This window comes from Pogona vitticeps, chromosome 5, assembly GCF_051106095.1.
Source record: "Pogona vitticeps strain Pit_001003342236 chromosome 5, PviZW2.1, whole genome shotgun sequence".
Classification (NCBI taxonomy): domain Eukaryota; kingdom Metazoa; phylum Chordata; class Lepidosauria; order Squamata; family Agamidae; genus Pogona; species Pogona vitticeps.
Genome location: NC_135787.1, coordinates 8,559,456 through 8,841,172, shown reverse-complemented (window position 1 = coordinate 8,841,172; position 281,717 = coordinate 8,559,456). Strand labels below are relative to the sequence as shown.

The following is a 281,717-nucleotide window of genomic DNA, read 5'->3' as shown; positions in this document are numbered from 1 at the left end:
AACTGAAGGCTCAGGGAGGGACTGACGGCTTGAGAGGTTAATTTTGCCAGAGAGTTAGGAGAATGGGAGCCAACCCATTCCCTCCGCTGCTCAAATTGTGGCAGCCGAAAAATCCAACATACAATGCACTTACAGTTGAGTTTAACAAGCAAAAATATACAGCATGAAAAAAATGAAATATATGATGGTCTTTCATTTTGTAAGACTACATTTTTGTTCATTCTGCCCCCTTTTCCTTTGTGCCAGGACATGAGCTTTTCATACCAAAACCTTGTCCTCGTAGAGACACTATATAAGGTCAGCTTGTGGTTTATTTAAAGCTATAACGGTCCATCTTTCCAAAATGGAAGCCTGCTGCTGAAATGAAACTGCAGTTCTTTAATGGTTTACACATTGAGTGTTTTGGTTGAGCTTTCCCTTCCATTAAAATTTTACATAAGTATCTTATCAACAGATACTAAAAATAAAAATAGCATGAGCGTGTTTCCATCTTTCAGAGGTGATCTGCTAGGTATTGCATGCTAGAATGTTGAACTCTTGTCAGAAACCTTAAGCGGGGGAGCCAACAGATCTTCCTGAGTAGCAATGAGCTCAAGTGGTCGGATTTAAAACTAAATGAAGACTAGGAATACGTTTATATGAAAGGGAATGAGACAGTTGGTTCTTAGAAATATTGACATGATTGGGGATAGGATAATAGGTAATCAGCTCAGTTTATGACATCAGACCTGGGAGACAAACAGCAGAAGCTAATACCTGAAGAGAGAATCAAGATTCAAGATCGCCTTATTCAACCCACATCGTACAAAAAGGACGTGGTGGCGCTGTGGGCTAAACCGCAGAAGCCTGTGCTGCAGGGTCAGAAGACCAGCAGTTGTAAGATGGAATCCACACGACGGATTGAGCTCCCGTCGCTTTGTCCCAGCTCCTCGCCAACCTAGCAGTTCGAAAGCATGGAAATGTGAGTAGATAAATAGGCACCACCTCGGTGGGAAGGTAAAACGGCATTCCCTAGTCACGCTGGCCATGTGACAATGGAAACTGTCTTCGGACAAGCGCTGGCTCTACGGCTTGACAATGGGATGAGCACCGCCCCCCAGAGTTGGACACGACTGGACTAAAAATGTCAAGGGGAACCTTTATTACCTTTTAGTTATACTTGAAGACTCCCTACTACGTGGGATAGTAATGGAAACATGTCAAGAAGATCCATAGACCCACCAGGTATACTTTCTCCCTGGAGGACAGATTAGAGATGTGATGGAAGGACTGCCATCGCTCATAAAAATCCATGGATGCACAGCCCTTTATTCTCATCTATGTGGGAACAAATGACACAGCCAAGAAGGAGTATGAAGAAAAATTAGATCTGTTCTCGATCATTTCTACTCAGTAAAGTTACCAAAGGGAAAGACAGGCAGGTGAGACTGATGAGTTGATTAAACTTGAGAAACGCTGAATGCCTCCAAGTAAGATCAGTATAAAGGCGGCTGCAGCACCAAAGCGTATATCTCTCTTGGTTGTGTGAGTGAACGCATGAGCAGCAGCAGAAGAAGAAGCAGACCAGCAAGAGGGAGGAAGAAGGAAGGAAGCTGCAGAAGATGAAGGAGCTGCAGAAAGAAGCAACAGAATGAAAATATACTGCCAGGTGAATCGAGGGAAGTCGGCATGGATATTTATTTCCTCACGGGTGAGAGAAAACAGAAAATAAACAGTTAAAGGGTTGATGAGCCCTGAAATTACAGAGGCTGCAAGCAACTAATTTAAAAGCAAATAATAAGCAATGAAAAATTGTTATATCTTTTGGACTATTGATGTTTAAATCACATGAATTAAATGTGAATCTGGATTTTTTAAAAAAAACATTTGATTAGGCATCTTTCAGTCTGGAGAGACTATGGTAACGTGGGCTGTATGGAGGACTTGAAACAGCGTCAATGTGAATCATGCTTTTGTAAAATAAATTAACTTTAACTTTATTCAAGTTAAGTCTCTGCCATTGTGCACTCTGCTATATATTAAGGGGACTACAAATCCCATCACATCTGTCAGCTCGGCTCAATGGCTTTATAGGCCTCTTCCAACTCAATTATTCTATGATTCTATGAGGAGTGGAGGATTGTGTTTTGCCCAGCCCTGACATAAAAATGCTGTAATCAGTATCCTTACTATTTTCAGTCGCCTTTTCTACCAGAGAGGAGGGTAAACTCATGGTTTTTATTTTGGAAAAATTAATAATTTTTAGACGTCTGTGTGTTTGTGTGTGCACGCGTACGTACGCATGGACATTTGAATCTTCATACCTTTTTTATCTTTTGCCAGCAGGGAAATGACACTCATTTCAAAGTCATGGCTATGCGAAATTCCTTTTTTGGGTTTAAATCAGGTTATTACAGTAAATCCACTCTCCAAACCTCAGTTTAGTGCAAGTTTGTTCAGTGAAGGTGGTCGATCCTGCATCCACGCCTCCTTTCTCTGCGGCCTTCTCTTGAGGAGGTGCTCTTCCACACAGGACTCCCTAAAATCCTAGCTCATCCTTTTGTCCTGCCATGCTTTGCAGTGGAGATGAGAAATAATGTGGTAAAAAACCAGACACCATTGTGCTCCGCAAGAGGCCGCTGCATGCTCACTAGTTGCCCGCTGTCAGCAAAACAGCGAGGCCTCTCCAATGAATGGCTTTAGACACAGCAAGGAGAACGGTCCCTGTTTCTCCTTTTCCTTGAAGCGCAAGCATTTCAAAGAGTCCTCTGAATGGGCAACTATTCTTTTTATGAACCAAAAGTAAGCCCCAGTGGCTTAAGCAGAAGCGTGCTTTAATGGCTGGGAACTATGTTTGACACCAGAAGGTTTTCTCTTCTTAGTTCCCAGCTGTTTCAGCTCTGCGGGGAGATATTAATGCACAGATAATACTAATCCTGCCATGCCTACATGAGAACCATCTTCCAGGGCAGTATCCACTGGGCTGGCAGCCAGGCAGCTGGAGCTTCAGATGCCTGGCAGGCCAGCGGCAACGAGATAGTGATTAAAAAATTTTATTAACAGAGGTCACTGTTTATGCCAGACGGTCAGATGCAGCAGGACCTTCCACATTATGTCGAAAATTCTCTCATCTTTCGATGGCCTGTCTTCCATTCCACGGTCTATCTGTCTTCTTTCCAGCTATAGGTTCCCATATGTTCTCTCTGTTTTGACACGTCCATGTTAAGTCATACCTGCTGAGTCTGTCTTTCACACGTACATGCACGTACGCTCATCTTTCTAATTTTTCATCCTACAGACTTTATAATACGTCTCTCCTCCCCCACCCCGTCCTCTCCCTTCAGGCTTTCTCAGCACAAATTTAGTGCTGACTTCACATTCCCCCCCCCCCCTTTTAAGTGCTATTTAGGGCATATCTTCTATTGTAAGCCTACACTGCAAGGAGAATGCTTATATGGTAAGCCTATACTATAAGAACAATGTGTGTTTGCTGGTTAGGAAGGCGTGAGTAGAGTTTGGGGGAGAGATAGGAAGGGGCCACACGAACTCATGACCTTAAAACAAGTAGCTTTATTCAAGAGACCAGCCTGTATTGGCTGCTGAAAGTCCAGCTGGCAGGGAATAATTAGAGAAGATGTTGAATTCCCTGAAATGCACTTGCGTATTCAGCTCTTTATGCTCTGTCTACAGTGAAGCAGAAGGAGGTTGGGTTGCTTCCCCAACCCTCATGGGGAAAGAGAAGCTGATCTTATACTTCCTAAAACACATTGGACTATTTTTTATATATATTAACTTTTTTTTTGCACATGTGATAAGCAGGTGATGAGAAGTATGGTATTTCCTGGAAACAATCGATTTTACCATAGTAGCTGGGGCTGGGAGTCGGTGGAGCACTGCTGCAACATAGGTACCGTAAATGCCCTTCCAATGATGTTAATGACATTTAATCAGAATACAACTAAAAGTGCAACTACAAAGACCTTATCTGTCATTCCACAGCCTTCACACTCATGAGTGGGTGGACTGGTAGGCAGGAACATATTTGAAAGCCACTGGGTAGAATATGCGTGACAAATTTTTCCTTGTGTCTCTGTGAATGTGACTTTTTACTGAAGTCTAGAAATGTCAGGAAACCACCTGCCGTATCCCCGGAGGCCGTATGAAGGTATAGTAAATTCTTTCGTCAAAGTTCTTATTAAAGTGAACCGTTCCACATTTTCAGGCAAACTTTCTGCAATTGGTTGTTGTAGGTTTTTCGGGCTGTCCTAATGTTTTGCCAGTCTCTGTGGCTGGCATCTTCAGAGGACAGGAGTCAGAACTGTGGGATCAGTTTTTTGTCCTTTTCAGGAGATTGGGTGATTATGGTGATCAGCGTGTTTTTTGTTGTGGGTGTATCGTTGTGATAAGGGGGAGAGATGATCTGTCACTATGATTGATGGGTCTCGTTAGCTGGTCTTTTGTGTTCAGTGCAAAGGATCAACTTTTCTGCAATTGCTGGGGAGGAACAGTTTATAATAAGTGACCACAGAATCTCAGGGTGGTTCAAGCTAACTTGACACATATGTGCATGTTAGAGATGGGGTACGTATGTGATAGCTCTTGGGTGAACTTTAACGGGCTTTGTTTTCCATGTGCAGGGACCTTTAATGTAGAGGAACATTCTTGTGTTCGATGGTCACACCTCCTCTGAATTTACAGAGTTGACAAAAGATGTACAGTGTGAGTCTATTCCATATACTGTACAGTGGTGCCTCGCTAGATGATTGCCTCACGGGATGAAAAAACCTACAAAACAATTGGTTTTTACGATCACTATGGTGCCTTGCAAGACGTTTTTTTCTATGACTGTGCTTCGCAAGACGTGTATATGATTGATTTAATTAGTGATGCTATCCAGTGCATGTTTACTAAGGACACATTCTCATTGTGTTCAATGAGACTTATTAGTAAGCATGTTTAGAATTGCAGCAGAAGCCATTTGACTTCAAAAGAGTATTGTTGAAGTCAATGGACGTGCAGTGAATAATCTATGGATGTTAATCTCACCTGATAAAATCTTTCAATGGTAAATTAGGAGGAACCCTCTTCTGAAAATGTTTATTTATCAGAGTTTACAAATGGCTTACATTACAGAATTACAAAGTCATCGACAAATGCATAATGAAACCATAATGAACCACAGTAGAGAAACGTAAAAGAGGCAGGAGCACGAGGACAGAATTGTGTATATGTGTGTGTGTACCAAAAAGGGGAAATGGACATTGCTGTTAGAAGGATGTTGAAAAGTTGGAGCGTGCCCATAGGGGTCTGACCAAAGAGTAAAAGGTCTGAAAATCAAGCCTTACCAAGAACTGTGGAGGGACTTAAATATGTATGTCTATCCTAGATGACAGCCATCTTCAGATATGTGAAAGTGCAGGGTTGTGATATACCTGTTATATCTTTAAGAATCTTTTGCTTTTTTAAAGACTATACAAGGGTCTTTCTCTCAGTACAATTAGTATGATGCTGATGGTAGCCATCTTTATCCTATACACTTTGATGTTTCCATCCTTGGTTTTTCCCTCCTGTGGTCTCAGCTGGTATCTTTGTTGTTGTTGTTGTTGTTGTTGTTGTTGTTGTTGTTGTTGTTGTTGTTGTTGTTGTTGTTGTTAAATAAAAATATTGCCATACCTCTGGAGGCGCTGGTTTAAGCTACAGCTCCATCTTTGATGCTATTGTTGTTTAGTCATTTAGTCGTGTCCGACTCTTCGTGGCCCCATGGACCAGAGCATGCCAGGCCCTCCTGTCTTCCACTGCCTCCTGGAGTTGTGTCAAATTCATGTTGATCGCTTCGATGACCCTGTCCAACCGTCTCGTCCTCTGTCGTCCCCTTCTCCTCTTGCCTTCATACTTTCCCAACATCAAGATCTTTTCCAGGGAGTCTCTTCTCATGAGATGGCCAAAGTATTGGAGCCTCAGCTTCAGGATCTGTCCTTCCAGTGAGCACTCAGGGTTGATTTCCTTCTAAATGGATAGGTTTGTTCTCCTTGCAGTCCAGGGGACTCTCAAGAGTCTCCTCCAGCACCACAATTCAAAAGCATCAATTCTTCGGTGGTCGGCTTTCTTTCTTCTCTTTGATGCTATATAAAGGCTCAAACTAATCAATATGGAAATGGAAAGAACAACCAAGTAAGGGAAACAGAAGATTGTGTGGTGTGATTCTATTGGCAAGACGTGGCGTTACGAGGCAAAGGGTGGGTTGTGTAAACAGTTCTGTACTGTGCTCAGGATAATAATGTGTAAGCTTCATCCTGGCTACTCACTGCTTTTGTTATTTTGTTATTAAATGAGATGGCTTCTGCTCAGATTAGGATAAGAAGCAGGACAACCCCATTTCATTTTAATCCTGTATATTATTGTAGGATAAGGCTGTTTACCATGACAATTAATAGGATAGTGTTATTATTTCTAATGAGTACAAAAATTATTTCTGAAGTGTCTGTTTGAGATAGACAGCACACATAAAACCAAGTAACAGGTAAGTCTCCTTTATATTGGGTCAGACCGTCCCAGATTAAAAATGTTACCCTTTGTCATAGAATCGTAGAATAATGGAGTTCTATGGGGCCTCTAAGGCCATCGGTCCAACCCTCCTGCTCAAAGCAAGAATACATATCCAAGCAGATCTGACAGATAGTGGTCCAATTTATTCTTGAAGACCTCCAGCATTGGAGTGCTTGCTCACTATTCCCAAGGTAATTGTTTCCATTGTTGTACTGCTCTAACAGTTAATATGTTTTTTCCTGATATTGAGCCTAAATATAATTTCCTGTCGCTTGAGCCTATTATTGCGTGCCCTGCACTCTGGGATGAGACTAGAGTGCACGAGTCGCCCAGATAGGCGGGGTATAAATCAAATTAACAACAACAACAACAACAACAACAACAACAACAACAACAACAACAACGATGATGATGATGATGATGATGATGATGATGGAGAACAGATCCTGCCCCTCCCCTGTATGACTATTTTTCAAGTATTTGAAGTGCCACCCTTTTGGATTACAAAACCTAGAAGTCTAATATGACTGTTAGCCATGCTGGATTCTGGGGGTTGTAGTTCAAAAAAAAAAGCAACATTTCTAGGCTCTGATACATCTCTTCTAGTATTTTCTATGTTAGCTGGCTTAGTTTTTCTCATTGCTTCCATTGCTGCCCACCACACTGCAACATGGAAATAGCAGGGGTTGAACTTTGGCCCTTCTCCAGGGAAATCATGTGATCCTACCAATAAGCTGGAGCATCTTCTTAAACTCAGCAAGTTCTAAAGATGTATCAGATGCAGACTCTGCCCTCCAGATTACAGTCTAGGTAAGAGGAGACAAAGAAGGTCAGAATGGTCAGAGAGAAAGGTAAGGTTGCAAAGATGGCTGGGGTGTGTACAGGTGTACATAATTTAAGCAACGGGCTCACTATGGAAGAAGCGCTTGCTGTATTTTGTTTAGACATCCTATCTCTCCACCCTGATCAAGTTTAGGAGCAACCCTTTATGCTTTTCAGCGAAAGGCTCCAGCTGTACATAGCACCCAGGTAATAAGAAACTTCACTCACTCACCTTATGCTTCCCCTGAAATATTTGTTTTGCTTTAAAAAAAAACACAATTGTGCTTTGAACAAAAATGGATCGAAGACATAAGCGCACACTTCAATCAATAAATGGGCATATGGCATTTTAAAAATTAAAAAAAACTTAGACATTTGGAGAGGGGGGGATAGTGTTTGGAAAAATGTTTTCTGTCCCCCTTCCTGTCGGTGCCTGCCTATATGTTGGAGTGGATGGATCCTACCAGATGTCCAGCATTTGGGCTAGGAGGTGAGTGGGATCACTTGGACAAGCTGGAGGGGAGGGAGGGAGGAAAGAAGGGAGGGAGGAAGGAAAGAATGAACAAACAAACAAACAAACAAACGAACTTTCTGCAGCCTGAAGGTCTGTCACACTCCCAAAGCTGATGGCATTGCATAATAATCTCCCCATCCCTGATCCTGACCCTTTATATTCCCTATTGTCAGGATTGTTTCCCTCTCATTCTGGAAACGTACAACTACTGTATGTAATATCTGTAAAAATCAGAGAACAAATTGGTTCAGCCCCCCCCCCCCCCCGTCCTAAATTCTTTCTGATTTTTATGACAACTATTTGGGACAAATTGGATTGGCCGCTATTCACACAGTCCTTACAGTGGGCATGAGAAGAGGGACTGCTGAACAAAGGTACGATTCACAAGCTCTTACCCAACAGCGGAAGAAACGCTGGTGGAGGAAGCTGTCCGTTCTCCTGCATCCTGGGCTGCTTTCAGATGCACTTTGATGGGCTGCTGGAATCTCTGAAGCAGATCTGAGGCGGGTAGAGGATAGGTCTACAAATGTGCCTCGGGCATAGTATTGCCATACCTTGAACTGTGATACATCCCTCAAAGTCTAGGTGGAGAATAAAGGTGCAATATCAGCAATAAGGGTCTAGCCCGAAGCTGGTAGACATAATCCTGGGATTATGGGAGATCAGAGGACCTAGGAGAGTTCAAAAGGAGATTGATGGAGAACATAAGAAGAGTCCAGCTGTATCATTTTAGTTCATCATTCAATTCACACAAAGCCCGAACATTTGCTTATAGGGTGTCTGTTAAAAGGATATATGTTTCCTCTTGCCTAGGACATCAAGTCAATGATATCCAGGCCATGTATATGCACCACCTTGATTATTATCCATTGATAGCCCTACCCTTCAGGCAAATACAGAAGGAGAAGAATGGGAACATGTGGGAATTCGTGAACAAAGGATATAAATGGCCAAGATCCATCTGTGAGGCTCTTTCCTTGGTCAACTTCTTATGTTACAAGCCTGACACATGACTTGCAAAGATTTGATATAGCATTGAGTGGGAGCTCATAGTCATAGTTGATGCCTTTCCCGCTTGCTGGACGTTGTATGGGAAGGACTTGGGACATGTTTCCTATGAGCATGAAAAGGTGGCAGAAAGAAGATATGAAACACTGGAAGAAATAAAGGCTGAGGCAATTCCTGGGAAATCGAACCCAAACGGGTAGATGTGACAGAGGCAGAAGAGATATTGCTGTTAATCATATCCCAATTTTTCATACACAAGTTTGTTTGGAATCGGTGCCTTACTTCTTCCAGTAATCATAAGCCTGCCCTGTAAGAGCGTCAATATTTCCATTCGATGATCAGGTGAGTGAGACTGATCTCTGTTGATCCCTGTCTTAACTCTGATCAGTTGTCATGTTTCTTCCTTTCCCACAGACACACACACACAGAGAGAGAGAGAGAGAGAGAGAGAGAGAGAGAGAAGAAAGACAGCCAGAGAGTGATCCTGTTTTGCCTGTTAGGGCACTTAGAATTTGAATTTTGAAACTAAAAGTGTAATTGAAGAGGTAAGGGAACAAATGGAGAGACATAGAGGGAATGGGTAAGAATCTAAATGGGCACATGGCATTTAAGAATCCAGCTCGTGCGTCTCTGTGGCCGTGTCTTACACTTTTAGCAGCTCTGAGCCACACGTTCAACATCTCAGGCCATCTTCAAATATTGCCCTGAGAAAACACCACACATACACAATCCCATCCTCTCGACAGTACAAGCGTTCTTGACTCTAGAGCAGTGGTTCTTAACCTGTGTTACTCGGAAGCTTTTGAACTGCAACTCCCAGAAACCCCAGTCAGGACAGCTGGTGGTGAAGGCTTCTGGGAGTTGCAGTCCAAAACTCCTGAGTAACCCAAGGTTAAGAACCAGTGCTCTAGAGGCTTGTAGATGACTCTGTGGTGTCAACGGGTTGCTCAGACTCACAGGTGTGAACCTTTAGAGCTGCTGACTCAAAAGGTACTTTCCTTTGCTCAAAATAAATAAATCTGTTCAGATTGCTGGGAGGAGTCTTTCTTTTTCCTCTTGGTAGTGTGTGTGGGGAAAAAATCTGAATTGCTTTTCATCTCCTGATCATTGTGGGTTTCTTCAGCTTAATAAAACTGTCCTGACATTAACCAGCTGAGGAATTAGAGAGCTGTTGGCCTAAAAGAGCTGCAGACGAAGCCATGTTATCTTTGTCGTCATCAAAGAAGTGGATAAGGTGTGCTTTTTGTCCACTCGAGTAGTTGCTTCATTTCCTTCGATTTTTACTTTTCCAGATAAAAATGACACTGTGTTCATCAAGTGACAGATGAGGCATTTTCTGATCTCTTTTGCATATGTTTACCGCTTCAGTATAATACAGGGCATATAGACACAGAAGAGGCAGCCATTGCACAATTAGAAGTCAGCATCTGGATAGCTCAGTGGTTTAGGCATCTGGCTGCGGAGCTGGAGGTTGGGAGTTCGATTCCTCAGTGACAGAAGCTGGACTCGATCATTAGTGTCCCTTCCAGTTCCGCAGTTCTAAGATGGTGGTGGTGCTGCTGGTGGTGATGATGATGATTCAAAAACACCAGGTACAGTCAATTAAAACTATAAAAACATTGATTGGCATTATATAACAGATGCAAGTTTTAACCAAAAACCTAAGGATCTGGTGTAGTATGTATGCTGTTCCTAATATTGCTGTTTTTTTGGTAGCTCTGATGGTGTGCTTTCTGAGATCTGCAACTGCTTATAGTACTGTGTGAAATTTCAAGTCCCAATGATATACTAATATCTTCTTTTTCTAATCATCATCATCATCATCATCATCATCATCATCATCATCATCATCATCATCATCATCATCATCATCATCATCATCATCTGTGGCATCCCCAGATCTTTTTGGCACACAGCTCCCATCAGCTTAAGTCAAAATAACCAGTGATGGGAGATGATGGGAACATCAAGAAGTCCAGAATGGCCAACCCCAACTTCAACAGAATGAGGCACTTCACATCCTCTCTCAGTCCACATGCTGGGAAAGGCTGGAGCCTACCAGTCCCGGGAGGAAAACTGTAAACACGGCCAATCAGCTGATTTGGAAAGAAAGCTATATTTAGTCTTTCCCATTCTCACTTCCTCTGTAAAACTAATTGGTGCTATTACCAATTAACTGATGTGGGCTATGTAACCGGAGACAGACTGGAGACAGAATTTAATGATGTTTCTCCAGGGCTGGCTAGCAGATGCTTGCTTGAATGAGGAGTGACTATTTCACTGGCGGGCTAGATCAGGGATGGATGAGAAGCACCCCTCAAGAGCTGTTTCATGTGGTCCTTATGGTCACTTGGGTCATGGACAGCAAAAAAGCCCAGGACCTCATCACTTCCCAAAGCAATACATGTAGGAAATGAGTGTGTTGTTGTAACGTGAAATGTACAATTCAAAATTGCTTCCTCCCCCTAAGTTCCATTGGCTGCTAGGCTATAGATGAACGCAAGGACCATGGTGGAATTCAAGCAGTGGTTAAGTTGTCTCTTTGATCAACCAGAGTTGCTCATCCTTGTGTTAGATGCATCTGCCACTTGATGTCTGTGGGCAAAGATTGAGAGAGAAAAGAACTCCGTCATCTGCAAGCATCTGCAGAAGGCGAGCGAAGGCTGACTTTTAGCACCTGACTGGGAAGAAGGAAACAGGTTGCGTTGGGAGGAACTGCTGCTATTTAAAGATGAGCACCAGTTTAAAAAAAAAACTGGAGCAAAATCATCATCAAATACAATCGTAGTTAAAAACAGAATTAATCTTAAAATTCCACTCCTATTTGACTAGAAATCCTACCAAAAACTTTAAACAGCAAAGAAATACGTATCGGCCAAAAACCAAAGAAAAATAAATAATAAAACAAAAAACATGGTGGCACCTTAAGGACTAACTACTATATTTTTAATGTGAGCTTCCGTGGACAAGTCCACGTCCTCAGACATTGCCCAGGAAGACCTCACATTCAAATATAGCCATTAGTGTTTACGGTGCCACTGTTTTTTTGCCTTCTTTATTTTTTATTTATCTTTTGGTTTTGCCCGATATGCTAGCTCAGACTTAGCATGACTACCTCTCCTTAAATTACATTCTCTCTCTTTAAAAGATTCATCCTTCTAGCCTGAGTGACTTGGAGACCTGAAGATCATTTCGATGTATGGCTAGACATTGAGGCGCATTTACTGATACACAGATGCGTTGCGCAAAAGGTTAACACCTTGTCAAGAATCCCTTACCCCCAAAAAAATCTCCTTATAGAGACTTCTTATTGTGTCTTTCAGTGAAAAACCATGTAAACTGAAGGTTGATTGCTCTCTTGGAGTAAAGCCACCCTACAGTGTTGCCACGGCATGGCTGGAGAACTCTGCCCCTCCGGCCCCACATACCTCTCTTAAGGTTTGGGCACCCTCAGATCTGCAAGTCTGAGGGAGAAATTTGTTGGACAAGATGTTCCCTCTCAGCTACGCCAAATTTCTTTTGGAAGCAGTGGCAAATAAGAAAACCACATACGATTTACTCAGACCTTCCTGCCACGTCTTGTCTCCTCTACATGCCCATCTTGGACCAGAGCAGCCCCCATCATAACAGTAAAACATACAAAAATGAGCAAAACAACTGACAAATGTGCTGTTCTTCCACAATGCCTCAGAATAAAGTTGTTGCCTGAGGCAAGTTGCCTCATCCTGTCCTAATAGGAGGCCTATAAGTAAAACTGCTGTCTTGAGTGCACACAACCCTGAGTGCTCACTGGAAGGACAGATCCTGAAGCTGAAGCTCCAATACTTTGGCCATCTCATGAGAAGAGAAGACTCCAAGGAAAAGCCCCTGATGTTGGGAAAGAGTGAAGGCAAGAGGAGAAGGGGACGACAGAGGATGGGATGGATGGACAGGGTCATCGAAGCGACCAACATGAATCTGACCCAACTCCAGGAGGCAGTGGAAGACAGGAGGGCCTGGCGTGCTCTGGTCCATGGGGTCACAAAGAGTCGGACACGACATAACAACTAAACAACAAAATGAGTAAAACTCCTGAAACACTGGGGAATTTTCTCCCCTAAAGTATGTCATTTCAGCCTCTCTGGATTTTTCCCCCTGATAGAAATAAAAGAATTGTCACTCCGATCCCCCCCCCCCGTAATTAGGAGCTCTATAATTCTCTGACGGAATTTGTGGCTACAGGCCTTTTATGAACATCTGCCTGCAATGTCACAGGACCACAGCTCCTGGGGTTCTTTTAGGACAACCGACAGAAGTGCAGCAGATTTATTTACATCCAGCTTCTTTCTGCTGCTACAGCATCACAGGCAAATGCTTGTCCGGGCACCTGGCAAAGCAAAGCACTACAAGGGAGAAAACCCTATCTCATAAGATGACTTTTACCATTCTCCGGCTACCCTGGACGGTTGTCTAGCTGGTCTTATGTGTCTGCCCTTGGCCTGGGCTGTTCAACATCATGGATCCCTTCTAATCTTCTCAATACTCTCTCTTTTTGGGCTCGGCAGCTGCCAGGATGTCAGTTTTCTGGATCCTTTGCAGGCTGACTCACGTTTTGCCTTCAGGTGCCGGCTCAGTGGGTTGCCCTCCAGCTGGGATTTTGAGAGACTCAAACTCTTCCTCTCTCTCTCTCTCCCATGTCACCGTTTCATCAGCTCTTATATGCAAATGACGCCTCTGCTCGTATGATTAAGCTATTTTCGAAACACGAAAGTGAATGCTGGGGAGATTCACCTACTGCTCACCGTGGGACGCGGGTGTGCCGTGTCCTTTCGTACCTGACAGCCAAGATGAATTCTATTTGAAGGAGGAGGATGAATATGTCCCCCCCACTGTCTGTCCTCCTAACTATCCACATCACCCATGGCTAAATGTTATATTCCCCCAAATATACGAAAAACAGCAACCGACCTGACAGGGGAAGAGCTGAGCTCCACATCTCCAGTATCAATAGTTTACATAGGCTCACAGAATATACAGATCACCCTCTGTATTGCAATCTATATGTTGTAGGGTGTGTCTGTAGTTGGTAGGGTGATCTATGCATTAACATTCCCCCTGGAGTGCCAGGCTGCAAAACCATAAGTTAAGAATTCAAATCTTCCCTGTGCCTCCCTGGAAAAGAGTCAGCTGAGATAATCCACCATCCTGTGTGACCCAATAGGGTTATGTGCCTTGCTACCTGGTCGGTCTTTGGCAAGATGCATGATTCCAGCGCACCATCTGAAGAAGGGATTGGAAAACCACTTCTGGTGGACCTCAGTCTTCTAATTTTAAAAGAAATTTAAATAGGAATGAATGAATGAATGAATGAATGAATGAATGAATGAATGAATGAATGAATAAATAAATAAATAAATAAATAAATAAATAAATAAATGGTACACAGAACTAGAGACAAGGGATATGCATTGCATGAAATCCAGAGTACTGTAGGAACACCCCCCCTCTGCAGGATTAGGAGCCACTGATTCATATATCAGATGCCTGAAAAGATTAAATTAAAAAAACAAACACACCTCATAATTGTGTATTTATATGTATTTCCAGGTATATTTACTAGAACTGTCCACTAGCAGGAACCAGAGACATGCAATGTATAGCATTTGATACTTCTATCTTTTTCAGCATCCGTGGGGGAGGGCTTGGAAGGAACCAACACTCTACTGTCTAGATGGGCGGGGTATAAATCTAATAAAATAAATAAATAAATAAGGGTCTACTTTTTTAACGGGCAGGAGTTGAATTTCCATGGAGCTGTCCCTCATGGGTGGTGCTCAACAGTGAGCGGAAGGTAAAGAAAGCCAAACTAGAAAACCTGGGAATCAACCTGATCGTAACTGATTATGAAACTTCCACAATGTGAGAAAGTCAAGCTGATGCACTCTTTTTGGAAGTAAACTCTTCTCTCCTGCCCCTTCATGCAACAGCTCATCGCGGAACTGGTTGGGCTCTTTTGAACTGAAGCCCTGTTTGTTTCAATGGGCTAATCTCTGGCTTGCAGAACAGAATGCCAACATTTGCAGGGAAGCGCAGAGAACAACCCAGTGCTGTGCCCAACATCATCCGGGTCGCTGTTGCAGTTTGTCGGCTTGAAGTCACAAGTCGTCTCTCTGGAGGTATTTGGAAGCCACCTGGGTTAAAGAGCAGGGCTTTAAAAATGGGCAAGTCATGTATAGGATGGAAGTCTGAACTGTAGAGATTATATTTTTTCCTAACATGCTTGAAAAAGGAATTTGAAGAGGCAGCCAGGAACACAAATAAGAGGACTGCACATGCACATATGTAACAGAATGTAGGGGTGGCATATTCTCTCCTCAGTTGCACTGTTATGGTAGTGAATGCATACTATATGTAATGTGCGCACGCGCACGCTTGCAGGGCAAACTATTTTATTTATTTACCCCAAAGGGTCTAAGGTGGCTTACAATATTAAAAGAAACAAACTTTAAAGCCAAATAATAAATCATTACAATATTAAAATACATTAAGCAAATATATTGAAACTAAAAATAAGAATAATGTTAAAAGCAGAAGTAAAACACAGAATAAAATGCTGTCTTTTAAAAAAAATCCTCTTGGTCAACCAGTCATTTAAAGGAAAGCCTGCTTGAAGACTCCAGTAAACAATGGAGACCGTTCGTCTAATTAAACAGAATAACTTCCTCAACTTTCTTCCTGTAGGACCTGGATAACTACAAAGAAGGGATTGTGTAATGGCTGCACGTGGCAGGGGGTGAGGGAAAGGTATAACTCCTATAGCACAATATGTTGGTTCTTTCAATATGTACTGATTGATATCTTTTATGAAATAAAGTTCACGGTCCAAGTTTTGGCTCTTAGATATAATAAGGCACAATTTGCTGGCCTTCGTGAACAATCTGTTTTTGTGAGGGCCAAATTCCACATCACAGATAACACACCTTTCTGGCTGAAATCTGTTAGTGTTTTAGATTCAAGCAGATGGACCTTGAAGTCTGCAAAATCAGAGCTCATGTTTACATCCGGAAGTCCAATCACAGCACAAAGCGCATGATTTGCAAACTAAGAGAATTGTGACAGTTAGATGGTTTCTGATTCTTCTGATTACTTGCTTGCTTTACATGTTTACGGTTAGTCCCTTAGGCTACATGTGTGCAATTATTTGCTTTCTCAACAGCACCGTTGGTGCATTGGCACATTTTGAAATTCAGGCATTTGTCATGACAGCCAAACCCGTGGAGTGAATTTCAAAACATAAGGAGATGCATGGATCCAGACTTATATGCGAGTATGCACTATTCTCCTGAGAAATCTATTTCTCCTGAATTTATATGTGGGGCAGGAAGCAAGAGTTAGAATTGGATATGGAACAACCGATTGGTTCAAAATTGAGAAAGGAATATGACAAGGCTGTATATTGTCTTCCTGCTTACCGTATTTTTCTGTGTATAAATGACACTTTTTCCTTAAATAATTTGAGGAAAAACTGAGGGTCGTTTTATACATGGAAGGCAGCTCTTTACCACTGCCTTTTGAGAAGGCACGGGGCTTAGCAAATAGGAAGAGGAGGCCTTTCTCCCGTTGTTTTTGCTAAACTCTGTGCCTTCTTAAAAGGCAAGGAAAAGCAGCAGTCTTGACAGTTGCTTTCCTTGTCTTTTGTCAAGCACGGGGCTTAGCAAAAAGGCAGCCCTTTGATTCCTGCTTTTTCTAATTTGGGGTTAGAGAAGGGGGGTCGTCTTATACATTGGGTCATCTTATAAACGAAAAAATACGGTATTTAACTTATATGCAGAATACATCATGTGAAAGGCTGGACTGGATGAATCCCAAGCCGGAATTAAGATTGCCGGAAGAAATATCAATAACCTCAGATATGCAGACGATACAACTCTAATGACAGAAAGTGAGGAGGAATTAAAGAACCTTGTAATGAGGGTGAAAGAGGAGAGTGCCAAAAATGGTCTGAAGAGCAACATCAAAAAACAAACAACAAAACAAAACAAAAAACACACTAAGATCATGGCCACTGGTCCCATCACCTCCTGGCAAATAGATGGGGAAGAGAGGGAGGCAGCGACAGATTTTACTTTCTTGGGCTCCAGGATCACTGCAGATGGTGACAGCAGCCATGAAATTAAAAGATGCCTGCTTCTTGGGAGGAAAGCGATGACAAACCTAAACAGCATCTTAAAATGCAGAGACATCACCTTGCCGACAAAGGTTCGCATAGTCAAAGCTATGGTTTTTCCTGTAGTGATGTATGGAAGTGAGAGCTGGACTATAAAGAAAGCTGACCGCCGAAGAATTGATGCTTTTGAATTGTGGTGCTGGAAAAGACTCTTGAGAGTTCCCTGGACTGCAAGGAAAACAAACCTATCCGTTCTGAAGGAAATCAACCCTGAGTGCTCACTGGAAGGACAGATCCTGAAGCTGAGGCTCCAATACTTTGGCCATCTCAAGAGAAGACTTCCTGGAAAAGACCCTGATGTTGGGAAAGAGTGAAGGCAAGAGGAGAAGGGGACGACAGAGGACGAGATGGATGGACAGTTCTAATAGTTTCCATCTTCACAAGGAGCAGGTCTTCTCTAAAGCAAAGGTGAGCAGAAAAGTAACACATACATAGTTTGAATACATACATAACCATTGTATGATAGCTACTTAATTGTTCTGTTGTATTACTGGTTGATGGTATTTCTTGGAAGAGATTCAATACATGGGTATCATTCACATGCCTTTTCTGGTGGCAAGCAGGGGGAAATCAGACTGTGAAACTGCCAACCTGCAGATAAGGAAGTAAAATTTCAATTCCAAGGCAGGAGTTAGAGTTGTTCGGCAGTGGAAGGGACAGTCTTAAAAGCTGAGCGATGCTGTGTTCAATCCTGATTGAAGAGGTTATACTTACTCTAGATAGATGAGTGCGTTCTGGTCCAATTTCACTTCTCTAGGTACTATGGGAGAGAGACCTCAACCGTTTTGATTCCCACATGCAACTGTTTACATTTATAGAGAGTACCCTTACCAGAGAGGATGCTGAGGGGAACAAGAGGGGCAAAGCTAGGATAAATTTATTAGGGTGCTCAAGTGCAAAGGTTTGAGATACTCTGGGATTGTGTTGTCCAAGAACAATGAAGTTGAATTGGATAAGCTAATTGGTGACTTTCAGTTTTGTGATTCAATGAAGTCATTTTGCTCCTGCCTCATCTTCAGAACCCTCTGGGTTTTTTTGTGTGTGTGGTAGCATCTCCAAGGATGGCAGAACGTCCGCAAGAGCTTATTATTTATTTATTTATTTATTATTATTTATTTTATTTATATCCCGTCTATCTGGTCGGTTAAGACTACTCTAGGCGGCTAACAGCATAAAATAAAATTTAGGATGCTGAGATGTTTTTATTGCTTCTGCAGTCCTTTGAAAGGACATTTTTCCTCTTGTTTTAAAATAGCCTCTTGTGCCAAATAGCTCCTCGAAGGAGCGATAACCATGAAATGTCCTGTACAAAAATAAAAAGTGACTCAACTTAAAGGATACTAAAGGAGAATTATTGTGGATTTCATGGCATCATTTCTCAGAGACCCTAGCAAGTGGATCCAATATAATCCTGCGTTAGACCGTCAGTCTGTTGCTTTGGTTACCCCTCAGGGTTTTTCCCCCTCCCATAGCTTGTGGGTTTCTAACACAGTAAACAAACATGTATTTTTGGCAACTAAACTATTGTGCCCATGGAATATCACAATTTGTGCTGTCAAATTGGCAATTAACACTAACCTAGGACCAGTAATGGTTGGTTTGTAATTGGATTGATATTTATAAGCTTTCATGGTGAGGTTTTGGAAAATATGTGTTTGGAGTCCAACCAATCGGGAACGCAAGTGTGTGCGTACCAAGTACTGCTGCACACAGGTGTCTTGTCATACTGCCTACTGAGAATTCTAGTTTGGCTTTCTTTACCTTCCGTTCACTGTTGAGCACCACCTATGGGGGACAGCTCCATGGAAATTCAACTCCTGCCCGTTAAAAAAGCCGACCCTTATTTATTTATTTATTTATTTATTTATTTATTTATTTATTTATTTATTTATTTATTTATTTATTTATTTATTTTATTAGATTTATACCCCACCCATCTAGACAGATAGTCTACTCTGGGCGGCATAAAAAATTTTAAAAACAATAAAAATAATAACATGTAAAAATCGAAGGTGTAAAAATATAGATATTAAAATACAGCAGGAAGGAAAGCCTGCCTAAATAGCCATGTCTTTAGTTTACTTCTAAAGACACCCAGAGAGGGAGCCAGGCGGATCTCTACGGGCAAGTTGTTCCAGAGGCGAGGGGCCACTGCCAAGAAGGCCCGGTTCCTCGTTCTTTCCTTCCGGGCCTCCCTCGGCGTTAGGCCCCTCAATCGCCCGGCCTGGCTAGAACAAGTGTCTCTGGTAGAACTGGGTGGGAGAAGGCGCCCTGGCATAAACATGAGAGGGATTTAGATGTGGGTTGGGGGAATAATCTTGGAAACCATTTGCCAGAAGCTGTCCAGGGAATTTATCCATTAAAAAGAAAAGCCTGCTTCATTTGGTGGCCTGGCCAGAGGAACTAATGACATTGAAATGAAAGGATTCACGGTGAAGGCAGTCTCCGTGTCGGTCTACCAAGATTCTGGCTTTATCTTCCCACCTCTCCAGATACTGGATGCATCTATCCATGACCTTGTTTAATATTCTGGGCCAAAAAGCATTCTCTGGGCTATGTGGAATGTGGTGCTTGATCTGAAATTCATCCAAGCCTTACAAGTTGGATAAATTCATAGGCTCAGCCAGGCGACGATGCATTTCAGCACCCTCGCTACAAAAAACAAGGCATTCACAGAGCAGAAGATTTGCACTGCGACACGTTTCACAGGTGGGATCCTACCTACTGCTTCGAGTCAAACAAGAATTAAAAGACAGCATCTCTGAAGGGTTAAATGCAGAACTGCCCCGTAACACTGCCACATAAATGCTGTTCGTGTTTGTGTGTGTGTGAGGTCTAGCTTTCAAAGGTAAGTGCTCTGTGCACTAAATCCTTTGTTTCTTTCCTCCTCTCTGTTGACTTCCAATTGGCCATTTAAATTTCAGTAATCTCTAAACCTAAATATAATGTTTTAAATATAAATAAAGTATTCATTGAGTTGGCAACCCTGTTTCTGCCCTCTCATAAATAACTTAATTGGCTGCATTGAAACAACACAGTTCTGACCTCCGGGTGTCATCTGGTACTGAGCTGGCAACAAAACTTTTTTCTTGAAAGCAAACTTAGGTTTGTAAATCATAAACCTCACCACAGATGGGCGTGTTCTGCTGTGAAATTCTACTTGAAGTCGCCTTGCAGTGGTTTTCACCCCATCACAAAATCCGCACGCCTCTGTAATGCAGGGAGTTGCTGCACTGCAATGAAGGGTGAGGACAATCTCGTGTATACCGCTCTCACGCTCTGTTCGTAGCACTGGGCTGTGGCAAACTGGTTAACGTACAGCCCGTTGTGTGACTGACTCAGAGAAAGGTGTCACTTTGCTGAATCATAAATATCAGTTCTTGAAGTAGCTATGGGAAATTAGAGATTTCCCATCCAGAAATTGGCCCTTTTCAAGAGCACATGCAAATGACACAGTTATTTGAATGGAGAGTCGAAGGTTCGCCTCCTTGTAGAGGGCCATCTGGTGATGATGGCTGCATCATGACAGCTTTAATGTGTTTTCCATCCAGTTACAGCTTGACAAATCAAGCCAGGCATGGTTTGGCATCAGCACCGGGCATCCTGGGATGTTTGCCAGGTGTCGTACATCCCCGGCAGGCACATTTAGGTTGAGGCGTTGCCTGGAGCACACCATGCCTGCCTCTATTGTTGCTTGACCTTCTTTAGAAGACTCAGGGTAACTCACAATATCTAAGATATGTGAATCATCCAACCCTTGCGCCCAAGGGGCACCTCCTGTTCCTCTTGTTGTCATCTCCCCGTCTCATCGCTCATTGTTAAGATCTTAAGGAAGAAAAAAGGAAGAGAGAACACAGAACACAATACTTGGATGCATTTGCAAACCTTATCACACATCTCAGCACATGGACCAGTTCACCTGATACCCCTTTGCAAACAATCCGGCATTTCTGCGATGCAATCCCCGGAGATCAGATGGTGGACCGACGTTGCATAATTTATCAAAGGGATCAAAGCAAGCAATTAGAGGATAGATGGAACTAATAGTAGCACAGGAGCAGAATTTTCTTTTTTAATAAAGGACCTGAATGGATGCCAAAGGAGAGAGACCACAGTGGCAAAGGGCACAAAGATACCTAGACAGGATTAATGAAAATGTGGGATTGCTGAACCAAGCTGGCACACTTTGGACAATCTTGGTATAAACGATACATTGGGGAGGAGGGGGTTAGGACACCCGTAGACATGGGAACTAGGTGAATCTTCTCAATAGGAAACGGGGAGTGAGCAGAGAAATTTGAAAAAGAACAGTGTTTTTTTTAGACTACTACTCCCACAATCCTTTAAACTCCCAGTGATTCTAGTGGTCATGATCCCAAAAAGAGACTATTTTTCAAGGTCCGTGGAGGCAGCATTATGAAATGGTATGTATTTGAAATACAGGAGTATATAAATGCCAATGTTCTCATCTTTTCCACCATCAAGATTGCCAAATCAGCAGCATCCCATTGGCTGAAATGTCTCAGTCAAACCTTGCGATCTAGGTGTGGGTCCCTGTAACACCATAGAGGGCAGACTCATGCTCAGCAGCTGCAAAAAACAGTGTGTGTGTGCATCTGTGTGTTTGAGAGAGAGAAATGCTGAAACTAGAAGCTAACGTGCAGATTCTAGTAGCAGCAACAGCTCTAGCAAATGCAAGGTAGGGAACAGACCAGCATGTTTTTGAGCATGTGCTGAAGTCGTGAGAATTAAGCACAAAATTTAGGCCAGGTTGGCAACACCTGATTCCCTGAGATTTCAGGTCCAAACCTTAGGATCTGGCATCATAGTTACAGCTGGCATGGGGTAGGTGCCAAGGGCCATGTCTTAGCAGGGGTCATATTTCCAACCCATGAAGCTTCCTGGTTCTGCCACTCAACCTTCTTGTTATTGCATCCTGTTCACTTGCCTCCATAAGCAAAAGTGCTGGATCACAAATGGGGTGGAGCCCTGTAAACTAACTGGTTTGGTTCAGTGAGTAAATCACAAAGGAAATGTTAGGGTTAGGGTTGAGAACCAGAGTATTGCAGTGGATAGGATGCTGGGCTAGGATTCAGGAGACTTGGATTCAAATTTCAGCTGAACCCACAGTTTGGTGTCCTGAACTTTGGATTGTTATGGGGGCCCCTTTGCAACCAGTAACAAGGTTCGGGTAATGGCTGTTCAGTTCAGTGGGTTGTTCCAAGACAGATCACCAAACATTTTTTTTTAAAAATGTGGACTAACATTGATTCTGTGGCCCCTCCAGGATTAGGGCCCTCCTGAACCTTATGGTTCATTAGTTTCATAGTTGATCTGACCATGGCTCACTCATGGGATGGAGAAGGTTGGCATTCGCAAAACCTTAAATATCTCTGATATCTTGAAAATCCTATTAGGATTGCTTTAAGTCAGATGCAGTGTGATGGAACATAACACAGGGATAAGCTTGGGGTAAGGGTTAGGAGAAGGGTTATCCTCGCAAGGTTTTGGTTGGCATTGGGAGTGGGAGGAGAAAGGAAGTCGGAAAGGAATAGACAGCCATACTGTACTTCAGAGAGCAGCAATCAAAGTCCTTGTCATCTTGGTTGAGACAACGGCAGTTCAGTTTACATGTGCGGGGCCGTTAGCAATGCAAATTCTAATGATCTGTAGTCAGTGTTACGTATTACTGTAATATTTTATTTCAGGATATTTGGATTTTACTCTTTGAACCTGCTGTTGGGATGAGAGCAGCAGTAAGGATGAGATGAGGCTTGTTTGCTTGAGGGCATCTTGCCTAAGTTCCTTCCCCACCCCCCAAAAAGGCCAGCATACTAATGCTTCCCATTCTGCTCAGTGCCATGGCTGTCAGCAACACCCTGTCTGCACTGCTGAGATGCAAATAATTCTGTTGTAGCTAAATTATGCGGTGCTCATATTTGAGCCAATAGCTGGCCCAGGAGCTATGAGCTGACCTCTGGTTTGGGCTAAACAAGGAATGAATGCATGAGATGTCCTGCATTAAAACTAGCTGCTTGTGGGGTATGCGAATTTGCTGTGAGAGAATTTTATTCCTCTCTCAGATTTGCTAACGGTCAAAAAATGAAACTGTTGCAAAGTTTTGAATTTCTGGTAAAATTCCCCTTTGCGATTCCATAGAAGAACAGAGATTCACAGAGGTGGAGACCTGCAAGTTCTCCAGAGTCTACCTCTTTTTCGTTAATCGGCATTCGTCCCAATAACTCACAGTGAGACATTTGTAGGGGAACGAATAACAACATTTCTTTACTTACAGTCGTTTGCAATTACAGACGTGTGAGAGTGCGGCTTTCTCTACTGCACACATACTTAGCAACCAACAGAATAGATCAACACCAAATGGAAACAACATGACATCGGCAGAAAAAAAAGGCAGAGCTCTTTTTGGAATCAAAGGCTGGAAGAAATTATTGATTAGTGTTGGATAGGCCATCACCCCAGCCGAGAAAAGCCCCTCTCAATCACACAAGCTACAAGCAACATTCAACCTTGCAAATGAAACTCCAACAGAAAGTGCATGTCGTTTTTGATATATATATATATATATATATATATATATATATATATATATATATATATATATATATATATATATATATATATATATATATATATATATATATATATATATATATATATATATATATATATATATATATATATATATATATATATATATATATATATATATATATATAAGGTAAAGGTTAAGGTAAAGGTTCCCCTTGACAATTTTTGTCCAGTCGTGTTCGACTCTAGGGGGCGGTGCTCATCCCCGTTTCCAAGCCATAGAGCCAGCGTTTGTCCGAAGACAATCTTTCCGTGGTCACATGGCCAGTGTGATTTAGACACGGAACGCTGTTTACCTTCCCACCGAGATGGTACCTATTTATCTACTCGCATTTGCATGCTTTTGAACCGCTAGGTTGGCGGGAGCTGGGACAAGCAACAGGCGCTCACTCCGTCGCGTGGATTCGATCTTACGACTGCTTGGTCTTCTGACCCTGCAGCACAGGCTTCTGTGGTTTAGCCCGCAGCGCCACCACGTCCCTTGATATATATATATATATAGGTGGTGCAAAAGTCATCAGAAAGACTGACAGCACATTAGCTTGACTGAATGCCATAACTTTCTATGATTCCTTTGCAGCCTCTTCCCTTTCCTTTATTTAGCAGGGTTTGGATGTGAAGCTTTGAATGCAAGATTAAAATATGATCCCTGCTGCTGAAAAGCAGGTGAAGGTATGATATGGGGCAGCCAAAGTCCTGCCCTGCCACTCATTTGCATCAGACTTTTTATTCATGTAGAACGAGATCTTATGACAGTCCTTGTGACATGTGGGCATGGCCATGTAAACCATAAATGCATAAAGACATATTTGCTGATTGTTACCTCTACAATAGCTCTTTTGCTGAAGGTGGGGAAGACTGGTGGAAAAAAACAGACACTGAAAGATGCTTTGCCACACTAGAACAGCACTATGAAGAGAAGGGAAAAAACAGTGGACAAAATAAAGTACTTTGACACTGGGTGTCATCATGCTGGTTTATGCACTGGTAGTCTTGAGATTGACTGCAGTCCCCTGGACTGCAAGGAGAACAAATCTATCCATTTTGCAGGAAACCAACTCTGAGTGCTCACTGGAAGGACAGATCCTGAAGCTGAGGCTCCAATACTTTGGCCATCTCGTGAGAAGAGAAGACTCCAAGGAAAAGACCCTGATGTTGGGAAAGTGTGAAGGCAAGAGGAGAAGGGGACGACAGAGGACGAGATGGATGGACAGTGTCATCGAAGCTACGAACATGAATCTGACCCAACTCCGGGAGGTGGTGGAAAACAGGAGGGCTTGGCGTGCTCTGGTCCATGGGGTCACGAAGAGTCGGACACGACTTAATGACTAAACAACAAAAAGTCTTGAGATTAGACTACTGCAATGCTGTCTATGTGGGGCTGCCCATGGGGGGGGATGTTACAGAAACATCAACAAGTTCCGAACACGGTGGCCAGATTACTGGGTAAGGCGACATCAACACATTTCCCTTACTCTGGCCGCCCTGCACTGGTTACCTGTCCATTTCTGTGCTCATTGCAAGGTGATGTTAACCTATAAGGCCCTAAATGGTTTGGGACCTCGATATCTGGCAGAATGCCTCCTTCTGATTAGATCTGCCCATCCTGTAAGCTCCTCTCAGGCCAGGCGGTTGAGAATTGTGACCCTGAGAGAGGCCCGGAGAACGACGACTAGAAATTGAGCCTTTTCAGTGGTTGATCCGCAACTCTGTAATAGTCTCCTACCCAAATATCTGGCCCCTTGACCAGGAATCTTCAAAAGACTACTAAAAGCCTGGCTGTTTAGATAGGCCTTCCTGGACTTTAGAACATCTTAATACTGTAGTGCTTTTAACAATTACACCTTCAACCCCTCTGCCATACCTTTTTATTATTTTAATTATTTTATTTGTCATTGTTGCTGCATTTCATTTTAAGTTGTTATTTGGTTAATCTTTGTATTGTTGCTTTATAGTGTTTGAATCTGTATACCGCCCAGAGGGGCCTTAGTAGCCGGATGGGCGGTATAAATAAACAAATAAATAAATGATGATGTACCATCAAGTCCATTCTGACCTACAGTGACCGTTGATCAGGGCATTCCAGGCAATGCTCAGAAATAGTTTCCCATTTTCTTATTTTGGGGATTGTGCAGCTTGCTCAAGGTTTACACAGGCTGGCTCTTCTCAGTGGAGGTACGGTAAGGAATCGAACTCTTAACCTCTGTCTAAACCACTGAGCTAGCTAACCAGCTTCCCCTGACATGGGACGGCAGAAAACGACCTCTATACAGCAGTGTTCTTATTGCTGCCTTTTCAACCAACTGAACCTCAAGTAGGGTGTAAAATTCCTCCAATTGTGTTTCTGTGAGTTCAGTTGTTCATCTGGCTGCTACTATAACAGCCCAAGCGTAATTAGCTGCTTGTACGACATTTCATTGCTGTAGCAACATCCAAGAAGATTTATAATTGTCTAACTTTGCTTTTTTTTTTCTTTTTGACATGTATTTTGCTTCACAGATGGTTTAAACCCCCCCACCACCAAAATGGCACTAATTTCAGCAGCAAAACCTTCTGCGGATTGCTCATGGTCCAAGCGTGTGAAAGTCGTCCATGCTAACAAATACTGAGTGCAACACAATAACACGAGAGGTGCAGAGAAAATCAACTGCTAGAGAAGAAAGAAGATGGCCAAGGTCCAAAAAGCTGCTTGAATCACGGCCAGGATCTTAGGCGGGCTAAACAGGATTTCTGGCTTGTTTTCTTTGCTTTCCTGCAAGCTGCTTCTATGGTTCCCTCAAGATTCAAGTTTGCTATGCAGAGGCTGCGGTTCGAGGAACATAAATCCATGATATTAGTAGCTTGGGGTTGGACTGTGTAGTTTGACAGTAACGTACATGAAATGCAGTTGTAAAAGGTTTCCAAATTCATATCCTTGGCATTGCTAATTGAAGAGCAAGGATCAGGATGTCAGAAGTTACTTTCCCACAAGCTAGCTGGAGGTTTCAGTTGCTGTTGTCCGAAAAAAAATTGATTATTCCAATGAATCTCTGAAAGGGAGGATAAAGACGTCTCTCTGTTGGAACCTCTGAGAACTCCTGCCAGAGTAGACGGTATCAGCCTTGAGGAAGAAAAGAGTCCATCTGATCCACCATTCAGGTGTCTGAAAGGACTTGAATGGTTTATTTGGAAGTCTGTCAGTGATATTTTAGTCCGGCTCATCAAGAACATGAAAAATGGAGAGAACATGGGACATTATTCTTGTTTTTCCATTATCTTGTTTGTCCATCGATTCTGAAGGCATTACTTACCCATCCAATGCTGTTCAACTCTATCCTGCCAGATCAAGAATCCTGGAAATGAATCAAGATCTTAATCCAATAGCGACCAGTTATTTCAATTCCAACATATGTTGGGCCAGGAAAGTAAAACAGTGTTTCAGAGACAGAGGCACCCAGAGCAGATTCAGAAGAGTTAGAGCACTGGTTTTGGAAAGATAAACTCCAATACATTGTGTGCAGAATGGACTTTCCCAAATGTGTGTCCCCATATATTAGGTTTTTTTTGCATCTCTTGCCAACCCTCAGAGTTGGCCATGTTGACTGGGGATACTGGAGGATGCATTCCAAAAACTTCTAGGAACTCAGGGGTGCAAAAGGCTGATGTGTTCCTTCAACCCCCGCCCTCCCAGCAGGGCAAACTTAGGGTGGGCAACTTAGATGTTTGCATCATTGTTTTACTTTTATTTTGCATCGTTATACAATCATAGCATTGGATGGTATCCTGAGGGTCATCTAGTCCACCCCCCTCTGCCAATACAGGAATCAAGAGCTAAACATCCCTGACAGATGGACATCAAACCTTCATTTACAAACCTCAGTGAAGAAAAGCCGTAGTCTGTGACACTGTCAAACAGCTCTCACGATCAGAAAGTTCTTCCTTACATTTAGTCAGAATATCCATTCTTTTATTTCAAAGCCACCGGTTCAAGTCCTACTCTTTGGATAGGGAAAATAATCTTGTTCCATCTTCTGCATGGCATCCCTTCAAATGTTTGAATTGGGACTACCATCTCATCTCTCACTCTTCTCTCCCCCAGGCTAAATATAACCAGTTCTCTCACTTATTCCTAATAGGGCTCAGTTTCCAGACTCTATATACCATCGTGATCATTCCTCCTCCGAGCACATTCTTTCTTATATGGTGATACTCAGAAATACACACACAGCATTTCAGGTGAGGTTTGTCCAAAGCAGGATAAAGTGTTATTCAGTCTGGGTAGCTCGGTGGTTTAGGTCTCTGGCTGCAGAGCCCAAGGCTGGGAGTTTGATTCCCCACTGCATCTCCTTGACAGAGGTTAAGTTAGGTATCCTTCAGTCTCGAGAGACTAAGGTAATGTGCTCTGAATAGAGCAGTGGTCTTGGAACAGCATCTAGTGTGGCTGAGAAGGCCAATTTGAGATTGACAATTCCTTCCACACTGTCCCCTGTCCAATTCCCTGTTTTTGCTGGGTTTGGGACTGCCTCTTTGCCTTGGCCGGCTGGACAAGGGTCTTTCCAAAATGGGAGAGGCCATGATGCACCGCCTGCCTCCAGGATGAACGCTCAGATGTCAGGGTTTCCCATCTGTTGAGGTCCATTCCTAAGGCCTTCAGATCCTGCTTGCAGATATCCTTGTATCGCAGTTGTGATCTCCCTCTGGGGCGATTTCCCTGCACTAATTCTCCACCCAGGAGATCTTTTGGAATCCAACCATCAGTTATTTCAGAGATAGGACTCAATGATCCATAGGGTCCCTTCCAACTCTGCAATTGGAAGATTATCCCTTGATTTGGAAACTATACTTCTGTTGATATAGCATTGTTCTAGTCTCATTTTTGTGGAGGGGATATTTGGTATGAAAATTGCTGCAACATTTACTCATGGATGCCACCAATACCACCAGAGGTGCAATTCAACCTTCGTAGCATTGATCTTGCCTTGTCCCTTCACCACCATTGGCTGTTTGCTGGGAGTGAATCAGAGCCCCACAAATTCTATTTTTATTCACTTGCCTAAATTCTTCATTCCTTTGTTCTCACCTATCAGTGTGATACACTTGTAGTGCAATTCTACATGCGTTCACTTACAGTTATGTTCCGACATGTCCAATGAGGCTTGTTCTCTGGTGCACTCAGGATTGGAACCTTAGTATCTTCCAAGATACTAAGGTGATTGATTCACCTTTTGGGCCCATGTTCTAGACCAGTGGTTCCCAACCTTGGATAACCCAGATGTTCTTGGACTAAAACTCCCAGAAATTCTGGCCGGCACAACTAACAGTGGGGGGTTCAGTTGAAAAACATCTGAGGAACCAAGTTTGGGAACCATTGGTCTAGACCAGTGATTCCCAACCTTCAGTAATTCAGATGTTCTTGGACTGCAACTCCCAGAAACCCTAGCCAACACAGCTGGTGGTGAAGGCTTCTGGGAGTTGCAGTCCAAGAACAACTGCGAACCACTAGTCTAGAACAACAACATCCCCCTCTGCTTCCCATGTACTCTTGATCTATGTTTCCTTTTCCTTCTCGGTGGCTGCTTCATGTATTTGGCACAGTGGGCTCTGGGCCACGAATGCTTAAACCAAAGTCTGTTGCTTAGCCATTAAAATACAAGGCTTTTTTGGGGGGAGGGGGTGGAATGCCTTGGCTACAAATAATCTTGCAAACCCAGATTATAATAGGGTGCTTCCTCCTTCCTCAGCTCTGGAAACAGGAACACGTAAACAGTGATGAGGATTTTTACTTAGAATAGTGCAAGCTTTGCAACTGAACAGTACCAAGTATCTTGTTTTAAAGTATAAGGAGTGCTTACAGCAAAGAGATAGTTTCATTTTCTCTCCCCATGTCGACACTGTAGCCATATCTTTGGTAGTCTCCAGGTCACCTTGTTCTTTATATTTACACCCAATATTTGCATGAGTGGGCATTTCCAATGGCTTTCTTTCCCCAATGTCTATTTTACAAGGAGTTTAATACCTTGTTGACTTGGTAACCCATATCATCAAGATGACATACCGGAAGACTACGAAAGTGTATTCAACAAGCCGTGTTTTGCCTTGGCCTTTGGAAAGAAAACACAGCTCTAGAGAAAGAACCTGTTTGTTCTCCTGGCTGATGAGAGGGCTGTGTTTGCTCCAGACTCCAGACTGAAGCGAATGTTATCAGGGTACATTAAGCAAAACAGATCTTAAATTACACAGCAGACTGGTCTTGCCTGCCACCTTGAATTAGTTGATGGGGAACGAAGTTTCCAAAACAATCAGCAAAAGGACATCGATTTGTACGAATGAATCGCACGTCAAGGTAAAACAAGACTGTGCTATAAATGGTATCTGGTTGAGGACTTGGGGATACCGAGAATTGCAGCTTTCATTTGGAAGGCAACTAGCCCTCTTTGGAACAGTGATTCCTAACAAGCAAAACCAGTACGTGGGGCGGGGAAATCACTGGTATTCAAAAAGATCAGAGGAGATCCAGTTCTAAATCCCCACTAAGTCGTGATGATCATTGACCTGTTACAGTATACCTACCAACCCTAAACTACCTCACAAATTTGTTTTATGGACAGCAGAAAGAACCATGACAGTTTCAACTAGACTAGATCAATTGCTGAATGGTAAATTTCGCCTTGGCTTTTTGAAAGAAGAGCACCATGCTGAAGAAAGAAAACTCTGCTAGGAACCACTTGCTCAGGGGAACAGCTGTGCAAGTTTCAATAGATCTCCTCTAGTTGCAAATAGGTAGCAATTGGATTTGGGGCCATACAGGGTTTCGTAACTTCCTCATGCTGGAAAGCAAGCTAAGAAAAGCAGGAAAAGAAGAAAGAAGCAAACACTATACTCATCCTTTCATTCAGCTGGTTGTGCAACAAGAAATGGAGAAATTCTACAAAATGAACCAAGTGGATTGTCAAGAAACCACCGTCAATATGCAAAAATGAAATGAAAAATTTAAAAGTTCAAATATATTCTAGGTAAGGAAGAATGTATCTGGTTTGTAAATCTTCATACATTATACTAACCAAGGCAGGTTCTGGATCTGATTTTAGTTCTGAAGATCTTAGAGAAGTGATATTGCTAAAACAGGGTTAACCCCCTTAGGGAGTATGTTCAGAAGCTGCGTGTGTCCCCTCATGGGATTCCCAGATTGCAGCCGTGTCCAGGTCGGCCTTCAGTCAAATGAAGCTGATTGCTCAGCTCTGCCCCTCTGGATATTGGTGCACATGCTGGTGACCTCCAAGATTGACTGCTGTAACACTCTCTACCTGGGGCTTCCCTTGAGACCGGCAAGGAAACTTCAGCAGGTCTAGAATGTGGCAGCCAGGCTGATGTTGAGTGTGAGCAAATTTGACCAGGCTTACCTGTGATGTGATGTTCTGGGCTGGGTTCAAGGTCCTGGTTCTTACCTATAAAGCCCTCTGCGGTTTGGGCCATTGTTACTTGTCAGAGTGCTTCTCCCCAGGAACATCTACCCAAGCCACCAGATCATCATAAGCCACGCTTCTACAGGTGTGCCACTCTGAGGGAGGCTAGAAAGACTTCCACCAGAAAGCAAGCCTTCTCAGCTGTGGCGCCAGCCCTTTAGAAACGGCTCCCAGTTGAGCTATGCCTGGGCCCCTCCCAAACTTTAAGAGGTTGTTCAAAAGAGGCTTTAGATGGCATTCTGTAATGAATTTGCCAATTTTGTGCTGCCCACCTTACTATTGCTTGATGCTCAATATTTTTTGTTGTTGTTTAGTCATTAAGTCGTGTCCGACTCTTTGTGACCCCATGGACCAGAGCACGCCAGGCCCTCCTGTCTTCCATTGCCTCCCGGAGTTGGGTCAAATTCATGTTGGTCGCTTCGATGACACTGTCCAACCATCTCATCCTCTGTCATCCCCTTCTCCTCTTGCCCTCACTCTTTCCCAACATCAGGGTCTTTTCCAGGGAGACTTCTCTTCTCATGAGATGGCGAAAGTATTGGAGCCTCAGCTTCAGGATCTGTCCTTCCAGTGAGCACTCAGGGTTGATTTCTTTCAGAATGGATAGGTTTGATCTCCTTGCAGCCCAGGGGACTCTCAAGAGTCTCCTGCAGCACCCTTCATGGATTGCTGCTTTGTCATGGCAAAGGGGCTTGAGCAATTCAGAGGACCTATGGGCTATGCCGTGCAGGGCCACCCAAGATGGATAGGTCATAGTGGAGAGTTCTGTGTGAATGCGATCCACCTGGAGCAGGAACTGGCAAGCCACTCCAGTATTTTTGCCAGGAAAACTCCATGGACAGAAACAAAAGGCTCAATATTTTAGATAAATTAAAAAAAAACATGGTGTGTTTGTTTATAGATTTGTTTTGCTTTATCATTCTATCTCTCTATTGTTCACTGATTACTTTCTTGTTATGTATTGTGGTTGCCTTGTTTGTTAACCACCCAGAGTAGTGCCTTGAACTAATCAGGTAGGACAAAAGTTGAATGAATGAATGAATGAATGAATGAATGAGTCAATCAATCAGTCAATCAATCATTGTGCATACATTATTCTGACTGAGGCAGAATCTGGATCTGATTTTAAAAAATCAGATATTTTCCTGAAGATTTTAGAGAAGTGATATTGCTAAAACTAAGAGGCGATACGGTCCAAACCGAAGACAATTGTCTGAGAGGTTAGGACAGGCTGGAAATACCCTCCATCAACAAAGATGGGTTGGTTTTAGGCCTGCTGGAGATCTATTCTGTGATTGCTGTGCCGTAACAGAGGAACAAAACTGAAGTTCTGAAATCTGTTACAGAGACAGTAAGATTTTCCATTGTTGAATGTAGTGCTTGTGTCAAGAACCACGTGCGTGAGACACAAACTGCCCACTCTTGGCACTGGGAATAGTTACTGCTGGGACACCAGCCCTATATGAACCCTTTTGGTGCTGTAATTCAATTGATCCCGAAGAGGCAATGGCATGCCACTGTGAAGAGCCCTGTTATGAGGATCCTTGCTTTCTGACCAAGGATATCAGCAGACTGTCTTAGTGGACTTGTTTAAGTCCTTAAACCTGACCACTAGCAAATAACAGATGCCCTAATGGACTATTTGAAGTGTCCTTCACAGAGCAGTTGAAGTGCATGTGTGGGACCACCCTTAGGTTTGTTAGCCCATCAAACCATTGCTGGCTTGAAAACCAGCAACTCGATCCTTGCTTTTTGTGTATTGACTCAAGGGAGCAAGTCTTCTGTTCAGTCCGTTGATTTTGGAATACAGCAATAGAATAACAGCGGATTCTCAGGCACGTCTTTTAAAGATGTTGTGCAATTTTTGTTTCAGGACATGGGTGGAGAGGTCAAAGTTTGAGCAGCCATTTTGGAAGAAAAGAGTTCAGCCATGGGTGAGAAACTCCTTTTCCCACCACAATATTGATACAACTTTTCCCACTAGCTCAGAGACTTTTGTTTGTGTACGTTGGTCTGTGCGTGTTTCTGTGTATAGACTAATAGATAGCGAGGTAAGTAGCTAAATAGACAGGTAGGTAGGTGGATAATTACTAACTAAGGATAATAATCATTGCTTCCTGCATCTGGGAAAGTGAGGTCTAGAATCTACTGGGAACATTTGAACACTGCCTTGTCTGCCTGCAAATTGCTTGCTGTCGTTGAGTTAGGTGCATCTGTGGGAAAATGAAATCCATTTATTTTTGGCATCCTCTTTCTGGGTACCACTGCTGGGACACCAGCCCAACACGATTGGACACAAGGCACAACCAGAAGTAAATGGACCTTGAATATGTAAGCCCACACTTAGTCTATATTGGCACAATTAATTTCTCCTTTGCTTAGTTCAATGTTCATTCATGCAAACCATCCCGGTGGAAGCATCTGTTTGCCCAAACCACAATGTTTGAATGCCACGATCATAAATGTGATCAGTAGTAATTTCTGTGATTTCCATGCGGAAAGTGCTGCCACCTTGATTATGTCCACAGGAAGACACGGCTTCTCATGTGGCTAAAAGAGGTACCACAAGAGAGGGTGTTTCTCCGATGCTCTTGTCTCACGATTGACTGCTATTCTTTCATTTCCATTAATTTAAATGAAGTATGCAGCCTTTCAGCCTTGTGTTCTTATGGAAAGTTTGGGGGATCATGGCACCGGAGCTACTGTGTTCCAATACTGACATGTGTACTGCTATTATATATTATACTCCTTTTATAACAGACATATAAGTACCCACTCCTTTTGTGCAATACTGTACCAGGTCAGTTTAGCTCCATAGTGCAGGTGAGATTCTTGCCTGGGGGGGGGGGTCAGGAGGAGAGGTGATTTCGTTTAGAAAACTAAATCCACGTGGGGAGAAGGCAGACTGAGATCTATTGACAGAATTCTACTAATTTTAAACATACAGGCAAAGATTTCTGACTCATAATTAGCAACATCTCAAAAATAATATCAACAATTAAGAAAATCTGGATTTGGTGGCTTTGAGGAGATGGGGAAATGACGTTTTTTTTAAACTACATCATCTAGAATATCACAGCTAGCTGGAACACTCTGGCTGAGAATTCTTGGGGGTGTAGTTAAAAAGAGTTCCCATTTCTTTGTCTGAATCATGGTTTTCTACGTGTTCAAAACAGATAAAATGCACAGCTGGTCTGTCTACGGTCCTTCTATCCCCCCTCCCATTTCTTGAATATGCAGTATACTGGTTCAGATGGCAATGTGAACATCATGGACAGGGAGGCAGGAGAATTAAAAAGAATACTCCAAAGGCATTAACAGACTTGTGGTTGAAGCCCTCTGAAATGACAACTGCACTCCAATTCCTGCACTACTGAGTGCTTTCTAAAGGCCATGGTGTGTCTCTATTTATCCTTAGCTTTCTCCTAGCTGTTCTTTGCTCTGAGAGTTCCTGCATTTTACTATTTGCTTCTCTCTCTTCCTGTCTCACTAGATGGGTCAGCTTCCCAGAGCACAAGGAAAATGGGTATGACCCAGTCTTAGCTGGTTTAGCCACCACATTGGCCTTCTGGCTGGCCTATTTCATGGTTGAATTCCCCCCCCCCCCGAAATATGTTATCTGAATTTTTTTTTCCCTCCTGCGTGGTCACACATAGATTTTTTTTAAAAAATGACTTTCTCACTTGCTCAGGGAACATTCCCAAAGATGACCGGGGCAAGGGAAGCATGTATTCACGAACTGCTCCCACCACTGTACGTTCAAAACAGAGGTGTGCCAAAATCAATGTTGTGCTAAGCCATCGAATCCCAGTTAACTCTGAAGTAACACAAATGGACTTGGGTTTTTGAGGAGCGAAAACAAGGTGCCAGTTTCAACTGAGAGGCTGCTGCAAGGGAACTGGGAGTGGAAAGGAAGAAATCAAGTTTAATCCAGTTATTGTTATTAAAAAGCACTTGATGGCATGAAGATGAGGAAGAAGGGTTACTCAGGATAGTGTTACAGATGTTTACATCTGCTTTTCTATTTCTAATAGCAGGCCCCTTATTGTATTATGTTCTCCAACTTTTACTCTTCTCCTGGTTGGAAGCCAAAGGATGTATTCACAAAACTAAACTGGAATGTTTAAGGTAGTACTGCATTTTCCGCTGTTAATTATACATTTATAAATGACTGGGTTTTGTTTGGGATCTGGGTAAATGCATTGCAGTTGCCAAAAACTTCACAGAAAAGGTGGGTCTTGAGGAAGGATTTGAAGAAAGAAGTAGGAATCCTGGAAAGAAATTCAAGGCATAAAAAACAATGTGTCTCAATGGGTAGTATTGTTTCTAAGGAGTAGGCTGTCTCATGGTTTCCTGTGGTGACAAAGCTGAAGAGCTAAGGTACATAGGTATGAATATGTCATGAAATAAGCATAGAAGATAAGGTTAATTCCAATGATACGCTGAGTGAGACAGTCTGCCTCATAGTATTTCTGGGAACCAATTTATTGGACTCAGTTGCCAGTTAAGTGTGTGTGTGTGCGTGCACACATGTGTGTTAATTTCTGCCATCTTGTGAGATAGTCAACATGAATAATCTTCCTCCAAGTTGGTTATTTTGCCTCAGCCAACACAATGACCTGGTGACCATTAATCCCAAAAGCAAAAAATCTTGTGTTAGATGGGCACCTGAGTGGTTTCTAAGCTTTTTATGTCAATGTATTCGTGAAGGCTTTCACGGCTGGGATCTGATGCTTGTTGTGGGTTTTTCGGGCTCTTTGGCCGTGTTCTGAAGGTTGTTCTTCCTGACATTTCGTCAGTCTCTGTGGCCGGCAACTTCGGAGGACTGGAGTAGGAACTCTGAACATGGACAGAGCATGGACAGAGTTCCGACTCCTGTCCTCTGAAGATGCCAGCCACAGAGACTGGAGAAACGTCAGGACGAACAACCTTCAGGACATGGCCAAAGAACCCGAAAAACCCACAACAACCATCTTTTAATGTCACTTTTGCTGCATGTTTTCCTTCTAACTGATAAGGTTTAGAAGCAGCAATCCAGGTTTTCAGTGTCCTTTGATGAAATCCCATCAGTGAACCCCTCTCTTCCTTCAGCCCTTTGGACTGAGGTCACAAATCCCCTGTGAAGGAGGCATGACAGGTAGCTGAGTCTGCAGGTTCATTTAGTTGCTCCTGTCTTACTTCACTCGTTGAGACTTACGGACTGGCAAATGGACAGTGACAGCCAGCACGAGAAGGACATGCAACAGACTCAGAAAGCTCCAGGTCACACCTGACTGGGATATGGACCTTGGCAGGTGGAGATGAGATTCAAAGTTTCTGGTGAGCCTATTGGTGGAGCAACACTCATCTAGGAAAGCAATGCTGTCTCTATAATTAAGTATATATTGTATTCATATTTGGTTTTTATTCCAATGGCCTCAAGGCAGCATATATGGTTCCTTTATCCTCACAATAGTCCCATGGGTGAGGTAACGCCTAAAGGGAGAGAGACTAACTCGAAGTCACCCAGTTTGCTTCATGGCTCAGTGTGGCCTAGGGCCTGGATTTCCCAAGTCCCAGTCAAATATACCATCTCCCACTCGTTGTCTTTTGCCTCCAACACTGACCTTGTCAAATACGTTGTTTGTTGATGTGATTGGTAACTGAACTACCGCTCCGAACAGCTGCAAACTACAATACCGGAATGACATCATCATCTCCACCACAAGGTGAAAGCTTCAAGTTGGAACAAAGATTGAGAGAGACACAACGAGGGGGAGAGAGAGAGAGAGAGAGAGAGAGAGGAAATATTAGAACCGTATTCCACCTGGAATTGTTCCCTACCTGCTTTAAAACAAAGGAACTGGGTCAACAGCACTCAGGAATGCTTTAAACAAGTAAGATCTCTTCTCCTTGAATAGCTTTGTTGGCTCAGCCCTACTTCAAGTGCAGGATCGTTTCCAATGGAGCACTTGAGGAATCTTGTGCAGGCACACCGGCATGGTCTTTCTCTAACCTACAATTATTGAGTGGATCTTTTGCCAGTTGCGTTGGAACTGACGCGGACAATTATATAAAGAGACAATTTGGGGCAGGTGGATAACTGGTTACGTGCGCTACCAGGCAAACATCTGGCAGGGTGAATGATTGACAGCCTATATATCTAGGATAAGAGTATTTCCTCCCAGAGTATAGCCAAAAGCACATTCAGAGGGAGTTGACGAAGTAAAATGTTTGCTGGGATTTCAAGGAACGGTAGAATAATTTGAATTTTACAGGAATAATATATCAGGTTGTGTGTGTGGGGGTCTTCGATGTATCTGTGAACGTCTGCACAAACTTTAGCCAGAGCAGAGCTTGGAAAATTACATTTACGAATAATGAATATAATGGCATGCCGATGCCATTCATAATGGAACAGTTGATCCTAGGACAGAGTTGGTAGGCTTTTTCTTCTCCTCTTTTGAGATGGCAGATCTCAATCTCTATATAATCTATGCCCTCCTGCAAGATTTAAGCAGAGTAGCTCACTAGGAACAGGATAGCTATCTAATAGATAACTAAACTGCTCAGCTCCTAGCTAGGATGAAGCCTAGAACTTTGCATGTTTTGGCCAAGGGTTTGACTGGAAATTACTCCTCTAGAGTAGGGTAGGGGTAATCCATGGCCTAACAGATGTTTTGGACTACATAGTGCCATAGACCTGTAAAATTTCCCATGCTAGCTGGGGCCTTGAGGAATTAAACTCCAAAAGAATCTGGAAGGACAAATATTTCCACATCTCTAGGAGTACATCTCTAGGAAGAAGAGCAAAAGAAAATTTAAGGTACATCCTGTGTGATAGAGGATTGCTCTCGGAGCTGTTGGTGCTACATCTGAAGGGATGTTCAATCCAAGATCAGTTTAAAGAAGAAGAGAAGCATGAGCTATGAAGGTCATCCTCAATAGAGAGAGTTCTTGGACAACGGCTGGAATCCTGTTGCACAACTACACAGGTGTCACTTGACGGTACACCTGTGGAAGCTATTATAGTACCAAGGCAGAAGTGTTATCCACGAAACACTTCTGCCGGCCCATTGCACAACCAGTCATTACAGGGACGGCAAAATGGATCGTGCAAACAGACTCACAGGTTGCTTTGCTTGAGTGTAACACTCAGCAAAGTTACATCTGCATAACTTTATGTGATATGGCAACAAACTAGATTCTGGCTGTAGATTACAGACTTCGATACCATGGCAAGAAAAATGGGATTTTAGTTTTGATTATTGCAATTACATCAATGACAATGTGTGTGTCGTTTATTGCAAATTGCTGTCCGTTTTTTTAAAAAGATGCATTTCCTTTAGGGAGAAATAATGCATAATTGACCACCCCTGGCTGCATTGTGTTGTGATGTAGCAGGCAGAAATGGTAACACAAACCACAGCTTTATAAAGAGCTTGTTGGGGGAACATAGAAGGTTCCAGATAAAAGCTCCACAGGATGAAGTTTTACAAAGTTTTCAGAATACAGATTAGATGCAGCTGAGGGGGGTTGTGTTAATTCTAATATTGTTGTCTGTTGTCCATCAAATCTACATAACTTTCATATAATATGCCTAAGGGTTTCTTTGGATAAGAGCTTTTACAGTTTGCAAGCTCGTGTCTCCACAGCACGCTAGAGGAATTATTTTCCTCAGGTTTAGGCATGTCCTTTTTTAACATCACTGGAATGATGTAATAAAAGTCACATGTTTCAGGTACTTTTTGGTTGCACCTTTATTTGTCGTTCAAAACCAAAGCACTGCGTGACTCTTGTAACTTGACTCTTTCTCTCGTCTATCTGTCATCTAAAGATGACACATTATCATGTCAGAATACACTTTGTTATCTTCCCAGTTAGCCCAAGATCTTTCCTGCCTGAGGAAAAAAAATTTAAGTGTTCTATGTCAAATAGCACAATGAATTAAATAACAGGCATATTTATTTATTTATTAACCTGTTATGTTGCCGTTCTAGCCCAAAGCGGCTTTCAAGAACATAACCACTTATCACTGTATCAGAGCCTATTTCTGGTGCTACGGGGGTTTCCAATGTATAACTATGAATGCAGGAATGTATCTTTTGCTATGGCTTCATATTTCTAGCCTTTCAGGTGAAGTCTGACTGAAAAGCAAGGCCCTGTTGCCATGACAACCTCGAAGGATCCTCCAGGGCAGTGGTCAGGATGTTGAACAGGAGTTCCCCGACCACCATGTTTTGAGTTCTCCCCTCCAGGAAAGGCTGGAACCACCATAGAACAGTATCCCCAAGTCCCATCCCAGAGAGATTGCCCAGGAAGTTACCATGGTGGATAGTACTGAAAGCGGCTAAGAGGTCCAGCAGAATCAACAGGGACACCCTCCTGGCGTAGGTCGTCCACCAAGGCCATCAAAGCAGCCACTGCTCCATAATCGCGCCTGTCACGTGCATCCATTTGCCCACAGGGATTGCTCCCTGCTACAAAGCTTTGAGAGGCAAGGAAGCCAGGAGTGGGCCACCCAGATGCGGAAGATCAGCACTTGTGTTTATCTAACCGAAATGATGTGTGAGATACTCCAAAGGAAATATTTTATGCTGGTGCTTTGAGAGACTGAAATGAAAGCCTGCCCTTTGACAGCACAAATGTTTATGCACGGCATGTGAGCCCAGAACACTCTGTCTTCTCCATGCACATCAGTATCCTGTCACGCCTTGTCGAAACCCTGTAAAGTCAGAACGGCCGCATTGAGACCGTGGTCCCCCACTGGTGTGTAAATGCCAAGGTGAAGACCCAGCGTTGATTATTTTGGAAGAGCAGGAGACACTGATCTTGTATCACTCATTCTTTTTTAATTAAAAAGAATCATAATGATTTCCTGTTATGCCAACCGACAGGGAGGGCCTTTAAATGGGGTTGTTTTGAGGGATATTGGTATAACTGGATCCAGCTGTTCACACTGGCTGTGAACCTGCAGCGAACCCATGTGTGGTTAAACCCTCTTGGAGATAATTGGACTTAATCAAATGCAAGGAATAGTGGCCTTTGCTCTGCATGGAACAATGTGGCTTTTGACAGCGGCAAATTAATGGTAAGTCATACTGAGAATGGGCATCTCCCCTGTCCTGGGGAGGGAGAGGTTTCTGTCTTGCTGAATTTGAAAGAAGGACCAGAACTTTCCTATCATGAGTCTCTCACTGAGTGAGAGGTTGCACACCTGACTCCAGGATAAGTACCGCACTGATATTGAAATCATCCTGGCTCCATTCATCGGCCACGGTAGGAGCAGCTTTGCTCTGCTCCTCCTGCAACAAAGAATGTTAGCTTGGATTGACAATTGCCCTGGAACTGGAGAGCTGAAGGGCAGCATACTCTGGAATGGATCCTCCTTTACAGAGGACAATGTGTTATTCAAAACCGTTCCTGGAAACAATATGTTCAAAGCAACCGTGATAGTCACGACGACGCGTCACCTTTCTCAGTAAGAAGGGCCAGCACTGCTAATTTATAGCATGAGTGACGTCAACAATACCTTACTATGTCTAATGATAAGTCATCTTTATTTCTTATTTTAAAATATTGTTGGGATGGGGTATTTGAAGGACATGTTGGTAATTTCAAATGATCTCTAAATAATTTGCATGTGTTATTAACATGTTACGAACATGCAGGGATGTTGGCAAGTCCCAAGTCTGAGTCTGAGTCTTTGGTACCAAGTCCCAAGTCCCTATTAAAACAAGTCCCAAGTCTGAGTCTGAGTCTTTGGTACCAAGGCCCAAGTCCCTATTAAAACAAGTCCCAAGTCTGAGCCTGAGTCTTTGGTACCAAGTCCCAAGTCCCTATTAAAACAAGTCCCAAGTCTGAGTCTGAGTCTTTGGTACCAAGTCCCAAGTCCCTATTAAAACAAGCGTTTTTCCCCAGGAAAAAAAGAAGGAGGGATGGGTGGGTCCTGACTTGTGACTCAAGTCCAAGTCATTGAAGAAAAAAAAAACGAAACACAAGTCAAGTCCAAGTTGAGTTGCTGGTGCAACTTAAGTCCAGCTTGACTCCCATGATTCGCATCCCCATCCCTGTTAACATGTTTTGCAAACCAATTCGTTTCCCACAAAGTAATGGATACGTGTCAGCTTTTAAAATCATATTTCTAAGTTATGATTTGAAATGTAGCATGAGCCAATTCCAGTTTAAAAGATAAAGAACCGTGGGAAATAAAAAGAGCAAAATTGTCCACCTACGGTTAGCATCTGTACAGCACCGAACAGGTTTACGAGTCACCTGGTCACATTTCCCGTAGTAGGGTGAGATGTACTATATAATTGCATAATTACAGTAATTATGACTACATTTCTATTTATGTCTATAAATTAGCCTATGTACATTTTATACAAACCTGTGACCTTTTTGAGCCTCATGCCAGAAGGATGCATTTCCTAATTTTAAGTGATGAATAAGTGCCACCAGAATAAAGATAAAGAGGAAGCTCACCTGGTACCATCATCAGCCAGAGAATGTCAATGTACCGGGGATTAAGAAGTGCTGATGAAACAATTGACAATTATTAGAAACCAGAGTGGTCAGGTACAAACTGGCGTTCCTTCTTCTCTCTACTCTTAACTGCTTGTGTTTTCTTTATATGCAACGCTTGAGGGGGGAAAGTATCAATTGTGTGGGTTTCTACATTCGTTCATTGCGGGGATCCACATTCAGCTTTGGCCCACCTCAGTTCAATTACCTCCCCAGGGTATCTCATTTGAATTGGGATTCGACAAAATCCAGAGTACGTCCCTTAGTTAAAAGCTCAAATTGCCAATTCTTTGCAAGTTTATTTATTACAGAACTATTTTTGAAGCAGAACGTCTTTTTGATTTTGAACTCTCACTCCTTTAAGTCTTCAAGTGTTTGTATGAGAGTTTTAAAATTTTTTTAAAAAATGGAGTGTTGTATGTGGAAAGGAGGAATGTAAACTTTGAAGATGCTATTTTCAATTCTGAAGAAGGAAATAAAAACCAGCAAGAACAGCAAGAGAGACACCGAACATCTGAGTCAACAGGAGGCTGAAACAAACTCCAGAAAGTTCGAAGCTGTGCATCAATTTATGAAGCAGGAATTCAAATCCAGCATTTATATGTGTTAGGGACCTTGCACTCATATCTACTGTTCGCTGTGTGCTGAAATGCATGTCAGAATCCATGAAGCTGGGGGGCACGGAAGCACACCTTGAGATTGCATGCATCAAGAAGGGTGTGTAAATGTACAGTATTGCAGAACCTGGAGAAGTTACTTTTTCTGAATGCAGCTTCCAGAATCCTGCTCCACCCCCATCACCTAGCAAGGTTACTAAATCTTACTGAACTCATGTGAACTTTGCTGAACTTTACTGAACTTTGGCAAAATCCAAAGAAACGAAAAATTGTAAACCGCCCGGAGAGTGCTTGTAGCACTATGGGGCGGTATATAAGTCCAAAATAAATAAATAAATAAATAAATAAATAAATAAATAAATAAAATAATGGACAAAAACATCTGGTACCTTAAAGTGAATTTTCATGTCGACTTTGTCAGACATATAGGGAAAAAAATGAAATACTGAATGACCTACCAAATGCAAGTTTCTTCACGAGGTTGATGGAACTGCACTCTATTCATCTCAATTCAGTGCCTTTCATAGTTGTAGTTTTAGATGGGGTAGCCGTGTTAGTCTATGCGAGCATAGGCAACATCCAAAGGAAGTGAACTCAGTGGTCTTTCATTGTGTTTTTACCAAAATACTACTGAAAAAACAACTAGGATAAGAAAGCAGAATGATACAAAATATATGAGCACCGTTTACCTTAAACAATAGGACATAAATAATAACAGTAATTTAAACTTAACAATTATCCCCTACCTCATAGTAGCACACATCCTTCGGTCTCGAGAGACTATGGTAACGTGCTCTGAATGGAGGGCTTGTAACAGCATCTAGTGTGGCTGAGAAGGCCAATTCGAGAGTGACCATCCCTTCCACACTGAAGACAAATACAATCTGTCCCCTGTCCAGCTCCCTGATTTTGCTGGTTTCAGGACTGCCTCTTTGCCTCCTACCTCATAATTTACGAAACAAATGAATACATTTTTTTAATGTAACTGGAAATCTCAGAAGTAGGGAACAAAATTAAGGAGCAGTTCTTTCTTATTCAGAAAGAAGAAAGAACATACATTGATTGTATACTATGGTATAATAAAGTTGGTAAGACCATCAGCTTTCTTATTTATTCTTTTTCATATTCAACCAGAAGGGGGCACTCAGTAAGGATTTAAAAGTCAATGAAGTTTACAGAAACACATACTCTTCCTTCTTTTCTTCTCTCTCAAAATGCTGTCTCAGTCATTCTGATTAGCTGGCATTGTGTCACATCTCCATCTTGCTCTCGCTATGTGAATAAAAGTTCTTTATTAAGGTCCAGCCTTTGATATTACTCATCCAAGAAACCCATCTTCTACTTCTTCCACATTTACCTTTAATCTTCCCTTCTTACACTTGTCATGGTAAATAATGAGTCTAAAATATGAGAACTTGCTTTATTTCTTTTTGTTTTCCTCTTCGACTTTTATTTGATCAGTTTATGGGATGCAAAGCATACTTCTGTCTGTCCACAACGTTACATCTACCTTAAGCAATAAATGACATGGGATCGCTCAAGATCTTCTCAGAACAAGCAGTGGCATTTGAGGAATTCGAGCTGTATTATTGTATATGAATGAAGACAATCAAGAGTACCTGGTGGACTGACTCGCTGGCAGGGTATTTTCCCATCAATTAGAAACCTGAAATAATTGAGGACAGTGTGGTGAAAAGGTGTGTGTGTGTGTGTTAACAGCAACTCTGATTGTCACTCCTTAAAATGGGACACAAACTGTATTCTAAAAGGGTTAGAATACAGCCAAGCTTCTTGAACTTCACAATAATTTGCTTGGAAATATATAAATTAAACAAAGACAAAGAAATTTTTTTTACATTGGTTGGAAAGCAGAAGTTTTATAATAAGTTTTATAATAAACATCACAGATGTACTGACTAGAAGATACAACTGTGTTACAACATATATAGGTTTGTGTTCTGTGCTGCCAAGTCATAACTAAGTTATAGCGACTCTAATATTTCACTTTCAAGGTACGTGAGATATTTAAGGAGTGGTTTTACCAGTTCCACTCCCCCCAGTGAGGTTCTGTGGCCAAGTGGGGATTCAAACCCTGTTCTGCAGAGTCCTAGTCCATCATTCTATCCACTACACCACACTGGGAATCTGTGCTATATCTGTGCTACGACATAGAGCAAGTTAGAGGTGTGTGTGCAAGAGATGGACTTCTGGCAGTAGCCAGTCAATACATATCCAGAGTATATATGGGACATTTGCTTTTGCTATTTTAGGATGCATTAACAGAAGTATAGTCTCCAAATTCTATGCGGTACTAGTCCTCCCTATTCAGCACTGATTTAGGCCTCATCTAGAGTCATGTGTCTAGTTCTGGATGCCACACTTTAAGAAGGATGCCAACAAACTGAAGCATCTTCAGAGGAGGGCAATAAGGATGATCAGGGGACTGGAAACCTACTGGTTTCCCCTATAAGTCTGAAAGAACTGGGCATGTTTAGCTTTGAGAAAAGAAGGCTGAGGGGAGATATGACAGCATTTTCCATATACTTGAAAGCAGTCATACAGATGAGGGGGCAGGATTTGTTCTTGATCATCCCTGAGTGTAGGACACCTAAGAATGGGCCAAAGTACAGAAAGATGTATTTCAGCTGAATGTCAGGAAAAACTTCTTAACTGTTGGAACAGTATGACAATGGAATCCATGATCTTGGGTGGTAGTGATTGCTCCAAGGCTGGAGACATTCAAGGGAAAATTGGACAATCCTCTGGCAAGTCTGCTTTGATTTGGACTTCAGCCTTGAGCAGGGGATTCGAACCAATGGCCTCATAGGCCCCAGTCCATGATTGTACGATTCTATGAAGTTGGGATAATTGGACAACCCTTTGTTTTCCTTCCATGATGCCGTGTGATGGAGCACAGTACAATTCTTTCTGATATTATTAGTTATGAGTTAATGGAAAAAGCATAAGAAACTTGACATTCTTCCTGCTTTAATTTGTTTACAATACTGGAAGGATGACATGAAGTGTGCCGGTATGAGAAAAAGGCAGTAAAACTGCTCATAATTCTAGTTGTTTGAGTACTTGTACAGACTATGTTGTCATTTCTAGATTACGAATTATATAAATGTACAGTTGGTTTCAAAATGGACTGTAACCCATTCCAATTGAATTGTAAATGCTACTTTAAGTACCCCAAATTGATTTTACATGTTTAAAATGCATATTAAAGACTCTTACTTCCCTCTTGATTTTTAAAAAGCCACATTAGCATTGATTTTTCAGTCCCCAAATCATAAAATATAGAGGAAGCTCGCTTCTACAAAGTCATAGGGTGTCCATTGAGCCCAGTATTGTGACTGCCAATGCTCTCTAGGGTCTTGGGGAAATGAACATTTTTGCATCTTCTGCTACCTAATACCTTCAGGAAGTCTGTGATGTTGTTTGTGCATTTCAGAGTACTGTATGCGATGCGCTATGGAATCATCCACAGGTAGATCTGGATGTACTGGTTGACCTTTACATGAGGTTTGCTAGATCTTCCAAAATTCTTTAGCAATAGCAGCAATGAAATGATACCCCACACCTTGCCATGAATTATATGGCTGAGATGAAGAAAACATAGTAAATTTTTGTGAGTCTGGACTGTGAGATCCATTTAGTTCTGGTACTCAGAATGGATTCCTGGGCTAAGAATTTCTTAATTGTCAGTGTTCATCTTTTGCAGTTGGTTCCTATTGGTGAATCTCATGGTTCTAATTTTAAAACGAACAAAAACTGATCACATAACTCTCAAATCTGTCAGTCTCTTCCTTTAAAAAAATGGCCATTTAGCTTGGACTATCAAAAAATCATTGTTTGGGGTGTATTGGGTTTATGCTCTTTTTAATAACACGAGAGCCTGATTCAGGAATTATGCAAGATTATCCTTTTCTAGACCCACCATGCAAAACCAGGGAAAATTATTGGGTTTCTTAGAGGATTACACTAAGAAAACCTATAGTACAGCACACAGCTTAATAAAACGGAGACATTTGTCAAATGCCCGAATCATTCTGCTATCAGTGCACACGATACTTTAGAAAGTATCGTCATCATCATCAACAACAAAACAGCAAAGGTATGTCTACTACAAGGAATAGTTGAATAAGTTGGTGATGCTTGGCTTGGAGGCTAAGGATTGAGAGGAACTGAAGTTTGAGAGGTGATACGGTAACCATTTTCAAATATCTGAAAGTCTGACACATGGAAAATAGAACAAAGTCTGTTTTTCCTGCTGTTTATGATGGTAGGATCTGAATCTGTGGATTCAAACTACAAAAAATGAGATTCTGATGAAACATTACAAAGAACTTTTCTGATGATTTGACAGTGAAAAAGATTATCTCTGGAAAGTGGTGGTCTTCTTCACTGGAGGCTTTCAAACAGAGATTGGGTGGCCGCCTGTCACTCATGATATTCTTATGAGCTTGCACATCCTTCATGTTTCCGGGTACCAGTGCAGAAACAGACAAGACGCGGGGGGGGGGGGGGAACCCTTAGAGCATGCAATGTGATTAGAGAAACTCAGCCATATGTATGAATCAAGAGAGAACAGGTTTCTAGACTACATTCTATCACATATATCTGCCTTGGTAAGTTACACAATATGCGGAATGTCGCAACGTAACACACAGGGTTGGGCTGCTTGATCATCTTGTGCTGTATTCTGTGTTGGTCAGCAGCCAGTCTTAGGTGCTCTGAGAACAAACTGCACTAGGCAGCAGCCAGGGGATAACCTCCACTACAAGGTACATTTTCTCCCAGTTTTGCACAGGTTAAGCAGAAGTTTTGTCTGTATTCATGTACAATAATTTCTCTTCAAGCCTATAAATTTAGCACGCAACAGCCACAAGCAGTCTTCTTAAACACAGAGTACAAGTATGCTACAAAGCATGATCCCAGAAAAAAATATTTCTTTCTTATTACAGCATATATGGGATAGTTTTTGTATTTGCACACTGTATCTTGTAACTCATTAAAGACTTACCCGTTAATTTGAATGGATTTTGTAGCCATTCTTGAACACACCCCTGATACCTCTTACGTTGCCTGCTGGCATTGTCTCGGTTGTTGTGAAACAACTTTGGCAAGCTGGTATACGTTTCTTTAAAACTGCTACACCTTGGTAAGCCCAATTAGCCTCCATTTATCCAAGGTGACCAATGTGCTTGTTGCTGGTACTTTTCAAAAGCATTCTCTGTGATAACGAAACTGCCAGGGTGGTGCAGTGGACAAAGTAATGGAAAAGGACTCCGGAAATCTGGGTTCAAATCTCCGCTCAGCCAGGGAAACTCATGGGTGGCGCTTGTGGCAGTACTGGTAAAGCCACTCATTAAAAAATCTTGCATATTTTGAAAACCCTATTAGGGTCACCAACAATCCGATGTGACTTGATGGCATAGCATTACACCTTCATGACGAGTGCTAAGAATACCTTTTCACCCATGTCAAATTAACCCGGCTGCATTGAGCCCACCAGCTTTGTCAATACAGATGGGGAAGAATTTCATTTCCATACATTAGTTTCAGGGAAAAAAAACTTTCTAACTGTTAGAGCAGTACGACAGTGGAAGCAATGACCTTAAGAGGTGGCGAGTGCTCCAACCCTGGAGGCATTCAGGAGAAATTTAGGCAACCACCTGGCAGATATCCTTTGATTTGTATTCCTGCCTTAAGCAAGGGAATGGTCTTGATGGCCTTATAGGCCCCTTGCAACTTCATGATTCTATTCTATTTTCATATTTAGAACTGAAAAAAACCTAAGAAAACAAAATACAACTAAATGTAGGGACAACTAAAAAAACAGATTGACCTATTCTGATACAGGGCTTTGGAGTATTTTAACTCTCAAAAATCTGGATCTGAAGCCCTGTGTAATCAATCTATATTAGGGTTGCCATCATTTTTTTCCCCAAGAAGCTCTTCATCTTTAACATGTACATGACAGGCATCACCTTCTCCAAGCATTGGCGAATTCTTTATTCAAAACACAGACGCTCCCAGTTGGCAGGATACTGTCACTTAGCTCCTCCCGCTGATGAAAAATGAAACTCCCATCCTGTACCTTTATACACACTTATTTAACAAAAGAGAAATGAGCTAGTTACTCTAACACTGCTATCTTACTAGCAGTGTTAGAGTAATGGAACACCCACAATTCTGACTGAACAAGGTTTTCCTAAAGACATGATTGCCTCTTATAGGGCCAACAATCCAAATGAAGGAGCAGCCTGGCCTGGCAATTTATCTGAAGTGCACCAATAAACCACTGTGCATGATCCGTGTCTTTTATTTGCAGCGTCTTTTGTTGAAAGAGATGCTGGAGCAAAGCTTTCTGATCACACGGTACATCCACTTAAGGGAGCAGATTCTCATAGACGTGGTGGTCTAAGCTTCTATCAACAAATATGCACATGTGCTAGATGTTCCCACCAGAAATCAAATTATTTCAGTTTTGTTTAGCGATATTTTCCTCTCTCACAAGTTCCTGATCATGTCCCAGTCAAGAATTTTTCTACACACTTAAAAAGAACTTTGAAACGAGCTTTGCAAATGATGGTGAGATGCATAAGTGTACATATTTTTTTAAACAGAATCCACTGGTCAACAAGAACATTCCTTAAAGAGAGTGATGCTGAGTCTTGGTTTATATTCCTTCTGTATGGCTCAAGCATCCAGCAGCCTCTTGTGTTTACAGAGTGGGAGGAATTAGAAATGTAAAACTTTATGCTCAGAAAAATTCCTGAGCAGAAGAAAGGATTTTTTGTAAAGATTATAGCTTATAGTCCTATAAATGTCAATTGCTTTCTCAGACAGATTTATAGGGGCGAGGTTATAACCAGAGCTTGGAAACTTACTCTTCAGTTCCAAAGGCTTTCCCTAAAGTAGTTAATAGAAAGTTAGAAATGTTTAAAAGTAATGCTTTGTGTTTTATTGCATTTTAGATAGATAGATAGATAGATAGATAGATAGATAGATAGATAGATAGATAGATAGATAGATAGATAGATAGATAGACAGACAGACAGACAGACAGACAGACAGACAGACAGACAGACAGACAGATGATAGATTTCTATCTGTAACATCGATCTAGCAATACATACATACATACATACATACATACATACATACATACATACATACATACATACATACATACATACATACATACATACATACATACATACATACATACATACATACATACATACATACATACATAGTGCTAGATCGATGTTACAGATAAAAATCTACCGACGGACCTATCTATCTATCTATCTATCTATCTATCTATCTATCTATCTATCTATCTATCTATCTATCTATCTATCTATCTATCTATCTATCTATCTATCTATCTATCTATCTATCTATCTATCTATCTATCTATCTGTCACATTGATCTAGTATTATACCAATTTGAAAAACACAGAAAAAAAGAATATTAAAAATAAGTTTAATTAACACAAAGATGATTTATAACAGTGCTAATCGATTCTCTACAAAAGGGGGGGGGGAACCACAGGAGATGAAAATGACTTTCTGGCATGTTGAGGGACCCAGAAAAATTGGAAGCTGGAGCACTGAGGTGCTAATTTGGTTAAACATTTAATGATTTTAAAGCCCATATAGCCCCCTTGACTAATACTGTACATAACAAAGCTTGCAACCAGAATAAAAGTTGTTCCCAATGGATGCACACACCGACACAAAAACAATGTTTCTTTGAACCAACTTCAAAACCCTGATCCAAATGCGTTTCAACAATATAGCTGCACCCTCACACATTCAGTCATCTAACGGTTGTTTATACAACCTCATATTGATGCTTCTGGAATGGTAAACATAGAGGTCAATGAAAGCTGTAGACTCATTACTGGAGGCTTGAAGACAACCCCTGTTGATAAAATGAGTTACCTAGCAGGCATTGCACAAAGTGACATATGGGGAGATGTAGCAACTAATAATGAAAGACAAAGCATCCACATCAAATACATGTTTACTTTTCAGAAACCATCCAGTCTCACACAGATTAAAATCAAGGATTTTTTTTCCAGGATGTCTGTGGCTCTTGAAGGAACAGGAGAAAATGCCAGGACTATACTCTGGACAGAAAGAGTTATCCACCTCTTAAAATAGATGGAAATCCAGAAAAATCTAGCCCCCCCCCTACTCATATGGGGAACAGGGTTACTTAAAAGTCACTTGATTGGCTATGGAATAGAGTTGGCAAAAACAAAGTAAACAGAAGAAAATTGGGTTTTTGAGCTGATGCAGTCTTGAGTACAGAGAAGAACAGACAACGTCACACCTATATCCGTGTACAGTATGCTGTTCCCCTCAACATGTGCCACTTTGATTCTACCTGTCTGAAATGCTCTTGATGTTGCCTGCAATTAGGAAGAGCAAAATAAAATAAACCATGTATTTATTAATCATACTGTGGTGCTTCTGACCTGAACAACAACAACAAAAAATAAAGGTGAAAGAAGCAAAGTGCAGTTGCCAGTCCTGTTTGCTGATACCGGATTATACCTTCTTTTCTTCCTGAGATCATTTGGGAGCTACCTTGACTTCAGACTCAGGTTGCAGCATTGCCCATGGGTGAAACATCAAACAATAATCCAAGACTATTAACTGGCAATCTTCCTAACAAATGTATCCCTAGCTAGGGGCCGTAAGAACTGCTCCTGGTAACTACTAGGCCTAGGGATGTGCTGTAATTTCATTCCGATCAAGAAAAAGCTTTTAGACTTGGCTTTTTGTGCAGGCATTCTGACACTAGATATGAGTATTGTGTCCAAAAGGTATGGTGGACAGTGTGTTTACCTAACCATACAATTTGGGGCAGAGGGAGGATCAGAAGGATATGCAGATGTCATTGGGTAGAGATCCATTCTTTGCATGCCTCCTTGTTGAATTCTACCATGGTCACAAGCCAAGGAAGCCACAGGACTCTTTGCTGTCAAGTTATCTCTGACTTACGGTAATTGTAATAGGGATTCTCAGGGTTGTATAAAGAGTGGATAGAGCAATAGACTAGGACTCTGGAGAACAGGGTTAAAATCCCCACTTGGCCATGGAGACCCATGGGGGGGGGGAGTGGAGCTGCTAAAACCACTCCTTAAATCTCACTTACCTTGAAAGCCTTATTAAAGTCGCTATAAGTCGGTTCTGACTTGACAGCACCAAACACAGAATAGGGTTTTTAAGGTAATCAAGGTATTTAACAAGCAGTTCTACCAGAGCAACCCTCCAGTGAGTTTCCATGGCTGAACTGGTGTTTGAAGCCAGATCTTCTGCGTCCTCATCTTCCACTCCACTGGCCCTCAAGCAGCTGCATGGACATTAATTTAGGCTACCCTGTTTTGATTTCAGAATTTTGATTTCTTCTAGTACAGTTCACCCGGCTCACTTTATAGCTACGTCAAGGCGAAAAGAAAGCTGCCAATATTTTGCTCTCTATGAATTTTGGGTTTCCACGGTGCTTTGGGGGGTGGATCTCAAGAAAACTTGGATTGGCAGGATCTAAAACCTTCCCACAATCCCAACATGCCCGTATAATGGGGATGAATGCGCACCAGCTCTGGAGCTGGTATTGATTTCTTTCTCATTGGTGGGAAATTGCATGACGAAAAAAAAGAGGTTTTTATAAGTCTCCTTTAAAATGGGAGAGAAAGAGAAGACATGTAGCCAAGAAAAATATTGTTCCACCTTCTTGTCCACCCTATGAGCATAAGTCTGGCAGGGCTTTGGTTAAGCAACTCTTGGCTTCCTTATCCCACATACACCTTGTATTCTTCTACCTATTAGTTTATTGATTTGCCAGCAAGTTAGATATTTCACAGTATTTGTGTCAGAGTTTCGAGGTGTCCAAGTGGAAAGTGGCTGGGAGGAAAAGCCCACTCGCAGAGGTTTTGCTTGCCAATTTCAACCTATTGTGCTCCTTCATGTATAAGGAGCTTCATCAGTTCCAAAAGAATGACCATCCTATCTCCTGAAGTTACTGTAAACGTTGATTCAGATTATTAAAGCTGATTCGGAGTGCTCTGTTAGCAGGTCTCCTTTGTTAGCAGAGTAAAATAGTAATGTTCCCTGTGAGCATTTAAATCCACCTTGTTGTCCACTGCACAGAGCAATAAACTAGGCAGAACCTGAAATTGCAATAAATGATTGCTAAGTTTATTGACAAAAGATAATTGATAGGAAGGCGTGTCCTAAATAGACAGAAGACCATGTCTCAAGGCCTGAGCATATGGCTCAGTGAGGGGAGCATAGTCCACCCTCAAGAAAGACACGTTCACAGCTCGAAGTTTAGAGAGGACTGCCGGGGAGCAATAGAAAATGATGAATCTTTGTTTCTTTAGGTAGAAATAGGGCAGTGAGAGTTAGCCAGTGAAAAAGGACAGGTGCAGCTTACTCTGACTTCCAAAATGGCCCACTGGACATCCATGGGGAGAGGTTCAAGAAAGGTGATGCTCCAGAAGATCCATTAGAGATGGCAGAAACCGCCGATTTGTGACAGTTCGTACTTTGGAGGAACAGGCGTTTGGCGATTCCCAGCCCCGTCTCCAGAGGGTGCCCAACTCAGAGGCAGCACCTGGAAGAGGCAGGGCAGGGAAGCCAGGGCGTTGCCTCTGATTGGATGACTGCCAGAGTAGGCGGGGTCTGGAAACTGGTGAACACCTACCTGCTGATCCAAAGGACGAACTGGCACGAACCACTGGCTTGTGCCCATCTCTACAACAGAACTCACATCTCAAAATGGAAAGATTTGTTGAAAGTCAGAGCAAATTGCTGTCAGTGCTGTCTTCTTCTCAGCTGTAATAAGCCACAGGCATTCAAAACTTGCTGTCGAAATCTCAAAGCGAAATACTCATAATAAGGTCTCCCCACAGATGAAAATACAAAATAAACACCTGAGACATTCTTGGATGTGTTTGTTTATTTATATGAATGTCTTATTTCCCCACCTTTAGAAATACAGTGGGGTCATGACTTGAGAACTTAATCCGTATTGGAAGGCGGTTCTCAAGTCAAAAAGTTCTCAGGTCAAATCTGTATTTCCCATAGGAATTCATTGAAAACCATTTGATCCGTATCTGCTCTTTTCCGTCCATAGAAACTAATGGGGAGCTGCTATTCTGCCTTTGACCACTAGAGGGGGGATATTTTGTTTCTTTTTTTCTTAGGTCAAGAAAGGTTCAGGGAAGGCAGGGAAAATACAGTCCAGGCAGTCTGAAGACTCCCAATCCACTCTCTAAACACTGGGAGGAGTGAGGAAGCAGACACGCACCCTTTTCACTGGCCAACAGTTAACTGAAAGTTCAATTTTTGCACTTTCCCTGCCTCCCACGTGGTTTTTTTCAGTTCTTAACTCAAATCTAAGTACTTAAGTCAAGTCAATATTTTCCTATGAGAGTGGTTCTTAAGTCAAAATGTTCTTAACTCGAGCCGTTCTTAAGTCAAGACCCCACTGTATTACTTTCTAAGGTTGGTTTCAAAGCAATGAAAAACAACAGTACAATTAGAAGACAATCAAGACCCATATGCATGAAGAATTGGTAAGTCAACAAATGATTATGCTACCTGGAGGATTTTAGGAGGTGTACTTGACTTATTATTTATTCTAAAATCTCCAAACCCTTCAGTAACAACAACAACAATGCTAATAATTAGCATTAACATGGATTTGTATTTCTGGCATGCACATGGAGCACAGAGATACACAAATAATTGCTTGTGACAACTGTCATAATGACAATGTTTATAACAATGTTTGCTATGACAAGGGTCATGACCTCTTGGAGGTCATTAATTCGTAGAATCACCATAAATTGGAAGCAACTTAATGTCAGCAAATGACCATGTCGGGCCAGTATGGAGAAAAACATACAGGCAAGAAAAAGCCAACCCTCTCAATAACCGCCCCCAAAGGGTCTGGACAAAACAGGTGGGTATGAAAGTCTTCTTTCCCTTCCTTGAAAGGTTCATTCTCCCCTCTGGATCCTGCCCTGCCTAGAAAATGTAGTACAGTACTTCCCCAAAAGAAACATTCTGGGTACAAGTTATGTTTAAAGAGAAACACACTTTGAGTAAAGATGCTTGTGTCCACATGGAGTCCCAATGTGTCCACTCACCTATCACATGGAAAAAATAAATAAGCAAATCTCTTACCTACTCAATGCCCCTAAAACATTTACTTTAGCCTAAATGATGGCGAGGCAAAACCTCTGTACTGTAGTTTGCTTTGCACACATGGCTAAGCACATGTCACACAGGAGTACCAGCACATTTCAGAGGAGCTGCCTTCAGCTTCCAGCAGCACTGAGAGAAGAGACAATCTGGCGTCATCTTAAAAGATGGATATATTATTGTGCCAGATCCTGCCTTATTCTCTGTAAGGATGCTCAGGCCACAATAAATAGACTCAGGTGTTACCAGATTCTTTTTTCACAGTAGCAACTCGTTTCGTTTCTCAGTCCTGCCCACTTTCTCAAGTTTTCTAGCCTGATGGCTCTGCACAGCTCCGCTTTTTTTGCATGACGGGTGTAAGCTTTTGTGCCAAGATAAATGTGTGAGTGCCGCAAGGAGCTGCAAGGCTAGCTCAGTGAATTAGGTAAAGGTTGGGAGTCCGATTCCTCCCTGGGCGTCCCAGAAGGGCCAACCTGCGTGGCCTTGGGCAAGCTGCACCGTCCCCACCGGAGCCCCGAAGAAGCGAAGGGAAAAACCACTTCTTTGCCCGGAAAGCCTAGAAAGCGGTCGCGATTTAAGTCGGGATTGGCTTGACCGCGCACACCGAGGCGCTGGAAAAACCCTTTGCCTGCGATCTTCCAGGCTGCTCCTCCTCAAAGAGGCACAGGATCGCAATAAAGTTTCCCTTGCAATAGCCTCGCGGGGCAGCTCCACAAACCCCTTAACCCGAAAGCCACGAAGCCCGTGGAGTTCAACGCGCCACGTGCGCGCAGCTTCTTCCTGCTTTCGATAAGAAAAAGTTTCCATACGAAGCACCTGTCCGGTGTGTGTGTGTGTGTGTGGGGGGAATCGCGGAGCTTTTTTGGGGGTGCAGGATGATGGCACGGGCACGAGGGAGGGGGATGATCCCCCTTCTCCCGCCCCAGCCAGCCTCAATCAACCTGTCACCCGTCGGCGCCCGGAGAAAGCGCCCTAGCCGTTCCGCCGCTCGGGCAGAGGCAGCCCGGTCCGGCTCCAGAAAACCCTCCGAGCCGGGAGGAAAGGCCACCGAGCGGATCACGCAGGAGGGCTTGGCCGCCCCAGGAGCCGGGAGGAAAGGCAAGGCGAGGCCGGGCAAGGCGGGCGGGCGGGCGGGCTGGCTCCTCCTCCGGGGGCCCCCGTGACGCTCCTCGCCTTGCGCGGCCGAGAGAAGCACCAGGGCGGGCAGGCAAGGCGAGCGGGGCTGGCTGGCTGGTCGGCAAGGCAGGCAAGAGGCGGAGGCGAGGGAGGCGGCGGCGAGAGGAGGGGACGGGCGCGCGCGAGGGACGGCCCCCCTCCAGCCCCGAGTCACGGCTTTAAATCTTGGGCCGGGCGGCGAGGGCGAGCTCCCAGCGCCGGAGGCTCTGCGCGTCTTCCCCCGCTCGCCGCCTGGCCGCCTCGCCGGGGGTCTCTCTCTCTCGCTCTCTCTCTCTCTCCTGGACGGGCTTCTGGCTCTCTCTCGCCCGCTCGCTCTCGCTCTTTCTCTTCCTCTCAGCCCCCCCACGCACACTTTCGGTCTCTCTCTCTTTCTTTCTTTCTTCCTTCCTTTCGCTTTGGCCGCCTCGCCTCCCCCTCGCGCCGCCTTGCCCGCCCGCCCGGAGAGAGCGCGTGGCTCTCTGCGCCCCCCCCCCGGCCGGAGCCTGGCGTGGAGGAGACCGCGGGAGGGGAGGAGAGGCCAGAGGAGCGGTGGGTGGGTAGGTGGGTGGGCGGCCGAGAGAGGGACGGAGGGAGGGACGGAGTGGCTCCCTTTGAAAGGAGCCCTTGAGCCCGGCGACCCCGCCGCGCTCGCGCTCTTTCCCCGGCTCGCTCCCCGCCCTCAGCCCTCAGCCCTCAGCTCCGGCCGAAGGGGACCCGAAAGGAGGCGTCCTTGCTCCGGCCGGATCCTTCGGCGCTCGCCCTCCCTCTCTTCGCTTCGCCCCTCGCCGGCTTGGGTCCCTTGACGGCTGCTTCCGCGGACGCCGACCGTCCCCACGCCCCTCGGTGGCCCTTGCAAGCCGGAGCGCAGAAGGCGAGAGCCGGCCGGCCCGGCCCGGGACAGCCTTCGCCGCCCGCCCGCCGTCGTCGGAGCCCCTTTTCTCGGCTACTCGCTGCTGCCCCGGCAGCCCCCGCCGGCCGCCGCGCTGGAGGAGCGACGGAAAGGCGACCCCCGGAGGTAAAGCGCCAGAGGTGGCCGGCCAGGGAGGGAGGGGAGGGGAGGGAAGGGGGGCGTGACCCCCAGAAGCGCCCCCGCCCGGGGGAGCTCCGTGGCGGAGAGGGGAGGATTCGAACTCGGGGTCTGCCTTCCTCTCTTCTTCAGCCTGCGGCTCTAACCACTACACACCCGGCCCGCAGGCATGGTGGAGACGGAGGGAAGGACTTCCTGTTCGTCGGTCAGCCGGGAAATTCTCTTTACTTTTATTGATGGACCAGTTTCTTAAGGAAAAAAACAAAAACACACAACTCAACCAAAAACGACAGTCTTGGCTTTTAAGGCGGCTGAAAAGGTTTAAATAATTGATCGGCTTCTGAGAGGGCGAGAGAGAGGATACACAGAATAAAATCTGGCAGGGCATAGTGAAGGATGTAAATAGTAACATGTGGAAGTATTGTGAAAGTGCATGCCCCAGAGCATGTGCAAAGTGTTTTTTCCCTATCCGATTCCTGCATATTTAGAATTATTTATTAATTAGGCATCCAGAGAGGTAATTAAGGGTGCAGACGTGAGGGGTATAGAGGGGTGGAATTGTTTTCGCACAATTCCGATGCCAAAAACAATTGCCCACATGTAGACTTGCCTGAAAGTTGGTTTGCCTCGCCTGTTTTTCATCACTCTGGCCACATGTGGCTGTGGTTTCATACTTATGATGGAAATGCACTTTGTCCATGCTCAGAGGAACTCTTTTATTTAAGACATTTGTAAGTGTGGATTTAAATGGAATAAACTGAAACAGGGCATGGGTCTGGCTGAGGAAAAGGTGGCCAACGTTTATAAGGTTTGGCAAAATTAGCAGGAAAGATCTCATGAGGGGAAAGATCTCTACTGATAGTTACTGACAGTGGGTTCAGCTTTTCCCCACAAGTTAGATTGGTGAAATAAAGGAAGCTTTGTATTTGCAAAGGCTTTCACGGCCGGGATCTAATGGTTGTTGTGGGTTTTTCAGGCTCTTTGGCCGTGTTCTTCCTAACGTTTCGCCAGTCTCTGTGGCCGGCATCTTGAGAGGCCGTGGTATTAGCGTGGAGCAAAGCTGGTGGGTATCACACCAACAACACCTTTTGTTGTGGGTATCACAGCAATACACCCACAACAAAAACACGCTGATCACCATAATCACCCATCTCCTGAAAAGGACAAAAGCTGATCCAACAACTAAAAATACTGCACTCCCAAGCCAACTACACCAGAGCACAGAGTGCTGTCCTCTGAAGATGCTGGCCACAGAGACTGGCGAAACGTTAGGAAGAACAACCTTCAGAACACGGCCAAAGAGCCCGAAAAACCCACAACAACCAAAGGAAGATTTGCGGGAAAACCAGGAATGGATCTTGTGTGAATGGACTGTGAACTCAGTTCTTGTACTGAAAGCATACATATTTCAAAATTGGAGGTGCTCAGTTCCTTAAATGTATCAGTATGCCCGTCCCTCTTTTGAGAGCCAGTGTGGCATAGTGGATAGACTGGTGGACTCTGGGACTCAGGAGACCTGGGTTCAAATCCCTGTGTGCTGTTGGAAACTCATGGGGGCTTGTTAATGATAAAATAGCCACTCCTTTTAAACATTCCCAGATGCTGAGTATAGCATCTCACATTCCCAGATGATATAGGAGGTTAAAGAGTGAACAGGAGAATTTTAGCACGGGTGGAACAGGTTTTTAGAGGAGGTTTCTGCTAAGAGCAATGTGCCAATTTTGGGTAACAGAAGCTGTTGTTTAGAGGCATGACGAAACATTACTGGAACTTGGTGTCTGTTTAGGGCGTATGATTTAGTTGCTAGAAGGACAGTGGTCGCAATGACCAGTTAGGCGGGGTATAAATGGAATAAATAGATAAAATAAATAAATTCATTGTTGACGATGAGAAGTAGGAGATTAAAGTTGGTAGAATAGTGTTGAAGTTGATTATATGCATTTAGGGCAAGGCATCGGTTAGAGAGATTCTGGATCTGATGGTCAGCAGGTAAGTGGCAACACACTGGAGTGTATGCAGAGCCCCAGATTTCCCTTAGGAAATGGGGAGCTCACTTCCAAAGCAAGCGGGGTGGGGGCTACTCATAGGTGTGGTAGTAAGGTGTGAGAATCTAAGGGCAGCTTTGGCCGAGCGGAGGAATTTAAGACAAAAAAGTATTAGCGTGGAGCAAAGCTTTGAAAAATTAGTTTTTGGTTGAGAGCACCCAGAATTTTTTCTGCTCACTTGGGGGAATTCTAAGAGTACTCATTATACTAAAAGTAAGTTTACCAAACTCAAATGTGGAGTGTTTTCTTCTGCTCTATGGTGACCTGTATTCTCTGCCAGAGCTTGAAGGAGATTGCTTGTTTGGACTCCCAACTTCCAACTACTGTACCTTTAGAATAGAATTTTTTTTTTATTAGACTACAACTCCCAGAATCTTCTCTAGTCACTAAAGCCAGCTGCCATAAGGGCTGGGGGTTTGGGGATATTGTCTACAAGAAGCAGAACTAGAATGAAGAGTATTTCTCCTGCAGTACAATCTCTATACATCAGGTGTACATTTTCAGAAACAAAAATACCACTTCTTGCCTCTAAATGTTGTACAGTCTGAATTAGCACAAAAAGGAGGGAGGGAATGTGGAGTAAATAAAGGAAAGTTTTGAGCCTGTCTTTGAAAGCAAGATTTTGGGGCTGCGAGAAATGAGTTTGTTATTTCAGCAGAGGGAGAGAAACCCAAGGCGGGCAGATAATTGGAACTGAGGATCAAACTGTGACATGCAGTTATAGGTCATTTTTCTTTGTACGAAAAGTCACTACCACAGTTGGCAAGTTCTCAAAGAGAATATTAGTAGAGAAGAAAGCCGCTTAAACATTTCCTTCTGCCATTTGTTCCAGTCTCTTTCCCCAGCAATTTTCCTCTTAGTGGAAAGAAAAAAGTTACACCTTCTTATTTCTTTTATATCAAAGGCTGGATGTTGACACGGCTTTGGATAAGGCAGCTCTAAACAATAATGTTCTGTTGCATCCGAAACAATCTCTTACCATCTGTGAAAGATCTGGAGATGTGCAGATTTTTCTCTTGGAGGAAAATCCGTGTGTATGTGAGTCTGTAAATATATACAGTATTGCCTTCTGGAAAAAGCAATAGATAACAACGTATCAACTTGTGGTTTGTACATGAAATCGAAATGGACTGGGGTAGAGAAGGGAAATTTTACTTTTTTTGAATCACAACCAAAAATATATATATATACCCAGTTGACATGGCCATTCCTACATCCCTCTGGTTTAGGGGTATTTGTCGAAAGTTGGTTTGAGTTGGTTTGCTAGCAAGTGTTAGTGGCTTAACTATTGACTGGTAGCATAATTGCTTCTCCACCACTTTGCTGCCAGTCTGTAAGCTTTGCCACGGCCGTGGAGGAAAGGATCTTTTTGAAGCCTCTTGTCCCCCTGCTTCTCTCTTGAGTTGCTATTCACTGTGCTAGCCATAGGCTTCTGTTGAGCAACGGTAGAAGATAGGGTTGTGAACCATGAAGCAGGAGGAAGAGAGCAGAACGTTTGGACAGGAATTCAAGGAGTCTGGATAGAGGATGCCCTACTCCATAAGGCTGGAAGTTCAGGAAATGTGGCAGTTTTTGTTCTAGTGTTGGCATCAGAGTGGCAAAACTTGAAATTAAGGTTGTTTTGGAAAGAATTGCCTGGGTTTTGTTCAGGGAGCCAGCGGGCCTCCAGATTTTAATGAGCCGCTGCTACCATTGACCCTCCTTGTGGGTCAGGCTGATGGGGACCGGTGGAAATGTAAGTCTTAGAATCTCTGGAAGCCACGTTCTTTCTTCCAGGACACATTGTGGGAGAAAGAGATAATCGTTTTTCTCTGTTGCTCTAAAGGTTACTGTACTTGGGTTTAATGACGACTAGCCAATAAACTGAGGAAGATCATGATCTCTTTTCTCACCTCCAAATCCTAAGAAGTAGAGTTGCCGACAGCCTTCTCCAGTTTTGATTATCAGATATAGATAAGGATTGAAGAACCTTCTCCGGATAGAAAGCCATGAGTAGGTGTGGTCCATGTATAGAAAGAACCCATGGAAATGACTCACTTGTTCACCTCTAGCTGAGAAAATGATAACTCTACAGGTGTACGTTCAGAGTTTTGTTTATGAAGAAGAGCAAACAAATATTTTGGTTTTGTTATGAATGGATTTTCATATGACCTAGTTCATTTAGAATCTGCTTTTGACAATGCATTTTGTGCCCGGGTGCAGGTGTTACATACCAAAAGGGGAACAAATGCATGCACATGATATTTGTTATGAAGGGGCATAACCACAATGTATGTATGGCTGATTGATTTATCATATTTTTACCCCACCTTTCTCCTTAAAAATGAGCCAAATTAACTTACATAATTAAAAGACAATGTTGTAAAGCTAAAAACAATAACTATACAAATGCCAAAAGGGTTCAAACAAACACCAAGCAAAAGCAAAAACACATTCAGAGCAATGAGATACAACAATACATTTGAAAACCCCGCTCAGGCAGAGGAAAGCTTGCCTGAAGAGAAAGGTCATTGCCTGGTGGCAGAAGGACAGCAAAGATGTGGACTGCCTGGCCTCCAGTGGGAGGGAGTTCCAGAGTCTAAAGGAGCAGCCACAGAGAAGGGCGTTCACTTGTATAAATCTGAGTGATTCCCTTTAAGGCAGCGGTCCCCAACCTTTTTGGGACCACGGACCGGCTGAGGAAGCCAGGGCACCCCCCTCCCGCTCGTGTGCATGCACGAAGGAACATGCTTTCTCTCTCTCTCTCTTGGGCTCATGCACGCAGTGGTAGGGAGCATGCACACGCGTGCCAGTGCACATGCAACCGCTCCCCCACCCCTTTGTGCATGCGCTAGAGCACCCATCCACCCGCGCAAGCCCCCCCTTTGTGTGGGCGCTCGGGCGCATGCGTGAAGATGGGGAGCACTTGCGCCAGCGCTGGCATGTGCGCACATGTGCAAAGCAGTTGTGCGGTGGAGTGCATGCAGGGGGGCATGTGGGAGGAGGTCTGTCTTTGTGGCCCAGTCCGGCACCGGTCTGCAGATCGGGGTTTAACAATCCCTGCTTTAAGGCATACACCGCTGGCCTACAGAAAGGGATTAAGCAGGAATGGATTGTGTGTGCTAACCCGCATATACACTTTCCATTCATTATTCGCTGATTTGCAGCTGGAATGTTTGAGCCACCGAGTGTGGTTCTGGTAAAATGAAAACTCTTCCTTACCTGTCGGGGCAGCTTTACCCATGAAGGCCACTGCACGGTGTTGTAGCGGCTGAGTGGTGGAATGTGCGTGCTGAAACTGTCCTTGCTCGTGCAGTTTCAATAGTAGCTTTATAGTCTTAAGTGGGATAGGATATCTCACCCGGAGGCTCTGTCTGGTTTTTGTTCACATTGAAGTTAAAGGGACTTGTGCAATGCAATTGTAGATGTGTGTAGCATTGGTCTCGTTGCTCCATGTGTGTGCAGCTGCATGGGGTATGTGTCTGAGCTGTTGCTATTTGTGCGATGTTTTCCATTGTGCCAGGACTGAGGGTAGTAAAAAGTATTGGCTGCATTTGATTAATATAGCGTGTGTTTGTGGAAGTACTGTTGTTGATTTAGCAAATGTGGCCTTGTCCCATGATACTCCTTGGAGTAGAGCAAGGAGATAGAAGAAAACTTGTGGAATAGTTTAGGCATCTGGCTGTGGAGCCAGAGGTTGGGAATTTGATTCTTCCCTGTTTCTCCTTGACGGGCTGGACTGGATGATCCTTAGGGATCCCTTCCATCTCCGCAGTTCTAAGATGGTACACAGAGCACAGACAGAGTTCCTACTCCAGTCCTCTGAAGATGCCGGCCACAGAGACTGGCGAAACGTTAGGAAGAACAACCTTCAGAACACGGCCAAAGAGCCCGAAAAACCCACAACAGCCATCAGATCCCGGCTGTGAAAGCTTTCGAGAATACACAGAAAGTCAATACTTTACAGCATTTTTAAAGCTATATATTCTCCCACAGGTTTAAACTGTACAAAGCTGGTTTGAAACCTGCTGCACCCCATATCAGTTTTCACCTGCAGAATGGAGTTACAGGACAGTTCCAATACACCCAGCGTTGTGTTCCTGTTTAGAATAAACAAATGACAGATGCACACAGATCATTATTTAAGGATTTGATTAAATGGAATGAAGTGGTATGATTTCTAAGGAGACGTGTTTCCATAAGCGTTTTAATATCCCTCTAGTTTATCATGAGGCTGAAAACAAACCTTCCCCCCCCCCCACTTTCTATAGTGGAATTAATTTCTTGTCCACCCTTCTTTTTTTTTGCTTTCTCTGAATGAATTTCCTGCTAACTGCTATGCTGTATTCATCCTTTTTCTCCCCTAAGCCCGCTGCCTTAGTATCCTTTTGTTCGCTATACTCTTCCTCCCTGTTACATCATTATAATGTTGTAATAAGCCAGCCCTTTGTTTGCAATTTCTCCCTGCTTTTCCCTCCCCTGCTTTGGTTCCTGTTCAGTGGAAGCTTCTCTAGCGTATGTGAGTGTAGAGGTAATATATGCCAGTGGGTCTGTATTGCACATAATGTGTCTTGGAAGAGTGATGGTTGCGTTGATGTATTAGCAAATCGTATTTAGATAAGTATTTTGCTTTGCAATAGTCCTTTCATCGCTGTAGTGCTCATTGCATAGGTTGTTCAGCTTGAGTCATCTGGGTTTGCATATTAGTAATAGCACCTGCTCTTAATCTACAGTCCTATCTGTCATCTCCAGGGTGCTTTTTCTGGCTCTTAGGTTCCGTGGTGCAATTAGGAGGAAAATGGGCTGTGTTAGGTGACGATGAAGCAAGGGTAGATCGGTATATGTTATATGGGCTGCAAAGTTGCAGGTGAAGCAAAGTAAATCTCAGTTCCTGACGCGATCAGGAGGAGAAAGCAGGATCAAATTTCACCCTAATGTCTTTCTCCTTTACTTTCTCCCACATACTGTACATGACTGTAGAGAAGTGAAGCAATAATGTATGTAAGGCTTCCAGGGTGTGATGAAAGCAGAAATTTGATCATCTGTATAGTGTGACTTAACCCTTGGTTGTAGGGCACATGGAGAAGTTTCAGGATGCTCATCCACACAACGGAGGTAGGAAAAGTTGCTATTTTGGACCACAACCCCCCAGAATCCCCAACACAGCATGGCTAGGATGGAGGATTCTGGTAATTTGGGGTCCAGAAAAGCCGTTTCTCTCTCTCCCTCCAGATTTTGGCATAGATATACTCTTGCAATCTATTTTGGGAGTCCTTCAAGTACAACCTTTCCCTCCCAAAGACACGAATTTTGCTAACCCAGCTTTATAAGTAAATTCACAAAAGTGATTTGCCTGCAAAGTTTACAGTGTCAACGACAAACCACAGCAGGGACAAGGTTATGAGGGAGGAGGATGGAGAGCTCTGTCTTCCTTCTGTAAGCGGCTGCTCTTCTATGCCAGACGTGGAGGGAGCCGGCTTCCCCTGTCCGGCAGCCCACTTTGTACGCTAAGGGCGGGTTGCAGGATGGATACCTCTTGTCTCTTGTTCTGCTAACCTGCTGCCTTGCATGTATGGAATACAGTGGTGCCTTGCTAGACGATGATAATCCGTTCCACTGAAATAGCTGTTTAGCGAAATCATTGTCTAGCGAAAAGCATTTCCCCATTGGAATGCATTGAAACCTGTTTAATTCGTTCCAATGGGGAAGAATCGTCATTGTCTAGCGAAGATCAGCCATAGGAAAGCTGCTTTGCGAACCGCCGATTAGCTGTTTAAATCATTGTCTTGCGAAGCTTAGGTCCCGAAAACACCCGTTTTGCGAGCGCGGAGGGAGCTGTCAAAATCGTCCTCCTTGTGAACGAAGAGTAGCACAGCAGATTCCATGAACTGCTGGATAGCTCATTGGTTTAGGTATGTGATTTGGGTATATACATCAAATATATAATAATAATAACCAAAGGGTTGGACATTTGATTTCCCCACTGTGCCTCCTTGACAGAGGCTAGCCTCAGTGTAGTGTGTAGTGGGAGACTTGTATGTGTGAAACGATCAAAGCACATAATAGAAAGACGTGCTTTTACAGGAAGAAGGTGCTAGGAAGATGGGAGGATTCGGACCTTGGAAGGGGAGTGGAAAGAGGGCTCAAGAGTTTGGGGGAATTTAAGCCGTGGGAGTTGAGAAACAGGAAGCCGAAAGGAAGACTGGCTAGTTGAGATCAAGAAGGAAAGGTGGGTTGGGGGGGGAAAGAAAGAGAACAAAAAAAGTTAGGGAAAGAAAAGAAAAGAAAAAACCCTTACAGAAGGCCTACAGTAGTACCAGGAGAAATGCATTATGCCACAGGTGGAAAGAAGATTCAATTGCAGGACTAGCAAACGGAGTAGAAGCGGGGAAGAGTTGCAGAAAGGAGCCGTGTGTGTCACTGAATGAAAAGCAGGTAACTTTGAGGATGCATATGGAGGAGAGTGGACAGAAGAAATTGGGGATAGAGGAAACTAGAATCCAAGCTCAGAATGTCCTTTCTGCCTATTCCAGAGGCTTTCTGTTAGAAGGCAAACATTTAGCTTAGAAGATAATTAGGTGAGACCTCTTTTCCTCTGTGCTCCGGCCGAAGACAGTGTTTGCTTACAATATGTTGTTCTCTAACTTACCTGGCTCTTAGAGAGGGCGCTAGAACCTAATTGGAGAAAATCTAGCTATAGCAACAACTGTTCGGCCCTGGGCAGGTTGACTCCTCCTAAGCTTCTCTCGTTGCTAGTCGTGCATCTATTCAAAGTTTAGTTGGATGCTAAAACTCTAATAAAGATCTATAGCACTGCAGACCTCTGGTAATATCTTATGCTATATACTTTTGCAAACAAATAAATTTAATGGATTATACTGTACTGTCTGTTTAAAAAATAGAACGGGTGAAAGCTGCTTAATACCTAACATTCTTGCATTGTTGGGAATAAATATTATGATCCAGTGCCTCATCTGTTTAACCTGGAATTAACGATGATAAATGGGAGGCATGCTCTCTGGTAATAGTAGCAATTTCCAGTTCTCTTTGAGTGCTAATTGCTGCTGCTTTGTAATGGTTGCATTGTTTAAAAGAATGTGCAAATATTGACAAGAAATTAGTGGTTTGCTTGGTTGAAATTTAGAGCTTCTGTGTTTGACCATCTGTTGCAATTAAGGAAGCCAGATGTTCAGAGCCTGCAGATGTTACAGAAATGGACCAAATTGACCAGCTCTAAGTTAGTTCTCGTTTTTAAGTGTAGGAACAGGACTGGCGCACACTGCATTATGTATGACTTGCAGACATGAAACCCTCTCATCTTTCTCCTTTGCAAGATAGCAGTGATAACGCACACTGCTGAAAGACGGCAAGTGAACTTCTGTTCCCCCTTGATTTCCCCCCCGTTCGTTCCATGGTTTGACGTAAAAATATGTCAAAAGTACACATTAGCCCGGGAACTTCCTCTTCACCATATTTTTAGCAATAGTAAACCAGAAGTACGGGAAGTTTCTTTTGCTGGGACAAAAGTTTTCCTTTGTTTCCTGGATGTTTCTAAGACAGCGTAACAAATTTGGTTAGCATTTATTGCACATCTACAGACACCCACATACGGTAAGGTGTAGCTTCGGGGAGTGAGGATAAAGATGGAGTGCTTTGCGGGAAACTTATCATGTGTGCATGGCAGGGATTATAAAAGAACCTGACAAATTTCTGACCCTTTTTGAAACTTCTCTGCTGAAAGGTGGTTGTACTGGTTAAGCATACACCTGTTTTTTACGTTTTTAGTTCATTTTGTAGGAAGTAACATAATGCTTATTTTGGAATGCTTCCATTGAGGGTGTAAGATTCTTCCCTTCCCTCTTAACATTCAGGTGAGTCTGGAAGACTTTAAAGAATCTTGCCTTTGAATAGGGAGGTTTATCATGGTGAGGTTTCCCTTTTTTTGTTTTGTTCATCAGCATGCCTTGAATGTATATTTTCATGTATTAAATGTGGATGGTTATTGTTTTTTTTAACTTTACAGTTTGTTGTATTTTAAAACTATAGTTGAGTTTTGCTTTTTTTTGGAAATGTGACACAGAAAGAGGCGTAAATAGTTAAAAGTGAGTATTGTGGAGTGTCTGGTTTTGGAGAGTCTTGTCGCTCAGAAAAAGTAGTAGGTAGCTTCATGTTTTAAATAAATCAGCATGTTAGTTGCAGGCTGGTTATCTCTTTTTTGCCCGGCTTTCTTGGTTTCCATCTGTGTAGAGAAATGGAAACTATACAGTGGTCTCAGGATTATTGGTGAAACAATCCATGTTGTGCCTCTTAAGACTCATTGTGGGAGCATACCTGGCTACAGAAATTGACACATTTCTGACACCGTGGTCCCTTCTGGAGAAACAAAATAGACACAAAATCATGCATACCTTTGGGAGAAAAGGAACATGAATGTGTGTAATTCCATGTGAAGGAACAAAGGATGGGGTGGGAGCCTCGAAAGGATATGGAGGAACACAGTGAAATTGAGATTGAGAGGTTTCATGTTCCTGTCCACAACAAGCAAACTTTTTTCAAGCAAGAGGTCTGTGCTGCTACCGTACCTCTGGTTTATTCTTCTTAAAAATCTTAATAATTGCATCCTGTATGTCTGGGATGTTTGCAGAGGAAGCCCTCCCTACCACCTGCGCCTAGCGTGGAAGCACAACATTTTAGCATCGTGGCTGGCTGCTAAATATCTTTACCAACTGTTAGCTGCTCAGAGGATCTCACTTTTATGCTACGGACAATTTGATTTCTTGAGTTTTTACTTTTGTATGGGATATCTAGCTCTTTTTTATACTTTGTGGATAAAGGTTGCAATCTGCCCTTCTCCCTGAATGGTTAACTTTCTATTAATGGAGAATTTTCGTTCTTAAACAGGGAGGTGTTTCAGATGCAGTGTTTGCTCCACCATGCGTTCCAGATCCTACATTGATCTTATTGGTATTTCCCCCCGGAGCCAAAGTACTTTATTTTTATTGTGCTGCGCACCATTCCCGCACAGTGTGTGTGTTCCCTCTTCTTAAAATTTCTTTCCAAACCTTTTTGGTGCAACTTTGGACTAGGAGGGAGAGTTTTCAATCACTCCGACACTTAGAATCATAGAAAAGTGAAGTCGGAAGGGGTCTACAAGGCCATCACGTCCAACCCCCTGCTCGATGCAGAAATCCAAATCAAAGCATACCTGCCAGGTGCTTATCTAAGTTTTTCTTGAATGCTTCCAGTGTTGGCGCACTCACCAACTCCCAAGGTAACTGGTTCCACTTCCCAGGCCATTTCAGCTGGTAAGTGCAAGTTCATTGTTGAAACACTCTATTGACCGTGGACGGTTGCTTTTCTGAGAAGGAAGAGGAAATATCATTTGCTTTAGACAAATGGTCCCCCACAATTTTATGTGCTGCATCTTATGTTTGCCCCAATCCAAGTAAAGTCATTTTTTTGGAATCAGTGAGGCCTAAATTAGTTCTAAGTTTCTTTGATTTCAGTGGGAGTTAAGTACAACTTATGGGTCACAGAATGTACGCATTGTCCTTTTGATGATACCGTGTTTGGCTCATTTGTCTTCTCTGGCTTGGTTGACTCTATTCTTTATAGCAAAACTGGAAGAGAGAGTTAATTATTGCAGGGCTGGTTTATCCCTTAGAGGCATATACAGCGGTGTCTTCAGAAATACCTTACCTAGGGTTGTAGAAGATGCTGTGTTGCTAGGTGAAGGATAAACAAATAAAAGGTTTCAGTAGCAAGCATTAACCCCTAGCAGTCACTCCCTTAATTAGTACTTTTCCTTTCTGTGCAGAAGCCTCGGTTTCATTAGCTGTCCGGAGTTCTGTCTGAACCTGTAGCGAAAGGCCTGTGGCACCTGTCATGAAAGGAGGCCATCGGTGTGTAGAGACCCGCTGGAGGTCTGATAACTTTCCTGTTCTAGCAGGAACCCTGGATCTGCAACAGCAGGCAGAGCATTTGAAAATCCATGTCTGGGGTCTGATTAGATGCATCTGGCTTGAGTGGGGCAAGGTGAGGGTCACACATTTTGTGGGCCATTGATATGCTTATGAGACCGGAAGGATACCTTTTGTGAAAAGTTTGTAGCTATGAACAAGTATGGTGGTCATTATGGTGCCGTGTACAGGGTTCAAATATATCTGTGTTGTTCTTCAATTACTGTTTCAGATAAAGAGAGAAACCAGGAATGAGAAAACAGGAAAAACCAGTATAAAACCTGTCTTTCTGTTGCGTGGCGGAATATGGAGATTTAAACATATGATTCAGAGATGTATCATTCTTCCTTCATGTGATTGTTTAACGATTATGCTTTTGCTTGAGCGCCAAACTCTTTATGGGGTGTTGTGTAAATAGGAAATTCATGAGACCTGGGACATATTTGGAGTACTAACAAGTGAAAGACTTTTTGTTAATTTAAAGAATAACTTCTCTTTTTTATAAGCTTTCATAGACGCAGCGCGTTCCGTCAGATTCATGACTGGAGTAACTAAACTACGCTTTATGAGTGTTGCTTATCATGTAAATACGTATCTTAGACTCATCTGTGTGTATCGTTTGTTCAGTACAGTATTTGCAACAGATGAAAAGAGTGCTTTCATTTTGTTTGGCAAAGCGGAGCTTGGAATGTTATTGTAAAACGTTAACCCATCAGCACTACTATTACTTTTCTAAAAGGTAACATGTTCCCCCATTACTCAATACTTTATGAGCAAAGCACTAAGGACTAGTAGCTACTAATGTGTTAATTTTTACTGATTTTATTTGAAAAAGTCAATCCTAAAATATAGGGAGGGAAAACCCAACAACAGCTGGTCAGAAATCCTCAAAATCACCAAAATGTGCTGAAAGTATCGATCAGCCATTACTTTACTATACCCAAATGGTTCTGTGCCAGGGTTAAATAATAATCATGTCCCGTCGAGTCAGTTCTGAAACATGGAGGCTCTTTTCATGGTTTTCTAGGTACACAGTACTCAGAAAGGGTTGACTATTCCCTTCTTCTGGGGATGCCTTGGGACTGTAATCTTTGCCAAAGGCCACACAAAAGGCTGGATTTTGTGGGATGCACAGTGGGGAATTGAACTCTCAACCTTTAGCTCCACAGCCAGATAACTAACACATTGAGCTATCTAGCTAGCCAGATTGATTTTATGGTGTAAGCCGCCTAGCGTGGTCGTAATTGACCAGATAGGTGGGATATAAATAGAATAAATAAATAAATAAATTGTGCCACGATTCGCGCATAATATGCTGCTGTGTATGTGCCTTACCCAAAGGTGCATCTGTCAAGAAGTGAAATTTTGGATTGAATACTGAATACTATTTGCTTGCAACTTAATTTAGTTTTTACATATATTTTAAAGCATTTCTGCCTACAGTTTTTCTCATATCTGTAAGACTTTGGGATGTTTTCAGTATTTGAAATATTTTTGCGCTTACGGAATGTAAAAACGGTGTAGATGAATAAACCTTGTACAACTAGACAAGCTAGTGTTATGTGGAATTATTGCAACTGAAGTTGAGCATGAACCATGGTTTGGAGGTTTGGCCCAGTTTGGTGTGGTGCCCGTACTGGTGTTCCATGACCCTGCATGCTTCCCTCCCCCACCTCCTCTGGTAGCAGTGTGGTTGCCTCCTCCAGCAACTGCCCATTCAGATGAGAAGGTGGGGCAGGGAATCCTGCGGCACTGCCTCTGAGTGTACAATTGTCCGGAGAAGGGAGATCAGGGAAGTGTGTTGCTGCCAGTGAGTTGGGTGTTCACCCAGAGGAGGCGAGGGAGGGAAGCATGCAGCATCCTCAAAACATGTGTGTGGGCGCTACGCTGGACTGGCCTGAGCAGTGGTTCATGCCTGTCTCTGATTGCATCAATGAAAAGACTTATACTTTGACACTTAAGATGAATTTTGATACGGTTGGAAATGATTGTCTGGCTTCACTCTGGAATTAACCCTTAACTGGGACAAATGCCAGCTGTCCCGAATATGGAGTTCTGATTCCCCCCCCCCCCCAGAGATTCATAGAGTTCCCTAAGGCTCTTAGGGAGATGTTCCGGTGTCAGAACCTGTGTGTTGACACATCATTGCTCCTCAGGAGCATGAAGTGTGTTTCTGTGCTCAGCAGTCATTAGCATGGTGCTTTACCCGTTTGCGCCTGAGGCTGTTTTGCAGATTGCAGTTGCCATTAATTATCCCTCCCCCGAGGCATATCCAGGGTGGTGGCCCTTTGCTCATGGCAAGTGCGCTGAGTAACAAGCTCTAGGCCTTTGTGGGAAAATGTTAAATTGCAGCTTTCCTTCGTAGTGACAAGGAAAGAAGTTTGACTGTTTGCCCTTTTCTTATGACTTCAGGAAGTAGCGATGTGTGATGACTTTGCAGAAGATGGTTTTATGCTTGAGCTGAATCAAAATCCAGGGAAGGGCTGCCCTCTGACCTGGCACATGGTGCATTGTTGGCAGATGGTGCTACATCGTGCCGTCCCTATGTACTACCTGCCTCTTGTCCATCTAATATATATGGCTGTTGGAATTTCTTTGGTATGAACACGATTGGCAAATAGGTTGTTCTGAGTGTTCCCTCAAATGTGGGTGCAGTTTTTTTTTTTAAAAAAAATCCCTGTATATAATCCCGAGACTGAACCGTTTATTCTAGCCCTAGGAAGTGATCTGAAACGCTGATCACCCTATCTCCTGAAAAGGACAGTAGCTGTTTCCACAGCTATAAATACTCAACTATCCAACAAACAGCAACAGAGCATGGACAGAGTTCCTGCTCCTGGCCTCTGAAGATGCCGGCCACAGAGACTGGCAAAACGTCAGGAAGAACAACCTTCAGAACACGGTCAAAGAGCCCGAAAAACCCACAACAACCATCAGATCCCGGCTGTGAAAGCCTTTGAGAATACATGGAGCTTGTTTGCTAGGGGTGTGTGTGTGTGTGTGTGTGTGTGTGTGTGTGTGTGTGTGTGTGTGTGTGTGTGTGTGTGTGTGTGTGTGTGTGTGTGTGTGTGTGTGTGTGAGAGAGAGAGAGAGAGAGAGAGAGAGAGAGAGAGAGAGAGAGAGAGAGAGAGAGAGAGAGAGAAGGTGAGTGGAATCCAGTTTCAAACTAACATTGCAACAGGGTAGTTGAACCTTAAACCTGATTCCAAGATACCTTACATTAGCCTTGATATCCAAGGTTGATAAATCAAAATTTGTGTCCACAGCGTTTTTTTAAAAAAATATGGACTTGTGTCATTGTGGGGGTGGAGTAAAGGCGCAGTTCAGCCATTGAGCGCAACAATCTCCCATTATTCTGTGCTTGATTAGATAACCACTCTTCCAAAGCCAGCTCCTATGCTCTGAGATTAGTGAAGGCTTAATCTATCTTCCCTATGTACTAGCCTTGTACATAAGACATCCTATCAGATATCCATTCAAAGTCCAACATGCGTTGACTAGTTTCATGTAGTCAATTGCCTGAGCAACGCTTGGGCAATCGGCGACATGACCTTGGTTTATGCATGCCGGATTTTAAGTGCGTAGGGCTTATTTGACTGATATGGCCCCTTGTAAAAGTCTGGAAGACAAGACTCGCTTGGTAAAAATTGTGATGATGGGAAAAGTTGAAGGCAGCTGGAAAAGGAAAAGACTGATCATGAAGTAGATTTGCTCATTAAAAGAAGCCACTGGCTTTCGTTTGTCACAGCTATTGAGGGCTGTTAGTGACAGGAACATTTGGAGATTGTTAATTCATGGTGTTGCCATAAATTGAAAGTGACTTGACAACATATAATAATAACAAAAGTTTGGTTATGCAGGGCAGGGATGGTTTGCTGTCACTCTTCTCCATGTGGGATGGGCAGAGGTATTGTTCACCCAACTTTCTCTCCTCTCCTGACAGGACAAGGAACAGAGACATGGGGCTCCACAGAGAGCAGGAAGCTTGCTCTCAGTGGCGTGGATCACCAGAGGGAAGGCGTTTTAGTGGCACTTCATTCATGGGAGGGAAACCAGACAGACAGTTGCACTAAGAGAAACTATTGCTGTGATGTCATACCTGTCCTCCAACCTAGATGGCAGAGAGCCTGGCCCTTGCCTGCTCTTTTCATGGGGAAACTTTGTGATGTCTTGGAAACGTGTGCCCTGGAAATTGCTGGATATTTTGCTAGATAATACAGTGGTGCCCTGCTAGACGATTATCTCGCAAAACGGTTTATTCAGTAGACGATGAGTTTTTGCGATCGCTATAGCGCTTTGCAAAATGGTGTTTCCTATGGGCGATTTTTGCTGGACAGTGTTTCGGACGGTGCTTCGCAAGACTTTTTTTTGGGGACCATTTTTCGCAAGACAGCAATTTTGACAGCTGATCCGTGCTTCGCAAAACGGTTTTCCTATGGGTGATTTTCGTAAGACAACGACGATTTTTCCCCATTGGAACGCATTAAATGGATTTAAATGCATTCCAATGGGGAACCACATTTTGCAAGACGATGTTTTTGCAAAACAGCGATTTTCGCAGAATGAATTAACATCGTCTTGTGAGGCACCACTGTAATTACATCTGAGAAACTTGCTAAAGTGCTCAATTGATTTTTAGGCACATGCTCATGGCTGTCCCTTTGATTCAAGCGCCCTTATGAGAGGTTGGCTCCCACTGAACTCAGAGGGACATGCATAGAATTGCAATGAGAAAATATGTAATTTAACTCACAACAATAAATAAAGGCAGAATGTTTATAGTTTGTGTGCCCCTAAGAGTATTCATCCAAATGCAGTTTTTGAAACTTTAGCCCATAATATAGTTTGATTGACATATCTCTATAAACACCCAGGGGAATTCTCTGGGACTTCCTCAGATCTTAATCCCACCCAGGCTTCTCGCTGGAGCATTTTGCAAATATTAAAGGTTTAGATTTGGAACATGAGACATAGGGTCAGATACATTTCAAGGCAACACCATCTATCTCTCCGGGTACCCCTACATTCCTAAGATATTAGGGGGGCGGGGTATAAATCGAATGAATGAATGAATGAATGAATGAATGAATAAATACTCTGGTGTTTCTCAGTTGACCAATTACAAGGCCAAAGCTTGCTAATTTGTCAGTTGAGGTAAGATTAGAATAAGTAATTTAAAAAGTATTTTCCTGAAGAGTGCACTGCTTCTAGATGTGGAATCAGTGGCTTTGTCTAATGAGGCCCTTATGAAGAGCGCTTTTGAGTATGTGCAGAATGTACTTTGCTCATCAGCTAGATTTTCGTTGCTGCAATCTACAGTCACAAGGTATTCCTAAAATGTGGCTGTGGCTTATATCCTGTTGGCAGTTCCTACTAGGGTACTCTCATTGAATCAATGTGTTAAATGCTAAATGAGTACTTGCATACAGTTAAGTCCCATTGATCCAGATGGACTACTCCATTTGACAGAAGCAGTTTGGTTATGGCCAGAGTTGAATCGGACATGGTTGAATCTGATCTTTTAAAACTCTGCTGCACAACATTTATAAATCAGTTTGCCTGTTGCACATCATATATGTCATTATATACGTAGCTGTCATAAATCTGTTGCAGTCTTGGCACTTTCAGGTATAGAAGATAGATAGCAACTGATAGTGTTACAAAGCAGAATTACAATTTTTATATAGTATGTGACAAGATAGGTAATGTAAATTGACTGATCCATGGAGTCTTTTGCAGAAAGAAGAAAAAATGAATGGGCTTGAGAGAAATATTTGAAAGAAGTGAAAAACTGCAACTTTCGTAAATCTGTGTTGAATTGTAGGAATGTGCATTCTCCTTAGGATGATGTGGCTAATGTATTCAAGAAGTGAAAATGTGAAAATAATATAGCTGGGTTTTGTACTTTCTTTGACATGACTCAAACGTTCTGGGCTTAGATGGACGAAACTCCTTCCTTCCTCCCTCCCTCCCTCCCTCCCTCCATTGCAAATATGAAGAAATTTGCAGTTTGGGGAAAATATGTTTTAAAAATGAAACAAAATTCTCTCCTTTCCTTACACAGCCTTGAAAGAGTTAACAAGGTGTTTCCTTACAAATTTGTATATTTATATTTGCTATCATCATCATGATTGGGTGCTGTCAAGTCAGTTCTGGTGTGCGAAATTTGCTCTTAAAGACAATTGTTTGAACAATCTGGAAGTCCTTGGGATAAAGCAATCATTGTTAAACCTGATATCCTTTCTTTCTCATGGCAGAATCTTTGAAAATCAGGCCCTGGTTTGATTGCATAGAATGAGTTCCAAATTGCCTGCATGTTAGCAGATGTGGTCTCTTTCTGACTATTCAGTAGAGCGTGGAAAAATTAGTTTAATTCCTAATTTTTCCAAAAATTCCTCAACTACCAATGGCTGCTCTGTGCAAGGGGTACTTGGCAAAAGAAACAGAGAGAAAAGGTACAGTACATTTCTAGACTGCCTTTGTATTCTCTTCTCTGTGTTTTTCCCCTCTTCTCTGGCAATAGCAGACAGCCAGGAGGTAAGAGGGGTTAATCTACCACAGCATATATTTTGAAAGGTGCTGCCATTCCTGACTTTCAGTGTTGAATTTGTCCCAGAAAAAAAAAAAATTAAGTGCGACTTTTTTTTTTAGATGGAGGCTAAATCTTGCTTATGAAATGAGACAGAATTTTAATTTTAGTTCCATCAGTGAGAAGGGGAAAAAGTGACTGTATGCTCTTGTCTTTTCAGCTTGGAAATGATTTTCTTTAATTAGAATATTAGCAGAGAGAGGCAAGCAAACTATTTCTGGTTTAAGATGGAAAGCCAGTGTTGAGAAGACTGAACTTAACGGTTAACAGGGAAAAAACACCTCACAGATGGAATCCGTATTTTTTAAGGTACAGTTTATGGATTTTACTACGTAGGCCTTAAACAAGAACAGATAGCTTTAGAAAACATCGGAAGAAACATGCACAGTACTGTAGGATTTAATTTCTCTCTTTTCCACAGTGTATAGAAATGGTACAATGGTGCAAAATGGTACAAAAACTAAGATCATGGCCACTGGTCCCATCACCTCCTGGCAAATAGAAGGGGAAGATATGGAGGCAGTGACAGATTTTACTTTCTTGGGCTCCATGATTACTGTAGATGCTTACAGCAGCCACAAAATTCTTAGGAGGAAAGCCATGACAAACCTCGACAGCATCTTAAAAAGCAGGGACATCACCTTGCTGACAAAGGTCTGCATACTCAAAGCTATGGTTTTTCCAGTAGCGATGTATGGAAGTGAGAGCTGGCCCATAAAGAAGGCTGACCGCTGAAGGACTGATGCTTTTGAATTGTGGTGCTGGAGGAGACTCTTTAGAGTCCCCTGGACTGCAAGGAGAACAAACCTATCCATTCTAAAGGAAATCAACCCTGATGGAAGGACATATCCTGAAGCTGAGGCTCCAGTACTTTGTCCATCTCATGAGAAGAGAAGACCATGATGCTGGGAAAGTGTGAAGGCAACAGGAGAAGGGGATGACAGAGGATGAGATGGTTGGACAGTGTCATCAAAGAGACCAACATGAATTTGACCCAACTCCGGGAGGCAGTGGAAGACAGGAGGACCTGGTGTGCTCTGGTCCATGGGGTCACGAAGAGTCGGACACGACTTAACAACTAAACAACAACAAAATAGAAATGGTAGAATGAGCTACATTTGTATTTTAGAGAGCAAGCTAACGTTTCATGGGTCAAACTATTTGATAATGCTTAGTAAATAGAAATTGGTGTTCTTTTGAGTGGTGAAAGTGATCTGTTTGTCATAGCATAGTCTTTGCCTCATCTCGTTGTACTTGGTTCTGTGATGTTGTTGGAGGGGAAATGCATTAGATCATGCCTGTTTGCAACTACTGGCCTTATGGTGGCATTCAAGGCACTCGCTGGTTTCTTTCAACCTCTACATGATAAGAGAAAGTGAGAGTGGATCCTATTTGCAAAAAATTGTATGCCAGATCAGGCAGGACCAGGGTTATTGACCACAAGTGCAAACTCTGTGAGAATACAGTTGTGCACTGAGAGCTTTTTCTTGCGTTTCTCCTGAAGTGGCCCCTAAAGGTAGAGTTGAACACAAAGAAAGTACAGTGGGGTCTCTACTTAAGAACGTCTCTACTTAAGAACAATCCAACTTAAGAACAGCTCCATTTGCTAAATTTTGCTTCTACTTGAGAACAGAAATCCAAGATAAGAACAGGAAAAAAACCTTTCCTGCTCTTTTTTTAACCTTAGGTCATCTTAGGTTAAAAAAAATTCTCCCCCTAGTGGTAGAGTACGTATTAACCAGCTTTGCATTAGTTCCTATGGGAACTAATGCTTCAATGTACGAACGCACCTCTACGTAACAAAAAAACAGCCAGAACGGATTAATTGATTTTCAGTCCATTCCTATGGGAAATTTTGCTTCAACTTAAGAACGTTTCAACTTAAGAACACCATTCCAAAATGGATTAAGTTCTTAAGTAGAGGTTCCACTGTAGTTTCTATGGACGGAAAATAGCAGATACGGATTAAATGGTTTTCAATGCATTCCTATGGGAAATGCAGATTCAACATAAGAACTTTTCAACTTGAGAACCACCTTCCAATACGGATTAAGTTCTTAAGTAGAGACCCCACTGTACAAAGCACTCAAACAAGACTAGGCTATCTTGTCAGCTTGTTGCTTTCTCTATCTATCTGAGTTGTAAGGAATTTGCAGTTGAGGTCCTTTAGAAACTCATCATCAGGATTTATCCGAGTACCTAAACGGCATACCTTTTTTTCCTTTTTGTTCTTAGTTTTGTATGTGTTGTACAAAGTGCATTACAGTGCATTAGACAAAAAAGAGATGTGGGCATTGTTTTAAGGGCTGGATTAAGCATCCTTTTAAAAGAATGGATCTGATTAGACTCAGTCTTCATGATTTAGTAGAACTGATACGAACACTATGTGCAGAGAACGTACGTGGGCTGGTCTCCTTTTGACATGAGGTGTACAAGAAACAATGTGCTTATAACTCTCTGAGTTATTTATTTATTCATTGATTGATTGTGTTTAGCACTTATTTTATTTTATTTATTTGTTCGACTTCTATGTCACCCATCTGGCTACAAGGCCACTGTGGGCAGTTTACACTCAATTTGATCTAGCCCCTTATGTTGCACTGACGGGTGTAGGCTACATTTTGTTGGGCCACTTAGAAACCTGCGCAGATCTGTAGGGAGATGCCTCACTTGGAGAAGCTCGGTTAGTTTTAGCAGCTTAGATTTTAGTACTTATTCAGGTGGTAAACATGTGACTGTTCGCTTCAAACCATCAGCAGACATCTCCGGACCACAGGCAGATTTAACCTCAGTGGTCTCCACCAACGCCAGCTTTCATTCTACAGGCATTGACCTAGCAGATGAGAGAAAAAGGCTGAGCTAGAACCTCTGGGATCTGATTTTCTCCCAGGAGGGAACATTTTGTGTTGAGAACAGTTTAATTAACTTTTACTGTTCTATTGTGTGAATCCTACCATGGCCATTCCCCCCCCCCCAACAGCACTGCCACCTGGAAAATAAGAGAACAGAAGGAGGCATATAGTAAAACAGAGAACACAGTTTTGCATAAAGGTGGGACACAACAATGTATAGGTATGTAGAGATGCAAATTTAAAAACCATTGCTACAGAAATACCGAACACTTCTCTATAACGAGTAAGGTTGTAAACAGGTGTCCTCTGTCCGTAGGCTCATTTTACAGATGCTGAGAAGTTGACAGGCAACTTCAAGACCCCTGCTCCCCTTAATTAAGATACTATGTCTTTAAACTCAACTTGGACTGATTGGCTCTCCAAATAGAGGACACTGTCTAACTATAATTGAAGGAAGTTACTATTTTTTGAGTAAAAAGAACAGAATACTCCAGCTGGCATGACCACTGATCGTGCCAGCTGGAGTATTCTTGGGAATGTACTTAAACTTGCATTTCAAAAAGTCTGAAGAGATGCACCCCAGACATGGGTTTAGAACCAGGCTTTGGCGTGGCGATTCATGTTGAGCCGGTTAAACATTCTTGAACGCTAGTTCTAGGGCACTCAGGCCACTTACAAAGCTGTAAAGAAATTCCAGGTAATCAATGCAGATAACTGTGTTTTAGCAGCATTAGCTTCCTGTTAGATTGCATCTTGAGTGCAAAGGCGCTCGTTGTTAATAGGTTTCTCTCCAAAACCTGTTTGCTTAGCTAAGGGTCTGTAGAGCTCAATGTGAGTGCATAGTTAGTCCGGTGGAAAATATTGCAAGCAGTGCATGTAATCAGAGACTGATTTATTATCTGGCCAGTTCGCTGTGTTGGTTGTAATTGTTGCATTGTTTGTCTTTGCAATAAAGTCTGGAGGTGGCGCTTAAAAAAAAAAAAAAAAACAGAGGCGAACTGATGCAGTGTCATAAATGTTTTTACACAAGGTCACCCTCTGAGCTCTTTGATGAATCAGGATTTGAAACCAGCTCTTTGATTCATTAACAGCCATTGATACCGTCACTCAAGTTCACAAAGGGTGATAGGCGACTCGGTACACATTCTGTATTGATTCTGCGCCAAGTCAGCTCTGACCCCTTGCCAGCTGCAGTTGCATAATCCCATTTTTCTTCCCCTACTCACGGGGAAGGGACTGAAGCTATGCAGAGCGTGAAAACTCTGCCTGCAGGAAATCCTGTTTCGTCTTCCCTCCCCCTTTTTCTGACTTCTCATATAGCATTTCCTTCACACTTTGCACACCCCTTCCAAACTTTCAGGACGAGAAACGTGGCCCATTTTATAATACTAAATTCTGTGTCAACAGTATATTTCTTTCAGTATAGCTGTTTGATTGTAGATTAAGTCCGTACTGATCAGAGCGTGGAAAAGTTACTTTTCTGGAGTACACATTCCAGAACCATTCAGCTACCTGGAGTTCTGAGAGTTCTCTTTTAAAAAGTAACTTTTTCCAAGCTCTGGGCCTGAGATCTGTGTCCTCCCCTCACTGTATCCTGTCTGCCTAGTCAATATCAAAGCACTAGTTTTTAGGACTTAAGGGTCTCCAGACTCCACAGTGGATTTAGTTTGAGAGAGCATTCAGAATTCCCTCTGATGGACTCACTTCTTCGTTAGTGGGTGGTGGAAGGAGCAGCGGGCAGTAGCTGACTGGTGGCACCACTAAATTTTCCCCAGTACTGCTGAAATAGCATCACTCCGGGGTGCGGGGGAAAATAAAGATGTCGGCTTAAAATGGCTTGCCATGGAATGATCAAGGCCAAAGAAAATGGAAGACCAGGCACTGCTAAGTCTTTATGGCTTTGAAAGTTTCTCTAGAGCAGTGGTTCCCAACTTTGAGTCCCCAGATGTTCTTGGACTGTAACTCCTGGAAATCCTGGCCAGCACAGCGAGTGGTGAAGGTTTCTGGGAGTTTTAGTTCAAGAACATCTGGGGACCCAGGGTTGGAAGGTAAAGGTAAAGGTTCCCCTTGACATTTAGTCCAGTCGTGTCCGGCTCTAGGGTGCGGTGCTCATCCTCGTTTCCAAGCCCCAGAGCCAGTGTTTGTCTTTAGACAGTTCCCATGGTCACGTGACCAGCGCGTGACTAGACACGGAATGCCGTGACCTTCCCACCGAGGTGGTACCTATTTATTTACTCGCACTTTTACATGCTTTCGAACTGCTAGGTTGGCAGGAAGCTGGGACAAGCGACGGGAGCTCACTCTGTTGCGTGGATTCGATCTTACGATGGCTGGTCTTCCGACCTTGCAGCACAGAGGCTTCTGCAGTTTCAGTGTCTGCTTCATAACGGAAAGCCAGTTGATAACATGTTGGCTAGTATGAAGGTCTTTTTGGGCTTGCGTCCAAAATGGGCAACAGACGGGCACGAGCTTGGGTAAGTGGCAGGTGACTGTTTCTTGTAGCCACCACTTAGTGGGTCCTGCAACAGATAACAAGGTGAGCAAATAGGCAGTTCTGTTAGAGCAGTAGGGCCTTATTCCAGGTTAGAAAACACACATAGCAAAGATAAGATTCTAGCATTATTTGATTCTGTTTTTGGTTGGCTTTTCAGAATCTTGCTCCTGGCACATGCCAGGCCAGGTTGTCCAGTTATGGCTGCCTTCATTGTTTCAGGACTTAACGCTGTAATTCTCTAACAAATGTTTGTTTTATGAACTGTGTTCCTGTTCTGTGACCCAGCTATCAGGATGTGTTCTTTGCATTCCTGTTACCTTTAATTTCTCACAATGTTAATGAGAAAGTTGGAGTCAGTAAGGAAGGGCCTGTTTTTAGTACTGTATTTGAAACTATGGTGCTGCGATAAAATCAGCTCATATATTGGCTCTTGTTAAAGTCTTTTTGCTGCTGTTAACATCGCCATGATAAGATCACATTGGTGGTGGTGACTCCATTTTGATTAACTTGCATGAATGATCTAACCTTTTCAGTGCAAGTACTGTATTTTCCCGAAAATAAGACAGGTTCTTATATTAATTTTTGCTCCAAAAATGCATTAGGGATTATTTTTAGGGGATGTTTTACTTTTTCCATGTATAACAATCTACATTGATTCAAATACTGTCATGACATCTTCTTCTGGTTGCTGCACAAGGGTGGAGGACAGGGTTTCACTTAATTGGGGCTTATTTTTTTGGGTAGGACTTATATTACGAGCATCTTGAAAAATCCTACTAGGGCTTATTTTCAGGTTAGGTCTTATTTTTGGGGAAACAGGGTATATCTGTGGCTTGAAGATAACTTAAGTAACTTAACAACATCTTGTTCAGGAAGCTTTCTGTATTTTTAATTTATGTTTCATTTAACAATGGGTTGAAATTAATTAGGTTGGTTAGCAAGTATCAATACATACATTTAATTTTCTCTCTCCAAGTCATGTTTTCTTCCAGAGTTGACACAGTAGGCATTCACACAAAACAAGGTAGGCCTTATAGAATATTGTCCCCTGAAAAGCTATAGTCACTTGCTATGTACATTCTTTTTAACAGACAAAAATGTCCCAACAGATCTATCGTTTTCTTCCATTTTGACTTTAGCCAAATATATCTGGATGAAAAAAAAACCCCACCCTGTCCTGCTTTCTGGTTAACCATGAGGCCAAGAAGCGTAAGTGGTGTAGTGGTTGTCGGTAATTTGGCCCGATATGGGATCATTGGAAATATAAGATGTGCAAATGTAATTCAGACCCTAGATCCAAAAGTAACACTTAAATACACGAGGACTCTGACCATTTTGTCAAAGTCTGCTATTCTGATATATATCAAAGCAGAAGAGCAGTAAGACTAGGCCTAATCATATTTTTAATAGAATAGAATCATGAAGTTGGAAGGGGCCTCTAAGGCCATCAAGTCCAACCCCATGGTTATTGTAGGAATAGAAATCAAAGGAGATTGTCTTGAATGCCTCCAGTGTTGGAGCACTCACCACCTCTCAAGGTAATTGGTTCCATTGCTGTACGGCTCTAACGGGAAGTTTTACCTGATATCCAACTGAAATCTGGCTTCCCATTGTTGTAATTCAGGGTTGATCGAGAACAGTTCCTGCCCCTCCTCTGTATGACTGTTTGAAAAGTGCTATCCTATTTCCTCCCAGTCTTCTTTTCTCAAGACTATTGACAGACATACAGACAACTTACTTTTCTGTAAAATACACACTGTTGTACAGTAGCTTTCATATCCATGGAATCAGTATCTGCTGATTCACTTATCCACACTCTGAAAAAATTAGAAGAAAAATCCTAGAAATATATTTCTAAATGAAGTTGTTAAAACTGGCCTCTAGAGGGAGCTAGAAACCATGCTATGTATAGCGTTCACTATACAAGTTGTTTTTCAGCATCTGCAAGAGAGTTTGTAACAATCCCCTTACAGAATAGGGGTCCTACTGTATAGTGGAGTCAGGGTTCATAGGATCGAAGTCCTGGAACTTTCTGAATAGCAGGGGCCATTCAAAGTCATCATATGCCCAAACTCTATATCTACCCTGTATCCCTCTGAGCATAACTGCTGTCCTCATAATATTTGGAAGAGAATTAGATTTTTTTTTCAGCAGCAGTGTGTTGTTGGAAGCGTCCCTTCTGTCATGCAAAGTATTTCAGGATCGTTTGGACTTGAATCGGCAATTAAGAGCCATTTGATTTGCAAAAGACCTGGACTGATATTGCTGCCGGCATTTTGGGCTCTCCTTTTGCAGGAAAAGAGCTGGCTGTGGGTTCTGTTGTGATGAGCACCTGCACAGTCCACGTTTATCACTTCACCAATGGATATGACATTGGTTGTTGATTCGGTTCTTTTGTTAACATAGGGCGAAACTGAGCTAAAAACCTTGCTTTTGTAGGTGGTCCACAAGTCGGAGCAACAAAATGTGGGAGCCGAGAATGATTGAAAGATTGTGGTTCTCTTGTCATTTTTTCTGTTTGCGTCATGTTGAATTTCTCTGAAGTCATGGAAAAGAACAGGATGATCTTCCATGGATTTGCCGTTCTTGTATTGCATGGATGGTCTATTTATGTGAGTTTGCTTTAAATTTGCAGCGGGTTAAACGATTGCAGCAATGTTATAAACATCGTAGTGCAAATTCACTTGACACCTGCTGTGTTATTGCTCTTAAATGCTAGTCCTCTTCTGATCTTAAAGCGAAAGTATGAGTCCTGCTGTGGAGATTTTCAGAGACAGCTATACAAGACGCGTTAATAGGAGCTTAAAATAGACTTTTGTCTTCATTAATGTTTGTTCGATCCAAAAGGGTTTTAGCACTGCAGGAGGAAAAAGTGCTCGTGAGAGAGAATGAACAAGCTCTTACTGGGAAGGAGGAGGGCGAGGCGTCCCCTCGAACACCCAGTACAGAGGGATATGAGAGAGTTTACGCCTTGTTACCAGCTATGATCCTACCAACCTAGCAGTTTGAAAGCATGCAGAAATGCGAGTAGATAAATAGGTACCACCTCGGTGGGAAGGGCACAGTGTTCCGTGTCTAGTCGCGCTGGCCACGTGACCACGGAAGATTGTCTTCGGACAAACGCTAGCTCTATGGGTTGGAAACGGAGATGAGCACCACCCCCTAGAGTCGGACACAACTGGACTAAATGTCAAGGGGAACCGTTACATTACCTTACCAGCAATGACCCAATTTGAGAGTGCAGGAAGAAAAGCGTGGGGAAGAAGAAAGAGAGGAGAGCTGGAAAGGGGGAGGACCCAAGAGTTGAAGGGGTATCTAGTGAGGGAGGCGGAAGAGGGGATAAAAGGAGAGGTGGATCGGGAGGAAGAGGTCGAACAGGAGGAGAAGGAGAAGAAAAATCGTGGTGGAAAAGAGGGGGATATATCTTTGGGATGGAGATGGCAAAAAATGGAAGATCCCTGGACTCGGGAGAGAGTCAAGATGAAGCTGCCAATTGAAGAAATAGAGAGAAGGCAGCAATATCGTATTGCCAACCCACCTGAGGATAAGAGAGAGAAAGGGAGAGGAGAGGAGAGGAGAAAGGGGGAAAGACGGGATAGTGGTGCATCTGGGTGAGGGAGAGGCGATAGAATGGACCATATGCATATACCCGAAATGGGAAGATGTTTGGAGAAAGGGGTCCAGACCGACATCGATAAATCGACCTGTGATGCCCACAGAAGGAGAGTGGGCTCGACCTCCCTGTTGTGGCACTATCTGCCCCAGCCTGCGGAACCTGACACGGGAGACAAACGTTTGAGAGTGAACCCCCGTTGGCGAACTCATTTGTCACACCAAAGGACAGTTATGTTAAATGAAACGTGTTAGAGGGTCCTGTTGGGCCCTACAGAGGTTATTGTTCATAGTTCTCCTTTGTCAGAAAATATGGAGGTTTTGCATCAAATAGAGCCGTTGACACTTTTTGAGGAACAAAATGGAGGACTGCGATCACCCAAGCTAGAGCCCACTCACAGCTGGGCCCACTGTGAGGAAGTAGGCCTCCCTTCTATATACGTATGGGTGTAAATGAGAACTCTGTCAAGTTTCTGAAGTGACGGGAGATGGAGATGCATTGCTTCAGATCTATGTGGCCATCCTTTCATTCTCTTAATGGGTCGAGAAAGCCATTCCAGGGTTTCCTTGACAGGAGAGACCTGATTTTAACCTGGGAACCTGTTCAGATGCTAGTTTGTTTTTGGGCTTCTTTCTGTTGAGAGAACAGAAGTGAGCCTGGGAACTGTCTGGTTCCTGCTTTCATTAACCGGGGAAGAAGCTAGATAGATGGGGGAAGGATGATATTGGCCATATGATCAGCCATAAAAGAGCTGCTTTGTAACAGTGATTTGTAAGGGAAATAATCCCATTGCAAACACTCAGCTAGGCTCTGTGCCTGTCGCCTTCCTTGTTCATTGTTATCTCTCCCAAACAACCCATTTCATTCGCGTCCCCCCCCCCCCCCGGTCCGCCATTGTATAGTTTTTTAGGTCATACTTTTGAACAAAGAACTTTCCCATCTATTATACGAATTATTTCAAGTTTTTTTTTTGGTAGAAGCCTTGTAGACTTCGTAGGAACCTTGTAATAGGGGGAGGCAGTCCCACTTTGCAAACTGATATAATACGCTGACTGAAGGAGGAGCCGTTAATTCAGTTGAATGGCTAGAAAAGGATTTGAAGGTGGACAGCTCAGCTGATGGCCACTTTTGCTTTACGGAGGATGGGACTTCTAAATACATTCATCTTGTAGTAGAAAAGAGTATTGAAAACCCATCAGAAGAAACCCATTTACAAGTAATATTGCAATTCAGTATTTCTGGACTATGCTTGAAGTATTTTATAAAGCAATGTTTCAGAGGCCCCTGTAATGATATCATGAGGCAGCCTGTTCTGACATGGTCGATCTCCTGGCTATAAAAGCCATTGTTATTACATTGTTACTCATCAAGGATTCAATATTTCTTTTATTTGTGTCTCTTTTGGCAATTGAGCACATTAAGTATTATCCCACGGCAAGGTATGGATTGGTCCTTCACCCTTTCTGTGTTTTGAAAAAGCTGCATTTCTTTGCTGTGGCTCATTTCAAGTTCCGAACACTGTCTCAATACAATTATAATTCATATTGTGGTCTGGTGGATAGGACTTTAATCCGCATGTTAACATTCAAACGTTTACCGAAGTAGAAGCCCTAATTAGAGACAGAACTGTAAAAGTTACTTGAAAAAAAAGGGATTCATTACAGTGGTTGTTTTAAGCTCCCAGTAGTTATAGTAAGAGTTACATTTAAAAAGCAACTTTTTCCTTCCCCATTTCTTGAAAGTAATTAACATAGTTTATGTTTGTTATTCTAAACTATTAGCTACTTTAAAACTAACCACAGCAAAGTCTGAATGCCATGAACACTATAGACCGCCGGCATGCTTTGTTTCACATTGTTACTTCAGCAACAGGCGTGCGGGGCAGAAGCACCATCTGATTTACAACTTGAACCAGGTCTCCTCTTCTACTTATAGAGACGACACACTCCTATCCCCCATGAGCGTTAAGATCAGCAAGGACGTGACTTTCCTGGGTCCCATGACATTCACAACTGCATTTACTGAAGATTGGAAAGAGAGAGCTCTTTTGTTGGCTGTTTGGGTAACAGAATTCTCTAATTTAGGAGGTCTGGCCCGGCTCCCTCCCTCTTGTCCTTCCACCGACAATTTAAAAATCTGTTCTTTAGAAAGACAGCTGGAGAATTAGTAGGCAATTGATGATAGAAAGTTGAGTGGGATTTTAGGATCTATTTTTATCGTTTTAATAGAACGCCTTCAAAAGACTTGTATGAAAAACTTTAAAATTTTAGTTTAGGCTGTTTTTGATTATTTGTGGATTTTTGCAAAAAATTTTTGGTAAGCCACTTTGTGTCCTTGTAAGGGGGGGGGGAAAGGCAGGATAGAAATTGAATAAAAAAAATAAAATGAAAGAGCCTGTTTTTGGTTAAGTTACATTCATAACGTAAAGGAGTTATGCCTTAATACCAGAATCTAGTTATTTTCAACTCCTTACCTTCAAGGGCTGTATAAGGATAGTGTGTTTATAACAGGAGAGTGTGAGTCTCAGGTCATAAGGTCCCTTTTTTGCAGCTAGATCACAGTAATTCATTGGGACAGATCTGATTTCACAACTGGGAGTCTGAACCGGCATTCTTTCTGTGTAATTCCAATATTTTGCTCACAAGTTGACCAACAGGCTCCACTTATTAATAGAGCTGCTGTTCTTTCCCTCCCTCCCTCCCTCCCTCCTTGCTTGCACGCCGTCTTCCTTCCTTCTCTGCCTGGTGCGTATGCATGCTCTCTGACTTCACTGACTGCAAAGGGAGTGGTATTTTGACCAGATCTTCTCATTGGACAAACTGAGCGCTACCCATATGGGCTTCTCAGCTGACTGACGTTCCTCCTGATGTGCTTTCCACAAAGCAGGGTAAGGATTTTTCCTGCAGGTTTTTGAAAACAACTTTGTAATGACAACACTCACATCCCCCCCCCCCCCCGGTCAGCAAACTAGAATGTCTGCCCAGAGGTTCTTTCGATTGAGCTTGGTTCTGAACTTTCATTTCGACACAAAACAGCTGTAAAAGTCTGCCTGACATGGAAAGTTTTTACAAGGGAACAGCTCTTGTTTGATTTTAAAGGAGGGAATAGGACGGGAGAAATTCTTCCAAAGCAGATTTAAGTACTTAGAAAAGGAGTGTAAGCAAAACATGTTCACACATCCAGCTGTTGCAGATTGTTGTTTAGTCGTTAAGTCATGTGCGACTCTTCGTGACCCCATGGACCATAGCACGCCAGGCCCTCCTGTCTTCCACGGCCTCCTGGAGTTGGGTCAAATTCATGTTGGTTGCTTTGATGACCCTGTCCATCCATCTCATCCTCTGTCATCCCCTTCTCCTCCTCTTGCCTTCACACTTTCCCAACATCAGGGGCTTTTCCAGGGAGTCCTCTCTTCTCATGAGATGGCCAAAGTATTGGAGCCTCAGCTTCAGGATCTGTCCTTCCAGTGAGCACTCAGGGTTGATTTCCTGTAAGATGGATAGGTTTATTCTCTTTGCAGTCCAGGGGACTCTCAAGAGTCTCCTCCAGCACCACATTTCAAAAGCATCAATTCTTCGGTGGTCACTTTTCATATACTTGAAAGGCTGCCATGCAGAGGAATGGACTCAGGTTACAGGAAGCCAGATTTTGGTTGAATATCAGGAAAAAAAGTCCTAACTGTTAGAGCAGTAAGACAGTGGAACCTCGAGAGGAGGTGAGTGCTCCAAAACTGGAGGCATTCAAGAGAAACCTGGCAGATATCCTTAGAGTTGTATTCCTGCAGGGGGTTGGACTTGATGGCCTTGTTAGGTCTCTTCCAGCTTCACTTTTCTATGATTCTAAGTGGAGATGTTGGGTGATAAAGACAGGCGAGGTTTCATTTGTAAGGCAAGACAGTTGTGCAGAACCCAAACTCTTCGTTATAAGACTCAGCCTAATAGGGAAACAAGATGGGACTTACAATATCTTGTTTTACAGCCACCATTGGGGAAACAGATTGTAATTGTGGAGGTCTTCTGTATTTCCTCTTTTTACAGTGTTATCCTGCCCAGCTTGCTAGTCAGTAAATTTTATGTGCCCACAGCATCAGATATGCAAATAAAGTCTTGCTGTCTCTTTGCTATATAATTGACAAATTACATAGCAAAAGCAAACAAATTTGCTGAATCTGGATGTAGGCAATCTCGTGTCAGAATAAACAGACAATGTTTTCTTCTTAAGGGAACTCTCCTAATTATGTATTAACTGCATAATGTACAGTGGTGCCTCACATAACGATTGGTTCGTACAACGAAAAATTCACTTAACGATGGCTTTTTCGGAGCGATCTTGTGCTTCACTTAACGATTTTCCCTATGGGCGATTTTCGCTTAACTATTTCGGGACCATGCTTCACTTAATGATGACAGTTTTAGGTCCCCTTGTTTCGCTTTGCTTTTTTTTTTTACAGCCCCGTTTTTGCTATTTTAAAAATATTCTAAAATGTTTAAAAAATGTTTAAAATGCTTGGAATCGTTAGTGCACCTAATAAAACCTTTGTTAACTTAATTTGGCTTTGTTCTGAGTGTTTTTGAATTTTTTGTGAATTTTCCCCCCCATTGAAATAGGCTTCAATGCATTTCAATGGGTTTCGCTTAATGTTTTTTCCTATGGGGATTTTCGCTTAAGGATGGTAATCCGTTAAGCGAGGCACCACTGTACTTTGGCTCTGGTATTGCAGATTCCTTTTAGGAATCTGAAATAATTCTTTCAGTTTTTTTGTATCAGCAGCAGTACAGTTTCACTTGTTCTCTTTGTCTGTCTAATTTATAAGCTGGCTTCTTTTCCAGTAAGCGGTCTCAAAGTTGTTCTGAGTGTGAAAAAGGTAGACTTAAAAACACAATTAAATCACCTACTAAAACGATTGAACTATGATAATAACTAAAAAGCACGGAATGATTAAAAACATTTAAAACTTTAAAAACTGAACTAAAAACTGGCATCCTGGGATTCTGCTATGATTGTTAAAATGCCTGCCTGAAGAGTGGGATCTTCTACTGTTGGCGGAAGGATAAGACGAAGGGGCCAACCTAGCCTTCCGAGGGAAAGCGTTCTACAACCTGGGAGCAGCTACAGAGAAATCTGTCTCTCCAGTTGGAGACTCAATTTTGAGTCTTTGTGCTGATGATGGGATTGAGAGAAGGGCCTCTTCTGAGAACAATTTAAGAACCGAGAAGCTCATATTGGGGAAATTTCAGGTAGCCTAGACCAGTGGTCTCCAACCTTTTTAATCCCGTGGACCGGCTGGGGAAGCCAGGGCACCCCCCGCGCTCGTGTGCATGCTCGAAGGAGTGCTCTCTTGTGCGTATGGGCGCTCTCGTGTGCATGCGCGAAGGAGTGTGAGGGCGCTTGTGCGGGCGCTTGTGCACATGTATGAAGGGCAGCGTGGCGCTCTGACGCATGTGTGAAAGTGGGGGAGTGGTTGCGGTGGCGCATGCACGCATGTGCATGGGCAAAGGGGCTGTGTGGAGGGAGTGCGTGTAGGGTGTGGGGTGGGAGGTCTATCACCACCGGGGTGTGGACTAGGGGTTGGGCACCTCTGGCCTAGACCACTGGTTCTTAACCTTGGGTTACTCAGGAGTTTTGGACTGCAACTCCCAGAAGCCTTCACCACCAACTGTGCTGACTGGGGTTTCTGGGAGTTGCAGTTCAAAAGCATCTGAGTAACAAAGGTTAAGAGCCTAGACTACATACATTATTCAGTTATCATCAAATCTGGGCTCTTTGCTGTTAAATTGTCAGTGGAAACTATGTAGAGAAATAGGCAAAAAATCTGTTGTGAAAGAATGGAGGCCATACAGGCCTAGACATCAGTGGACAGAAGACAGAATTCAACTGACCCTGTACCTCAGTTGATTTAGTTTCAGTAAATATGGAGCCACAACACTTAATTAGAGTGGGGATTGTTTATGGAAGTAGGTGATCTCTAGACCAATAACCTCCAGTGTTTTCAGATCTAGAGAATCCGTGCATAGATCATGTACCTCTTTATTTTTGTTCCCCCCCAACCATCTGTTCAGTGTTACGAGGTGAGCATCATCCTCTCCCATGATATTTAACAGCCAAAACCTAAGAGCTAAATTGCAAGGTAGGGGTAGACTTGTCAATGGCTGTTGCAAAAATTTTGTGCATGTGACAGAGAGTGTGGACACACAGTAATGAATTCAAAGGCCAGGAAAGGAGCATTATCTAGTGTTTGTCTCCCAGAGTTGGTTGAGAGAGGTTTGTGGGCGGAAGGTGACAACAGACCATGGGGAATAAATACATTATTAAAAGGGAAAGGAACACTGTTTTCTAAACCAAAGGTGGGGGAAAAGAGTACATCTGGATCTAATGCTATATCTGTGGGATGAACCCTCAAGCCTGACCGGGGTTGCCTTGTCATCAGATCTCACAGCCAAATATTGAAAGCCATCTTGAGAGAGAATGAACCCCCAAACCTGTGTTTCAGCATCAACCCGTGGAAACTGTGGTGGTGGGGCTTCTGATCTAGTAATAGGCCCTTCTGACTCATCCATTGATGATGATGAGGGACAGGATCTGTTCTTGATTGTCCCAGAGTGCAGGACACGCAACAATGGGCTCAATTTAAAGGAAGCCAGATTTCGGTTGCATATCAGGAAAAACTTCTTAACAGCGTGACAGTGGAACCAGTTACCTCTGGAGGTGGTGAGTGTTCAAACACTGGAGGCATTCAAGAGAAATTTAGACAACCACCTGCAGATATCCTTTGATTTGGATTCCTGCATTGAGCAAAGGGTTGGACTTGATGGCCTTAGAGGCCCCTTCCAACTTCACGATTCTGTAATTCTATGAGTATGTCAGAATATTCACGGTCTGTGCTTGCTTATTTCTTTAGAAGATTAGCCAGTAAAAAGAAAAGGGGCCAGAACACTTTCAGATCATCAGGCATACACTTGCTTCAGTTTTTAATGTGTGGAAGCTGACTCGACTAGTAAGGGAATCTGACTTCAGCAGTAGTAACACAAAACAGTGGACAGCACCTGCAGAACAGTTTGATGTAGGTGCAGGGCAGGAGGAATCATTAACGACATTGCTGTTTCCCCCTCCTCCCGCTACTTGATCAATATTTTTCTTAATAAGAAGCCTTGCCTTTGAAGCTGGTTCTCATCGAAAGCTTTTAAATAAATAGGCAAATCAGCCAATTGAAGGCTGCAATGATATTCCATGACCAAAAGGTGGCAGTACTCCATCTATATAAGCTGCACTGCTCTGTAGAGAAACTGTAATTTCTGTTGACCTTTTATCCGGCAATCTTTCTTATACTCAGAACCCTTTTTAATGAAGGGAAAGGCCGGTTTGCTTATAGGAGTGAAGGCCACACAAAGATCTCAGTCAGCTGGGCTTTTCTTTGGGACCGACCCACCTGTTTTTAGGACACCAGAAATTGTGCTTTTCATAGAATCATAGAAATTATAGAATAGTGAAGTTGGAAGGGGCCTACAAGGCCATCAGGTCCACCCCCCTGCTGAATGCAGGAATACAAATCAAAGGATGTCTGCTAGGTGGTTGTCTAAATTTCTCTTGAATGCCTCCAGTGTTGGAGCACTCACCACCTCCCGTGTTAATGGGTTGCATTGTCACACTGCTCTAACAGTTAGGAATTTTTTTCCTGATATTCAACCAAATCTGGCTTCCTTTAACTTGAGCCCATTGTTGCGTGTCCTGCACTCTGGGATGATCGAGAACAGATCCTGCCCCTCCTCTGAATGACAGCCTTTCAAATACAGTATTTGAAAAGTGCCATCATATCACCCCTTTTAATGTGTAGGGACATAGTTTGGCTTTATCAACAGAGTAGGTGGGGCTCGTCAGCCATGGGAGGCAGCCCATCTAGGAGAAGGAAAACTCCAATTTCAAACCTCCACTGCCTTGTGGCTATATCCACTCATGGAAAAGGCTTCAGGAGTTAACCTCAAGGCAAAATCCGGAGCTGGAGTCCCGAAGGCAGCATGTGTCGTTCTGCCAACTCCTGCGACATTGCTGGAACCAGTTGTATTGGCTCTTGCCTTTCCATTGGACCATTTCAGCAATGTGGAGAGGGGGGATTTGCTGCTTGGGTAACAGCCTATCCTCCATATTACCTTACCCGGGCTTCATGCTCTGGAGAGGACACTCCTTGATTCAGAGCATGTTACCATAGTCTCTTGAGACTGAAGGATGCCTATGATCAACAGAGAAGAAATGTCACCCATTAGAGATATAAATGATGATCTAGTGTGTGGGATGGTAACAAAACTAGGTCTTTCAGTGCTCCTCAGACTATCTTCCCTTTTTGTGCATAATGTAAGTCCACAAAGGGCACTGTGAGCTTTTTGGAGGAAGTGCAGGATATATCAGCGTGATTAATAAATAAACACAGCTCTCTAGCAAACGTCTGGGAATGTTTCCCTTGGCATAATGCAAAGAAACTCTTCAACTTGAAGGTGACCTTTGGTTTTACGAAATGGTTTCGGAGGCATGTTCAGGATGGATAAGAGGGTGGGTGAGAGGAACTTCTTTACACAAATCATAATTTGTGTAGAAGATTTATTCCCTTACTAGCTTGGACAGTGAGAAGGGTTTAAATAAATTTGTGGTGCACAAGCCTATTGATCTGGGGATTTAATATTAGGAATGACTGATGAATTCTGATACAGACTGGCTTGACCCATACCTGCCTGACGGGTATGGGTGGATTTGAAGTGAGCTTTGACATGTTTTCAACTCAACAGCAGCAACAAAAGGAAAGGAAAATGAATGTGAATTCCAGTCTGTGTGGGGATTAAAAAGAGCAAGGGATTCAAGTGGAACAGCATAGCTTTTAGGGTGAAAACACACTGAATAAATTACGACCTGTAAACAACCTCACTTGTTTTTCTGCATGCCTCTCTCACAAAGAGTTGTCCTACGGATTGAACCATAGAAGTGTATGCTAGACCACTGGTTCTTAACCTTTGTTACTCAGATGTTTTTGGACTGCAACTCCCAGAAGCCTTCACCACCAACTGTGCTGGCTGGGGTTTCTGGGAGTTGCAGTTCAAAAACACCTGAGTAACAAAGGTTAAGAACCAGTGTGCTAGATTACCTGGGTGAGGCAGGTTCAGTCCCTGAACAGACCCTTCTCTATCTCAGGTGTGCCCCTGCATTATCTTGAGCACCAAGGTCTTGCTCTTGAGTGGGGCCTGAGCAAGAAGATTTTCTCTGAGCTCTGGGAGGTTCTTGCACCTTTGGATATTCTTTGGACTTCTGCCTTTCCCCTCAATTCCGCTTGTCCTTTGATCCCGACGCCTGGCTAATCACACAGACTGCAACTCCATCCGGGACTACTGCCCTCTTGTGAGAATGCAGTGCTGGATTTCTGGCTGTCCTGGAAACGTATTTCTTGCAGTCTTTGTAAATGTGCCCCTTTGTTGCAAAAAGCAAGATTTCTGGGTGATTTTCTGTTACTTTTACATGGAGAACATGAGGCTAACTCCTTAAACTACTACTGTATATGGATCCCTATGAGGTTTGTGTCCCAGTGACGCCTGACATTTTCCTGTAGGTAAAGGTAAAGGTTCCCCTTGACATTTAGTCCAGTCGTGTCCGACTCTAGGGTGCGGTGCTCATCCCCGTTTCCAAGCCGTAGAGCCAGCGTTTGTTCGAAGACAGTTTCTGTAGTCACGTGGCCGGCGCGACTAGACATGGAACGCTGTTACCTTCTTACCGAGGTGGTACCTATTTATCTACTCGCATTTTTACATGCTTTCGAACTGCTAGGTTGGCAGGAGCTGGGACGAGCGACGGGAGCTCACTCCGTCGCATGGATTCGATCGTATGACTGCTGGTCTTCTGACTCTGCAGCACAGGCTTCTGCGGTTTAACATGCAGCGCTACCACGTCCCCATCCTGTAGATGGAAAAGTAAATAAGAAGTGTTAACAAATTTTTATTGCTGCTTTTTGTTATTCTGTTTTGTGTTGTGAGATAATCTAGTAAATATTGTACAAACTTTCAAAGTTCAGAGTTTTATTATGCTGTCATAGACCCGATTAATGTTTACGATAATATTTTCAGCGTGCTGTGGCAAGACAGGTTTCAGACTTTAGGAAAGTTTTAACTATCCAAATGTATACATATAAGTGAAATCCATTGGCTGAAATCCTGTTGAGTAGCTATGCTTGCGTAACTCAATGTTATGTAAGCGATAGCTGTAATAAGACCAAGGTGCTACTCACAAAGCTCTTTCGCAGGGAAAGGCAATCTGAATCGTGAATGGAAAATAAACACTAAAGACCCTGTTCTGGATTATTGTAGATTCTATCTGAGTAACATGTGGCACCACCAGGAAGGCTTTTTACATGGTGGGTCTCTATGTGTTCTTGGACTAAAATTCCTAGAAGCCTTCGCCACTAACTGTGTTGGCCAGGATTCTTAGGGGTTGTAGTCCAAGAACATCTGGAGACTCGAGGTTGGAAACCACAGACCTAGAGGATTAGTGGGACTACACAGGAGAATATAGTTTTTCTGGAAACTACAGGGGTGGACAACCACCAGAGGTTAGATGGACAGATATCCCTGGACTTTAGAGGACTGGTTCCATGGCCCCCATGCAGTGTTTTTCATATAAATGAGCTTAAAGCCCTCTTGCCCCTTCTAGCAGCCATTTTTTAAAAAAAGAAAGTTTAACTAAGTTACTCTGGTAACAAATAGACATCGAGTGTGGTTCCTTCATCAGTGGTGTTACGTGCTGCTGATAGGTAATTAAAAAGTACTGTGTCTTTGCAATAAAGATCTTTAATGACTTTTAAAAAGAAAAGCATTTTATAAATACTTAGTATGTTTCTAGCTCTTCATCTTGCTTTCCCTGTCTACGTAGTATACAACTTCAAAAGCAATGGGTTTTGCAGGACAGAACCTTTGGCTACCCAGGCAAATTCTGTATGTATGTGGACAGATTTCATGTAGTAATCAAGGGAGAAGTACATGTGCATAAGATTTCTACACAGAATAGAAATTCCACACCATCTGTTCCAGCTGTTGTTCAGCTGCATTTATAGCAAGCAACTGCTTTGCTTCTTTAAAAGAATTATGTGTGTATACAGTCACAATGACTACAGAAAAGAACCAGCATAAAATGTGCGTAAGAAAAGAGGCGTAAATAACATTGAATGATTTAAGGCCAGGGAACAGTTGTGCCATATATATGTGGACAGGTATCTGGGGTGTGTGTGAGTGTGTATTTGCTTGGCGAATGCTGCCTGTCCCAGAAAGAAGCATCTTTTACACAGGTTCATAGAATAGCTTCCTGTTACTTGTGTGTTGAGATGTTTGTAGGATTTTTCTCTTTGGCAAAGGAAAACAGATTCTTGCATGCTGTGCATAACTCTCTCTTTCTCTCTCTGTGTGTATGTGTGTGTTATGCACAGATGTTGGGGATTACTTAGTATGCAAGGTTGCAGTGAGAAATCCATGGCTGATCTAAGCACTGCACTTTTGCACAGATAAATGTGGCTTATTTCCTATATGTAATGCCATATTTCATAGATGATTAATAGAAGAATGTTTGGACATGGTCACAGTCTCTCAAACAGCATCTGAATTAAAAATAATAAACAGCGAATGACACATAGGCACAGATAGTGCATCTTATTGTTGTACACTGCCCAGAGTCACAGTAGCCGCCTAGAGTGGTCGCAATGACCAGATAGGCAGGGTATGAATGAATGAATGAATGAATGAATGAATGAATGAATGAATGAATGAATGAATGAATGAATGAATGAATGAATGAATGAATGAATGGACAGTCTAGAAGTCCAATAAATAATAAGTCTTCTGTGGTTTCTCATCCCTGAAGATCTTGCCTACATTTGCAGAAATCCTGTTCATTTTATGTTCATTGGCATAGTGCATCATACATCTTGATGGCGTATTTCTGCAAGTAAATAATTTGATATACACATTTGCCGTTGTGCGCTGGGTTGTGCAGTTCGGTGTGCAACTGCAAATGGCTACTCTTGTCATGCATCACCTTACTGAGTTGTCTTCAGATGATTTCCGGTTGAAGCCACAACACAAGGAGAGTTTAGCGGCCCTTTGGGACGCTTTGGAAAGAGGGCAGTTACCAGTTCTGCCTTTGACCAAATGCTTAAGACAAAGTAAGCCTGGCAGATCAATGTGAGGGCTGATGGTTTGAAGGAAAGTCAGAAATGCTGGTGGTTGGAGCAGAAAGGGAGGCAGTGTCTCAGGGTTCATAATAACTAACTGGAAATAGCTAGGTGCTCAGGAGAGATGCGTTGAGAGTATGCATTCTGCTCTCTCTGTCAGCTGGATGTGGAAGATAACCATTACTGTCACCTCCCGTGTTCATATGTTCTGCCTACCCAGACCCCTTGGAGCTCTCTACGAGCCAGATTGATTGGAGACTGTGGTTCTGCCTCTTCCTTCTCATTTATTGGAAGTAGCTTTTGGTTTGACTTCGCATTACAGACCCATAGTTGGAAACAGACTGGCTTTGATGACACAGACCTGTCACTTGCATTTGGCTAACATTGCAGCTCTAACTTCTTAAGTTGTGGTAATTCACCACTGAAATTTGCACCAGTTGTGTTACACGATTGTGGAAATATAATAGGATTGAGGGCATTATATTGACAGCTATTCATTCATTCATTCATTCATTCATTCATTCATTCATTCATTCATTCATTCATTCATTCATTCATTCATTCATTATTTATGAATGAATGAAAAGGTTTCCGTAGTTTAGTGAGTTTTGTGATACAGTGAGCAGGTGTACAGTATCGGAAAGGACATATATGGCACTCTCATCATAGCAGTTTTTAGCCGAATGATATTACCAACATTGTCATCTTCTTCATGGTGTATGTGAATTTACGCATATGTGTGTTTCTCTGCCTGCACAAAACTCCTTGGAACATATAGATCTTAAACAGAAAGACTTCAGATGGCTCCCCATGCATTATTTTTCTGCAGTTGTTCATTAAATGTTTCTGTATATATACAGAAGTGTATTTCTCTCTCTGCATACAAAACATCCCCTTCGTGGATTGCTGCCTTGTCATGATGAAGGTGCTTGAGTAATTCAGAGAAGCTATGGGATATGCCATGCAGGGACACCCAAGATGGACAGGACATAGTGGAGAGTTCTGACTAAATGCAGTCCACCTGGAGCAGGAACTGGCAAGCCACTCCAGTCTCTTTGCCAAGAAAACTCCATGGACAGAAACAAACGGCTAAAAGATACGATGCTGGAAAATGAGCTCCTAAGGTCGGAAGGCGTACAACATGCTACTGAGGAAGAGCAGAGGACAAGTACAAGTAGCTCCAGACCTAATGAAGTGGTTGGGCCAAAGCCGAAAGGACGCTCAGCTGCGGACGCGCCTGGAAGTGAAAGGAAAGTCTGATGCTGCAAAGAAAAAAATACTGCATAGGAACCTGGAATGTAAGATCTATGAACCTTGGGAAGCTGGAGGTGGTCAAACAGGAGATGGCAAGAATAAACATCGACATCCTGGGCATCAGTGAACTAAAATGGACAGGAATGGGCGAATTCAGCTCAGATGATTATCGTATCTACTATTGTGGGCAAGAATCGTGTAGAAGAAATAGAGTAGCCCTCATTGTCAACCAAAGAGTGGGAAAAACTGTACTGGGATATAGTCTCAAAAATGATAGAATGATTTCACTACGAATCTAAGGCAGACCTTTCAGCATCACAGTAATCCAAGTTTATGCACCAACCACCAATGCTGAAGAGGCTGAAATTGACCAATTCTGTGAAGACTTACAACACCCTCTAGAACTGACACCAAAGAAAGATGTTTTATAGGGGACTGGAATGCAAAAGTAGGAAGTCAAGAGATAAAAGGAACAACAGGAAAGTTTGGCCTTGGATTTCAAAATGAAGCAGGGCAAAGGCTAATAGAGTTTTGTCAAGAGAACAAGCTGATCACCACAAACACTCTTTTCAACAACACAAGAGGTGACTCTACACATGGACATCACCAGATAGGCAATACCAAAATCAGATTGATTATGTTCTCTGCAGCCTGAGGTGGAGAAGCTCTATACAGTCAGCAAAAACAAGACTTGGAGCTGATTGTGGCTCTGATCATCAGCATCTCATAGCAAAATTCAAGCTTAAACTGAAGACAGTAGGAAATAACAGTGGGCTACTCAGGTATAATCTAAACCAAATCCCTTATGAATACACAGTGGAAGTGAAGAACAGATTTAAGGAACTAGATTTGGTGGACAGAGTGCCTGAAGAACTTTGGATAGAGGCTCGTAACATTGTAGAGGAGGCAGCAACAAAAATCTTCCCAAAGAAAAGGAAATGCAAGAAAGCAAAGTGGCTGTCCAATGAGGCTTTAGAAATAGCAGAGAGAAGGGAAACAAAATGCAAGGGAGATAGGGAAAGTTACAGAACATTGAATGCAGACTTCCAAAGAAGAGCAAGGAGAGAAAAGAGGGCCTTCTTAAATGAACAGTGCAAAGATATAGAGGAAAATAATAGAAAGGGAAAAACGAGAGATGTGTTCAAGAAAATTGGAGAAGTTAAAGGAACATTTTATGCAAAGATGGATATGATAAAGGACAAAAATGGTAGGGACCTAAGAGAAGCAGAAGACATCAAGAAGAGGTGGCAAGAATACACAGAAGAATTATACCAGAAAGATCTGGACGTCCCGGACAACTCAGATAGTGCGGTTGCTGACCTTGAGCCAGACATCCTGGAGAGCGAAGTCAAGTGGGCCTTAGGAAGCATGGCGAACAACATGTGGAGGTGATGGCAATCCAGTGGAACTATTTAAAATCTTAAAAGATGATGCTGTTAAAGGTGCTACTTTCAGTATGCCAGCAAATATGGAAAACTCAACAGTGGCCAGAGGATTGGAAAAGGTCAGTCTACATCCCAATCCCAAAGAAGGGCAGTGCCAAAGAATACTCCAACTACCGTACAATTGCACTCATTCCACACGCTAGCAAGGTTATGCTGAAAATCCTCCAAGGTAGTCTTCAGCAGTATGTGGACTGAAAAATCCCAGAAGTACAAGCTGGATTTCGACAGGGCAGAGGAACTGGAGACCAAATTGCTAATATGCACTGTATTATGGAGAAAGCCAGAGAGTTCCAGAGAAACATCTACTTCTGCTTCATAGACTATGCAAAAGCCTTTGACTGTGTGGACCACAACAAACTATGGCAAGTCCTTAAAGAAATGGGAATGCCTGACCACCTTGTCTATCTCCTGAGAAACCTATATGTGGGACAGGAAGCAACTGGATATGGTTAAAAATTGGGAAAGGAGTACGACAAGGCTGCTTATTTAACTTATATGCAGAATACATTGTGCGAAAGGCTGGACTGGATGAATCCCAAGCCGGAATTAAGATTGCTGGAAGAAATATCAACAACCTCCGATATGCAGATGATATGACTGTAATGGCAGAAAGTGAGGAGGAATTAAAGTATCTCTTAATGAGTGTGAAAGAGGAGAGTGTCAAAAATGGTCTGAAGCTCAACATGAAAAAAACTAAGATCATGACCGCTGGTCCCATCACCTCCTGGCAAATAGAAGGGAAAGATATTGAGGCAATATGTTTATTGCTGGAAACCGCGCTGCGCAGTGGCAAACACATTAGATGGTGTGGTATCAAGATAAAATAACTAAATAATAATAAATACACATTTTTGGCTGTTCTTGCCACTCGCTGCTAGCCCAGCTTTGTTGGTTTAGGGCTGCCTTTCTCTTTGCCATTTACTTTGTGTTTGTTCTTGGCGTTCTTTGATCTCCCTGTGGTTTAAATCTGTTTGGCTGTATGCCATTGGTTGCTGTGTTGGACATGATAGTACCATAAGTGATTGGAGAGAGACAGAGAGACAGAAGGTAGAGTGCCAAAGATGTAGAGGCACAAAGAACAGGCTGTAGGTAGGACACATGGAGACACAAAGCACAGGCATTGAGAGTGGTTTGGCCATGACACAGAGGAAGTGCTAGAGGAGAGAAGTGAGCCCGTGCAAAGGAAGATGAGGGGAAAAAGGGGGGAACCCCAGGCACAGGAAGAAGGAATATTTGATAGGTCAAGAATGGAGGGAGAGGGCAGAGAGATAAGGATGCGGTGATGTTCATTTACATCGGCATTTGTAGGAGCAGATGGTACCTTTTATTGAATATAAAACAAAAAACAAACTGAGCTTCTGATTATGTGTCACCTTCTGCAAGGCTGTACATCAAGTTCTTGTGGGTAGTTCCAGACTTATGTTGATTTCCAGTTCCTTGTCAGCTAGCAGTTCGCAATTTATGGCCCATCTGTTAAAACAGAGGATAGTCGCAGACAATCTGGGCCACCTCTCCTTCTCCTTTTCTGTCTTTGTGAAACTCGAAGAGTTTGTCTTCAGTTGGGGAAACCAAGACCACGAGGCCTTTTCTTGATTTTTTCCATTAGCCTTTGTGTAGCCTTTGACTTTGTCTGCCTTAGTCTTATGGTTGGAATTGGTGTCCTTCCTATAGGGCTAGAAGTCATGCCTAGGGAACCTGTTGAAGTACAGTTAGTTCCCCACTTAGCTCTGAGATAGGTCACCATGTAGACTATAAACAGGACCTCATTTGTAGAACCCATGTTTGTGCATATGAATGTCTTAGATTTGATCCATGCTCAGGTAAAGACTTGATGGTAACTCCTTTTGAGGGCTAACAGTATGGGTCGCTAGTATCAGATTGATCTTGCTCTAAAACTGGAGCATGGGTTTGAGACTGTCCCTTATGGAGAGAGATACTTGCTTTCTTTGGGCTAGAGTGAGAAGGATAGTTTTAAGGATTATCCTTCTCTACTGTCAGAAGGGTAGTGTTGACAGAAACGGCACTTTTAGCTGGATTTTCATTGACTGAGTCTGTTGTTTAGGAGAGGCTCATGTGACTTGGCCTAGATTTCTTTTGAAAATGACTGCTGTGGAAAAAGAAGTTCTGCAATTAGGGGTATCATGTTTAGTTGCAACTTTTGATTTTTGTGTGTGTGTGTGCACCCTTTATTGTTAGTTGGACTGTTAATGGATAGTATACCCTTAAATGTATTGGTGTGCTAAATGTTTATGGGTTGAACCTTACAGATTCTGCATTTTTCTAAACTTTTATATGCTTTTGGAATGAGCAGCTAATGAACTGTTTCGAAAAGCTGATATTCTTTTCCGTTGTGTTATCTAATGGTTGTTACTGTCCTATTATAATGCCATTTTTAGACAACCAATTTCTTTTCCTCCCACAAATCAATGCATTGAGTACATTAAGTGCTGCAGTTTTACTTGCAATTTATTGCGAGACCTGGGAGGAATGGATGAGGGAGGGAAGGCGGTGAGGAGCGTGATATATGAATGACTGTACGAAATATGCAAATAAGCCTGTTTCTGTGATGGCCTGACTTGCAGCTTGGTCTCTGGATAATCCTCAGATGTCAGATTTCCGTAAGGCCAACATGTGACACGCAGCTTTGCCTCACAGTGAAGAAGTCTGCTTTGCTGGTATTAAGAGGCTAGCTGTAGTCTGGGCAGCTTCTGTCTTTTCAGGATGTTTGCATGCATCTGTCATCATCATCTACTCATCTCCTTCTACAGACCTTTCTGTGGACAGAGACCTCACAGGAGATCTTTGACGTGAATGCTACTTGCGTCTCTCTCGACTCCTCTTCCTCTTTAATTAAAAAGAAAAGATTGCTGTCCGCAGCGACTAATTCCCCAACGCCCCCCCCACCTGCTTTTACAGCAATGCCCTCCCGGGGTTGAGAGCGAAGTACCACCGAAAAGCTGCATGAAGGAGTGGCAAGCCCAGAGTGAAAAGAGACTCTACTCTCTCGTAACATGAACAATAGCCTGCAAGTTAACCTGCCCAGGAGCTGGGCCAGTTCAAGTGGGTCCCTCCAGGAAAAGTCTGAACACTCTTTCTTTCTTTTCTACTACTACAGGATGGAGGATGAGGCGGTCCTGGACAGGGGGGCCTCCTTCCTTAAGCATGTCTGCGACGATGAAGAAGTAGAAGGTAAGGAATCGTTTTCTCTTTTCGGAGTGGAGGGTTGAGTGTATGTGTATTGTTATTGGTGTTATTATTATTTTTTAAAATGGAGCAAAGCATCTTTATTTGTGTGTGTGTGTGGTGAAGAGCCAGAGAGACACGGTATCCCAAAGAGCAGGTGAGATTTGAGTAGAGCATCAACTCATGATGAATGGAGAGGGGTCTTTGAAAAAAGAAGAAGAGAGAGTTTTATATTGAAAATGTCTTTGATATGCCTCCCTTTGCTCATCATGACCACATTTATCTCTCTGTGCCATTAATATATTCATGTATTTAAACATTAATATGCATATTTGCTATTTGTTCAGTAGTTAAGGGTTTGAGCCAGGATTGAGAAGATAGCATACTTAGCAGCGCTTACGGAATCACAGCTGTGTGTGTGGCTGATGCCGCCAGCAGCGCACGCTGAGAACCTGACGCTAAATGAGGCCGTCAGGGCTGGCTTCAAAAGAAGGACATGGAAAGCCGGTGGAGGGGGGAGGCTGCCTCTAAGAGGATCACTTTTTCTGTGGGATTCTTTCGGGACAGGAAATGACTTTTTGTGACAAGAAGCTCTCTCTTTACTCTCTCCCCTTAAAGTTCATTGAGAAGAAGAGCAGAGATGTTTTTATTATTATTTTTTTGCAAGGGTTAGCCTAGAAGCCCCCTGCCCCCTTCTGAAGAGGCTAAATAAAGTTTTTCCATTTGTACCTCACACTTTCCAGAATAGTCGTATATCAGGCGCTGCCAGATTTTTTTTTTCTCACATCATTGTTAGAAAGCTCCTGAATGGAGCAATGCAATTTATCATGTTCCCATGTTTTAGCTGCAGATTTACATTACGGTAAATTCCATTAAGCTTGGTGAGGACTTACTTATGTAGAAAGTTCTTGTAGCTTTTACCTTAGAGAGAATTAATTTTATACCCACAGAGAAGGCACAGTGTGCTGAAGACAATTCCATTGTGTGCGTGTGATTGTTTTTTTTTTTTTTTAAATTGGCACCCAAGAGTCTAACTTAATATTAATTTATCGATGTGGATTTTTAAACCTTCCGTTGTATATCATATCAAATGGCTACAATTGAGTGTTGTTTGGTAGACATTCGGATAGCATCTTCTAAAACCTTGTTTTAGAATATGCATTTATTATAAACCTTTTCAGTATCGTTGTTCCTCCCAACTACCTTCAGTTGTTTCAAAGCCACTGGCAATGGTGCGGCTAAAAAATATTGTAAATAATTGTAAATAAAATGCCTCAAAACATATACACTGTCGTAGGAAGATTAATATTTATTGCAATATAACTACACTGGTGTTCTCTCTGTCGTCCAAGAAATGCAGGTGCTATTCATTGTCTTTATCATGAGATAGGAAAAGTGTATGAACATAACTTACCTGAAGATACCAGATGATTGAGATGTTTTCCTCCTAGATAAGGTGGCAAGCTTAACTGTTTCAAGCAGGGCCCACTTGATAAAATGATCCTCAGTTTAGAGGGGGGAACAAACCTCTATGTTCTGCTCTTAGGAACAGAGCTTGTAAAGAACACGCTGTGTTAGAACTCTTCTCCAAGGAATCAAACTTTTGATATACTTTTTGTGTATGTAAAAAACACACACTTCGGTGAGCTCCTGTTGCATTCCTGTTCCGTTGCATCCTGTCCTGTCCAGGCACAGTTTTGCCAAATCATATCTTGTTTCCCAGAACTAATCTTTGGTTCAGGGTGTGATCATGAGTCCAGTACTCATGATTTTTTATTTTAATGAATTATTCCTTCTTCTTATCAACTCTATTGGGATAGGAGCTGGCTGCCTTGCTTATACATCTAGTGCTGGGTTATTATTGTCTTTGCCTTAGTGACAAAAATCATCAAAGCCAGTAAGTAATATATCCTCCTGGCTACTTGTAAGGAGGAAGAGAGTGTATTGCTACAGCACCCTTGTAAGTCTTTTAGGGCTGTTCTTATGCTATTCTTCAGTCTTGCATCTTATGTTTGAACCTAGATTCCTGGTGGCAAGGCACCTTATTGTCTTTTTTTCAGTGGCATCATCGCAGCACCTTAGAAACCCCTCCAGCTGACTAAGCACCACTTCAGTTGTCCAGGGAAACTCTTGCATTTCTTTGTGGTTCTGTAAGATATTTCAGGAACCCTTATGATGAGTCATCAAGATTTCTGGGAACTGTTGTTCAACTGCACCTGTTCTATAATTTCTCAGTTTTGGGGTGCTGCTAAGAGCCTCTCCTAGTGAGGAACAGTCCCAAACTGAGCACCTGCACTCTGATCATCATCACCATCACTCATCATCATCATGTGCTATCAAGTCAATTCTGATTTGCTGTTGTTGTTGTTGTTTAGTGGTTAAATCGTGTCGACTCTTCGTGACCCCATGGACGAGAACACGCCAGGCCCTCCTGTCTTCCACTGCCTCCCGGAGTTGGGTCAGATTCATGTTGGTCGCTTCATTGACCCTGTCCAGCCATCTCATCCTCTGTCATCCCCTTCTCCTCTTGCCTTCATGCTTTCCCAACACCAGGGCCTTTTCCAGGGAGTCTTCTCTTCTCATGAGATGGCCAAAGCATTGGAGCCTCAGCTTCAGGATCTGTCCTTCCAATTCTGACTTAGGGTGACTCTTTTCAGGGTTTTCTAGATAGCGAATGCTCAGAAGTGGTTTAGCCTTTTCTCTTTCTGGGGGTGTCCTGGGACTGTGCAGCTTGCCCAAGGCCACACAGGCTGACTTTTCTCCTTGAAGAACGCAGCGGGGAATTGAACTCTCAGCCATTCCTAAATGACTGAGCTGTCTTGCTTAAAGTAATGGCTGCCATCTCAGAAACTGGGCTTCTATCTGGTTAAAGCGCAGATGAAAAAGGCAGGCCTCTGCAGATTTTTTTGCCTTTTAGTCCCCCATCTGACTTTTTGGAGGGCCGTGATTTTGTTATTTCTTGGGAGACAGAGGCTCCCATTTGCTCTTAGCGAATCATGAAAATAATGCTTGTCTAGTTATGGTTATACGAATCCTTCCCTTAGTGGGGATCTGCTTGTGTGAAGGGGCATTGTCACCTGGAGAATTGGTCTTTAACTAACTTCTTAATGGTTTTGTAGAGGTGATTTGAGGTTGCCTGATAAATTATTTTGCTCAAACTACCTTTAAGAACCACCATTGTTTGTGTTCCCAGCAGTGATCAGACCACCCTATAATATAGGAAGATGCTGTTAGTTTGGAATGCACAGAAGGAAAAACTCAGTACCTACCACTCCATCCCTCACATTATGTCCCCAGATTTCCTGGTGTGTAGCTCCTCACAAAGGGATTATGGCTTTTCCCTTCCACTCCCTCTCATTCAGCCCTTTGCCTGCTGGCAAAAACAAACACAAAACAGAAGTAAAAAATTCTGCTCCCAAACGTAAGAGTATGCCTTCTCTGTCACTGGAGCTCAGGGCCAAAGAGAACCCTCCCTGTGGCTTTAAAATTTTAAAAAGAGGCGATCTAAATTTAAAGAAGGGAGTTGCTTTTCCCTGCCTAGGGAGGAAGCCAGGGTGTAGAGCAGAGTTGATGGACTAGATCCGTAATATTTGTCAGCTGGATGTGGCTCATGGCTGAGGGGTACTTCACCATTGCATTAAAACATTATCTTATTCTTGGTTTCCAAATGAAATGAAGAGGTCCTATCTCAGTCCTTACAATGTCTCTACTGAATCAGAGTAAAATTTTGTATGAACTTCCTGGACTTGTATTCGCGAAGGCTTTCACGGCCAGGATCTAATGCTTGTTGTGGATTTTTCGGGCTGTTTGGCCGTGTTCTGGTTGTTCTTCCTGATGTCTCACCAGTCTCTGTGGCCGGCATCTTCAGAGGACTGGAGTAGCACTGAACTTGGTTTTTAAAATCCCTGCCCACTTCTGTTCCTGGCAAAGGATGCCATGATGGGAGCAGGATTCCAGCTTCCTACACTTTCTGGAACATTCCTTTCTCAATAGGTAAAGTGGTCTTAAATTCCTAGCCTGTTGGAGTTTTCGATGTGTGTTGCAAGATAACCCAGTATTGCAAGGAATGGGAAACATTTTACAACTCCACCTTCATCCTCTTCTAGATAAGGCTTTGGCTCAAGGAACAAACTTTCCTGTGAAACGTGTGGCACCCTCTGTAACGTCATCGGGGAGTGGAGGACTCCAGATTTCTTCTTTGACAACTTAGTTACTGGAATTCTGGAGGAAACAGGAAGAGAGTCACAGGGGAGTTGGGGCATTAATTTTCATTCCTGTAACAGACTGATGGTTGTTGAGCAGTTTTTCAGATTGCCTCATGTGTAGTGTTCATTAAAACACTCTGCAAAATGGAAAATAGATAGGTATTCTTGCATTGCTAAAGGTGGAGGTTGGCACAAATTATTTGTAATTTTCATGTGCAGTACATTCAGCAGAGTACATATCTAAGACTTCATCTCAGTCACTGTGGAAGTTTTAGGCGAGATGCTGAAATTATAAAACACAAGGAATTACATTTTTGGTAATTACAGTACAATGCTGAATGCTACAGGGTTAAATCCTGCTTCTAAAGAGGTTTTATCTGAAAGGCGAATTGAAAATAAGTTCTGGATGTTACTGTATGAGATTTTGCAACAAGAAACCAGTGTTTTTAAGAGCCAATAAAAAACTTGACTCTTTAGGCAGGCCTTCCTTCCTGTCAATACTTGACTTTATTTTTATTATAATTTTCTGTTTTTCTATCTTGAACATTAGTAAGCAATGCTAATCATTATTGTTTTGAATAGTTTTTAACTGTTTTAGTTTACAATGTTTAATGGAACCTGCCCGGAGTAAATGTTGTCTAAAAGGGTGGGATAGAAATCTAATAATTAATTAATTAATTAATTAATTAATTAATTAATTAATTAATTAATTAATTAATAAATAAATAAATAAATAAATAAATAAATAAATAAATAAATAAATAAATAAATAAATAAATAAATAGGAGATTGGAGTTGGGGCCTTTGGCCCCACCTCTAACTCTGTTTATGAAATAACCTGTCCTATCAATTTAGCATAGTGTGCTTCTAACAGTAGGTCTGAAATATAGCTTTAAAAAGCTGGAAATTGAGTTTTCTCCATGGAAGACTTTACATTGAAGGGGCGAAAATCTGTTCTGTTTCGCTTCCTGCCCTTCTGGAAAGGTGTGCAGCCTGTATTTTGTTCTTGTCAGTAGATTGCAAATTGCTATATGATTCGATTTTGATCATACTAAGTACCTTAACTTTCAGATCTATTGTATGTTTAGTAACATGCCACATGCTTCTAGGGTATTAGCAGTTTCGTTTACCATTTCTTTTTTTGACTTTCAAAATCAGATACACATTTCATCAGAATAGTTATCAAAAGTGTTATGTGCTGTATCGGGCTGTGTACAACATATCTACTTGGGGGGCCTAGAGTGGTCATCTGACCAGATAGGCGGGGTAAAAATACAATCAATCAATCAATCAATCAATCAATCAATCAATCAATCAATCAATCAATCAGTCAGTCAGTCAGTCAGTCAGTCAGTCAGTCAGTCAATCAATCAAATTAAAATTAGTGCAAACTAGAGTTAAGATATGGATGCTAGTTAATACTAAAAGCATTACATCAACAAGAAATACAAAACAAATGGGAAACAAAATATATAGCAATTAGTCTTAGTCTTTACTTTTTTGCTTTTCTTTTGTTTTGTGTTCCTGGTTGCTATGCCTGCACAGACTAACGTGGCTACTGCTTGGAAAACAGCTAATATCAGTATGCTTTTGCATTCTTTTATTCCTGCAATAATAAATGCATATTTTTTCTAATTCTTTTTCTTAGTCCCGTTCTGTAATCTCCCTAACTAAATACCACTTGACAGTCTCTTATGCTGTTCAGAATTTATCTTAAATACAATGTATTTGGACTTTTCATACATTTCTTGATCTTCTGTGAAATGTTTCCCCTTTAATTATTTTGCATTCCATTGAAAAAAGGATACAAAGAGGCTAGTAAACAAACCGATGTCAAGTGTGGAGAGAAGGAATGTGACCCCCATTGATGAGAAATAGGGACAAAATTCATTTGTCTCAGTCTAGTAATTTGTAATGGACTAATTGGATCTGAATATAGATACAGGGATGTCTGTGATTCTGGGCTTTGAGGTGTTGGGATTCACACTGGAATTACAGATGTCTCCACTTGCGTTGCTAGACTTTCCATGGAATGTGCGTCTGGCGTCACATTCCAGAACACAACCCTAGTCCATATCCTATCAGAAAAAAGTGCATATTTTATTGTGGGAACATAATGGGTTTTTGTCCCTACACTTTTACATTTATATCATCCATCCTCATGATATTCTCTGGTGAGCTTGAAAAGACTGCTCACTGTGACACATAAGTAGGTCTTAGCAAAGATACTGTCTGACTGGATATTTCTGTAAGACCAACACAGTGTGTATAAGCTTGTGTACCTAAACGTGCTGTATATGAGACACTGCACATCAAGAGGGGCCTTGTCTGCCTTATTGCCTCATCCGAGGGACCGTGATCACTCTTTTTACTCCTTCCCCCACCCATTGAGACTAAGAATTTGTCCTCTCAGTAATGTTACATAGCCAGATCTGTTAGCTGAAGTGACATTCTTGTTTTTGTGATCCCTGATTAGCCCAAATGAGGCAGCAAAGGTGTCAGGGTAAGACTGGAAAAACAAAAGATATGAAAATTAAGGATAAACAACCTAGAATTGGAAGGAATTCAAACCCTTCCAGGATACAGAGTGTGGTGTGACGGATTTAGTGACAGACTCGGATTCGAAAGGCCTGTGTTCAGATCACTGCTCATCCCTGAATACTTAATTGAGACTGTAGAACTGGAAAAAAATCACTCTTTAAATATCTCAAAATTTAATCTCACCATTAAGCCATGCATGGTTGGGGATGTGTGTGAGTCCACTTTTGGTTCCGGTTGTGATGGAACACTGCGTGTGGCAGTGTTGTGTGCATGCAGGAGTGAAGTAGTAGGCACAAAAGATGGAGCCTTGGAGTCCAGCGGAGCTGAAAATTAGAGGGAACACCTCTTACCTTGAAAGCCCTATTTGGGTCTCTCTAAGTCGGTTCCAACTTGTCTCAGGTTTTAGACAAAAGGCGATCACTCCAACCAACCAAGCTTGCAAACTTTGTGTATAATATAATTTCAGATGATTGCCTTACTATTGCATTGAAGCTGTTTTATTTCAACCTTACTTTTGGGTCCTTGGCTTTAAAGGAAGGATTCAGGTGGTGTTGCTTGAGTAGAAGAGGGTCATGGCAGTGCTGGCTTGGTCGCTTCTCTTAACCTCTCATGCTTACAAGGAAAGAAAAGCTGCTTATGTGTCTGAGGGTGAGACACTAGCAATAGGTTTATAACCTGCCCTCCCTATTAAATTTCAGCAACTGGAGTTGTTCCGAAATCCTTTGTTTCCCATTTAAAGCAACTACAAATAACTGGTGATTTGCTTCCTGGAATTCAAAAATCACTGATTTTGCAAACATGTCTTCTCACCTGCAAACATTTAGGACTTGGTGTCTAAATTTTAGGTGTGACCCTCTTGTCCACCCTTTTGCACAGGCCATGTTGAGAAACAAGGACAGGAAGAAAACACCAACAGCGAGGACAGCTGCTTTAGATACTCTCAAAAGTACCGTAATTATGAAGCAAGGTGTCAATGATGCCCTAAACTAGCATTAATAGCTTGTATGTGCAGGCATAACCAAGTTGCAAAAATCATTTTTCATCAGTTAGCTAAATCCTATAGAATGATTATGGACATATCTTCATCCGTACCGTAAATTGCAGGCTGCTCCAATTTTAGGAAACAAAGCCCCAATACCACCACCAAAAAAATAGACGAGAAAGATGTATTTCACTGTTGACTGAGGTTGCAAAATGGGTAGCCAGTTAATGATTTATAATCAATGAAGTGGCTGGTGGCTCAACCTTAGTATGGCCATTAGTTTTACTTTCTGCATTGTAAACAAGTTACCGTAATAAAGAGAAGTTACCTTCACCTTGATTTCTTCCTTGTCATCTTGCCTGCACTATTTTATGGACTTCAACATAGCAGAATATTAGTGTGGTATCAGAACTGATTCTGTAGATATTGTGTTTCTTCTTTGGGAAACTGAGAGATAAATGTTTTTAAAGCGAAGGAGATGGGAACGGTGGGTTGAAAAAGCTGCGCCCCATTCTTTGCTTCATTTGTGACAGTATCACATCCTCTTACAGCAAAAGAGGCTGAGTGTTGAGATGGCTGAGTAAAGGCCAAGTAATCATAAAATGTGGAAAGCTAGAATATTTTAGTCCCATCATGAGAAATGAAAAGTAACTATTGTAGCGGTTGATCATTTAAGGAAAAATAAATGCAGGAAGGAGAGGAACTTTCTGGCTTAAAACCTTGGAGACTGGTTTGTATGCAACATGACGTAACTGTTTAGAGCTGCATCTGAAGTCAGAACAGCCAACCCTGCAGTAGCATAGGAACAAGAAGAGGAGGGGATGGCTTAATGTCATGTTACACATGGGCCTGGTTTAGATATACAACGCTGCCGTATGAAACCAAGTATTTATCAAGGTGAGAATGAGTATCAAACCTGGAACTCTCTTCCTCAGTACTGTCCTAGCTCACTGTCCTTGAGCACTAGATTGTGCTTCTGTGGTTAATTTGAATTACAGTTCTCATATATATGTCTGAATTGGGGAACTGTGGTTTAATATCAGTTTGTTAACAAGGATATTAAACCATACTGAAACTAGGGTTTAAGACGTTCTTATGTGCAGTCAAGTTGCTTCTGCCTTAGGGCGGACACTATATATTGATGACCTCCAAAAAGCCGTATTATTAAAAGCTCAGTTTGTAGTTTAAGATACTTGTTAGTAAACTGGTGTTAAACTACTGTTTTAGAGGAGATTGTGTGGGTCTTAGTTTATGAAAGGCTCGTGTAGCAAGCCAGGAATACTTATACCAGATTATTCAGTTTCACTAGACTTTTCTGGGGTGGGGTGGGTGTGTTTAAATATCGAGAGACAATTTCTAGAAGCAACCCTGTACCTTCCTATAACCTGCTCTTAATCGCCAGGCTAAAACAAAGAGAGAGAAAAAAAGATTTATTTCTTTGGAATTGGCAGATTTGTAATTATACAGCTTTGCCCTATCAGGAGAAAGTGGTGCTTGTAAAACAATGAACCTCTAAGCTTATCCGAGAAATCTAGGACATAGAGGTGTACTTGATATTGCAGTTATTTATTAAGGAAGAGAAAAGAAGGTGGAATCGCTGTGCGAAGCACTCTGAATGCCTTTTGGGTAGCTCTTCCTTCTGCTTTTTAGCTAGAGGGCTCCCTGGTCCCACCCTGGCAACTCTTTGCCATTTATCAGATTCTGCTGTGATGTTTTTGGCTCCAATTTGTAGCTGGCATAACCCAGTTCCCAGGCCTTTCTCTCCTTCCCATGTGTCATTCTTGGATTGCCAAATAATCCATTCAAGAGAGTGTTTCTCTTAAAATCAGGCCTCTTTTCTGATTTTCGCACCACAAGAAAGGATAAAGAGGGTAGCGATGAAGAGGGTGCAGTTCAGCTCTGCCACGTTCAGATGTTCACAAATTTGCTCACTTCAGGAAGACCTTCCCCCTTTCTACACTGGTTTTATGCTTATATCCTTCTTCCAGTCCAAGTACAGTCTCTCTTCTTCTTCTAGTTCAGGAAAGAGAGTGGTGGCCTAACCACATCTGGAGCATCTTAATTCAGCCATGAAATATATATTAAAACTGGTACCTCCCTTGGTTGTTTCAGCCGCTGCTTGCCACCATCACCACCTCTGTTGAATTGCTTTAATACTGTGGTCAGCTTTGTAACAAATGCATCAACCTAAGCATGTAGTCCTAATACTTTAATATGCTGCCAACAGAACTAGACAGGCTTTTTAATCTTTTGATCACATGTGTGCAGGGCAGATTTTGGTAATGTGAAACTAAAGTTATTGTCTATGTAGGCAGGAGCTGTCTGTATTTCCTCCTCTCTCTGTTCCAAAGAAATAACTGTATTACTGTATCAATGATTCAAGAAGAAGGTGGTGTGTTTCCTTCTTCCCCTCCCATATTATCTAAGACTTGCTTGCAGGAAGCGGTTGGCATTTGTTTACAATGTCAAGAGAAACTTGTGGACTTTCCTCTCAGGAGTGCCTTAACAGGAAACACTTAACACAGTTTCTCAACGTCCCTTTATGTTTGGGACTTTATCACATTTACTAGTACAAATGGATTTTCTCATGACAACAAGGCTGTGAATAGGTCTCACCATGGTCATAGTCAAGCTAATTCATCCCTAAAGGAGCTAAAAGCACAGGAATGTAGCATAAAAAAAAGCAGACTAGGCCATCTGTTCACCCAGCTCATGATTGTCGGTTCTGGCTTGACAGAATTTTGGGGAGGGGAAAAAAAAGTATTTTCCTGGAGAGATGAAGAATTGAACCTGGGACCTCCTGCACACAAAGCAGATGAGCTGCAGCCCTTACTCTGTGAGTAATTGCCCCATCTGGCAATTGTGATAATGTTCAGGTTTTCCCGTTGCATGGCATCTCCAAGAGGTGAGTCTGTGGTCAACAAAGTTCCCAGTCAAGGGAAAGGAACAGCACCCCTTCCTTATCAAGAGAAAGCAGTGCAGGAAAGTCTACTGTAAGACTGAGCTGTTAGTTTAGCATACGTTGGTTCAGGTCTTATAAACCTGCTGTGCAGCTATAGGCAAGTCAGTGTCTCTCAACACCTCTCTAGGTGACGTACATATGCTGTAGTCTTGAAAGGGATTCCTAGGGCAGTCTGTACTGAAGAAATCCAGAGCTAGATCATTCACTGCTAGAACATATGGCCCTTGCAAAGCCTGGAGAAGCTACTTTTTGGAGAATAGTTCCTGGAATTCTTTCAGCCAGCTTGGTTGTTAACCACGCTGGCTGCAATATTTAAGGAGCTGTAGTCCAAAAATGTTGTTTGGAACTCTAGCCCCTTTTCTGCAGCTGGGACCTATTTTAATTTGCTTCTTTGAAATAAATTCTGCAATCTTGTCAAATTTAGTGGTGTTTAATAATAATAATAATAATTTATAATAATAATAATAATTTATTGTCATTGTAAGTATATACACATACAACGAAATTCACAGACACCCAGAGACCAGACACATGCACACACATAAAATTCCCAAACACTCCCCACCCACTAAAAGTCCCCCACTAAAAATACAAACATCTACACCGCAAGCCAAGTTACACAGTCCAACTAATTATTCACTACTGGTGGTCTTTAAGCTCATTATTAATTGCAATTATAGCTCTGGGATAAAAACTATTGAGAAAACGTGTGGTCCGAGTCTTAATTGTTCTATATCTTCTGCCAGATGGTAACAGTTCAAAAAAGTTATAAGCAGGATGGGAAGAGTCTCTCAGGATGCTATGTGATTTCCTTAGACAGCGGGATGTGAAGATGTCATCCAGGGTTGGTAGCTGGAGCCCGATGATATTCTGGGCAATTTTAATGGTTCTCTGTAGAGCTTTTTTGTCCGCTACAGAGCTACTCCCAAACCATGCCAGAATGCCATAGGTTAGGACACTCTCAATGGTGCTACGATAGTATGACAGAAGCAAATGCTGAGATAAATTTAACTTGCCGAGCATTCTCAGGAAATACAGCCTCTTCTGTGCCTTCTTCATTAGCATGTTGGCATTTGTAGTCCATGAGAGGTCCTCTGAGATGTAAGTACCCAGAAATTTAAAACTACCAACTCTCTCCACTTCCTCACCGTTTATGTACAGTGGTAAATGTACATATCTCTTCCTCCTAAAATCAATTATGAGTTCTTTAGTTTTTTTGATGTTAAGTGTGAGATGATTTTCTTTACACCAAAGTATCAACCTTTGTACTTCCTTTCTATAAGCAGACTCATTGTTCTTATTTATGAGCCCCACCACTGTCGTATCATCCGCAAATTTAATAATTGCATTGGTGTTATACAGTGGGGTGCAATCATGTGTGTACAGGGAATAGAGGAAGGGACTTAGCACGCAGCCCTGGGGAGCTCCTGTACTTAGTACCAGGGTAGAAGAATGGTGAGATCCCATCCTTACTGACTGTGGCCTATCTGTCAGAAAATCCTTTATCCACATGCATATCTCCTGAGGTAATCCCAGGTTGATCATTTTAAAAAACAACCTATTTGGTAGAATGGTATTAAAAGCAGAGCTATAATCCACAAACAACAGCCTCGCATAAGTTCCCTGATGTTCTAAGTGGCTCAATACAGTATGGAGTACAATGGACACAGCATCATCAGTAGATCTATTTTTCCTGTATGCAAATTGCCATGGGTCCAAAGAAGGTGGAAGACTAGCCTTAATGTAATCCAGCACCAATCTCTCAAAACATTTCATAACAACAGATGTTAAAGCTACTGGTCTGTAATCATTGAGAGATACCACAGCTGACTGCTTGGGGACTGGCACTATAATAGATGTCTTCAGGCAAGTGGGGACTGAACACTGCAACAAGGATAGATTGAAAATATCCGTAAAAACTCCAGCTAATTCTGCAGCACAGCCCCTAATAACTCGTCCCATGATTCCATCTGGTCCAGCTGCCTTTCGAACATTAATATTCTGGAAAGCGCGTCTCACATCTGAAATCTGCAGTACTAGTGGTTGTCTGTTGATGGTAGATTCTAGTGATGTATTATAGACAGTAGGTGTTGGAATAATGGTTGTTCCTGTTTCCACCTCAAAACGGCTGAAAAATTGATTTAACTGCTCAGCCAAAAAATCACTGCTGCTACACAGACTGTTTTTGTTACTCTGACCAGTGATTTGTCTTAGGCCGTGCCACACTCGGCGAGTGTCAGAACTTTCAAGGTGTTGTTCAATTCTCTGGCTGTACATAGCTTTGGCATCCTTAATGCCCCTTTTCAGTTTAGCTCTAGCCTCTCTGTACTGTAGTTCATCACCAGAATGAAAAGCAGCATTTCTGGCTTTTAATAAAAGGCGCACTTCTCTATTTAGCCAAGGCTTGTTATTAGAAAACACTCGTACTTGTCTGGTAGTAGTAACAACATTGATGCAGCTTTTGATATAAAACAGTACTGTTGAGGCATAAGTATCAACATTGTCCTCCTCAAACAGTGCCCAATCAGTGCTCCTAAAGCAATCTTGAAGTTGCTCAGATGCATCCACTGGCCACACTTGTATTTCTCTAATTGATGGTCTGATTCTTTTAACAAGAGGTCTGTATGATGGAATCAAAAAAAGAGATATATGATCTGACTGTCCCAAGCCAGGCAATGGCTTCGTCTTATATCCATGTATGATGTTACTATATACCTGATCCAAGGTATTTTCCCCTCTAGTGGGACAGTCCACATACTGATAAAAGTTAGGGAGGACGGTCTTTAAATTGGCTTGATTGAAATCACCTGCTACCACCAGCACTCCATCTGGGTAGGCCTGCTGCTGTTTGCTGATAGCAGTTAACAAACAACTCAAAGCTGTGGTTGTGTTAGCATCAGGAGGTATATATACTGCTGTTATTATAATAACATTAAACTCACGAGGCAGGTAAAAGGGGCGGCATTTCACTGCCAAATACTCCAAATCAGGAGAACAGTGAATGTCCAGTATTTTAACATCTGTGCTCCAATTATCGTTTGTGTAAACACAAACCCCTCCACCTCTGCTCTTCCCAGATTCAACAGATCTGTCTGCTCGATGTACTCTGCGTCCTTGTAGTTCAATTACCTCCCCTGGGATGGAAGAGTCAAGCCATGTCTCTGTAAAGATCATAACGCAACAGTCTCGAATATTTTTCTGTAGGGAGATAGTAAGTTCCAGCTCCTCAATCTTGTTGGGTAGAGATCTAACATTTGAGACAAAAAGACTTGGCAATGCAGGCTTGTGAGGATTTTTGCCTAACCTCACTCGTAGACCGGCCCTGCAACCTCTTTTCTGCTTGCGTTTTCTCCGTGCACTTTTCTTCCTGACAGGGAGAGCAGGGGGAGTAACCCCCGGATATGCAGGCTGTCTTAAAAGCTCAGCTGGGATGTTGTAAGTTGAGACCGTCGATTCAAAGTTGTAACCTTCTCTGCCAATAGATAATAATTCTTGTCGACTGTAAATTACTTGTGCCTGAGCATGTAGAGTCCGTAATAAGGGCCGATCTCTGGAATGCCTAGCCGCTGCAAGTGCTTGCGCCGCCATCTTGACCAACTGTTTACATGGTCTTCTTGTTGTTTAGTCGTTAAGTCGTGTCTGGCTCTTCGTGATCCCATGGACCAGAGCATGCCAGGCCCTCCTGTCTTCCACTGCCTCCCGGAGTTGGGTCAAATTCATGTTGGTAGCTTCGATGACCCTGTCCAACCATCTTGTCCCATGTCGTCCCCTTCTCCTCTTCCCTTCACATTTTCCCAACATCAGGATCTTTTCCAGGGAGTCTTCTCATGAGATGGGCAAAGTATTGGAGCCTCAGCTTCAGGATCTGTCCTTCTAGTGAGCACTCAGGGTGGATTTCCTTCAGAACGGATAGGTTTGATCTCCTTGCAGTCCAGGGAACTCTCAAGAGTCTCCTCCAGCACCACCACCAGCATGATATTAGTGATGTCTAAATGATAGTTTAATTGGTTTTATAGCTTATGTGGTTTAAAAGATATCACAGAGGTTGATATTGGCTGTTTTTTAATGGCTGTGCTTGACACTTATGTTTAAATACTTTTAAAAAAAATTTCTAACTGCAGTGCATAACATTATATCTTGTTGAATCTGCCTGGTGGTCTTTCATCCTAAAAGGCAGCTTATAAGTTTATTTCAATAAAATAATTGAATTAACTGCAATAAGCATCACAAAAGAAAATGGGAGACTTGTTAAAATAACAGGGACCTAACTAATCATGGGTTTGAAAATAAAAAGCTTTGAAGAAAGAAAGCATATTTGCCTACTCCTAAATAGCAGCATCATTTAAAGTTGCAAATCATTATAGAAAGAATGGGGGTCTTGCCAAAGAAGCTACTGTTCGGACAGAATATTGAGAGACAGAATAGTTTCCAGTTACTGTAGCTGCGTGTTAGACCAGGATTTGTTTCCTTTCCTATTTGTTCAAGCTGTGTGCAGAACTTGTATAGAAAGCTGTGTTTGATTCAGAGGCAGGAGGAGTGGAAATTGGTAGGAAAATCTTCAGTAGTTTAAATTATGTTTCGTTTAGTCGTTTAGTCGTGTACGACTCTTCGTGACCCCATGGACCAGAGCACACCAGGCCCTCCTATCTTCCACTGCCTCCCGGAGTTGGGTCAGATTCATGTTGGTTGCTTCGGTGACACTGTCCAACCATCTCATCCTCTGTTGTCCCCTTCTCCTCTTGCCATCACACTTTCCCAACATTAAGGTCTTTACCAGGGAGTCCTCTCTTCTCATGAGATGGCCAAAGTATTGGAGCCTCAGCTTCAGGATCTGTCCTTCCAGTGAGCAATCAGGGTTGATTTCCTTTAGAATTGATAGGTTTGTTCTCCTTGCAGTCCAGGGGACTCTCAAGAGCCTCCTCCAGCACCACAATTCAAAGGCATCAATTCTTCGGCGGTCTGCTTTCTTTATGGTCCAGCTCTCACTTCCATACATCACTACAGGAAAAACCATAGCTTTGACTATTCGGACTTTTGTTGGCAAGGTGATATCTCTGCTTTTTAAGATGCTGTCAAGGTTTGTCATTGCTTTCCTCCCAAGAAGCAGGCGTCTTTTAATTTCGTGGCTGCTGTCTCCATCTGCAATGATTATGGAGCCCAAGAAGGTAAAATCTGTCACTGCCTCCATATCTTTCCCTTCTATTTGCCAGGACGTGATGGGGCCAGTGGCCATGATCTTAGGTTTTTTTTATGTTGAGTTTAAGACCGTTTTTTGCACTCTCCTCTTTCACCCTCATTACAAGGTTCTTTAGTTCCTCCTCATTAAATTATGTAGACAATGCTATATTATTGACAGGACTACTGTACATGACATCAGTGTGACACGTGAAGAACTACTTCAATGCAGACAATACAAAAATTGTTAAAGGCTTTTAAAAAAAATCTAGGCTTAATCATCAATTCAAAAGAGTTCTAACTGTAAGAATGTCACTGTAGATGAGGACACACATGTCCCAAGTCCATCCATATTGTGGTATTCCAAATTATAAAGTCTGGAAGGGAAAGCTGGGCAAGGAAGAAAAATGACAGAAAAAAAATCGATTCATTTGATCTATGATATTGTAAGAGAGCTTTATGGACTCTGCGTGCAGCCAGAAAGACAGCTAAGTGGGACTTAGATCGAATCAAGCCTGAGTTCTCAATAGAAGCTAAAATCATTAAACGGAAGCTTTGGACGTACAGCAAGAAGGCACACTGGAAAAGAAATAGAGTTAAGACAAGGGGAAATCAATAGCTGAAGAGAAAGACCAAAGATATGCTGGATTGATTCAATAAAAGAAGCAAGGCTTTTAGTTTGTAAGACCTAAGCAGGACTTTTAATGATAGAACCTTCTGAAGGTCATTAAATAATAAGGTCGCCATAAATCAGAAGTGACCTGATGCATGTTAACAAAAATTCTCCACTGCTCCTCACATCTTGTGTGTATCTGATTGCTCTTTTCCTATCCTTTGTCTAGTCTGCTGAGCTACACAAGTTTTAGTTTGAAGGGAAACAATGGATGACACATGGAGATAACAAACTTGTTATTGAGTGTGTAGGAAACACACCTTCAAATAAACATATTTCTGTTAGTGTCAGAATGTATTTATGTTGTGTATTTATCAGCAGTTCTCCACCCTAAACCCTTGAGAAATGAGTGGGTAAAACCATTTTTAATCAACCACATCAAAGGTGTTCTGTATATGTTCTATATGAAATTAAGGAGATTCACTTTTAAGAGAGGATTAGTGATTATCAGATTATGAAGTCAACATCTTATTATTTTCTTAAGGAGTTTGGTTATATGACTATAAAAACACTTCACCCATTTCCGTAATCTATGTGACTAAAATGAATATGTTATTGTTGGTTCAATGTATGGGCAGTTTACAACGTAATTATGCAAACAGTACTCCCCCTCCCAATGAACTGGATACTCATTCTTAGGTCCTTGGGCAGTGGATCAAAGACAGGCAGTATGTAATATTTTTATCTGCAGTTGTATTTGAGCCAGGAGGCCAAAGAGTCTTTCTAACCTAAGTAGTGTTTCCTGGGGTCATGACCCCCAAAGGGATTGCAAAGCATTTTCTGTCGGGTCACAGGTTGTCTTATATGTGTTTTAGCCCTTGTTAAATTATTTCTTCCTTGACCTTTCAGAACGGGATATTAAAAGCTAGTGTAGATGTCTATGTGTGAGAATCAGGGTCTTTGGGGGAGGAATAAACCTCTACTATCTGAAAAGGGATGACTTTATAGAATTAAAAATACCTTTTCATGCAAACATTGGGGAATGTTGCAGGTTTGTTGTTTAGTTGTTAAGTCGTGTCTGACTCTCCGTGACCCCATGGACCAGAGCATGCCAGGCCCTCCTGTCTTCCATTGCCTCCTGGAGTTGGGTCAGATTCATGTTGGTCGCTTCAATGACACTGTCCATCCATCTCATTCTCTGACGTCCCCTTCTCCTCATCTTGCCTTCACACTTTCCCAACATCAGGGGCTTTTCCAGGGACTCTTCTCTTCTCATGAGATGGCCAAAGAATTGGAGCCTCATCTTCAGGATCTGTCCTTCCAGTGAGCACTCAGGGTTGATTTCCTTCAGAATGGATAGGTTTGTTCTCCTTACAGTCCAGGGGACTCTCAAGAGTCTCCTCCAGCACGACAATTCAAAAGCATCATTTCTTTGGCAGTCAGCCTTCTTTATGGTCCAGCTCTATACAATATACAGTCTTGTCATACTCCTTTCCCAATTTTGAACCAATCAATTGTTCCATATCCAGTTCTAACTGTTGCTTCCTGTCCCACATATAGATTTCTCAGGAGGTAGATAAGGTGGTCAGGCACTCCCATTTCTTTAAGAACTTGCCATAGTTTGCTGTGGTCCACACAGTCAAAGGCTTTTGCATAGTCAATGAAGCAGAAGTAGACTTTTTCTGGAACTCTCTGCCTTTCTCCATAATCCAGCGCATGTTAGCAATTTGGTCTCAAGTTCCTCTGCCCCTTCGGAATCCAGCTTGTACTTCTGGGAGTTCTTGGTCCACATACTGCTGAAGCCTGCCTTGGAGGATTTTGAGCATAATCTTGCTAGCGTGTGAAATGAATGCAATTGTACGGTAGTTGGAGCATTCTTTGACATTGTCCTTCTTTGGGATTGAGATGTTGACTGATCTTTTCCAATCCTCTGGCCACTGTTGAGTTTTCCAAACTTGCTGGCATATGGAGTGTAGCACCTTAACAGCCTCATCTTTTAAGATTTTAAATAGTTCCACTGGAATGCCATCACCTCCACTGGCCTTGTTGTTAGACATGCTTCCTAAGGCCCACTTGACTTCACTCTCCAGGATGTCTTGCTCAAGGTCAGCAGCCACACTATCTGGGTTGTCCGGGACATCCAGATCTTTCTGGTATAATTCCTCTGTGTATTCTTGCCACCTCTTCTTGATGTCTTCTGCTTCTGTTAGGTCCCTTCCATTTTTGTCCTTTATCATGTCCATCTTTGCATGAAATGTTCCTTTAACATCTCCGATTTTCTTGAACAGATCTCTGGTTTTTCCCTTTCTTTTATTTTCCTCTATATCTTTGCATTGCTCATTTAAGAAGGCCCTCTTGTCTCTCTTTGCTATTCTTTGGAAGTCTGCATCCAGTTTTCTGTAACTTTCCCTATCTCCCTTGCATTTTGTTTCCCTTCTCTTCTCTGCTATTTGTAAGGCCTTGTTGGGCAGCCACTTTGCTTTCTTGCATTTCCTTTTCTTTGGGATGGTTTTTGTTGCTGTGTCCTGTACAGTGTTACGAGCCTTGCAGGTTACTTGGCTAATATATAAAAGGAGGCCATGACTCAAGAAAGGTTTGGAACCACTGATTTAAAGGGTGAACTATCTTTTCTGCACTGGAGTAGTACTAACAAGACTTCAGTTTTAAAAGTACGGTGAAACTGGACAGTGATGCTGGAGATGAAGCTGTCGCTAATAATGCCAGCTTAATACTTGGTTCTCCATTCCTACTCATATTTAGTCATTTTGTGGTGCCATCATGTTGTGCATCTCTTCACACACTTTCCAGACAATTTTGTTCATTGGAGTAGGAACATTTAATGAAAATGGCAGAGGTGTGAATAAGTTTAACTGGATGTTCTAAGGAAAGTGGGAGAAGCGTGTCACTCTGCTGACTTTGTCATGGATAGTCCTGTGTTGAATGAAGCCGTTCCAGTGCTGAGCGCTGCAGTGATGTTGCCTTCACTCCCACCTGTTAACAGTTTAGTGTGTCCCGTTGTGTGCAGAATAATCTCCAACTTGTGCTTTTGAATTACAGTGGAGCCTCGCTTAACTAGCGCACCGTATAACGATGAAATCGCATAGCGATCCGTTTTTTTGGATCGCTAATGCTATCGCTCAACGAGCTTTAGATAGGGAGAAATTCGCTTTGCGATGATCGGTAAGCGTTTTGCTTACCGATCTTCGCAAAACGAAGCTCTGACGATCAGCTGTTTGGCGGACAAAATGGCCGCCGGAAGCCCCAAAATGGCCGCGCGCACCGTTTTCGCGCCCTCCCCTCGCTTAACGAGGGTGCAAAAATGGGTGCCGGCCATAGGAAACCTCGCTGAACGGTGAGTAAAGGAGCCTTTTGGAACGCATTAAATGATGTTTAATGCGTTCCAATGGCTTTCCCTGTCCCGCTCAGCGATGTTTCGCTATAGCGAAGGTTAATCCGGAACGGATTAACCTCGCTATGCGAGGCACCACTGTAGTTACATGAAGAATATATGAGAATTTTATTTGATGTAAGTGATCTGTTGTTTTAAAAGGTTTGCCATCTCTGTTTTGTCTTTTCTAGGTCACCATACGGTCTACATCGGGGTTCATGTGCCTAAAAGTTACAGAAGACGGCGGCGACACAAAAGAAGGCCAAAGGAAAAGAAAGAAAAGGAGAAAATTTCAGAAAACTCCGACAAATCCGATGCTGAAAATGCTGACGAGACAAGTAGTAGCATCCTTAAGCCTCTCAGTGAGTAATGGGTGTTGTTGCAATGCTTTGTAGTAGAGAGTACAGTGAGTGTGTGTGTGTGAGAGAGATGTTTGCGGTGGCTACTCAGAGTGTGAAAGGACTAAGAAAGCGGAGGTGGCAGCCTTGCGCAATCCAAAATGTCGAAATTCTTTGCAAAGCAAACCCATGTTACTTGCTTTAATTTCCGAACTAGCAGAAATGATCTGATTGGATATTTAGCCTCTTCGTGTTGGAAGAGTTGGAAATTATGGTAGTGGTTTATTTGCAAATCGAGGAGCTGTATTTCCCAATATGAAAATTAAGGATAAACATACACAGCTGTGCTCGGGAGGTTGTGGACACCCCATTATCTTCTTCCATCTGGATCACGGCTTGATTGTTTTTGCCTTCTGTATATTCAGGTAAACAGATACATTTCAGTGGCTCTAACAACTTAAAGAGCCATTGAGTTTGTTTGTTTGCTGAGGGAGGCTATGAAGCAGTGCCGTGCAAGAGGACTGATAATCAAAAGCCATTTTTTTCAATTAGCATGGTTGATCTCATCATATTTATAATGATTCCAGCATTTCCCCATGAGCTTAGGGTGGTTCATCTTCACAACTTCCCTATGATACGTGTAGGTTATACTCAAAACTAAGAACACCGACTCTTTCTTTCTTTCTTTCTTTCTTTCTTTCTTTCTTTCTTTCTTTCTTTCTTTCTTTCTTTCTTTCTTTATTTATTTATTTATTTATTTATTTATTTATTTATTTATTTATTTATTTATTCGATTTCTGTCCCGCCTATCTGGTCTTATTCGACCACTCTAGGCGGCTTACAATTCAACAATAGTTTTTAAAAACATTACATTACAAGTTAGCAAAAACAAAGATCAAAGGAATATAAGAAGAAAAAAGATCAATGCTCAGTCAAAGATTTCCACCAAATATATTTTGTTTTCAAAGACTGACTCTTGTCTGGAAAAATACCAAAATACCCAGTTCTTCAGCATTTGTCAACACGGAAGATTTAGGATTGCCTCTTCCTGAATCCCAAATTTCTCTATTATTGTAGTATACATGTGTTATATGCCATCAAGTCAAAAACTGCCTTATAGTGACTGGGATAGGGCTTTCTAGTGAGATATTTAAGGAATGTTTTTTGCCAGTTCCAGCACAACTCCTCTGAGTTTCTATGGCTGAATGGGGATTTGAAAGCAGGTCATCATGTAGTATATATAGATACGTGCAATGCGTTGTAGTGGCAAATTCTATGCGCACAAAATTACTCTACAGCAGCACCCCTTGCCTGAAATGTTTGTAAGCACCTGTGGTTGCCAGTAGTGTTAATTCTCCTTGGATACACTTTCAGCCAGAGTGAAATTACTATTCTGTCACCTCCACACTCAGTATGGCATTAAGGTGAATCCACACAAGCTGTGCTGAAGTCAAATGCCTTCCATTCTAGGGATGTTGGAAATTCCTACCCTCACCTTGACCTAACTTAGTGCCACCATTTTGACTATGTCCTTGGACCTGGGGCAGGTTTGGATTTGCCATAAATCAGCTTCTCGCACACGGTGCTCTTTCTCTGCCCCTTGTTTGACTCAGCTGATTAAGTTTGTCTGATAGTAGCCAGCAGAGCGATTGTACATGCCAGTCCTTCTGCTGGCAGATCTCTGAAATCACCCATGAACAGGAGGTTCGGCTGCCAACACGAGAACATTCTTCACATTCCCAAACCTACTACAGTTGGCGCATCTTTGATCTAGGGTTGCAGCATCTGTTTGCTTTAGCCTAGGACACTGTTCATGTTTTCAACGTGGCTATCTCTCCAATTAGCAGATGGGAAGCAAAACACTTTATTTCTTTAATAGTTCCATTCTGTCTGTCACACTCCCCCTGTCATGAAAATTAATCACAACGCTATTTAATCAAGACATGATTACATTTATTCTTCATATTTACGACTTACCCTGTGCCAAAACCATTCTCAGAGTGACAAAGAAGAAAATAGGAATTAAAACATCACATTCCCGGCTGTAAGTGTGCCAGTCACTATAGGGTAAAATGTAAACGAAAGTCTTCCGCTTCCCATTCTGGAATGGTTCCTACCATTCTGTCTGGAAGATTTTAACACGACTGTCTTCTTTCTTAAGAGATCCAGGAATAGACTAGCAGGGGCTGTTGCAGTTCACAAGATTAAGCAGTAATGGCGTATGGTATGCACGAAGCTTGCATAAGACTGATTTGTTCTAAGCCTTGGCTGTGGCCTGTGCTGATTTAACAAATGCTAAAAAGTGTACTGAATTACACTTATGACTGGAGGTGTGGTACTGGAGGTGTGCCACTGAATTGTGGAGTTCAGAAACAACCTCTAGGACTCCTAGAGTATAGAACAGTCTTTATTTAAGTTCAATGTTCCAAACCTGATAATAGTAATAATCACCTTAGAACTGCAGAGATGGAAGGGACCTTATGGATCCTTGAGTCCCAGCCCCTGCCAAGAAGGCACAGAGGGGAATTGAACCCCCAACCTCTGGCTCTACAGCCAGATAAAGTAAACCACTGAGCTATCAATTTTTATTAAATATTTTAATTTTATTTAATAAATATTTTATGCTGTTGACATGATACCAGCATTATATAAGATTTTGTGTAGAGGTGACACAACTCTTCATGTTCTAGGAAGTTTTTACAAATATAGTACGTTCTTTTTTTAAAACAGAAGGACAAATAAACAATACAGACTTATTTCTTGTACATTTCAAGTGACAAAGAGGATTAGAAACTGCAAGTTCTTCTGACAGGGTTCCCCTCCCCCGTCTTGATTCCTTGCCCCATAACTGGGTGCTCTTTAAATACAAAATGCAGGACTCCAATACAGCTGCTTTGTGTACTTTGCTTTTCCAATTTTTTAACGTATGTAATGAATAGTTAGCATTTTTCTATATCGTTGTGAGTAAAAAACTGTTTTTCTGTTGCGTTGAAGTCTTGTCCTTAACTAAAAATTGCTTGCAGTAATTTATCAGCTATTAATAAGTGCTATAAATAAGTCATGTTCTTTAGTTATGCCTGCAGAAAGGAAATGGTTTAACTTCCAGCAGCTTTTAGCTGGCAATTAAAATGCCCCTGATTAGATTTTCAGGTGCACATAAAGCCAGTGGGTGGTTTGCACCTGAAAATCTGATCCGTTCTTTGATAAGTGCCAGTGAGAAGTTGCTGGAAGTTATCTCATTGGCCTTCTACAAATGTAACAAAACAACAGAATTTTGGCTTATGGAAGGTTGAAGGGTTTTAACATTGCCAGACTTGACAAAGGAAACAAAAAAGAACAAAAAAAAATGGACAATTCTGTAAAACAAAATTTTTTATTTAAAAAGAGTTTGTTTTTCTTTTAGGTCCCATCGTCATTTTAAAATCAAGTCCACAAGTAAAACCATCAGAATAACCAGGATAACCACAACAAGGCCTCTAACTGGGCCAAAACAAATAAAAGGAGTTTCATCTGGGAAAATGTAAAGGTCTATATTTAGGCAGACTGGACACACCTAAATCTGATGTCCAAATGCAAGATGGATGATGCCTATCCTGAGAGTAATACGTGTGAAAATCATCTAGAAATTTTAGTGGACCATAAATTTAAACATGAGTCAGCAATATGATACCATAACTAAAAGGAGCTAATGCGGTTCATACGATGCATCAACAGAAGTATAGTGTACAGATCAAGGGGAAAAAGGGTAACACTTTGTTCTGCATTGATGAGCTTGTCAAGAAAACTGTGAATATTAAGCTGGAATGGGTCTGGGTCAAGGTTCCCTCTAAGGCAGGGGTCTCCAAACATTTGACCATGAGGGCCGCATCGGATATTTTCAACATTTTTGAGGGCTGAAGGAATGTCCGCACACCCCCCACAAATGCCCGCATGCATGCACCCCACCTAGCTGTATGCATGGTTGCCCACTTGCACGCCCCCTGCATGCACGCACGCACGCATGGCCCCCACTGGCACACAGGCTGAAGGGAATGGGCTGGAAAAAATGGAAGGCGGGCCAGATATGGCCCGCAGGCTGCAGTTTGGAGACTTCTGCTCTAAGGTGTGTGGCTGCATGACCATGCAGTGTGGTGCCCCCCTCCGCGCTGTGTTCCTCCTGCTTCACGCACCCACAGCAAGTGTTTCCAGCCCCTTTTGATTCCAGCTGTGGTGGAACCCCACATGGGGGACAGAGTCACAAACATGAGGGGTGGAGCATTGCCTAGCAGGGCTGAAAATTAGAGGGAATGTTGGTCTGGATACTAAACCCTGTGAAGGATCATTGAGGGTATGTTTAGCTTGGAGGATAGAAGCTTAAAGAGTGATGTGACAGCCATTCTCAAATAATCAAGGACTGTCATGTTGAAGATTCTTAAGCTTGTTTTGTACAGCTCCACAGGGAAGGTTTTAAACCTTGGCTTTGTGTTACAGTGGGGTCTCTACTTAAGAACTTAATCCATATTGGAAGGTGGTTCTCAAGTTGAAAAGTTCTTATGTTGAATCTGATTTCCCATAGGAATGCATTGAAAACCATTTAATCCGTATCTGCTCTTTTCCGTCCATAGAAACTACAGTGGAACCTCTACATAAGAACTTAATCCGTTTTGGAATGGTGTTCTTAAGTTGAAACGTTCTTAAGTTGAAGCAAAATTTCCCATAGGAATGGACTGAAAACCAATTAATCTGTTCTGACTGTTTTTTTGTTATGTAGAGGTGTGTTCGTACATTGAAGCATTAGTTCCCACAGGAACTAATGCAAAGCTGGTTAATACCTACTCTACCACTAGGGGGAGAATTTTTTTTTAACCTAAGATGACCTAAGGTTAAAAAAGAGCAGGAAAGGGTTTTTTTTCCCTGTTCTTATCTTGGATTTCTGTTCTCAAGTAGAAGCAAAATTTAGCAAATGGAGCTGTTCTTAAGTTGGATTGTTCTTAAGTAGAGACGTTCTTAAGTAGAGACCCCACTGTACAAGAAAGGAGAGCATGACTAAATATTAGAAAGAACTTCTTGACAGTTTGAGTTTTTTTGACAATGGAATGGAATACTCTGGAATATTATAAATTCTGTTCTATTTGAGATTTTTAAACAAGTTGGATAACCATCTGTTAAGGATGCTTTAGTTGTAGATTTCCTGCTTTGGTGGGGGTTGGACTTGATTTCTCTTATAGTCCCTTCCCACATTACAGTTCTGTGCTGTTAAAGTTAAATGACATTTTACTGTCAGAGTGCAGGAGGTGCCCTCTCCACCATCCATGAACAAATGGTAAATCAAGTGCTTTTTAAAACTCATTTCACTTGAGCTATCTGGTATCTTCTACCACACATAGAATGATAGAATCTTCATAGGGTTGGAAGGGACCTTGGAGGTCTTCTAGTCCAACCCCCTGGCCAAGGCAGGAGACCTCATGCCATTCCGGACCTCATGCCATCCAGACAGATGGCTGGCCAGTCGGTTCTTGAAAACCTCCAGCGATGATGGGGCACTACCCACAACATCGGGAGGCCAGCTGTTCCACTGCTTGATGGTTCTCACCATCAGGAAATTCCTCCTTATTTCCAGGTTGGATCTCCCTCTGACGAGTTTCCACTCATGAGGTCAGCAGGCTGTTTTAGGAGAGCAGGACGGGCTGAAGGACACAGACAGCGGTGTCCTCCAACCAGGGAATGACTGGAGTCAAGATGGTTGGCGCCACTGCTGATCCCAGTGTCCTCTCTGTCTGAGGCAGTTGCATTGCTCTGCCTAACAGTAGGACTGGCTCCGTTAGGAAGAGCTTGCCCTTGATAACAACTCTTCATGAAGTCCTATTCCATACTTCAAGGACTACTTTTTAAGTGCCAAAAGCCTTCCATTTATTTACTTTGCTTCCAGCCTGCTTGAGATTTGAAAATTAAAGATCAGTATTAAAGATCAGTAGCCTCGCATTCTTTGTGAGGGAGATATAAAACTCTTCCCTTTGCATATCGGACTGGAAACATTCATTTTAAAATAAGCAAGACTCAATCGTTTTGTGCTTCTCTGCTTTTTGTAGTTGTCAGTTCCAGCTTTGCTATCACCCGTAGCATCCGAACCATCTCTGGATGAAGGATTGTTATTTGAAAATATTTGATCTTGTTAGGATGGGCATTTGAGTGATTGAGCTGAAATGCCATGCATATGGCTTTAGTTTCATTCTTTTTTTTTAAAGCCACTAATGGGGATCTGACTCAGCTTCTAAAATTAATCTACATATTGCTGTATCCTGTGCATGTTTTCTGCGATTGTGTAATAGAGCCCTACTACTGTCTCGGTGGTAGCTGTGTCAGCCAAGTTCTGAGGGTTAATGCGTAGCTTTTAACGTTTCTAATTCAAAATGCAGCTTTCCCTGAAGGTAAAGACTATAAAATCTGATTAGGCAGAAAGATAGGATGGTTGAAGACTCCTGGTTTCATTTTTGGACAGCAGCCGTGGTTTGGCTGCATCTTCGTCTTGGACCGTACCTGTCTTTAGGGAATGTACTAGAAGAGTAGAAACTGAAGATACGATTTAAGCATTTGGAAAAGACTGTCTGAAAGACATAGCAGTTAGATTAGGCATCCTTCAGTCTCAAGAGTCTATGGTAACGTGCTCTGTATGGAGGACTTGGAACAGCGTCTGGTGTGGCTGAGAAGGCCAATTCGAGAGTGACCGTCCCTTCCACACTGAAGACAAATACACCTCCCTGATTTTGCTGGTTTTGGGACTGCTTCTTTGCCTCGGCCTGCTGGACAAGGGTCCCTTCAAATTGGGAGAGGCCATGATGCACTGCCTGCTCCAGGCTGAATGCGCAAGGTTTCCCATCTGTTGAGGTCCATTCCTAAGGTCTTCAGATCCCGCTTGCAGATATCCTTGTATCGCAGCTGTGGTCTTTGGCAGCTGTGGACACAGCAGTAAATCCATTTAAAGTACATACACACTGAATTGCATAGCCCTACATTGACCTACTCAGATTGTGTTTTAGCAGATGTGAGAACATTTGCTTTCTGGAGTTTTAAGTCACAGGGTACCAATGATCAGATTGGCTGTACTGTAGTATTTTTTGAGTTTGGTTTAAGAAGTAACTTTTCCTATGTTTTTATTGTGTATAGTAAAGTATTCTGTTTAAGAATTGATTGCAAACTAGGAAAGGGGAAACTGTTTGAAGATGATTTGCAAAACATGGTTTTCTTTGAACATAATTAAAGTTCTCCATCTGAACCGAATTCACTGAAGTAAAACTACTTTCTCCATTTCCCTGCTTGCTCTGTTACAAATTGTGTCTGTATTCACACTGTGTATGTGCAGACACAGCTCATCATTTTGAACTACAGTTTACTTGTTAATCTAGGGTATTAATGCAGTGGATGAAACAATACATCATAACTGAAAAGCCAGTAACCACAGGGGTGAAAAGTGGATAGTGATGAAAGCTGACAGGAAGAAATATTTGTTTGAAATATGGTGCTAGAGGAGAGCTTTGTAGATGCCCTGAATTGCCAGAAAGAGAAACAAAGGAAGCCTGAATTTTATCTGGAGGCAAAACTAATGACACTAAAGCTGTTTTTGTTTGGGGCACATCATGAGAAATTGTGAAAAAGACAATAGTACAGTATTGGGAAAAGTTGAAGGCAGCAGAAACAGAGGAAGACCAAATGTGAGAGGAATTGACTCCCTTAAGGAAGCCATAGACTTGAGTTTACAAGAACTTCGACATAACATTTCGAAGAACACTCATTTATAGGATCTCCATAAATTGGAGGTAACTTCAAGATACCTTCAATGCAGTTGGGCCAGTAGTAAGTGAAATAGTTGAGTATCACTGGCTTAGTCTTTGCATTTTTATTTTGTTGATCAGTTATGTTTGTTTTAAAAGCACAAATGTTTTATTCACTTCTGCAGGAACCCTATGATGCAACTAAGTAGTGCATAAAGTGGAAATAGACAACTTCATTTATAACAACGGGATGATGAATAGTAGTATGTTTGAATTTTCCCCTTCAGTGCAGTTGCAATAAAATGATTCATCATCTTTGCTGCCTGTGTTTAATCAATTGCAGTTTATTGTTACACCCCCAAAATACAAAAGGTGGTTTGTTCAAGTCTAGTCACTAATAGGATTCCCGTCAGTATTAATAAATAGTTGTTCATAAGAACTATAAGAATACATTTAGATGAGTCCTATATATTGCTTCAGTTGTCATGCCTGAAAGAACATGGAGCTATCTGCAGATAAATTTAAACTAGTCAGAAATCAAAGTCAGGCATGCTGTAAGGACTTGATTTCCTTTTGCTTTGCTGGCACATTTGTGAGAAGCTTGTGTGAAAAGCCATTTATCCCTAGAATCTTCTTTTCTTTGGCTATGCCATGAAGCATATTACGTTAGAGAGAGACTATGGCTCAGTAGTAGACTACTATATGTAGTTTGCATACAGAATTTCCCGCATTCAATCCCTGGGACTTTTCAGTTGAAAGGTTCAGGTGGCAATTGATGGGGAAAAACTCTTCTCTGTTGTCAGTGGAAAAAAAACACTCTAGCAGGAGGATAAAACTGAAGTGTTATAAGACAGTTTCTATGTTCCTTGGAAAATGTTGAGAATGTTCCCATTTCTTGGATACACCTCAAATTGTGGAAATGAGCTGTCTACATTATTTCCTGCATTCCTCAGAACTTGCCTTAAGGTAGACAGACTAATTTATTATTATTCTTTTTTTAAATATTGCAGATGGGGAATTCTGGGTGGTCGACCAGATCCTGCTAATGAGATGGAGTTTGAATCAGAGACTTCCTGATTCATGCTTTGAGTCACTTAGCTGCACCCACTCTTGAATGCTTGCATATTCTGAGATGCTTTGCTGAGACGGGAGGGCAGGTTCACTCGTCGTCCCAGTCCCTGAGCCAACTCGTTGCAAAGGTCCTGGTGTGTCTTTTCACTGTGAGCTAAATTGTGCATCTTGCATGAGCTTCCATTTGAATCCAGCCACCTGGCTCTGTCTTAACCTTAAACGCACTCTGAAAAATTGTTATGGAAAAGTACAGCTTGTAATTCAAGAGAAGGAGTCCTTGCAACGCACACGCACACACACACATAGGACTTTGAAGCCCAGTTTCCGTGTCTCTGGAGCACATTTCCGATTTCATGAATGCTTCCCCAAGCGTTGCTACAACTCCTGTCTCCCTAGTACTTACATTTCCAGTCTTTAGCCAACAAATTAGTTGAAGTAATTAGAGAAGAGTGCATATCTCTTCTGGCCACTGTTTGAATGGTGCATAAAAAACTGTATCAAAATATTGTGTCGACAATTTTTTGTTGTATGGATATTAAAAATAGACATGTATCTGCATAAAAAAGGGTGCCATGCCCACCCTCTTTCTCTTAGTTTTTTCAGAAGTATTGTTACACGCCATCAAATTGCTCCTGACGTATGACAACTCTGATAGGGTTTTTGAGGTATGTGAGCTGTTCAAGGAGTGAGTTGCCATTGACACTTCGTCGCTGCCATGAGTTTCCATGGTCAAGCAGAGATTTGAATGCCGATCTCCTGAGGTTCAGTCCAGTGCTCTATTTGCTACATCGCAAGCTGGACAACAGTGAATTATTATGTGAGTTAGTGATTCCTGTTTATTTAGGCTTCAACAGTGAAGCTCAGTTAGTGATCTTTTGAGAAAGACTGGAAGCCATCTCAATTCCTAGAAAAGCCTAATTTGAATAGACTACAGCTAAATGCGGACTTCATGGGTTAAAACATCACCCTCTGCCCCTTCCTTTGGTTTCCTTATCGTTTTGGAGGATGAAACGTTCAACTGTGGATTGTACTTTTTGTTGACCTAATAACCCTCATAAGGATTTTGATCATCCCCCCTGCCCCCCCCCCCCTTTGGCCAACACAGCTGCATTTATTTGGCTTGTGGGAAGCAATGCAATTTTACTTTATTCCACCCCCCATTACATTTCTGGGGGGTAGCAGAGAGACTTTATTTTCTTAGCTATCAGATAAGTTTATTTAGTCCATTATTGTTTCCCCTCACATCTTATCCCTGTGCCTTAACCTTAAAAAGATTTTGAAACAATGGATCACATACATTTTCCTATTAATATATGTTAATGATATTATTATAACATAAGTATGGTATGGATTCCAGCTTGTTTCCTCTTAGGAAGTGAGATGAAATGACAGGTTACTTGGTACTGGTGAAATGGGCCGCTAAATACATCTCTTGGTATGTTGAAGTGATGAAAATAACTCAGATATGGAAAATAAAGAATTCCTTTCCCCATTCTGTATTGGTTCTCTTTGTCAGAGGTTGAAAATCTTCAGGCCTGTAGGGTGTATACTTGGATTGGGTCAAAAGCCATATTACCCGTCAGCTAGCAAAGTGTAAAAGATCTGCAGCTAGCGTGAGTTTTAGAGCACATTCCGAACGGTGGAGTTTGTCTACAATGCCAAAAGCAAGCCGAATTCACCACGATTTCAGACAAAAGCCCATTTCTCATTATCCCAATCTTTGTTCCTTTGTACCGTTCCGTGTTAGGCAAATGAAACAATTTATTTTACACCTGCTGCCAAAAAATGAGTATTAGAAACTCTGGCTGATCTCTTTCAAATGCGTCTGAGATCTTACATTGAATCCTGCAGGTCTGAGCACGGGGGGGGGGGGGCCTCAGAATCAGAGCTGCTTATGAGCTATCTGACGGGCATTAGCTCTGTTAGTCCTTTGCAGCAAAACCAACAAGGGGTCCTGTGGTACCTTTAGGAACTAATACGTTTTAAAATGAAGTTTACCCACTTCTTCAGATGCCTTTAAGGTGAACCAAGATTTTTTTTTTTTGTTGGTTCTCTTGTGAGATCTTATTCTACCTTTGGCTCATCCTTGTTGCATATTGGAACTACGTGTCGGATGATACCTGTGTGCATAATCTTCTTTATTCACTATTAATCAGCTTCAGAATTAAAGTAGCATTAATAATAAAAACGATTGTTAATAGATAATGAGCCTCAGGGAAGTGAGCTAATCAGTGGATGTGGACTGGGTATTCTAGGATGTATGAAAGGTACGGGGCAGGTTGTCTCTTAGAAGGGCGAAACTTCTTCCCCCTCCATTCTTTTATTTTCCTTCTTATTTGTTATGTTTTGGTTGCTCTGGAAAATATCTGTATCATGTCATGCCTTTTGGGATTAGTGATGTTTCTGTCATGAAAGAGATAAATTGTAGAAATCTCCCCAATGAACAAGATGTTCGTGTTGGTTCACTGCAAGTACTTCTTGAGAACAGTAGAAGGATGTGGTAAGGGTGCCAATGTTGGGCAATAAATCAATCCTGTGAATGTATCCATAAAAGAGATGAGCCTTCATAAGGTGTTTCCTCCTGTAGCTCCTCATGTAAGCACACCATCTTTGAGCATGTACTCATCCTGTCCCTCACTTGGATTGATTAACTGTTTTACAACATTTTAATTAAAAATGAATTAATCAGTCAGCCAGCAGTGTTTTTAAAAGCAATTAACATTCTAATATCGGTATCTTATCATACACCAAGAAAGAATGCATCTGTTAGAATGGACAGCTACACCGCCTTAATCCCCTGTAGTTCTTAAAAATATCAAACCCACTTGTTTGTGTTCATAGCCACATTAGATTGATTAACCAGTTAAAATTAATCCAATTAACCAAATAAGATGTCTTTAATTGGAGGATAACCAGAATTGCTGATTGTAGAGTCAGCCATATACCTACTTACCTGCAGAAGTAGCAGCCGTCGGTGGTGAAAAAGATGGCAGCACCAAATCCATCTCAGAAAAAGACAGGGATTTGAATCCAATTGATACTTTTAACAAAAAGAGACTCATTGGGTCAGTGAGGTTCAGTGGCTCATCATTTAACAGTAGACTTGGGTGCTTCATCCTTTGTATAAAGAATGAAGCACAGCACCATAGCTGGTGTGGATTCTGTTTCCCCAAGCCCCCTTGTCTGACCGGGTGTCTTACCAGGCTCTATGTGTCCCTGAGATCCTTCTTTGGCAGTGGTGCACTAATCTGGGCATGAGCCCGACCAGCCTGGCCCTGCCTCCCCAGGCAGCTGACCATTTTATCCAGCAGTTGATCTATTGGGTCTACTCTAGAAGAACTCAGCAATTAGATTTAGACCTATAGGACTGACTCTCAGGAAGTGCAGAAGGAAAGAATGTCATTCATTTATAAAAGTACTTCAGTTCTCTTTTAGGTTGAACATGATCCTAGTGTAAAAACCCTTTTGCCAGTGGCAATAGTTGCCTGTCTCTTGAATGATGACTTGATCTTGTCTTTGCCAGAGCAGATCATATAGCAGTTCTGTCTTTTCTCCCCAAGTGCTATAGAATGTTGTAACAAGGTTGACTGTAACTAATTTAAACAAGCCAGCTTCAGAAACCATGGTTTGAACTTGGCTTGTTTCCAGATAATGTTATTTTAGTCTGCCAACATACGTGATGTGATGAGCTCTGATTTAGAAACTCTTCCTCATCCAGACTTAATTCTCCTCAGCCACATGCCAGGAGAAAGAGGTGAATATGTATGCCCAAGGCTCATGGCAGTGTGGTCACATGGAACTTAGGTTTAGCAAGGCGTTCAACCATGGCTGTTTTCTAGTAGTTTTTGCTCCGCTAGCTTCATTGCCCTGCATTCCTGGCTGTAAACATGCAACAGGTGCTGGTGTAACAAGAAAGTGCTGTTACAATTTCCTTCTGCTCTTGTTGAAGGACCCCAACTTGCATCAGTGAACTTGAGTCTTCTTAAAATATATTGAAGGTGCCTCAGCCTTCAAGAAGAGGTGGCAAGAATACACAGAGGAACTATACCAGAAAGATTTGGATATCCCGGTCAACCCAGATAGTGTGGTTGCTGACCTAGAGCCAGACATCCTGGAGAGTGAAGTCAAGTGGGCCTTAGAAAGCTTGTCTAACAACAAGGCCAGTGGAGGTGATGGCATTCCAGTGGAACTATTTAAAATCTTAAAAGATGATGCTGTTAAAGTGCTACATTCAATATGCCAGCGAATTTGGAAAACTCAACAGTGGCCAGAGGACCTGAAAAGATCAGTCTACATCCCAATCCCAAAGAAGGGCAGTGCCAAAGAATGCTCCAACTACCGTACAATTGCGGTAAAAATGCAGTGCAAAAATGCAGTGCAAAAAAGTCACTTTTCCACACAATGACATCAAAGAAAATTCTTTAAAGGCAGCCTAAAAGCAACATGGAAAAGACCCTGATGTTAGGAAAGTGTGAAGGCAAGAGGAGAAGGGGACGACAGAGGATGAGATTGTTGGACAGTGTCCTCGAAGCTACCAACATGACTTTGACCCAACTCCGGGAGGCAGTGGAAGACAGGAGGGCCTGGCGTGCTCTGGTCCATGGGGTCACAAAGAGTCGGACACGACTAAACAAGGAAAAAACAGCCTTCGAGTGAGCATTTTTCATGCAGCTGTTTTTTGGGGTAGTGGATATTGAGATCCCGGGCTCCATGTCTGTCATGGAGAACAGAGAAAAGAGAACTGAGAAAAGAAAAATTCTGGCTGAGTTGCAGTGAATCTGAGTGGCAAGGTGGGCCAAACCTTTAACTATGCACGACACATCTTCTTATGCTCATTAGTACACATGCAAATACTGACCTTCAGCACATGCTGATCATGCTTCAAAATCTCATGCCACAAAAAAGCAGCACACAAATGTGAACCTCCTCCCTCTTTTCACAGCATGTGGGAAGACCTCTTAACTGGCAATTCCCTCTTTTAATCCTGTCTCGGACCGCTAGCATGTGTGGCTATAATTACCTAAGCCACTTTAATTCTTTGCCTAATTCTGTTCTGTATGTGTTCACGTGAAACTGCTGAGGGACAGAAAAAAGTCAGAGGAATTTGCTGTGTTGAGAAGGAGTCTAGCCCCTACCCCAAGTTCTGTTGGTAAGCCAAAGGTTTTGTTTTTTTAAAATGTGACCTTCCAAAAGGCAAAGCTGATAGGTGGTACTGAAAAACTGCCTTTTACATTTTTTTAGATTAAACAATCACTATTCTAATCTCCTAAGAAGTGTGGGAAAACATGGGGACTACCTGCCAGATCCTTATAGTTGCTGTGCCAGCAAATAAGTACAAGGCATACTGTAGTGACTGCTCAGAACAGAACTGTACATTATCATCATCACCTTAGAACTGTAGAGCTGGAAGGGACCCTATGGATCATTGAGTCCAGCTTCTATCAAGGAGGCATAGTGGGGAATCGAACACCCAGTCTCTGACTCTCAAGCCAGATGCCCAAGCTACTGACCTACTCAGCAGATCTATGTAGGGACATAGGACAGCTGCCTTATCCTGAGTCAGACTGCTGGTTCATCTAGCGTGATACTGTCAAATCTGGCTGGTAGTGGTTCTCCGGGGCTTCAGATGGGTATTCTTTCTAATGCTGCTTGGAATTCCCCAGCATTCTTTGGTGGCTTACCATCCATGTACTCACCAGTCCTGAGCCTGCTTAGTTTGCAAAATGACATCAGCGGTGGTCAGGGCAGTCTGGCTACATTACAGGTAACCCCATCTAGTAACCCCATGTTGCTTTCTCCTCCCTGTACTGTCTAGTGAGACTTCCTTGAGTCCTGATGTCATTGCTCTGTGCAATGATATAATGTATATGAACATGGAAGACCCAAATGTATATACAGCATTGTCATCTTTCTAGGCAGAGAATTTGGTTTTTCCATTGTGTGTTGACATATATGGCACATGTTGCCACCCAGGTATTAGGGTTGACATTGTGTTGGTTGCCATTTGATCAGACAAAAGAGAGGTGGAAACCAAAGTGGAGTGTTAAACTCAGCCCAGAGTGCTGATTGTGGTGTAGCTGTAATTTCCTTTACTTCTCTTTTCTTTTTTTAAAATAAAGCAAGAAAACTTCATTTTGGTTGTTGTGGGTTTTCCGGGCTCTTTGGCCGTGTTCTGAAGGTTGTTCTTCCTAACGTTTTGCCAGTCTCTGTGTCCGACAGAGACTGCTGGCCATTTCGCTGCCCGGTAAGCGAGGAATCCGTCCCTAAACACAGCGGGCGGCCATTTTTTTAACCCGGCGGCCATTTTGGAACCGCCGATCAGCTGTTGGAAAATCATTGCTATGCGATAATCGGTAAGCGAAACAGCAACCCGATCATCGCAAAGCGATTTTTCCCCATAGGGAACATCGCAATGCGATCGCTTTTGCGATCGCAAAAACTTAATCGCTATGTGGTTTCATCGCTAAACGGAGCGCCCGTTAAGGAAGGCATCACCGTATTTTGTATTAAAGTTATTGCATTTGTCTTTCAAGTTGTAGAATGGATCCAGTTATATAAAAGGTCCCATTTTTCAGTTGCTTCTTGGATTGAATTGTCTTTCAAAGCTTCTGTTAATATGTCCATCTCTGCCACTTCCACAGTCTTTTCTGTAAATTCTTCATGGTTTGGTTTTTCAGTTTTCTTCCATTTCCATGTGTATAGTATTCTGGCTGCGGTTATTATTTGTATCACCAATTTTTATATTGAGACTCAGTCTCCCATTTGTACTTTTGCCACAAGTAGATGTACCAGTTCCCTCTGTTCTGTTTTATTTTGTTATTAGCACTTGCTGAATATCAGGAATATGGAAAATGAGCATTGTGCAGTCACTTCCACAATCCAGCTAGGAGTTGTGTCTGCTTGATTTTATGTTACAATCGCATCTTGCTTAATCAGCACAGTTTCACAGTCAACTTGAGAAACTATGTTTACAAATGCATGACACTTTTTTTTGCTTTATGTAATACATGACTTAGTGGTTGTTGTTTTTTTTACTGACCTCGGAAGGATAGAAGGCTGAGTCAACCTTGAGCCCGCTACCTGGGATAGAACCCTGGGTCATGAACACAGTTGTGGCTGCACTTAAGACACAGTGGTCAGAGAACAGGGGTAAATTACCCCAAATAGGGTAAAAATGAAAATCCTGGGGACGGTCATGGCAGCGCTTCTTCTTTGTGTCAGTGTTGTTCATGCAGAATAGAAAAAGAAGTGGTTTCGAACCCGTAATATGGCCAGGCTAAACGGTGGTAAGGGCAGAGGAGGTGTTTCGTCCTGTGCAGTCAGTTTGAAATAATTGTGATCCCTTGAAACTATTATATTAGTGGCCGAAAGCTGGCTCTGGTTCTTTTTGCCGCATGTGGATGCTGTTAAAGTAGAGCTTGGAACAGCTCTGGCATCTTTAAAATATGCAGGGGGACCGATATAGATATCTGAATTCACACGCTTGATCAGTGTCCTGTCAAGGGGGTAATGTCGGTGTATATAAATTTTTGGGGGGATAAAAGGTAAAAAAGTTCCCTGACCCCTGACTTAAGAAGTTTAACCACTGTGCCGTGACGTCACATCCAATGGACTAGCATTTAAGTTATGTTCTAAACTTTTGGGCACAGCTATATTTTATGTAAGAAGGTAAATTCTAGTGGAGCAGAAGGAGAAAGACTGGAGGCCAATGACGAGGAAACTCTAGAGTTCTCATATTGATCTGGGGGTTGGATTAAATGGTATACAAGATCTTTTCCAACAGAATCATAATTCTGTGAGCTAGGGGCAAGGCAATTACCATGGGGAACATTTCCTCCGCATTGGCTACTGTCTCCTTACAAGGGCATGTGCCTCACCTTTGGAGAATTCTCATGCTGTGCTTGTAGCAATAATCAAGTATGCTGTATTGGTGTTTTCTTTCTTTCTTTCTTTTGCTCAGGCCACTTACTCTTGATCTGTAGAGCTTTTTGGGAATGATGCATGGAGAGTTTGATCTCAGGCACTGGGTGATGATTCACCAATTTTTATCTTCCGTCTGTAACATTTTAGTATTCCTAACTCTAGCTTTTTCTCTGATTTCCTACGGATGACTATCCCTGTGGATTTAACGTGAAACGTGCAAGCCTATTTTTAAAGAAAAATGTTCCTTAGATTCGTCAGTTCCTTAGGTAACTGACGAAAAGAGTTGTGAAGAAGATAGATGGGAGCCCGAAAGCGTCCCTGGAAGAGCGTCGTGCAACAAATACTTGCGCCTATGAATGGGGACTGGAATTAATTCTGTGACCAACTAACCTCCTTTGGTCTATGAGGCTTGAGTACTGGCGCATGGATGGTGGCCTCGAGGGGGTGGCCCAGGTAGAAGCTGTTGTTGCTTGGAGAAGAAGAATGGGAAAACGTTGCTTGTTTGTACTACAACTCCCAGAGTCCCCAGCCAACATAGTCATGCTAAGAGGCAGTTTCCATACATGTTCCGGTGAAATTTTGTATTTGTGTCTATTTCTGATTTCCACAAAGAGTGGAGGAATTAAAAAAAAAGAAGCTACAGCATTTTCAGACTCTATTAGTATGAATGCTTGGAGAGCTGTTAATTGTTTGAGCAAATCTGTTTTCCGTTTTTTTTAAAGGGATGTTTCCATTTATAGTATTTCATAGGTATGCCTCATAAAATAACATAAAAGGAAGAAAAGGAAGTAAAATAAAATAAAGATACATCTTGCTCTCTTCTGTTGCCTGAACCAGCATATTTGATATTAATGAATTGAAGATGCATTCCAACCGAACACAAGGGAGGAGAGTGTGTGCTCATTATTGTTGTTGTTATTGTTATGAGGGAAGGGTGTTCTACTTGTTTACTCTTGTTGTTATTTAAAGTTATTAAAGTTATTCCTCTTGTTCTAATTTGGTGTAAAACCGTGATGTAGTGTTTCAATTTTTGTTGAAAACTGGGAATACAAAACAATACAGGAATGCTGCAGAGCATGTAATGTTTATACATTTTGCTAGTTTTTCCTATTTTATTTTGTATCAGGATAGTCCTCTCCTCTCCTTTTTTTTTCTTGGTGAGAAAAGTCCTAGCAAGGAGAACGTGATGGAGAATGGATGAAAAAATGGCAAAAGACAGCAAAAGATACTTGCAGCTAGTTTAAAAAAAGTTTTAATTATTAAGGGGGAATGAAAGCAAAACACAATGTTCTGCTTATCTTCATTAGGACACTCGGGGAACTGAGTTTATATTTTAGAGTGGTAGCAGAGTTGACTTACTCAACACATGGGCCCTGCTAAGCTGTTGAGTGCATAACCCCTTGCGAGCATGTTCTTTTTTTCTTCCCTCTTATTTCAGTTAGCCTGAGAAGGGCACATGGGAAGGGAGAGGTATTTTGAGCAGCCTGATCTGGCTGGAGATGTTTGGCATTTGCCATGAACTCAGCTTATACTTCAAAAGCAGCTAAAGTGATGTGCTTGGAACTTTATGTCTGGTGATATTATGTGCAATACACCTCAATTCCACAGCATGTACAGCTTGGAATTTCTTTAGTTCTACCTTAGCCAGCAAGCCGTGTGAGTTCTAGGCAGGTTCTGGGATTTGGTTAAGAGAATGGGAGAAAGCAGACATAAGAGCTGTAAGTAGAATGGAAGCAGCAGAGAAACAGTCTGACCCTGAGCTCTAGTATGGACTGATGTGGCATTAGTTAGCAAGAGTTTGACCACTAGGAAGTAGCCAGTTATCTGCTTTAAGGTCTTTCCAGTTTTCTCCTTTCACTGTCATCATCCACTCGGAACAAGATGACATTTTTTAAAAAGTAAAAACTAGCAATTTTGATTGCATTTTGTAGTTTCAAGTGCCCTTTGTCTGAATATATGATTACAGTATTTATTGTCATACCCATTGCATAATACTGTACTCAAATATCCATAAGGATGAAAGACAGTTTGTAAATTATTTGCATACATAAATAAGTTATTAAACTTTTTAAATGATACATTTTGTTATTAATTTGTTATTAATACTAGATTCTGTTTCTCCTTGTGGGTGACATTTGTTTAGCCTGATTTATACTCAACTCTTGCGTCTTTCAACAATAGGTAAAGGTTCCCCTTGACATTTAGTCGTGTCCGACTCTAGGGTGTGGTGATCATCCCCGTCTCCAAGCCATAGAGCCAATGTTTGTCCGTAGACAGTTTCTGTGGTCACGTGGCTAGCGCGACTAGACACGGAACGCAGTGACCTTCCCACCGAGGTGGTACCTATTTATCTACTCACATTTTTACATGCTTTTGAACTGCTAGGTCAGCGAGGAGCTGGGATAAGTGTCGGGAGATCACTCCGTCACATGTATTCGATCTTATGATAGAGCACCATTAATGCACATGGTGCTTTACAAGCTATAAGAGGAAATGACTGTGGCCAGGGCATTGCTGAAGTTCACTATGATGAAGGGAAAGGAAGGTGGTCCTTGTATGGCTAATTGGAGGAAGGATCCTTGTTTGCATAAGGTACCTGTAATGTCCAGAATCCTCTTGACCTATTACACTCATGTAGAACTCCATTTTGAAGTAACTCCTTGTGGAAATATTTAGTTGGCATTATTCAGTCTCAAGAGTCTAGGGTAAAGTGCTCTGTATGGAGTTGGAACAGCATCTAGTGTGGCTGAGAAGGCCAATTCGAGAGTGACTGTCCCTTCCATACTGAAGAAAAATACAATCTGTAACCCGTCTAGCTCCCTGATTTTGCTGCTTTCGTGACTGCCTCTTTGCCCCGGCCTGCTGGACAAGAGTCTCTTCAAATTGGGAGAGGCCGTGATGCACCGCCTGCCTCCAGGCTGAATGCTCAGATATCAAGGCTTCCCATCTGTTGAGGTCCATTCCTAAGGCCTTCAGTTCCCGCTTGCAGATATCTTTGTATCGCATCTGAGGTCTCCCTCTGGGGCGATTTCCCTGCACTAATTCTCCATATAGGAGATCTTTTGGAATCTGACCATCAGCCATTCTCACGACATGCCCGAGCCAACATAGGCGTCACTGTTTCAGTAATGTGTACATGCTAAATATTCCAGCTCGTTCTAGGACTACTCTATTTGGAACTTTGTCCTGCCAGGTGATGCCAAAAATGTGTGGAAATAACAGCCCCCTTGAAAATTATGGGTGATCTCCATCTTGTACAAGCTGCTGGCAGAGTGTTATGCCCTATGCACAGTGCGAGAAGTTTCTGGCTAATAAAAGAGTAGTTAGTAGAAAGTAAGGCAGTTAGTTAGAAAGTAGTAAGCAGAACGCTAAAGTCTTCATAGAAAAGGTAAGTTTTGTTGAGGAACTTGAGGGAAATATAAGAGCTGCCATTACACAGGCACCGTGGACAGGTGATTTCAGGTAAAAAGATTGGCAGTGAAAAAACGGCAAGGGCACATACTGTACTTAACCCATGAGATTTGTATTGTAACACCTTGTTGACCTCTTATAGAAACACCCACAGGGAAGAGGTTTGTACCCGCTGGTGCCCTGCAGAAGAAATGTGGAATTCTTGAGAACCATACTCTGTAGCTTAGTCAGAGCATACTTCACGGGAATAACAAAGAGGTTCTTAGTAATCAGGGAAAAGTATGGCAGCAGGTTGGCCCAGGTAGGCACAAGAGAAACAGTGTCTTACTAATGTTGGTGTCTGCACTCCACTGCAAATGCCATTTCTTTAAAAAAAATTCCCTAGGCTTTCCAGGAAATAAATCCTTAAAACTTCCTTCCTCTCTTCAGCTTTGCTTCTGGAGGGTTTGCCTCCCATTTTAAAAGGCGGTTAAAGGGTTACTTAAAGCAGAGGTCTCCAACCCCTGGTCCGTGGCCCAGTGACGGTCCGTGGCCTGAGACAGACCGGGCCGCAGAAAGAGACCTCCCCCCACCCCCTCATGCACTCCCCCTGTGCAAGAGCACACCTGCTCCTTCACGCATGCACACAAGTGCAGGGGGTGCCCCCCCCCAGCCAGTACGCAGGACAAAAAGGTTGGGGACTGCTGACTTAAAGGGTTACAAACTCTTCAGAAAAATGAACTCTGCAAAGAGAGTGGTGTAACTCTGAGGTCCACAGCAAAACTCTATTTTAAATAATACAAACCACCCAGACAGTTTTTACAAAAAAGCACAGATCTCAGCAGATGCAGCCTTGCATCTTGTGGTCAGCAGGTAAAATAAATAAAAGGAAGAGAATTGAAACAGATACTTTTGCTCAGATGGGACTGGGACGAGCACATCAGGCTTGGGCTTGTTGCTTTCATCGTCATGATCACAGTTATCATAATAAATAACGGTCAGAATAAAAATGAAAAAGATCACTGTGCTCAGGAAAAGATTGGGTTCTCTTACCAGGTGGGATGGTAGAGTGTTCTGCCCTAGAAGTACAAAAATCTTACTAAGTTTTTGCACTTTTTGCATGATAGATCTAATAGGTGAATTGCAACTGGAGGTGGAGAGTCCGGTTTGCTGTCACTCTTTCTCTGAATCCAGTTATCCCAGTGCTGGCTAATTCAAGCGAGTTTGGGTGTTCGAGGACAGCTCCAGACAAGGGAAGGGGAGTCTCAAAATAGAGGGTAGTTTTATACCAAGTCAGATCGGTTCATTTGGGTCATCTGCTCCATCCTCACGGTCAATGGCTATCTAGGGTTTCAAGTGAGAGGTTCATTTTTCAGGGTTGACGTTGGGATGTGTTGAATGCAAACTGTGTGCTTCTCGCATGCAAAGTTATGGCACTTGTGACTTCTGTTGTGTAGCTTGAAGGCTTGACTGCCAAGCCAGGAAGCCCATAATAGAGGCTAAATCATGATCTGCTGGTCACGTACCCAAGAAGTATACACTATTCTGAGATGCCCATCTTGGCTTAATATTGCAATATACAGTGGTGCCTCGCATAATGAGAGCACCGTTTACGATGAATCCGCATAGCGATCTATTTTTGAGATCGCTAATGCGATCACATTGCGACATTTTAATGCGCAAAACATCGCATTGCAATGATCGGTAAGCGTTTCGCTTACCGATCTTCGCATTGCGATGTTTCTAAAACACCTGATCGGCGGTTTCAAAATGGCCACTGGGTGGCCAAAATGGCCGCTGCAAACATTTTCGCGTGATTTCCTCGCTTACGGAGGCGGCGAAAATGGCGGCGCTATGGAGGATCTTCGCATAACGGTGAGTTTTCGCCCCAAATGAAGTTTAATGCGTTTCTATGGGGTTTTCCCGCCCGCATAGCGACGAATTCACATAGCGACGATTAATCCGGAATGGATTAACGATTAACGTCGCTATGTGGGGCACCACTGTATGATTGTGGCTTGTGATAAATTCAGAATAGACATTAATTTTTTTGTGAAATAATTCTTTTATGTAGTAGAGATGAAAGCAAATGCAACTTCATAGAAAAGTGAATTGTGGCTTGTTTGTCTGTCTGTTGTTGTTGGTTTTCTAACTGAACTATATTATATCCCTGGCATGAGTTTCAGTGTTTGTATTTCTCCTTTTCTCTTGCACGTGGCTTTAACTTGTAGGCCAGATACACAACAGCTGCTGTAATAAGGATTTGATCAGTATGTGTCATTCTTTCCGCAGAAAAGCTGGAGGGTGGGGAAACCAGTTTGCAACTGTTTGATTGGCAGCTGGTGAGAAGTTGGTCAGGTGGGAAGCTAGGATCTGTGTCAGCTTTAGAGGGAGCCTTGACGTTGCCTTTTGAAGAAACCTGTTAGTCCAGATTTTTACAATGATCTGAGAACTGCTGAGCTGGAAGGGATCCTATGGATCATGTCAAGGAGCCACAGGGGGGAATCAAACTCCCAGCCTCTGGGATGCTTAGCACCTTGGGAACACTTGATTAAGAAGCACATGGTTTCGTTGCTTGTACTAGTTAATTTTGTATTCAATGTGCAGTTTGTTAAATGTGTCTGACAACAGGTTCCTGGTGAGTTAGTTATTGGAGGGAAGCGGATATTTATATTAAGCAACAGCTCCGTTGTCTTGCTTAGCAAATCACTCTGCCATGCGGCACACACCATTGTTGCTCATTTGTTGTATGGGATATTGAACAAGGAACTGTTTCTCCTAGGGGAGAAATGTCTGTGTCATTTGTTTTGCAGAAATAATTCATACCCTGAGAATGCAAATATTTGGTTTTTTTATATCCTCATGTGCAAAGACAGGGTCATGAAATTATCCTTCTTGCTGGTTGTAAGGGGACAGGGAGAAAGGAAAGATTTGTGTTTTTGTGTGTGTAAATCACACAAAAATGATATAAACATGCTTGAATGCAAACTGCAAATTGCACAAAATGATGGATGTCACTTTGTTACATAGTTTTACTTTAGAAACATGGAAAGGATGCTTGCATCATTAAAAAAAATGGTTGGGTGATTGGTGCTGGTTTTATCCAGAAACCGTTTGTGCAAATTGAAGAAATCCTGACGAGAAAAAAACAAAACAAAACAAGGTAGAGAACCTTATGGGGCTTGAAAATTCCTCATTGAGTTGTCTCATCAAGTCAAAGCTTCAATGGGTAAGAACAAAGAAAATATATTATGTATATTTCTTTATATCTCTACTGTGTCCTCTTCAGTATGGTGGACACACACAGAGTTGCAACTGCAGAATGACGTGTGACCAGCACCTCATCAGATACTCATGACAATTTCTGCAGTGGAACAGGATACAGTGGGGTCTTGACTTAAGAACGGCTTGAGTTAAGAACATTTTGACTTAAGAACCACTCTCATAGGAAAATATTGACTTGGCTTACATACTTAGATTTGAGTTAAGAACTGAAAAAAACCACGTGGGAGGCAGGGAAAGTGCAAAATTTGAACTTTCAGTTAACTGTTGGCCAGTGAAAAGGGTGCCTGTCTGCTTCCTCACTCCTCCCAACGTTTAGAGAGTGGATTGGGAGACAGTCTTCAGACTGCCTAGTACTGTACTGCCTGGACTGTATTTTCCCTGCCTTCCCTGAACCTTTCTTGACCTAAGAAAAAAAGAAACAAAATATCCCCCTCTAGTGGTCGAAGGCGGAATAGCAGCTCCCCATTAGTTTCTATGGACGGAAAAGAGCAGATACGGATCAAATGGTTTTCAATGCATTCTTATGGGAAATGCAGATTTGACCTGAGAACTTTTTGACTTGAGAACCGCCTTCCAATACGGATTAAGTTCTCAAGTCAAGACCCCACTGTACCTGGCTAGTGCTTGTGAAACTAGATGAGATTTGTAGCCACCAAGACTAGCAGCCATAGGTAGTTTTACTTAACACAGCTTTTCTAATCCCCATCTAAAGCTATCCAAAGTGGCCATCAACATCTTATGGTGGCAAATCCCATAGTCTAGATATGAACATGCGAAGGACTTCCTCTTATCTCTCTTGAGTTTCTCACCCTTTAACTTCAAAGGGTGACGTTTCTTCCGGTGTTACAAGAGCAGGAGGAAAAACTCTCTTACCACCTTTCTCTGCACCATAAGTAGCTTTATGTACTTCTATCGTGTCTCCTGTTACTTGCCCTTTTCCTAAGCCAGTTAGTCCCAAACATTGAATGGGTTCCCACTGTGGAGTTGCTCTGTCCTTTTGATAGTTTTGCATACCCTTTTGTGTCCAGCCCTGGTTTCTGAGGTGTGGTGATTAGAACAGTGAGGTTCCACATGAGATACCTCCATAGATAAAGTCATCACAGTGTTATTTTTGATTGCTTTCCTAGACATTTTCAACGTAGGATTTCCCTTTCTGCAGCAGCTGCACACTGAGCCGACATCTTCATTGACCTAACCAACACAGCTTCAACATCTTTTTCCTGATTATTCGCTGCCGGTTGAGAATCTATCCATGTTTTTATAGAGACCTCTCCCGGAACCTGAAAAAGCATTTCTTTACACTTGTTACATTTACTAGTTAACATACTTTGGTTCATTCAGTGTTTGTTATTGTACAGTGTGAATCTGATTATTGGTTCTGGATAAATATATACTTGTCACTAGAGAATATGAGAATTCAGAAAAGGGTGTCAAAGTTCTGGAAAGGGGAAACCCAGTTCTAAATGTATGACTTGATATCTAGTTTCGGAATTCACTGTTGTGGGATTCAAAATGGAACTCGAGCGAAGCATTTTGTGAGAACGTGCTCGTATTCTTAGAGGTACATTTATATGCTGATGGGCGGTGTTTGTACATGTGTTCACATCTGCTTATCACGCACACCCATTGATGCACGTCAGTTTATGAGTCCGAACATATGGGCATGCACATTTCTCCATTGTGTTTAGATATGGCTTGGGTGACAAGTCTTGTAAGATATACTTTGCAGAATTAACTGTAAGCCGATCTCGGAATGATGAGTGGCTGGAAAGATGAGCAGAGCTTGCTTCTTTACAGGAGAGCTGGCTGTGAGCTTTATATAGCTTTGGTGCTTCTTTCCTGAAATAGGGTAAGACTTCAGTGTTTTCCCTAGTAACCCACTTGCATCACTCCCTAAATTCATGGCTTCTCTGCATTATTTTGTTAGGCCCTCTGATATGGAAGCCCTCTGTGGAATTCCCTGCATTTAAAGGGTGCACCATACATAGAAATTTGTACTCTCACTGCTTTTTAGAGTCCACTTCCTTGCAGAAATTGTATTATGATTATGACGTAATCTCTGCAAGATATGATCATTATAACAGATCAGATTTAGGTTAGCTGTTTCTTCATAACAGCTAAGTCAATGTCTCCACCTGCTGTTAAAGTTAAGTGATCCTGCTGGTTTAAAGTACTTCTGGATCAATGCAATTCATTCTGTTTCACTCTATATTCTAGGCAAATAGAAGGGTCTGGTGTTTTTCAGGGCAATGTGCTTTTATTCCAGTTATTAGTTTAACAGTGTTATCCTGAATTTTAAATACTTCTTTTGCATGTGCTGATCTATAAAATATTATTTTCTAAAATTGCTGAATTAAAGAAACTTACTTTTTACTAAGTTCTGCTTCGTGAAGCAGCACATAGATCATTATAATATGAATACTTGATTCACCATTGAATGGAATTTTGTCCAGGATTGACTTCCTGTGAAATAATGTTCTGTTTTGAAGAGCATTTGTTTCCCATGATTCAAGGGATGTTTTAGATCAGCTCTCCATCCTCCAGTCGACAGAAAGGTGAGTTAGCTACTTGTTTGATTCCCACGTCAGAAAATTGAAACTCATGAAGGCACGTTGGACAGCTTAAGCAATGTAGACAGTAGGTACTGGTATGGCAATTATGAAAGTATTACTTGGGGATCTTTCTTACTCGTTAGTGGCCTTGTAACAAATCCACCGAAGTAACTAGCCTGCAAAACTGCAGTGGTGCCCCGCATGACAACAATAATCCATTCCATAGAAATTGCTGTTTAGCGAAAACATCGTCTTGCGAAAACTGTGTTTCCCCATTGGAATGCATTGAAACCCGTTTAATGCATTCCAAAAGGGAAAAATCGTTATCGTTTTGCGAAGATTGCCCATAGGGAAGTCATTTTGCGAAGTGCCAATCAGCTGTTAAAATGGCTGCCCTGCGAAGCATTGGTCCTGAAAACACCTGTTTTGCGAAGCACCAATCAGTGGCAAAATCGTCATCTTGTGAAAATTGGTTTGCGAAGCAGGGACATTGTCCAACGAAAATCGCCCATTGGAATCACTGTTTTGCGAATTGCTATAGCGATCGCAAAAACTAATTGTCATGTGGATTTGTCGTTTTGCGAGGCCGTCGTCTAGCGAGGTACCACTGTAGCCAAGGGGTGGCTCACAGAAGAAGAATGTTGAGTTCTATTTCTACCCTGGGCCACGAGGAAGGGGTGGAGCTTGAAAAAGTTGCTTTCTTGGATCCAATTTCCAGAATCCCAGAGCTGGCATAGCTTTGGATCTTACTGGCTGGGGAATTCTGGGAATTGTAATCCCCCAAAAATAATGTTCCCAAATTCTGGGAGAAAGCTTTTCGTCCTCCTCCTTGGCCAGCCCACTGATTTCCCTCCATGGGAATTCTATTTGCTCATGAGGGAAGTGAAAACTTCCAAAGATAGAGATGTCTTGGTGCTGCTGGCCTTTTGTGTTCTTGGATTCTTCACCTGTGTGTGAATACATAGGCAAATTGTTCAAAATATCCTTCCCTCAAATTAGGGGGTTTAAAAGGAAATCAAAGGAGCTTTCCTGGTGTCACTACTGAAAACCCCTGGATTAGCCCCACGTGGATTTTAAAGCAATGTCCAGATTCTAAATTGGATCTTTATCATCATGAGGACTAGGCTTCTCCTTTTAAATAAAAAAAATGTCGGCAGTGCTTCTAGGAGCTGAATGAGCAGTATATTAGAAAATTCCATCGTGTAATTTGGTACAATGCTGGGAACTGTTGGCTTGACTGTTAAATGTCTCCTAGGGGCATCCTTACACTGTCTAGAAGGATCTCATCAGGCCTAAGAGGCTCTTTTGGCTCCCAATGCAAGATACGTCCCAGAATCTTCTGCAAAATTCAGATCATCCTACAGGCTTCAGATAGAGAGGGGGAAAGGGCTCGCTAAAAAAAAATGTCAAAAGCGGAGCCAACAGTTGTGGGGGAAATGCTACAACAGCAACCAACAGGAATAGCTGTGTCATACTGTTTTGACTTGATAATGTGTGTATCAGCTTTGCCTTGAGAGAAGCTGATGTTCAGAATATGTTAGGAATTGAAGATCCTTTTTAGTCCACCCAGCTGTTAATGGTTCTTTCCCACCTACTCCTTTAGTTCAGGTAGCTTGAAGTCCTTGGTCGCTTCCCACTTCCCCATTCAAGAACAAGCTATCGTATATAAAGCATCCCTAGCATAGCTTTTCCGGTCTGCTCTTACAAACATTCAGGGAATACTAACAAATGAGCAGAAATGGGAGTCTGTGGGACAGAAGCACGTGGTGAGAGAACTAGGAATGTTTTCTTGTTAGGATCTTACCTGTGGGGTGTACACATACAGCTGATAAAGATGGTGACATGTATGCTTGTTAGCCTTGAACTCTTGATAAAGACGTCCAAGTACATTTTTATGGTTTGTTTGTTTATGGAGATAAGTTCATGAGAAGCTGTGATTTCTGTAAGTCTTAATTCATTTGGTGTTCTCTACATGAAAAGTGCCTGTGTGAGGAAACAAAATATTTACAAATTTGAGATAACTACAAGCAAGGAATTACAGCTCATGAAACCTTGCAAATAGGGTTAAATTTGATTGGTGTTGATTTTTGTCCACGTGAGCAGAGCAGGTGATAATCTAATGGAATCTAGAAGTCCCAAGTTCAAGTAATATTTGCTATGGACTTCGTGACTCCTTAGAGCTGGTCAATATCTCTTCTTGGGTTTGGATTTTCCTAGGAATTGTGTTCCTGAGTGACAAGGGAAAAAAAATAGCATAGCTTGCGTCCTATACATCCACCAGACAATGGGTCTGTCTGGAATCAAATCAAACGGCGAAACTTTTCGTGAAGCATAGAAAGCAAACTAAAAGAATTCTCTAGCCTAAAAGGAGTCTAGAAGCTGTAACCCCCAAAAATAACTTTTCCAAGTTCTTTTTAATTCTTTCTTCCTTTGCTTAAAGCAGTTACACATGGTGGGAGACATTTGATTGTAAGCATCACTCTCTGTCTTCCCTACTCTCCTGCGCCTTTGCGGCTAGTTTTAGCTTGGAAGAGTATAAATGGGGGAAACTGTGTGAAATTAACTTTCACTGTTGAGCACATTAGTGTTTATCTCTGGTCTCTCCCTCTGTGGCCCTTCTAGTCATCTACATCGGGATTTTATTTCTTTCTACTTCATAATGATAGTTGCTTGTGGTGTATAGGTGAGGAAGTGATTGAAACACGGTCGCTCGCTGGGTTTCATGGTTTCACACAAAGAGATATTTCTTTGTGTGCCTGGACCAATAGTAATGTGGGTAACATCTGATACGTTTCCCTGCGAGAGAGCCTTAGTCAAATAGCAGGTACAGTGGGGTCTTGACTTGAGAACTTAATCCGTATTGGAAGGCGGTTCTCAAGTCAAAAAGTTCTCAGGTCAAATCTGCATTTCCCATAGGAATGCATTGAAAACCATTTGATCCGTATCTGCTCTTTTCCGTCCATAGAAACTAATGGGAAGCTGCTATTCTGCCTTCGACCACTAGAGGGGGATATTTTTTTCCTTAGGTCAAGAAAGGTTCAGGGAAGGCAGGGAAAATACAGTCCAGGCAGTACCAGGCAGTCTGAAGACTGTCTCCCAATCCACTCTCTAAACGCTGGGAGGAGTGAGGAAGCAGACAGGAACCCTTTTCACTGGCCAACAGTTAACTGAAAGTTCACATTTTGCACTTTCCCTGCCTCCCACGTGGGTTTTTTTCAGTTCTTAACTCAAATCTAAGTATGTAAGTCAAGTCAATATTATCCTATGAGAGTGGTTCTTAAGTCAAAATGTTCTTAACTCAAGCCGTTCTTAAGTCAAGACCCCACTGTAATGGGGCAGGCTTTGGGCACTCTCCTCCCCTTTGTTAATTGCTAAATTCTTTATAGCGGGTACAAATCAACATCTGTGCAAATATTTGCCTCATCTTAAAAGCAGCATTGCTGATCAAGCAAAACACCTGTGCACACACCCTTTAATATCTCACTGATAAAAGTGTTCAAACCCACAGAGATATGCCTCAGATTGATTAGAGTGATGGCCTCTGGTTAGCTGTGCGTGGAGATATTGCTTTCATGAGCGCACACGTGGGGGGGGGGGCAGATGTGTCCTTAAGCTCCCTGGATTGGCACTGGGTACCTAGAATTATTTGATACTTGTCATTGACACAGCAGCATGTTGGAAGTGGAATCCTCTAAAATATTTGGCACTGCAGAGCGAGAAGGTTTTGATATCTTTAGTCAATGAGTAATACTGTGTGCTGTAATTGTTTTAATGTGCCTTATCTTATAAGGCTATCATCTGTTTTCCCATTTAAAGGATGCAGCAATGTAGGGCAAGGCCAGATGTCTCTTATAACTCAAGGATAAGGAGCATGTTATTTGATATATTTGTTGAAGCAACTGCACTTGTACTTTATTTTAAAAATAAAGTAAATGTTAGTGTAGTGCGTTTGCAAGTTTCAGGTCTTGCTTTTGTAATATTGAAAGTCTTTTCATATATGACTCTATGCTTCGGTGGAGAACTGGCTTCCTGGTCTTATGTCACACCCATAACACCAATGCGTGTGTGCTTGTGGGCTTCTCCCTCTTCTCACAGTCTGTTCACTGCGTGTGCTAGTGTTTTATTTTGTTTTCCTGTGGAGAGAGAGGCTTAACAAGTCCTATTTTAACAACATAATTAATGTGACATGTACTTTGATCCCATCAGATCTTGTGGCTATGATTTTGGACCAGTGGTTCCTGGCCTTGGGTCTCCACATGTTCTTGGACTACATCTCCTGGTAATCCTGGCCAACACAACTAGTTGTGATGGCTTTTGGGAGCTGTAACCCAAGAACATCTGCAGACCCAAGGTTGAGAACCACTGGTTTAGACGAAACAATGAATCTTACTCCTTCCTTACTAGTATTGTATTGTAGTTAGAATAAGATTTAGAGTAAGCAAGCTAAGGTTGTATGCCGGAGAGTCTTTAGTTTGGATGTTCTTGGGGTACCTCAGACAAGCTGCTCTTTCTAAGCCTCATCTGTTATACCAAGGCAATATCATTTACTGGATAGCTTTTAGGATTACTAAGAGAATGTATGTGAACTTATTTGAACCCCTTGATGCAATTCCAGTCCATCCTAACTAGAAAAAACAGTGCTGAGAGATGAGGGAAGTGAAAGTCTAACAACAAGAGGAAGGCCATACAGTGTAGAGTTCTGCTGCAAAGGATGATGGAAGTGCCAAGCATTATAATCGTAATTTGTATAGATTCACCCAGATGCAGTTTAGCATCCAACAGCTGTAGCAGTGGCCCGTGCATCTGCCGTTTGACCTTCCACATCCTCAGCCAAGCTGCAGTCAATAGATTATCGTGGTGCACATATGCAAAATTCAAAGGTTCTCCCCCTCCCTCCCTCCCCTGCCCCATCTCTATAGCTCCATGGTTCTCATACAGAATGGGTGGTGATGTAGGCCAGCACAGAAATCATGTCATGGGCATGTGTACAAAGCATCAGTGTATTCCTTTATGAAATGAAGAAATGAAGTGTATTCCTTTATGAAATGAAGCCAAAGTCTTGGCTGCCCAGGACACCCATCAGAAAAAGGTCCCATATTTGGGAAAGAAATTAAAGTACAGAGTGACCTCTCCTTCGAAATCTTAAGGCAATTTAAGCAACTGACATGCTATGCGTTGTTGGTTACGGCTTCTCTGCTTGAAGCCATAAAATGCAGCTTCAGTGTGCCTTGTGTAATAGGCCACCTGGCGCCAATTTGTTCATATTAAAAAGCTTGTAGCAACCTGGAAACACCGACTGCTAGATTTGGCTCAGGCTCAAGAGTATTGATGCAGATTGTTTTCAGTATGTTCTGGCCTCCAGAATGCATGCTTCAATATCAACACAATCCTTTATAAAAAGAAGTAGCAGCAATTGGAATTATCTTTGCTGTAGTAAGATAAAGGTTCATCTTGACATTTAGTCCAGTCGTGTCTGACTCTAGGGCGCGGTGCTCATCCTCGTCTCCAAGCCGTAGAGCCAGCGTTTGTCAGTAGACAGTTTCCGTGGTCACGTGGCCAGCACAACTAGACACGGAACGCCGTGACCTTCCCACCGAGGTGGTACCTATTTATCTACTCACATTTTTACATGCTTTCGAACTGCTAGGTTGGCAGGAGCTGGGACAAGTGACGGGAGCTCACTCTGTTGTGTGGATTTGATCTTACGACTGCTGGTCTTCTGACCCTGTAGCACAGAGGCTTCTGCGGTTTAACCCACAGTGCCACCATGTCCCCTATATCTTTGCTATAATCCAGTACTGTATTATCTAATAGATCAATAATTCCCTATTTCTTTTCACTTGCCTACCTGTTGGCAACCCATTTCCATAAACTGAAGCCTTCATATGAGTCCTTGTCTATCACCTTGTCCACTGACTACACCCGACTGAATATTCTTAGATTCATGGGTGAGGGTATTAAAAGAGGCATTTTGTTCCGGAAACAAGATAAACAAAGGAACAAAATTATCAGAGTGCGTGTGTTGATGTGTTGACATTATAGTTTATTAGTAGATTCCTGGTATGATTGTCCTATGCAGTGAAGGAAAAACAGAGGGGGTTCCTGCAGATACGGAAAGCTCATTCATATCTTGGTTTAATAAGAAAAACAGAATCATTTGTGCTAAGCTGTTCCTTCCCTTTGTCCAGATCTTGAGTGAAGACCTCCAGCTACTGTCGTCTTGAACCTTTTGTATTGTTCCTCTAAAAATAAGGAATGAATGGCTGTGATAACCCTTTGTGGTTTCCGTATCAGCCCTTTATTTATTATGTTTAATAGTATCTAAGCTTTGTTCTTTGCATGTCTGAGGTCACCTGTTTATTCTTCCACATTGTTTTGTCAAATTCTTGAACCACCTCTGTTGAATAGGGGCTGTTTATGGATCTGTTGGCCACATTTCCCCCACTCTTTCTTTTTTTGGGGGCGGGGGAGATGGCTATAGCAAGTGTGGACTGGCCGCATCTACTGCCAAATCACATTTTGAAACCATGCTGAGAAACAGATTTTGAAATTACAGTTTCCCCCCTTAATTGTGGTTAATGGGAAACAACAGGAGAACAACAATGTAAAATGCTCAGCACGGTTACCGCCAGAGCTGGAAGAACGGCTGTTGTACCATCTTATCTGCTGTGGCATGTTCTGAAAATCCAATGATGGAACGGTGGAGAATTTGTAGTCATTGCAAAGGATCCCCCTTCCCCCTCTAAAATCAAAGGGGGGGACTTTATGATCTGCAGCTCCTATGGTCACTTAGAAGCTTATTACAGATAAATTAATGTAAATTCTTGATGGTGTGCCATCAGGAGAAGAAAATGAGCAATTAACCTACTGTATGTCAGCACTTAGTGTTTTGGCTTTTTTATGATTATCTGGCTTTTAAGGTATCAGCTGGAGAAATATCCACCCAATCCCTTATAAAGGATTTTAACAAGACAACAAAGAGTTCTTCTTCTTCTTTGTCGTCTTTGTTTTCCTCTTTGTCTTCTTTGTCTTTGTCTTCTTCCTCTTCTTCTTTGTCTTTGTCTTCTTTCTCTTCTTCATTGTCTTCTTCTTCTTCCTCTTCCTCTTCTTCTTCACCTTCTTCTTCTTCTTGGTGCAACAGACTAACATGGCTACTTCCTTGCCTTTTCTAAAAAAAAGTCATTAGGAGCAGCGGAGTGCTGTTTGTGAAAGCAGAGGCCTATTAGAAACATATCTTGGCTGAAATCACCAAATAAATGTAGCATCCAGTATTGTCAGATAGATCGGCTTAGTTGTCCCTCTTCAGATGCCTGGAAGACCTACAAGTTTATAGCTGATCGACTATTTTTTGTTGCACTAGAGTGTTTTGTGGAAGACAGGAGGGCCTGGCGTGCTGTGGTCCATGGGGACATGAAGAATCGAACATGACAAAACAACAACAAGAAGAGTATTTTGCTCCCACGTTTTCATAATAACCTGTTTGCGACTGTGTTGGTGGAACAAGTGTTGGTGTACCTGACTGGTAACTCAGCTGTGTGGGCAATGTACAGAAAACAGGCCAGGAAATTCCCTTTTAGGTTAGCAGAATCCCCCCGTCAGCATGAACCCTGTCTGTGCTAGCTGAAGAGTTGGAGGAGCTGGATAGCAAAATGATACACTAGATACCTGGCTGCAGAGTCACAAATTGGAAGTTTGGCCTGGTATTGTTTTTGCACATACCTCTGGAAGCTATTTTCTATTAAAATATATAAACTAGCTTCACGCACAAGTGATGCATGCTTTGCTTTATATCTCTCATTCTATAAGAGCTGAAAACGTGCCTTTTCTTTTATTAGTCACTTTCCTTCTTTTTCTGATCCCATCAGTTGTGTAAGCTTTAAGTGGTAAAAGTGATAATATTAGGTATCTCTATTTTTTTTCCCCCCCCTCTGTTGTGAACTTTTACACTCACGAAAGTTATGCATGGGTCTCCTTTATGACCATACCACTTTCACATGGAGCTACTTCATCCCTATGCCGGCAGGTACACAGCCTGTAGTTGAGTAATTGGAAGCCATCATTTTATGAGATCCAGACTGCTAAAAACATGACCCTCCATTGTATTGTTGACTAATAGCTAACGAGGTATTTAGTGATCTACCGAAAAACCCCTTCAATTAACTCTAAAGCACTAGGAAAATGGTATGTAAATGGATCGTAAAATGTTACTCTAAATTATAAATGTTATCCAATTACTTGTAGCTTTAACTGCTGAAGTTTCATTAACAGAGCTTGAAGGAAGAAGAAAAACATACTTAAATGAACCTATAATTAGGTAAGAAAAACTCCAGTAAATGCCTGTTTGTGCATTTGTTTTAACTATGGCTTCTCAGGTAGGAGTAAGTCTAAACAGGGTTAGAGCAGCTCAAGTTCACTGTAATTTATCCATTAACATTACCATTTAACCTTCATCTTGGCAGAAAGAGTGTTTTGTTGCAGAATTCACGCAGAATAAGACCTAGGGGTAGGCATTTTACACCCTGTTGCTTGAAAAGCTTGAAACAATAGCCCTGTGTTTCAGAAGAAAATCAGCTGGGGACAAAAGTTGCCCCTGATTAATCTATTGCACTTTTTTCTGTTGGCATATTTTTTGGCCCACCCGATGTAACACATTAGAACCAGAAATGCCTCATACTGTTTTTCAGCCATGAAAAACAGAAGTGGTGTTTTCTGGCCTCATTTAGTGCAGGGAATGCTAGAATTCTTAGTGGGTTCAGGAAATACAAGACACGCTAATCCTAACCCTGATTCTATCTGCCTGTCTGCCAAAAAGTGACATTCCTCTCAGATCAGAAAATATACCAGGAAGAAAAAAAATCAGTGCGGGTCTTTTGAGTCTGCCTGGAGGAAGATTAGTCATCCTTCAGTCTCAAGAGACTATGGTAACAAATGGAGGACTTGAAACAGCGTCTGTTGTGGCTGAGAAGGCCAATTCGAGAGTGGCCATCCCTTCCACACTGAAGACAAATACAGTCTGTCCCCTGTCCAGCTCCCTGGTTTTGCTGCTTTCGGGTCTTTCTCTTTGCCTCAGCCTGCTGGACAAGGGTCTCTTCAAATTGGGAGAGGCCAGGCTGCACTGCCTGCCTCCAGGCTGAATGCTCAGATGCCAAAGTTTCCCATCTGTCGAGGTCCATTCCTAAAGCCTTCAGATCCCACTTGCAGATGTCCTTGTATCACAACTGTGGTCTCCCTCTGGGGCGCTCTTCCCTGCACTAATTCTCCATACAGGAGGTCTTTTGGAATCCGACCCTCAGCCATTCTCACAACATGCCCAAGCCAATGTAGACGTCGCTGTTTCAGTAATGCGTACATGCTAAAAATTCCAGCTTGTTCTAGGACTACTCTATTTGGAACTTTGTCCTGTCAGGTGATACCAAAAATGCATTGGAGACAATGCATATGGAAGGTGTTCAGCTTCCTCTCCTGCCGTGCACAGAGGGTCCAGGACTCACTGCAGTACAGGAGTGTGCTCAGGACACAGGCTCTATAGACCTGGATCTATAGATCTTGGTATATGCCGTCAGCTTCTTATTAAGCCATTCTCTCTTTGCGAGTCTAGAGAACATGGTAGCTGCTTTGCCAATGCGTTTATCCAGCTCGACATCTAGAGAGAGGGTGTCAGAAATCGTTGAGCCAAGGTACACAAAGTAAGAGGAATATTAGACACCTTATATTTATATAGTGTCTTGGAACTGGGTATGCATCTTGAGATGGTGATGGGAGGGAATCCTTTTTGCAGAGTGGCTGTGTGGACGCATTCCCTTATCAAATTGTGCTTGTTAAGAGTTTTAGAGGATGATTCCCACTTGTGTGTCATTGCCGTGCCATAGTTGGTGTGCTCCCTCAACGTCTTGGGCAGCATTTATCCAAAAGATGGAAAAGTTAATTTTTGAACTACAGCTGCCAGAATCCTCCATGCACAGAACACAACTGAGTAGGAGATTCTGTGAGTTATAGTATGAAAAGCTAAAGATTGCAGATTTTATGAATATGATTGGAATATGTATAAATTTTTTAATTTTATTTGCTCATTTATAGGCCACCTTTCTCCTGATTTTATTGGGGGGGGGCACTCAAGGTGACTCAGTGTTAAAAAAATTAAAAACACTGTAAATTATACAATAAAAACATTAAATTATAATAGTAATTAAAATAGCCTCTGTGGTAGCAAGTGTCTTTTTTTGTCATTTGTGTTTCAGACACACCTATAGCCTTATATAGATAAAATGAAACATGGGGACAGAGTGAAGTAGGATGCAAAGCATTCTGCTTATGTAGGCTGTAGACATAGTATATCTTGACTTCATCAAAGCTTTTGACAAAGCTCCATGATATATATTCTGATTAGCAAATTAACTACGTGCGGGCTAGAGAAAACACCTGTCAGGTGGATACACACTTGGCTACAGAATCGTACTCATAGGGTGATGATTAATGGCTCCTTCTCAGACTGGGAGGAGGTAACAAGTGGGGTACCCCAAGGCTCTTCAATATTTTTATTAATGACTTGGATGAGGGAGTGCAGGGAATGCTTGTCAAGTTTGCGGATGACTCAAATTTGGGTGGAAGAGATAATACCCTGGAAGACAGAAACAGAATTCGAAATGATCTGGATAGCCTTGAGAACAGGGCTGAAAACTATAGAATGAAATCCAGCAGGGATAAGTGCAAAGTACTGCATCTAGGAAAAAGAAACTGAACACACAGTCACAAAACTAGATACCTGACTCAGCAATACTACAAGCGAGAAAGATCTTAGAATCATTGTAGATCCCAAGTTGAATATGAGAGCCAACAGTGTAATGTAGCTACAAAAAAGGCGAATGCTATTTTAGATGGCACTAACAGAATTATAGTCTCCAAATCGTGTGAGGTACTAGTTCCCCTCTATTCAGCATCGGTTAGGCTTCATGGTGAGTTCTTTATCCTATTCTGAACACCACACTTCAAGAAGGATGCTTACAAATGGAAACAGGTTCAGAGGAAGGCAACAAAGATGGTCTGGGGGTGGGTGGGTGGGCTGGAAACCAAGCTCTAGGAGGAAAGACTGAACAAACCGGGCATGTTTAGCCATGAGAAAAGAAGACAGAGGGGAGATGTGACAGCATTTTTCAAATACTTGATAAGCTGTCATACAGAGGAAGGGCAAGACCTATTATCAATCATCCCAGATTGCAAGACATGCAACCATGGGCTCAAGTTACAAGAAGCCAGATTTTGGTTAAATATCAGGGGGAAAAAACTTCCTAACTGTTAGAGCAGCACAACAACGGAATGAACCAGTGACCCCGGGGTGCTCCATCACTGGAGGCATTCGAGAGAAATTTAGGCAACCACCTGGCAGATCTCCTTTGATTTGTATTCCTGCATGGAGCAAGGGTTTGGACTTGATGGCCTTACAGGCCCTTTCTAACCATTATTCTAGGGTTCTATGTGGCATACTCATGGTCTAATTGAAGTAGCGGCCGAAGATCTCCCACTGCTTGAGGCAGGAGGAGAAATGATGCTACTGCCCCAGGTTTTGTGGCTGCCGTTACACGTCTGCCCACCACACCAGCCTCACATCTCTGTGTCTCACCTTGGGATGCATATGGTTCACCCCCAGCATGCACCTCCTGCGTCCCGCCATCTTCTTTCTGCTCCTCCTTACCAACCTGTTGTCCCTGGTTCTACATAAAGCCATTTTGGCCATCCAACACTTTTCACAGAGAGAAAGGGTACGTGGGTGTGTGGCGAGCAAGTGGAGTTTTATTTTGTGTAATAATTAAGAGTGTGGCGCTCATTGATTTGGCACAGCAGAGCATGTTGGTAAAAATAGGAATATTGATTTGAGTTCCTATGGGGACAGGTGGACAAGCAGCTCTGTCAAGGTGACAGGTTGCTGTTTAAGTTTCTGGTAAGTGTTTTTAGTTTTCTCTTCTCTACAACCTAGTTCTCTTTGCACTTTTACTTTTTATTGATCTTTAGGAACCACATCCTGCAGAGCCTCACTCGTGCTCTGTCGGTGGAAAGAGAAAAGAAATATTGTTCCAGTACTACCTCCTTTGCTAAAGATGTTGATCATAAAGTATTCGAACAAGCAAACCGTTATCCTAAATATGAATTGATATGAAAGAGAGATTTGCCATAGTTTTCATTTATAAAAGAATGCCCTTTTTAAATGTTTTACATGTGCGACTGTCTTTTGTATAGAGACAGGTTAATTTTCATTGTATTTTGGTCCTTATGTACGAAATCAGATTTTCATCCATGTTGGAGAAAGTCCATAAATACTCACTGTAAAAGGATGTACTGATTTACCCACAGCTGCCTACTAAAATTAAAGTGAAGTCTGTTAGTATCTGGAGGTTTACCTTGTTGTATCTACCCATCACTTGTCCCACTTTGAATTGCAGAAAATAATTAATTGTAAAATTCAATTGATATTATTAATTAATTTATTACATTTCTGACCTACTTTTCCTTCAGTGAGCTTAAAGTGGAATGTATGGCTTTCTTTCTCTTCACTTGACCTTCATAACAACCCTGTCAAGTAGGCACAGTGGTACCTCCGTTTACGAATTTAATGCATTCTCCGGGACATTACATATTATGAAAAATTCGTAAACACGAAAATGTGGTTTCCCATAGGAACGCGTGCATGGGGAAGGCGCTATAAACCTCCCATGCACAATGCATCCTGGGAAACGTGCTTTGTATTGCGAAAACATTTTATAAACCGAGGCATTATTTTCAATGGATTTTCTTTTGTAAACCGAAAATTATGTTAACCAAGGTGTTTGTAAATTGAGGTACGCCTGTAGTTGAGAATGTGCAGCTGACCTCAGGTCATTCTATAATATTGCTAGAAAAGTGATTGAATACACCAAAGCATGTTATACCCTGTTCATTGAATATTGTTCCACCTACAGCATACTAAAAAGGTAAAGGTAAAGGTTCCCCTTGACAATTTTTGTCCAGTTGTGTTCGACTCTAGGGGGCGGTTTCCAAGCCATAGAGCCAGCGTTGTCCAAAGACAATGTTCCATGGTCACATGGCCAGTGCGACTTAGACATGGAACGCTGTAACTTTCCCACCAAGGTGGTCCCTATTTATCTACTTGCATTTGCATGCTTTCGAACCGCTAGGTTGGCGGGAGGTGGGACAAGCGACGGGCGCTCACTCCGTCATGTGAATTCGAACTCACAGCTGAAGATCTACAGATCTTACAGCACAGAGGTTTCTGCGGTTTAGCTCTCAGCGCCATTATTACCTACCATACTACTAGGTAATAAAAAAGAAATTATTGAATTATCTCCTCCACCTCCATAGTAAAACCATGGCATCTTTTAGCAGTAGAACCCAAGATATTTTATACTGCTTTCTAACTAATGTTAGTTTCCTTAACGGTTTTCTGTGCATTCTCTGTTTTGTCGTTGCAACAAAAGCTGGGATATAAAAACCTCCTTTCTGTCTAGTGACTCTGGCTTCTCAGCCCATACTGAAACATATGAAGGCTCATGTGTTATCTGTGTGATGGAAGGATGAGCTGTTTGCTTGTGTTTATTTCTTTACCACTTAGGCCTAATCCACCAGCAGCCTCTCTTGATCTAAGCTTCTCTTCGTTTTTTAGATTTGCTTTCTTGGTTATCATTTGACCACAACATCTACTGTTTTTTGGACCTTTCCAGTTTATTTTTCTTCTGTTTAGTACAATCAACAGTTGATCCTCAACATCTACTTATGTAACCCAAGACAAAATTGAAAATTGAAAATTCAGAAAACTTTCCTTCTTACGAACTTGGCTTTTCTTTTTTGTCCCTTCAATTAAAAAAAAAAAGATGGTGGTTTTGATTTCTTGGCCTGCTTCTGCTTCAACCAAACATTTTCTATTTCATCTTTGCTTCTCTTCCCTTTTCACAGTTGCCTGTTTTTGGTGTTGACAGTTTGCTCTGATGCCTGCTGCTCAACACCTTCCTAACCTTCCTTTCTAAATCCTCTCTAATGAGTTGGTGGAGATCTGACTGTTGTTGTTCAGGCAGCAGCAGTTAATTAAAGCACAAAACACATTGCCATCTATCTGTGCCCTCTGATTTTAGAATGGCAGACAGTGCTCATACCTCATGTGCTGGAACTGTCCAGAGGTTATGTAGTCCTTTCTTCCTCTCTCCCATCCCACGTTAAAAATTGATCACTACTAGGAAATAATGCCTTCTGTCCTCTTGTTTTTCATCTTGATGTAGTGTGAGTGCACCATAGAACAATGTTTCTTCTGTCATTGTTACTTCAATAAATGTGTTTATGATCATAAAGTGTGCATGTGTCCATTACCTCCTCATTTGACTTAGGTCGTAATTCACCATATATCTAGCAAAACATTTTGTTAATGACTCAGGAAGAGTCTATAGCTCATTGACAGAGGATATGATTTGCCTATAGAAAGTCTTGAGGTCCTGTCATTATCATCCCCATTTGAAAAGATTGCATAGCAGCAGGATAAATAGATAAGAACAGCCTGAGGTTGTGGAGAAGTGCATCTTGTCAAAGACCATTCTCGATTATGCAGAGGACCATTTTAGATAATGCAGAACATCTAGCTTAATAAAAGATATACAGTGGTGCCTCGCATAGCGAGGTTAATCCGTTCCGGATTAACCTTCGCTATGCTGAAGCATCGTTGAACGGGGCAGGGATTTCCATTGGAACGCATTAAACATGGTTTAATGCATTCCAAATGGGCCAAATACTCACCGTTCAGCAAAGCTTCTTAATGGCTGGCAGCCATTTTCGCGCCCTCGCCTCGCTTAACGAGGGTGTAAAAACGCTGCGTGCGGCCATTTTGGGCCATTTCCGGGCTTCCGGCAGCCATTTTGGCCGCCGAACAGCTGATCGTCGGGCTTCGTTTTGCGAAGATCGGTAAGCGAAACGCTTACCGGGCTTCGCAAAGCGAATTTTGCCCTATTAGAAAAACGTTAAGCGATCGCAATAGCGATCCGAAAAAACGGATCGCTATGCGATTTCGTCATTATGCGGTGCGCTCGTTAAGCGAGGCACCACTGTATCTCTGAGTGGTACATCCAAGAGCAGGAAATCTAGATGCCTAAACATTGGCAGGCAGGTGTTTCAAAGAGGATTAAATGTTTAAAATTTGCAGTACCATCTTCAGTCACTAGGTAGCAGACTTTCCTAACCAGCACATACATTTGCAGTCGCTAGAGTCCAAAGTTAAGGAGTAGAAGTTCAAAACAGGACATTACAACAGTGTCTTCTTCCCTTGTTGCTGGTCAGCCATCACCACATGGGTATAGAGTGGGGAGGCGTCTCTTTCATAAGGATGTAATGGTGCACTATTTAGGGGGAATATATAAGGATACCATTGTGCATGGATAGAAGGAATGGGCAAAATGTATTCAGTAGAGATAGCAGAGTAATGTTTTGAAAATGCTTCAGGATCTTAAACTACTGTGCAAAACAACAGTTTTTCATAAAATAATTAGAGGAAAAATAGAGGTTAGTTTTATACATGGAAGTAAGAAGGGAGGAGGGATCAAAGAGCTTTGATCTCTGCTTTTTCCCTCCACATTTTGCTAAGAAAGTGGAGGGGGAAAGTGATTCCTGCTTTCCCCCTCCACTTTCATTGCAAAAAGTTGCTTTCCCCCTATACTTTCATTGCAAAAAGTGTAGGGGGAAAGCAGCTTTTTGCAAAGAAAGTGGAGGAGGAAAGCACTCTCCTTGCAAGAAAGTGGAGGGGGAAAGCAGGAATCAAAGTGCTTTGTTCCCTGCCTTCCCCCTCCACTTCCTTGCAATTAAAAAAATTTGGGTTAGAAAAGTGGGGGTGTCTTATACATGGGGACGTCTTATACACAGAAAAATACGGTAAATGTAAAACCAGGTGCTTCACCAAAGCTAGATACTCTTGCTGGTTTCTCATATTTGTAATCTGTAGCTCCTTTGAGGAATTACAGCAGCCTGCTTGCTGTGCTTTTGAAAACAGAATTATTACTTGCTGGAGCCTACATCCTGATTTGGAAGCTGCATGTCTATTGCAGAATGCAGCAGCTATATGCTTACTGGATCACCCAGCAACATACGTATTATACCTGTATTAAAAGAACTGCAATGACTGCCTATTAGTTATGAAGACATGTTAAAGCCTCAGTGCTGATGTATAAAACTCTTAAGAAGGGTAACTGGCAGACTGCCTTCCTCTACTGCAAGGTAATTGGGGTAGGTCTGGGGGGCTGCTTTTAATACCCAGCTGCATACCATGCTAAGAATGTTGGGTTGTGTGTTTCTGTTTTCTTCTGAACTGGAGAACCATCATGACTGGAAGTTTCTAGGAATAGCACTTCTCTCTGATCTTAACATAAAAGACCCCCGCCCCTTCAGCGCCAGTGGGCGGTGGCAGTCTGAGGATGATTCAGGAGCCCCTAACATGGATTATTGCTGCCTGATTCTTCTCGACGTGCCCCCAGCTGGCCTTCAAAATCATCAAGGAAGGTCTTATTTATCTTTGACCAACAAAATACAACCGTGGAATAGCTTGAAAATGTTGATTATCACTTGAGATACCTATAATGTAGAACACTCTCTCATCTTCCTGTGATGAGTTTCAAGTCGTAGGGTGATGCTGGCAATATTCTGATTAATTATTTTAATGCTAGCACCGTTCTGATTTATTATTTTGATTTAAGTAGTATTGTATACCTTGTGTTGCCTATGTGTATTTTTACTATGATTTTGCTGTATAATGCTATTTGTATTTAGCTCAGATAATTTATTACATCAAGATGCCTTATAGATAAGTACTGCAGATAAATAATGATCTTATTCATAGGGTTCCTAGCACGGCTGAATTTTCTCTGCAGAATTTTGAAAGCCAGGGTGGTTTATTTTTGGCCCATGGACTGCATTCAGCCCCCAAAGCCTTATACGTCCCACAAACTTTTGAAAATGAAGAGATGATAAAAGGTCAGTTATGTCTGAATGTTCCACTCTGCTTTCCCTTGCATAGATTTTGTATACAAAGCAAAGTCCTTACTCTATGATAGGAAGAAATTATTTCGGATTTTCACCACATGTGGAAAGGGAGGGGGTTTTTTTGGAACGGGATATATTTTTGATCCCTGATCCAAAGCTGAAAGATATATCTATCAACCATCTTTTGCATGCAGCTATTTGTGGAATTTTTTGCTCTTGCGTGGTCATCACTTGGAGGAATTAACATGTGCAACAGGGAGAGCATGAGAAGTTCATGACTTTAGCACTTCTTACAGTTTTGTAAGCATATGGAAGAGCAGTGCCCGTGATTAAGAGCAAATAGCCTCATTGCCAGTGGAGCACATGTTTTGCACTGTCAAGGCTGAACTATATCAGAAAGGCGGTCAAGCACAGTGTGGTAGTAGACACAGAAAGAAATGCACAAGAGTCGGAAAGACAGCTGTTACTCAAGAATGTCAGAGCCCAAATGGAAACCTTCTGTAGTCCTTACTGGCTAAGAGTGTCTAGAATGGGGGGAGCCTGAGAATACTTCGTTTCTGGGAAGAACTGCTAACCTACAGTTCTGTGTAGAAAGCCAGAGGTTCTTGACAGCTCCTGATCAAAATGCTGCGTCCTTCACTGATTTTGGAAATGCACATAATTGGGAATGGTGGTAGCAGTGAAAAAATAAACCAGAGCGTGGTGCTTGATGTAATGATTATAGATGAGGAAAGCTGGTGACAAACAATATCAAAAGGGATATATCTTGACCTGTTTTTTTCATGCTGTGTCTTTGAAATATAGTGCTCTCTGAGCTTTATTTGGGTGACAGATTTATTTTATTGCCTTTATCAATCGAGGGCTGTCTACGGCTGGTGAGAGTTGCATGCTACACTGAACCACTTACGGTTCAAGTTGTCCTTTGCAGTTATAGCAGCATGTGCCACACAGTCTTAGCAGTGTCAATCTGTACAAATGGGGAGTTCGTTTTTATTGAGTTGTAAACGTCTTCAGCAGGTTAAGAATTAACAGCGGCACAGGAGAAGAAGCTTGTGATAAAATGCCAACCTTAGGTGCCTATAATTTCCACATAACATATACATCTCTTTTCCTGTGTGACCCAACCTTTTCCATCGTCTTCGGGCGGATCACAACATCAAACATCCAAACACCATTTACAGTGGAATTCAATACAATATGAACCAAGTTACTGAAGGATCTTAATTCCAGCCCTTCTTTGCTGGGTTACAGATCTTAAAAGTCCTCCAAATTATTCTCAGATATGACTCATGATTGGAACTTAGTAGGTGCACATGGTTTTTGAACTTCGGAAGGAATATGTGTCAATAACATCTGAGGACTTGACCTGGAAAATTTGTGTTTTGTTGCTGGCCTAAATGGTAACCTGTTGAATTGCATCTGGTAGCCTCTGTATAGGCAGGTAAGTTTAGTAACCTTAGGCCATAGACCAGGAATAAACAATCTGGTGTACTCTAGACTGTAACTCCCATATTACTGTTAATGAGGGAAGTTGTAGACCAAAATGTCTGGAGGGTTCCAGTTTGACTCCTCTTGTCCTAGATGGACTTTCCTTAACTTTGGTGGATTCTAGTGTCCTTTGGTCTGGATTTAACTTGGGTTTTCTTTTGTTCCTGCTTGCTTGCTCTTGGATTCTAGTTGCTGGTTCATAGCACATGGCTCATCTCATGCGTTATCAAGTCATTTCTGATGCATGGCGACTATTTTCAAGGTATTCCAGGTAGAGAATGCTCAGAAGTGGTTTATTGTTCTCTCCTTCTGGGGGTGCCCTGGGACTGTGCAGCTTGCCCAAGGCCACCCAGGCTGGCTCTTCTCCCTGGAGGCCCAGTGGGGAATCGAACTCCCAACTTTGCAGCCCAGATAACTAAATTACTGAGTTGTCCATCTAGCCTCAGCCCTTATGTGATATAAAAGAGCCATAGCAAAAAAAAGCATTTTCCAGAGGACATCCGCTCTGTGTTTAAAATGCTTGCTTGGTTGTTGCGTGCACATGTGGGGGGGGCGCTCCCTTGTCTCTGCCAAATAGATGATATTGGGAGGGAAGTTTGAAACCTGGTTTGGCATGTTATCTAGGCATCATTTATTTTGTTTGTTTATTTTGCAATAGAGAACAAGGAAGTCCATGTCCCTGGTCTATTCCTTGCTCCCGCTGTTAGAACACACAGAGGACGAGAATGTTGCCATGATGGTGAGCCATAGAAGGTGATTCTCTCCGTCTTCAAGGGGCATTAGTGAAGCGAGGTCAGGATGGAGCAGGGCTGTTTTTTGGACTGGCAGCCAGCAAAGCTTCTGTGAAGTTTCTTTTTCAATTGATGCCTCATTAAGAGGCAAACAGATGTACTACGGCTCTGTCACTTGGCATGTGTAGAAAGCAATTAATTAATGGCTGTCTAAATTTCCTAATATGCTGCACTGACTTCATTATTTTAATAAATTAGCTTGGTAACAAACTCCAGTTGGGTCACTGTGTCAGTCTGTTTCAACAACAACAGCAGCAGCAGTAATAACAACAATTCTTTTAGAACTTTAAAGGCTAACAATTATATTGTAGCTTTTTTGTTTCTGTGAGTTAATGCCTCATCTAATGTACCGTGTTTCTCCGAAAATAAGACAGGGTCTTATATTCATTTTTGCTCCAAAAACACATTAGGGCTTATTTTCAGGAGATTTTTTTTCCATGTACAACAATATACATTTATTCAGATACAGTCACGTCATCTTCTTCTGGTTGCTGCACAAGGGTGGAGGGCAGGGTTTCACTTCACTAGGCCTTATTTTGGGGGGTAGAGCTTATATTACGAGCATCCTGAAAAATCCTACTAGGGCTTATTTTCAGGTTAGGTCTTGTTTTCGGAGAAACAGTATATGTAAACACATGTATGTTCATGCGTACATTTGCAGACATGCAGACACAGAAATGTGTAGGTGAAGATAAGGACGTTGCTAAAGCAGGGCTATGAAGTGAACCGGAACAAACTGTTTATATCCAAGTATGTAAATAAGTTAAACACAACTAAGTCATTAAATAAATATTTTTTTTCCTTTCGCTTGTCTTCTTATACTTAGAAAATTAGTTGGGATGAAACATTTTCCTTAACATGCTGCTTTTCTATGTATAAGGGGTTTTCCCTTGGTGGACTATTAAAATATAGAATGTAGATCCCAAAGAAACCCCTGAGGTCGGCCAGAAAAAGGTGTATTTTTCAATCCTGCTGATGGTACAGTGGTGCCTCACTTAACGAGGATAATCCGTTCCAGTGAAATCGCTGTAGAACGAAATCCTCATTAAGCGAAATAAAAAAGCCCGTTGAAATGCATTGAAAACCCTTCAATGTGTTCCATTGGGCTGAAAACTCACTGTCCAGCGAAGATCCTCCATAGGGGCAGCCATTTTCGCTGCCTGTAAAGCGAGGAATCTGTCCTAGAAAACAGTGGGGGGGGCCATTTGGTACACCTGGTGGCCATTTTGAAATCCGACGACTAGCTGTTTTTAGATCATCATAATGCGAAAATCGGCTCCTGAGGCAGGGAACCGATCATCGTGAAGTGGATTTTTCCCATTTAAACCATCATTTTGCAATCATTTTTGCGATCGCAAAAACCTAATCGTCAAGCGATTTCTCATTAAGTGAGGCAATCGTTAAGCGAGGCACCACTGTATGTACTAGCTACCTACTGCTGTAGGTAATGGATCTGTGACTGACGTCCATCTGATTAGCTTAGTGAGTCACAGCTATAGAGTAGCTCCATTTGAATCAGTGGAACTTACAGAGCAGTCGACTCACCAAATGGCGCACTGATTTGGTTGGCCAACTTCCTCCACTAACGATCGTAGCCACCAAGTAAGTCATACTTTGCATAACCCTCACAAGCCTAATCCCTCCTGGAACACCTCCCCATCAGTGTAAACATTTGCTCAGCATCCCCCTGCCCAATTCTAAAGCATCCAGTGAAAATCCATGCTAATCATCGTGGTGGTAATTTTCTATCTCTTTTATCCATCTTGCCATAAATAATATAGTCCACTTCCTTGCTTGCAGAGTCTCTTCCTAGCTTCTCCCCAGTTCGGCCTTTACTCGAAGCAAAAAATATGTTTTGAAAAGAGGAGAAATGTTTTGAATAGGACAGAAAGTTGATAATACAAGAGAGGAGTTCAAGAGGAAGAGTTAGAGGATGCAGAGTTCCTATTCATCCTTTGGAGACAGTCGCGGCCATTCATTAAAGTGGCCTGAAAGAGTCACAGTTAAGTGATGCCAGGCACTTCCTTCAGTACTGTCCAGGTTGCTTTTTTTTTTTGAAGAACGCTCTGTTCCTCTTGGCCAGAAGGAGGTTGAATAATACTTGAGGTCACCCGTTTTTCTGGCATTGTAGAGGCTTTGCATTCAGCTCCAGAGTTAACCCTGTGCTGTCATCTTTGCACCAGCTGCAGTTTAACCGTGTATTTAATTACATCTAAACCCTCTTATCAACAGTGCTTAATCTCTAAGGACAGAAGAACTGGGGCTCAAAAGCAACTGCAAACTATACCACTTGCCCTAAAAGCTTACTTTTTTTTTTCAAATGTGAATTGCCTTGAACATCCCAAAAACGGGATGTTCATATAAATGCTTATATGAAATGGGCACTTTAGCTAATTCAATGTACCTTTTAGGAAAAACAACTTGCCAGATGGCTTACATAATGATCATACAATTTATATGTGTATAAAAACACCACTTTTGTAACCCACATATGCAGGCTGTGATTGATTGGTGACATGTATCATGTATATGATGTGTGGCTCAGTTTTCCTTGTTGTCTTATTTACAAGACCACACTCTCAGAGTTGAAAAGAAATCCAGGTGTTGGGGTCTGTGCACACTTGCATGTGCTTAATAATCATGAGTCTTGACTTAGCTGGATCTCTGTGTTGTGTCTGTGAGTGACTGCAGAGCAGAACAGAATTTGTCTGCTGCTTTTAGGAAATATCACCCAATTTAATTGGCGACAACATCGAATCCTGTGACAGTGAATTCAGGGCTGTGTTAAGAAGTACTTTCTTTTGGCTGTCCTCAATCTTCTGCTAATCAGCTTCATTATTACAACATAAGTTAATCTTAGGTTAGAGCCACAGTTCAGTTCCACATGATGTGGCTTCTTTTCTGGAATATCTGTGGCTGCATTGATTTAGTATATCAGTGATCCTGATGTGTACCTAAGGAACACAGCTTAGTCTGATAATGAACTTTGTCCTTTACCTTCACCCTGATGTTAGGAAAGTGTGAGGGCAAGAGGAGAAGGGGGCGACAGAGGACGAGATAGATGGACAGGGTCATCAAAGCGACGAACATGAATTTGACCCGACTCCGGGAGGCAGTGGAAGACAGGAGGGCCTGACGTGCTCTAGTCCATGGGGTCACGAAGAGTCGAACATGACTAAATGACTAAACAACAATTACCTTCAAGGATCAAAACTGTTTTTATTACTTCTGCATTTTACCTTCTTCATTCTTATGTTGTTGCTTGACTAGAACTGATTGAGTGTATAACACCCACATAGATGATTTTTGGTGGAAAAAAGCAATGGATGAATAAATAAAAGATTTGCAAGATAGAGTCATTGGGATTCAACCAATAGTTACATTTCCTTTTCAAGAACATATATCTTAGAAATATAAGATTAGAATCTGAGATTACCAAATTACTGTATGACAGTTTGGATTCACCTAATGGAGCTGGTTGCTGCTTAGTGTGATGATGGTTGACATAAATTGCTTTGACCTGGCAATGGCAATACACTATGAGTATACTTCTGGGGCATAGTGGTAGAGAGAATTTCCTTCACGTTCTGCTTGGAATTTCATGGAAACATCAGTTTGGCTGCTGCTAGGAACACGATGCTTGAATAAATAAATGCATCATAGATCTGATCCAGTGGGGCTCTTACTGCTTTAGTTCACTGCAAAAAGCATGCAGTGGAACTACCGTATTTTTGTCTATTTTTTCATTTTTAAAGGCATGCTTATTCATTCATTCATTCATTCATTCATTCATTCATTCATTCATTCATTCATTCATTCATTAGATTTATACCCCGTCCATCTAGACCGAAGTCTTCTCTGGGTGGCTAAGTTTAAGTTTATCTGTCTTTAAAATAAACTTTATTTAAGTTTATCTTTCTTTCATTTTTAGTTTCATCCTTGTTTTTACTAGAGATACTTACAGTATTTTGTTATGTGTAACTTGGATGTTTTTTTTTAGCTGTAGTTTGAAACATGCAGGAATTTCTGCTCTTCCCTGGAGTGTCACACTGACCAACTTTTAGATAAAACAAATGATCCTCATTTTAATGGCAATTAAAATATTGCTAGCTTCTTATTGCTTGGTAAAATCCACAAGTTCTTTTCCTGATGCAATGTTGGCATTTCCCATCCAAATTGCATGGCATAGGTGAATATTCTGTCACCTTCCTTACCTCCCAAGGACACATCTCAAACAGATTGGGCAAAAAGCCTACATTTTGGAAGTGCCTAAAATGTGCTCAGATAATAAATTTCTATTTAAGCTTCTGCTGAATTATTTACAAGACCATACATAAGTCTGAGTCCAAGAGGTTTCCACAACTTTTCCAATTTCTATTGAAGCTCTCAGAACTCTTGATGGATTCACTCTTTAGAAAAAGAGTTGAAAGGGAACAATTCTTTGGGACCGTAATATGTGTTGCAAAGTAATATTCTTGAGAGTCCTCAGCACTGATCGAAACCTGATGTAATACTGTATGTGCAGTAGGTTTCCTGGCACACATTATTTCTGCTTCTCCTGGAGCCATTAGCAAGCATGATGGGGTTCCGTGTGGCCTTTGCTACTATGAGTAAATTAAGAAGCATCTAGATGAAATTGCAAGACTGAATATTTGGAGGCATTCCAACAGGAATCAAATGAAGGGTCAAGAAAAACAAGAATAACACGGTAGAGGATTTGTGGAGCATTAGCAGAATAATATGAAGTATTTGAAAATATTGATTCATGTTGAAAAGACCTTCCATTACATACATTGCTTATTAAAATCCCAGTGGGTAGAGCGATGGGCTAGGATTCTGGAGAACTGGGTTTGAATCCCCACTGAGCCATGGAAACTGATTGGGGGGAGTGGAATTTGTAAAAGAGCCACAGATCTCCCTTCCAGGCAATATATATATATATGTATAAAGAGTCACGGCATTGTATGTTTCCTTTACACAGATACAGGTGCCTACAGTTAGTTCATGTTGCATTTAAATATCCTGGTGTTCCACCACATGTCTTTGTACATGTAACATTCTTGAGAGCCCTTAGTTTCTGATGGAAACTGATGTTTGCCCTTGAGATCTTTAGGGTGTAAATTGAGCACACAAGAAAGTGGCCTTAGCTGAACTGGGAAGAAACTGCTGATGTGTGTGATCTTCACTAGCAAGTGGTTCATACTGAAATTCCTTAACAGTGGTTGAAAAGAAAGGCAGAGTGCATGAATGGGTGCGGGGCGGGGGGTGGGGGCGATAAACCTTGCTCCATTTGTTTCACTTTCAGATCTTTCATTAGAATCAATCAGCTGGTCAGTCAATCAATGAGCTATATATATATATAGAAGTAGTAGTGCATTGCTCTGAAATGTGCTCTGTGGATTTTATATGTGTGTGCAAAATGACAGATGTACTGCGGTGGAGTTTTGTAAATGCCCACCTACATTTTGTGATGAAAAACATAATTAAAAAAAAAAACCCACTAGATTAAAAAAAATACCTCTGCTTAGTGTGCCATTGATTAGTTATCTGCAGTTGATAGCTCAGATCTTTTGCATACCGAAATAAAGAATACTCGCCAAACGATGGATTTGAGTTTCCCCATATATCTGCATCTTTTGGTTGTTTCACGGTTGAGAGATGAAAAAGAACTGATAAAATTAAGAGACTCTCCTCTTAATGGAACTTCCTTTAGTGGCTTGATGGGGTAGGCAGGCCCGAGGGAATTTTAGCTTGGAGGTACTTTCGTGTGACACATGCAGGTCAAACAGTAGGAGAGAGAGAGAGAGAGATTCAAAATCCATTACTTCAGGTTAATTGTGGTCTCACTTTTATTTTGGGCCTGGGCTGTATGTTTAGCACAGCCTGTTCCCTCCAGAGGCCAAGTTGAAAATGTGTTATGCTCGCTAAAGAGAGCATGTAAATAACTAATGAACGGCCCATTAATTTATGATGACATTAAAAAAGAAAACCAATCTTGCAACGGAGCAGACCTTGTGACCCAGCAAATTCCGTATTTGGATTTTGGACCTTAGTGTGCTTGTTTCAAAGCACAACCAGAGCTATAATAAAGAAAGAGGAAAGAGCTTGTACTGACATGGTACATGTTTTAATCGTCCGGGCATGTGCGCATTTAATGAAACAGTAGTCTCATAGAATGTAGTTGTTTCTTGACTGCACCACTTCAGTTTGCAGGCGAGGACTGCATTTGGAATGTGTGCCACATATGAGAAAACGTAACCCCCTCTGTTTGGACATAAAAATTGTCACACCAGTGAGAAGAATTTTTTCCAGCCCTCTTCTTAATTTTCCAAATTCTAGAAAGCTTGCCTTTTCCCATAGAGTCCTGCCTGGTGCAGACGAGAAGTTCAAAAGCAGCGCCTGGCCTCAACCGTGTCTTATTCATGCTTCGCAGCCCTGCAATAACACCTTCATACATAATGAGCAATGTTCCTGGACAAGCTCTAACTGAAAAGAATTTCCAAGTCACACTTTTTTTTGTCAGGCTGTAAATCTTTGGTTGCATGAGAACAAGAAGCCACAAATTTGTTATTTATTTTTAGCTGGTCTTTATTAGAGTTTTCACATTTGCAATAATGATTTTTGTGCAAATAAAAGTGCAAATCAAATTGTGGAAAACGGTGTCGGCTATTGCTTTGTTTCATTAGATGCATCCGCTGGATTATTTGCCTCTTTATTTTTTGCTCAGTCAGACGTTTCCATCTGTGGTGACAGTATATATGCTTAGATTTGCAATTGGAAAAACATTACTTTTGCACAGAGACATTTTGTGTAAAGCACACAAACCCTGAAGCGGGGGGGGGAGCCCATCTTGTTCTGGTAGTAGAAATGAGAAATCTCGCGAGTCGCTTGTCTGTTGTTACGTGTCAATGCAAATTGCTATGGATCAGATTCAGATTAATTTAGTTTTGCTGTATTCCTGCTAAAATGAATAGCACTTAAGTAACTACTAATGTTGCTAATAAGGGAGCAGCCCAGGTAGGTGGGACTCGTTGGCCTGGGAAGGCAGCCCATCTAGGAGAAGGAAAACTCTGATCCCAAACCTCCACTGCCTTGTGGCTATATCCACTGATCGAAAAAGGCTTCAGGAGCAAACCTCGAGGCAAAATCCAGAGCCGGAGGCAGTTTGTGTCATTCTGGCAGCTCCTGCGATGTCGCTGGAACCTTGTATTGGCTCTTGCCTTTCCATTGGACTATTTCAGCGATGTGGAGAGGGGGGATTTGCTGCTTGGGTAACAGCCTATCCTCCATATTATTTTACCCAGGCTTTGTGCTCTGGAGAGGACACTCCAGCTTTGCATACAGCATCAGAGTCCTCCATACAGAGCACGCTACCATAGTCTCTCGAGTCTGAAGGATGCCTATGATGACTAATGTTGCAAAAATTTCAGACTAAATTAAAGACTAAATCGTGGCATAGCCTTGATCTAGCTCTGTATGTTTGTTGACGTACGTGGCTCTTTGTTATTTATCTATCGAACATCCCATTAATCCAACTGTTCAACTTGCTCCCGGATCAGAGAAAGATAATGGCCAAGCTCTTGTTCCTCCCTCTCCATCATGGTTCTTTCTGTCTCTTCCAGCCAGAATTCATCCCTTGAACGAATAAATGTCCGGCATGCTAGAGTAATTTAAGATGTTCTGAGTAGATTGCAAGTCTTGTATATCATTTCTAAAGTATACTAAAAGAAGCTGATACTAGCATTGGTATGGACTGGCATTTACATTTCCTCCAACACAAACTGCAAATCTCACAGAGGATTTTCTGATTATGGGAAGGGGTTTAAGTTAGTAGTAGAACTTGGAAAAGTTACTTTTTGTGGATTATAACTTGCAAAATTTCAACAACAACGGGCTGTTGTAGTTGGGAATGGTGCAGAAAACGGAGTCCCGCAAAATAACATTTACAAACTCTATTTGGTGGTACTTGGAACTCACATGAGTGGTAAAAATGTTCGAGGCCCAAATCCTGTTGGTTAGTGTAGTACGTCACACTAGAGTAGGCTTACTGAATCAATGGAATTGAGTCAACTCCTCCATATGTTCCCTGGATTCAAAGGGTCTCCTCTATTTGTTACTTATTATACTGAAGTAAATCGCCACTAGAGGAGGCCCATTCGATTCATTAGAACCTATGAGGGATTTAACTCACCAGATCCCCACTGATTCTTTGGGCCTAATTCAGTGCAGCTTCCTACACTAAATAGCAGGAATTCAGCTTGGGCGGGGAGAACCTGGGCTCAGTTTCCCACTCAGTTTTGAAGGTCATTGGTTGTTTTTTTGAAGAGTCTTTCAGGCTTGTGATCAGGATTGGACGAGGAGGCAGGAAGAGACACTTTATAGATTGTCTTTGCCTCTGTGGAGAAAAGACTGTGTGTGCGCGCACACTTGATAAAATAAGCGGAGTGCAGGGTTTAGCTCATACGAAAGTGGGCAGTAGGGTGGAATGGATGTTCAAAGTCAGCACCTTGGTCAGTGTACGGTGGGTGCCTGAGGCCAGACTAAGTTAACCATCAGGACCTTGGACAGCGGGTGAATAACTGTGAGGCCCCCTAAGGCTGGAAGAGGACCAGAGGGGTGTGCTGAGTCTTTCCTTGCTTTCTCTGAGAAGAGTTGTTCTCAGGCTTTCATCCTGACCAGTGAAGGTAGTATCCATTATCAGTGGGGGAGTTTTTGGAGTTGAGTCTTTGGGCCAGGACACCTCCATGGTGGGAGGTCCTGGCGTTCCGTGTCTAGTCGCGCTGGCCACGTGACCACGGAAGATTGTCTTTGGACAAACGCTGGCTCTACAGGGATGAGCAACGCCCCCTAGAGTCAGACACGACTGGACTAAATGTCAAGGGGAACCTTTACCTTTGGGCCATGACACCTCCATGAGAGTAGGAGATGGAGAGGTTACAGTGTCTTCTCCAGTGTCTTCCCTTATCCTTATCTTCATCCTCATCTTTATGTAGAGTGAGCAGGCCATACTATCATTTAATTAAAAATACCATCAGCGTGTTTCTTCAATGGCTACTTTGTGAGAAAATTGGAAGAAAATGGATCTTCCCTTCTAAGGATCCCTCCACTCTTCTAATTATGTAAAAGAATCTTGGTTTGGGCCCGGGACCATGGAATTGAGATGACGTTTAGATGCAGAAAGGGAAATCTTTTTGAATGAAATTTGCTTGGCATACGTGCAAGTTCTCCAAATGGAATGAGTTGACGTTTCAGAGTTTTGTTCCCTCCATGCGGGTAACTGCTTGCTTCCCTCACCCCAGATTTTGCTTCTCTTTCACTGTTTTTCTGAGTGACTTGACATGGCCAAATAGCAATGTGGTGTTCATTTGGAGAAAGGAGAAGCGCTCTCAGTTATTTCACTTGGCAGCTGCATTCCTTTTTTTGTTGAATTTTAGTTTCTAGTCGTGTGAGACCTGATTTCATATGAAATCAGGATTTAAAAGAGGTGCGGGCAACTCGTGGCTTATAAGAGGTTGTGTGTGGACCTTGACTTGATTTCATGCCGCTGGTGGGAAGCCCAGAGGGAAAGAAAGAGAAAAAGGTAGAATGTGAGGAGATGGAACTGGATGCAAGGATAAAAAGTTCCACATACAGTTGTGCCTCGCTTTAGGATTACCCCGCATTACGACGAATCCGCTTCACGATGACGTTTTTGCAATCACTTTTGCGATCGCAAAACGATGGTCTAAATAGGGTTTTTTCACTTTGCGATGATCGGTTCCCTGCTTCGGGAACCGATTCTTCGCAAAATGATGTTTTTTTAACAGCTGATCGGCAGATGATCTGTCTCTGCTTTGGCAAGGAGGAAGAGTGGACAAAAGGCAATGAAGTCAGAAAAGGGAAAAGTGGTTGGTCTGTCTGTGTTTGGCTCTCACTCAGGGGCCAGCATGCAGACCTCTTAGAGCTTGGAAAAAGTTACTTTTGGATTACTGCTCTCAGACTCCACAAAGTAGTTTGGGGGAGTCCGTGAGTTTGTCGTCTAAATAAGCTTTTCCAGCCTCTGGGTCTTTACAAGCTCTGAACGTCTGTACCTTCTCTACAGAGGGAAGGAGAGAAGAGACAGTTTCTTCATTTTCATCTAGAGAGACGGCTGCTATACAAATAGACTTAATACAGAAACATGAAGACAGCTCGAGAAGTAGACTCTTCCCCTCTTGTTCTTGTATTTTAAGACTAGCTAGCTAACAGTGCAAGGCATCAACCCCGGAGTATCATGGCCCCTGTTCTTAAGACATGGCTTTCTCTTTGCCGCCTCATGTGTCTAGGCCCGTTTCAACTTAAAGATGCATCTCTTTGTTTTTCTGCAGACGTCTGCTCTTGACATTGAGCCACTGCTTCTGTAAGAGCAAATGGCAAAGGGCTGCCTTGCTCCATGGGAGTGCTGTGCACGCTCCCCACCTATTAAGAGGGATGCTTTTAACTCCAGCCTATGCTTCAGGAACAATCATGCATTGCAACCTGCGACCCTATTCTTTGGCTTGTTGGGGCTGGATGGGGAAGAGAACAACATCTAGTGAGGAGATGTAGGAAGAACACAGCAGACAGAAGAAGGATTAGCAATTCTCTTTATACCCAGAGCTTCTCATTTGCAACTTGAGACCTCCTTCCTTTCCCAGATTTGCATAGGAGAAACTGTGGTCTGGTTTTAAAGACCCAGGTGTGTCTCTAAATCAATCCGAGCCTCCGATGGAAAGATATTTTGAAAAGGCTATTTTAAGAAGCAGTTCTTTTTAAAACTACATTTCTCATTTGTCACCCTTTTTTTTGCCCTCAGGATTAATAAGGGACACACATAACTTTTTTTCACGTGTGTACCTGAAAAATGTGTCCCAACAGTGTAAAATGTGAATAGGGTAAACATACATTATCCTCCAGTTTCCAGAAAGATAGCCATGTTATTCTTTTGCAGCAAAAACGAGCAAGTTTTGTGGCACTATAAAGAGTAATATGTGCATTACAACATAGGCTGTTTGTATTCCCAGAAAATTCATGCCGTTTTTGCTTTTCTCAGCCATTAAGGTGTTGCTGTAGGCTTCTGCAGGTTTTGTTGCAACAGACTCATATGCCTGCCATGTTGGAAAGGTTTATGGTGGAATATACCAAATTTATCTTTTTGGAACAGAAAGCCATTTGGACCTGTGAAAACGGTCCACAAAGACTTGTACCGTTGTGTGTTTTCAGGATTCCATGTCACTTTTTGAAGTGACACACAATGCCAAACCTAGGTTAACCTCTGCATGATGTATGAACTGGTCACAAACCTTCCTCCTCTCCCTTTTCCTTAATAAGTCAAAATGATGTCCAGTTATCTCTCTCGCCCTGAGAGTATGGAGCCAAAATAGATGCTCTTTTTAGCCACACAGTCCATGTTTTACCTGTAGATGAATTGCTTCCCTTGTGTCTTTCATTCTCTCCCACTTTCTCTTTTCCTTAGTGTCTCTGATACTTGACTAAGTGGACCAGAGCACGCAGCTTCCCATGCAAACGAGGAGACTGTGTATTTTGTTAAATATTCCCTTTTACACTGGTAATGAGTCTTGGAGGGAACTAGGTGATGCCTTGAAAGCCAATGAAAGTTACAGCTTTGCACAAAGGGAGGGGGGGGGAGTTGGCACCGGGAAGCCACTTCCTCTCCGTGAGGTGCCCCCCAAATAGTTTGGCTCAAACTGGTTCTCTGCCTATAAAGAAACAGTCTCTAAAGGCCCTCAGCTGATCAGAGGACTAAAGGTCCCTGGGCATGCATGCACCATAGAACAAATTGGTGCTGAGCCTAGAAGTTCTCGCCTGTTTTTTTTTGACAACAAGGTGTGTGGGATTGCTGCTGACACACTGCTTAAAGTGATTGGGGGAAGAAGGCACGCCGTCCTCTTGAACTTTACCCCGAGCTTGAAGTTTTTAGAAGTAAGTGTTAAGAAAAGAGAGCACCTAGGAAATAAATATTTTTTTTTAAAAAAAGAGGCAGCTGCTCAGGCTCGAAGCTAAAATGTCCGATGGACCAAGCAACCAGGAGAAGCAGCCCAATGGATGTGGGGAGCAGGGGAAGGAGCGGAGACGCATTTCCTTGGTCATCCCCGAGTCCGTTAATCGCAGTATTTTCACCTCCGCAGTCTCCCCCGCTGCCGAGCGCATCCGCTTCATTTTGGGCGAAGATGATGACAGCCCCGCGCCACCCCAGCTGTTCACAGAACTGGACGAACTCCTGGCCATTGATGGGCAAGAGATGGAGTGGAAGGAGACGGCAAGGTAAGAAGAGTGTTGTGGGTGGGTCGGGATTCCTTTTGGGGGTTCTGAAGAGGACCAGTGGCAGACCTGGTTTCTTGGTGCTTTTCACTCTTCCTCCTCCTTTTTTTCTCTTTGATGCTTGACTAATTGGATGTAGGGGGATGTCGTCCTGAGATATGGGGCTCCACACTGATAATACAGTAACTATATTCCAATACTCTGGAAAGGGTTTCCAATGAAAGGACACCAAAAGATTTCTTCCGACCTTTTTGTAGAACTCTTATACTATAGTAGTTAAGCAGATTTGAGAGAGAAAGTCCTGTGTTCAAATCTTCACATAGTCTCTGTCACATAAAATATTTTTTAAAGTTAGATACTACCTCTCTGCTTCAGTTCCCCATCTGCAGTGTGGGGGATAATACTGGCTACTCTTAAGGTTGTTTTAAGAATTATTGAGTAATTTATCTATGTGAAACATTTCATTTTCTTGGATACCTAGATATAAATTCAGGGTTTCCCAATCTTGATGCTGAATCATTGTTAAAAAGCTGACATCATTTCAGTTTGATAGAATAAAATACCCTAATATGTTTCTTCAAACTCTTAAAAGTCACTTATTTTTAGGATTAACATTTTGATTATTGGTGTCAATTTAAACAAGCAAACAAACAAACCATGTTTGTTTTCTTACTAAAGTGGAATGGGTTTATGGCCACTCGGGAACAATGTATACAGATAAATTGTGCGGACGTGATGACCCAGTTAGACAATAATTAATCACATTACCTCCAATATTACCAGCCTAGCAATAATTCTGATACAGCTTGCTTAACTGCTGCTTTACTATGATGTTAGAATAAATTATCTCTCTTTCGAAAGAAGATTTTTGTTTTTCCTTTTGAGGAAAATAAAAACTTCTGTCACATAATTCATTGAACAGTGGAGCACAAAGTCAGAATTTTAACTATTACCTATTTGGTTTTCTTTTACTATTGGAACCCTGGTAATTTACTATTTCCAGGTCTATTTTAAAGAATGGTGGCTGTCGCCTTGCTGTCTAACTCCAATGTTCCTTCTTAATCCAGTTTCATACATAATGATTACAGTGGCAGTTCACGGGGCAAGGAAAACCTCACTCCTGTCTCTATTCCAGTTGCAACCTATCTGTTGGCTAGAATCTTACTAGTGAAATATGCCAGTGGAAGTCTAGCAGTGTAAATTGCAGTCACTGAAGAGGGAGATCATACTTCACATTGCCCATTACTGGTGTGAACTGGCATGTGATGAAAAGTGCAAGCATTGCCTTCTTAACTAGCGGCAGTTCATCAATTTACGTTGCTGCACTTACGGTAATGTATGTCATTACTGCTCATTGTAAATATTGTGGGGAAACATTGGTGTCAGATGCTGATGCCTGTCACAGCAAACAAGGTGCACTCACATCTTCCTCTGCCATCATATACTCATTTGGGAAGCTGGCATGGATCGGATAGTCTAGCATTGTGTATATGGCCACATATTACATGGATGCTGTAGGGATGCTGTAATCCCAAAATGCAGAGCATCTTTATTTGCAAGAATTCATTTAGGAAGACTTTCATCTGGGAGTATACCTGCTGCTTTGCATTAGTTAATTCCCCCCATCTCCCTGTGTTTGCACCTGTCAGGTGCACACCTCTAACTTTGCCAAAAGAGCATTTTTTTTTGTCTGTTGCCGTAAAAATGACAAAGAGGCTATGGAGGCTGCAGCTGTGGATGTCTGGGGAATGTGATCTTTGTGAATCCTGATGCGGATTTCATACCAGATCTGTACCTTTTGCCGTGACAGTGGGATGACAACACTGTTGTCGTGGCCCAAAAGTGTATCAAAATGCATATTTTATCATAATAAAAAAGAGAAATATCTACATTTCAATAAAATACCTCTGTGTGTTCTGTGCCATCAAGTTGGAACTGACTTACAGTGAACCTAAAAGGGCTTTCAAGGTAAGTGAGATATTTAATGTTTTATCAGTTACACTCACATCATGAGTTTCCATGGCCAAGTAGGGATTCAATCCTGTTCTCTAGAGTTCTAGCCTGTCACTCTTTCCAGTACACCACACTGGGAATCCCAAAATACTTCTAGAAATGGATATTTCATGAACAGTATGTTTTAAATATTGTATTTATTATGTTTTCTTTTTTTTAAAAAAAAACTCCACATCCATGTAGGAATAGAATGAAATGATGAATGAAAAAATGTGAAATTGATATGGACCAGTATCTTACTGGGAAATTAGACCAACATAAGTACAATTGTGTAAGTTGTGGCAGCCAAAGGCTGTTAATGAACACATTGCTGCTTAAATTTCTGATCATGTGTCAGTCATATGACCTGATACATGACCAATAATGCAACTCGCCACCTTTTAATTTGTGGCAATTTGTTGTCACAGTTTAGTCACTTAAACGTGTGTAAATCACCCATGTGTAAATCCCCAGTAGAATTTTGGGTATGGGTTGGAAATACAGTGATTCCTTCCATTTTCCCAAAGGTGACCTGATCAAATTAATATGCCAATACGCTATAGTTGTCTTTATCAGAGGCTTGGTTGGGGTAGTCATGTTGCAATAAGCACTCACACTTCTAAGGAATTAAATAAATGGTGTTATTGCATGTAGCTGAAAATATTTCTAAAGGTCTAGACTCTACTCTATCTTGTTAGGCAGAAATGCATGGATAAAAGTTGCTTTTACACAGAACTTGCAACAGTTACTTCATTGGACTATACAGTATTCCTAAATGAAATGTGCTCCTGGGAAACAAGCTATGCTAAATTGACCCATGGTTACCTTTAGAGAGAAAACAGAGGACATTGTGCTTTGTATGAAAAGCACTGTGCTTCTCAGTAACCTAATTTAGAAGGGGGAAAAGACATTTGGTTGGTACTGGCAATCTGAAACATTTAAGTAATGTACTGCAAGTAATCAGATATCAATCAGTAGATTGGGGAGGAGTGTTAAACTTGTTGTTCTGTTGCAGCAAAACTAACAAAGAGTTCTGTGGCCTCTTAAAGACGAACAACTCTTTATTTTTTTTATTCACCTTTGAAGGACTGTAGCCCGTGATGAACCTGAACAAGTGGGACGCGATCCACAGTCCAGAAGTGTTCACCTTTAAAGCGCTGTCCAAATCCAAATGAACCTTTCCCCCCACTTCTGGCTTAAATAATAGGAAAAGGTTGAAATTCTTTTGGCTGCCTGATATACAACTTTCTCTTCTTTTAATGGCTTGCCACTTAATTATAGTGTTGGCTGCAGAGGGGTTGTGCAAGGTGAATTGCTGGCAGTTTGTTTGGTCCACCATGGAACATGGTAAATATGTTAGAACTAATTTGTCATTAAAAAACAAACAAACCTGTTCCAGTGATTCCTTTGCAGTTTAAAAAAAAGGGGGGGGAGAATGAGGTCTTCCATGGGTAAGGAATTTATGTCCCTGTCACTAGATGCAGAAGCATCGTTTAATACAGGGCAGGTGTATTTTATTAGTTGTTGCTCCTAAAGATGTAGCCAGCACAGCAAGCAAAAGGATTTCTTTTATGTGTGTTGCATTCCTGGGTAGGAGGTAGGATCAAGTGTTGGGACTTCATTGGATAGAAAAAGACAACCCCTCCTTTCCTGCCATCTGCCCTTAAAACCTGCAGCTGGTTTTCAAGAAGTTGCAGAAGCTGTGGGGGGAGAGAGAAATGGAGTTCAACCATGCAATGAAGTTCCTTCACAGCACTGGAAGATTTTTTTTTAAATAGACCGAGCTTTCAGAGCCACAGTTGAAAAGGCAACAAAAGTCTGTTAAATCGTGTCACCTAAAGATGGTACAATTTGATAGAGTTAGCTTCTTTTGCTGTGTTGGCTTGTTGTGCGTTCTTTAGCCAAACTGGCAAGACTGCCGTTGAGTTGCTTTGAAGAAGGCGGTTATGTTACGACAAGGAATTCTTCCGTTGATTTGAAAGCTCAGTTAGAGATGATGTTCCTTAAAACTGACAGCTATATAACATTTCTCACTTTGTTCATGCCTTTAGTTTTGCATATTTCTAAGAAAATGGGCAAGAAAGAATAATGTTTTTCCCCTTTATGTGACATTGAACAGTGGTTTCTTTGGTCATCCTTATTCTGCCCTTGACCAGGAATCTACTTTATATATAGTAAGACTGAGATTTCTGACAGTTTGAAAAAGTAACTTTTATAAGCTGTTGTCAGAATGCTGTCTCAATGCTGTCTGTTCTAATTACTTCAGTTGCTCCCAGTGTAATAGAACCTGAGATTTCTTCTTTATTAGATTACCCATTCCCTTCCCCCCCTTTGATAGATATTAGCAGTTAATAGAACTGCTTTTAGTTAAACTAAACTGCTTTTAGTCGGACGCAACTTAACGACTAAACAACAACAACAGAATTGCTTAGCATAATAATACTGTATATTGCAAACTACATTTGAGATGGTTGGAGATTTGACGTGCTTGGTCAGGACATGCCAGGAAAAGGCAGGATCAGGGTTTGTACTGCTAATAGAATTTTTACCAAATGCGTCTGGGTTTCTGCTTTGGCATTATGAATTTGTCTCTGCCGGCTGTGCCGGTGAATGAGTTCAAAGACCAAATTGTCGTTCGGTGAGTAAAATAGTCATTTGCCAATGAGTTGGCCAATGAAATGAAAAAGCCGTGGTAATCCCTACTGTTCATTTTGCATCTCTCTCCATCATCTGCCTAAGTCAAGAGGCTCACTGAACATCATGGTGGCGAACATCCTGAAAGCGAATGATGGGTGTTTGGGGCTGAAATGGGGGTGGCATGACTAGAGGAAAGTGTAGGTGGTTGAGGGGAGAAAAAGGAAGTAGAAGTGTGAAAACTGTGTGACTGGTTCTGAGCTCACTGGGAGAAATATGAAATACATTAATAAATAGAAGCTGAAATAAAGACTGGAATATAGCCATTTTATATGACCTGTGGCATAAAGTTTTATTTTCTACAACTAGGGCTGTGAGCTTGAATTTAAGAAAGATGAAGGGCAAAATATAGTTGTTAGTCCCGGTCAGAGTAGGGCTACTGAATTAGTGGGACTTACATAAGCATCAGGGACGTGGTGCTGCTGCGGGTTTCTACCGCAGAAGCCTCTGTGCTGCACGGTCAGAAGACCAGCCGTCGTAAGATCGAATCCACATGTCGGAGTGAGCTCCCCTCGCTTGTCCCAGCTCCCGCCAGCCTAGCAGTTCGAAAGCATGCAAAATGCGAATAGATAAATAGGTACCACCTCGGTTGGAAGGTCATGGCGTTCCGTGTCTAGTCGCACTGGCCACGTGACCACCGAAGATTGTCTTTGGACAAACGCTGGCTTTATGGCTTGGAAACGGGGATGAGTACTGCCCCCTAGAGTCAGACACGACTGCACTAAATGTCAAGGGCAACCTTTACGTTTACCTTACATAAGCATCAACTTATCAGCATCCCATTAATTCAGTATGCCTACTCAGGCTGGGGTGAACTGAGTTACCATCTAATCATTTACCAACGAAATATATAGGACTACTACGTTTGTATGGATGTATTTATATTATGAAGTTGAAAAGGCAACAAAAACTGCCACTCTGTTTTGTCCCCCCTCCCATATTATGGAAACACCAAAGAATTTAAAAAGAAACAGGTTTGCCCTTAATTCTTTAACCCACCGATTAAAATTATTAATTTTACTAATGAGTCTGTGGATTAAACTAAGTGAAGTTTGCAGCCCTACTTACAACAATTCTTTCCTGCTAAATTCCCCATGGAACATATTCTTTGATTAATATTCTTGTACTGAGCAGGGGGTTGGACTTGATGGCCTTATAGGTCCCTTCCAACTTCACTATTCTATGATTCATACTGTTGTACAGAATTTTATTTTCTGTTCTCAAATATGGATTCAAATCCTGATACAGGAAACCAAATAAGGAAACAAGAGGTTAATAAGGCTAGATGTCTTCCTAGACAGGGGAGATTAACCTTGACATGCAAAATGGCAGTCTTTCCTGTCCTAACACCCATCAGACATGTTGGATTCCCATCACCCCAGCCAGCAGGGCCACACTCTCTGGAAATGATGGGAGTTGTAATCCCCAGTGCCTAGAGGAAGTCAGGATAAGAAAAGCTGCCTTATGATTTCCACCTGGGATTCTTGTTTAGAATATTTTCTTAAAGTTGCCATGTAGCTGCTGATACAAGAATCCCCATCTCTAGCCTGAAGGGTAAAGCTTCTGTTGATAGGATAAGCAGCATAGGACTATGTACCAGATATACAGAAAGGGTCTTGGGAAAGATGCAGTAGTTCTTTAAAACAGTAGTTCTGTCAGATGGCAAAGATGGGAGATGATGATGATAATAATAATAATAATAATAATAATAATAATAATAATAATAATAATAATAATAATAATAATAATAATAATAATAATAATTATTATTATTATTATTATTATTATTATTATTATTATTATTATTATTATTATTATTATTATTATTATTATTATTATTATTATGTGCTGTTCAATCAATTATGGCTCATGATGAACCATTCCAGGGTTTTCTATGTGTAGAATACTCAGAACTGGTTAACCATTGCCATCTTCTGTGTGTGGTGATATTCAGGGATTGTTTTCTTCTCCCTGGAGACACAGTGAGGAATTGAACTCCCAAGCTGTGGGTTGACAGCCAGGTACACAACTCACTGAGCTATTTGACCGACTTGGAAACAAGATTAGGGCTTCCGTAACTATGCATAAGAGGAAACTTCAATAGGTATAGTTTGTCATTTTGTCTCCCTCCCATGATATGCGATTTTGAAATCACAACTATAATTCCAAAACTATAATGTCTGAGTTAGGTCTTAGTTTCATGTAAAAATGTACATGCCAGGCAATGCTGCTCTAATGAAGGTGTGTCAACACACACACACACACACACACACACACAGAGAGAGAGAGAGAGAGAGAGAGAGAGAGAGAGAGAGAGAGAGAGACATTTCTCCTGTGTTTTTCTCCTACAAATGACATAAATCTTGGTGAGTTGAGTCATGTTCAGTCTTTGTGGTACCTAATGTTAAAGGTGACATTCCTTAGTAACTCACCTGCATCTAACAGTTTAGCAAGATATTTATTATGATGATTTGTATAATAGTAAGTAATTGCACAATAAAAAGCGTACCTGGAATCTCTTTTATGGGAAACATGAGTATCTCTATGAAAACAACAGAAGCAAATGTTTGCTTGTTTTACCTGCAGTTGCTTTAATGATGAAAAAAAAAGAGACAATTGCCCCCCCCGATGAAAAAAAGAGAAAAGCAAATCCGTCTTTCTCAATTTTAGTTGAAGATTAGGGCAAAGGGCAACTGCTGTACTGTGTAAGACATTTTTTTCCACACCTAAGGGCTATTTCATAACCACAGACATGGGCTTAAACTCCTGACCCCATGGGAGCGTCCTTTATGCTTTAATAGCTGTGTGGGAGGAAGATGTCCAGCAGGTGCAAAATGAGAATCTCTTCTTCCATAAAGATGGAAAAATCCAGCAGCAGCTGGATTTCTGTGACCCACATTTCGTCTGACACGAGTTTGAAGGGAATTGGAAACCTCTGATTACAGTCCCTCAGTTGAGGCATGATCTCGAACCATGGTGGAGGAGACTTAATTACGATTTGTACTGCATTGTGAACTAAGGTTTGCAGCTGAGCATCAAAGCAGAACTGTTTTGAAATAGGATTGCCAACCGTAGTATGTGCTCATGCTTAGTGTTATAGCCATAGTGACTGCCAGTGGTTTGCTTCCACATATTGAGATTGTCGTCCTGCGCAGAGAGAAAATAAGAGCAGATTTTATTTTGTGTGGCACAAAGTTCGGAAATTCCAAGCTATGATTTGGGGTAGTATCTGGGTTGATGCAATATCTGGCTGAGACCAAGCTGGAAACAGGTGAAACTGAAGCCAGTGTTTATTTTTCACTAAATAAAGTGTACAGTTCATTTAAAATTTGGGAAACTATCATAATGTGTATTACATGGATTGGGAGATAATGGTCCTTGGGATCTGTTAGTGCTGTACATTGTCAAGGGGATCTTTTGTATCTGCCGTGTATGAGACATAATGTGTCTGACATGACACACACCTAGGGGAGCTCTCCGTGGCCGGCTACCTTTCTTTGTTTGCCTTCAGCGGGCTAAAAAAGACGCCTGTTGAAAAACGGCACTCTTCCTGCATTCCTCTTGATTGATTTTTTTCCCTCTCCCACTTTCAGGTGGATAAAATTTGAAGAAAAAGTGGAACAAGGAGGGGAGAGATGGAGTAAACCGCACGTTGCCACCTTGTCCCTGCACAGCTTGTTTGAGCTGAGAACATGTATAGAGAAAGGGTCGATTATGCTGGATTTAGAGGCATCGTCACTCCCTCAAGTTGTCGGTAAGGACTCTCAAAGAAAGCATGTTTGATCCGTGACCGTTTGGCTTCATAAGAACCAGCGTGGGCCACTGGACAGGATGTCAGTTTTGGGTTGGCTTTGTTGGAAGCGTGGGATCCCTCTCCCAGTTTACAAAACCTTCAGTGAGTAATGCCTTGGGTGCTTATGACATAATCATCAGGACTCTGGATTTTTTAAAATGCTGGCAAAGATGATCAGGACACAAAGTTCTGGGTCAAGTTCCAGAAGTGCAGTAGAGTGGTGCCTCGCTTGACGAGGATAATCCGTTCCAGCGAAATTGCTGTAGAGCAAAATCCTCGTCGAGCGAAATAAAAAAGCCCACTGAAACATATTGAAAACCGTTCAATGCATTTCAATGGGTGAAATACCTGCTCGTCCAGCGAAGATCCCCCATAGGGCAGCCATTTTCGGGTGCCTGTGTAGCGAAAAATGCCTCCTAAAAACAGTGGGGGGCCATTTTGAGCAGCTGGCGGCCATTTTGAAACCCCGACGATCAGCTGTTTTGATTGTCGTAATGCGAAGAATCGGTTCCCAAAGCAGGGAACCGATCGTCAGGAAGCAAAAAAAGCCCATCAAAACATTGTTTTGCGATTACAAAAACATCGTCGTGAAGCAGATTTGTCATCAAGTGGAGTAATTGTTAAGCAGGGTATCTCTTATTTTACTGAGATTATGGCTGGATAGCTCAGCAGCTCAGGCTTCTGGCTGCAGAGCCAGAGGTGGTAAATTCAGTTCCCCACTGCTCATCCCAGAAGACGCAGCCTATGTGGCCTTGGGCAAGCTGCGCAGTCCCAGGATACCCTCAGGAAAAGGGAATGACAAACTGTTTCTGAGGATTGGCTATCCTGAATCAGTCAGAAACAACACACAATTATTAAATATCACAGTGAGCAGCTACCTATGTTACGAACCGGAATGTGCTTTTTCTTCCAGATTTTGGCAGGTAACACAGGAACATAACAGTAGAAGAAGGGAGGGTTGGTAATACTACCATCCTAGCAGCTGGTTTTGGAGCTGCTATCACTTTTAGATGTCTCTATGTTCACTGAAATACAGAGAACAGTCGGTGGGCGGGATGTCTCCTCACCTCCTTCTTAACACATGGCCAAGAAGAACCTGTCATTTCCGGGGAAATAAAAGAGTTTAGTTGGTTGGACTTGCAAAATTCCACATCAGTCTTTTCCAACCAGGTGTACCGTAGATAAATTAGATTAAAACCTCCATACCTGATGCTGGCAGAGTGAAAACGAGTAGACGCTGTCTAGGGGGGCGGGGTAGAAATCAAATCAAATCAGATCAAATCAATCAATCAATCAATCAATCAATCAATCAATCAATCAATCAATCAATCAATCAATCAATCAATCAATCAATCAATCAATCAATAGGTCTTATGCAATTGTTCATTAACGGGGTGGGAAGAGCAAACTTCCAGATAATTTCCTTTTTAAATTTATACGTCGCTTTCTCCTTTTCCATTCCCTCTCCATCTCGTCTCCCGGCTGACCCTTTCCACTTCGACAGAGATGGTGGTGGACAACCAGATTGAGACGGGGCTGTTGAAAGCAGACATGAAGGACAAGGTCACCTACACGCTGCTCAGGAAGCACCGGCATCAGACCAAAAAATCTAACCTACGTTCTTTGGCTGACATCGGGAAAACTGTCTCCAGTGCAAGTAGGATGTTTACCAACCCTGATAATGGTAATGCAGAGGCCAGTGGGCTGTGGCCTTCCCGTAGAGACCCACCGAAGCAACTAACTCCATCGTCACCTCATTGGCATTGCATCTAACCACGAGTAGTTTAGCAGACCATGCTGACCGATGTATCAGTTATGGGTTCTGAAAGCTCCTAATGCTACGGTTGCCTTGCTTTAACCATATCTCTGCTGCTAACAGGGAAAAGATATGGTTGCATTGCTTTGTTTCTTTGTTAACCTTAATGCATCACCTAACAGCTTAAGACAACTAAAAGACCTAGTAAAGCATCTAGTGTTACACACATGCAACATATCCTCTGGTAGCTGAATAGGAAATATTCCGATCTGTGAAACGTAGCCTTGGTCAAACAACTTCACAGAGAAAATAGGTTTGCAGCCATTTTGAATAATGGTGCCTGTAGTCATAGGGGGTCCATATAAGGATAAATTTGGGCAGCCTGGAGGCTCTCATTAAAATGTTGATTCCAGTGCATTAATTAGAAAGGAGTCTATTAGGTGTTTTCCCTAGTTCTTGTAGAGAAAGATCTGAAAGTGCGTTATGTCCACAAGCTTCAGAAAGAATAAGACAAACCGCTCACCATGTGTATGACCATTTTGCAGTCCCTTGGTTTCTCTGCTTCTGAATACGAATATATAGGAGTTAGCAAGGCTTCAGAGAAAGAGTTACGATTCATGAGGCTACATCCAAAAAGATGCAGCATAGTGATACCTCTGTGGCCATGTATCCACTCCACGTTCATGGAGATGTTATTATTGCGCAGGATCACTATAGCTATGAGATGCTTCCTTTGGAAGCCGGTAAGTTACATCTTTGAGTGTAAGTTTTTACACTCATGGGAACATTTCCCACAGAACATTGAGCAGTTGGAGGCTCAGGAGGAATATAAAGACAAATATTTTGAACTTTTGTTGAAGAACAGCACAGGAATGCTGGAGCCAGCTGTTGTTTACCTGTTGGGAGGCGCAATGAATTTCCCATCATGTGAAAATAATAAGTCTGCACGTAAGAAATAGGTGTGGAAGGAACAAAGCTTCAAAACTAGCATCCATCCTCATACATTAGTATTGGGGAGCAGGATATTTCACAGGTAGGAGGACTTTACTATGCAGCTTCTCACCTGCATGAAACATTTACTGGAGCAGTGCTAGCATGCCAGTATGACAGGATTCCAGCAAATTTGTAGAGGAGTTCTGGAAGGTCTGATGGCCTGTGGTGTGGAATGCCAGCGTGGCAGAGGCCTTTTAGATAGAGATTTTCAAATGCAAAGAAGGTTTAAGTAGGCACACAGTCAATATTAAGAGCCATAATCTCCTTTATCACCCTGGAAGAGACTATGCTTACCTACCTCAGTCATTTGTAGAGGTAATAGCAGTGATTATGTTAAATTGGGTGTTTAAAGGTTTGAAGGCACAAATATCATTCACGAGCCTTTAAAGACCTCCTCATAAAGTTAGCGCAAAAATCTCATCTGTGGATGAAGTGATAGCTTAGCATAAAGGTCTCTGATGTGCTTTCTCTGGCGCTTTCTCTGTGGTTCACTGCGAGAGGAAAGGGCTGGCCAGAATGTGATCCGTAATATGTGGTTCAGTGCTGTAGACCACTGGTTCTTAACCTTGGGTTACTCAGGAGTTTTGGACTGCAACTCCCAGAAGCCTTCACCACCAACTGTGCTGGCTGGGGTTTCTGGGAGTTGCAGTTCGAAAACATCCGAGTAACAAAGGTTAAGAACCACTGCTGTAGACCAGCCTTTTCTCACCGGGTGCTCAAAAGAGACAGTATTTTGGACTGCAACTCTCATCAACCATTGCCATTTAAAGTTATGGTTAAAAACTCTGCCTTCTAACACTGGAAAAAAAATCTTACTGCCCATTGTGGGTAACACTGGATTCCGTGATGCTTTATTCAGGTTATAGAGGAAAAATCATTCCATATAGTATGTTTCATATGTGTCTCTTAGAATATCCTATAAGGTGCTGTATGGGGATGGGTAGATATTCTGTTGCTTAGTTTACGTATGTTACGTTAGGGTATTTAGAGGTAGATTGTATGCTTGTTCTGGTTGAACTGATAAACTGTCTACAAATTCACATTTATACAAATGAGACTTCTGCTGAGCTACATAGGCAACATTCTGAGCTTAGATATGATCCTGTCAAGTCTAGTTTGTGGCTAATTTGTTCAGTGAAGTAAATGTTTTGCTTGCTTTAAAAATAATCAAAGCAAGGAGATAGCATTTTATTTCAGGTGTAATGATGTGTCACAGGAGACCATTCTTGTGTTTCCAATCACCATGTATGGTTGTGAAAACTGGACATAAAGAAAGCTGATCAGAAAAAAAAATTGATTCATTTGAAATACGGTGCTGGAAGAGAGCTTTGTGGATACCCAGAAAGATGAGCAAGTGGGTCCTAGATCAAATCAAGCCTGAACTGTCTTTGGAGGCAAAATGGTTGAAACTGGGGTTGTCCTATTTTGGGCACATCACGAGAACACAAGATTCTCTGGGAAAGACCATAATGCTGGCAAAAGTTGAAGGCAGCAGCAAGAAAAGAGGAAGATCAAATGTGAGATGGACTGGCTCCTTAAAGGAAGCCACAGGCATGAGTTTGCAAGAGCTGAGCAAGGCTGTTGAGAACCAGACTTGCTGGAGATCTTTCATTCATAGGGTCAACCTTACGTTGGAGGTGACTTGGCGGCACGTAACAACAGCAAGCATTTTATTGTTATTGAGAGCTGTGTTAACAAGTGTCACCGTTTCAACTACTCTGCTGCTCTCTCTCAGTATTTTTAGCATGGACCCACTAAGTAGGAATGGGCAAGAAAAGTAACATAGATAGATGTTTTGAAAGCTAGTGGTCCATTGACTAAGAAAGATGACATGGCAGCAAAATAAGAAGTTTTTTTTCCCAGCTGGAGATCATATTTCATGTTAAACAGAACTAAACAAGAACACAAAATCAATAAAAATAGTAAAAATACACAGAATGGCAATAAAATGCTACTTTGCAGCAATAAAACAAACATAGACAGCATCAGACGACAGTCTAGAGAGGCTTTGAATTGTAGCTTTTAAGAAAGTGTTCTTACTTTTAGAAAAAGAGGCTGTGGGACGTCTGTTTGTAGGAGGACAACTCCCCAGGCCAGACCCATTGTTGTCCTTTCCGAGGAGATGTGTCTCATAAATTGAATTCTTCCTCAACACAAAAATCTCATCTGTGGATGAAGTGATAGCTTAGCATAAAGGTCTCTGGTCAGAGCCTGACCAGATGAACCCAGTACCAGCAGAAGGTTGCGGTATGGTAAGGCATTCTCAGATATTGTCTCCGGTTCGCGGAGTGAACAGACCTGGAGGGAAAAAAATGCTTTAAAATGCTTTCTGTTGCTGAGGAGGAGACTTCAGCGCTGATGTTTGAGAATTGAATCTATGCCAAAATGCTGTTCTAGCTGCCCCTTCTCCTTTGTTCTGCTACTCATACATCTTTTCATGGAGCGGATGCTTATTGATGTGCAAAACAGGGATGATAAGGGGTGTATATGAATGAACAAAGGAGGGAAGGAGTCAGGAATTTGACCAGAATTTATTGAACTAGAAGGACCAAACTCCCCCCAGCCAGTGTGTCTGTGGCCATGCTGGTTGCAGAATCCTGGTCATCAGAAAAAGCAAGTTTTTCCAAACTTTGGAGTAAAGATGAGGTCAAGGAGAGGATTAAGCTATTTGCTGAAGGGTGTGGATCCTGAAGTTAAACATATATTTACCCAAATGAGACTTCCAGTGGTTATTTGGTGCTGCTCAATAACAGTAGCTGCAAGCAGAGGGAAGGTAAAGTGAAGTAGGATGGGGGAAAGGCTTGGGATAGTCTCTTCTGAGGGACGTGGTAGCACTGTGGGTTAAACCGCAGAAGCCTCTGTGTTGCAAGGTCAGAAAACCAGCAGTTCTAAGATCGAATCCATGCGACGGAGTGAGCTCCCATCGCTTGTCCCAGCTCCTGCCAACCTAGCCGTTTGAAAGCATGTAAAAATGCGAGTAGATAAATAGGTACCACCACAGTGGGAAAGTAACAGCATTCCGTGTCTAGCTGCGCTGGTCACGGGACCATGGAAACTGTCTTCGGACAAACGCTGGCTCTACGGCTTGGAGACGGGGATGAGCACCGCGTCCTAGAGTCAGACACGACTGGACTAAATGTCAAGGGGAATCTCTTGAGCACCAAGCAGAGAAACAGAAGGTCCAAGGGCCCAGAACTAAGCCATCAGTGGGCAGTGTGGCTTGGACCTTACAGCTGTGAGGAGCACTGCTTTTTTTCCCCTGCAGTTTGCTGTCAGGATCTGTACAGCATGCATGAATTCTAGGAACGTTGCTTTCTTTCTACATTTGCCAGGTGAACAAACTACTGTAGACCATTCTGGGTCTGGCATTTCAGGGTCAGTCCTGCAGCTCAGACTGCGGACATAGAAGTCCCCAAATGTGTTTCGAAGAGTAGTTTAGGGTGGATCTTGAATTGGGATTTGAAGGAAGAGTGTATGATCAGGAAGAAGTGGAAAGTTGGTTGAGGCATCAGCAACAGAAGAGAACCTAACAGAGAGTCACAGATGTATTTAGAGGTTGCCAGTCTAGTAAGTAGCACAGCCTCTGTTTCTGAACACATGACATTTATTTTTTCCAGAACGCATCATATGTTATTTTCTGGACTACAATTCTCAGAAACCGCAGCCAGCTGTAGCAGTTTTCCAAAACTAAGTACCACCCTAACCCTCATCCACAAGGAGCTTATGACTAGAGCAGGGGAGCAACCTTTGCGCTTGGTCAACAAATTACTCTACTTCTCTCCCAGAAGAGACCCCACGGTACAAGGGACACTTGAATGATATGTGTGTCTCTTAAGGCTCTGGCTATGAAGCCAGAGGTTGGGAGTTGCCTCCCTAATGGGGGTTGGACTTGATGATCTATAGGGTCCCTTCCAGCTCTGCAGTTCTAAGATTATGATGATGAAGAAGAACATAGGGTGGAATAGTCTAGTAACTTTGCAAGGTACCAGTTGCCAGGAATCCCAGAATGATGTTTCATATTTTAACACCAAATATAATTTAATCTTAATTGCCAAACACTTCTAGTTCTCAATTCAGTTTTGCCCATGTTGTCGTTCTTTTTATTTAAGTTTTAATTGCATAGTTAAAAGCAAACATTTTCACCAGTGTTATCCTATTTATACTAGAGGGCTTTAGTTATGGGGATGAACAGACCAAAAATGGAAAAGAAGTGATATTTTTTTTAAAAAAACAACAAGAACAACACTGCTGAGGGTGTTGCATAATTGCCATGACAGTATAATTTCTAAAGCTCTCTTGCATAGGAGTGAGCTCCAGTAAACTTAATGAATTCACTTTTCAGGAAACCTAAAATTATATCATCAACCGAAAGCCAAAAAACCCCACAAAAAACGAAAATTCCCGACACAAAAACAAACAGTAAAACCTGTAGGAAAAAAACTGGAAGCAATTAAGTTGCTTTCAGTGTGTCGCTCTGATAGTAGCTGGTGGTTATTACCAAGTGTAGAGCTGTAATGTCAGTAAAAAAGTAGTTGTTTATGGTGGAACTTTGGGTCAGATGATTTATATGCCACTTGCCTGACCAAATATCAGTCTTAGCCTAAATACATGGGAATTCTTTGAAGTATGACTAGATTGAAGCCAAATCTAGTCATACTTAAAAGAATTCCCATTGAATTCTGGGGACTTTTAGTTGCTCATGATGAGTTTAAATTGCACTCATTTAAATGCAGCTACACAAATAGCCATAGAGGCAAACAGGGGGGCTCAGGTGATTTTTTTAAATTAGAACTCTTTTGAAGCTAGCAATTGAGGTTGGTCTGAGAAAATACATTAGCATGTCTTTATGTCAAGTTAGAAGCCATGTGAGGAACAGGAAACCTGGTGATTCCACCTCTTGTCTCCTTAGGTTGAAACAATAACTTGGAAAAATCAGTTTATCATTTATTTATCATGATTACTTATTTAGACTTGAAGTTATTAAAAATGCACCAAGAAGGCAAGCAGTTTACAATAACTGCTTATTGTTGGATAGAAAAATTGAACTGTATTCCTTTTAAGTGTCATTTAGATTATTCAAAATAGCTAAATAATACATTAGCAGAGCTTTAAAAGTAATGAGAGTAGAAAGAGGGTCAGAAGAGGATATGGAGGTGAATGAAGAATTTTTTTTCCAGGTGGCCGCTAAAAAGGGAAAACAGATGAGTCGTCACCACATTATTGAAGCTGTTACAAAATGGAACGCAGTTATGCTAATTGTTATGCATCTTGGCTATGATAACAGCCAAAACGGAAGCTGTCTTCTTTCTCAAGTACTAAGACATCAGCTGTTTTCCTTGGGCTTTTGTCCAAATGAGGTCCATAGGACATATACAGTGGATTCTTCTTTAGTAAGTGTAAGAATTAGGAAGATAGAAGGATGCTTTCTCTCTGTGGCCATGAAAGTCTTGCTACCTCCCACATCAGCTGTAGAGTTGTGTTGAAAAAAAGGCCAGCTGTCATGACAAAGGACACTTCTGCTCTTTTGGACCACAGCCTGAGGAAGAGGGTGGCTTCAAGGATATGCCTTGAGTATGCCTTGATAATTAGAGAAGAAGCCTTTTTGCATAGGATACCTGTACAAGTTACCAAAATACTCCTTCATGGCTTTCTTGTAATAAGGAAGGGGTAGACCTCAAGAAGTCAATAAAACCAGCTCTCAAATTAGCTTTTGATAACTGGAGCTGAGTTAAATTTAAAGGCTCCTTTGTAAGACAAACTGAAATGGTGCAAAGTTGGACCCATAACTTACATACGTAGCTTTTTGATGTGAAATGAGCACTTCTGGAACAGTATTTTAATGAAATGTGAAACTGTTGGGGGAGAATCTGGGACTGAAGGTGGAGCATCATCGTCTTCCTACAAGAGCAGCAATTAGCTGATTGAGAATCCACACCATACATCTGATGCCGTCATTCAGAACTACATGATACTTTGCAGATGTATACTTAATTTCCAGAGACTGGTTTCTATAGCTGTGTAGACTCTTGTGTAAATAGGTTGCTCTGTCTCAGGATAAAATCTCATTAACTGCAGCCAGATTCTGATATAATGCCCTAAATTTTCTATGAGCAAGTTACAACGACGATTTGTGTACACCAAACCATTTTCCGTTTTCCTCCCCTTAATTTCTAATATTTTATTTTTATTTAACAGACCAATATGGTCATAAAAACAGTTCAGTTCACAACTTGGCGGAACGCCTCCTCCCACCTAGATCTACTCGTATCACCCGATCTAGCCAGGAGGGGCGACTAAGGAGCCTAATGCTGAGGGAGGCCCGGAAAGAAAAAACGAGACACCGGGCCTTCTCGGCAGTGGCTCCCAGGCTCTGGAACACGCTCTCCCCCCCCCCCCGAGATTCATCTGGCCCCCTCGCTGGGCATTTTCAAAAACCAACTCAAGACCTGGTTATATAGACAGGCCTTCCCTCCGTGCACTACGCAACTTTCTTTCTTTATCTTTATCTACTCTGTTTTGTGTAAATGTTGGAAACTGTTATTTTATATTGTTTTTATTCTGTGTCTAAATGGGCAGCATATAAGCTGAAATAAATAAGGGTGAAAATTTCGAATAGGCAAGGCTTACAAAATATTTTAAAAACCGTTAAGTGCATGGCTACAGGAATATGCTCCTTAGGATGTCTTTCCTTGATGTGTGTCTGTGTGTTGTTCCCTGTGGAGTATTAACATGAGCGTCTGAATGCTTTTCTGCCTTAACCTCTTCTTCCTTACGTGATTGCTTTAGCTCTTTTCTTTCTTTCTTCTTAACTCCGCTGTCTTCTCTGCTTCGCTGCTGTTGCTCTTGGCTCCTGCTCTACTTTCTGCTTGTGATTCTAAAGCCCGCAGCCCGCTTGAGACTTCTGTGCCCTGCCTAGCAACCCGCACATTGGATGATGAAATCCGGGTGCAGCGCAGCCCCAGCGTGGGATGGCTAAGTAAGTGGATGATGCAAAGGGGTTACCCTTTCCTGGAAATAGTATGGCTCGTGTGTGTATATCTTGTGTGTGTCAGAGTAAAGGGCATTCTTGTGCTACCGAAACCAGGAGATACAGAGAAGCTAAATGCGGTTGTAGTTTTTTTCGGGCTGTTTGGCCATGTCCTTAAAACAGCCCGAAAACCTACGACAACCATCGGATCGCGGCTGTGAAACCCTTCGAGAATGCAAACTAAATACTCTCAGCTGCATCTTTGCAGGTGGAAGCTCCTCCCGTTCTTAGCCGGACCTGCTGGTTTGTTGCCCAACTGAAATGCAAAGATTGCTTTCTTTTCCATTCTGCTGCTGTATTGAAGACAACCCCCCTTGCTTGCCTATCAGATCTTCTGGCGCTTTTTATCACCTGTAAAAATAAACATGGCAGTTTTCATTTCTTTCTCTTCTCACCAAGACTGTGTAGTGCGTTAGAATGTACCTCTTGACACCTTACGATGCGATCTTAACATGTCCTATTAGGTCTGCCCAGTCATTTTAAAATAGTCCAGAATGTTCCTTCTGCCAAGCCAACAGGAAGTAGATTGCGCACATAGGCTCTCTTAAGTCATTTCCCTCATTCTCTCAAGTTTGTGTTTTCTTTTTGTTAACCAGAGGTGGAAAGGATCTGAGGGATAAGGCCCCCACATTTATTATGTGACCTTAATTAGTCATATGATTTCCTTTGTCAACATTTGATCCTAGACTTTAGCTTCATCAGCATGCTGCTTCTTCCATTGTTAGTTGAATTTTCACTTGAGTATTTCTCCTTCTCACATCTTTTTTCTTTGTCATCTAAATAAAAGTTAAGGTTCCTCTTACTTTTTCTCCTGTTCTTTGACTGGGCGTTCTTGTTAAGGCCTTTGAAAAACTCAACCTTTAGCCTGAACAAGGTGATGGCTGCGGATGCTCAGTGGGTGTAGTAATCCGTGCCAGCTGTTATGTTTAGAATTAGCAGTACCTGTCTTGCCAGCTGCTGTCTTCCAACTGGCCAAGCATGAAATTTAAGAGTGAACAATATGCCTTCGGAAATAAGCATGTGTAAGAACTATTGATTAAACATTTCTTCAAGTGTATCTTCAACAGTATCTTTCTTTATGGATGGTATACAACATTTAAAGAATTCATCATCCGCATAATCCTGGCACCAGAATTGAAGTGCACAGGTGTTTGAACTTGCTGTGATGGTGTGTGCTTATCCCATTAGCCAATATTGGCATAGACCTGTATGCTGTTCTCAGGGACTCCTTATGTTGGTCTTATGTAGATGGACAGGGAGCAGCCATGGAAGAAATACTTGGCATGGCTCACCCTTCTGATGGTGTCCTGGCCTCCACAGAGCTTGTTATGTCATAGTGCATGTCTATATATTTGAAATCTCAGTGTTTCCTGCATGGGATTTCAGCCGTTAGACAACATCACAGGATAGAATTGTTCCACGTTTTGGTCGGAAGACCCCTTTCTTCATGTCACTCGGGGTGAAACAAATATGTGGAGCCAGAACACAAGGCACTTTGGTGCGTCATGGGCTTTCTTGATCTTTGATCTGCACTAGTTTGCTTACTGTCTGCAGAAGTACGTAATTAAGGGCAGAGAGTTTCGTTAAGAAAGAATGGAAGTTTTCTTCTTCCTTCTTCTTTACATCCAGTATTCCTTTACTAATCTGCACATTTTCAAAGGGCACATTATCTAGCATTGTATTGTGTATTTCCAGGAGTAGGAAAGAAAACTGGTGGTAGGCTTCAGACCATGTTCAACCTCTATTTTTAATGTTACAAAATTCTTGGCATATCTCAGCAGCCTAAATTCCTGTGAACCCTAAAACTGTGATTGATAAGTTTCTGTTTCAGTAGTATCACCTCTCATGTCCCCAAACTTTATGAAAGAAACTTGGCATAGTTTATGATTTTTTAAAAGGTCACATTGGCGGAAATCCTGTTGTTTAGCATTTTAAGTCACACTAGATTAGATCCGTTGAACCAGCAGTGATTTGGTGAGCCCAATCTTCCATAACTTCCATTGCTCCAAATGGGTTTACACCAGTGGCGACTTACTTACTTGCGTAGTAAGTAGCAACTAGATTAGGCCCATTGGCCCCAGTGGAACGCACAAAGAAGTTGCGTGACCAAATCTCCACTGATTCAGTAGGCATTCTCTAGTACAACTAACTAAACTAAGAATTTTCACCATTGTCTGAGATATTTGCATTTATTTCCAGAATGGACTTTAGGTTGCAGCCCTTATGGCTCTTTACATTCGCTCACATCCCTGCTGAACTTTTGTGCCTTTTTTTTAATTACAGAGGGTTGTGTAGCCTAGCTGTTCAGCTGTTAGATTGTTTTAGAAGAGTTTTATGTAGAATCTTCCTTGTGCTTTTTCATTTGGGAGCTAGTAATTGAGTAAATGATGTACTTTTGTACACTCGTTTTACCATTTGTTGGGTACTTTCAACATTCATTTGTTAAAAATTGAGCATGCCTGTTACAGTTAACCTTGCTCACTATCTTGTGGCAGGTGGGACTAGGGGAGAACTGTTTATATGCCAGGTCATCAGTTAGTTATTCTTCATAAGCTGTAGCTGACTCAGGATTTTTTTCTCACTTGTTAAGTCACTGCATTGCAGATGGCATTGCAGATGGTCCCCCAAACAATGTCAAAGCAATGTGAATTAAAAAAAAGAGAGAACTCAGCTGGATCCATCCTGCCCTGTGTCTTGTTCCTTATAGTGAGATGTCTATAAAAAAAACCCTAGAAGCAGGATGTAAAGGGAAGTAGTTGCTCCACATGATTGATCCCCTGTCCTTGTAGTCTCCTGTTGATAAAGGAGCAGAGTTAGAGTTCCTTGTTGGTTGCTCCTCAGTGTTGTTCCTCGTTTTAGTAGATAGCTGTCTTGTGTTTGGCTGTTATTATATTAGGCCTTTAAACATCCTCTGTGCCGTTGGTAGACACCTTGGTCCACTGTGGTTGTAGGTGAGCCGCTGTGTCCTGTCATTCGCGTGCTGCAAATGATGCTTTAACAGGTCTTGATGTTGTATTTTTCCAGGCAGCCCAGCCATGACGCACAGAAATCTGACATCCTCCAGTTTGAATGACATCTCCGATAAACCTGACAAAGAGCAGGTAAGCGTAGCATTCCTGAGCCTTTCCTCCTTGTGAACGTATGCCAGGAGAGTATGTATGATGGTCAAGAGGAGACAAGAGTATGAAGACGGGGGAATGGTACAAGCAGTTGGCTATTAGCCACTTTTAAGCAGTGGTCCCTTGAAGAAGAAACAGTGTTATTGATGGTGGTTCCGGTCTTGGTGCTTGACACTCAGTGTCAAGGGATCAATCAGTGATGTTGGTTCTTAATGTATCATTTCTGAACCCTTCTTTCTCCCTTTCTGTGGATGAACACATGTTTACGTGACCATTTTCTTTTAGAGAACTCTGGATTCAGCCAAGGTTCCCCCTCCCTTTCACATAAGACAAGCCTTGCTGAGGCATTTTAAGTCAGAACAAGGCGTGATGATGCATCATTAGGTGCACAGGTTGAGTGTGTTGACCCTTCCCCTTCTGTCCAAGTGTGCACTGCCCCACCCACCCCGAATCCTAACTTTGTTGAGTGGTAAGACTTGAGCAGAGCTTTTAGTTGCATTGTTTGAACACAAGCAGAACTCTCCATCCAATTCTGTAGATCCAATCAGAAGTCAATTTACGTGAGATCCTTGTTACTCCTTGTTACTGCAGATATTTGGCATCCAATCTAGATATTGTACATGCTGCACAAATATCTTGAAACACAGCCCGATGAAGATCTCCTTTTGCCTTCTGTCCATCTGATATTTGGAAGCTCATCCTATAAATCCGACATAAGTTTCTGGAAGAGATTGTTTCTAAAGCTTTCAGCTTGGCCTGATGCTACTGACTGTATCATTTGTCTGCACTGCATTGTTTTCAAAAGCAGAGCACTTGGAATGAAATCTTCATTCCCATTGAGACCCAACTAGTTATCTATACATAAATATAGCAATTATGAATAACTGAAGTTGAATTGGGGGGGGGGGGTTTGCAAATGTCTGTAATCTTTGTTAGGTAGGTCTCTTGTGTAAATATCATCCAAAGGAAAGAAATCTAGCCCAGATTTTGTGGAAATAAATCCATAAAAGTGACTAGCTTGCAGCCATTTCTGTTAGTTTTATTGGGACTCTGGCCATTTGGGCTAGAATGTTCTGGGAATTGTAATCCAAAAGGGTGAAATTTCCAGGCCTTGCCTAAAACGTGGTACAAACAAAACACAATGCAACCCTCCAAACAATTTAAATGGCAGTAAGATATAAAAATTTGACCAAACTCCGGGAGGCAGTGGAAGACAGGAAGGCCTGGTGTGCTCTGGTCCATGGGGTGATGAAGAGTCGGACACGACTTAATGACTAAACAATAAAGATATAAAAAGGTGCTCTATCCAGCTAAAATACCCAGATTAAAAAAAAGGTAGCATTCCAGAATATGGCACTAGAAGGAAGAACAAAGCAAATGAAACATGTTGTACAGTGCATTAGGCAAAACGGAGCCCTCCAGTTGTTAGATTACAACTCATAGCATCCTTCAGCCTTGATTGTATTGGCTGGGATTTCTAAGAGTTGCAGTCTTGCAAGATCTGGAGAGTCACTCTTTACCTTCCTCTGTCATTTTGATCCTCTTCCACCAATGATAATTGCTTGGGTGGATGCAAGGATACACACAAGTTTTCATCATCCACAAATACACTGCACCGATAGTCAGTCCATTTCATCTTTGCCCTTCATTTTTTTTCCTACTGCCTTCTACTTTTTCTAGCATAATTTCTTTTTCAGTGTGTCTTGTCTTAAGTACAATAGCCTCAGTTGAGTTGTATGGGCTTCTAATGAGAGTTTTGGCTTGTTATGGAGCCCATATATTTATCTTTCTGGTGATCCATGGTATCTGTTAATTCTCTTCCAAGATCATGCTTTGAATGAAATAATATTTTCCCTGTCAGCTTTCTTCATTGTCCACATCCCTACATAGTAAAGGAATATTATTATATGGATAATCTTGGCTTTGGTCTGCTGTGGCTCATCCTTATACTGAAGGAGACATCCATATCCTAATTCCTCCATAGCTGCCCTTTCAGTTCTCAATCTTCTGATTCTCTGGCTGCAGTCTCCAGTTTGACTGATGATTGAACCGAGGTATAGGAAATCTTTAACAATCTCAGTCATTAAAGTGATGTAAAACTTCTGTAGTCATTGCTTTTTTTTTTACTGTGTAGGTGACCTTTAGACCTGACCTGATAGTTAGAGGGAGTAGTAACATTGCTGTCTGATCAAGCAACTGTGTGATTTCTTGTTTCTTGAAAACAATTGAACAAAAGTTATATGGTCAATTCCTGTAGTTCTGCATGAGATTGCGTGTTTCTGATAAACACGACACAAAAATCATAAGGAGATTTGAATATGCTGATCCATCTGCTTTTTTTCTGGAAAGAGGATGTGTGGTGTGCTTGTTTTTTTTTCCCTCTAAAGAAAAACCAGTAAGTGTTTCAGCAGGGGAATAATTCATTATTTAGTGACATCCTGAGGTGGATGAAAGGACTTCTTCCTTTACCTTGACAGCTGAGCAGCTCATATTCACGGCTTGCTATGCTACTTACCAGTTTGATTATCCTCAAGGCTGTGTTTGGAATGCCATTCTGCTTAGAAAAATTGGAAACTTATATTACCCTCTTGTTTTCTGTCTACTGGAGGCTAGACCGATGGAGGAGTAAATTTGCTGACAGACTGCTTTGTTTATGCCTGTAACAATCCTATTTGCCTTGAGAAAGAAGCAGAGGTCTTTTGAAAACACGTTCTTCCCCAGTACAGAAGGAGACAGAAAATATATACCTGGATTTCTGAAATATGTTCCACTTTCTGCTGTTGTCACAAAATTGCTTCACGAGGCTATATATCTGCACATCATGCTGAAGTACAGAATTAATTAGAAAGAAAGTGAATATTTAAAGTGTGGCAGAATTTCCACATTTGACTTTTGGCTTTTGAGTGCAAAATTTTGGATTTTGAGCATTGACCTATGGCTCACATTTGGTTGACTGCCTCCTTGTGATTTGGGTTCTGTAGGATATCACTACTGTATACTGAACATGTTTCCGGAGTGTCTATTCTTGCGTAATTAAAATGGCACCCTATGTGGTCTCAAAAGAAGTATCAGGAGGGTTAAGGGAACCCTAATACCTGCAGAGATGCCACAAATATTTAGAAACACTCTTTTTACCATGTGAGGACTGAGAATGTTCAGTGGGCATCAAATGCTGACTTAGGGTATGGGGTGAGGTTGAAAACAGGTCGGAATGAGAATGCAATGGAGTATCTAGGAAAACCATGCATCTGGCTGGAATCCTAAACTAGTAATCTGTATATCCATGATTGTATTTTTCCCACTTGTCAGGTATTAAATGCTACTGCCAGTGCCCTACCAAATGAGAAATGGCAGCAGCTGGAAACCGAATACTGTGGTGTATGAACTTTGGCAAAATGTCAAATGTGCAGGCCAGAATCCTAATATTTTAGTGTGAGGTTTGCATAACTTGCTACAGGTGATTGATGAGGTATTGGGGTGCATCTGCTTTGTATAGTCAGGCATGTGACGAGTCACATGACCAAGACATCCCCTGACACATCATCATTGGGGTGTGACAGGTTACACTCGTCCTATGCAAACATGAGTAGGATTCTGGCCATAATACAATAAATAGCAGAGGAATTCTGTGCATTAGTTGTCTTAGACATCAATCAGCCCCTAGTATTCCTCTTACAACATCTGTAGAAAGAAGATCTTGGATTAAGTCATTAGAATCCCAGGGACTAGAGCAGTGGTTCCCAATCTTGTTACCGCCAGATGTTCTTTGACTAGAACTTCTAGAAATCCTGGCCAGCATAGCTAGTGGTGAAGGCTATGGGAGTTTTAATCCAAGAAAATCTGGAGACCTAAAGTTGGGAACCATTGAACTATAGCCCTATTCCATGCATTCCCCCACCTGCACAACACTGTTCCAGTTATACTGTGTTCATTGTGATGCTTTGGGAGGCACTCCGGCTGAAAACTAGAATGTGTGTGTGTGTATGTGTGTGTGTATCTAAAGTTAAAATATGGCTAAATAACACATGCAGATAGTTGAAGGATACTTGATGCTAGGTTTGCAAAGGAAGATTTTGTTGTTGTTTAGTTGTTATGTCATGTCCAACTCTTTGTGACCCCATGGACCAGAACACGCCAGGCCCTCCTGTCTTCCACTGCCTCCCGGAGTTGGGTCAAATTCATGTTGGTCGCTTCGATGATGCTGTCCAACCATCTCGTCCTCTGTCGTCCCCTTCTCCTCTTGCCTTCACACTTTCCCAACATCAGAATATTTTCCAGGGAGTCTTCTCTTCTCATGAGATGTCCAAAGGATTGGAGCCTCAGCTTCAGGATCTGTCCTTCCAGTGAGCACTCAGGGTTGATTTCCTTCAAAGTGGACAGGTTTGTTCTCCTTGCAGTCCAGGGGACTCTCAAGAGTCTCCTCCAGCACCACAAAGGAAGATACTTGGGATCAAAGTTTATTTTCAGCCCTTGGGTTAACCTACTTCCAGCTTTGGGATATCTGTGCTGAGAACATTTGGTTATTTCACAGATATAACAAAAGCCTGAGTTTGCAAAGTTCAGCTTGACATCTTTAGAGTGTTCCTAGTGTAGGAAAAGTTTGTGTTGATAAAACATCACCATATCAGGGTGGATAAAAAGTGATTATATAAGCAAGTGGATGTTACATTTTAATATGAATAAGCTTCCCTCCAAAATGTTTTACCATTTGAGCTATAAATCTGTCTTTAATTCAAACCAACAGGTTCAAGACTACATTTAATGATCTGTTAAAACCACTACACTCCACAAACCTTAAAACCTCTTGTTCTGTGCAAAGGGGAGAGAGAGAGAGAGAAAAAAACATATTTCTTCAGCCTCATCCCAGCCTCATCATAACAAGATTAATTCAACATCCTTGTAGTGCTTCTGCCTTTGTAATTGGGTGGAAATGTTAGTGGGTCTAAAATGTGACAGTGAAAATCTTGAAAATACAGAGAGGTAAGATTGTACAGTGTCCTTTTAAACCAGCTTTGCTGACTTCCACTTTTTCTCTGAGTACAAAGGGTTGTTTTGGCGTCCAAAAAGTCCTATAATTAACAGTTCAGTTCTTGTGAACTGAAGGCCATAGTGACTTCTGTTAAGTCAGTCCGTCTTGTGTTAGCTCTTCCGTATTTATTTGATCTTCATCAGTAATTGTTTCAGGTCATTGCTATTTTCTTATGAATAATACAGTGTCATCTGTTTATCTTTACTTTTAGATGTTTCTTTTGCCAATTTCCATCTCTCCTTCATCGTAATCTAAATCTCTTCCATTTCATGTTCTCCAAATGATATATTTTGCATGTCAATTGAAACAGATAGAGAAACAAAATGCACCCTTGTCTGACAGCTTTGTGGCCACCTGTCCCTTTCAGAACTATCCATCATTTTTCATGATCCACACGGCCAAAGGCTTTATTGTAATTCATAAAAGCATAAACTGAATTTCTTCTAAAATTCTTTGGTATGATCCATTTGGCAGTACAGTATTTACAATATGATACCCAATGCATCCTTTTCTGAATTCAGCTTCAGACTCCATATATGGTAGAAATCTTTTTGTAAAATCTAAACGAGCACTTTTGTTAACATGGAAAATCAGTGGTCCTATAGTTATTATAATCTCTGTCTCTTTTCTTTGGTACTGGAATGTATATTTGAATGTTTCCAGTCTGTGGGCTACTGTTTTCTACTCCTTTTTCCTCCTCCCCCCTTTTGCCATCCTCTTTTTAGGATTTTGTAGATACAATCTAAGTATTTTCAAATAGCTATATTGTGATGGTGATTTATGTCTTCCAAGTCCTTGAGAGCAGATTTCATTTCACATTTTAAAACTGCAGATTCTTCATCAGAAGATCCTTCATTGAAAGAGACTGTAATTGAGTTATTTTCATAACAGATAACATATTCCCCTGTTGATATTCTGGCATCTCTGATCTAAGTTTCAATTTCCCTTTGATTCCTCTGATCTTATGGAAGAGATTTCTCCCCCTTCCTTTATTGTGCTCTGTTTCTTCTTCTTCTTCTTCTTCTTCTTCTTCTTCTTCTTCTTCTTCTTCTTCTTCTTCTTCTTCTTCTTCTTCTTCTTCTTCTTCTTCTTCTTCTTCTTCTTCTTCTTCTTCTTCTTCTTCTTCTTCTTCTTCTTCTTCTTCTTCTTCTTCTTCTCCTCCTCCTCCTCCTCCTCCTCCTCCTCCTCCTCCTCCTCCTCCTCCTCCTCCTCCTCCTTCTTGAGCTGGTTAACTGAATCTCAGGTCATGAGCATAGGCTTGACAAAAGTACTGCAGTTTAATTACTATCCTTTGGGGCTTGTTTCTCTTTCCCAGTCTATACAAAGTTGAATTTAGGATGTGACCTTGTGTTTGTCAGATTTCACTTTTGCTACTAGTTTGATCAGTCATCCATCAAGGCTTTCTTTTGGATACATGAAATAGTATTTTTGCACTCTTCCCAGACAATATTTCCCATATTAGTCCCCAATTCTTCTGATTTGTACTCATTTGAGTTTCATAGTGTTGTTTGCAGAGTATTTAGAATCTTTAGGAGTTCTATTTAAATTCTGGTTTTGGTATTACTGTATTCACAGAGTTTTATTTTATTTTATTTTATTTGAAATTCCTAACTAGATTGGTGCCAGGGCACTTTATGATCTGCCGGCTGTTCTCCCATGATTGTGCTGTACCAGGAAAATCTGAAACATAGGGTGTACCTCTGTGTTTTTCCAGATTGGGCAAATCTCAATAAATTCTGCCAGGGTTTGAGATTGCCTCATCTCAACGGATAAGCTCAGCTAAGCCTGAGCAGAAGCAGTTACAGTGGTGCCTCGCTTAACGATTGCCTTGTTAAATGTTGAAACCTCTTGATGATGAACTTTTTGCAATCGCTTTTGTGATTGCAAAACGATGTTCCTATGGGGAAATTTCGCTTAACAATGATTGGTTCCCTGCTTTGGAACCGATTTGTCGCTAAACGATGCTTCTGAAACAGCTGATCGGTGGTTCTAAAATGGCCCTCTGCTGTGCAAAATGGCTCCCCGCTGTGTTTTCAGGACGGATTCCCCGCTTTACAGGCACAAAAAATGGCCGCCCCTATGGAGGATCTTTGCTGGACTGTGAGTTTTCAGCCCATTGGAATGCATTGAACCGGTTTCATTGCATTCCAGTGGACTTTTTCATTTCGCTTGACAAGCATTTCGCTTAATAGCGATTTCAACGGAACGAATTATCCTCGTCAAGCGAGGCACCACTGTATGTGGCTTGTGATGTTCTGACCCCATCGCAATCTATTGTTATGTCAGTTAACCAAAAAGAGATAGAGAACACAATTCAGCTCGTGATAAACCAGTATAAGCTTCATTTTTATTTCTAAGAACCCATGGTTCTACATGCCTGTATAAATCTGTTGAATACAATAAACGTGGACTAGACTGTTCTTTTTCGTTCTCCGATCATGTAGAAATACTGTTCTGTTCGTTAAGTATATATTTCTTGATGTACATCTGCTTAATGCCCTTGAAATGGAGCACAGGCTTCCACAGTTACTTTGTCTCTAAACAAATGATTCTCTTGTTCAAAAGCTAGGCTTTAGATTGTATTATATTCCTAGCTTGTGTAAGAGTTCTATTTCGCTGTAAGCTGATAGGTTTTAATTGTTATAATAACCTTTCTCTAAAACTGTATGAATTAGACAGTGGGGGAGAACTGAATGATATCCTCATTTAAATGGGAGGTGTTTTTTTTTCTTTGCTTTTTATTGCTATCTTAAATCCATCTACTTTGTCCACCATATTCTCTATTGGTGGGCCACTTTGTCTACAATAAATAAAGAGCCTTTTCATTGCCTTTGGCAGTACTGTAATCTTTGTGAGAATTTCCTGCAGATATATGGTATCAGCAGTGTAATAACTAAGAACATTATATTCGGCACAGTGTAGTAAGAGAGTAACCAAGGTTCCAGTTAATCTGTGTTCTAGCAAGGTTTATTTAAAAAAGAAGAAGAAAAGCAATTTTGATGTTGCAGGGGAAGCATTATCCTTCCCATGTTTTCTGAATTTCCATTCTTTTCTAATATTCCTCCCTTCTTCTGTTCTGTCACAGCATTTAACTAAAGTCAAACGAAAGTATCGGTTCTCTTCCTGTATCGACGTGGTACAAGTAATGTTACAAACTGTAGACAACACTTTTGTCGGCCAGAATGATATCTGCTGTTTCATGTGTCCTATGTCTAAATGTCAAGGGGAACCTTTACCTTTAGCTTTATGTCATTATTATTTTCTTTAAAACTAGAGTTAGTAACGGTTGCATGAAATATACTTTGCGACTTCTGAGCGACAAGGCAATTTCTTGAGTATGGACTCAAAAGGTGATTTGGCCTGCAGGTTTGGTCAGCTCTAGGAGTGGGCTGGTTTGCTTCTTTTACTGGTCACAAGAAGATTTATGGGCCAACACAAACCGGCCTCCTGATCTTTGCCAAATGTACCTTTTTTGAATCCGTATCAGGGGCTACTGTTCTTTTGGTTACAGGTGGGATCTCTCTGTTTTGGTTTGGTTCCAATGTGTGTGATCGCTGGGATCGAACCAAAGTGGATACGTTTCTTTGCTTAAGCCATGTGATAATACAAGGAAACTGAAAACTTCCTTTCGCTTCCCCCTGGAGAGAGGAAGCAAAGCTTTTGTAAGTGTGTTTTTTTTAAAGCTCCAAGGTTGCACTTATGTGATATATCAAGGGGGGAAACCTTGAAAGCTTCCTCTCCCTGATCATGAGGTGCCTTAAGCAAAGCACAAAGGAGGGGACAAGGAAGGGAATATATATATATATTGGTTATCTTTTATTTTTATTTTTTTCCTTCCCCTTAAAGAGAAAGAAGGACCAAATAGGGGTGCTTGAGATGCAATGTGGCCTGTCCTTGCTGTACATGCTGGGATCACCCCAAAGGACATACGACAACTCACAATGGCCCTATTAAGCACAATTCAGTCAGTCGTGAATTTCAATGCTGTGGGAATCAAACATTTTTTCAGCACTTGAGGAATTCCCCATTCTAATCCTGTGCTATCTGACATGCATTAGCTTGAACCACCATGTCATTATGATGTACATCTCTCTATCCTCGTCAACATATGCCAACAACAGAGAATGGAAGAATGATGTTAGTACATGGGATATGTAGAGATGGATATTTTTGAGGAGAAAGGTGAGGAAATAAGACATAAGGTTCTGTGCATTTCCATGGCAGTAGTATGTTAGTTATTTGCTATCCCATTTTATATCCCTCCTTTCTTCCACGAGGGAATTAAGAGCATGCATAGAGTTCCCATTCAGGCACTGTAAACTTAGGATATAGTTTCACCTCTGCAGATGCGCTGCTTGTTTGCAGTGAGCAGAAGCTTCTTGTGCCAGCAGAACCCGCTTTTACTGACTGATTTTAGAGATGAGCCAGCAGAAAGATCTTCCAGCACAGCTGATATTCTGGCTACAGTCAGCCATCAGAGGAGTCAAAACCGGGGTGGAGAAAAGATAGGGTAAGGGAACATCTGAGTTACGACTATCCAAATCTCTTCCAGCCCAGAACACAGCCTGGCTCAGAGTTAGGTCAAAGCTAGGATAGTCCTTGGTATTTCCAATATCCTTAGTCAAGTATGGGTTTGGCTTCAGCACACCTTTGGCTAGTTTTGTATTAGTTCAGCCAGGTGAGATTCATCTTGGCTAGTTAGGATTGTACCCTTGGGTACAGTTTGGTCACTGCACAACATTTTCCTGTGCAAAATTCTAGCCATAGTTGCATATGTAGAGTGGTTGTGGAGCACCAAACCGGTTACTAAATGCTTTGAATTCAAAGTTATTCAAATGTTGAATCATGTCCACTTTCTTCTTTCATCTTTATAAACGTCAACTGCATTTGTGTCACCAAACTGACTATATGAGAACAAAGCAAGAAGTTCAGTGTGAATTCCCTACTCTCGTTCTAATCCTCCAAAATTAGAATATCTGATATCAGATAGTAAATGGTACCAAATTAGTGCCAAGTTGCATATTTAAAAGAAAAAAACAATTGACCCTGTAAGTTTTTCTTGGAATCAGTGTTTTCCTTTGGTTAGTATTTCATTCAAGATCTCACTTCCTGCACTTAGAATCTCCTAAGAATAAAAAGGTGATCTATCTGATAGTCACAGAGAACAATAAAGGAAGTGAAATGCAATGAAAGTTGCATGCTGTGCTAATAAGTCAAAACAATGGGAAACAACTGCAGTAGTCTAAATCGGACACACAGGGCTTTCCTTGTTAACACAGGAAAGTACTTTGGGAATGACGGAAACAGGATATTAAAAATCCACTTGTTATCAATACCATACCATCTATTCCTTGGTTCTTCTCACTTAGTTTTGACCTTCAGCCTGCCTGCTTTTTTCATTCTAAAAAAGGTTTCTTGATCAAAGCCGTGGAAGACTGAGAGCATTAATGGTGTATATGTTTGATGAAGGGTTCGCCCGTGTGGAATCTGGAAGCAAAATACAGAATCCGGGGTAGAATCTTATGGATCTGGAAGTGTAGACTGGAGGCAACCAGTTTGTTTAATGGTAGAGTGTGGCAGAAAATGTGCATCACGAGTGAAATTATTGAAGAATCAAGAGTTTACTAGATTTTTAGACCACAATGAGTAGTTGTAAGGGAGAACGTGCTTTGCTAGGTGGAAGGGGGAAAACCCACCGCTGAAGAGGACAGACTTTGCTTCAGTTATTTATCCTTTAATTATATTCAAGAGGGGGCACTAGGAATCATGATACACCATTAGCTGCCAATGTATTTTCAGACTGAATTTGAAGTGATGTTTCAATCAGTTTGATTTTAGATTATCTGAACAACTGCTTTCACTAGTGAGATCAGCAACAGAGACCTGGCTTGTATGTCTGCTGGTAAGAGGAAATCGTGCCAAGGGTAGAGCCTGCTTGGTAGCCCTTGTTTATGGAACTATGATTTCTGCTGGGCTTCTTTTAAGGCCTTCAAATGGACCCTGAAAATAGAATATTGGAAGATATATCATGTGCCCTAAACACGTTTGATGATTTGGGACACAGAGCATGCTGTTTCTCATCAGTCATCAGTTTAAAGTCTGGTTTTGTAAAACTTTAGCTTCTGTTGTTAGAGAAAAATTAGAGTCCTTTGTGACCAGGATCAGTAAATTATGGGTTTGGCATGGTACACTAACTTCTGCTAGCTGACAGTGAATCCTAACCCCATCATGATAGCACAGCAATATTATGTGAATTTATTAACTGACATCCTCAAGTCATCCAATATACGATGTCTTCATGGAGGCTGATTTTTCTCCCAAACCTGAGGTTCTTGCTACAGTTTTCTCTCTTCCCAGTATTTAGACTAATGATGTTGTTCAGACTATTATGATATATGTTATAAGTAATTTCAAGTATTATACATCACTTCCTCTTACTTCTCTTACTTCACCCACAATATATGACTCTTGTCCCCAGACATCTGCTTTTAATTATGGTTCTGCCAGTTTCCTTCCCCACCCCCCCGAGTTTCATTGGAGATAGAACTGCCGTTTTCACTTTTATTTGTACTTTTTAGTCGTTTGTAGTGAGTGTTTTCATCTGGTTTTAATGCACATGGTGTCAGTTGTTTTGGCATTGTATGAATCGCAAACAAAGAATCTTTTTTTAAAGATGCTATTATTTATCTAGGATGTAGAGGTTAAGGAGGAGGAAGCTCAGACTAAGAACTGATAGCAAAGTGTGTGGAACAAGATGAACTGAAGAAGCCTGAACAAAATAACAGGTTTGAATGAGCTTCTTTCCTGGAGTTTTCTTAATAGTACCCGAACAGTCGGAGGAACTAAATTATATGGCTTTTGGAGCTTTCCGGAGAGAGATGCAATTAAGCATGCAAATCTTTGCTTACGTGATCTTCACCCTTGAGGAAAAAACAAACAAACAAACAAAACCAACCCCCACAAAAACCATAGAATTATTATCTATGCCGTGTGTCCGGGTGAGATTATTGTGGTTCTCTTGGCAAGAGAATGAGATTTTTTTGGTATATTATTTGGCAAATTAAGCAAAATTGCACAAATAATGTTTTAACACAACACGAATTTCCCCAGATGACAGTGAACTTCTGCTTTGTTGCATGGGCCTTGAATAATTCCATTAGCAAGTTCGTTTGCCCCTAATTTTAGCAGTCATCCTATGCTTGTTGTGTGGCATGCATGCTTCTCAAAGAGAAAATGGCACTCGTTCTGCGCAGGGAGAGTTTGTGAAAAATAAAGAAACGCTAAGGGGGGAAAAAGGAGCATTTCCTGTTTCACTCTTACCTGGAATCTTGTACAACTGTAAAATTCCTTAATGGGGCATTCCATCAAGTCCCTTAAAAATTAAGTGTTCAATGAGAACGAGACTCTAGTATCTCCTGATTTACAAGACTCAGAATATATCCTTTATTAACCCAATTTTTTTGAATCCATCTCCTGTTGGAGGTCTAATTGAACACTACAGGATATTGGGCTGTTTTTTAATCTCCCTTTTATATCTCCCCCCCCCAAGGGTGTTGGCACTCCCAGGACTCTGCAGAACTCTTCCAGTTCTTTTTGTTTAAATGTCCTTGGCAGCCCCTTAGACTCAAGGACCCTTGGCAACTCAAGTTTTAAATACGAAATCTTAAAGAAACGTCTAGGAAATCATAGGCTGCACTCATTTCTTTGCTTGATGCCGTGCCATATAGAAGTAGCAGGCAATGGGCATTCATGTTTATATCTTTAAACCATGCTAAAGAGAAATAGGTTCCCCTTTCTTTGGGAGAAGCACATACTTAAGATGCTGAATGGGTTTAAATGAGTGTGGCCAGCTGGACCATTGAATGGATGATGTACACAAGACTTCCTTGTCCCTTTGTTTGTGGCCCTTTTCCTGACTCCTGTGTTTCCATATCAACAGGGACGTCTCTCTGTCTCTCTCTCTCTCTTTTGCCGTAGCTAAGGCTAAAGTTTAAAAAGAAGTTGGCCTGAATGAGGGAGGACCTTGTGCCCAGCCGTAACAGAAATGTGTTATGGACTTCCTGCGGTTCACAGTTCATTACATTGATGGATTGTATAAGGGGGTTCTCTTTTCTTTTCCTCCCTGTGTGTTAGGAATTGTCTAACCACCATAGTTACTGGCAGACGCCAAATGTTTGTATCTGATTGCAGTAGTGTCCTGGATTCACCCTAAAAACTTCAAGGATATGCCTTTTAACCAGCAACTTGAAAAACTTACTTTTTGGGGGCTCTAGAGCCCAGAATGTACCGTATTTTTCCATGTATAAGACAACTCCATATATAAGACAACCCCCATGTATAAGACACCCCCACTTTTCTAATCCAAAATAAAGAAATCTAAGTGGGGCTTAGCAAGTGTAGGAGGAAAGGGATCAAAGCCCTGCAGGATTACTTTGATCCCTGCTTTCCCTTCCACTTGTTTTTGTTCTCTCCTCAGCTTACTTCTGTGTATAAGATGACCCTCAATTTTTAGTCTAAAGGTTTAAGACAAAAATATAGTCTTATACACGGGAAAATACAGTAATAGCTACCATGTGCAAGGGACTCTGGGAATAATAGTCCAAAAAAGCAACTTTTCTAACCATAACAGTTTAGTTTTGACACCAATTTGGAGGGCATCTAATGCACCTGTTGGCGTGTGCTTGTTTACAGAATTAAATGTAAGAATTCATGCTGTGTTCTTCCTAAGACATTCAGACAGTGGTGTGTTTTATTATAATCTCAGTGTCTCTTGATAGATAGTTCTGTTTGATTTCAGTTTACTGCAGATGGACTCCAGGCAGAATTGTTTTATAGTCCTTGTCTGGACAAGCCTCTGGTCAGCCACTCTACTACCACAGATGACTTTGGAAGGGGGACACAGCTTGGTGTTAGATCACACTCTTTGAAGGCAGGAGGTCTGGATCTAATCTGTAGCATGTGCACTGAGAGGGTTTTCCAGAAAGGAGACGGTGGAGAGTCATTATCTGCCATGGCTGATGGCCCTGGGCAAGGTTTACCAGTGGCCTCAGTTTAGTGCATCCTTCCCCAGCTTTGTGCCTCGTGCTGTCCATGGGGGGCTGGGGAATGTTGATCTAGTTCAAGGCAACACTAAGTGCTTGGATGAAAGCATATGTTATTTTGTCTCAGCGGTGTGTACAGGTATTTTAAAACAATTACACTCCCCGAAATGCACCATCATAATAGAACAAGAAAAAGAAGTACAGTAAAACACAGGACTAGCCAATTAAAATGGTTGCATAAAAAATTGTTCCTCAAATGCTAATGTTTGTACTCCTCTTCCTCTCTGGAGAACGAATTTCTACATGGGGGTCATGAGCCTTGTAGCACAGTGACTAAACTGCAGTATTGCAGCCAAAACTCTGCTCACAACCCAGGTTCAATCCCAGGTAGCTAGCTCAAGGTTCACTCGGCCTTCCATCCTTCTGAGTTCAGTAAATTGAACATCCAGCTTGCTGGGGGAGGGGGAATGTGGATGGGCAATGTGTAGCTTGACTTATTAAATTGTGAACCACCCAAATCATGCTTTAAGTGCTATGGGGTTGTATGTAAGCAGCACACTTTTGCTTTCAGTCATGAAGGTTTGTCTGACCCTCTGACACACAATGTACCCATAAAAGCTTCCCTGATCATGTCAAATAATAGTCAAAGATTGCCACTGAGAGCTCTATTCTAGCTCTGTACAGAACTTTCCAAATTTCTCAGCAATGCATCAGGTTTCTAGGAACCCAGACGGATTTCTGCCTGGAAACTTCATATGGTAGATATTCCAGAGGAAATGTGTGCTGTGTCTTTAGCCCTGAGCCATAGAAACAATGGGATTAAGGTCACTTGATGGGATGGTAATAGTTTCGCCAGTGCTTGCCTTGGTTGCTCTCTTATTAAGATCCTTGGATAGTTGTGGGTGTGATTCCTGTTGTGCCGTTGTCTGGCAGACCCTGCTGCCTTTAGTGGATGTGCTGCTCAGTGTCTCTTCATGGCAGTGTCACAAGACCTTCGGTGTTCTTCCTGGGCCTCAAAAGGAGCCTCAGGCCTCTCACTGAATTCAGATGCATGCATCATATAATGAGGAACGGACAGATACTTGATCTTAACTTTTTTTAAAAGCATAAAAACTACCCCAAAAATTGCATGCCTGAATTTTATAGTCTGCTGCATTTGGAAGGCTGTAACAATGGAAGTAGAAAACAAGACCTTATTAAAACTTTAAGAAGTCCTTGCCTGCCCTTTGTTCCTTCACAATTTTAGGGCTGCCTGTTTATGCTGGTATGCCCAAGTCACAATGGAGTTGTCTTCATTCATCCATCTTTGTGATCTGTGGTGTGTTCACATTCCGAAACATGCACCCAGAGGAATATATTTGAGCCCTGGGTGGATTTCAAACCTCTGAATAATTAATGCCGACGGAATCGGCCTTTCTTGATATAGGGTGCAAACTTTGAATTTCATAAAGATCAACTTCCAATGAAGTTTAGCACTTAGGAGTATTGATTTGCTCTGAGTTGGAATGGAAAGACTGAACAGAGGTTTGGATGGAAAGATAAGCGTTTTTAAGCTGGTAGCAAAACGTCTTAAAGAGAACACGTCAGAGCAACTAAGAGAGACGAGGCTTGATGAAATCAGACATACCCGGAATGGTGAATTAATCTGTGAATTACTAATGTAAAGATTTTAGCCAAAGCTTTTTGAGTTCATAGGGTCACCCGGGGACAGTTTAGAGAAGAGTTACAATGGGTTGGATGAGGTCCCAGGTAGTAAATGGGGTGTGATGATGGGTGAATGAGAATTCCAAAGAGGAAAATCTTAGGTAAGAGGGGGTGGGGAAGGGGACCAAGTGCATTGTTGGGAATTATCTATATATCAGAGAGCAGGTGTTTTACTCAGAACCAGAGAAGGATGTAGTCTGTCACAAGACAGTAAGGGTGGTCACTTCCTTTGTTTTCAGAGTCTATTCTGGATGTTGAAAGCAGTTTCTCAATGACTGTGTTTCATAATTTAGTAGTCTAGGAGGCTGTGGGATTATGTGTGCTCTGTGCTAACTCTCGGTGCAGAAACTATGATCTGTGTAAATGTTACTATTGCCAGTTGACTCCTGCTTAAGTTATAGGGTGTAAATTGTGGTTGAAATTTGCTAATACTGTACTTAAGAAGATGATGGCTGCATTCTGACTATACATCTGTCAACGTGCTTGAATGTGTGCCCAGGAATGCAACCTGCACCTTGTTAATTAGTGACAATTGGCCGCCATAGTGAAGGCCATTAAATCACAGTCTATTGGATTCTGGACAGTGTCAATTTAGAGAAAACTGTGTGAAGTACCTTACTTTACAGTTTGTAGTCCATTTAATCAGCAGGATGTGATGAAGTGGGCTTCAATCTACTAAAACATATCTAAGATAAAACTTGTTTGTCTTGAATGTAGTACAAAGTTCTTTTTATTTTTATTTATTATTATCATCATCATTATCATCATTATCATCATTATCATTATCATTATCATTATTATTATTATTATTATTATTATTATTATTATTATTATTATTATTATTATTATTATTATTATTATTATTATTATTATTATTATTATTATTATTGCTAGACAGACTCCTGTGGCCACTCAGAATGGAGATTTCTACTTTACTTTTCATAAGTTATTTTGTATCAGCGTATGATGGGGCAGGATAAGAATCTGAAACCCCAACACAACTAGAAATGACTCTGTCATCTGTTATTCTAGTTCCGTGTTTTTCAGCCTTTTCTGAGTGACACCCCCCTTTGATAATGGCTAAATATCCCGCAACCCCCCTGCCAAATTTGCATTAAAAAGGCATTTTAATAGGGTAAAGAGCTTGGCTTGAAGATGTACAAGGAAAGGAAGGACGGGATGCGTGCAGAAAGGAACTGGGGAATGGAGTGCAACTCAGGGGTGTCCTCCTCCTCCAAAATCACAGCGACTCCTCAGAAATTACGTTGTGACCTGCTTGGGGTTTCCGACCCACAAATTGGGGACCTGTGTTCCAGTTCCTTTGATTTGAGCAGGACTTGCAACACGGCAGGCCTTGCCAACACACGGGTTTGACTTCACCGTCCTGAGTGCTAGAAGTCAGCTGTCGTGAAACTGCAGCATAGGTACCATGAAGTATTAGCGATGGAGACAGGTGTGTGCGCTCTTCCTATATCTCTGCCATAATTGTGGGTCAACTACCCTATCGTTTTTCCACTTCCAGCCTTGTTTGAAAGTTGCGGAGGATTGTAGGGCATGAGCTTTATATCCTGTTTCATGAATGCCCTGGCATTAGCTTACAGAGAACCAGTGATCAACCTGGTGAGTTGATGGCTGAGTGAGGGCTTGAAGCAAGGTTTACAGAATTCTAAACCAATATTCCAGCCACCACCGTTACCGCGGCTCTGCTTATTCATACCGTGTTTCAGGGAGGCATGTCTTGTTCCTAGTGATTTTGTTCTTGATGTTCTTGTTCTTTGGTTACTGACAATCCTGCAAAACTATTGAAGACTGTTCTAGTTGCTTGTTGGACAAGTGAAATTAGGATGATGTCTCCTTTCTGCTGACTTGCATCACAGTGGATGTTGGGGTTGTAAATAGGCTGTAAGCAGTTGGTGATTTGAACCACAGAAGTTCCTACTTGTATGCATCTATGCAGATGGGCAATCCTTGGACCATCCTTGTATCTTTGGGGGAGAAATAACATGCATAGTTGGGGGGAAAACATCCCAAGATACCTTTTGCTATTGACACTCTGCTTTCCAGTCCAGATATGGATTTATAACTTATCTGAAAATGGTATTTGGAACATTTCAGATACGATTCAGTTCTAGAACATTAAGGACAGGATGAAAAATGCAACTGGATTATCATTCCATCTGTACTTTTCAGTAGAATAAGAAGTGGAAATTCTTCCCCCTCCCTGAAGTATTTGGGAATCAATTCATCACATCAAGTTAGTCTAAAATTAAAATATTACCTATGCAGTTACTATCAGCAGAATTCAGTGTAGCAAGTATTTCCTGAGAATAAGGAACAGTTAGGGGTTCTGATGTCATTGAAGCTACCAACATGAATTTGACCTAACTCCAGGAGGTAGATTTAAGATGGGGGGGCCCTGGCGTGCTCTGGTCCGTGGGGTCACGAAGAGTCGGACACGACTTAATGACTAAACAACAACAAAGGGGTTCTGAATGTCATGAAAACATCATAAATGCCTGTATTCTTCTGTGCTGAAAATGCTGCTTTCATAGAGATGATTGGATTGATTGATTGATTGATTGATTGATTGATTGATTGATTGATTGATTGATTGATTGATTGATTGATTGATTGATTGATTGATTGATTGATTGATTGATTGATTGATTGAATAAGAAAGAAAAGGTGAATTAGAAGACAGTGGGATTAATTTCATGTCAAGACATGCAACAATTTAGGAGATAAAAGCATACTAGACTGCATGCCTAGGGGATGCTGATAATAAAGAACCAGATGTTCTTTGAACCAATGACTGTTGTTCTAAGAATGGTCAAGGGTTTGGTAAAATATATCCTACTCATTTTTTTCTGGCTCAAAATTAAAGATCGGAAGTATTTGTTCTCATGAGACTCTTGTGTTTCCCTCTTTCCTGCAGTTGAAGAACAAGTTCATGAAGAAGTTACCTCGAGATGCCGAGGCCTCCAACGTTCTGGTCGGAGAAGTAGACTTCTTGGAAGCTCCTTTCATTGCCTTCGTTCGGCTGCAACAAGCAGTTATGCTCGGTGCTCTCACAGAAGTCCCTGTTCCTACTCGGTAAACGAGCCTCTTCAAGTATATAATTGAAAGTTCAAGAAAAGGGGAAAAATCTATATTCATAAGCCAAGAGAACGTACTTGTGTCGGTGAGGCCACGGCAGAAATCTTGTGGTGGAATAGGAATGACAATATTGGTCGCTGTCAACCAGATTTTGAGCACTTCCTTAAGTCGCGTAGGAGCTGTGCAACACCCTGAGTTAGTGAGGCACCATTTTTGAGCAGCTGCAAGACCCTCTTAAGGGTGTCCCGTAAGGGCCAATGCTGGGTTTAATGAAGCAGCTCAATAAACCCTGTTTGTTAGAGTTCCAACGATGGCTATTTATTTAGAACTCATTTGCTTGAAAAATAATGACTTGTGTTAAAACAGGCCTTTGCTTCTCTTCAGCCCCTCTCTTTTTTAGTCTTTTAGCCTGGATCTGCCCATGTGTTAAACCCAGTTAGTCCAGTTGAAGCAGAAGTGTGATTTTTCACTCCTCCCAGAACTATTGGATAGGTCCTGCTTAGAAAGGGGCCCTATAGTTAATATAGCGCTACTCGAGAGGATGCTATTGCATGTAACTTGCTTGACACCTTAAACTAGGCATACCAGATCAAGACAGCAAGAGTTGGCATGAGCACAGTTGTATCTGAAGTCTGTAGTGGAACTGGGATTTACAAATGGAACAGTAGCCCAAAAGTCATAAATCTTCAAAGCTGCAAGAATTCGAAGAGTGATAATTAGAAAAACCCATGTTGTCTTCTACTGTTAGCCGAGTCGTTTGGCCATGAGCCAGTGTGCTTTCTAGCTGTGAAGTCATTTCTGCTTGGTGGTTCTGAGTAGTTTAGCCTCTAAAGGATTCATATAGAATAGCAAAATATGTTCCATATGGTGAGCTGGATCTAAACTTTGTCATCCTTAAGAGTTGGCCTATTTAAATAGTTCTTATCACAAAATTAAATTCCATGAATTCAACAGGTATAATTAGAACAAAGTTTGAATCTGATCATGATCTGGAGGACATAATCTTCCCTGTTTGGTAGTGGTTTACATTTGCAGGATCATTTCCACTGTCTCTTAGCTGTCCTTCAAGGGGAGCTGTGGACTGTTTTGTACTTCTGGGACCGGGGGGGGGGGGGGGCTGGATAAGACCTTCTTCTTAGCATAATTTGCTGCTGTGTATTCACAAAGTGGGCATTTAACATATTTTTATTATTCATGGGATAATGAACTTTCCTTCATCTTTTTTTAAAACTGCCGCTGGTATGAACTTTATGAATCTCCATGCTCCATTGCTTTTTATGTTCTTTCAGTGATACAGATTTTACTGAGCATTTTGTATCTTTAAAAAATACTTTGAATCATAACAGCATTTATTTTTATTTTTCCTTCCCTTCCCCTCTCCCCGCCCGCCATTTGAGTTCAGGTTTCTCTTCATTTTGCTTGGTCCCAAAGGCAAAGCTAAATCGTACCACGAGATTGGCCGAGCCATTGCCACTTTGATGTCCGATGAGGTAATTTCCCTTCTGTGTTGACGCATGCTATTTATTTTACATTTGGAGGCTTTCTCTTCATAACCACAAAAAGTCAATGCTGTTAATATTTCCAGAAAGTGTTCTGTCGTCAGTGAGCCTCCAGGGGTGGAGAATTTGAAGACTTTGCTACGGTTTACGTTGCAGTAAGAATGAGTTTGCCAATTTGTTTCAGAGAACCATGCTACGTTTTTGGATTAGAGATAGGCACGAACCAGTTTGTCCCAGTTTGTAAAGGCGGCAGCACAGGTGGTGTGCCCCTCACCTCCTCCCCTGATCCAGCCACTCACCAGGCCCAGCTTGCTTGCTTTTCCCACCTCTTTGGCTCATCTCCCAGTCATGAACAAGGGCACAGAGTTTTCTGCCCCGCCCTTTCCTCTGATTGGGAGATCAGCCAAGGGGGCGGGGCAGAGAAGCCTGAGCTGCTGCTGGGACTGGGAGATCTGCTGATGAGGTGGAGGAATCTCACACGCTGGGCCTGGTGAGCAGCTGATTTGAGCCCAGAGGAGGCAGGGGAGGGGATCAGCAACACTTGTGCTGCCACCTTTACAAACTGGGACGAACCAGTTCATGCCCATCTCTGTTTTGGAATAAAGCTGCTGAAACCTCTCAGCCCACCAGCAGTCATGCCGGTCTGGGTTTTTCTAAAAATTGTAATTTAGAAAATGCAGATTTTCCAAGCTGTATGGAGAAACACAGTCAATCCTGATCAGTGTTTTAGTGGAGATAAGGCTTGCAGCCTCTAAGCCCCGGGATTTTTTGAGGAGCAGGGACTGTGACATTATCTGCCATCTGCCTGTTCCCCCATATTAGCTACAACCATCACCATAACTAGGAGAGAAATTGTTTTTCTCAGGAACAGACTGACACTGTAAACTATAGTAGGCATCCTTCAGTCTCAAGAGACTATGGTAACGTGCTCTGAATAGAGGTCTTGTAACAGTTTCTAGTGTGGCTGAGAAGACTAATTCAAGAGTGACAATTCCTTCCACACTGAAGACAAATACGATCTGTCCCTTGTCCAGCTCCCTGATTTTGCTGGTTTCAGGACTGCTTCTTTGCCTCGGCCTGCTGGACGAGGGTCTCTTCAAAATGGGAGAGGTTATTATGCACTGCCTGCCTCCAGGCTGAACGCTCGGATGTCAGGGTTTCTCATCACTTGAGGTCCATTCCTAAGGCCTTCCGATCCCGCTTGCAGATCTGCTTGTATCGCAGCTGTGGTCTCCCTCTGGGGTGCTTTCCCTGCACTAATTCTCCATACAGGAGATCTTTTGGAATCCGACCATCGGCCATTCTCACAACATGCCCAAGCCAACGTAGATGTCGTTGTTTCAGTAATGGATACATGCTAAAAATTCCAGCTCATTCTAGGACTACTCTAGTTGTTAACTATTTCTGCCATAATGCAAAGTATATGAGGTCAGTTTCGCTTTACGAAAGACTTGCTTCTCACTTGCTGATATAAACTGACCCAGCTGCCTGTATTTTTGGACTCTCCTTACAGAAGAGTTTGATTATGGGAAGGGTCTTGATAACTGCCTGCATTGATACACCCCATGGCCATGAATTCCTGAATGCAGAACTACTTTAGAGGTTGCCATTCTTTGTATTTGAATAAAGGTTGTGGCCGTGGTACGGTAAAGTCCCACGATAAATGGGATAAGGAAGGGAGAATTCCGATTGGAAAAGTTGTAACTTTTAGTGTGGAATAACCTCTGGTTAAAAAACGGACAGGTACCGATTATTTCCTCTGCTTGCCGCTTCTGTCCAAACTCATCTAAACTTGCACCCTGCTAGCTAGACACTTTAGCTGGTGCCAGTAACAAGAAAATAGCCCGGCCTAGATAAGGAGTGAGTCAGCCCTGGGGAAAGAGGGCAAGAAAAAGTCGTTAAGTAGAGAAAGAATTCAGCAGCCCTCACACATTCCTTTCCTGGGAATATCTAGCTTAAACGTTTACTGCTGTATGATGGTGTGTTGGTTTCCAAATTAAGGGTGTGCTTTCATCCTGGGAAGAATTCTTGCAAAATCTTGACTGGCCGTAAATAAAAATAAAAGTGAGAAGTTGTGAAGCAGCGTTGAGAGTTGTTGGACAACCCTCAAGAATGCCACTTTGAAGACTTGCAGTGCTTTATATGCTGGCAGGAAAGTTAAGACTGTCTCCTCGGCCAGTTTTAAGACACCGTCACTTAAGAGAAAAACCCACCAGGGAAAAGCTACCATCGGTTGGATGGCAAGGCTGCGCTCGGGTTTGCAGTGTTTCACGTTCTATAAGAAAGATGGGTCAGGACTCAGTGGCAAAAACGAAGGCGTTGCATGTAGAAAATGCCAAATCCAGTCCTTAGCATGTCTAGTTAAAATGATCTAACATGAAATACATGGTCTTGTAAACCTTAAGAGACACGGCTGCCAATCAGACTATAGAGTGCTATGCTGGATTGACAAACAGCTGCTGACCTACGACAAAGTACCACTTTCAGTATTTGTAGAAAGCCAAGGGAGAATCTCACCCTCTCCCTTTTCTCTCCCCTACCTGAAGGTATTCCATGACATTGCCTATAAAGCCAAAGACAGGCAGGACCTGATCGCTGGCATCGATGAGTTCCTGGACGAAGTCATTGTGCTTCCCCCTGGGGAGTGGGATCCTGCTATCAGGATAGAGCCCCCTAAGTCCCTCCCATCATCTGACAAAAGGTAACACATCTGTCCGCTGTAGACCTCCTTTTACTTAGAGATGCTAAGCCATGCAGGTGAAGGCAGTCTATGGAATCTGACTGGTTTTACATTCAAAGATACATTTGTTTGGAGCCAGATGGAGACACAATGTTGGGTTTTGGAGAACGTCTTGGATTGAGGTTCTGACCTGGAGACTAGCAGCTGGCGGTAGAGTAGAATGTGGTCTACCTAAGCTGGGTAGTCTCAGCAATCATGTTTGAGATGCTCCCAGCAATACTTAAAATTCATGCATACTGTCAACAGCCATATAGTTTCCCAGTCAGATCCATTAGCTGTGATACAAATGACTGAATTTGAAAGAGAGGCATGGTGGGGTGGGGGGTACTAGGAGGAGAAAAAAATGAGTAGTTTCCACCCAACCTGATGGTTATTTGTTGGTCTGTTGACTAATCTGAAATACTTAGATTCTAGCCACTATTTGTGAGAATTGGCATCCGCACGTAGGTGTTAGCTACATGCGTCTTATTGAACGTGGTGGTGGTAGTTTTGCAAAGTTTGCGGAACAATCTGCATCTTACATTCCAATAGTCTGCCAACAAAGTCTTTGTTTATGGTAATTTTTTTTGCCGGGAGTTTTGTTATATATTACATTTTATACAGAATGTAGACAGACACAATAGGTGGGATTTTATAGCTAGTTCTTGCTCACTGTAAAACATTGGTAATATTTTACTTTGCCAGTGACATGTGTTTTGCTAACACGATTCATTTGTATTATTCTGTTTTATTATATTTGTGCAAGCCCAGTGGGGTTTTCATTCCTTGTTTCTGGATAGGAAAAACATGTATTCAGGTGGTGAGAATGTCCAGATGAATGGAGACACTCCTCACGATGGAGGAAATGGAGGCGGCGGACATGGGGATTGTGAAGAATTGCAACGAACTGGCAGGTAATTGGCAAAAGAATGTAATTTACATAAGTAAGGGATATTGCCATAGATTGTCACACATGGTTTTGTGCGTGTGCACGCACACACACACACACACACACACACACACACACACACACACACACACACACACACACACACACACACACACACACACACACACACACACACACACACACACACACAGACTTGTTTTCAGATTCTCCTTTTATGCCTGGACTAATGTAATTTTGACACATCGTTCTCCTTTTGCTCAGACTTTTTGGTGGCTTGATAAAAGATATCAAGAGGAAAGCCCCTTTCTTTGCCAGTGACTTCTACGACGCATTCAACATCCAAGCCCTTTCCGCCATTCTCTTCATCTACTTGGCTACTGTAACCAATGCCATTACCTTTGGAGGGCTGCTGGGAGATGCAACGGATAATATGCAGGTCAGCCTTGATTCTGAAAAGTCTTCTCCAACATTTACGGTTGCAACTGGTTGGGCTTGATCAGCTGAGCTTTCACCAAATCTTCATGTAGCAGAGCTAACACCTGCTATAGAAAACAGTAAATGGGTGCAATCAGATTTAAAAAAAGCTCCTACACCATTCCTCGCATTGTTAGGAGACATGGTGTTGCAATGGTTTAGTAAAATTCTTGGATTTTGCATCTGTGTAATGAACTTTGGACTGCGCAATTCCACTTAAGCTGGAAGGTCTTCTATACATCATGTATTAAATGAAGAAAATGAAGAAGAGTGGAGGGAAGCATTTTATAGTGACAAAATTATAAATTGCCTTGCATATCTCAGCGAGATCACATATCTTTCCCTGTGGATTCATATGAGTTTGCAGTGCTGATACAGTAGCATCACCTTGAGAACACCTGTAGGAGGGGGATCATCTTTAAACCATGACTTTACATCTATTCTTCACATGCTCCTTTAAAAATCTTGGCTTCTAGCATAATAATGATAATTAAGTGTCTGGCAGCAGTTGATGGGAAGTAATAGACAGAACAGACTAACCTTGACATATAGTATTGAATTCTCTGATAAGCTCTGGTCACTTGCGGTGGTTCACAGACAATTACTATAACAAAAAAGAATAACATAATCAAGTACATTGAATTAACTAACTAAACTGAAAACAAGCATTTGAAACAGAATTAAATTTTGTTTTGGTTTTTGGTAAACATGCCAACATGACTTTGACCCAACTCCGGGAGGCAGTGGAAGACAGGAGGGCCTGGCGTGCTCTGGTCCATGGGGTCATGAAGAGTCGGACACGACTTAACGACTAAACAACAACAACAACAACAACAGACATGCCAAGACTGACATAGCTACCTCTTTGAGAACTGCTACAGTGTTGGATAGAAAATCAGCCAGTGGATATTCTGTACAAAGAGATGTTGGGATTTTAAAAAAATGTTCAGATACTACATATACCTCACAGGTGTGCTTGGTGAGGACACAGGAGAAGGGCCTTCTCTGTGGCTGCTCCCAGACTCTGGAACTCCCTGCCACAGGAGGCCCAGTCTGGCCCAATCTTTGCTGTCCTTCTGCAACCAGGCAAAGACCTTTCTCTTCAGGCAGGCTTTCCCTTAGTGACTGACTGTCTAGGAGACAAGACAGAGGATGGTTTATTTTGTTGCTTCTAAATCTGTTTTTAGTTATGCTTTTACCTAAAACGTTTAATATAATGTTATTAATTCTTCTTTAATATTTGAATAATTGGCTGTTTTTAGCCTTTTACGTGGTGTTTTTAATGATATAAGCTGCCTTAAGACCTTTTTTGAGGCGAATGGCAGGGTAAAAATATTTTAAATGAATGAAATAAAATAAATACATCCTCTAATCCGTAAGCCTGTAACCTTAGATGTACAGAGTGATTATTAAAATGGACACAGGAAGAACACTCTGCAGGCACACTAAACAGTAATTTCTTGTGTTTTTAGGACAGGAGACTAGAATTCAAAAGAGGTTCTGGGTTTAACTTCTGGCCAATATAGTTCAAGGCCTGAAATATCATCAGTGCAGATTTAATTGTAATACTTGTGTGTTTTACAGTGGTGTACAAAAAGGTGCTATTTGTGCCAAACGGTTTACTGCGTAATAAGAATTCCCTACTAGCCTGCATGGGGAGGGGGGGACATACTGTGTCTGGCAAACCCAACAAAATTAATCTGTTTACACAAATGTTCCAGGAGATCTGGAGATAAATCATTCTTAGGATACTGCACGAGTAGGAAGGAAGGCAGTGTAACAAACATTTTCATGGTCCCTTTATCATTTCCAGAGCTTCCTGGATTGCAAAATTTAGCTTCTGTCCTTTATTTTTGTATTAGAGTCGCTCTCTTTGCCCTTTCCTTTCCTTTTGTTATTTGATGTTGGCATTCTTTTAAGTCTGCTTTATTTATTTGTGTACCTGTTTGACTTCCATTTCTGCCTCCTGCTCTGATCTTCATGTTTCATACATATATTAATTTTCCTAGACATTTCAGTTGAACGGCATCCTTTGTAAGCAAGAGGAAGCAATCTGAGTGTAGACTATTTTCACCTTCAAAAGTCATGGTCAGAGAGATTTTCCATTTCAAGAGAAGAAGAAAAAACACTAGTGGCTTTCTATTTAATGCATAAAGTGAACTTTGTTTTGTGGAATTTTATTTCCCTATGGTGTGACCTAATTTGGTGTTGGGTAGTGTGCATCTGAGAGGAAATGGAAACGGGTTGTTGAGTCTGGAGATGGTCAGCAACTCCTACCATGCCCTTCTCCTTCCAGCACATGTTGCAAGGCAGCGAGGGAGGAACTGGCTGAAGAGGCAGGACTGAGGAAGGCACATTGATAGTGCTGCTTGGCCAAGAAAACCTGGCGCTAGTTAGGGTCCGTGCAGTTCCAAGAATGCCATGACAAATATGGTCACTGTCATGCTTGCTATGAAATTCCTGGAATTGTAGTCACGTTTCCCATCTCTGGCCAGGGACAGTGTTAATGCTACTGGCTTTGCTTTGGATTCACAAAGCATAACTACTCTGTAGATTACTCTGTGTCTACCAGCACCTCGACCAGTCCATGGAGAATGATTTCTCAGGAGGTCCAGGCAAAACAGACCAAGACTGTAACTTAGTTTGTGTATTGGATCCAGTAGCTAGGTAAGGAGAGACTGCTCAGGCAGCCAGGGTTCCAGGATGAAGGTTGGATTAATGAATCAGAGGAACATACAGATCTAGAAAAGAGCAGAAGCAGCTAAACTAAAGAGAATGAGGGTATATTGTCTTCAAGGAAGAGAGAATCTTGACTATCTTTAAATTCACTGAGAGCCCGTTTCTTGAGCCGTTATTAAAATGCTATGCTTGTGGGGAAGGAGTTCCAGAGTTTGGGAACACCAACAGATCCTCTTCCGTGCCCCCACCAAACACACCTGTGAAGATGGTCAGACCAAGAGAAAGGGGCCTCCTGGGGTTCTTAACACCCAAGCAGGCACGTAAAGGGGAGACACCGTCTTTGAGATAGCTTGGACCCCAGGCCATTGAGGGCTTTAGCAGTTCGTTCCTATCCCTCATCCTGGCCCAACTAGATGTCCTTGTGTGTTTTAAATACCTGTATGCCTTGTGCATAGATAAAATCTAACCTATGGGGAATCAGATTGCAGAGTCAGATCCTGGGTTTTATGTAGGTAAATAGCCATGTGGTTCATTGCATTTTGGAGTTTGCAGGCCTATACTTCATATGAGAAAATCTAGCAGGGTCGGAGGGGGAACGTTATGTTGCCTCTATCTACCTAAGAGTTCACACACACTAGACCAATGCTAGCTCTAAATCAATTTATCCAATTCAGTTGTATTTGCTGACGTGTTTCTCTCCTGTGAAGGCCCTTCATTATCTCTGCTAACAAGACCTTTGAGAAAAGCAGTTTCTTGGGAACTGTGTCATACGATTCTGTGTATTGTATTCTTTGTATAATAGCTCAATATTAGCACTGCATCCAGAGTGATGTGAGCTATTTATCAGGTTTGTGCCTCTGTGTTTTGACTCAGTAAAACAGAAAGAGGATGTTTGCCACTGATACGACATCCTGGTTTTATTTTTACTTTTTTTGAGGTCTTGAATCAAGGCTTAGTGTTTCTGAGAAAATAGGGTTGTCTTTACCATACCATTTTAAATTGTGTAAAACCAAAGCGAGGTTTACTAATTTTTGGTTGTTTGTAAAATTCAAGTGCAGAAGCCCATCAGTCCTCTTTGCAACAATAAATAAATACAATAAAATACAAGGATTAAAAACAGCTAATAAGAGAGCAAGGGTCATCAGATGAAAAGAAAAATTTCATTGTTTTGCTTTTTTTTTTCCTTACAGGATCTAGTGAAAACTGGAAAAAAACCACATTGTTAGCTTTGTCTGGTGCCTAAGAAATAGCACTAAGCAAACATGTCCTGTGAGAGGATTTTTCAGTTCAGTTATGGAAGGCAGACCACTCATATAACCTCAGAAGGAAGGGCTTTACTGAGAAAAGACTTCAATGAATATATCAAGCATTAAGCAGATGTACCGTATTTTTTGCACCATAAGACACACTTTTCCCCCACAAAACAGGGGGGTGGAAAGTCTGTGTGTCTTATGGAGCAAAGAAAACAGATTATAGTTTCCTGTTTTCTTCTCCTAAAAAAATGGTGCGTTTTATGGAAAGGTGTGTCTTATGGAGTGAAAAATACCATTTTGGACTGGGGATATTTTCTTTATCAAACTTCTGATTTCACCCAGAGATGGTGTTAAAAAAACTGATTAAAATTAGTTTAGGGGCTCTTAGGCAGAACTTGGAACATTTTTATTTTGCAATGTGATTCCCCAAACAAGCCAGCCAACTTTTCCAAACTGTCTTGTTTGGGAGATTCTGGGAAAAGAGACTTCTGAAGCTTGTATTATCTGACTAGGGGGCCAAAATGAGCAATGGTCACTAGAGATACAGGCAGACAGCCTAGGTCAAGGTTGCACGCTTTCAAAAATGTCCTCTCGTTTTATTGTTTCTATAAAAGAAACAACATCTGCAGCTAAGAATGTTGCTTGCCCTTAGTTAAACGAAACAGTTCAATCTGTCCGTGGGCTTCAGCGTTCCAGATACTTCCCCGCCTGTCCCCTAAACATAACTATTTTGTGTTAGCCCTGGAGATACTGTGAAGTGTCTTTATTTTTCATTCCTCATGTCTCCAAACAGGAAAGAGGAATTATGGTGTCCACAAAAGTTGGAATTTTGAGTGCATGATCAAGGGCACCTGATTTAACTGTTTTGGAGCCTTGCGATATGGTCTCATTCTGAGATCTGTTTGCTGAGCAGCCTGGCCTGTAAGAACAACAACAACAACTAAAAAGCTTATACAGAGAAGCCTGAAAGGAGATTTCCCTAACCGAGTGTCCTCTAGATCTGTTGGAGAACAACTCCCATCATTTTTCAGGAAGCACAGCAATGGCATGTTGGCTGGGGATGATGGGAGTTGTAGGTAGACACTTCTAGAGAGCACTGGGTTACTTAATGAAGCTTGTTTTAGAAACTTGGGTATGTAAGAATCCTTTTCATGCTAGGTCAAAAGAAAACCCTCTGGCTTGTTCCAGAACACATCCATTTGTGGATTAAATATATTATGTAAGGGGAGGCCAAAGGCAGTTTTGAGATTCCACCTCACGGTTGAGCCACCAACATAAAGAAACAGGCTGCTGTTCACTAACCTTTAGGTTGCAGCCCATGAAGTGGAATCAAAGAGTCTTGTGGCATCTTAAGGGCTAGCACTTTTCATTTGACATTTATTTCATGCCACCTTTTGTGCTGGATCAGTCGTATAAACTGAACTGATTTTTGTCTCAGTCTTAAAATGGGCCCAATGACTGTGTCTCCCCAGTGATCTGGATTTCAACACGGGAAGAAGAAGAAGAAGAGGTTTATGTGGATTCCTGTTGTACCTTATATAATGACTGTCCATAGGGAAGGCCGGTGCGGGTATATTGAACAGTGTCAGGTTAGATTTCAGAAGACCTGAGTTCAAATCCCTGCTCATCCATGGAAACGCAGTAAGAGAGCGCAGTGGTGAAGTACTGCTTGAGCCTGTCACATACTCTGAAACTCCTGTTTATGTCTATCATAGATCTGAAGCTCTATAAGAAAAACAACCATTGATTGGGAAGGGAAAAGTCTGGGGACCTGTTACTTACCTGCTTGTTCCTCTGGCCCTAGGGTGTATTGGAAAGCTTTCTGGGCACAGCTGTTACGGGAGCTCTCTTTTGCCTTTTTGCCGGCCAACCGCTCACTATTCTGAGTAGCACTGGACCCGTCTTGGTCTTTGAACGACTTTTATTTAACTTCAGCAAGTAAGTAAACAGCGGCTGGGGAGGTTGAGACCCCTGTCGCTTCTAGCAGAATTCTCTGGAACTATTCTTTCCCCATTGAAACGGGCAGGGAGGGGGATGAGAGGATGAAATCTGTGCTGTCGTCTGATTGTTTCTCAGTGCAAGTGAGAAATTAGGGTTTACCCTGAGTGGTTTTATAAAACAGAGGTGTGGGAGGAAAGATTCCATGATGTAGCATTAGACTATTTTCTAAGCTTAATCGCTAATATATATATATTTGCATTGGTCCCGAACTCATCCGCTAGTCTTAGCTAGAGCAGAACCAATGTTCATTCATGTAATTGGCCTATTTTTATGTGGGACCCTAATTGCATTTGAATGTGCGTAATCATGTCTAGTTTCTACTCTACCAGTGTAGGCTTGTTTGAAACCAAATTCCTTTTCTGCAGTAGATTCCCTGTTACAGAGCTGATCACGGGGGAAACCGTGAAAAGCACCAGTACTGAGGAATCTATGGTGTCTTCCAAGGCCTTAACGTGCCATGCATGCCATGTAGTTCTTGATATCTCTCTAGATCCTTGGATCAGCTTTTAGATTGCATACCTGACTGAACTACACCTGGTCAGAATTGACAGTGATCATGTTTACATGAAGCCTAAGAATGAGACATGCAGGTTCTATATAAAAATGTAGACTATACAGTGGACCCTTGACTTACAGAGGGCTTGACTTACAGACTTTTTGAGTTACAGACTTCTCTGGCTGCAAAATTTAGGTTTGACTTGCAGCCTGAGAATTGACTTACAGACCAGAAAAAAACCAAAATGGAACAAAAACGGCCTGTTACGGGATTAATCGGTTTTCAATGCACTGTAGGTCAATGGAGACTTGACTAACAGACTTTTTGACTTGAGAACCGCCTTCCAATACGGATTAAGTTCTCAAGTCAAGACCCCACTGTAGAAATATAGACATTTTGAGAGCCGGTAGGTAAAAACGGGGCTTTTAAATGTCCTTTTCATCATTAGCTTGAGGGAGATTTGCACTCTTTTTTTCCTATGACGCTTTTTGTCTCTAATAAACCTCTAACCTCCGTTTCCACTTTATTTGTAGAGATAATGGCTTTGATTACCTGGAGTTTCGCCTCTGGATTGGTTTGTGGTCAGCCTTCTTGTGTCTCCTTCTGGTTGCTACTGATGCCAGCTTCTTGGTGCAATATTTTACCCGGTTCACAGAAGAGGGGTTCTCGTCCTTGATCAGCTTTATCTTCATCTATGACGCGTTCAAGAAGATGATCAAATTAGCGGATTATTACCCCATCAATTCTCATTTTAAAGTGGACTATATCACACTTTATTCCTGTACCTGCATGCCCCCAGATCCAGGTAAGCGAGAGCTATCTTAAGACAATTGTTTCTCTTTCCCACTTGCATAGGGATTCGTCAGCACTCTTACATAGGTAAAGGTTCCCCTTGACAATTTGTCCAGTTGTGTCCGACTCTAGCAGGTGGTGCTCATCCCCGCTTCCAAGCCATAGAGCCAGCATTTTTTCGTAGACAGTTTCTGTGGTCACGTGGCCAGCGCAACTAGACACGGAATGCCGTTACCTTCCCACCATGATGGTACCTATTTACTCACATCTACATGCTTTCGAGTACCTAGGTTGGCAGGAGCTGGGACAAACGACAGGAGCTTATTCTGTCACGTGGAATCGATCTTATGACGGCTGGTCTTCTGACCTTGCAGAACAGAGGCTTCTGTGGTTTAACCCGCAGCGCCATCACATCTCTCTTACATACCCACTAGCAAATTGATCTGCTTGCTTTGGACATTCTGGATTGTCAGCCCTGCAGAAAGGGTTCTTTCTCTATGTCACCTTTTAAACTATAGCCTACATGTCAATTAATTCCATCAATGTAGTGCTGGACAATTTTAAGGGATTAGAGTGCTGTTCTGACATTTCCTGAAACCTACCAGGAGATGAAACAGTGTCATTATTAAGTTTGCTCCGGTAGCAGCAAGAAAGGGTGGATTCCTTTTAAAATAACATATGTGCTTCCTGTGCACCGTGTTTACAAATGAAAGTGTGCTCGGGAGGGCATGCTTCTGGGAGCACAGTTCTTTATATAAATAAGGTCCACGACGCAAAAGCACCTTGTTTGAAAAGAGCCATGGCTTGCTGCTCGGCAGCAAATTGAGCAGCACTGGAGACCTGTGGGGTGCCACAGAACTGGTGCATCCAGATTATAGGCTGTTGGTTTATCCATCTCTGCAGTAAATGGCTTATTGGGGAAAAAATAACTAATACAATCTTTCATTGTGGAAAGTATCCCTGGGTGATTATTGCTTAAGTTGCCTACATTCTGCAATAAACGAGTTATAATTTATTATTTAAATATATCCATGCCTCCTTTTCACGACTCAAGAAACCTAATCATCTCCTGCTCTCCCGGCCAAACATTTAAACTTTGCTTTGCATGAAAAAAAAAAAAAACAAGGCTGTAAGGAACTAAATTTGAGTAATGGAATTCAAGATATGTGCTTATTGCTTTGTGCCAGTGATAAGACGGGCTCATTACTGAGATGTTTGGCCATGATCAAAAGCAAACCTGAGAGTTTGGTGCACTTGCCATGCTGGAAAGTGATCGGCTTTCCCGTACAGTATCCTTCCTGCCTATCCCAGGTAGTCTTGTTCTAGAATGCCTTCCAGTTATGCGTTAAATAGAAAGCCACTAGCATTACTGTAAGTGCAAGGTTTCAACCCTGCCTGATAAGAAGGTGCATATTCTAATCTGGAAGCATTTCCTTCTGACTCTGGATGCATGGTGTATTGTTAGGAAATACAGAAATTGAAAATGGTTAGGTCTAGGCTTGTAAATTAGACACCCTTTATTCTAATTTTTTATTGAAGGATTCTTTGTTTAACTCGGAAATATTACAGAAAAATCCAGGCTGGCTATTAGTTTTACTGGGGAGGTGCACATAGAGTCGTCGTTGTCGTTTAATCGTGTCCGACTCTTCGTGACCCCATGGACCAGAGCACACCAGGCCTTCCTATCTTCCACTGCCACCCAGAGTTGGGTCAAATTCATGTTGGTCGCTTCAGTGACGCTGTCCAACCATCTCGTCCTCTGTCGTCCCCTTTTCCTCTTGCCTTCACACTTTCCTAACATCAAGGTCTTTCCAAGGAGTCTTCTCTTTTCATGAGATGGCCAAAGTACTGGAGCCTATGCTTCAGGATCTGTCCTTCCAGTGAGCACTCAAGGTTGATTTCCTTTAGAATGGATAGGTTTGTTCTCCTTGCAGTCCAGGGGACTCTCAAGAGCCTCCTCCAGCACCACAATTCAAATGCATCAATTCTTCGGCGGTCAGCTTTCTTTATGGTCCAGCTCTCACTTCCATACATCACTACAAGAAAAACCATAGCTTTGACTATTCGGACTTTTGTTGGCAAGGTGATGTCTCTGTTTTTTAAGATGCTGTCAAGGTTTGTCATTGCTTTTCTCCCAAGGAGCAGGCGTCTTTTAATTTCTGTCACTGCCTCTATATCCTCCCCTTCTACTTCCCAGGAGGTGATGGGACCAGTGGCCATGATCTTAGTTTTTTTGATGTTGAGTTTCAGACCGTTTTTTGCACTCTCCTCTTTCACTCTCATTACAAGGTTCTTTAATTCCTCCTCACTTTCTGCCATCAGGGTGGTATCATCTGCATATCGGAGGTTGTTGATATTTCTTCCGGCAATCTTAATTCCAGTTTTGGATTCCTCCAGTCCAGCCTTCCGCATGATGTATTCTGCATATAAGTGGATTAAGCCGGGGGACAATATACAGCCTTGTCGTACTCCTTTCCCAATTTTGAAACAATCAGTTGTTCCATATCCAGTTCTAATTGTTGCTTCCTGTCCCACGTATAGGTTTCTCAGGAGACAGATAAGGTGGTCAGGCACTCCCATTTCTTTAAGGACTTGCCATAGTTTGCTGTGGTCCACACAGTCAAAGGCTTTTGCATAGTCAATAAAGCAGAAGTAGATATTTTTCTGGAACTCTCTGGCTTTCTCCATAATCCAGCGCATGTTAGCAATTTGGTCTCTAGTTCCTCTGCCTCTTCGGAATCCAGCTTGTACTTCTGGGAGTTCTCGGTCCACATACTGATGAAGCCTACCTTGGAGGATTTTGAGCATAACCTTGCTAGCGTGTGAAATGAGTGCAATTGTACGGTAGTTGGAGCATTCTTTGGCACTGCCCTTCTATGGTATTGGGATGTAGACTGATCTTTTCCAGTCCTCTGGCCACTGTTGAGTTTTCCAAACTTGCTGGCATATTGAATGTAGCACCTTAAGAGCCTCATCTTTTAATATTTTAAATAGTTCAACTGGAATGCCATCACCTCCACTGGCCTTGTTGTTAGCCAGGCTTTCTAAGGCCCACTTGACTTCACTCTCCAGGATGTCTGGCTCAAGGTCAGCAGCCACACTATCTGGGTTGTCTGGGACATCGAGATCTTTCTGGTATAATTCCTTTGTGTATTCTTGCTACCTCTTCTTGATGTCTTCTGCTTCTCTTAGGTCCCTACCATTTTTGTCCTTTATCGTGTCCATCTTTGCACGAAATGTTCCTTATCATCTCCAAATTTCTTGAACAGATCTCTGGTTTTTCCCTTTCTATTATTTTCCTCTATACCTTTGCACTGTTCATTTAAGAAGGTCCTCTTGTCTCTCCTTGCTATTCTTTGGAAGTCTGCATTCCATTTTCTGTCACTTTCCCTATCTCCCTTGTATTTTGTTTCCCTTCTCTTCTTTGCTATTTCTAAGGCCTCGTTGGACAGCCACTTTGCTTCCTTGCATTTCCTTTTCTTTGGGATGGTTTTTGTTGCTGCCTCCTGTACAATGTTATGAGCCTCTATCCAAAGTTCTTCAGGCACTCTGTCCACCAAATCTAGTTTCTTAAATCTGTTCTTCACTTCCACTGTGTATTCATAAGGGATGTGGTTTAGATTATACCTGAGTAGCCCAGTGGTTTTTTCCTACTCTCTTCAGTTTAAGCTTGAATTTTGCTATGAGAAGCTGATGATCAGAGCCACAATCAGTTCCAGGTCTTGTTTTTGCTGACTGTATAGAGCTTCTCCATCTTTGGCTGCAGAGAATATAATCAATCTGATTTCGATATTGCCCATCTGGTGATTTCCAAGTATAGAGTCACCTCTTGTGTTGTACATAGAGTAAGAGTAGGCAATAAGCAATGGCCTGCAGCTCCTGTAAGCCATAGCAAGAATAGCTAGCGGTGAGGAGTGATGGGAACTACAGTTCAACAACATACAGGAAGCCTTGTTGCATCCTTAACTAATCCCATGGCTTTTGTTCCTCCTTCTGCCTATACTTTGGTAGACACTTTTCACATGTATGACTGTGAGGCTGCTTATTTCTCTCTCTCTCTCTCTCTCTCTCTCACACACACACACACACACACACACACACACACACGCACGCACGCACGCACGCACGCACGCACGCGCACACACACACACACACACACACACACACACACACACACAGAGACAGAGCTGCTACTTTGAAGTTCCAATCTCTGGCTTTGTAGCCAGGCTCTCTAATCCACCATACTAGAAGAAACAAGACTAATACCCTGAAATGTGAAATTTTAAAATCGTAAATCTTATAGCAATATGAACCGTGTTGAAATTGCTTTTGCCAATAGCTAGAAGAAAGCAATTTGAACATGTTGCATACTGCTGGGGGAATAATGATTTTAAAAAAATATTCATGTTTCAGGACAGTAGCCTCATTTCTCCAAAAGCAAAACAATACTTTGAAGATTAATTGATACATTAGAAGACATAGTTTTCATAGAACTAGACTATTACATCAGATGTTATCTAGTCTTTGAAGTCTTGTAGCAATAAAAAAATCCCCAGATGCATCTATGCTTTTCTGGCTTTCCCTAGTCCAAAGGCTAGAGATAGAATTTTAGTACTCCCCAAGTTAAAAAAAGAAAATGCAATTTATTTTAGCCTGTTTTATTGGAGGAAAGGGTAACGCTACAGTGGTGCCTTGCTTTACGATTGCCCCGCATTATGACAGAACTGCATTATGATGATCTTTTTGCGATTGCAATTGCGATCGCAAAATGATGGTCGAAATGGTTTTTTTTTCGCTTTGCGATGATCGGTTCCCTGCTTCGGGAACTGATTCTTTGCAAAACAACGTTTTTAAACAGCTGATCGGTGGTTTCAAAATGGCCACCGGGTAAACAAAATGGCTCCCCGCTGTTTTCTTGGATGGATTCCTCGCAAGACAGGCAGCGAAAATGGCTGCCCTATGGAGGATCTTCGCTGGATGGTGAGTTTCCAGCCCACTGGAACGCATTGAAGGGGTTTCAGTGTGTTTCAGTGGATTTGGGTTTTTTTGCATTATGACGTTTTCGCTTAACGGCGATTTTCCTGGAACGGATTATCATCGTTAAGCGAGGCTCCATTGTATTAGACAACACTGTGGTGGCACTGAAATCATTGGGATGCGCTTATGTGATATACAGAGAAGTACATCCTTAAAGGAGTTTTGTTTGTCATGTTAGAATCTGTGTGGGGGAAAATATGGCTTAGAAGAATCTTGACTATATCTGTCTGCTGAAACATCATACAAGAAGTCTACAATACCTCATTGTCATAGTGCATCCCAGTCAGGCAGGATAAGTACACATTGTCCACCTACCTATGAACTTTTAATCCTGCTGACCTCGGGGAAATTTTGCAAGATCATTTAAGGTTTCCAGAGCTGTAGCTGAAGCTAGTGCCTAAATACCAGGCTTAACATGAGATTTGCTAACTGTTGCAGGAAAGGAGCCACAGTGGCATAAGGTTTGCATGCACTCTTTTACTAATGTAGAAAGCAAATATTTTTTGGCTGTATTGTACCTCCTTACAGTACAACAGACACCGTATGTGGTCTTTATTCCATAGTTAATTCTTCAGAAATCTAAAGCAGCTGCTTGACACTATGGAGAAAGGTTAAATGAATAATCAGTTCATGCATGTTAACATAGGTCAGAATCCCACTGGTGTCTGGAAGTGGAGTCATGGCAACTGGACCTCTTTCTTATGAATAAGAAATGTTTCATGACTCATCCAAGTAGCTTCTTCAGTCAACCTAATAAGAGAAGTCCAGTTGCCATGACTCAACTTCCATATAACCTCACCCGGATGACGGAGAATCTTCACAGATAAATCCCATTGGTGCTTACGCACGTTTCATATAACTTGGTGTAGCTAATCGTGGCTAATTTTTAAAGGTTCATCAAACATCTGGTTATGTGCTCAAGTGCAGAACTGAGATATGTCCCAGGAGCTCATTGGTTAGCCACAATTAGCTGAGGAAAGTTATGCAAACATTACAGCAACACCAGTAGAGTTCCTGCAGTAGTGTCAGATTGATCCTTTCATCACAGCCCTTATCTAAAAATGACATTGTGGATACTCATGTGCACATGTGCTGTTACCTACTCAGTCAGCTCTTTTGATGGAGATAACAATGATGGAAGAAGGTTTTTTTCCCCATTGAAAGGAAGCTCCACAGCCAAATCCCTTACTGCTCAACAATCCGTATTGCTTGAGGTGCAGCAGTGTGATAGGAAAGAGGTGGGGGTAAAAAAAAAAATCACTAATTTGGATATAAAGCTTTCTGGCTGATAATAAACCGAAGGTTTACAGACCCCTTCTGCATCTTGTTCAATGTGAGTTTATTGTTGGCGTTCTCAAGGGGTGGACATGCTTTTTAAACCAAAACCAAACAAAAAAGATGGATAGTTGTGTAAAGAAGACATGTGAATGAGAATCACTGTGTGGATTTGTTAACAGCATAGGAAAAAGTTTGTGTATATAATATCTAGAGATCAGTATGTGTTGTCGTGAGGTTATGCAGGCTTTCTACTTCTATTTAAAGCATCTGCAGTTTTCCATTCAAGCAGTCTGCAGGGTGTCCCCCCCCCCCCCGAAAGTACTGGAGCTCATGTGTGAGGCAGGAAGCTTAGAGTTGACTCAACCTTATCCAGACCTCTGCTCCAAAAGTTGAATCTCACAGTCCATTTCTATGAAGTCCTGAATTCCACGGGGACAGTAGTAGAGAGTTGAGCCCATCTGTCTTAGTGACAGTGTGAAGGAGCAACTTCCCTCTTTCCATCCGTACTAGAATACAGCACCAGCCACCTTGCTGTATTCTAGTACAGATGGAAAGAGGGAAGTTACTTGTTTTGCTTGTCACTTCCATCCAGTAGACGTGTCAGCAGAGGGAACTGTAATTCGAATAAATAACTTTTCCAAACTCTAACCATTCCTTCTGACTCATTCTACTTTCCCCCCCTCTTTTGAAGAAAACCAACCTGTCAGTCTTCTTCTTCTTCTTCTTCTTCTTCTTCTTCTTCTTCTTCTTCTTCTTCTTCTTCTTCTTCTTCTTCTTCTTCTTCTTCTTCTTGAGTAAAGCTGAAATTCTTCCAGCCTGTCCTTATAAAACAGTGGTTCCCAATGTTGAGTCCCCAGATGTTCTTGGACTACAATTCCCAGAAATCCTGGCCAGCACAGCTAGTGGTAAAAGCTTCTGGGAGTTTCAGTCCAAGAATACTTGAGGACTCAAGGTTGGGAACTACTGTTATAAAGCTTGTCCCCATTATCTTATTTATTTTATTTTATTTAAATGCCACCTTTCTCCCCATATCACAACAAATTTAAAAACCAGTATATAAATACCATTTTTTTTAAAAAAAAAAACACCAATTAAACCTACATTAAAATTAAAAACCAAGATTAGAAACAGTTTTAAAATAATAAAAATCTTATGAGTGAAAAATCAGCATTCCTGAGACAATTTGCTGCTTAAAAGCCTGTCTGAAAAGGAAGGTCTTTGGCGACGAAAGGACGAGAGGGAGGGAGCCAACTTGGCTAACGAGGGGAATGCATTCCAGAATCTGGGAGCAGCCACCAAGAAGGCCCTCTCTCATGTCCTCACCAAACGAGCTTGGGAAGGTGTTGGAACTGAGAGAAGGGCCTCCGCAGAAAATCTTAAAAGCTGAGAAGACTCATACAGGGTGATGCAATCCTTCAAATAGCCTGGACCCAAGCCATTAAAAACAGGCAGGCAGTGAAGCTGTTGTAATAATGGAGTGACATCCTCCCTATAACCATCACCAATCAGTAGTCTGGCTGCAGCACTTCGAAACAGCGAAAGTCTCGGAACAGTCTTCAAAGGCAGCCCCACAGAGAGTGCATTGCAGTAATCCAGACGGAATGTAACTAAGGCATGTGTCACCCCAGCTAGATCAGATATCACAAGGAGTGGGTACAATTGACACACCAGCTTTAATTGTGCAAATGCACTCTTGACCACCACTGATGCCTGTGTATAACCAACCCCCTTATAATATTTTTGAGTTGTTTTGAGAAAACAATTTTCTTGAACTCTGAGGTCTGTGGGTGGCTTTGCAACACTGGTCCTTCTTAAGCTACTTTCAGAAATAATTATAAATTTTCTTGAACCCTGCAGTCTACTGGTGACACTTTCACTTGACAAAGAATTATTTTAAAATGTTTAGCCAAGATTGTAAAAACCTAAAGTTTTAATGCAAGTAGTTTTAAAGGCAGTTGCTGATTCCAACTGTCTTTTATTTTTTAATGGATACTGTAGGCATATTTCGGTCTTTTTTGAAAAAAAGGCAGAATCCCCTAATCACACAGGTGGAAAATGCTGAGTCTTTTTTTCCCCTTAATTGCTAGCTTAACTGTTTTAACTTTCAGACTGTTATCCGTGTATAGCAAAAGAGCAACATGGCAGAGTGTGAATAGTGCTGACCTTATAATGCAGATGATCTCCTGGATAAAATGAGGATTTATGAATGATGAATTTGGAGTGAAATTCTGATAAGTACTCTTCACTTCTAGTCATGCAGGCACCGAAATAATCCAGGGCAATTATATATTTTTGCAGAAGAAGAAACAAGCAAATGATGAGATTTGTAGGTTACAGCTTAAAATGATATCTTCTTTCTAAAGCTGGTAGCATAAATGTAGTCTACTCTTTGAACCCTTTCTATGCATTTGGAGTTGAGCCTTACGATGAATACCAGTCTTAACTAGGTGGTGTTTTTTTTAGATATGCAAAAGGTTTGTTCAGCTCTTCTTTTTTAACCATGGCTGTTTCCTGCTGAATTTGAAGTGGTGCATTCGTGACACTGCATTTTGCTGTCTTGTCTTTTGTAGTTAATGCTTCTTTATTCAACGAGACAGGCACACCATCAGCTGATTGGTCTTCAAGTAACTCTGCTGAGATGGTAAGACGAGCGAACGGGCGAAAATGGACATTTGAAATGTCTATGTTCTATGCAATTACACTCTCTCTTACACTCCAGTGCTTCTTCAGTTGTTTGCACATTTACTTCTAATCCTTTTGTTGCTCTAGGAAGGCTTGATTTGCTTCATTTTAAAAATCTGAAATATTTAACTTACTGTATCTCAGTTAAACTGATTGGTATTGATCAAGGATCTGTTATAACATCTGTACACCCTTTGAAGGAAAGGTGAAGAAGTAAATACATTATAGATGCATTAAATTTAACCGAGAGAAATCACTGAGGCTAGAATCCTGTACAGTGGTACCTCGACTTACAAACTTCTCCACTTATGAACATTTCAAGTTACGAATGGCTCTGTTCGCAAAATGTTGCTTCGGCTTGCAAATGGGGCTTCAACTTGCGAACAACGCCAGCTTTGCATTAGTTCCTATGGGAACTAATGCCTCTACTTGCGAACAACGCCTCAACATAAGAACGAAAAACAGCTGGAATGGATTAAATGGTTTTAATGCATTCCTATGGGAAATTTTGCCTCGATTTACAAACTTTTCAACGTACAAACACTGTTCCACTATGGATAAAGTTCGTAAGTTGAGGTACCATTGTACAGAGTATGGCGTACACATTTCCTTAAAAATAAGTTCCATTTGTGTTAGGTTAGGCTCACTCCTAAGGTATATGATTGCAGATTTAGAAGTTTCTGTGCACCAGGTGTGAGCACCTGTGGCTTCCCAGATGTTTTTTGTAATGTAATACCCAGAATAAATCACCGTTGGCTACGCTGGCTAGAGCTGATGGCTTACAGGCCAGAATATCTACAGGACCATACTTGTCCACCCACACTCTGTACTGAGATTGAGAATATATTTTAAGTACAGAGGAGGAGTAGGATCTGTTCGCCATCATCCCAGAGTGCAGGACACGTAATAATGGACTCAAGTTACAGGAAGCCAGGTTTCAGCTGAATATCAAGAAAATAGTCTTAGAACAGTATGACAATGAAATTGATTACCTTGGGAGATGGTGAGCGTTCCAGCACTGGAGGCATTCAAGAGAAAATTGGACAAACATCTGTCAGATCTGCTCTGATTTGGCTTCCTGACTTGATCAGTGGTTGTATTCAATGGTCACATAAGGGCCCTTTCTCCTCAGGTGCACCCAAGGCAGCATATAGTGCTCAAAACAAACTATAGAAAAACTAGAAGGGGAATGGGTGGGTAGGTCGGTGGGGGGGAAACAAAACGAAAAACGACAGCTCAACACTCAGGCAGCCATATTTGTTGATCTCAGTAGCTCCCACTCCCACCCCGGCCCCCCAAGAATTAAGCGCCTCTCTGAATTCTGCCCCTTTCCATGAGGTGACCTGACAATGTTTTACAAAGAAAACGTGGTTTATTGGGTGGTAAAAGGTGATAAAAGGGAACCTCGGGTGGAGGAGGAACCATCAGTGGCTTAAGGAGAAGAGAGCCCCAATCCTCCCTCCCCTAGTGAGGAGCCTATGAGGTGAGGGGCACGACCCTGCTCACTTTGTCCTGAGACCTATGGAGAAATGTCATCAAGGCAAGATACGCACGCACGGCGTATTCAGGGACCCAGAGCACCGCTGGGGCTCTTTCAAGCGGCTATTAGAAAGCCAAAGAAATTCTGCAAGGCGGAGGAGTGGGAAATGTGCTGAGTATTACAATGTTCTTCAACCGAGTGCCATAGCCTCAAGGTGCTTTTCTGACGCTGATGCCCTACTTGCATAGGAAATGACATGTCCCATCGGTTCCTGTGTGCATCAGTAGCCAAAATAGCTGCTGTCTTCTCTTCCTACTTTCCCTCCTTCTCCTCCTCCCCCTCTTTTTCTTGCATCATTAGGGTCAACCTTACCTTCTTGGCTGTAGCCTTTTTTTTTTGGTTACTGTGTCTTTTCATGCATGCCATTATTTCTTACTGTCCTTGTCTCTTCTGTTCCCTTCATGGCTTACTCCTGCCAACTCCCTTTCTCCCCCCACTTTTCCTTCTTACTCTTTCCGTTTTGTAATGTTGATGGTAAGTTCATTGAAGGTAAAGGCCAAGTGTAGAGGTCAGTTCTCACTTGAGTACTTGCACTCACCTACACATGGAACCTCATCACGCGTCAGGAGCATCCCTATGGAAACGTTGTCCTTTGCAAATCATGCTGCACACGTCACCTCATTATTTGGCGTCTTGCACAATCCCTCCTGCACACATGTAAATATTCCTGACTTCTTGGCCTTTCGGCTAAGATCAAGTGTCGTGTCACTATCCAAGAGAATTCTGGCCCTTGAATCACATCATTTGGAGGTGGGGGTGGACAATGTAGGCATTTTCTGGCCTTTCCCTCACTTATGGAAAGCATCTTTCTTTTGGGTTGGCAGCACAACGGCACCATCGACTGGTCCTCTCTGACAAAGAAGGAGTGCTTGAAATACGGAGGTGTTCTCTCGGGCAACAATTGCAAATACGTTCCTGACATCACCCTTATGTCCTGTATCCTTTTCCTGGGCACCTACACCTGCTCCATGGCCTTGAAGAAATTCAAGACCAGCCGCTATTTCCCAACGACTGTAAGTACTGGATTTGGGGACAGGTGATTTTTTCTTTGATGGAATCATTCTGTTAGGACTCACCTTAGGCAAAACCCCTTGGAAACATAAACTTGATTTCTGCTTCATCCTTTTGATCTGGCCTTAAGCCATAAAGGGAGAGCTCATTCCACTTTTAATCAGTCACCTGATGACCTGGAATTGTCTGCCTCTTCGGGGTGCCTCCAAAGTCTATAAAAGAGGTGTAGTCTGAGTGGGTGGCTCTCGGGGAAGAGACAACATGCTTCTGTGTATTACGTCCTTTGGGAAAGGCTTCCCAGCCTCAGATCCTTTGTCTGTGATATGAAAGCGATGTGCCCCCCACCCCCTGACCTTAGCTGAAGGCTCTTTTAAGACAAAAATTGTGAATCCTACTCACAAGGTTTCCATTACCTACCGTGGCTAATTGCAGCTAATTGCCAGAGTGTGTCTGATCACATGCCCAACTATGCCGCCAAATGTGCTCCAGCATCTTTCAGTTGATGACACCTGCTCCGGGCAAGTTATGGCCATGTTACATAAGCAGCATTAGGATTCCAGCCATCACTAACCTCAGTCCTTGGGGTTTGGGACAGGAATGCATGGCCTGTAGCGTCTATATCATGTGAACAGGTTTTATTTTGGAATTGAGACACCTGCACGACACAGCTCATTGGCAAGCCTTTTTATCCTCTCCTATTAGCACAAAGTGGCCCATGGGAAAGGTAGATATTTGCTTTGGTAAAGGTACAGTGGTGCCTCGCATAGCGAGGTTAATCCGTTCCGGATTAACCCTCGCTATGAGAAAACATCGCTAAACGGAACATAAAAACCCATTGGAACTGATTAAACATCGTAAGCGAGGGGAGGGCGCGAAAACGCTGCGCGCAGCCATTTCGGGCGTCCGGCAGCCATTTTAGAACCACCAAACAGCTGATCCGCGGGCATCGCAAAGAGAAGATCGGTAAGCGAAACGCTTACCAATCGTCACTATGCGAGTTTTTGCCATAGGGACCGACGCTATGCCTCCGCATTAGCAATCCCGAAAAGGGGATCGCTATGTGGATTCGTTGTTGTACGGTGCGCTCGTTAAGCGAGGCACCACTGTAACCCTCTACTCTACGTATCCTGTGTGCTAGAATCAGCATCATGAGAAATACCCACCAAGATGGATTTAAAGTGCCATCACAAATGTAAAGGTATCCAAGGACAAAAGATGATTAGGGTCATTCACAATCCTCCTTCATCTTTTTTCCCCCTTTTCTTTCCAAACTTTGCTTCCAGGCAAGCTGGAGAACATTTGCCTTGGCTTAAGGCTCTGTTTTGTAATACAGCTAATTAGTATTTTTTTAAAAATGTTGCCCCTGACACTCAGCTGCCTTAGGGATTTGGAAGCATCCTGATGCTCACTGTGTGGGAGAAGTAAATTGGGCTTCAGTTAGCTTTTAATGAAAGGAGAACAGAGTCCATACCGGAGCTAAACTAGTGTTGCATTGTGACTGCAATTGCAAGCTATAAACTCATAATCTGTTTGAAATAAAGTTCATATAGGCTTAGCAATTGAAGCTCATTGCAACACCTTGTGCAGGTAGACTTTCCTTCCCTTCCCTTCCTACATCCATCCAAAATGCAATCGTGCTGGCTAGCTTTGGGTTTTTAACATCTCTACCAAAAGCCTTTGGGACTTATCTGAAATTTCCAACCAGCCTAAAAGTTGGGGAGAATAGAAATGCAGAAAGACCATCCTTTTAGAAAAGAAACCGTGTCGTGATCCATGCAGCTTTAAACATTAGGCTTCGTTCCTAGGAAGGTTCCAAATATTAACTTCTATACTTCAATGTCGAGGCTTGGTCTGTGCATTGAACTCTCTGTGCTTAGTGAATACATACATGGGAGGAAGTAGCAGTGCCTGTGTTCGAATTCAAGCATGCAAAATGCTTTGTTTTATTAATTGCACTCCCTCCATCGCCACTTTCTTCCCATTGCTGGCTTTCTGCCAAGCAGTCGCAAAGCTAGGCTGGCAACAAGAGCCGGCTATTCCAAAGGGAATCCTTAGGCCTGGTCAGGAGCTCGTTGTATTGGAGAGAGGACCTTTGAGGAGTGAAAGAAGAGAAGTGGGCCAAGCAAAGTGAAATGATCCACACCCGTTGGGGAGGACCGATTCAGCCCTGGCCTCCTAGTGGCTGATCCTCTACCTTCCTGGTTCAAGACTTCTCATGCCATAAATCCTTTGGGCATCCCTTTGATTTGTCCTCCTTTAGAAGAACTTTTTGTGTATCTTTCTAAAGCTAACTTGGAGCCATTCTTTTTTTTTTTTTTTTTTTGCAGGCGAAATAAAAGTTGTTCACCATTCTCTCTCTCTCTCTCTCTCTCTCTCTCTCTCTCTCTCTCTCTCTCTCTCTCTCTCTCTCTCTCTCTCTCTCTCTCTTTTTCAGGCAAGAAAGTTGATCAGTGACTTTGCCATCATCCTTTCCATTTTTATTTTCTGTGGAATTGATGCTCTGGTAGGTGTGGATACACCGAAACTCATTGTGCCAAGTGAATTCAAGGTAGGTCGGCCATTTCTTACTTTGGCAAGAGTTGGGGGACAAGAGGAACCTCGGGGCTTCGTTCTGATTCTGCAGTTCTTTGATTCCGGGATTGCCATAGATTGAGTCCCAGTTCATATGGACCACTGTGATGGGATGGTTGCTTTGCATGATCTCGGCCTCCATCGTACAGTGTCAATATTTGCTGTTGGAAAGCCATATGGGATGGGTAGATCGTACCGAGATGTGGGACATGGTTGAGTTTGCCCTGTAGAGTCTGGGCCACATTGAAGTGCTGGTCACATTGCAGAGAGACACGAATCAGACCAAGGAGTTGCCAACAGCTGCTGCTTGCCTTGTGGGTTTCTGAGCTTCTCCGTATCCTCTTTCATCCTCCTCTTTGTCTGTTTCTTAAAGACACCATAAAAAAAAAAAATTGGAAACTGTCCTTGTTGGTTGGATATTCTTTGTGCTGGACCCTTGGAAGAATTACTCGATTGAATTGCAACTTCAAGAAATCTCCAGCCAGCATGGCAGTGCCCTTGCTAGCTGAGGATTCTGGGAGTGGTAGTCCAAGCAAATGATTTTTCCAAGTTCTCTCTCTGGAGAGGTTTGCTTCTCCTTTTTGGATGTGAGCATTTCAGTGATCCTTTCCTTAGGAATTAATGGGCACTGCCTTTTTCTGATAACCCTTTCCTTTTCTTTGCCCATGAAGCCAACGAGCCCTGAGAGAGGTTGGTTTGTCCCGCCTTTTGGAGGGAATCCCTGGTGGGTGTACCTGGCGGCCGCTATTCCTGCCCTGCTGGTGACTATCCTCATCTTCATGGACCAGCAGATCACGGCTGTCATCGTCAACCGGAAAGAGCACAAACTTAAGGTGGGTTTCCTGGTTACATGAGGATGGGAATGCAGAGAGAGGTGTTTTGCTGTGGCACAGGAGCAGAGGGCATAAATTTTCAAATCGTTCCCAGTCATTTGGCGTTGGCAGCACTTTTGACATTGAAACTTCCAAGAGGGAAAATCTGAAATGGGTTTTGGCAATAAATCCCCGATGTGTGCTATTTTGGATCAACGTTTTGCTTAAAGTGATGAATTTAGCCACCTAGAGTGGTCTAATTGGCTAGATAGGCGGGATATAAATAGAATAAATAAATAAATAAATAAATTTAGCATTACAGCCTAGCACGACACATCTTCTAGTTCTCCTTCCTGTATGTCATTTGTGGTTTAATCATGCTATTCGACTGTTTGGGTAACCCCGCCAGCAGATTAAAGACCTATTTAGCATGTAATAATACAGTCGGCGCATAGAATGAAATGGCACTGTAAACTGCCTTTTCAAAAATAGTTCATCTGGTGGAGGTATGCCAAGAAGGATGTAAGGATTAACATGTAGGTGTTTGATTAATTAAACACAGGGCCAGTAGTTCATTCCTTGAATTAGCAACCTGGAAAAAAAGCTTCTAAATTAAGACTGTGCAGTGAAATGTATTGTGGCGGATCTAAGAAACTAGGCCAAATTGTATTTTTTTTTTTTTTTTTGTTCAGGTTCTTATAGGTTCACAATATTTCTGTAGGACACCCAGGCAGGAACTGTGTTAATTTAACCATGTGTCTGACCTATTTTAATATTGTGGGTATGCATGTCTTAATTTAAAATCCAAAAGGGCAGTTAACTTAGAAAAAAAGGGGGGGGGCAAATCCTGTTCTTTCTTGCCTTGCATTTCTGTGGTTAATCATACAAATGTCTTTTCTTCCTTTGGCTCAGTTAAGATACAGTCGTGCCTTGCTTAACAATTGCCTTGCTTAACGAGGAAATCGCTATACAATTAGGTTTTTGTGATCGCTTTTGCGATTGCAAAACAATGTTTTAAATGGTTTTTTTTTTTTCCGTTTACTGATGATCGGTTCCCTGCTTCAGGAACCAATTTTCGCTTTACGACGATCAGCAAATAGCTGATTGTTGGGTTTCAAAATGGCTGCCGGCTTAAGAAAATGGCTCCCTGCTGTTTTCTAGGACGGATTCCTTGCTTTACAGGCACCAAAAATGGCTGCCGTATGGAAGATCTTCGCTGGACGAGCACGTATTCAGCCCATTGGAACGCATTGAACCGTTTTCAGTGTGTTTCAATGGGTTTTTTTCATTTCATTTGACGATGTTTTCGCTCTACAGTGATTTTGCTGGAACGAATTAACATCATCAAGTGAGGCACCACTGTAATGGGAGTAAAGTCCCTGGGGAAATGGACTGTGGGAAGATAAGGAGTTGAGCTTGGAAAAGTTACTTTTTTGGACTGTGACTCTCAGGGTTCCCCATTGTGGTCATATTGGGAGTGGGATTCAGGGAGTAGTAAACTAAAAGTAACATTCCTGTGCTCTGGTAAAGAGGTGGCTCCGCCTTGAAGTTAATTCCTTTTTGCCTTCAGTTTTGTCAGTGAATGAAAGAGGAGGAAAGAAACCCAGCTTCCACGGTCTCAAGTTTTGTCCCTAAGGAGAAAACTTACAGGGGTGCCTCGACTTACAAACGTCCCTACTTACAACCATTTCGAGTTACGACCAGTTCCGGCTGCAAAATTTTGCTTTGACTTGCAACCAGAGCATCAAGTTACAACAAAAAGGCAGGGAAAAAAAGCAGGGAATTCAAACTGCTAACCGTTGGTGGTGAAGAGGCTGCTTCTTTGTAGCTCTTTTTCCCTAACGGTTAGAGAGTGTGCGTCGTCGTCGGAGGCTTCGGACTGCCTCCTTCTCTTCTGAGTGTGTGTGTGTGTGTGTGTGTGTGTGTGTGTTTGCAGGGAGGCTTCAGGCTGACTGGTAGGTAAGGTGCTTTTCTGCTTTTAAAAAACTCTTCTGGGTGTTTTTGCAGCGTGGTTTTCAGCTGGGGGGGTTATGTTTCTGTGCTGTGATGGGTTTTGGGGGGTTTGTTTTTTGGTTCCCCCCCATTTCCAATGGGTCTTGGGGGTTTTTGTTGCTTTTTGGAGTGTTTTTTCCCATTTCTGATAGGTCTTGGGGGTTTGTTTGTTTTTTGTTTTTCCTCCCATTTCCAATGGGTCTTGGGAGGTTTGTTTGTTTTTTGGGGGATTTCCACATTTCCGATGGATCCTGCATGCTTCTCTTGCTTTTTTCCTTTGTTTTCTTTGCATTTCCGACCTGCCCTCTTTGTTCTCTTGCATTTCCGATTTGCTCTGTCTGTTTTCTGTGCATTTCCAACGGGTCTTGCACACTTGATTGCTTTTCTTTTTTTATTCCCCTTTCAGCCAGAAGGGATTAATCGTGTTTCCAATGAGTCTTGCAGTGATTTTTTGTGTGTGATTTTGTTCTTCGGCCAGAACAGATTAATTGCATCTCAAAGCATTTCAATGGGAAATGGTGCTTTGACTTACAACCATTTCGAGTTACTGTACATCCATCTTTTGGAGCGGATTATGGTCATAAGTCAAGGCACCACTGTAGAAGTGTTTTCCAAAGAAATAAAGATGGTCTTTTTTTTGGCTCTGGGTCAGGAAGCAGTGAACTGGAAGTGCACTTTTAGACTTTGCCAGAATTTCCTTCTTTTCCTGATGAACATTTATGTCTCCTCATTCCAGCATCTGGATAGTCCCTCCTCTCCAGGATTTTTCATATTTACTCTAGCTTCCCTTCCAGTGAAACCAGTAGAAAGGAATTAATCTGCACTGAGAATATTGGAAGAACTGGCAGATATTCACAATATATAGATACACTCTACACCAGTTTGTGAACCCACAGCCTAGCTAAGCATACTTCTTTCCCCTGACATTCCAACCTTGGAATTCTGAGGAGTGAACATATACGGGTCAAATTACACATTAAAGGAAGTGCATATTTCTTGTTACTTCACTTTCCTTTGAGGTGTACAGTTCTTTAAAGCACAGCTAGGATTGCACGTAAAATTCATTTTGACTGTGAAACAATCACAAAACAGGCAAGCCAACTGGGCAAGTGTGTTGTTGTTGTTTAGTTATTAAGTCGTGTCTGACTCTTCATGACCCCATGGACCAGAGCACACCAGGCCCTCCTCTCTTCCACTGCCTCCCGGAGTTTGGTCAAATTCATGTTGGTCGCTTCGATGACCCTGTCCATCCATCTCGTCCTCTGTCGTCCCCTTCTCCTCTTGCCTTCATACTTTCCCAACATCAGGGTCTTTTCCAGGGAGTCTTCTCTTCTCATGAGATGGCCAAAGTACTGGAGCCTCAGCCTCAGGATCTGTCCTTCCAGTGAGCACTCAGGGTTGATTTCCTTCAGAATGGATAGGTTTGATCTCCTTGCAGTCCAGGGGACTCGCAGGAGTCTCCTCCAGCACCACAATTCAAAATGTGTGGAGTGGGACAGATTCTTGTTCAGCAGCATAGGATTTGTGATCTTTGTGTTTCTCATGACGTTGTTAGTGGACCCCATTCATGTAATCTGTTCACGCTGAGATTTGCTGTTCCATCTTGTTTAGCGTTTGTGTTAATTTTTATCAGCCTGTGTCATAGATTCCTTTTAAAAAGACTTAATTGATACCCGTCTATTGAAATATTTATTCAAGCATTTTGAAAATATATAAAATAAATAGACGGAAATAACATAGATGCCCAGTATTTACTTTCCAGGGACTATCCAATAAGTAGATAGCTTGAGAGAGACAATGGTTCTTTTTCTGGAAGGTGCACGGAGTTTAAACAAGAGATTGTTGCTCCGGATATCTGTAGCGCTCTTTCTTTCACCTCCTAAACAGGTTATGCAGGCTTGTTTTTGTTTCTGAAAGTCTTCCACTAAGGAAGATGACAGTCAGCCGAAAGAAATATGTGACCACTTTGAGAAACAGAAATCTCTCTCTCTCAAACCCTCATGAAAACTGGTCTCTCTCTCCAGTTAGTAATATGCTTAAAGAAACACTCCACAAACATGTATCACCGTTAGTGTGATAAAGATTAGTAGTTTTATTTCTATTTATCTATTTTATTAAAAAGCAAACCGTTTTCTTGCTTTTGAAAATGTTTCTGTCTTCTAGCACTTCCCCATAATTAGCTTGTCTTCAAAACTTGATTGTGCCATGAAAGATTAGTGCCCTCTGTTTGGTCTGAGGTCTTGGATGAAATGTGTCATTGAAGAGGCCTGTTTTTTCTTTCCTTGTTGCCCTGTGACCTCATATAAAGAAAGGAGGAAAGTTAGGTTTAGAAAGGTGCATCAGATAAAGTGTTCATGTAGGTGTTTGAAATCTTCAATTCTATGAAATAGCGGGGGGTGGGGGGAGTGAAAACAGAAGTTCTGCTCCTAGTGGCTTACCTGTAAAGAACTGCAGTGTGTTCAAATACTGGGGTTAATTAGATTCTTTTCAGAGTTTGCAGAATCTCTGCCCAAGGCTGCCTTTTTTTTACAACATCTGTTTCTCCAGTCTTTTGAGTTGCTGAGTGGGGTAGCTCAGTGGCTTAGGTCTCTCTGGCTGCGGAGCCAGAGGTTGGGAGTTCGAATTCCCCCACTGGGTCTCCTTGAGAGGGGCTGGACTTGATGATCTATAGGGTCCTTTCCAGCTCTGCAGTTCAAAGGTGGTGGTGGTGGTAGTAATAGTAGTAGTAATCAGGATGAAATTTGTGTACTATTTCCCAGCATACGCAAGGTGAAAACAAATGAATGTGCTATCCATTGTTACCCAAGGTATAAAATACTCAGAAACACTTGACCAGTCTCTCCTTCTGGTACTGCACTGAGACCTTGCAGCTTGCCAAAGACCACACATCTGGCAGGGCACATCTGTCCATCAACTGCACACACTGGATGATCCTGCTGCTTACTGTCCTAGGACAGTGGTCCCCAATCTTGGGCCTCCAGATGTTCTTGGACTACAACTCCCAGAAGCCTTCACCACCAACTCTGCTGGCGAGGGTTTCTGGGAGTTGAAGTCCAAGAACATCTGGAAGCCCAGAGTTGGGGACCCCTGTCCTAGGAGACACAGTGGGGATTTGAACTCTTGACTGTTGGCTCCACAACCAGGTTCTCCAGCACACTGAGCTATATCAGCTTATAGGCAAACAGTCTGATTGTATTACACTAACATTCTTCACTCATTTAGCATGTTTTGGATTTCAGTGGCTGGAAGCACAGGAGAAGTGCACTGCCAGATGTGCTCCACCATTGCTGTTCGGCTGGCCCAGCCCTTTTTTCCTTTGGCTTGTTTGGTGCAGTTGTCTGTGCCAGGGTCAGTCCACACAATGTGCTTTGCAAATGACCATAGCTCAGTGAGAGGGCAACTGTTTTGCATGCAGAATATCTTCCGTCTCTGTTGTTTCTGCGTAGGAACAGAAAAGAGCTGTCTGCAGTTCTGGAGAACCACTGCCAATTGGGCTCAAAAATATTGCTCTAGGTAGACCAATGGGCTCTGTTATATTCCTATGCCAGCAGGAGATCTACCGCGTTTCCCCAAAAATAAGACAGGGTCTTATATTAATTTTTGCTCCCCCTCCCAAAAAAAAACCCACATTAGGGCTTATTTTCAGGGGATGTTTTACTTTTTCTTCATGTACAATGATGTACATTTATTCAAATATAGTCATGTCATCTTCTAGTTGCTGCACAAGGGTGGAGGACAGGGTTTCACTTTTTACTGGGGCTTATTTTTGGGGTAGGGCTTATATGATGAGCATCCTGAAAAATCATACTAGGGCTTATTTTCAGGTTAGGTCTTAGTTTCGTGGAAACAGGTATGATGAAGGAAGATCAGCAGGGCATCTCGTTTTCCATTCCAGCTGTGCAAGATTCGTATTGTATAACACAGAACTAGGGAGAACAGCATAACACATTCTAGGCGTCTTAACACTGGTTCAGTCATCGCTTCTGCCCACCTGCCTCCATGCTGTGAACAGACTGCTAATGTTTATTTTTAAACATGTACACAACACTCGTTTAAATATGTCATTTCCTTACTTTGTTTTTAAAGCCGCAAATTGAGTTACAAAACTCCTCCAGAGGTTATGTATTTGTGTGTATATGCTGAGACAGGGAGTTGCTGACAGAATAGGCACCAGCCCATTAAACCATGTCTATCTGCCTTTTTTCCCATTCAAACTGAATCCCTCTAAAAAGCCGAATAATAGTTTTTTTTGCAGAGCACACTCAAAGAGGGGGAAATGATGTATATATTAGAAATGAATAAATCGTAAATATGTTTTCCATTATCTGTCATTTCCTTTATCCCCGTTTGACAATACAGGTGACCATTTTGCCTGTTTTTTCTTGTGCTACCTTCACTAGAAGAACCCTTATATTGTGTCCTCTTTACGTAGGAACATTTGCATGCGATTTTTAAAAATAAAAATAAAAACCCTTTCCTTGCTGGCTGCGTATATCCACACCCTGTGGAGTCAACTCAAGATCTCACGTGCTGTTCTCTGGTAGGCCAGAAGCTGTCAAACGCGAACCCTGTGGCTTCTGTAGCCATTCTGTCCTCCACATCAGAAGTAATAAGACGACTGTCGTTCTTTTCAGAAAGGAGCTGGCTATCATCTAGACCTCTTCTGGGTGGCTGTTCTGATGATTGTATGTTCCTTCATGGGCCTGCCATGGTACGTTGCTGCTACCGTGATCTCCATTGCGCACATTGACAGCTTGAAGATGGAAACGGAGACGTCAGCACCTGGCGAACAGCCCAAATTCTTGGGAGTCAGGTACGCATACAGGGCCGGTCCTGGCCTTGGACAACGGAGGAAGCCATCTGGATTGGCGTTCCTCAAGGGCCAGAAACCATGATCTGAACATCCCACAGAGAGCAGAAAGCAATGCAACTTAATGGTAGAGCATACTGTATACTTTCCATTCAGAAGGTCCCAGATTTACTCCCCAGCTTCTCTGGTTCAAAGAAACTAGTACGGACTGATGAGAAAGAATCTTTTTCTGCTTAGGACTCAAGGAGCTGCGGCAAGTCTTTGTAGACAGTAAGGGGTAGATCTGAGCTCCCCAACTTTGGGGGGTTGGTGGCCACATCTAGAATGTTGATAAAGCCTTGTTGGCTCCTATGGGTTGTTGTTGATGCAGATCCTCAAAAGGGCTGCTGTTCTGGAGTGTAGTCCATTGTCAACCCTTCCTCAAAGGAGCAAACTGGTGAGAAAGGTACCTTGCCTGAAAATCTAAGTAGAAGGAAACGTTTTGTGTCAAAACCAAAACCGATTTCTACTCCTCAAAGTATAAACGTAACCTACTGTACCCAACAAAGCCAACCCAAGTGCACTTTTCTGTAGTCTTAGCCAGCCTGTTGCAACAGTGTTTTTGAGATGACGATTCGCCCTCTTCCACATGACAGTAGAAAATTGTTGAACTTGGTTTCAGGGAACAGAGGGTGACTGGAGTGATCGTGTTCATTCTGACAGGCATTTCAGTCTTCATGGCTCCCATCTTGAAGGTAAATATTGTTTTCAAAATTTGTTGTTGTTGTTCCTACTACTACTACCTCATCTACCACATAATACTGAAAAATAAGGAAGTTGCTAGGATTGCAATAAACACTTTTAAAATATTGGGAAGAATATAGAAATATAACTTTTATAGCACAAGAAATGACTGCAAAGGGAAACTAAAAAAGCAACATGGATAGCATGTGATGGCAGAGATCTCTGCTTGAGAAGAAATACAGTAGTCTCTACCCTTTTCAGTTCCTCTTTCTTTTAACGATGAGTCCCCAATCTAGACATGCTGGCTGGGGGGGTCCTAGCAGTAGTAAACCTTAATATTTCCACAGTCTGTGGGTCAGATATGGGACCCACTTTAGCTCCCCCAAAGGTCCGATTCAATATAGATCACCCTCTGAATTTCTTGTTATTTGCATATTTATGTGAAAACAGTTTCTTACAAAGAGCAGAATGTGAAGCGCCCCTTCTGAGCGTTGGTGCTCAGAGCAATACACAAGGAATGTGTTGTGACTGTTTTTTTTTTTTAAAAAATGCAGCATCCTAAATGTTGTATTTCCTGTTGAACAAGATGGCCACGGATGAGAAAATATAGTCTGGATCCTCTACAATTCTTTGTTCCTTTTTTTCTCACTCCCTGTTATGTCTCCAGCTCTTTGGCTTATTAATATTTAAGTTACAGATGCTTACAGGTTACAGATGCTAATTTTAATGTTGTTAAGGTTTTCAGCATGAGCTTCAGATTATGTGTGTGTATGTGTGTGTGTGTGAGAGAGTGAGAATAGACAGACAGACAGACAGACAGACAGACAGACAGACAGACAGACAGACAGACAGACAGGCAGGCAGGCAGGTAGGTAGGTAGGTAGGTAGGTAGGTAGGTAGGTAGGTAGGTATATAGATAGATAGATAGATAGATAGATAGGTAGGTAGGTAGGTAGGTAGGTAGGTAGGTAGGTAGGTAGGTAGGTAGGTAGGTAGGTAGGTAGGTAGGTAGGTAGGTAGGTAGGTAGGTAGATAGATAGATAGATAGATAGATAGATAGATAGATAGATAGATAGATAGATAGATAGATAGATAGATAGATAGATAGATAGATAGATAGATAGATAGATAGATAGATAGATAGATAGCAACACTGGCGGTATATTTTTTATTTTTATTTTTGCCTGTACTTCTCACATTGTATTCTCCCATTCTCCTTTTTTGAAAATTTTCTGATTTGATGTCTGTGTCACATAGTGTACTTGCCCCGGAGACGCTGTCTTTGGTTGTTGATGGTAGGTTCTTCTTTCAGAATCACTTGCCTTGTGAGTCCCAGCTGAATGGATGTAAGGCATCCTTCCCAGACCATCCATGAGCCGCCATTGGCATGCTCACCGTTGAGGAGTGTCATATTTTCCAATTTTGCAGAAAAAAACTTGCAAGCACCTTCTTGATCATCCTTCCTTCTCTGTGTAACTTCCCCCCCCCCCTTCCGTTTAAAGATTCTGTTAATCTTTCCTCATGCTGGGCGTTATATCTGCATTAGGGCACACCAGAATGAGATTTCAGAGGTATCAGCAAACCTGCCTTCAAACCCATGATTGAAAGCGTTCTTGAATTAGCATTGACCTTAATGTAGGCATAAAGGACATGGTGGTGCTGCGGGTTAAACCGCAGAAGCCTCTGTGCTGCAAGGTCAGAAGACCAGCTGTCGTAAGATCGAATCCACATGACGGAGTGAGCTCCTGTCACTTGTCCCAGCTCCTGCCAGCCTAGCAGTTCGAAAGCATGTAAAAATGTGAGTCGATAAATAGGTACCACCTCGGTGGGAAGGTCACGGTGTTCCATGTCTAGTTGCGCTGGCCACATGATCACGGAAACTGTCTTTGAACAAACACTGGCTCTGTGGCTTGGAAACAGGGATGAGCACCGCGCCCTAGAGTTGGACACGACTGGACTAAATGTCAAGGGGAACTTTTACCTTAATGTCGGCATAATGTCCTGCCAAGGAAACTGGAGCGGGGGAGTCGGTGGGGCATAACCCATAGGCTGCTCTGCTTTTGTAAATTCTGCTTTCATTAACTGTGATTAAAAGATTGAGAAATCTTTCCTCTTCTGTGCCATAAAGCTGAGCTCAAAGAGGTGTTTTCAGTGAGAAGAGTGTTTCCTGCTATAAAGACGCTACTTTTAGTGACATAAACAGAAAAAAATAGATCCAAACGTGGACCTAAGTATGACATGGAAGATTTGAGATGGGATATTCTAAAATTGTTTTCTTTGGTTAGAAAGAAATGTTTCCCCTCTTCCACCTCCATGGGAGTTCTGGATTGGAGACACAGTTTTCCTTATTCAGGCATCACACCCCTATTCTGATCCTGGCAACTGAAGCTGTAGTTTTACAAGAGTTATCAGTGCAAGCATATCAGGCAGAATCTAAGAAACAAAACCAAAAAAAGGGAGACTAATTGTTACGCTTTAATGTGACCTTTCGTGGACATGTCCACTTTGTCAGACATATGGAAACAGAATGAAATAATGGATGACATATGTTTCACAAGTAGTGGTGGAGTGCAGTTAAAGTGGGGAACATTATTAAGCCTTCTTCATCCAATGTTGCAGCTACAAAGCTATTTTTAATCATTGAAAAAAAAGACATTGGGAGATTCATCTACGGACTTTCTGCATCATGCAGTTTGGCCATAGGAAGAGAATAAGGATTGACGTGAGGAGAAAGTAGACTATGATGTGAGAGCTGAAGGCAGTCAGCTGATTTTAGGTTTCTTTGGAAGGTAAGAAAAATAGAAAAACATGAAAGTTCTTTTTCTTTTCATGGCTGCGTTTTCTTAGAATTGAATACATTTTTGTTCCTTCCCTCATTTTTTCTGCTTAAGATATTTCTGTTCATGACCTTCTACTGCATCCTCTTTTCCCTCTACGGTGTGCGTGCGTGCTATTTGTTATCATTTTTAACAAGACTTTTTCCATTTCTCAGTCGGATGTTTATAGAGGTGGAGAAACATTCAAGCTGTAAGGGGCCACGTCGGTGGGTTAGAACAGCATGACCCAAATTGACACCAGTAGGAGTTTGAATCAGCACGGTTTCAACGCCATAAGCAAAACTCTACGGCACCCTCTGTTTCTATAAGAATTGCTTTGCAGGTTGCTCCATAAATCAGTCTAGAAGTGTAGACACTACACCTTGCTGTCTCACTGGTAAAAGGAATACTATCATGGCAAGTCCGTGAAAGCTGTTAGTCAGAAAAGTAGCCCATTAAAGAACGCGACCCCAGTTATGCAGTCAAGCCTCTGTTCACAACCTGAGTTTGATCCCGATAGGTTCACAGATAGCTGGCTCAAGGTTGACTCAGCCTTCCATTCTTGTGTGGTCAGCAAAATGAGTATCCAGCCCATCTTTGTGCAATTCCGGCATGACTGCAGGATGGATCAAATAGCAGTTCTTCACCTTTGGGGCAATGTAGGCTGTGGGGTAGCCCAAAAATACACTTTGTTAGCAATGGCCTTTTTGCTGGCAGGTAAATGCTGCTCGCTATTTATTTCTTAACCCTTGAAATAGTAGCCTGCATAAGGTATGCTCGAATGAAAAAAACTGAGGAGGCTTGGGAAATTTTTTTTTAAAAACCAAAACACCACCAAATCATATAAATGACTGTTTTTCAAACAACCTGAAATAGCCTTGGGGTGTCTAAACAGAAAGAACAAGTGGAAAGTCTTTTTGCCCATGGGCATAGCCACAGAATTACCTGCAAGGTCAGGGGACAGAGGTCAATCGGAGTTAAAAAAGCATGCTCCGACAGACCGAAATGGCTAAAGATGAGCTGCTTAAGAAGTTTGTTCAAGGTCATATGGAAGCCGGTCAGAAGGTAGCTGTGACAACCTGAAATTGCTCCTCGGAGAAATGATTCGCCCTCAAAATTAGCCACCGTTGGGGTTGACGGCGCTCTTGAGTTGCCCGAGGAACAGTTTGTCATTCTTTCCTCTGTGCGTCTTTTTGCAATATGCCCATCCCAGTAGGCAAAACACACAGGAAGCTGTTTGTGTGGATTGCCTTGTCCCGTACCTGTTTTTCATACCACTTACCATTTCCTTGTTGATTTTTTTTTCCACGTGCAGCAATTTTTGAGAGGGCAAGAGGCAGGAGCACTTGGAAATAACCAGTGAACATCCTTTGTTCTGAAGTAGTCCTGGGAGTTCTTCCTAAGGGTGAAAGGACTCCCGGGACTACTTCTGGGAGTTCTTCCGGCAGTTCTTCATAGTCCTCTTCGAAGAGGTGGAAGGGGACACCGTTTGGGATGAACATTCCCCCACCACCTCTTCAAAGCATGGCACCCTCATGTTTGTTTATCTGAACACAAAAGAGAAGTCATTGGGGTTTGTGCTCACTATACATCCAGGAATAGTAATTCTAGCGTGATTGTGACATAAAACTTTCTTTGCTCACCACATCCTGGCTGTGAATCTGAGGATGGGTCTTCAGGACAAGAGAAGGCTAGGGTTTCGGTGATATAAATAATCAAAGAAAAAGAATACACTTGAAGTTGTGACTCTGACATGTTGGTTTCTTGAAGGTCTACCGCCTGTGGAAATGCGGTATTGCAATTTTGGAAAAGGTAGCCACTCTCATTAAAATATAAGAGTTGGTCTTTCAGGTGCCACATTTAAATTTTGTTTTGTTTTGTTTCTTTGGATTTTGCCTGACGTGGCGGTCTTGTAATTGTATTTCATTTTGCAAAGCTGTTTAGCAAACACGGCCTGCCACTTAGTGGCTGCTGTCTGTTATTACACGTTTCTCCTGCTATCCTACCTCTCTGGGATAGGCCTTGAATTAGTCACTTTCTCCTTTTCTTTTAGAACCTTCTATTCACATGTGTCGTATTAAGGCTTTTTCATGCCGTTCTGCAACACATGTGTTCCAGTGTCACCCGTTCATGTTTGCAGTATGCAACTGTGCTCGGAGTGAGTAGAGCTTGAGGGACCTAGGAGTCAGTTTGTTACCTGTAATTTATCACCTTGAGGGGCTGAGATGGACATAATAGTATTCCCTTTGTGGAATGAAATGAAATGATTCTACTTCAGGCTTCAAACCTTACATCAACTGTCATAGCGTTATTTGGAATGTGTGTTACAAATAATGTTGACCCATTTCCCCCCTCATTCTCTTTTCAGAGCTTAAAAAAAAGCTTTGCAGGGACTTTTTGGTGTTTTCCCCTCAAACGTTTAGGCCATTTCATTGTTCTTTAAACAAAGGGAATTAAAGGATAGCATTTGAGGCTAGTTAGACTGAGGAGGAAAGGAGGGAGACAAACATGTCTCTGGAGGCAGCAATAGTGAAATGGAGGCTGCATCCAACTGTGGGCACCTCCTGAGAAGGTAGGAATCCCTGGAAAAGGCAATGATGATGGGAAAGGTGGAAGGCAGGAGGAAAAGAGGAAGATCAAATGCGAGATGGACCGACTCCCTAAGAGAAATCGCAGGTTAAGTTTACAAGATCTGGGCACTAGAGAACAGGGCATTCTGGAGATTGCTTATTCGTGGCGTAGCTAAAATTTAGAGGCAACTTGACACCACATGACAACAATAAAGAGGAGATATAATAGAAGTTCATAAATTTTATTTCTGTGTGAGAGTTAGAAGCTTTTCTCCCTCTCATATTTCCCCCCTATCCTATAGTGTGAGGGCCCAGTAGAGTCATCCACTGAAACCAAATGGTGTGAGTTTCAGAGCAGATTCTTCACAGATGACAGAGCTCAACTGTTTGCCTTCACAGGATATTGTGACATTTGGTTAGCATTAAAAGAGGATTAGGGTAAATTGATGGAAGACAAGGCTATCCATGTCTTCTAACTGTCACGGCTGTAGACGGCTTCTGATGCTGCAGCATGCAGGCAGCACAGCCCTCTTGCACTCGTGTGCTGCTTGTGGGTCGATCAGTGGTTTCTACTTCATGAATAGGATCCTGAGTTGGATAGACTTTTGGTCTCACTCAGCCTGGGTTTTCTTATATGAAGAGCGTGGGAGGAAAAATCTCCCTGCTTGCCAGGATTCGGGAGCTTTTTCTCTCTCTCATTTTTCTCAGTGCTAATCTTAGCAAAGATTGCAGTTGTCAACATTTTGGTGATTACAAAGACAACAATGATTGAAGCCATTGCTAACTCATTCTCCTGTGTGGAATTACCTGGTTTGCAAATCTTTTTGCATTGTGTTCCTAACTAGAACAGAAAATAAGTAACAGAGCGAGTTTCTTTCCTAATTGTTGGAATCTGTGTCACTTGTGGTGTTTAAAGCCAGAAACAAACATTGTATGCATTGTTTTAAGGGGTTGAGGGTTATTGGCAATTGCTTGGTTTTCTTTTCTGATTCCTTATGGTCATTTAATTTTACCTGGTTCTAAGCAAAAGCCTTTTTTAAAAAATAATCCCAATAAACTGCTATTGGGGATGTGCGGTGGATTAATGGTAGAGCATTTGAGTTCTAGCCAAGTTGAATTCTTGGCATCCCCAAAAAGATCTGGGGACAGTTCCTGAAATTGCTGTCACTAATTACAGGAGGTAGTTAGTTGGTTAAATGGGCCACTAACTGGACCACATTTATATATGTTTTCTATGTTTCCAAGTTTCTAAGTTGCTGGAAAGTGAACTGTTTAATGTTATCTGCTAATTTCTCTTTTTGGCAAACTTGTCTTAGGGTTATTCTGATCAGAATACTTAAGAAGTAATCCTGCTTTCATACTTTGAAATTGTTCTATTGCTAAGTTGGGGGAAAATCATTTCTATATTATTGGTTTTATTTGCCTGAGTGTGCTGTAGTGGATAGAATGAAGACTGGGTCTCAGGAAAGCTGGTTTCAAGTCTCTGCTTGGCTTTGGGAACTCCTGGGGGTGGGGTGAAGGGTAGAACTGGTAAAACCACTCCGTAAATAGCTCATGTACTTTGAAAGACCTATTAGGGTCAGTATAAGTCGGTTTTGACTTGACCGCACATAACATGCTACAGAAAGACCTTTCATTTGATTTAACAATGTTTACTGCAGCTTGTTGTGTTTGTATGTTTTTGCTATGAAAGTTTAGCCATCCTAGGACATTGCTGAGAGCCAGATCACATTTGTGTTCTTCAGTGACAACGTACTTGCTGGAAGTCACAGAACTTCTACCTCCTCACCTATATGGCACTTTTAAAAGCGGCTACTTTAATTCATACATTAAAGTCTCTGTCGCTGAGTGTCCAAAAATATCTATAACATGATATTCCATATTCCGTATAGAATGCAGACAAGGTATGGAATGAGACAGACCTCCCCCCCCCCACTGGATCTGTATTGGAGGGAGAACGTTGCAGAATCTAAACCTATGCCCCAGTCTTGTGAATAGAAAAAGGCAGTGCCAGTTCTTTTAAGTGCATCTAGATTTCTGGAAGCTGCAGTTTTTAATTGCTATTTCTGCATGGTTTGAATAACCAGATAGCCCGTAAGCCAGTGTGGGAAAGTCAAGGTGTGTGCACATCTCTGTCTTAATGGGCTTATCCATGAATGGCAGTGTGTGTCTGAAAAATGGCCTACTTTGATGCTTTTCTCTCTTTCTGTCCTTCTTCTCTCTTAGTTTATTCCCATGCCAGTGCTCTATGGAGTGTTTCTGTATATGGGAGTTGCTTCCCTCAACGGAGTGCAGGTAAGTGTTGTTCTTAGCAACCCAGGCCTTTCTGGTAGGTGGGGTAGACATCACAGAGGCTCCTGTCTGGAAACGGCGGTAAACATTAACCAGTGCTTTCCCCCTCATGCCTCTGAAGAAGGTCATTCACTGCCTTCAGAAGCACATGGCACAATTGACCAGTCAAAGTGCTGCCCTCCGTTGTCTGCCCTGCTTTTTGCAAACCTCTCTCCCCCCCCCCCCCCGCTACATGCAAATGTTTTTGCTGCTCTGGAATTTTCTCCTGCACCCTCTGTGTCAGGTGCATTCAAAGAGAATGAAATTCAAACTTGACAGTGGTTGTATGCACACTTCTGCAAATTTAATGCCACCCTCCTAAAACTTAGTGTAAGTTTATGAAGGCAGAGATGGTGAGGCTGAGGAGCCTGACGCCGAGGGAGGCCCGGAGGGAGAAGACACGAAACCGGGCCTTCTCGGCGGTGGCTCCTCGCCTTTGGAACAATCTCCCTCCTGAGATTCGCGCGGCACCCTCGCTGGGTATCTTTAAAAATCAACTAAAAACATGGCTCTATGTCAAGGCCTTCCCTCCTGCCAGCACCTAATCTAACTTAATTTATTTTTCTCTTCCTTATCTATTTATTATTTACGATTATTTATGATTTTTGTCATTTTCTGTTAATTGATATTTTTAATTTATTTTATTATAATTGTATACATGTTCCTGTTAGCCGCTCAGAGTGGTATAGATTTACCAGATGAGTGGGATATAAATCAAATAAATAAATAAATAAATAAATAAAATAAGAGAGATTGTAGGTAAAATGAGATACACTGTAGGTAGGTGCAGAGACAGACAGATTTTTAAATGATACATAGAGAATGTATTAAAAAACAAAAACAAAGGATCTACTTATGAGAAGAACTCATTGTGTGGATCTGCCTCTAGCAGAAGCTCCACTTAGGTTAGGCCTTGCTCTGTCGAACATCTGACCTGAGTTTAGCTTTCTTCAGATGCTAGCCACCCATTTAGGAAAAGATTTGTGTTGATGCATTTTTGTTGTTATAAGCCCGGACAAAGCTTCCTGTTCATAAACCTGGCGAAATTAAGCCCCTGCCACTTTTTTCCCTGTCATCACTGAGAAGATAGCTGATATACCCAGTTCTGAACACCACACGTTGAGAAGGACCACCAGCAAACTTGAACAAAAGGAAGGCAATAAGGATGATCAGGGGACTAGAAACCAAGCCCCATGAGGAAAGACTGAAAGAACTGGGCATGTTTAGCCTTTAGAAAAGAAGACTGAGGGGAAATAGGAGAGCACCTTTCAAATATTTGAAAGGTTGTCATACAGAGGAGAAGCAGGATCTGTTCTTGATCATCCCAGAGTACAGGACATGTAATCATGGGCTCAAGTTATGGGAAGCCAGAGGCTGATGTGCTGTCCTATACTGGAGGCATTAAAGAAAAATCGGGGCACCGATCTGTCAGATCTGCTTTGTATTCCTTGCACTGAGCATGGGGTTAGACTCGATGACCCCTCCATTCCATTTATTCCATGGTTTTACGATTCTGTGAATTAAGACAACTAGCAGTGATTGAAGATCAGGGACTGGGGCTCAGTGGATAGAAGGGTGGTGATGATTACAAAGTTAACTTGGTTCAGTAACCAAATCATGCTATCTCTGACCTTAAAGAAAAAGGCTTGGCTGATTTCAAAGGCTTGGCCGATTGCCCATGGCTGCTGAAAAATTACATTATCGCCTTGGCACTCCCGAGGCCAGAATTCTGCAGCTTTCACTTTTCAGTGTCAGAATGAAATCAGGACATTGCTGATTCATGGGTTTATCGCTAGAAATAAAACTACCGACTGTTCCCCCCCCCCCCCCCCGGGCAGGGCTGCATGTCAAGAAATCACCATTCAACTCTTCTCTCCTCTTCTCTCTGATTTAGTTCATGGATCGTCTGAAGCTGCTCCTAATGCCTCTCAAGCACCAACCTGACTTTATCTACCTGAGACACGTCCCCCTCCGCCGGGTCCATCTTTTCACTTTCCTCCAGGTGGTGTGCTTGGCTCTCCTGTGGATTTTGAAGTCTACAGTGGCTGCTATTATATTCCCAGTCATGGTAGGTTGGCGTGATTAGAGCTGGGTTCTCCCCCCCCCCAAAGGCTTACAACTATCTTGCTGATCAGCTCACACAGTTCTGTACAACCACCTGTCCAGCTTCACCCAGCTATTAAAATAAATGGAACAGTGTATATTTTATCTCTGTGAAAGGAAGTTTAATAATGCAATGTTTGTTACAAGATAGGGAAATCAATTGCCTTTTCCAGTTAAATAAAACCTGGGCCAATAATCTGTTTTATTGTATTCTCGAAGGCTTTCTTGGCCAGGATCTGATGGTTGTTGTGGGTTTTTTGAGGTCTTTGGCAGTTTTCTGAAGGTTGTTCCTCCTAATGTTTCGCCAGTCTCTGAGGCCGACACCTTCAGAGGACAGGAGTCAGAACTCTGTCTGTACTCTGGTGCAGTTTGCTTGGATAGTTGAGTACTCAACTATCCAAACAAACTGCACCAGAATATAAATACTGAAGTATCCAAGCAAACTGCACCAGAGTATAAATACTCAACTATTCCACAAACTGCACCAGAGCACAGAGTTCTGACTCCTGTCCTCTGAAGATGCCGGCCACAGAGACTGGCAAAACATTAGGAAGGAAAAACCTTCAGAACACGACCAAACAGCCCAAAAAACCCACAACAACAATCTGTTTTATTGTTCATATCCTCTCATCCCTAAATGTATTTGTGATTATGCCTTTCTGTAGGGTTATCAGTAACATTAATCATAGTCGAACATACGATACACATTTTTGAATGTGTATATACATAGGTGCACAGGAAGATGCTCGATGCAAAGGAATGCTCTTGGTCCATCTAGCCCAGAATTGTAAGCTCTGACCGGCAGCAGCTGGCCATAGTTTTTTCCCCTAGCCATACATGGAGTGTCCTTGAATTTCTAGGTGGTCTCCCATCCAAGAGCTAACTAGAACCTAACTTTGGGCCTCCAGCACTTTGCATTTTGCCTGCCCCTTGTCTAGAAAGATAGTATCATATTAAGCAGGTTCACATTATCTTCTCACGAGGGCGAACCAAAAACTCAAATCAGAGCAGCAAAGATTTCCATTTCATCCTAACCTGAGTTGATTCCAATAGTTGCTTAGATTTCGAGTGTGGCTAACGGACGTGGTGGTGCTGTGAGTTAAACCGCAGAAGCCTCTGTGCTGCAAGGTCGGAAGACCAGCAGTCGTAAGATCGAATCCACATGTCGGAGTGAGCTCCCATCGCTTGTCTCAGCTCCCACCAAACTAGCAGTTTGAAAGCATGCAAAATGCAAAATGCGAGTAGATAAATAGGTACCACCACGGTGGGAAGGTCATGGCGTTCCATGTCTAGTCACGCTGGCCACATGAACACGGAAACTGTCTACGGACAAACGCTGGCTCTATGGGTTGGAAACAGAGATGAGCATCGCCCCCTAGAGTCGGACACGACTGGACTAAATGTCAAGGAGAACCTTCACCTTTACTTTTAACCCTCTCTTTGCCACTTGATGGCTAACAGATGACCCTGATTTAGGATTGGAAAGGGCCAAGAAGGTAAACATCGCAGGTGTGGGAACGCTGGCATGCCCGTAAGGGAATGATAAATTCTGTCCTGATAGATCTTGGCACTCGTGGCAGTCAGGAAGGCCATGGACTACCTCTTCTCCCAGCACGACCTGAGTTTCCTTGATGACGTCATTCCAGAAAAGGATAAGAAGAAGAAAGAGGATGAGAAAAAGAAGAAAAAGAAGAAGGGAAGCCTGGATAGTGACAATGATGACGTAAGACCTTTCTCACCATTTTAACAAACATGTTTTTTTTGGCTTTTCAGCGGGCGAGCTGGCGGCAGCTCTGCAGGTTGGACTGTATCAACTTGCAACCCTCTTACTTCACCCCGTTCCACCTCATGAAGTTGAACATTCTTGAGTAATAGGGACACTACAGACCAGATAGCAAGGCTACTTTTGATAACACACCTTGCAATCCCTGGAACTAGGGGCGGTGCCTATTTTATAGAACATGGAAGCGTAGGATGGCTTTGGATCCCTGCTCCCAGAATCCGTCAGCCAGCCTGGTTGTTGCTACCTAGAGAATTCTGGGAAATGGGATCCAGAAATGTAACTTCCAAGCTCTGGTGTTTTTGCTGTCGGATGAGAGAGATGCCGCCTGCCTGAAACGGGTAATGCCTGCTGTAGCTGTAAAGCTCAGACAGGGATTCATGAATGGGATTTCGAGCAGTGGAGGGGACAGACAGAAAAATGAGAGGAGCTTCTGTAGATTTCCATCATATGGGGAAATTCATCTCTTTTTTTACTTTACAGCTTCAATTACATTGCAGGATTGTTTGCCACGAACTCTGTCTAGCAGGTTGTGCTTCTATTCTCCCTAAAACGAATTTGGACCTCTGCTGCCTGCATCACCCTGCTCTTTTATCACCATTACCTGAACCATCTCTGTTTCTCTGCTGCTTTCCTGTGCTACGTATATTGAGTAGACTCACATGGGAATTCCCCCCCCTCCCGGTACTTCTGCATTGGCTGGCAGTGTAGGATTATAACACTAAAACGCAAACTTTGAAAGAGAACTGATATGGCTTTAGCTGTATATACAACCTGTTTGGAGAGCCTCGAAATTTCCCTTTCTGGACATGAAGGTTTTTGCGTGTTCAGCCAAAAATGAGTGACCTCACATCTGTCTGGCTGCATCGGGATTATCACACCCTGCATCACCTCCATTCTTTCTGTTTGCATGAATCAACTGAAGTAAATTCCTCAAATGGCCATCGCCCCCAAGGGGATTACTTTTGCAGTTTGATTGGTCTGACGCTGGTCCCATAGGGCTCCTGCCCGCCTGCATTTTCCAGTCCACTTCAGAAGGCATGGTCACTCTGTAATTTTTTTTGCACATGCAAGCAATCTCTTGCATGGGCTGCTTGGTGTCCCTGCCGGTTAGTTGGTTCTTACCCACAAGCAGGGAACTGGAACAAGGGCTGGACAAAATCTCCTATCCCTGCAGTCGCTTTTTCTCCAGTCACTGCAGTGAAAAGAACTGTTGCTCTCCATGACCCTGACTGTTCACCTAATTCACAGACTTAGGCATGTACGTAAACATAGGCCTCTAAGGGCAGTAGTGGGTAAATACGTTGTTCATATCATATAGGCTTTTGCATTGTAAGTTCCCGTTCTCATCTTACTGCAAGATAATTTAATTTTCAAGATCTTTATTTCCTCCCCCTTATCGAAGTCTGCTGAAATGTTTTAACACCTCCTCCTCCTTCTGCTTCTTATGTATTCAGTCACTCCCAACTCTTGTTTCCCATCCCCCTTTATTTCTTTATTAATTTGTTTTTTCAGGATATGGAAGGAAACAGCACCACCTTGGCAGTGATGCTCTCTACCGGACAGAAAATGTTTTCCTAGCATTCGTTTTTTGGGGGAGGGTTCCTGTTTATTTACCTATTTATTTTTGTAAACAAACATGTCGACATGTTGAAATGCATTCTGTATTCTATCGGCTTTTGGTGGTCCCGTCATGAAACGGCAAACCAAGGATTCTGTAGTGTGGCTTTTGGTACATCCTAACTTTGTGTTTTTTCAACTTTGCAGAGAGTCTTGCACTTTTATGTTAACCTGACCATGTGCCTTAAAATTCATTGAGTTCTTTTCCCATCCAGTGTATTAATAAGAACAGTGTCACCTTTGTGCCTTCAGGTGGGAGTCCATCCACCAAGAGTTGAGTATCGCCATCATCCCCACACCATGTTTACAGTGTGAAGAAATTCTGGATGAAAGTCCAGAAATTAATGGTACATATCTGTGAGAGATGATAGATGTCCACTTGAGGCTTCTGTCTTGAGCAGCTTTGTCATCTGGTTGGAATTTTTTTTTTTTTACACACACGAGAGGACTTACATCACCTCTCACAGACGTGTAGCCTCAGTATCTAGACGTTTGTCTCCAATTTCTTTGCACTATCCATGGGGGAGTTGTGCTAAGCCCGAAGAAATAGAATTTTTATCCACCAAAGCTTCTGATTTGTTTAATTTCTAGTGGTCCAACCAAAGGTATCACCGACTCTTTCTTTTGTGTAATCTTGGGGACCACACAGCCTTCTCTTTGTTCTTTCTGGGTTATACCAAACAGTTAAAACAAATCACAGAGGCTAAAAACAAGAGTACCTATATTATGGCATGCACTCCGATAAAACTTACTAGATGTGCAATGGATGATAAGTTTATGATGCAAAGATATCATCCATATCGGCCATGTAGCATAACACAAGAAAGGTTAAAACAACTAGAACAACAGACACACTCAGTAGCCAGTGTTTCAGGAAGGCTAAATAAGTTTGGGCCCGGTTGGCCTTCCTCAACCAGTCTCCTTTATTGGCACAAATATTGTCACTGAAAACCATTATATTCGGGTGATTCTGTTTGTTTCCACAAGTGTCTTTTTTTTTTAACATTTGTTTTATTTGGCATAAAGGACAATACATGCTCTATTCTAGAGGTCACTAAACAGTACTCCGTGGCCAGACTCTAGTGTGAGAAAGGCTACTGGTGACCACAAGAGGAGCTGGTTGGCAAGAGTCCCCGCCTGGCTGTCATTTCATATTAAAGAGCATTTCAGGAAGCTCTATTACTGAGTTAGTTAAGGAAGCTGTGCATTTGTTTTTGGTTTAAAAGGCTCTCAAAGTTTACTTGTCGCTTATCCTTTTGGTTTCCAGTTGAGCCAAATTTTTCAGGGCACTTGTGGTGATGACACACATGCGGTTTCTTCTTATTTGCACTCTTTCCCCCCACACGAATAATTCTTGAAATTAACAAGAATGAAACCAACTTGAAACTTACTTGGCCTAAATGGCACATCTTCATTGGAAGAGGGGATGGTGTTGGAAATAACTGCTTTGTGTCCATGTGCCATTTAGCCGCTGTGCCCCTCTGATTAACTGGACAAGTGACCATCCAGAGACAGGCATTGGGCTGAATGGTTGATTATTTATTGTATGCTTCATATTTTTATTTACAGGGGTGCAATTTATGTTTCAATATTTGTGTCCGGTCCTGCACTTAAACCGATTCCAAGGCTTTTTACAACAGGAAATGGCAATGCCTTTTAAATCATTCTGCCTCCGTCTTTAAAATTAGCCCTGTTCCACCTCCCCACTTGCCCCCCCCACCAGTAGATTTGTTGAGTCATGTTGTAGAGTCATGCTCCACCACTACATCATTCAACTCCAGATTGGAAATCCTGGTTCAATCCAGATTTCTAGCAGGGACCACCTGAATTCTTTTCAGGGGTTGGTTGCGACATTGCAGAAGCGATTTTTGCCACTCTGTGCTAAGTAGCGAAGCACAAGGAAATACATGCGGAGCAGCAAAAGATCTTGTGCTACAAATCAGTTTTATTTGGCCTAAGCCTGCCAAATAAAAGCCCGACTGATCTTGCCTGGTTATACTGATGTAACACAAACGACACAACTCTTGGAGCTAAATTGTCGCAAGGTAAGAAATCTTAGCATACTGAGTTGTGTGGCTCAGTGTGCAACCGATAACGTCTTGGTGATTCCCTAAGATGGGACAGTTTGACTCCCAAAGTTAGGCCTTTGGCTTAGCTATGCAAGAGGAGCCTTAGGCTTGAATCTTGTTGTGTTGCATCATCATGGAGGAATGTTTGGGTAAGTGTAACTTCCCCACATTCCAGTAAGCTCCTGTTGCATGTCTGGTATTGCACTGGTTGGACGTTTAGTCATGCAACCAGTTGCGAGATTGGTTGTGTGAAAGAGAGTCTGCACTCCAAACAAGATACTGTACTAGCTTTAGTTCCTAGTTTCAATTTAGTAGCTTCTATTAAAGGTGCCACAAGACTTTTTATTGAACCCTTTTTATAGAACCCTATGGAAATATAACAAAGCCTGTTGTTTTGGTCCTATTAGCAGAATAGTATTCCTTTCTGGCAGTTGAATAACTCTTCTCTGAAATGCAGAAATCATGACCTCGCGCCCATTGCTTTGAGCGCCTTGCAGAAACAAAAGGATAAACATGGTAAACAGTAAATCTGCACCCCTGTTATTCTAAAGGTTCGGAGGCTTCATTCAACCTGCATTTGTTAATCAAGCAACACTAAATCACACTGAAGTGCGTTGTATGTTGTTATTTCCTTCACTGCTTGCAGCGGCCGGTGGCTGTGGTTAAAAAAAATGGCGAAGTGGTATGAAGCCCTTCAAATGTCAGAACTGTGCTGTTGTGCTCTGTAGATGGTCTATGGGGGATAGTAAGAGAGAGAAAGACAGTGTGAGCCAGATGGACACGTTCTAAGAAGTTTTGTGCACGTTTCTTTCACAGTCTGACTGCCCCTACTCAGAAAATGTCCCAAGTATTAAAATTCCAATGGACATCATGGAACAGGAACCTTTCCTAAGTGATAGCAAACCTTCCGACAGTGAGTAGAACTAACATCTTGCATGCCTGCTTCCGTCTGAATTGCACTTCCAAAAAGCAAATATAGAATTATATATACTTATCATATTAATATTTTTTTAAAAAAATGTTCTGTAGATGTTTCTTTTCCCCCCAATATTCTTTTCTTTGTTCTTTCTTTTTCATTTTACAAAACAGGCTTCTTACTCAGCATGCTAAATTTTTTGCTGGTTCCTAAGAACTATTTTTGCTTTTAAAAATATATGTCATGTGGATTTCTACTGCTTTTCCCCCTCCTTTCTTGTTTGCGTCTCCACTTTTAACTGCTTTTATCCAGCTGCTAACAGTGATCGCTAGCGTTTCCTCTCTCTCTCTCTCTCTCTTTCTAACCTTCCAAAGTGTTCCGCCCGTTTCTTGCACAATTTATATTTTTCCACTTGTGGATGCACACACCTTCTAACTTCTCTCTAATGGTTTCCTTTAGTTTCCCACCTCTTTGCTGGCTAATCTTGTTTGCACCCCTGTGGAAGCACCGCCACTGTCTCTTGCTGTTTGTTTCCTTAGGATCTCTGCTCAACTGCCAAATATTTTTAATTAAAACAATCAGATCTTATACATAATTTATGTCCACCTTGTCCTTTCTTTTTTTTTTTAAAAAAGAGATTTTCATGTCAGTCGTTTAGCGCTATTAACATGCTTGTCTTCCTTTAGGTGGCTAGAATTCCTTCTTCTCTGGTTTTAGTGCTAAAATCCACCGTGTGATTGTGTTTTTCATTTAAAAAAAAACATGCAACACCCATCACCATTACCTCTTTTTCCTCCCCTCCCCATCTCCTGTTTCTCTATATTTCTTGAAAAGAATAGAGCCTCAAAGGCAATGGCAGATGTTTATTCTTATATAGGTTGGTGCATACTCTGCTGTGTAGGAGGAATAATATAAAGCTCATTGCTGAATAATATTGTGGTTTCTAGGAGCTGAATCAGAGACGGATGCACAGATTACTTTGTGCAAACTTATCGTAGTGGCCAGTTAATTCAGAAATAAATGTAAAGCTATGATGGTTTTTATGTGGCCACTTAGATATGTTTTCTGTTGGTTTGTTGGATGCCTGAGGTTTCTATCTACTACCTTGTTGTAAACCACTTGGAGTAGTGCTTCTCATTAAGTCTGTGGCATATAAATATATTAAATAAGTACCGTATTTTTCGCTCCATAAGACGCACCTTTCCATAAGACGCACCAATTTTTAGGAGAAGAAAACAGGAAACTATCTGTTTTCTTCGCTCCATAAGACGCACAGACTTTCCACCCCCCTGTTTTGTGGGGAAAAAGTGTGTCTTATGGTGCGAAAAATACGGTACATAAGCAAGCAAGCAAGCAACAAGCTAGGCTAGTCTGGCATAGGTTTGGATGTGGTGGGTGGTGGTGTCTCACATAGATCCGATATGAGAATTGTCCTTTGTTGAATGCATAATTTCAACACGTTATAGAATTCACTAAAGGAATTCACTTTAAAAATGGATCAGAAAAATTCATGGAGCAAAAAAAGTATCACTGGCTAAAATACTGAGCTCCCTTGGTAAATGGGAACTAGACATCTTTTATATGAAAGAAGGTGAAGGTATGGATGGGTGAGAATTTCTTTGCAGCTAATTTCTTTGCAGCTGAACTTGTCAGAATTTGCACATTTCCTCCTGTTAGGATTGGAAAGAACATGAGAACTCTGAACAGTGAGCATATCAGATGTTGTTTCACTGACTGGCCGAAACACTTGGAAGTTAGAAGCAGGCTAGTTGAATACATAATGAATGTACAAAATGGTGGGTGAAGGTTTTGCTTCATATTTCAGCTTCTACAGAGGCCACAGACTTGTCTTTTGAACTGAACGCTTAGAATTTGGGGAGTATGTCTGGTAAGGGGTGGGGAATAGTGGTCTCTCTTGCTCTCTTTTTGAATGCCCAGGGTGCAGGCTTCATCTGAGTTAAGGTGAAGTGTAACACCTTATTTGTCTAGCCACTCTCTATGAACCTTTCCATTTGCTTTTAAAGCTGCCCATATTGGCACCCCCCTCTACATTTTGTGATAGAAATTCCACCCTTCGAGTAGGTGCAGTGTGACATGTGCTTCCTCTTGTCTGTCTCAAATCACTCACCTGACAGCTTCAGTAATTATCCTCGGATTCTGGTATTGCCAAAGAGGCTAGAAACGATTTCCCCTGCCATCACTCCCCATACCATGCCTAGTTGTATACACCTGTACCCTATCCCCATTACTTGCCTTCCTTTTATGCTAAAAGGCCTAAATGTTGCAATCTTTCCCCTAATTATTTTAGTTGCCTTTTTCCCCCCCTCTAGAATATCCTTTTGGACGTGTGGTGATGGGAACATTCAATGCTTCAGTTTTTCAAAACTGAATGCAGTTCTGTGCCTTTGTGGTTCAACTGTTACACAGTTGTAATCATTAGACCACATGCACACTGTCTGCTTGGGGCCTGGAAGCAGGCGGAGGGTGGAAGACGGGGCTAATAGATGCACCAATTGCATGATATTGATTGGGTGGATAAATAGGAAAAAGGTAAGTACGAGGACATTTAAATACAGGAAGCAGGGGGACGGTATCACATAAATTTCGTGCCATCGAAGAACATCCTTGGATCTGGGGCAAAGCTTAGAAATGTTTCTCTTTTGGAGAGTAATGTTTCCAAGTTCTCACCTGGGGTAAACGTGGTGTAAGCAAAATTATCAGTGCATTGAAAAAAATCTTACTGTCTCCATTGCAGTAGCCTTTCCCAAATTCCATGCCAGTGAGGTGTTCCTTTTGCCTCAAAATACCAGCATTCCAGTGGGGTTAAGACTCATTTCCTGTAATACTTTTTATAATTAATATCTGCCTCCCCGGGGAATCTTTGTGGAATAACTCCTGTGGGCAACACGTGTGTGGAAAATACAGGGGAAAATCTGTGCATTAGGTACAATGCCACTTAATGAGGGGATTACGGGAGCCGAATTTGGGGCTAGGGGGAGTGTGTTTTGTGGAAAGGCAGTGTTCAGATGGTGGAGGATTCACTTCCTCTTTTAGCAGTTTGTACGATAATGACATATCCTAGAAACCTCCAAAATTTCAGAAGGATAGAAACAGGGGCTAGGGAATGATGAGGTATGAAAACCAGTTTTAGACCTTTCTTTATGCAGCTCTCAACTGTCATCAGATACAACTCTGTTCTCAGCCATCACCAAGTGTTGTAGAACAAGCTTGGGTGATGGATGTTAAGCAGAAGCAGAAGAATGTATTTCCCATCCACTTAGCCAATGCTACATTCTCCTGAGTCTCACAGCATCTATCCAAATGCTTTTAACTTTCTTATTCTTGGAAGAGAAAGCTAATAAATACTAAATGGTGGATGAGTCCTCTGACATATTTTGACATCTCCTCAAAGTAGTGGGATTGGAGAGCCTTGATAAAACCATTTGCTGCATTTAGGTGCTAGAGCATCCGCTTGCAAAGGTATCCGCTTCTCATTTCCCCCCATACAGCCTAGTGTATTTCATAAATGAAGCGTTGGAGGCGAAATGTGCCTATATTTGAAGGCACATTGGCGATATCTCTGTGGCCCCCAGAACTCCTGAACTGATAAGAAGGATATCTTCAGGAATGTTCAGAATTGGGTCCAGTCCATTTAGAAGGTGTCTTGTTTCAATCTTGGGTCCAGGCTATCTGAAAAACTGTATCTTCCCATATGAAGGCCCTCCTCTCAATCCTACTGCCAGCGGCTGATGGGGGACGCGAGAGAGGGCCTTCTCTGTGGTAGCTCCCAGGGTATGGGACATTCTCCCTCGGGAGATCCGGCTGGCCCATCTCCCTTTTATCCTTCCACTGACAGCTGAAGACTCACCTTTTCCGGCAGGCTTTTAACAATGACGATTGAGTCCCTGAATGCCTTTTTAAAATTAAGATAGTTTTCAATGTTTACTTGCTTTTAATTATTCAATTATGTTTTAATTAGTGTATCATTTAATTTTTTAAAATTTTTATTATCTTTTTAATTCTGTTCTTTTTAATATTGTGAGCCACTGTGGGTCTTCTTATTGGGAGAAAGATATTAAACTAACTAACTAACGAACAAATCAATTAGTCAATCAATCAGTCAATCTGGGCATGTCCCAAATGCGTCCAAATCAGTCCAGATTAATTTGCAATTCATCCAAATCTGAAGCCTACCAAGCTTCTTATCTATCCCAGGTTTTAAAATGCTCTTCTGATATAGTTCTGCTCCCCTCCCCAACACGCACAATGTCTGTCTCTACAGGAATCATTTGCAACCACATTAGACTAGACAGGTCCCTGTTACACAACTATATCTTCTTTTTTGTACCATCTTGTTATCCTGGCCTTCTGTCTTCTAGCCAAGTCTTCTTGAAATTTATCCCATCCAGACATGTCATTAATCTCAGATTCAACTGGATATTTGACAGCCACACTAATCATTCAGCTCATTACATCTGGAAGTTTAATTGCACATACATAGAATTTAGCAACTTGCTGTAGTCGTATGATTTGGGTCGCTTTTTCAGTCGTGCTGTTCCATTTTGAGCAGGTGTATTACACTTGTTCTGTTGAGACCACATCGAAACAAGAGCCTGTACAGGCTGAAACAATAAAAGGAGGCTTCATTTTTGTTGCCTTCAGTTATGTTCATTAAAAAAATCATGGTAGAAGTATCTGAAATAAATGTTTTTGTTTAATTCTAAACAGGAGAAAAATCACCAACATTCCTTGAACGCCATACATCATGCTGATAAAATTCCTTACCTCCATGCCCATACAATGCCAAGGTAAGGACCTTTATGAATTCTTGATCAGAACAGAAACACTGTTTATAAAGCAGCCATAGCTCGTGCAAATGATAGGCTGAAAATCCAGTGCAGAATACGTACTGTTTGCTATATTTGCCCTCTGGCTACAAATAAGCCAACCCCCCAAGCTTCTTCGATCTTCACATAACTCTGCCGAGATCAAGTGTTCCATCTTCTTAAAAGCCAATGCAATTCTGCACAACTGAGACCATTTGTATTAAAGTGTTGCTTACGTTAAAGTAAGTATTTGCCTTCTTACTCATGAAAGGACTGAACTCTTTATACAGTGGTGCCTCGCAAGACGAATTTAATGGGAAATGCAGGTTAATGTTGTCTTGCGAAAAATCCATCTTGCGAAACATGTTTTCCCATCGGAATGCATTGAAATCTAATTTATGTGTTCCTATGGGCAAAAAAAGTCAGAACAAAGTCAAATTTGGTTTACAAAGGGTTTATTAAGTGCTCTTTAAAGCCATACATATTGTGCAGATAATTTCAAAAATTTCTATCAAAAAACTTTAACTTTTTTAACATCATAGAAAAATATTTTTAAAAAATGGAAAACATTTGTCTTGCGAAGCACGGCCATAGGAACATTTGTCTTGCGAGTCATCAACCCCCATTGTCAAAACCATTTGTCTTGCGAGTTTTTTTTTTTTTTTTTTTTTTTTTTTTTTTTTTTGTCCTGCGAGGCATTTGTCTTGTGAGGCACCAATGTATTTGCTAGAGTTGGAATTGACAACCATCACTGGTGAAAGAGAGACATTCAAAATACAGAACTGTGCTGTTGAGCAGGGGCAAAGCTTGGAAAAACTACAGTGGGGTCTTGACTTGAGAACTTAATCCGTATTGGAAGGCGGTTCTCAAGTCAAAATGTTCTCAAGTCAAATCTGCATTTCCCATAGGAATGCATTGAAAACCATTTGATCCGTATCTGCTCTTTTCCGTCCATAGAAACTAATGGGAAGCTGCTATTCCTCCTTCGACCACTAGAGGGGGATATTTTGTTTCTTTTTTTCTTAGGTCAAGAAAGGTTCAGGGATGGCAGGGAAAATACAGTCCAGGCAGTCTGAAGACTCCCAATCCACTCTCTAAACACTGGGAGGAGTGAGGAAGCAGACAGGCACCCTTTTCACTGGCCAACAGTTAACTGAAAGTTCACATTTTGCACTTTCCCTGCCTCCCACGTGGTTTTTTTCAGTTCTTAACTCAAATCTAAGTACTTAAGTCAAGTCAATGTTTTCCTATGAGAGCGGTTCTTAAGTCAAAATGTTCTTAACTCAAGCCGTTCTGAAGTCAAGACCCCACTGTATTTTAATGGATTATTTCCAGCCAGCTAGATGGCCCTGCCGACAATGGCTAGCTGGAGGAACTGTAGCCCAAGAAATCACTCATGTCCAAGATGTGATCTGGACCCATTTCCTTCTGTGCATTCCCTCATTTTTCCTAGCATGTTGACCCACCGCCATGGCAGAGTTTCCTTGGCACTGTCATTAACTCAGTCTTGACCTTGTTTGTAGAAGAGAACCTGCATGTGTAAATTCTGTTTGATGAGTTTTTTGTTTCTTTCTCTTTTCTCTAGCCTTCCACGAACTCCAATGAAAGTTGTGCCTCAAATTAGAATAGAGCTTGATCCTGAAGATAATGGTTATTTCTGGAGGAGCAAGGGAACAGAAACGACTTTGTAACTTCCTTCTTTCGACTGAGCTGGCTTTTTCTTTTCGTTTTCTCTCCCCCCCCCCAGTTCAAATTGCTATCCAAATGCCCCCCTGCGTAGATAAAAACCTCTTTCTTCGTCAACTCTTTCCTTCCATTTCCTCTGCACACCCACCTGCTTGTAAATTTTTCTGCTCAGCTCATTTTTCTTCTCCCTTTTGTTCCGACCAAGAGACTTTTTCTTCGGTTTTTGCCTTCTTAATCACATGCGTACGTTTGTTCTCCTCTGGAGTTTCACACTGGAGGGCGGAAGTATTAAGGATATATTATCACGGCTTTGTGAAATGTCAGCAGAACTGTTATTTTTTTAAGTGGTGAATCAGTGTTTTTCTTTATTTCTGGTAATTGTTTTTTTAAATCTGTTTCTAGCAGGAACAAAACTGACCTCTAGGCTAATTCCCCATACTTCTGTACTCTTGTAAAAATGCTGCTAATTTTAACAAACTCTTAACACCACCTCTGCTTTTTTAGTGTCAAGCACATGAAACAAATATGGTACTTTTCACACAGACTGACTTTTCTTACCGTCACTGCTGTGATTGTGTGAAATCAACCCTGTCCTATGCAACATTTATTCTCCTGACACTCTTAACAGATTCTTTAATCTGTCAACTGCATAGACAGTTTTTTCTTCTTAGATAACTTTTGTTTTAAATTATGGGGGCCTAACCTGCGACTTATATTTTTTGTCAATTTTTTAAACCGTTTTTTTAAAAAAAAATTACTGTAAAGAAAATGAATTCTTTTTCCTGCAGCAGGAAACGTATAGATTTGAGTAGTTCTACCTCTTATTTCTAGATGTCGGACTTTCTCTTTAAAAAAGGAAAAAAATCAAAAAAGAAGTCAGAAGATTTAATAATAATAATAATTGTATAGTATGTTATATAATGTGATTTTTGCAAAAAAGAACAAAAAAGACAAAAATACACAATCTCAAGGATATACAGCATAGAACTGAAATCAGCTATATTAACATGTCTCATTGGAAATGCCTACATTTCCTTCCTTCCTTCCTTCCTTCCTTCCTTCCTTCCTTCCTTCCTTCCGTATAATATTTTCTGAACAATCTGGCCACACAGTGAAGAAATCACATTTTCCAGTTTAGTCTGCTAAGAAGTGCTGCTACGCTGTCTGCAGACTTCCTGTGTTGACACTGTTGGAATGAAGTAGGGCAGACACAGTAGCAGCAAGGTGTGAATTTCCTTCAGACAGAAATGAGCATCGGGGCATAAACAGATGCAGACTGTAATCAGGTGTTGATATTCATGTCCTGTAATGTTAACGTTATTTCATCTATAGACATTTTCTGGCACCCATCTCTGTCTCTCTCTCTCTGTGTGCACATTCAAATTCAATATAAAACGAAGTGAAGCCAAAGGGAGCGGAAATGGCTTTTTAAAAAGTCTTAATTGTCAGTCTGAATCTCTCTTAATTCTTGCCCAGCAAATCTTTAGATTCCAGCTTGATCAGGGAAGGTTGATGACGAGGCTATATTTATACCCTTAGAGCCTCGTGGCAACAGTGGTTAAACTGCATTACTGCAGCCAAGCCTCCGCGCACAATCTGAGTTTGATCCCAACAGATTCAGGTAGCTGTCTTGAGGTTGACTTAGCCTTCCACCCTTCTGAGGTCGGTAAAAGGAGGACGCAGGTCACTGGGCAGTAAACTGTTCCTTGTATAATTATGTTCTAAACTGCCCAGAGAGTGCTCTAGCACTATAGGGCAGCATAATAATTGAAACAATAATACTCTCTTTTCTTTTCCTGTAATGCTTCCAAAACAAAACTGTGTGAGTTAAAAAGGCATTGTTTTCTGGACTACTTCAGACTGCATGCAGGGTTTGTGGGTTTGAACATTTTCCCCACCAGAACCTTCCTGCATTGTGGGTAGATGGTTAGAGTATTGGTAGGCTTCAGGATTTAAATGAGCCTAGGGCAGGGGGCTCAAACTCAGTTTACCTGGGGGCCACTGGAGGCAGAGGCTGGGTGAAGCTGGGCCACATCAGATTTTCCGCCAAGCAGAGCAAGAGCATAAGGAAGCCACCCAGGAGTTTCCTTAGCCTGGCTGGGGCTCCAAGGAGCAGGAGGGGGACACGAGCCCTCATCGCCAGCCACGACGCCCTCTGGCTCCTTCTTCACTACCACCACCACCAGCAGCCGCAGCAGGACAAAGAAGTGGAGAAGGGAGGGAGCGCCAGCGACCGCCTAGCTGGCAGATAGGCAAGCTGGCTGGCAGTCTGCAGTTCCGGATGGAGGGTGCTGTCTTAGGAGAGAGGTGGCGAGTGAGGCAAGGCTTTTTTTTTTACTCTTGATAGCAGAGGATGCATGGGCGCTTCAGGGGGCAGGCAAGGCAGGGGCCACAATCATCCGGTGGGCCACAAATGGCCCCCGGGCTGCATGTTTGAGACCCCTGGCCTAGGGGATGTGTCCTCTCCCTTTCTATGTGCAGAGAATAATTATGCGGAGAGACAATTTCAAATGTGATGTTCCACCACTGACAAACCAAAAAGAAAATGCCCAAATATTTACGTGGTTTGACAAGATCAATTCCAAATGTAATTATGTCAAGAGTACAACACAGTGAAGGAAAAATAGGATGGATGCTATGTTTGCTGACCGGCACAATAATTAGAAGCTGGCTTACATGAGACAGCTTTGCATTTAGAAGCAGAGCTCCCGTAAAAAATTCTGCTCAACTGAGCATGAACATTTTTTACCTCCACATCTTGCAAATCTCATGATTGGTCGTTAGGTGGGTAAACACGGGCTTCATTTGTTAGTTTGATCGCTCTGGCATGCAGCTCTGAGGAACTCCCATCTCGGCAACACAGGTGTGCTATGAGCCATCTAACTGCAGTCTGTGGCTCCGTCAAGAATCTGAGACACAAGGTGGGTTTGCAGAAAGATCTGCTCTCTTAAAGGGATGCAGTAAGCAATGACCACTGTAGACAACCTCTGTGGACATCAGTGGATGCTTGGAGGTGTAAAGCTCTGTTGAGTTTTGTGAACAGTATGTTGGGATGTTGCAGAAGCTGGATCTGCACCCTCAACCCACGCATCATCTCCTTTTGGCTTAGGGCCATTTTGTTGACAGTGGGTATGTTTGCACCGGCAATCTAAAATGTCCATTAATTTATCCATGAACTATCAAGTACAGTGGGGTCTTGACTTAAGAACGGCTCGAGTTAAGAACATTTTGACTTAAGAACCACTCTCATAGGAAAATACTGACTTGACTTACATACTTAGATTTGAGTTAAGAACTGAAAAAAACCACGTGGGAGGCAAGGAAAGTGCAAAATTTGAACTTTCAGTTAACTGTTGGCCAGTGAAAAGGGTGCCTGTCTGCTTCCTTACTCCTCCCAGCGTTTAGAGAGTGGATTGGGAGACAGTCTTCGGACTGCCTGGACTGTATTTTCCCTGCCTTCCCTGAACCTTTCTTGACCTAAGA

General features: G+C 42.1%; 1 protein-coding gene and 1 long non-coding RNA gene across 10 annotated transcripts; one reads left to right on the top strand and one right to left on the bottom strand.

Annotated features, from left to right (window-relative positions):
• The first annotated feature begins 56,446 nt into the window (after positions 1–56,446).
• Positions 56,447–279,644, top strand: SLC4A4 (solute carrier family 4 member 4). Of its 9 annotated transcripts, none has more exons than XM_073002090.2 (26): positions 56,521–56,653; positions 102,198–102,271; positions 122,323–122,493; positions 179,862–179,997; positions 188,274–188,434; positions 189,978–190,130; positions 201,274–201,350; positions 220,078–220,235; positions 221,641–221,728; positions 224,284–224,438; positions 225,257–225,370; positions 225,628–225,802; positions 231,577–231,710; positions 232,803–233,074; positions 241,947–242,017; positions 244,423–244,611; positions 247,044–247,157; positions 247,852–248,013; positions 254,619–254,797; positions 255,456–255,528; positions 263,130–263,198; positions 265,129–265,302; positions 266,899–267,060; positions 271,623–271,719; positions 276,451–276,530; positions 278,134–279,644. In XM_073002090.2, exons 2-25 carry the CDS (start codon positions 102,199–102,201, stop codon positions 276,492–276,494), a joined length of 3,201 nt encoding a protein of 1,066 aa, XP_072858191.2. In that variant the 5' UTR covers positions 56,521–56,653; position 102,198; the 3' UTR covers positions 276,495–276,530; positions 278,134–279,644. The 9 variants fall into 9 exon arrangements, with proteins under 9 accessions (XP_072858185.2, XP_072858191.2, XP_072858190.2 ...); XM_073002089.2 differs by having other exon boundaries at positions 189,978–190,157; XM_078394467.1 differs by lacking the exon at positions 56,521–56,653 and adding an exon at positions 86,540–87,083.
• On the bottom strand, positions 225,858–231,644 carry LOC140707657 (uncharacterized). Its single transcript, XR_012087827.2, has 3 exons — positions 231,555–231,644; positions 226,381–226,444; positions 225,858–225,908 (listed from the first exon to the last, which is right to left on the bottom strand). It is a non-coding gene; the product is annotated as an uncharacterized LOC140707657 (long non-coding RNA).
• Positions 279,645–281,717: the final 2,073 nt, after the last annotated feature.

Coding starts and splice junctions, on each gene's coding strand:
- SLC4A4 (XM_073002084.2), top strand. CDS start 102,199: ATGGAGGATGAGGCGGTCCTGGACAGGGGGGCCTCCTTCCTTAAGCAT. Junction 102,272..122,322: donor CGACGATGAAGAAGTAGAAG/GTAAGGAATCGT, acceptor TGTCTTTTCTAG/GTCACCATACGGTCTACATC. Junction 220,236..221,640: donor GAAGTCCCTGTTCCTACTCG/GTAAACGAGCCT, acceptor ATTTGAGTTCAG/GTTTCTCTTCATTTTGCTTG.